This window comes from Spermophilus citellus (assembly GCF_964194105.1).
Source record: "Spermophilus citellus genome assembly, chromosome: 19".
Classification (NCBI taxonomy): Eukaryota; Metazoa; Chordata; class Mammalia; order Rodentia; family Sciuridae; genus Spermophilus; species Spermophilus citellus.
The window spans coordinates 19798402-20086759 of record NC_138201.1 but is presented as its reverse complement, the minus strand read 5'-3'; the positions used below and the strand labels follow the sequence as shown (position 1 = coordinate 20086759).

Sequence of the window (288358 nt, the reverse complement as noted above, 5' to 3'; positions counted from 1 at the left end):
TGTTGGTGTTAGTTCTTCTTTGAAGGTCTTGTATCCATTGAGTCCTGGGATTGATTTATTTATTTATTTTTGGTTGGTAGGCTTTGATGGTGTCTTCTATTTCATTGCTTGAAAATGATCTGTTTAACTTAGTTTGTGTAAGTCACATGATTCTAGACATTTGTTGATGACTTCAATATTTTCTGTTTTATTGCAGTACAAATTTTCAAAATAATTTCTAATTATCTTCTGTATTTCTCTAATGTTCATGGTGATATTTCCTTTTTCATCATGGATTTTAGTAATTGGAGTATTTCTCTCCTTCTCTACAGTAGCATGGATAAGGTTTTATCAAATGTATTTGTTTTTCAAAGAGCCAACTTTTCATTTTGAAAATTAAAAAAAAATTAAAAATATATGGCAGCACAATATATTACAATTCTTATTACACATATTCAGCACAATTTTCATATCTCTGTATATAAAGTAGGTTGACATCAATTCGTGTGTTCATACGTGTACTTTGGATAATGATGTCTATTATATTCCACCATCCTTGGTAATCCCTTTCCCCTCCCTATTCCTCCCACCACTCTGCCCAAAATAGAATTCATCTATTCCTCCCATGATCCCCCTCTCTACCCCACTATGAGTCAGCCTCCTTATATCAGAGAAAACATTCAGCATTTGTTATTTTGAGTTTGGCTAACTTCATTTAGCATTAACTTCTCCAGTGCCATCCATTTACCTGCAAATGCCATGATTTTATTTTCTTTTATTGCTGAGTAATATTCCATTGTGTACAAATGCCATGTTTTCTTTATCCATTCATCCACTGAAGGGCATCTATGTTGGCTCCACAGTTTAACTCTTGTGAATTGTGCTGCTAAAAACATTGTGATTGTGTCCCTGTAGTATGCTGTTTTTAAGTCCTTTAGGTATAGACTGGGGAGTGGGATAGCTGGGTCAAATGGTGGTATCACTACCAGTCACTTTGTCAATTTTTATTTGCTTCTTTTGTTCCAATTTCATTGATCTCAGCCCTGATTTTAATTATTTTCTGTCCTTTACTGCTTTTGGTGTTGATTAATTGTTTTTCCTAGGGCTTTGAGATGTAATTTTAGGTCATTTATTTGCCTTTTTCTTTTTTTAAGGAATGAACTCCATGCAATGAACTTTCCTCTTAGTAATGCCTTCATAGTGTCCCAGAGATTTTGATATGTTGTATCCGTGTCCTCATTCACTTCTAAGAATTTTTAAATCTCTTCTTTGATGTTTTCTGCAACCCATTGTTCATTCACTAGCATATTATTTAGTCTCCAGGTATAGGAGTAGTTTCTATTTTTATCATTGATTTCTAATTTCGTTCCATTATGATCTGATAGAATGCAGCGTAGTATGTTTACTTTTCTGTATTGCTTAGAGTTCCTTTTTGGCGTGACATATGGTCTATTTTAGAGAAGGATCCATTTGCTGCTGAGAAGAAAGTGTCTTCGCCTGTTGAAGGATGAAATATTCTATGTATGTCAGTTAAATCTAAGGTGTTGATTGTATTATTGAGTTCTATATTTTCTGTCTGGATATTGTTTGGAAGATCAATCCAGTGGTAAAAGAGGTGTGTTAAAGTCACCCAGAATTATTGTCTTGTGGTCTAATTGGCCCTTAAACTTGAGAAGAGTCTGTTTGAACATAGATGCTCCATTGTGTTGGGGGTGTGTATATTTATAATTGTTCTGTCTTGTTGGTGTATGGTTCCTTTAGGTAGTATGTAGTGTCCTTCTTTATCCCTTTTGATTAACTTTCACTTGAAGTCCACATTTTTTGATATAAGAATGGAAACCTCTGCTTGCCTCTACAGTCCATGTGAGTGGTATGTGTTTTAATATTTATTTATTGTATATGAACACAATACCTTTATTATTTAGTTTTATGGGGTGCTGTGGATCGAATACAGGGCCTCACATGTGTTAGGTGAGTGCTCTACCACTGAGCCCCAGTCCCAGCCCCAGCCTGACATATTTTTTTTCCAACCTGTCACTTTCCATCTGTAGGTGTCTTTTCCTATGAGATGAGTCTCTTGGAGGCAGCATATTGTTGGTCTTTTTTTATCCAATCTGCCTGTCTTTTGATTGCTGAGTTGGAACTAAATTTCAGGTTTATTATTGAGACAAGATTTGTATTCCCAGTTATTTTTGTTTGTTTTTGGTATTTAACTAAGTCAGTTTCTCTTTGATAGGTTTTTCCTTTAGAGTGATACTACCCTTTTCTGATTTTTTTATTGTTGTTTCTTTCCTCCTCATGTAATATTTTGCCAAGGATGTTCTGTAGTGGAGGTCTCTCATTGTAAATTCTTTTAATTTTGTGTATGATGGAAGGTTTTTATTTTGTCATAAAATAACATCTGAATTGAAATCTAATTGCTAATCAAAATTTAATTTTGCTGTGTATGCAATTGCCGTGATTTTTATTGCTGAGTAAAATTGCATTGTGTATATATGCCCCATATTTTTATCCATTCATCCACTGAAGGGCATCTGGGTTGGCTCCACAGTTTGCTATTCTGCATTGTGCTGCCATAACAATTGACATAGCTGTGACCCTGTAGTATGCTGTTTCTCGTCCTCTGAGAATAGTCCAAGAAGAGAAATAGCTGGGTCAGAAGGTGTTTTCATTCCCAGATTTCCAAGGAATCTCTATACAGTTTTCCATGTTGTTTGCACCAATTTGCAGTCCCACCAGCAGTGTATAGTGTGCCTTTTCCCCCACATCCTTGCCAACACTTGTTGTTTGTCTTTATGGTAGCTGCCATTCTGACTGGAGTGAGATGATACCTCAGAGTGGTTTTGATTTGCATTTCTCTAATTGCAAGATTTGATGAACTTTTTACAAAATATTTGCGGATTGATTCTACACTACATCATTTTCTGAAAAGTGTCTGTTCAGGTCCTTGGCCAATTTTTTGATTGGATTATTTGGTTTTTTGGTGCTTAGCATTTTGAGTCCTTTATATACTAGATATTAGTTCTCTATCTGATGTGTGAGGAGTAAAAATCTACTCCCAGAATGTAGGCTCTCTGTTCACCTCAGATTTTTTTTCTGAGAAGGAACTTTTTAGTTTGAATCCATCCCATTTGTTGATTCTTGGTTTTAATTGTGCTATAGGCATCTTATTAAAGAAGTTGGGGTGGTCTAGACCCATGTGATGAAGATTATGGCCTACTCTTTCATCTATTAGATGCAGAGTCTCTGGTTAAAATCCTAGGTCCTTGATCCACTTTTAGTTGAGTTTTGTGCATGGTGAGAGATAGGGTTTTAATTTCATTTTTTGAGAATGTATTTCCAGTTTTCCCAGCACCGTTTGTTGAAGAGGTTATCTTTTCTCCAATCTATGTTCTTGGCACCTTTGTCTAATGTAAGATAATTGTAATTTTGTGAGTTAGTCTGTGTGTCCTCAATTCTGTACCATTGGTCTACTGGCCTGTTTTAGTGAAAATACCATGCTGTTTTTGTTACTATTGCTCTGTAGTATAGTTTAAGGTCTGGTATAGTCATACCACCTGCTTTGCTCTTCCTGCTTATAATTGCTTTAGCTATTCTGGAATTCTTATTTTTCCAGATGAATTTCATGATTGCTTTTTCTATTTCTATGAGAAATGTCATTGGGATTTTGATCAGAATTGCATTAAATCAGTATAGTGCTTTTGGTTGTATGGTCGGTTTGATAATATTAATTCTGCCTATGCAAGAGTAAGGTAGATCTTTCCATCTTCCAAGGTCTTCTTTGATTTCTTTCTTTAGGGTTCTGTAGGTTTCATTGTATAGATCTTTCACCTCTTTTGTTAAGTTGATTCCCAAGTATCTTATGTTTTCTTTTTTTGAAGTTACTGTAAATGGGGTAGTTTTTCTTATTTCCTTCTCGAGGCTTTGTCACTGATATACAGAAATGCCCTTTTTTAATGTGTGTTGATTTTATATCCTGCTGCTTTGCTGAATTCATTTTTTAGTTCTAGAAGTTTTCTGGTAGTGCTTTTTGGGTCTCCAAGTATAGAATCGTATTGTCCACAAATAGTGCTAATTTAAGTTCTTTTCCTGTAGTTATTCCTTTAATTTCTTTCATCTGTCTAATTGCTCTGGCCAGTGTTTCAAGAAATGTGTTGAATAGAAATGGTGAGAGAGAGCACCCCTGTCTTGTTTCAGTTTTTAGAGGGAATGCCTCTAGTTTTTCTCCCTTTCAAATGATGTTGGCCTTAGGCTTAATGTAGAGAGCCAGTATGATGTTGAGGTATGTTCCTGTTGTCTCAAGTTTTTCTAATTTTTTGAACATGAAAGGGTGCTGTATTTTGTCAAATGGTTTTTCTGTGTCTCTTGAGATGATCATATGATTCTTATTTTTAAGTCTATTGATGTGATGAATTACCTTTATTGATTTCCATATGTTGAACCAACCCTGTATTCCTGGACAAACCCCACTTGATCTTGGTGCACAACCTTTTTAATATGTGTTTGTATTTAATTTTGTAGAATTTTATTCATAATTTATTCATCTATGTTCATTCGAGATATTGGCCTGAAGTTTTCTTTCTTTCAGTTGTCCCTGCCTGGTTTGGGGATCAGGGTAATATTGGGTTCATTGAATGAGTTTGGAAGTCCTGCTTCTTTCTGCAGTTTCTGAAATAAATTGAAGAATATTGGTATTTTGAATTTCTTCTTTAAAGGTCTTGTTTAACTCGGCAGTGCATCCATCTGGGCCTGGGCTTTTCTTGGTTGATAAGCTTCTGATGGAATCTTGTATTTCATCATTTGATATTGGTCTGTTTAAATTGTGTATGTCTTCCTGATTCAATCTGGGCATATCATATGACTTAAGAAATTTGTTGATGCCTTCAGTGTCTTATATTTTATTGGGGTATACATTTTCAAGATAATTTCTAAATATCCTATCTATTTCTCTAGTGTCTGTTGGGATATTGCCTTTTTCATCGTGTACGCTGGTAATTGGAATTTTCTCTCTCTTTGTCTTCATTTGCATAGGGTCTGTCAGAGAACCAACTTTTTGCCAAGGTTTAATTGTTTCTTTTAATTCAATTTCAGTTCTAATTTCAATTATTTCTTGCCTTCTACTGCTTTTGCTGTTGATTTGTTCTTCTAGGGCTTTGAGATGAAGTATGAGATCAATGATTGACTTTTTCTTCTTTTAAGGAATGAACTCCATGCAATGAAGTTTACTCTTAGTACTGTTTTCATAGTGTCCAAGAGATTTTGATATGTTGTGTCTATGTTCTTGTTTACCTCTAAGAATTTTTTAATCTCCTCCTTGAAGTCTTTTGTAACCCATTGTTCATTCTATTGTACCAAATTGATTCACTCGTTGAACTGCTTATAGAACTTGAAATAATTCAAGTTTGTCTTTCCACGAGGTGGAAGTGTCACTTTACTTGTCTCCAAATGTTGATATTTTATGAATATTTTACACATTGGGAATGTGTCATGGATGATACTTGAATCTAATTGTATTGGGGAGTTCAATCTATCTCATGGATAGAAACAGAGAGAATAGGAACCAGACTGTTTTCAAAAGTTTTTTAACAGTCTTTTTGTCTCCCTTGTGCACAATCACCTTATGAGAATATCTTTGAGAAGTCTGATTTGCATTTGGAATTTCTGCCAAATTTCACATTCACTGATGGCAGAAAAGTTAGGAGTTGGGCTTTTATTCATTGCTTGGATTATGGTATATATCCTTCACTTCACTCTCATATGGAATATATATACTGTTTTTAGACTTATGTATTTTCCTCTGAATTAGATGATGGAAAGTATCTTATTCCATAATTAAAGTCACTCTCCTACATGACAGTCAGTTCTACTAACTGTTAATTCATATTAAAAACTGAATAATGGTTTGGTCCATGTTCTATTGATCTAGCAATTTTTATTTCAGGAGCCATTGACATTCGGGGATGTGGCTATTGATTTCTCTAAGGAGGAATGGGAATGCCTGGATCCTGCTCAGCAGAATTTATATAGAGAAGTGATGTTGGAGAACTACAGCAACCTAGTCTTTGTGGGTGAGCATAACTTTCCTTCAAAATTCCTAATTATCATTATTTAGTTTTCTTCCCTTGAAGTATATCTTTTGGGAACTTCTCCACAAGAATGTGTTGCAGATTTATGCTTTCAATAAAGAAGATGGGGTAGTTCTTGGTGCTGACAAGACAATGTTAATGATGTTTCTTTTCATCCTTAATGTTTTCCTTTGGTGGCATGATATATATCTTTCACTTGACATATGGTTGACTCAGAGGAATGCAGTGATGTCAAATCCTATGGCCCACATATAGCAGAGGACATAGTTGAGGTAGAGGAGGAAGCCTAAATTCAAAAAGGTTCATTGAGACATTATCCAGAAGAAAATATTTTTGAGAAGCTTTGAATTCTTTCTCTTGTTATCATAGAAAACCCTGTCCTGTGCTTTGTGCTTTCAAATAATGTAGTATTCTGCTTTTCCTCCATACATTCAAATTAACAACAAAACACTCCTATTGCCTTGTGAGTGTCAATATTATGTGACAGCTCTTCCATAATTTAAAAATATTTTTAGTTGTTAATGAATTTCCTATTTATCCGTATATGGTGCTGAGAATTGAACCCAGGGCCTCACACATGCTAGGCAAGCTCTCTAACACTACTCTACAACTCCAGCCCTTCTTCCATTATTTGCAGGAAAGTTTTGCACATTTGTGAAGACCTCTAGTTCCACCCATTGTAATACATTACTATCATAAGTCAGTTTCTCTAATCTTATTTGTACATTTTTTTTCACTAAAATTTCCTTATCAGTGTTTTTTTCTGATATGTGTAATGGATTTTCTGTGAAATTATCTGCCATGGAATGAATGTCAAGTTGGGCAAAGACTGCTGTTTCGAGAGATGGTGTAAGTTTTATTTTAGTTAGAGGATTTGTAAAATAATACATTGGTAGATATTTACAATTTGATTTTTTTTCTTTTTTTTTAATTGTATACAGTAGGTTCCCTGTTAAGGACTGGGTTTCCTCATATCAGTTAATTGCTTCACAAACTAAGATATGTATGATTCTTGTTTGTATTGCCAATAATATTATATGGGCTTTTGCTTGTATAAATATTAAGCCTCTTTTGTCGATGACTTTTGTATTTTATCTTGATTGGCTTTTCATTCTGCCCATGTACGTAGAAATTGAAGTTTTCTATGTATAAGTGTGATGGGGATTGATGGAAGTGATACTCTCATGCTGAACTACACCCCAAGCTCCTTTTCACTCATATTTGGAGAGAGGTTCTCACTAAGTTATTGAGGATGTCTTGAAATTGCAATTCGCCAGCCTCAGACTTCCTAGTAGCTGAGATTACATGCATGCTCATCATTTGTATAATGATGAGCTTGTTCTTATTTCAAGGATAAAGACCACATTATTTTAAATGTAGCTTTGAGAAATTTTGCAATTCTCTTTCTTTTAATTTTCATTGTAATTGAAACCACAAAATAAAACTTGCTGTCTCCAAAATTTTAAATATACAGTTCAGTAACAGTAATTCAAATTGTTATGCAATATATCTCTACAAAGTTTACATCTCAAAAAAAATGCCTAGGAAGCAAGGGCCCATTTCTGTCTCCTCATCACAAAACTTTCTCTTTTTTTCAGAAAGCTTCTTTTTTAGTTTAGAGATGTCATGTTCGTAGAATTCTGAAGTTTCTTTCTGTGACATTTCAGTTAACCTAGTGTACATACATTTTGTAAAATATATAATTAGAATAAATTCTTTGACTTCAAAGTTCTATAGTTTCTATATTCCAATATGGCTCATGGTTCTTTTCAGGGGATATTTGGTTTGTGTCCCCCATGATGGCTCTGTTGAATAACAATGTAACAACACTGGTGTGCAATGTTTTTAATTTGCTATTGATTTGAGGTCTTATTGCCACACTCACTAAGAACTTCGTCTACCTGACTCCATGTTTGTATTTACAATTGAATGCTGTAACTTTTTGTATATTTTTTTTTAGCAGGGAAATAGTCTTATTTGTATTTTGGGGGATATTCATACAATTTAAATATATAGATTTCTCTGCAAAATTTTTTTTAACAATAGGAGGTTGATGAATACTACATGGAGCCTCTAGTTATCTTTAAGTAGTATAAACATCTTTAAATTTAATCTTTCAATTTTGAACAACAGCATGCCCAAGAGTGTTCAATCAACTGACACATATTTTTATTCTGTTTTTTGTGTGTTGGTTTAGTTCAGTAAACTTCTTTTAAATGATAATTAACTATTCCCTTTGAGTGATTCATAACATTGCTTACAGTTGATTTAGCCATGTTTTTTTTGTTGTCGGTAAGCAGGAAGCCCTTTTTGAACAGTCCCCAAATATTCACATGTTTCATATTTTTATCTTTTATGAAACAGAAGTAAGTGGGTAGATTTTTAAAATATATTCTGAAGGAGGAAAATCTTTGTGTAACACAATGTATTTTTCTCTACTATATTATTCTCCATAGTAATGTACTCATCTTGGATACTGTGAACACAAAGATGATTAGGAAAATCTTCAAAGTAATTTTCTGTGTGTATTTTTATTTGATTTATATATTTCTACAGTAATGATAGACTGGATTTAATAATCCACTCCCCTGCTGCTGTTATTTTTTCTGTAACTTCTTAGGTTTGCAAAATATACTCAGCCCAGTACAGTAAGTAAACATGTTTGTTATTTTCATTTATTACAGTCATGTCTTCTCATCATCCTCAAAAAATTTTACCAGAGCAGGGAATAAAAGAGAGAGAAGGAAGATATGGAAAGTGTGACTTTGACTATTTACAACCAAGAAAACAATGGGAAAATATAGGTGAGAGTAAAGTTCAAAAATTGTGTTATAATAGACAAAATCAATCAGTAGTCCCTATTTATGATAAAAATTTGATGGTCAAAAGACACCAGAGACAATTAATATCGGGAACAAAAATTCAATGTATTCCAATTATTTTGAGGAGTTTTATATGTCTTTAAGTATAAATCCACAGCCATTTTTGAACTGAAAGGCAATATGGAAAATTTGAAATCTAGTCCATGCATCAGTTTTTAACTTGGCCAATTATAAAAGTAGCACTGAGTTAAAATTCCAGTCAAACATTTGCAGATAAAAGATATTTCTAAAAGTGATCCTTTTGGGAGTTTCTTTATAAAATGTCTATTTTTCTGAAACAAAAGATGAATTTCTCCTTGTGCCCAAATGGATAATATTAAGAATTGTAGAAAAATTTCTACTTCCCCACTATTGCTCAATGACAATTCTGATACAGATTTCTGGAAAGTGCACTATATAGATCATGCTAGAGGTAACACAATAAGCCATGTCTCTACCCTGAGTAATGACCAGTATATTTACATTGGTGATAAAAATTATGACTATAGAGAAATACTAGTCCTTTTCTAATGGAAATTTACCAAGATGAAAAATGTAGGAAAGTCTTGCTTTAGTGATCAAAAACTAGTATTCATTAAAATATTCATAGCCAAGACAAAACCTGCAAGTGTAAGATATGTGAAAGGGCTCTTAACCACAGTGCAGAGCTTGCTTAATACAAGAAAATTTATAGAGAAAGAGAAACCTATAAGTATAGAAGATATTGAGCAGGCAAATTCTTTGATATATTTTTTAAACACAGCAGATACTATGATAGTAATAAATTCTACAAATTTAAAGAATGTGAAAAAACTTTTAGTGAAAAGTTACAACTTGTTAAGTATCAGAGGATTTATACTGAAGGAGGGACCTGTAAATGTAAAAAGTGTGGGAAAGCCTTAAAAAGTTTTTCAACACTTACTCAATATAAAAAAAATTATTCTGCAGAAAAGACCTACCAATGTGAAGAACGCAATGCACTCAAGAACTTTACTCAACATCACAGTGTTTATACAGGAGATATGCCATGCAAATGCAAAGAATGTGACAAAACTTCTAATAAAAGCTCCAATCTTATTTGTCACCAGTGGACACACCCTGGAGTGATACCATACATATGTAAACAATTTTGCAAAGGTTTCAGTCAAAAAACAAGCCTTAAAAATTACCAGAGAATTCATACTGGAGAGAAGCTCTACAAATGTAAAGTGTGTGGCAAGAATTTTAATAGAAACTCAAATCTTGATTGCCACAACAGGATTCATACTGGAGAGAAGCCCTACAAATGTAATGTGTGTGGCAAGAGTTTTAGTCAAAAATCATCACTTACTCAGCACCAGCGAATCCACACTGGAGAGAAGCCCTACAAATGTCAAGAGTGTGGCAAAGCTTTTAATAGCATCTCACAGCGTAATTGTCACAAAAGGATTCATACTGGAGAGAAGCCCTACAAATGTAAATTGTGTGGCAAGAGTTTTAATCACACTGCATCACTTACTCACCACCTGCGAATTCATACTGGAGAGAAGCCCTACAGCTGTGAAGAATGTGGCAAAGCTTTTCATAGCATCTCACAGCGTAATTGGCACAAAAGTATTCATACTGGAGAGAAGCCCTACAAATGTACAGTGTGTGGCAAAAGTTTTAATACAAACTCACATCTCTATTGCCACAACAGGATTCATACTGGAGAGAAGCCTTACAAATGTAAAGTGTGTGGCAAGAGTTTCAGTCAGAAATCATCACTTACTCAGCACCAGCGAATCCACACTGGAGAGAAGCCCTACAAATGTCAAGAATGTGGCAAAAGTTTTAATCAAAAAATAGTACTTACTCATCACCTGAGAATCCACACTGGAGAGAAGCCCTACAAATGTACAGTGTGTGGCAAGAGTTTTAATCACATATCATCACTTACTCAGCACCAGCGAATCCACACTGGAGAGAAGCCCTACAAGTGTAAAGAGTGTGGCAAGAGTTTTAATCACATATCATCACTTACTCAGCACCAGCGAATTCACACTGGAGAGAAGCCCTACAAATGTATAGAATGTGGCAAAGATTTTAATCAACAATCATCACTTACTCGACACCAGAGGACCCATACTAGAGAGAAGTCCTATCAATGTGAAGAATGGCAAAGCTTTTAATATTGAAGATCACATCTTACTAAATATTATAGATTTTATACTGGAGAGAAGTTTTACAATGAAAACATTGCATCAGTGTCTTTAAGGATGAATCAACCCTATTTCACAGGAGTTCAACACTATTTCACACCAGAGATATGATAGCACAGAAATGATATAAATGTAAAATAGGTGACAGAGTCTCCAATAGTTGTTCACACCCTACTCAGCACCTCAGAATTCATACGAGTGAGAGGACGTGCGGAAAAATTTTTGCAAAGCTTTTGGCCATTGATCAAACATTTTTAAAACACTGCAGGATTTATAGCATATAGAAACCCAAAGAATGTGTCCAAGACTGTATTCAAATTTCCAACATTTTTGAATTTCTGACCTCATATCTGTAGCAAATGTGGAGTAGCATTTGTCCAAAGTGTGTACCTTAGATAACAGCAAAATATTTATAAAAACACCTTGACAAATATAAAGATTGTAGTAAGTTTCTTATCTATATCCCATCCCTTGAAAGTTTGGGACCTAGGAGGGAAAAAAATCATTTAAATGTAGAAAATGGGTAATTGCTTTTGACATTTGCTGAAAATTTTCTTAACATCTTTAGCTGATATTGTAGAAATAAGGAAATAGAAGTATAGAATTGTGCATCCCTCAAAGGATATAATTTTAGTATAAATCAACAATTACTAAAGAGTCTCATTTTTCACAACTGGAGAAATAATAATACTCAGAGTTGATTATTTCAGAAGTCTCTTAAGATTTATATGAATTTTAAAATTTAAAATTTTAAGAGCCTCTTAAACTTAGGGGCACTTAATCAGTAACTCACATCCTCTGATTTTTTTTTCTTTTTAATTTAGAGAGAGGTTTTGCTAAGTTGTATAGGGCCTCAGTAAGTTATGGTGCCTGACATTGAACTTGCAAAGCTTCTCACGTCCCTAGGGTCATGGCATGGTCCACCATGCCTGTTTTACAGAGCGTTTTTACTTATATTTCATTACAGGTGCAATTTGTTACTAAATAAAGTGTGAATTTCTTAATGTAAACCTTGTCATGCATTTAATGATGTTATTAGGTCACACATCTCCCACGATTCACTTTGCTAGTGGATGGATGGAATAGTAAAACATTCTATTGGGTAAATAATGCTATAACATCTCCATTAATTATTTCATGTTTAATCAAGTATTATTTGGAGAATATTATTTATGTAAATTATATACTCTCTTGTTTGTAATTATGGGAAAATTAAGAGAGTTATAGGAACGACCTAGGGATACTAAAATAATGCCCAGATATCCATAGTTTGAATCATGAGTTTAACATTTCACCTTATAGAGTCGCAGTACACCCTAAGGGATCTACAAGTCTGGAGAATTATACAAGCTCCCAATCACAGAGTGGAGAAAGACCCAAGAGACTAGGAGCCAACGTGCGTATTCAGGCAAAAAAGGAGGGTTGCTGATGGGGGAAATAGTCTTAATGTTTCCTGGGGAATCCACATGGTCCATAGGCCCATCCTGACTCTTAGACTGAAGAAACCATGCAGTTCCTCATGAATTCTATGACGTTCATCACTGAGGTGACTATAGTCGCCTCTAGTGTAGGAAAAACATCACAACTTGGGACCACCTATTTAGTTTTGGATACCAGTAGAAAAGTGTAACCATAAACATGTAAAATGATGACTATATGAAGGAAAAGACATACTATAGGAGCATTTATGCCCCCACATTTTTTTATTTCATTATATATTTTGATTTTGTAGACCTTTGTGTTCTACTTAATAACTTACAATATAATGTTTGTTATACTTATTGGATTATACGATAAATAGCATGTGTCATGGTCTCCCAGACCCCTGTGCAACCCAGTAATTATAAGATACTATAAACTAACCCTGTCCCTCTTCAGATCTTAAAGTTCTAAGAGCCCATGACATCACAGAGAAACTCAATTTTGACTGAAATAAACCTCTAGAGTCTCATCTACAAGTCCTGTTCAAAAAGTAAAAACACAATATTCTCTTTATATGTGATCTTTTGGGGTCAAAAAGCACCACCCACAAACATTGCATTTAAGTTTATTTGGGAAAATAAATATTGAAATATAATAAGTTCTGGGAGAATAATATTCACATGATTTTTTATTCCTAAGTGTAAATATCTAGGTTTGATGTTTATGTCCACATTATTTTATGCAGTAAACTGGCTTCATTTTACATATGAGAGTTTTAACTATTTATGAGGCCCAGAGGAAAGAATCAGTACTAGAGGTCTAAGGAAAATACTAAAGATCTTCCCCTTTCATGTGACTGCATGATGTCTGCATATCCTTGATGAAACAGCTAAAGAATGCTGATTTCTCAATGCATCTGGCTCGGCCACTCACTCATTGGAACCCCAATTTATTGAGTCATCTCAAGGATATCGCTTCCTCCTCCAGGATCTGACCTGTTCTTGGGAGCATGTAGTGTTCTTCATGGGATCAGTAAGTCATCCAAGATGTTAGAATGAAGTTTTCTTTGTTCTAACTTGTATTATTCGGCCTCACTTTCAATACAAGGTAGAACAAGACTTCAGACTCTCACCTGTGGAGAGGATGCTCTGCCCAGCACTTCCCAGTCAGGACCCAGAAAAGCTGTTTGGTACTCCCTAGTACATAGGTTCAGTGTTGGGGTTTTCCTAGTCTGGCAATACAGTAGCCTGTGTAAAAGTAACAGCACTTTTGCTTTCTCTCTTGCTTTCATAGTATTACTCAAAGAAACACTGTCTTGTCTGAAGAGAGTGTCTTCCTTATCTATTGGATCTGACCTGCCAAGTTGAGCAGCTGCCCACATACTGAATGTCACAAACACATGTATGTGTTATCTAATCAGTAAGTAGTGTGTCTTTCAACTGCATGATTTTTTATTGCATGGGGGAGGAAATTGAGAATGCTTTCTTTGAGTGCCCACAGCACTATTCATAGTATTCATAACACTGCTATGTAATGTTTCCTTTCTGCTCAACTTGTATTTCTCTTGTGCTGCTTTTTAAACCAAATAGAAAAGAGTTGTAAACAAAAAAATTTGTGATAATACATAGTTGCACAGACTGACTTGGGCAACTCTATTTACCATTGTTTATTATTTTTATGGGCTCCAGGTAGTCTTTTATAATTTTATTTAACCTTAATGACATTAGCATCTTTTGAAGAGATTTTCACTCACAAACCTTCTCTGTATACAATTTTTCCCTTATCATTTTTAAAATTTCTTACTCTCTTTAGGTATACATGACAGTAGAGCAAATTTTGACATATTATACATGGAGTAAAACTCATTTTAGTTAGCATTCCATTCTTGAGGTGTACATGGTGGGGACCTTCACTGGTGGTGCATTTATATATGAACACAGAATAGTTGTGTCTTTTTCATCCTACTGTCATTTGTATTCCTATTTCCCTTTTATTCCCTTCATTCCATCTTTGTCTAATCCACTGAATTTCTATTCTCTCCCCCTTCCTTGTTGAGTGGTTTAGCACCCACATATATTATGTGTTATACGTAATGTCTGTTTCTTTCTACTATCCTTCCTATCCCCATATCCAGTCCCCTCCCTGCACTCCTCTCTACTTAATCTAAAGTAACTATTCTTCCCCACCCCTCATTGTGAATTAGCATACACTAATCAGAGAGAACATTTGGCCTTTTTTTTTTTTTTTTTTTTTTGTGTGTGTGTGTGTGTGTATGTGTTTGGGGAGGCTTATTTCATTTAACCCAATATTCTTCAACTCCATCCATTTACCACCGAATGCCATAGTTTCATTTATCTTTATATCTAAGTAATATTCGATTGGTGGGGGTTATATATATATATATATATATATATATATATAAAATCACATTTTATTTATCCATTCATCTGTTGAAAAACATCTAGGTTGGTTCTATGGTTTAGCTATTGTGAATTGTGCTGCTATAAATCTTAATGTGGCTGTGTCCCTGTAGTATGCTGTTTTTAAGTCCTTTGGGTATAGTCCCAGGAGAGGGATTGCTGGGTCAAAAGGTGGTTCCATGCTGGTTTTGCAAGGAGTCTCCATACTTATTGACATCATGACCTTCAGCAAATGTGCATTCAGAAAGATGCTTGGCGCTTAAATGCTGCCTCAGAATTCTTACATTTTACTGGCAAACCTTTACCAGACTTTGTAAGCAAGTATTAGAAGGAAGATTCTTGCTATGGCTCATAGGCCTGTATTCAATCTCCTTACGCTTCAATTACTGGAAATGTAAAAGTTAATAATGGAAGATGATAGATATCTTGTAACATGTAGTAAATGTAATTTAACTAATTGTATCGCCAGAAATTATAGAGAAAAAGGAACGATGATACTTCCTTAGCCCTCTTTTGTCATATTACCAGGAAATATTTCAGAACCATGGTAGGCTGATGCTGGTTTTCAAGTCTTACAACAAATACACACCCAGCTAGCGAGATCTAAGTGTGCTCTTGGACTCATAATAGTGGGAGTTCTTCCCTTGGTTTCTTTTATTGCTTCCATGGTCACAGCTTTGGTGGCCATATCCCAAATATTCAACATGCAAATTGTCTTAATAATTTGGCTCAGAATACTTCCAAGGCTCTTCACAATCAAATAAATGTTGATGAAAAGATTAAGACCAAGCTAAATGCCTTAGAGGCTGCTGTCATGAATATAAGTAATGAACTTTCCGCTTTGAAATTCAAGGAAAGACTTAAATGTCATGCTAGCTATAAGTAGCTATAAGTATGTGTGTGTGTTACTGCTGCCAAATGCAATGCTTCTTAATGGTATTGGGAGAAGGTTCAAAACCATTTGTTGGATATTTGGCAGAATAATGATAACAGCTTGGATCTTTTGCAGCTGCATCATCAGATTCAAGATATACAGAAAAGTAAGATTGATTTTTCAGATCCTACTTCTTTAGCTGATCAAATACTTAAAGAATTAAACAGCTTTAACCCTGGAAACATTCTTAAACACTCTGCATGGTATATCATTGTATTGTTCTCATTGCTACTAATTCTCTCTTGTGTTGTAATTGTAGGATTTTGTGCCAGATGAAGAAGAATTCAGTACTCGAAATAATGACCCATCACCTGCTTTTTCAAAGAAAGAAGGATGGACATATGGGAAGCCCCTCTGAATGACCCATGACATTTATCACCATTCCTGGTCCCTCAGCATTTTTTTTTTATTGGAGACAGGGTTTTGCACTGTTTGACCTTGAACTTGCACAAGCTGGCCTTAAACTTGTAGTCCTCCTCCTTTAGCTTCTTAAATATATGGGATTAGTTGTGTGCCATGATCCCAGCTATTGTTACTTTTTTGAGTAATATGCACAGTTTTCCATATCAGCTACACACCCGTGCATAAGTGTTGATTTTTCTCCACATCCACATCGCTGTTTGTCACTTTTCTAAGTTATACATTCTTACTGGGGTGTGGTGATACCTCATGTATTTTTTTTCTTGTGGTGCTGGGGCCTGAATCCAGGGTCTTGCACATGCAAGGCAAGCACTCTACCAACTGAGCTATTTCCCCAGCCTTCCTCATTGTATTTTTGATTTGCATTTTCCTGAAGGCTAATATATGGAACATTTTTCTATATGTTTACTGGAACTTTTTGTTTCTTCTTTTGAAAACTGTCTACTTCATTTGCCCACTTGAATGGCATTACTTAGTTTTTGATTGTTTGGTGTAATAAATTTTTTTGTTCTTTACATATTCTAAATATGAAGCTTGTATCAAATTTATACTGGGCAAAGATTTTCTGCCACTTTATAGGGATTCTACTTTTTTTCCTTTTCTGTACATCAGAATTTTAGTTTAATGCCTTATTTATTTTTTTATTGTGTGATTTTAAAATTCTGTCTAAAACATTTGTTGTCCTTACCAGAGTCTTAAATTGCTTTCCCTTGTTTATTTTGTAGTTTCACAGTCAGGTCTTTTACTCCTTTTGAATTGATTTTGAACAGGGTGAGGAATAGGGATCCAGTTTCTTTGAGTACTGAAACTTTATACTGAGCTTTAAAATTGGGAGGTGTGAGTCTTCCAATTTTGTGCTTTATATTTTTCTTGGAAAAAACCTATATTTGGTATTTGAGGTTGACTGAACTTATATATTCACTCTAGGCTTACCATTAAATCTTTTTCAAAAATGGCATGTGGGAATTTTGGTATGGTTTACATTGGTATGTAAATCAACTTGCATTTTACCATTTCAGCAACATTAATCTTATCAATAAATAGTTGATGCCTATTTATTCTTTTAAGCATTTTCTATAGTATTTTCTGCTTATAAGACACATTTGTAAGTTTTTTGCTATGTATTTAATGTTTGATTCTACCATAAAAGGAATTTTTAAATAATTTTGCTTTGAATATTTATTGCTCAGCTACAAAAATTGTATTGATATATTGGAGCTATATCTTGCACCAATGCTGAACTTTTTTATTTAAATAGTTCTTTCATAGAGAGCTTAGGATTTAATTCACATAAAACAATCTATCTGTTGTTAGAGTTAGGTATAGTTTGATAGTTTCACTTCACATTTCTAATATGGATTGTTGTTGTTGTTGGGTACCAGGGATTGAACTCAGGGGCCCTTGACTTCTGAATCACATCTCCAGCCCTATTTTGTATTTTATTTAGAGACAGGGTCTCACTGAGTTGCTCAGTGCCTTGCTTTTGCTAAGGCTGGCTTTGAACTCACGATCCTCTTGCCTCAGCCACCCAAGTCACTGGGATACAGGTGTGCGCCAACCATGCTCAGCTCTGATATGGATGTTTTTATTCTGTTTATACTGATTAAGTCTCTTATTAAGTCTTTTTAGATTTTCTATGTCTAAGTCAGTTTTGATGGATTTTTTATAGGCATTTGTTCACATTCAGTTGATCATTATATGCTCTTAAAATTCTCTAAATTTTTTGTGGAGTCTGTTTTCATTGTCTCACTTTTATTTTTGATTTTTATTAACTTGAGTACTCTCTCAATCTCTTTTTTCTTGGTTAATTGAACAATCAATTTTGTAAATCTTTTGTACAATCAAGATATTTTCTTAATTCTTTTGTCTATTTTATTCTTGCTTAATTCTTTATTAAAATTTATCATCTGTGCAATTTGATTACAGCTTACTTCCCTTTGTGCAGTTACTTACTGCATAAATTCTTGTTTTTGTTTGTTGTATTTTGCTGCTCAACATGTTATTTCTTTTAAAATGTAGGCTTCTGTAGTTATGAATTTTCTTCTGGGGGCTACTTTAGCTGCACCTCATAAGTTTAGGCATGGTTTTTTTTTTTCATTTTTATCCACCTAAACTACTTTCCATTTTTTTCTTCCTAAAGTGTACACGGTCTAATTGCTACATGTTAGCAGATTTTTAAATTTTCAGTTTTTTAAACTTAATTTCATTGTAGTTACAAAAGATACTTGTCCTGATTTCAGTGTTTTTGAGTTTATTAACATTTTTATGGCTTTAAAATGGCAAGTTCTGTACAATGTTTCCTACACACTGGAGTAAAATGTGTATTCTACTCTTTGGGGCAGAATATTCTGTATAGACCTCTAGACCTAGTGTAGTTATATTGTTCATGTCGTCTTGTTTTCATGGACTTTTTACTAGTCATTTCATTCTTTCTTGAGAGTGAGACATCACAAATTATCCACCCCTTTTTGTAGAAATGTTTCTTCCTTTATTCCTGATAGTTTTCAATTCACATATTTTGGAACACTATTTTTTGACATGTATACATTTATAACTTAGTTTGTGAGATTGCCCACTCTTTTGATACATATTATTATATTTTAATTTTTATCCTAAATATGCATATATATCATATATATAATTTAATATATGTAATTACAAGTATATATAGTGTTCTTGCCTCTATCTAACAATTTCTGTTACAGCTGATTTTATCTGACAGTTGTTTAGTTCTCCAGCTGTTTTCTTTATTGTGTTTATTTGCTTGTTTTGTCTTGTATTGCGGGTTTTACCCAGGAGCACTTTACCACTGAGACCATTCCCAAACATTTTTATGTTTTATTTTGAGGTAGGGCCTCACTAAGTTGCAAGGAACCACCCATGAATTACTTGGGAGTCTCCTCTCGGTATGGAGCCATGGAGATTTAGACTTAACTTTGGGAACTATAGGTAGCTTCTACAAGCACATTAGATTGCCCAAGACACATGACGTCTAAAAGTTACTACGTGATATTCATTGGCTGTGACCAACTTTAAAACTAGCCATTGCAGATTTGTGTCCTTTGTTCCAGATTGTACAGGGAGATCCTTCTCTTCCTTCTCATCAACAATTGGCAGAAGAAAGGATTGCCATAACAAAGGTTGAATCTGCCATGAAGACCGCACAGCTTACTAGAGTTAATCCACTAGAGCCTATATATTGATTAACACTTCCCACTGTTCATACCCCTACAGGAGCAATGTGGCAATAATTGGGAATTATTGAGTGGCCTTGCCTACCTCATTCTCCTCAAAAGTCATCAACTCTATTCCATGGCTTTATTGCTCAGTTAGTTATTAAAGGAAGAACACGAGTTTTGCAGACAGTTGGGTCATAGCCTAATATTATTGTTGCAACTTTTTCTACACAAGAGCATGATTGGCTTTGGCAATCTTCTAATACTTGGCCAATAGCTTTTGCTAATTTCCCTGGTCAAATGGAAAGCAATTACCTTCATGATAAAATTATTCAGTTTGCTCTTGTGACTACATTTACTTTTCCCCAAAATTGTATGTGCTTAACCAATAGTTGGAGCACCAACAGTATTTGCTGATGGATCGAGTTCAGGAAAAGCAGGTTTCTATAGCCATGTTCATACAGAGATAATACAGACATCATATACTTCTGCAGAATGAGCAGAAATTTAAGCTCACATTTGGGCTTTAATTCATTTTGCAAATGAGTCAATCCATATTTATTCTGATAATTTATATTGCAGTTGGAGTCACAAAAGATATTGAAACATCAACTACTGGGAACACACCTTTGCAAGAGTTATTTAATTTGTTTCAGACCTTACAAAAGATAATTCAAATGTGTCACCATCCATGTTTCATTAGCCATATAAGGGCACATTCTAATTTTCCAGGCCCTTTAGAATCAGGTAATGATAAGATTGATTAACTTGTTGCTGTTTGTGAATAAATATTTTTATATGATTGTGCATAAGCCTCACATTCTTTACATCATCAGAATGCTGCTTCTTTACATAAAAAATTTAATATTCCTGGTGAAAAACGTCAAATTGTTCATCAAATATCAGAATTTTTTATACATATTTTGTCTTCACCAATGGGGGTTAATCTCATGGTTTATGACCAAATCAGTTATAGCAAATGGATTTAACTCACATTGGTCAATTTGGCAAACAGTGTTCATGTTATTTTTGATACTTACTCTAGACTTAGTTTTGACATTGCCTGTGTAAAAGAAAATACTCATCATGTCATTTCTCACTGTCTAGCTACTCGTGCAGCATTAGGATGCCCATAACAGATTGAAATTGATAATACTCCAGCTTATACTAATTTTTCTTTTCAGCAGTTTTGCCATCAATTTTGTATTGATCATAAAGCAGGTATTCCCCATAAGCCTCAAGGTCCAGCCATTGGTAGAATGAGCTCATTTATCTCTTAAGCTAGTTACAAAAAAGGGGTGATAAGGCCCCACAAAATAACCTTAATCATGCTTTGTTTTATTATTTTTTTAAAAAATTCTGACTCTGATAGTCACACTGCAGCTGAAAGACACATCTTCCACAGCAACAGGTTCCTTGGTCCAAGTTTGGTGGAATGATTTAGAAACATAACAACAGAAAGGATCAGATTAAGTGATAACGTGGGGTAGAAGTCATGCTTGTGTTTTCCCAGAAGGTGCCTCTCATCCTGTTGGGGTACCTGAACATGCTATCAGACATGGAGGACCTAGAACCGAGGTTCATATGACTGAAGATTGATCCAGAGATGTCAGCCCTGACCCCCAGCAGGAAGTGAAAGCTACAAAAGAGGAAGAGGACCCTGGGACTCTAAGCAGTATGTCCAAACAGTTATTAAAATGGGACTTTCTCATAACAAGCCAGTCATTGCCACAGAATGTCTGCCAATACCTTACTGTCATAATCATTCTGCAATAGAATTTGGCACCATTCCTAAATGGATAGACTGTGCAGATGTCTTGCCAGTATGACAAAAAGGTTCTAGAAATAGTGGATATATTTTAGACTGGTCTCCAAGAATTGACAAAAGACAATCACATAAGGATGCCATGATCCCTGGAGGTTTTGTTGGTAATATCCTAACCTTCAGTGAAGGCGGTATCCAGAAAGATGTTTGGTGCTTAATTGCAGCCTCAGATTTCCTATATTACACTGACAGCCCTATGCCTGACTTTAGAGGCAGGGGGTGTAAAGAGGGTTCCTGGTATGGCTGCAGGCCTGGTTCAATCTCCTTATGCTTTAATTACTGGAAATGTGAGAGTTAAGAGAAAGGATGATAAATATCTTGTAGCCTGTAAAAAGTGCAATTTACCTAATTGCATCTCTAGATATAAGAAGAGAAAAGAGCAGTAATCCTTCACCAGTCTTCCTTTGTCTTACTAGCAGTCAAAATTTCAGAGCCATGGTATGCTGATGCTGGTGTTCAGGTTTTACAACAAACGTATGCTCAGATTACTAGACTTAAGTGAGCTCTTGGACTCATAATTCTTGGTTATAATTTTTAAAATTTCATTTAATTTTATTCATCACTTCTACAGTTACAGCCTCAGTGGCTATATCTCAGAATATTCAACATGCAAAATTTCTTAATATTTTGGTTCAATATACTTCCCAAACCCTCAATAATCATAAATATTGATAAAAATATTAAAAAATTGAATGCTTTAGAAACTTCTGTCATAAATATTGGTAATGAGCTTTCTGCTCTCAAGTTTCAGGAAAGGTTTAAATGCCATCTCACTATGAATGTCTGTGTTTCTGCAGCCAAATATAATGCTTCCCAATGGGTTTGAGAAAAGGTTAAATCAGCTAATGGGTATTTGGTATAGCAATTAATAGTAGCCCTGATCTTATGGAGTTACATCACAACATCCAGGATATTCAAAAAAGCAAAATCGATCTTATGGATCCTACCTCTCTAACTGAAAATAATTCAAGAATGAAAAGGCTTTAACCCTGGAAACACACTAAAACACTCTGCATGGTATATGATTGGAATGAGATGTTTGCTACTAGTTCATTTTTGTATTGTGATAATAGGCTGTCACACACTCAGAACAAGAATCTGGGAATTTGAAATAAGAGATCATCATTTTCTTTTGCAAAGAAAAAAGGGGGAGTATTTAGGGTGCAACCTGTGAATTTCTTCAGGATCTTCTCTGGGTATGGAGCCATGGAGATGTAGGTCTCACCTTGGGAACTATCTGCAGCTCCCCAGAGTGCACTAGATTGCCCAAGGCACATGACCCTATTTCTGCTCTACTAGGAAGACCCCTCTTCTAGTTCTGAAATTGGGGATAACCCATTGGAAACTGCAAAGCCCACCTTCTACCTTATTTGGCAAAGAACAGTCCATGGAAAACCTTTGATATTCCATGATATAAATAAAGCAAACATGGGCTCCATTTTGCTCTTTTGAGTATGGAAGTGTCTTCCCTAAGATAGGCTAGTCCATCCCACCCCCACGTTTAAAATTACTTCCTGTGTCCCATGGGGTTTTTTCCCCTGCTTTACCTTTTTTAGCTTTTATTTTGCACCAGACCATTCCACCAAAAGGAACTGTTATTGGAGAACATGTCTCCAATTACTCATGCACCACATTCTGTTTGTGTCCATGTTGCATTGTTAGCACCTTGGAGCCTAAGAATAGAAGACACACCTTGACCCTCTCCTAATGGAAAACATGATTTCCCATGAGACTATGACCCAAGAAGTTGAGATGTGTTTTGATAAAGGGGCTAAAAGCATGCAATGGAGGAAGGATAGCATCTTCAACAAATGGTGTTGGGAAAACTGGAAATCCATATGCAACAAAATGAAACTGAATCCCCTCCTCTCACCATGCACAAAAGTTAACTCAAAATGGATCAAGGAGCGTGATATCAAATCAGAGACTCTGCATCTGATAGAAGAAAAAGTTGGCTTCGATCTACATATTGTGGGGTCGGGCTCCAAATTCCTTAATAGGACACCCATAGCACAAGAGTTAATAACAAGAATCAACAAATGGGACTTACTTAAACTAAAAAGTTTTTTCTCAGCAAGAGAAACAATAAGAGAGGTAAATAGGGAGCCTGCATCATTTTGGGAACAAATTTTTACTCCTCACACTTCAGACAGAGCCCTAATATCCAGAGTATGCAAAGAACTCAAAAAATTAGACAAGATAACAAATAACCCAATCAACAAATGGGCCAAGGACCTGAACAGACACTTCTCAGAGGAGGACATACAATCAACAAGTACATGAAAAAATGCTCACCATCTCTAGCAGCCAGAGAAATGCAAATCAAAACCACCCTAAGATACCATCTCACTCCAGTAAGATTGGCAGCCATTCTGAAGTCAAACAACAAGTGCTGGCGAGGATGTGGGGAAAAGGGTACTCTTGTACATTGCTGGTGGGACTGCAAATTGGTGTGGCCAATTTGGAAAGCAGTATGGAGATACCTCGGAAAGCTGGGAATGGAACCACCATTTGACCCAGCTATTGCCCTTCTCAGACTATTCCCTGAAGACCTTAAAAGAGCGTACTACCAGGATACTGCCACATCAATGTTCATAGCAGCACAATTCACAATAGCTAGACTGTGGAACCAACCCAGATGCCCTTCAATAGATGAATGGATAAAAAAATGTGGCATTTATACACCATGGAGTATTACACAGCACTAAAAAATGACAAAATCATGGAATTTGCAGGGAAATGGATGGCACTAGAGCAGACTATGCTAAGTGAAGCTAGCCAATCCCTAAAAACAAATGCCAAATGTCTTCTTTGATATAATGAGAGCAACTAACAACAGAGCAGGGAGGAAGAGCAGGAGGAAAAGATTAACATTAAACAGAGACATGAGGTGGGAGGAAAAGGGAGAGAAAAGGGAAATTGCATGGAAATGGAAGGAGACCCTCATTGCTATACAATATTACATATAAGAGGATGTGAGGAGAATGGGAAAATAAACAAGGAGAGAAATGAATTACAGTAGTTGGGGTAGAGAGAGAAGATAGGGGAGGGGAGCGGAGGGGGAAGAGTAGAGGATAGGAAAGGTAGCAGAATACAACAGTTACTAATATGGCATTATGTAAAAATGTGGATGTGTAACCGATTTGATTCTGCAATCTGTATTTGGGGTAAAAATGGGAGTTCATAACCCACTTGAATCTAATGTAGGAAATATGATATGTCAAGAGCTTTGTAATGTTTTGAACAACCAATAATAATAATAATTAAAAGAATGAACCTCTTTCACAAATAAACTTAAGATAAAGTACCAGTGACTAGGAAGTCAATTCTACTTCGTTGTAATGCTAAAATGTCCACCAGGAAGGAAGTTGAACCTCGTTTCCATAGTATATGGTTGTATGCCAAAATGTCCTTAAGAATGGCTTTTGTGTAAACAAGGCAGTCTGGTGCATGCTTATCTCCCAGGATGGAACCTGATTTCATTTGACAATGCAAGGTACTCCCCCCGCCCCCGTATGCCACAAGTATCTGAGGGATGAGGTATCAGTCCCTGGGCATAATGAAGAGCCACTGGAGCCCCTTATTCTCTCCAATAGGAAAATGCTATAGTCATCACCCATGGAAGAATACTTCATCATTTATCAGGCACATGGAAAGATCTATTTAGAAAAGCAGACACACATTCACGAAAGAAAGTGAGGGGCTCGGGATACAGTGCGGGCAGTAGCATACATGCCTTGCATGCACAAGGTCCCAGGTTCAATCCCCAGCATCACAAGAAGATAAAAAGGAAAAAATGTGAGAAACTGTAAAGGGAGAGACAGCAAATACAAGGTCGGAGGTGTTGCTATTTGCAGAGGGCATTTAAGTGGGGCTGGACTAGAGATGGGGCCAGATCAGAGTTCTGTAATTTCTCACCCATTTTTCAAAGCTTGCTCATACCATGCTAGTATTTAGGGGTCCAGGAAGCTGGTCTAGGAGAAATGCCGCATTGCAGGGAGTTGCTTTTTTTTAAAAAAAAATCTGATCTTTATTTTTAAAAATAGTTTTTAGTTGGACAGTATACCTTTATTTTATATATTTCTTTTTAATGTGGTGCTGAGGATGGAACCCTATGCCTCACAGGTGCTAGGCAGTTGCTCTCTCACTGAGCCACAACCCCAGTTTCTTGTTTTTCATTTCAATTTTTTTTGTGGGCATTTCTGCATTCTGGTGCTTTATGAACCTTCTACTTTGATGTTCAGTGTAACTTTCTTCTTGGTATCCCAGCATTTCTGCTCCAACCAGATGTGTTCCACAGTTCTTTATGGACCTCAAGTGTTGCTAGAGGAAAGATTAAATGATCATTTAGTTATCAAAGTACATAGGGCAGTGTTTTCAGGAAGGAAGTCTTAAGAGAATGCTCATTATTAGATTTCTATTTTTACTTATGTATTTAGCCATGGGCTCATATGTTTTTTGCAGTCATCCACAAATGTGGTCCACAAACCAGCCAATTTCAGAAACTTTTCATGTTGACAGTTTTTTCAAATGGTTGAATTCTTATTGAGGCACATTTGACCAAGGGTAAACATTAAGATGCGTTTAAAGTGCTTATGAATTTTTCTGGCTAGAATATTTCAGAAGGTTTGCCAGTTTTCTCACCACTCTGCTTATCTCTTTGGTGTTGAAAAGCCTCTCAGATGCAAGGAATGCACCCAGAGGCCAGCTCCTGCAGGTGGCCACCCACAGACCCCACACCCACTGATCCAATTCTCCATCCCCCATTAATTGGGTGTCAAGTGCTGTTGGATTGTTAATTATTGGGTAAAACCCAGTGTTTTGCCCCCAAGGAGCCCAAGGTCTAGCTTGTTGGTTATTGGAACCACTGGGTTGGTTATTCACTTTTCCTTGCCTCTCAAGACAAATCTGAGCTCCATCCAAGGACGTATATTTAGTGGCACTGGTAGCTTAGGAAAATTTCTCATTTTGGTTAAGAAAAGTAACAGCAAGAATAATTAATCATTTCCCTCATGGGGGAAGGAAGGGTTTTGGCCTCAGGATGTCCCCAGCTCTTTCCCTCTTCTCAGCCACATAATCTTCTCCTCATCGTGGGCAAGACAACTTTGTACTGCTCATCCCTGGAATCCTGGGCATGTGCCTGACCTTCTCAGTCTTCCTTCAAGAGAAATGTTCCCATTTCACAAATGCAGCAAAACTGGTCCCCCAAATACCTGGGCTGCTGTTACGGACAAGCAAAAGTTAAAAATACTGAAAATGAGGGCTGGGGCTGGGGCTCAGCTATAGAGTGCTCGCCTAGCATGTGCAGGCACTGGGTTCCATCCTCAGCACCACAGAAAAATAAATGGATAGAATAAATGTATTGTGTCCGACTCCAATAGAAAACATTTTTAAAAAATACTGAAAAGGCAACATATTCTAGCAATTAGAGATATGAAAATTAAAACTACACTGAGATTCTCTTTCACTCCAGTCAGAAGGGCAATTATCAAGAATACAGTAACAATAGATTGGTGAGGATGTCTGGGACAGGGAATGCTCACACCTTGTTGGAGAAACTGCACATTGGGGCAACCCCTCTGGAAAGCAGGATGGAGATTCCTCAAGAAACTAGGACTGGAACCACCCTCTGACTCAGTTATACCACTCCACAGGATATATCCAGAGGATTTAAAATCAGCATACTACAGGGACACAGCCACATCAACGTTCATGATAGCACAACTCACACTAGCTAAGCTGTGGAGCCAGCCTAAATGCCCACCAACAGATGAATAGGTAAAGAAATTGTGGTGTGTATACACAGTGGAATATTACTCAGCTTTAAAAAAGGATGACTTCATAACATTAGCCAGTAAATGAATGATCTGGAGATTATCATGCTAAAGTAAAATAACGCAATCCCCCCAGACCAAAGATAACACATGTTTTCCCTGACATGTGTTATCTACATCACGAGGAAGGTGGGGGGCAAGAAGAGAAATTCAGTAGATTAGAAAAAGGGGGGCAACAGGAACGGGGGAGATAACAACAGGAAAGATTGTAGCATGACTAGACCATTAAGTTCCTATTTAAATATATGAAAGTACCTAAGTGAATCCACCCATCATGCCACCCACAGGAATGGGGTCCTAAGGAGAATAAGGTATATTTTATCTTTGGATAATTTTACCACAATGGACTCTATGGTCATGTATATCTAAGACGAACCAATAAAACAGAAAAAAATAAAAAGTACTGAAAAGGACCATGGGAAATTGATAGCATCTTAGCCTGATGAGGAAATGTCTTTAGGTACATTCCAGAATTTTCTAAACCACTTCCCCATTGGGTGCTGCCAAAGGTGTTGGAGCCTGTGGGAAGGTGGAGGTACAGGGCACTGCAGGGAGAAGAAAGGACCCCCTACCCCCACATTCATCTGCAGGTGCAGGGCACCCAGGGGGCAGGTAATCTCGAGGCCTCGTGGTTAACTAAGGCAGAGAGGAGCAGGGTGCATTGGAGTCTATGGAGTTATTTACCAAACTAGGAAAACCTGGAATTGGCTTTCCTGGACTCCCAATCAAACCCCAATTTTTTTTTTCTTAAAGAGAGAGACCCTTGAGCCCCTCTTAACAAGGAGTCTTCTCTGTATTATGTGACTTTTTCCACCACAGAATTGGGGGGACAAGACCAGAGCTCTCTTTGGAAACACATAGGCTTTGTTTGCATCAAGACAAGCAGGTAGGGTCTGTCTTTCTTTCTTTTTCTTTTTTCTTGTCAAGTGCAGAGTATTCAACTGATATAAGGACGCACACCTGGGCAGGGTATCTCTGGTTTTTGGAGGAGGCAGGATCCCATTGCCTGGGATCCAGGGGGACTGGCGGGAACCAGGGAGAGCACCCAGGGTGGCCTTGATCTCTGCAAGGCTGTTATCCTGCAGGTATTTCTCTCAAAAAGAAAGAAAGGAAAAAAAGTGTCACACGCCTGTCATTTCAGTGGCTGTGGAGGCTGAAGCAGGAGGATGGCGAAATCAAAGCCAGCCTCAGCAAAAGCAAGGCGCTAAGCAACTCAGTGAGACCCTGTCTCTAAACTTCAAGCTAGGGCTGGGGAAGGGGCTCAGACGTCGAGTCCTCTGAATTCAACCCCCAGTGGCCAGAGAGTGAGGGAGCCCGGGTGCAGCTGGGGTTTCCCCAGGTCTGCTCTCTGGGTCTCTTCTGTGCTCATCTCCTTACTCAGCCTCAATGTGGGCTCGAGATAGAGTCAACTCAGCTGGAGGAACATCAGCTCTCAGGCTGCCAACTGGGTGGTACACTCCTCCAGGTCGCCTGCCAGCACCCCCCACCCCGCCCCCCGTGAGCCTCCACCAGCGCTGGCCATGACGCACTGGGCAGTTCCCAAGGGACGAAAGGCCAGTTCTGCTTGTAGAATTTTGCACAGATGAACATAGGACTAGTCAGCACCCCAAAGACTCTGGGTGGTCTTATTATAGGAGGAGGCCCAGGTGGTGAAACTTTCAAGAAATGACTTCAATTTCCTAACATCAAAACCCAACAGAACTTAGAATTCTGGTCACCGTGACCCTAACCCAATCCCCAGACCTCAAAAGGAAAAGAAAAAAGAAAAAAGCTCTACCCAACCCTGCCATTCTGGCCTCCTCCTTGCCTGGAGCATATATCACCCCACTGTCACTCAATAAGAAGGCACCGTACGCTCGGGTTAGGGGGATGGAGCAGAGACTGACTGAAGCCCTGTCCAATCAGAAGCCCCCGTGCTGAGCTCTGTCCAATCCTGAGCGCAGCCAGCGAGCAGGGGGCGGGCCTCCGCGCTTGGGCTGAGATTTATTTCTCCGAGGTCCGGGCTTCTAGGATTCCTGCAGTTGGAATCCAGGCTTTGCTCTGTGCCCGGGATCCCGTGTTGTCCTGCCATGCACGGGCTGAAGCTCCCCAGGGCAGGCTTGGCTGCTGGGCACCAGGAAATGGTGAGTGTGCAGTGGCACCTGGTGCCTGGACAGGGAGGCTCAGGAGGAAGATGGGGCAGGGAGGCTGTCTGGCCAGACACACTGTGGCAGGAACCCAGTTGGCCAACCGCAATTCCGGGCGCTCTCTGCATCCGCAGGCCTGAGCCCCTCAGGGACAGCGCCCCTCAGTCCCCCTGGCCCCCCATGTGGGGAGCGTGACAGTGGCGGAGACCCCTCGCAGCCTCCCAATCCCCTGGGGGCAGCCTCAGCCCCTGCTTCAGTCCTTATCTGGCAGGTGAGCGCTGCTGCCTGGCATCTTCCCGGGCTGTGATGATTGACAGGTGGGGCCACTAGAAGAATCCACTCTCCTAGCCCAGCGATGGCACACACCTGTCATCCCAGAGGCTGGGGAGCGGGGAAGAGGCTGTTGCAGGAAGATTGCGAGGTCAAGGCAATGGTTGATAAGCTTCTGATGGCATCTTGTATTTCATCATTTAATATTGGTCTGTTTAAATTGTGTATGTCTTCCTGATTCAATCTGGGCATATCATATGACTTAAGAAATTTGTTGATGCCTTCAGTGTCTTCTGTTTTCTTGGGGTATACATTTTCAAGATAATTTCTAAATATCCTATCTATTTCTCTAGTGTCTGTTGGGATATTGCCTTTTTCATCATGTATGCTGGTAATTTGAATTTTCTCTCTCCTTCTCTTCATTAGCATAGCTAGGGGTCAGAGAACCAACTTTTTGTCAAGGTTTAATTGTTTCTTTTAATTCAATTTCAGTTCTAATTTCAATTATTTCTTGCCTTCTACTGCTTTTGCTGTTGATTTGTTCTTCTAGGGCTTTGAGATGAAGTATGAGATCAATTATTGACTTTTTCTTCTTTTAAGGAATGAACTCCATGCAATGAAGTTTACTCTTAGTACTGCTTTCATAGTGTCCAAGAGATTTTGATATGTTGTGTCTATGTTCTTGTTTACCTCTAAGAATTTTTTAATCTCCTCCTTGAAGTCTTTTGTAACCCATTGTTCATTCTATTGTACCAAATTGATTCACTCGTTGAACTGCTTATAGAACTTGAAATATTTCAAGTTTGTCTTTCCACGAGGTGGAAGTGTCACTTTACTTGTCTCCAAATGTTGATATTTTATGAATATTTTACACATTGGGAATGTGTCATGGATGATACTTGAATCTAATTGTATTGGGGAGTTCAATCTATCTCATGGATGGAAACAGAGAGAATAGGAACCAGACTGTTTTCAAAAGCTTTTTTACCAGTCTTTTTGTCTCCCTTGTGCACAATCACCTTATGAGAATATCTTTGAGAAGTCTGATTTGCATCTGGAATTTCTGCCAAATTTCACATTCACTGATGGCAGAAAAGTTAGGAGTTGGGCTTTTATTCATTGCTTGGATTATGGTACATATCCTTCACTTCACTCTGATATGGAATATATATACTGTTTTTAGACTTATGTATTTTCCTCTGAATTAGATGATGGAAAGTATCTTATTCCATAATTAAAGTCACTCTCCTACATGACAGTCAGTTCTACTAACTGTTAATTCATATTAAAAACTGAATAATGGTTTGGTCCATGTTAGATCTAGCAATTTTTATTTCAGGAGCCATTGACATTCGGGGATGTGGCTATTGATTTCTCTAAGGAGGAATGGGAATGCCTGGATCCTGCTCAGCAGAATTTATATAGAGAAGTGATGTTGGAGAACTACAGCAACCTAGTCTTTGTGGGTGAGCATAACTTTCCTTCAAAATTCCTAATTATCATTATTTAGTTTTCTTCCCTTGAAGTATATCTTTTGGGAACTTCTCCACAAGAATGTGTTGCAGATTTATGCTTTCAATAAAGAAGATGGGGTAGTTCTTGGTGCTGACAAGACAATGTTAATGATGTTTCTTTTCATCCTTAATGTTTTCCTTTGGTGGCATGATATATATCTTTCACTTGACATATGGTTGACTTAGAGGAATGCAGAGATGTCAAATCCTGTGGCCCACATATAGCAGAGGACATAGTTGAGGTAGAGGAGGAAGCCTAAATTCAAAAAGGTTCATTGAGACATTATCCAGAAGAAAATATTTTTGAGAAGCTTTGAATTCTTTCTCTTGTTATCATAGAAAACCCTGTCCTGTGCTTTGTGCTTTAAAATAATGTAGTATCCTGCTTTTCCTCCATACATTCAAATTAACAACAAAACACTCCTATTGCCTTGTGAGTGTCAATATTATGTGACAGCTCTTCCATAATTTAAAAATATTTTTAGTTGTTAATGAATTTCCTATTTATCCATATATGGTGCTGAGAATTGAACCCAGGGCCTCACACATGCTAGGCAAGCTCTCTAACACTACTCTACAACTCCAGCCCTTCTTCCATTATTTTCAGGAAAGTTTTGCACATTTGTGAAGACCTCTAGGTCCACCCATTGTAATACATTACTATCATAAGTCAGTTTCTCTAATCTTATTTGTACATTTTTTCACTAAAATTTCCTTATCAGTGTTCTTTCTGATATGTGTAATGGATTTTCTGTGAAATTATCTGCCATGGAATGAATGTCAAGTTGGACAAAGACTGCTGTTTCGAGAGATGGTGTAAGTTTTATTTGAGTTAGAGGATTTGTAAAATAATACATTGGTAGATATTTACAATTTGATTTTTTTTCTTTTTTTAAATTGTATACAGTAGGTTCCCTGTTAAGGACTGGGTTTCCTCATATCAGTTAATTGCTTCACAAACTAAGATATGTATGATTCTTGTTTGTATTGCCAATAATATCATATGGGCTTTTGCTTGTATAAATATTAAGCCTCTTTTGTCGATGACTTTTGTATTTTATCTTGATTGGCTTTTCATTCTGCCCATGTACGTAGAAATTGAAGTTTTCTATGTGTAAGTGTAATAGGGATTGATGGAAGTGATACTCTCATGCTGAACTACACCCCAAGCACTTTTTCACTCATATTTGGAGAGAGGTTCTCACTAAGTTATTGAGGATGTCTTGAAATTGCAATTTGCCTGCCTCAGACTTCCTAGTAGCTGAGATTACATGCATGCTCATCGTTTGTATATTGATGAGCTTGTTCTTATTTCAAGGATAAAGACCACATTATTTTAAATGTAGCTTTGAGAAATGTTGCAATTCTCTGTCTTTTAATTTTCATTGTAATCAAAACCACAAAATAAAACCTTCTGTCTCCACAATTTTAAATATACACTTTAGTAACAGTAATTCAAATTGTTATGCAATATATCTCCACAAAGTTTACATCTCAAAAAAAAAATGCCTAGGAAGCAAGGGCTTATTTCTGTCTCCTCATCACAAAGTATTCTCTTTTTTTCAGAAAGCTTCATTTTTAGTTTAGAGATGTTATGTTCATAGAATTCTGCAGTATTCTTTCTGTGACATTTCAGTTAACCTAGTGTACATACATTTTGTAAAATATATAATTAGAATAAATTCTTTGACTTCATAGTTTTATAGTTTCTATATTCCAATATGGCTCATCTTTCTTTTCAAGGGATATTTGGTTTGTGTCCCCCATGATGGCTCTGTTGAATAACAATGTAAGAACACTGGTGTGCAATGTTTTAAATTTGCTATTGATATGAGGGCTTATTGCCACACTCAATAAGAACTCCATCTACCTGACTCCATGTTTGCATTTACAATTGAATGCTGTATCATTTAGTATATTTTTTTAGCAGGGAAATAGTCTTATTTGTATTTTGGAAGATATTCATACAATTTAAAGGATAGATTTCTCTGCAAAATTTTTTTAACAATAGGAGGTTGATGAATACTACATGGAGCCTCTAGTTAACTTTAAGTAGTATAAACATCTTTAAATTTAATCTTTCAATTTTGAACAACAGCATGCCCAAGAGTGTTCAATCAACTGACACATATTTAGGGATTTTTGAAAATCCCTACCACTTTTCACTTCAAATATTTATTCCATGTTGGTTACAAAATAACTATCACTTAAATATTTATTAACCTTTGTTTTAATATATAAAATTGATCTAACCAGCATAATATCCCACTTGTGATTAAGAACAGGGATTCTATAAGTCTGTAGTAGTTTCAAAATATTTTCAAAGTCTTATGCTTTGCAATTACCATTTTGCTTCACTGTATTTCCTTTTTCAGTAAGTGGGATTGATGTCTCTAAGTATGACAGTGATTCTTTGTTTTCATTCAACCCTCTCAGTGTTTTCTTTGTGTGTTTGGGAAGTACGAAGTACGTAGCGAATGTATTTACTCTTAATTCAAAATCTGGGGAAAGGGTCCTTTTCTCTCTTTTGCCTCTTTTCAAAGTTATTTTTAATTTAAAACGTCTTCTATGTCCTATAACTGTCTTAAACTATGTTTTGTGTACTATAATTTAGGCAGCCCAGGTTTTGTTTGATCACTTTTGTATGTGTCATTATTATTTCCTTTTGCTTTCAGTATGTGTGTGTTCTTAGATTTAGGATATCCTGTAGACTACCTACAGTTACAATATTTAGCGTTAATTCAGATATCCAAGTTTTGTTTTGATCAGAATTTTGTAATCTTGCATTTGCCAACAAAATCTCTAAAAATGAAGAATCTCCTTCTCATACTTTGTATGAGTATCAACTTGACTTCACTTTATTAAAAAACTGAATATATTTATATGTCCTTTTAAAATTATATCATTGTTACATGTATATATGCCTATTAACAGTATTGTTGTTATGCTTTTTTCTTTCAAATTCTACTGCAAAATTACATGTTTTATGACCCATCATTACAATAAGATAGAATTTTTTGCCAAGAAATGTTTAAAATTTCATATAACTTTCGATACTGTGCACTTACATTTTATTATGAAAGATTACCTTTTGTACTTTTTGGAGAACAGATCCAGTATTGATGAATAGTGTGTGTATTTTTTTATGTTTAATGTCTTCATTTTCCTTCTCTTTTGAAACGTAGTAGCTGTGAATGTAATGTCTTGGTTGATAATTTTATTATTTCATCCCTTGAATATAGATAGACTCGAATTCCTTCCTGTGTTGTGAAGATTCGACTAAGGATTTCACAATTATATGGTTACACATTTCTAAGTGACCCATCTTTTTCTCTTGGATGCTCTCAGTATTCTGAGTTTTTAAACTTGGATTAAAACCTACTTTGAGTCTTTACAACTTGCAGAAAACTGAGCTGCTTGGATGTTTCATTTTTTTCTATTTTCCGAGATGTGTTTATTAGTACTGGAAAGAGAACTAAAGGGCGATTTAGTACTTTGCATTTTTTACTTTGGCCTTCAAATTTTGGTCCTGTAGCTCAACCTCCTATGTTGCTATGTACAACCACCCCTGACTCTTTCAGACATTTTCTAAAGAAAGTATTTAAACATACATTTTCTGCTTATTACTATTAACATATCTTTACTAATTTTTATTCTGTTTTTTGTGTGTTGGTTTAGTTCAGTAAACTTCTTTTAAATGATAATTAACTATTCCCTTTGAGTGATTCATAACTTTGCTTACAGTTGATTTTGCCATGTTTTTTTTTTTTCTGTTGGTAAGCAGGAAGCCCTTTTTGAACAGTCCCCAAATATTCACATGTTTCATATTTTTATCTTTAATGAAACAGAAGTCAGTGGGTAGATTTTAAAATATATTCTGAAGGAGGAAAATATTTGTGTAACACAATGTATTTTTCTCTGCTATATTACTCTCCATAATAATGTACTCATCTTGGATACTGTGAACACAAAGATGATTAGGAAAATCTTCAAAGTAATTTTCTGTGTGTATTTTTATTTGATTTATATATTTCTACAGTAATGATGGACTTAGATTTAATAATCCACTCCCCTGCTGATGTTAGTTTTTCTGTAATTTCTTAGGTTTCCAAAATATACTCAGCCCAGTAGAGTAAGTAAACATGTTTGTTATTTTCATTTATTACAGCCATGTCTTCTCATCATCCTCAAAAAATTTTACCAGAGCAGGGAATAAAAGAGAGAGAAGGAAGATATGGAAAGTGTGACTTTGACTATTTACAACCAAGAAAACAATGGGAAAATATAGGTGAGAGTAAAGTTCAAAAATTGTATTGTAATAGACAAAATCAATCAGTAGTCCCTATTTATGATAAAAATTTTATGGTCAAAAGACACCAGAGAAAATTAATATCTGAAACAAAAATTCAATGTATTCCAATTATTTTGAGGAGTTTTATATGTATTTTAAGAATAAATCCATAGCTATTTTTTAACTGAAAGGCAATGTGGAAAATTTGAAATCTAGTCCATGCATCAGTTTTAACTTGGCCAATTATAAAAGTAGCACTGAGTTAAAATTCCAGTCAAACATTTGCAGAGAAAAGATATTTCTAAAAGTGATCCTTTTGGGAGTTTCTTTATAAAATGTCCATTTTTCTGAAACAAAAGATGAATTTCTCCTTGTGCCCAAATGGACAAAATATTAAAAATTGTAGAAAAATTTCTACTTCCCCACTATTGCTCAATGACAATTCTGATACAGATTTCTGGAAAGTGCACTATATAGATAATGCTAGAAGTAACACAATAAGCCATGTCTCTACCCTGAGTAATGACCAGTATATTTACATTGGTGGTAAAACTTATGACTATAGAGAAATCTTCTAAAGAAAATTTACCAAGATGAAAAATGTAGGAAAGTCTTGCTTCAGTGATCAAAAACTAGTATTCATTAAAATATTCATAGCCAAGACAAAACCTGCAAGTGTAAGATATGTGAAAGGGCTCTTAACCACAGTGCAGAGCTTGCTTAATACAAGAGAATTTATAGAGAAAGAGAGCCCGATAACTATAGAAGATATTGAGCAGGCAAATGCTTTGATATATTTTTTAAACACACCAGATACTATGACAGTGATAAATTCTACAAATTTAAAGAATGTGAAAAAACTTTTAGTGAAAAGTTACAACTTCTTAAGTATCAGAGGATTTATACTGAAGGAGGGACCTGTAAATGTGAAAAGTGTGGGAAAGCCTTAAAAAGTTTTTCAAACCTTACTCAACACCAAATATTTATTCTGCAGAGAAGACCTACCAATGTGAAGAATGCAATGCACTCAAAAACTTTACTCAACATCACAGTGTTCATACAGGAGATATGCCATGCAAATGCAAAGAATGTGACAAAACTTCTAATAAAAGCTCCAATCTTATTTGTCACCAGTGGACACACCCTGGAGTGATGCCCTACATATGTAAACAATTTTGCAAAGGTTTCAGTCAAAAACCAAGCCTTAAAAATTACCAGAGAATTCATACTGGAGAGAAGCCCTTCAAATGTAAAGTATGTGGCAAAAGTTTTAATATAAACTCGCATCTTGATCGCCACAACAGGATTCATACTGGAGAGAAGCCATACAAATGTAAATTGTGTGGCAAAAGTTTCAGTCAAAAATCATCACTTACTCATCACCAGCGAATCCACAGTGGAGAGAAGCCCTACAAGTGTAAAGAGTGTGGCAAAGCTTTTAATAGCATCTCACATCTCTATTGCCACAACAGGATTCATACTGGAGAGAAGCCCTACACATGTAAAATATGTGGCAAGAGTTTTACTCACATATCATCACTTACTCAGCACCAGCGAATTCACACTGGAGAGAAGCCCTACAGCTGTGAAGAATGTGGCAAAGCTTTTAATAGCATCTCACAGCGTAATTGGCACAAAAGTATTCATACTGGAGAGAAGCCCTACAAATGTAAAGTGTGTGGAAAAAGTTTTAATACAAACTCACATCTCTATTACCACAACAGGATTCATACTGGACATAAGCCCTACAAATGTACAGTGTGTGGCAAGAGTTTTAGTCAAAAATCATCACTTACTCAGCACCAGCGAATCCACACTGGAGAGAAGCCCTACAAATGTCAAGAATGTGGCAAAAGTTTTCATCAAAAAATAGTACTTACTCGGCACCTGAGAATCCACACTGGAGAGAAGCCCTACAAATGTAAAGTGTGTGGCAAAAGTTTTAATACAAACTCACATCTGTATTACCACAACAGGATTCATACTGGAGATAAGCCCGACAAATGTACAGTGTGTGGCAAGAGTTTCAGTCAAAAATCATCACTTACTCAGCACCAGCGAATCCACACTGGAGAGAAGCCCTACACTTGTAAAGAATGTGGCAAAAGTTTTCATCAAAAAATAGTACTTACTCGGCACCTGAGAATCCACACTGGAGAGAAGCCCTACAAATGTAGAGAATGTGGCAAAGATTTTAATCAACAATCATCACTTACTCGACACCAGAGGACCCATACTAGAGAGAAGTCCTATCAATGTGAAGAATGGCAAAGCTTTTAATATTGAAGATTACATCTTACTAAACATTATAGATTTTATACTGGAGAGAAGTTTTACAATGAAAACATTGCATCAGTGTCTTTAAGGATGAATCAACCCTATTTCACAGGAGTTCAACACTATTTCACACCAGCGATATGATAGCACAGAAATGATATAAATGTAAAATAGGTGACAGAGTCTCCAATAGTTGTTCACATCCTACTCAACACCTCAGAATTCATACGAGTGAGAGGACGTGCGGAAAAATTTTTGCAAAGCTTTTGGCCATTGATCAAACATTTTTAAAACACTGCAGGATTTATAACATATAGAAACCCAAAGAATGTGTCCAAGACTGTATTCAAATTTCTGACATTTTTGAATTTCTGACCTCATATCTGTAGCACATGTGGAGTAGCATTTGTCCAAAGTGTGTACCTTAGATAACAGCAAAATATTTACAAAAACACCTTGACAAATATAAAGATTGTAGTAAGTTTCTTATCTATATCCCATCCCTTGAAAGTTTGGGACCTAGGAGGGAAAAGAATCATTTAAATGTAGAAAATGGGTAATTGCTTTTGACATTTGCTGAAAATTTTCTTAACATCTTTAGCTGATATTGTAGAAATAAGGAAATACAAGTATAGAATTGTGCATCCCTCAAAGGATATAATTTTAGTATAAATCAACTATTACTAAGGAGTCACATTTTTCACATCTGGAGAAATAATAATTCTCAGAGTTTATTATTTCAGACGTCTCTTAAGATTTACATGAAATTTAAAATTAAAATTTAGAAGCATCTTAAACTTAGGGACACTTAATCAGAAAACCACATCCTCAGATGTTTTTTTTTTCTTTAGAGATAGGTTTTGCTGAATTGTATAGGGCCTCACTAAGTTATGGAGCCTGACTTTGAACTTGCAAAGCTTCTTATGTCCCTAGGGTCATGACATGGTCCACCATGCCCGTTTTACAGAGCATTATTACTTATATTTCATTATAGATGCAATTTGTTACTAAATAAAGTGTGAATTTCTTAATGTAAACCTTGTCATGCATTTAATGATGTTGTTAGGTCACACATCTCCCCCTATTCACTTTGCTAATGGATCGATGCAATAGTAAAACATTCTATTGGGTAAATAATGCTATAACGTCTCCACTAATTATTTCATTTGTTTAATCAAGTATTATTTGGCGAATATTATTTATGTAAATTATATACTCTCTTGTTTGTAATTATGGGAAATTAAAAGAGTTATAGGAAGGACCTAGGGATACTAAAATAATGCCTAGATATCCCTAGTTTGAATTATGAGTTTAACATTTCACCTTATAGAGTAGCAGTACATCCTAAGGGATCTACAACTCCGGAGAGTTACACAAGCTCCCAATCAGGGAGAGGAGAAAGACCCAAGAGACTAGGAGCCAACGTGCCTATTCAGGCAATAAAGGAGGGTTGCTGATGGGGGAAAGAGTCTTAATGTTTCCTGGGGAATCCACATGGTCCGTAGGCCCATCCTGACTCTTGGACTGAAGAAACCATGCAGTTCCTCATGAATTCTATGACGTTCATCATTGAGGTGACTATAGTCGCCTCTAGTGTAGGAAAAACATCACAATTTGGGACCACTTCTTTAGTTTTGCATACCCAGTAGAAAAGTGTAACTAGAAACATGTAAAATGATGACTGTAAAAGAAACATACATAGTGTAGGAGCATTTATGCCCCCACGTTTTTTATTTCATTATATATTTTGATTTTGTAGACCCTTTGGTTCTACATAATAATTTACAATATAATGTTTGTTATACTTATTGGATTATATGATAGATAGCATGTGTCATCATCTCCCAGAACCCTCTGCAACCCAGTAAGTATAAGATACTATAAACTAATCCTGTCCCTACTCAGATCTTACAGCTCCAAGAGCCCATGACATCACAGAGAGAGAAACACAATTTTGATTGAAATAAACCTCTAGACTCTCATCTACAAGTCCTGTTCAAAAAGTAAAAACACAATATTCTCTTCATATGTGAGCCTTTTGGGTCAACAAAACACCACTCACCAACATTTCATTTAACTTTATTTGGGAAAATAAGTATTGAAATATAATGATAAGTTCTAGGAGAATAATATTCACACCATTCTTTATTCCAAAGGGTAAATATCTAGGTTTCATGCTTATCTCCACATTATTTTATGCAGAAAACTGGCTTCATTTTACATATGAGAGTTTAAACTATAAGGCCAGGAGGGAAGGTTCAGTACTAGAGGTCTAAGGAAAATACTAAAGATCTTCCCTTTTCTTGATTGAATGATGTCTGCAATCCTTAATGAAACAGATAAAGAATGCTGATTTCTCAATGCATCTCGCTGGGTGGCTCACTCATTGGAATCCCAATTTATTTAGTCATCTCAAGGCTCTCACTCCCTCCTCTAGGATCTGACCTGTTCTTGGGAGGACTTGGTGTTCTTCAGGGGATCACCAGGTCATGCAAGATGTTAGAATGAAGTTTTCTTTGTTCTAACTTGTATTATTCGGCCTCACTTTCAATACAAGGTAGAACAAGACTTCAGACTCTCACCTGTGGAGAGGATGCTCTGCCCAGCACTTCCCAGTCAGGACCCTGAAAAGCTCTTTGGGACTCCCCAGTACATAGGTTCAGTGGTTGGGTTTTCCTAGTCTGGCAATACAGTTGCCTGTGTCTGTTACTTTTGCTTTCCCTCTTGCTTTCATAGTATTTCTCAAGGAAACACTGTCTGGTGTGAAGAGAGTGTCTTCCTTATCTATTGGATCTGACCTGCCAAGTTGAGCAGCTGCCCACATACTGAATGTCACAAACACATGTATGTGTTATCTAATCAGTAACCAGTGTGTCTTTCAACTGCATGATTTTTTATTGCATGTGGGAGGAAATTGAGAATGCTTTCTTTGAGTGCCCACAGCAGTATTCATAGTATTCATAACACTGCTGTGTAATGTTTCCTCTCTGCTCAACTTGTAAGTATTGTTCTTGTGCTGCTTTGTAAAACAAATAGAAAAGAATTGTAAACCAAAAATTTTGTGATTATAGCTAGTTGCACAGACTGACTTGGGCAACTCTATTTACCATTGTTGTTTTGTATGGGCTCAAGGTACTCTTTTATACTTTTATTTAACCTTAATGACATTACCATTCATTGAAGAGTTTTTAACTCACAAACCTTCTCAGTATACAAATTTTCCCTTGTCATTTTTAAAATTTCTTATTCTTTTTGGGTATACATGATAGTAGAGCAAATTTTGACATATTATACATGGAGTAAAACTCATTTTAGTTAGCATTTCATTCTTTTTTTATGATTTTACATTTGTTTTTTTTAATTGCTTTTATTTTTTAAATACATGACAGCAGAATGCATCACAATTCTTATTACACATATAGAACACAATTTTTCATATCTCTGTTTGTATATAAAATATGCTCACACCAATTCATGTCTTCATACATGTAAAGCAGCTTTTTCCTTTTTTTTTTTGATAGAATGCTAGAATTCAATCTATATTAAGAAAAATCTGGATTACAGAGGTAACTTTCATCCTCTTAAATCAATAACTTATCATTATTTTGTTGTTGTTGGTGGTGGTTCAAAACATTACATAGTTCTTGATATATCATATTTCAGTTTGATTCAAGTGGGTTATGAACTCCCATTTTTACCCCGTATACAGATTGCTGAATCACATCATTTACACTTCCATTGATCTAGAAATTGCCATTCTAGTGTCTGTTGTATTCTGCTGCCTTTCCTATCCTCTACTTTCCCCCCTCCCCTCCCGTCCCCTCCCCTCTTTTCTCTCTACCCCTTCTACTGTAAATCATTTCTTCCACTTGTATTATTCTTCCCTTACCCCTCACTTACTCTTGTATGTAATTTTGTATAACCCTGAGGAGCACCTTCCATTTCCATACAATTTCCCTTCTCTCTCCCTTTCCCTCCCACCTCTCTTTCCTGCTAAAATGTTAATCTTCTTCTCATGCTCTTCATCCCTACTCTGTCCTTAGTTACTCCCCTTATATCAAAGCAGACATTTGGCATTTGTTTTTTAGGGATTGGCTAGCTTCATTTAGCATAATCTGCTCTAATGCCATCCATTTCCCTCCAAATTCTATGATTTTGTCATTTTTTAATGCAGAGTAATACTCCATTGTGTATAAATGCCACATTTTTTTATGCATTCATCAATTGAAGGGCATCTAGGTTGGTTCCACAATCTTGCTATTGTGAATTGTGCTGCTATGAACATTGATGTAGCAGTGTCCCTGTAGCATGCTCTTATTAGGTCTTTAGGGAATAGACCGAGAAGGGGAATAGCTGGGTCAAATGGTGGTTCCATTCCCAGCTTTCCAAGAAATCTCCATACTGCTTTCCAAATTGGCTGTACCAGTTTGCAGTCCCACCAACAATGAACAAGTGTACCCTTTTCCCCACATCCTCGCCAGCACTTGTTGTTGTTTGACTTCGTAACGGCTGCCAATCTTACTGGAGTGAGATAGTATCTTAGGGTGGTTTTGATTTGCATTTCTCTGACTGCTAGTGATGGTGAGCATTTTTTCATGTACTTGTTGATTGATTGTATGTCCTCCTCTGAGAAGTGTCTGTTCAGGTCCTTGGCCCATTTGTTGATTGGGTTATTTGTTATCTTATTGTCTAATTTTTTGAGTTCTTTGTATACTCTGGATATTAGGGCTCTATCTGAAGTGTGAGGAGTAAAAATTTGTTCCCAGGATGTAGGCTCCCTATTTACTTCTCATTGTTTCTTTTGCTGAGAAAAAACTTTTTAGTTTGAGTAAGTCCCATTTGTTGATTCTAGTTATTAACTCTTGCGCTATGGGTGTCCTATTGAGGAATTTGGAGCCCACCCCCACAGTATGTAGATCATAGCCAACTTTTTCTTCTATCAAATGCCCTGTCTCTGATTTGATATCAAGCTCCTTGATCCATTTTGAGTTAACTTTTGTGCATGGCGACAGAAAGGGATTCAGTTTCATTTTGATGCAAATGGATTTCCAGTTTTCCCAGCACCATTTGTTGAAGATGCTGTCCTTCCTCCATTGCATGCTTTTAGCCCCTTTATCAAATATAAGATAGTTGTAGTTTTGTGGATTGGTTACTGTGTCCTCTATTCTGTAGCATTGGTCCACCCGCCTGTTTTGGTACCAGTACCATGCTATTTTTGTTACTATTGCTCTGTAGTATAGTTTGAAGTCTGGTATCGCTATACCGCGTGATTCACACTTCCTGCTTAGCATTGTTTTTGCTATTCTGGGTCTTTTATTTTTCCATATGAATTTTGTGATTGCTTTCTCTATTTCTACAAGAAATGCCGTTGGGATTTTGATTGGCATTGCATTAAACCTATAGAGAAATTTGGTAATATCACCATTTTGATGATGTTAGTTCTGCCTATCCATGAACAGGGTATATTTTTCCATCTTCTAAGATCTTCTTCTGTATCTCTCTTTAGGGTTCTGTAGTTTTCCTTGTATAAGTCTTTCACCTCTTTCTTTAGGTTGATTCCCAAGTATTTTATTTTTTTTGAGGGTATTGTGAATGGAGTGGTTGTCCTCATTTCCATTTCAGAGGATTTGTCACTGATATACAGGAATACCTTTGATTTATGCGTGTTGATTTTATATCCTGCCAATTTGCTGAATTCATTTATTAGCTCTAATAGTTTCTTTGTAGACCCTTTTGGGTCTGCTAGGTATAGAATCATGTCATCTGCAAATAGTGATAATTTAAGTTCTTCTTTTCCTATTTTTATGCCTTTAATTTCTTTCGTCTGTCTCATTGCTCTGGCCAGTGTTTCGAGGACTATGTTGAACAGAAGTGCTGAGAGAGGGCATCCCTGTCTTGTTCCAGATTTTAGAGGGAATGCCTTCAACTTTTCTCCATTCAGAATGATGCTAGCCTGGGGCTTAGCGTAGATTGCTTTTACAATGTTGAGGTATGATCCTGTTATCCCTAATTTTTCTAGAGTTTTGAACATATAGGGATGCTGTACTTTGTCGAATGCTTTTTCTGCATCTATCGAGATGATCATATGTTTCTTATTTTTAAGACTATTGATGTGGTGAATAACATTTATTGATTTCCGTATATTGAACCAGCCTTGCATCCCAGGGATGAATCCTACTTGATCATGATGTACAAATTTTTTGATATGTTTTTGAATCCGATTCGCCAGAATTTTATTGAGGATTTTTGCATCTAGGTTCATCAGAGATATTGGTCTGTAGTTTTCTTTCTTTGAAGTGTCTCTGTCTGGTTTAGGCATCAGGGTGATGTTGGCCTCATAGAATGAATTTGGAAGTTCTCCCTCTTTTTCTATTTCCTGAAATAGCTTGAAAAGTATTGGTATTAGTTCCTCTTTAAAGGTTTTGTAAAACTCTGCTGTATACCCATCCGGTCCTGGGCTTTTCTTAGATGGTAATCTTTTGATGGTTTCTTCTATTTCCTCAATTGTTATTGGTCTGTTTAGGTTGTCTATATCCTCCTGACTCAATCTGGGCAGATCATATGACTTAAGAAATTTATCGATGCCTTCACTATCTTCTATTTTATTGGAGTATAAGGATTCAAAATAATTTCTGATTATCTTCTGTATTTCTGAAGTGTCTGTTGTGATATTGCCTTTTTCATCCCGTATGCTAGTAATTTGGGTTCTCTCTCTTCTCTTCGTTAGCATGGCTAAGGGTTTGTTGATTTTATTTATTTTTTCAAAGAACCAACTTTTAGTTTTGTGAATTTTTTCAATTGTTTCTTTTGTTTCGATTTCATTAATTTCAGCTCTGATTTTAATTATTTCTTGCCTTCTACTTCTTTTGCTGTTGTTTTGCTCTTCTTTTTCTAGGATTTTGAGATGAAGTATGAGATCCTTTATTTGTTGGTTTTTTCTTTTTTTAAGGAATGAACTCCAAGCAATGAATTTTCCTCTTAGAACTGCTTTCAGTGTGTCCCATAGATTCCGATATGTTGTGTCTGTGTTTTCATTTAACTCTAAGAAGTTTTTAATTTCCTCCTTGATGTCTTCTAAAACCCATTGATCATTCAGTAACCTGTTGTTCATTCTCCAAGTGATGCATGATTTTTCCTTCCTTCTGTTATCATTGATTTTCAGTTTCATTCCATTATGGTCAGATAAGGTGCATGGTATTATCTCTACTCCTTTATATTGTCTAAGAGTTGCCCTGTGACATAATATATGATCTATTTTTGAGAAGGATCCATGTGTGCTGAGAAAAAAGTGTAACTGCTTGATGTTGGGTGGTATATTCTATATATGTCAATTAAGTCTAGGTTGTTAATTGTGTTATTGAGTTCTATAGTTTCCTTATTCAACTTTTGTTTGGAAGATCTGTCCAGTGGTGAGAGAGGTGTGTTGAAGACTCCCATTATTATTGTATGGTGGTCTATTAGACTCTTGAACTTGAGAAGAGTTTGCTTGATGAACATAGCTGCTCCATTGTTTGGGGCATATATATTTATGATTGTTATGTCTTGTTGGTGTATGGTTCCCTTGAGCAGTATGTAGTGTTTCTCTTTATCTGTTTTGATTAACTTTGGCTTGAAATCTATTTTATTTGATATGAGTATGGACACTCCTGCTTGTTTCCGCAGTCCATATGAGTGGTATGATTTTTCCCAACCTTTCACCTTCAGTCTATGTATATCTTTTCCTATCATATGCGTCTCCTGTAGGCAGCATATTGTTGGGTCTTGTTTTGTGATCCATTCAACTAGCCTGTGTCTCTTAATTGGTGAGTTTAAGCCATTAACATTTAGGGTTATTATTGAGATATGGTTTGTTCTTCCAGCCATATTTGTTTATTAATGTTACTAAACCTGATTTGTTTTCTTCTTTGATTATTTTCCCCCCTTTACTGTCCTACCTCCCACTGTTGGTTTTCATTGTTATTTTCCATTTCTTCTTTCTGTAATGTTTTGCCAAGGATTTCTTGAAGAGATGGTTTTCTAGCTGCAAATTCTTTTAACTTTTGTTTATCATGGAAGGTTTTAATTTCATCTTCCATCCTGAAGCTTAATTTCGCCGGATACATGATTCTTGGTTGGAACCCATTTTCTTTCAGTGTTTGAAATATGTTATTCCAGGATCTTCTAGCTTTCAGAGTCTGTGTTGAAAGATCAGCTGTTATCCTGATTGGTTTACCCCTAAATGTAATCTGCTTCCTTTCTCTTGTAGCTTTTAAAATTCTCTCCTCATTCTGTATGTTGGGCATCTTCATTATAATTTGTCTAGGTGGATCTCTTATGATTTTGCACATTCAGCGTCCTGTAGGCTTCTAGGATTTGGGATTCTGCCTCATTCTTCAAGTCTGGGAAGTTTTCTCGTATTATTTCATTGAATAGATTGTTTATTCCTTTGGTTTGGACCTCTATGCCTTCCTGTATCCCAATGACTCTTAAGTTTGGTCTCTTTATGTTATCCCATCTCTTGGATGTTCTGCTCATGGTTTCCTAACAGTCTTGCTGAGCTGTCTATGTTCTTTTCAAGCTGAAATACTTTGTCTTCATTGTCTGATGTTCTTTCTTCTAAGTGATCTACTTTGCTGGTAGTATTTTCAATTGAGTTTTTAAGTTGGTTTATTGCTTCCTGCATTTCTAGGATTTCTATTTGTTTGTTTTTTATTATCTCTATCTCCCTGTGAAATTGATCTTTTACTTCCTGGATTTGTTTATGTAGTTCCTTGTCAAAGTGATCTTTCATTGTTTGATTTTGCTGTCTCATGGCTTCCTTGAGACTCCAGATCATCTGAAGCATGGATATCCTGAATTCTTTATCTGACATTCCATCTGTTGCAGCTATTACCTCTTCTAAAGTTGAGTTGACCTGCATTGCTTATGGTCCTTTCTTGCCTTGTCTTTTCATACTGCTCGCGTTTCTTTCTGCTTGGTAAAACTGTTGTGTTTTTGAAATTTTTCCCCCTATTTATTTATATTGCTCTTTTATAGTTGAAAAATCTCCCTTGCAGGGTGGGTAGTGGCTGTGCTCCTCCTCCAATTGGGGTGATCTGTCTATAACGCTGGCGGACCGATAGGTCTGATCTGCCAGTTGGTCGCAGGTCTGCCCACCCTGCGGGTGCAGGTGGCGGCTCTGCTCTGCCCCCACTCCAATAGTGGTAACATGACTACTACGCCCTCGGGTCATTGGGCCTGATCTGGATGCAGGCAGTGGCTCTGCTTGGCCCCTACTCCAGTTGGTGTGATGTGTCTACCATGCTGGCAGTCCTCTGGGCCTATTCCACCAGTGGGTCGCAGGTCTGCGTACCTTGCGGGCTCAGGCGGCAGCTCAGCTCAGCCCCCACTCCAAATGGGGCTACCTGACTGCCACTCCGGCGGGTCGCTGCGCCTTTTCCGGACATGGGCGGCGGCTCTGCTCTGCCCCTACTCCAACCAGTGTGACTGTCTGCCTCGCCAGCCAGCCGCTGGACCCTTTCCACCGGTGGGCTGCCTGTCTGCCTACCTTGTGAGCTCGGGTGGCGGCTCTACTTGGCCCCCACTCCAAATGGGGTGACTTGACTGCCACGCCGGTGGGTCGCTGGACCTTTTCCGGGCACAGGCAGCGGCCCCGCTCAGTCCCCATTCCAATCGGCGTGACGTGTCCACCACGCTGGCAGGCCACCGGGCCTGTCCCGCCGGTGGGTCACAGGTCTGCCTACCTTGCAGGCTCGGGTGGCGGCTCTGCTCGGCCCCTACTCCAAATGGGGTGACTTGACTACCATGCCTTCGGGTCGCTGGTCCTGTTCCAGGCATGGGCGGCTGCTCTCTTTGACCCCAGCTGCAGTTGGGGTGACGTGATACCTCGCCGGCTGGTTGCTTGGCCTGTTCCAGGTGCAGGCGGCAGCTCCACTCTGCCCCTCTGGCCCCCACAGCACCCAGCAGGACCCAGACCGAGAATCAGTCTCCGCGGGTTCCCCAGCCCTGGGCCAAAGCAGCTCCGGGAGCCAGAACCCGGCCGCCCCAAGCTTGGTGCACGCTCCGCTAGGAGCAGGCTCCAAGAAGCAGTCTCCGCGGGTTCCCCAGCCCTGGGCCAAAACATTTCCGGGAGTCACCACCCGGCTGCTCCGAGCTCGGTGCACGGTCCGCTAGGAGCAGGCTCCAAGAAGCAGTCTCCATGGGTTCCACAGCCCTGGGCAAAAGCAGCTCTGGGAGCCAGAACCCGGCCACTCAGAGCTCGGTGCACGGTCCACTAAGAGCAGGCTCCAAGAAGCAGTCTCCGCGGGTTCTCTAGCCCTGAGCCTGAGCAACTCTGTCTGGGATACGCAGGCAAATAACAGCCTGAAATCACCTGTTCTGTAGCTGAATGAGCTGAGATTAGTAGAAAACAGGGATGATTACATCAGCTCTCCAAGATGGCAGCCACTGGCCTCCTCCGTGGTCTGACCGGTGTGGAGAACCGAACTGGACCGCTTCTCTCCTCCGTCTCAAACCCAGAACTCAGCACTGAGAACAGCCATTGCACCGCTGGCAGGAGCCCACAGAATCCGCAGCACTGCACCTTCTCCCCTCCACCTCGTCGCTTCCCAGCGCTCGCCGCCGACTCCAGCCGCGGGGCAAGCAGCCGAACAAGCAGTGCGACCCTCCGTGCGGAGAAATCGCCCGCGACCGAGCCCCCGCAGCCGATCCTTGCGCGATGAAAATCCCTCCACTAGATTCTGGAGCACCTCAATTTTGCTGGAAATTCCCAACAAGATAGCCTTCAGCTGTTTTAACTCGTCATTCTCCCGCACAGTGACGCGGCATATGGGAGTGATGCACTCCCTTCGCTGCCATCTTCCTAGTCCCCAAGAACACGAGTTTTGCAGATAGTTGGGTCATAGCCTAATATTATTGTTGCCCCTTTTTCTACTCAAGAGCATGATTGGCTTTGGAAATCTTCTAATACTTGGCAGATAGCTTTTGCTAATTTCCCTGTTCAAATGGAAAGCCATTAACTCCATGATAAAATTATTCAGTTGCCCTTGTGACTACATTTATTTTCCCCAAAATTGTATGTGCTTAACCAATAGTTGGAGCACTAACAGTATTTACTGATGGATCAAGTTCAGGAAAAGGAGGTTTCTATAGACATGCTCATACAGAGATAATACAGACATCTTATAATTCTGCACAATGAGCAGAACTTCAAGCTCTCATTTGTGTTTTAATTCATTTTGCAAATGAGTCAATCAGTATTTATTCAGATAGTTTACATGCAGTTCCTGTTACAAAAAATATTGAAACATCAACTACTGGGAACACACCATTGCAAGAGTTATTTAATTTGTTTCAGACCTTACAAAAGACAATTTAAATGTGTCACCATCCATGTTTTATTAGCCATATAAGGGCACATTCTGATCTTCTAGGTCCTTTAGCATCAGGTAATGATAAGATTGATAAACTTGTTGCTGTTTGTGAATCAATATCTTTATATATTTGTGCACAAGCCTTACATTCTTTACATCATCAGAATGCTTCTGCTTTACATAAAAATTTAATATTCCTGGGGAAAAACTTGTCAAATTGTTCATCAAATCTCACAATGTTTTATATATATTTTATCTTGACCAACTGGGGTTAATCCCATGGTTTATGACCAAATCAGTTATGGCAAATGGATGTAACTCACATCCCTCAATTTGGCAAACAGTGTTAAGTTCATGGTATTGTTGATACTTACTCTAGATTTATTTTTGCCACTGCCTATGTAAAATAAAGTACTCAACATGTTATTTCTACCTGCCTAGCTACTTTTGCAGCATTAGGAGGTCCTTTAAAGATTAAAGTTGATAATGCTCCAGCTTATACTAATTTTAATTTTCAGCAGTTTTTCCATCAACTTTTAATTGATCATAAAACAGTTATTCCTTATAATCCTCAAGGTTAAGCCATTGTAGAAGGTGCTCATTTATCTATTAAGCTACAATTACAAAATAACCTTAATCATGCTTTGTTTTAATTTTTTTAATTGTGACTCTGAAAGTCACACTGCTGCTGAAAGACACATCTTTCACTGCAGCAGGTCTCTTGGGCCATGTTTGGTGGAAATATTTACAAACATAACAACAGAAAGGATCCAATCCAGTGGGATAGAGGTCAAGCTTGTGTTTTTCCAGAAGGTGCCTCTCATCCTATTGGGGTACCTGAATGTGCTATGAGACATGGAGAACCTGGACCCAAGGTTCAGATGACTGAAGATTGATCCAAACATGTCAGCTTTAACCCCCAGCAGGAAATGAAAGCTACAAAGGAGTAAGAGGACGAAGAAGGCCCAGAAAGACCGAATGTTGAATCTACCATCATGGAGGCAGCTATAGAACGTAACACCACAGGCTGAACAGATAGTTCAACACAAGGAGGAACTAAGTGTGTAGCCACATGTTTGTGGCCATGTTAGCTCTGTTGAGCTGTCTGGTAAATGAGATCCAGGGAGTAATCAATTGGATGTATTTTCCAGACCCATCTTTGGTACACCCAGTGGTGTGGACCAAAGAATTTATTCCAGTATTTACCAATGATACTCATGTAATGTGTGGTTTTACAGATACTCAGATTACACTCATCCCTGTGACTGAATTTAATTATACTGGTTACAGTGGACAACTACGTATATATGATAAGCGTGCTGGCCATCTAGGGGTATCTTTTGAAGAAAATACAGCATATGGGGGGTGTAGACCAGCCAATTGTATGGGACCCTGGAACTGTAAGCACTATGTCCAAACAATTATTAAAATGAGACTTTCTCATAACAACTCAGTCAATTCCACAGAACGTCTGCCAATACCTTACTGTCCTAATCATTCTGCAATGGAATTTGGGACCATTCCTAAATGGATAGACTGTGCAAATGTCTTGCCAGTACAACAAAAAGGTTCTAGAAAGAGTGCATATATTTTAGACTGGTCTCCAGGAATTGACAAAAGACAATCACATAAGGATGTCATGATCCCTGGAGGTTTTGTTGGTAATATCCTAACCTTCAGTGAAGGCGATATCAAGAAAGATTTTTGGTGCTTAATTGTAGTCTCATATTTCCTATATTACACTGACAACCCTATGCCTGACTTTTTAGGCAGGGGGTGTAAAGAGGGTTCCTGGTATGGCCTTCAGGCCTGTGTTCAATCTCCTTATGCTTTAATTACTGGAAATGTGAGAGTTAAGAGAAAGGATGATAAATACCTTGTAGCCTGTAAAAAGTGCAGTTTACCTAATTTCATCTCTAGATATAACAAGGGAAAGGAACATTAATCCTTCACCAGTCTTCCTTTGTCTTACTACCAGCCAACATTTCAGAGCCATGGTATGCTGATGCTGTTTTCAGGTTTTACAACAAACACATGCTCAGGTGACAAGACTCAAGCAAGCTTTTGGACTTATAATTCTTGGTTATAATTTTTCAAGTTTTATTTAATCTCATTCCTCACTCTACAGTTACAGCTTTAGTGGCTAGATCTCAGAACATTTAACATGCAAATTTTCTTAATAATTTGGCTCAAAATACTTCCAAGGTCTTCAATAATCACAAATATTGATGAAAGTATTGAAGCTAACTTGAATGCCTTAGAAACTTATGTCATAAATATTGGTAATGAGCTTTCTGCTCTTTCATTTGAAAGATTTAAATGCTTTCTGACTATGAAGGTCTCTGTTACTGTAGCCAAATATAAGGCTTCCCTGTGGGATTTGGAGAAGGTTAAATCATCTAATGGGTATTTGGCATAGCAATAATAATAGACTGGATCTTATGGAGTTACATCACAACATCCAGGATGTTCAAAAAAGCAAAATTGATCTTTTGGATCCTACTTCTCTAACTGGAAATACTTCAAGAATGGAATGGCTTTAACCCTGGAAACATGCTGAAACACTCTGCATGGTATATTATTGGTATGAGATGTTTGCTACTAGTTCTTTTTTGTATTGTGATAATAGGTTATCACACCCAAAGAACACGAATCTGGGGACTTAAAATAATGTCTCATCATTTTCTATTGCAAAGTAAAAAGGGGGAATATTCAGGGTGCCACCCGTGAATTACTTGAGGGTCTTCTCTGGGTATGAAGCCATGGAGATTTAGGTCTAACCTTGGGAACCATCCGCAGCTCCCCAGAGTGCATTAGATTGCCCAAGGCACATGACTCTATCTCTGCTCTACCTGGAAGACCCCTCTTCTAGCTCTTAAGTTGGGCATAACCCAGTGGGAACTGCAAAGCCCATTTTCTACCTTATTTGGCAAAAAACATTACATGGAAAACATTTGATATTCCCTGATATAAATAAAGCAAACATAGGCTCCATTTTGCTCTTTTGAGTTTGGAAGCTTCATCCCTAAGATTGGATAGCCCATCCCAACCCTGCTTTTAAAATTACTCTCTGTATCCTGTGGGGAATTTTTGTCCCCTGCTTTACCTTTCTTAGCTTTTATTTTGCAGCTAGACCATTTCACCAAGATGAACTCTATTTTTACCACCTGCAGTTTTGAATTTATGATCCTCTTGCCTCAGCCTCCCAAGTCACTGAACTACTGTGGTGGGGTCTTGATTACTATTTTTATATTTTTTATATTTATTTTTATTCTTATCCCATGTTTGTTTTGGAATCTAAAGTGAATCTGATGTAGACAGCAGAACAATTTTATTTGATTCTAGGTCTTTTACCCAAGGGTGCCTTAATACTGGGCTACATCCCCTCCACTTTTTAATATTATTATATTTTATTTTCAGACAGTGTTACTCTAAGTTGCTGATGCCAGCATCAAACTTGTAATACCCTAGCCTCAGTCTCACATGTAGCTTAGTGACAGCATTGAGCCACTTTGCCCAGATGATGATGACTTAGACAGGATCTCCATAAGTCACCAAGTTTGCCCTCAAACTTGCAGTCCTCTTATCTCAACCTCCTGAGTTTCTAGAGTCACATATGTGTGCTGCATGCCCAACTTGTTCAATATGTTTTCTAAAATTGGATCTATATGTAGTAATAGTAATGAAAAATGTAATAGTAATGAACCAAATGCTTTTTCTATGTTGCCACTTGTTTTCTACTTGTATGTTTTGGGTTTATCAATTTCCCCATTATTGCCTATTAATGATTCATTTTTCTTGTGTACCATTTTTATTTTATTTTCTTCTTTTGGCACATGTTTTAGTTTTTCCTTAGTGATTGTTCTGGGAGCTCTAACATGTTAAGTTTATGACAATCAGTTTTTATTCATACCAAATTAGTTTCAGTAGTATAGAAAAATTTTGCTAAGCTTACAGATTTGTCCTTCAGTCCTGGTTTTTATCTTTGTCATGGACTATAACTTCATGCCTTGTGTGTCTTCTATGGCTTGGATATCATTTGTCCCCAAACAAACTTAGGATTTGGACACCTGGTCCTCATTATGGTAGCACTGAGGCAGGGGAACCTCAGTGGTACCATATGTGCTGCCTACTGGGTGTTAATTCAGTCATTGGGGACACCTCCCTTAGGAAGAATGGACGCTAGTCCCTTGGAATGAGTTTTTGAGAAAACAAATTGTTATGAAAAACCAAGACAGCCCCTCTCTGCTCTGTGGCTTGTATTGGTCCATATGATTTTCCCTCTTCCACTTCTCCCCACTCTGATGATAGCCACCATGCTGGAATAGAGCAAAGTGGATACTCCCCAGAAGCCACATGGATGGGATCCCTTTATCTTGGACTCTCCGACTCTAACATTCTGACCTAAATGACTTTTTAATCACAAACTACTGAGCCTTAGGTATTTTCTGATAGCAATGAAAAATGGAGCCTTGTAGTCATTCAGCATCAATGTTTGTTTGGTTCTAAGTGTTATTTTGTGTTCTAAGTGTTATTTTTGTGTTCTAAGAGTTATTTTTGAACTCATTTATTTTTTAAATTTTAAAAATTTTATTTTTTAAATACACAAAAGTGGAATGCATTGCAATTCTTATTACACATATAGATTACAATTTTTTACACTTATATTTTTAAAACAAATAGAAAAGTGTTGGAAACTAAATACTCAATGATACTGGCTATATTTAGTTTCCACATAGAGCTACTGAGCTACATCTACCATTATTTCTCATTATTTTATGAAGGCTCAAAGTTCTGTTTTTTTTATCATTTCCTTTTACCTTTTTGGCTCCATTGGCATTTCTGGAAGAGTTGTTTACTCACCACAAACATTTCCTTGCACAAATCTCCCTTTATCTTTTGAAGCACAGTTTAGCAAGGCATAAAATTATTGATGGTTAAACAACAAGTTTCATCATGTCCTCCCACTGCCTTCCAGCTTCTTGGATTCTCTAGGGAAACCCACTAATGCTGTCTTGTACCTGAACAACTGTTTCTCTCTGACCACTCACGAGATTGCCTCTTGGTATTTGATTTACAGCAATTCGACTATCATAGTTCCTCTTATCCATGGTTTCCCTTTCTGTAAGCTATAGTAAATTCCAGAATGAGCAACTAATGAGTTTTAAATTGCAAAGTGTTCTGAGTAGCATGATGCCACCCCACCCCAGCCCTCTAGGGTATGAGCCTCTGCCTTCTCCAGCAGTTCCCCAGTTGATATACTGTTTTTGTAATACCTTCCTGTTAGTGGCAAGTTGCCATCTTTGTTGAGAGACTGACTGTCATGATAGTGTTTCACTTGTGTAGAAGAGAACACCTCTCCGATTACTCAAGCACCACATTCTGTTTGTGCTCATGTTGCATTGTTAGCACCTTGGAACTTAAGAATAGAAGACACATCTTGACCCTTTCCTAAAGGCAAACATGATTTCCCATGAGACTCTGACCCAAGAAGTTGAGATGTGTTTAATGAGTTTAGGATGAACCTCTTTCACAAATAACCTCAAGAGAAAGTACCAGTGACTAGGAAGTCAATTCTACTTCGTTGTAATGCTAAAATGTCCACCAGGAAGGAAGTTGAACCTCATTTCCATAGTATATGGTTGTGTGCCAAACTGTCCTTTAAAAAGGGCTCATGTGTAACCAAGGCAGTCTGGTGCATGCCTAACTCCCAGGGTTGAACCTGAATTCATCTGACAATGCAAGGTACACGCCCCTCCAATGCCACCATGATCTGAGGGATGAGGTATCAGTCCCTGGGCATAATGAGGAGCCAGTGGAGGCTCTTGTTCTCTCCAAAAGGAAAATGCCATAGTCATCATCCATGGAAGAATTTAAGCCTCATTCTCATACCATGTAATGCATGCAGAAGCATATATTTCTCATGATCCTGGGCTAACATTTCTCAACCTCCACTGATTACTAGGCTGTGAGAGTTTGAAAGCTTCTTAGAAGGAATTTCAGTGGTCACTTCTGCTCATTTATTTTTTTATTTTTGGCACCAGGGATTGAACACAGGGCTGCTTAACCACTGAATCACATTCCCAGCCCCTCTCTTTTTAAATACATATATTTTATTTAGAGACAGGGTCTCACTGGGTTGCTTAGTCCTGACTAATTTCTGAGGCTGACTTTGAACTCATGATCCTCCTGCCACAGCCTCCCACGTTGCTGGGATCGTGGGCATGCAACACTCTGCCTGGCTCAGTTAATTTTCCTTAATGATGAAAATAATGATTGCTTTCCATTATAAGGGTTGAAGTCAAGAAGTCAGAGAAAAGTTGTTTTTGTTTTGTTCCCCCCACCACCAGTTTAAGCAAGAGTCACTAATGGTATGTACCATTGCTGAATGAGAAGAGAGTTACAGAGAAACTTCCATGTGAAGTTGATTGCAAGTAATAGAATGGAGAGCTGGCCAAGAACAAGGAGTCAAAGGCCACTTCAAAGTTCTTGGTGACAAAATTTGAGAACTCAGATAAAAGACATGTTTGTGGGAGGAGAAAAATGAAGACTGAGTCCAGCAGTGGAGATGTCTTGCAGTTGTCATTCAGCGTAGGTGGGAGACTTGTTCCAGGCCAGCAGTCCCCAAGAGTTTGCAAAGTGCATCAGTTTATGTATACAGTTTGCAGACAGCTTGCTCACCTCCTCCGATAATCTCTGGAATACTAATAAAATTTGCTTCAGGGCTCGAGCTGGGGCTCAGTGGCAAGACTACTCGCCTAGCACTTGTGAGGGACTGGGTTTGATCCTCAGCAACACATGAAAATAAATAGAAAAAAGGTATTGTGTCCATCTACAACTAGAAATATTTTTAAAAAATGGATACAAAGTAACTGCTATGTAAGTAGACATTATACCATTGTCATTACTTGGGAGGAAGTCTGTACATTTACTTGGTACATGTGCAAATCATTTTCCAATCCTTTCCATCCACCAGGGTTTGAGACCTTGGGTGCAGAATCCAGGCATGTGATCATAGGTATTTCCAATCCCTGGAGAACACCCAGAGCAGGTTGTCTGGAAAAGGATTTGAAATATGTTGTAGGAATTCCAATAACATCTGGAGCAGAGAGAGAAGCAAGTTGAGGGTCAGAGATGACACCTGGAAAAGCAGGGAGTGATAGGTGGAGCCGTGGCTGGTGGGGTGGCAAAGAGGACAGGTGGAACCTCTAGGGACACAGGGGCGGTGGGCAGATGTTGGGACAGGGAAACACTGAATGCTTGGGGAAGCAGACAGAGAAAAAAGACATCACCGTTAATAAAATAAAAAATGGGGACAGAATAGATTTAGAAGCTAAGGAAGTCTTGACCTTCAAACTCCTCCTCCATTCCAGAAGATTGCATTCCCCTTTCTGAGCAGAATGCACAGTAGATATTTGTTGTTGTTGTTGTGGTTGTTGTGTTTGTTTAAGAAAATTGGTAAAAGTATTCACTGGTTTTGAAAGATGATTTATGGCCCATGAATAAGGTTTTCTCGAGTTTCTGGTCACACAGTATTGGTCTCTACTCTTTTCCATTTCCCATGAGTATCTAACACCTGGCCTACCAGTGGATACTAAATTTTATAAGCCAGTGATTTTTTTAATGCAAAATTATTAGTGAACTCTATGGGGTGATACATAATTGGTTCTCAAAGATGCAGCTCATGCCTACCTTGATTGATTGATCTATCTGTCTGTCTGTCTATCTATCTATCTATTTTCAGTGCTCATGGTGGATCTACCATTCAGCTATATATTGATAGTGATGGGTAGCATGCAGACGTGAATGATGGGATCATGCAGGTCAGGGAGTCATTCCATGAACCTGGCCCACTGTGCAGAGACCTCCACATGTGTTTTCTTAGAAAAGTAATTTACCTAGAGCCCTGCCTGGGCCAAGTCAATGGGCTATATTCCATCCCTCAGCCAACAACCTGTGATTTCTTTGAGCAATATGGGTCTTCTCTGCCAGTGAGAACACAAGTTAACCTGGAAGGGACAAGTTCTGGGACACTTTCACAGACCGGATTCCAGAATTCAAGGAGATAGGATGATTGCACCTAACTATCAAATATGTAAAAATAGTTCCAGACCAGCATGGGCCAAAGCGACCTAGAGTTGTCCTGGATCTTTGGCATGTGAACTTCCTGTTCCTGTCACTAGTGTGCATCTGCTAACTACTGTTTCTATCAGGTATTAGTTTATTTAAAGACATAGGAAAGGTAAAGAGGGACACTCTCAAGAGGGAGTGTCCTCTCTGATAATATGTTGTGCCTCTATTTCCTACTGATCCCAGAAAAGTTCCAATTAGAACTCATCAGTGCAGACCAAAGTGAATTAAGTGTTGCATTTATATATTTAGAATATCATGTTAAACTTTTCATAATAAGTTTTTTGTTAAAAAACTAAATGACAGCAGAATGCATTTCAATTCTTATTACACATATAAAACACAATTTTTCATATCTCTGTATATAACATGTTGACACCCAATTCAAGTCTTCATACATGTATTTTGGAAGATGATGTCCATCACATTCCACCATCTTTACTAATCTCCTGCCTCCTCCCTTTCCCTTCCACCCTTTTTCCCTATCTAGAATTCATCTAATCCTCCCATGCTCCCCCTGCCTACCCCACTATGAGTCAGCCCCCTTATATCAGAGAAAACATTCAGCATTTGTTTGGGGGGGATTGGCTAACTTCCCTTAGCATCGTCTTCTCCAACGCCATTATTTACCTGCAAATGCCATGATTTTATTCTCTTTTGTTGCTGATTAAAATTCCATTATGTATATATAATGCATATTTTTCTGTCCGTGCATTCACTCAAGGCTCCCTAGGTTGGCTCCACAGTTTACCTATTGTGAATCGTGTTGCTATAAACATTGATGTGGCTGTGTCTTTGTAGTATGCTGTTTTTTAAGTCCTTTGGGTTTAGACCAAGGAGAGGGATAGCTGGGTCAAATGGTGGTTCCATTCCCAGATTTCCAAGGAATCTCCATACTGCTTTCCATATTGGCTGCACCAATTTTCAGTCCCACCAGCAATGTATGAGTGTGCCTTTTTCCTCACGTCCTCACCAACACTTATTGTTTTTTGTCTTCATAGTAGCTGTCATAATAAAAGTTTTATTATAGTAAAATTCACACACACACACACACACACACACACACACACACACACTCAGGTTTTGCTTTGGTGACCCTGGACAAGACCATGTGGAGTAGGAACCTACAAATGCGATGTCATCCTACTGCCCGCTAAGAACTAGGGATTGGTCCATGGGTAGGCCTCTGGTATCACCCACAGCATCTCCCATAAACTTGAGGATCAAAGGGGTGTGAGGCCTAGAGATGTCAGAGAAGACTTGCTGTTTTCCTCCCACTTTCTTGATAGTGATTTCTGGGCCAATAAACTTTGCTCTACTTTGATTACATTTTATGTATTATCTAAAAATCCTCTCTTGAAAGAACACAAGAGCCAAGAAACACAACCTAACCTCCATATCCCTGGGATCACAACCAGCAACAATGTCATATCTTTTATTGCTTTACTTATTTACTCATTTCATTTGATCCATTTATTAATACAGGCGGGCACCAGCCACTGCTCTAGGTCCTGTTGGAAGGTAACAGTCACACACCTACACACAGCATCCTAAGGGGAGACTGTTGAAACAGGAACTCTGACCCTTCGTTGTTCATGAAGACTCACCCAGTGTCAGAAATTTGAGTTTTTTATTTTGAGGCAGGGTCTTTCTGTGAGGCCAACTGTGGCCTCAGACTTGAGATCCTCCTGAAGCAGCCTTCCAATTCCCTGGCCTTAACGACATGTGCTACCAAACCTTGTCCTTTGCTTATTAAAAAAAAGTACATAGCTGCTGGTTACCTCCCTCCAGTGATATATGTGATATCAGACCCCAATCAATAAAAAACCCACACAATTCCAAAGCTCAAGTGTGAGGTTGTGTCATGGGAAGGGACTCCAGGGAGAGAGAGGGACATCAGCTCAGAAAAAGTAGGTTCCTTGGTTTTCAAGGTAGAAAAGATCTTCATCATTGTCAGGCCCATGAACAGACCTATTTAGAAAACAGATGCACATTCAGGAAAGAACTTGAGGGGCCAGGGATTCAGTGAGGTCGGTAGTGTGCTTGTCTTGCATGCACAAGGTCCTAGGTTCAATCCCCAGCACCACAAGAAGAAAGAAAGGAAAATTGTGAGAAAGCTCTAAAGGGAGAGACAGCAAATACGTGGTCTGAGGTGTTGCTATTTGGAGAGGGACTTTTAAGTGGGGCTGGACTTGAGATGGGGCCAGGTCAGACTTCTGTAATTTCTCACCCATTTTTCTAAGCTTGCTCATATCATGCTAGTATTTGGGGTCCAGGAAGCTGGTCTAGGAATAATGCTGCATTGCAGGGAGTTTTTTTTTTTAATCTGATCTTTATTTTTAAAAATATTTTTTAGTTGGACAGGGTACCTTTATTTTATATATTTCTTTTTAATGTGGTGCTGAGGACTGAACCCAGTGCCTCACAGGCCCTAGGGAGGTGCTCTGTCACTGAGCCAAAACCCCAGTGCCTTGTTTTTAATTTCAATTTTTTGTGTGTGGGCATTCCTGCATTCTGGTGATTTATGAACTCGTTTAGTTTTTACAGGGATCCACAAACATGGTCCACAAACCAGCAGATTTCAGAGACTTTTTATGTTGACAGCTCTTTTCAAATGGTTGCATTCTGATTGAGGCACATTTGACTGAGGGTAAACAATAAGGTGGTTTTAAATTTTCTGTTAAACATTAAGATGCTTATGAATTTTCCTGATAGAATATTGCAGAGGATTTTGCCAGTTCTCGCCAAGATGCTTATCTCATTGGTGTTGAAAAACCTCTCAGATGCAAGGAATGCACCCCAGAGGCAAGCTCCTGCAGCTGGCCACCCACAGACCCCCACACCCACTGATCCAATTCTCCGTCCCCTGTTAACTGGGTGTCGGGTGCTGTTGGATTGTTAATTATTGGGTAAAATCCAGTGTTTTTCCCCCAAGAAGCCCAAGGTCTAGCTTGTTGGTTATTGGAACCGCTGGGTTGGTTATTCACTTTTCCTTGCCTCTCAAGACAAATCTGACCTCCATCCAGGGACCTATATCTAGTGGCACTGGTAGCTTAGGAAAATTTCTCATTTTGTTTAAGAAAACTAAGAGCAATAATAATTGATCATTTCCCTCATGGGGGAAGGAGGAGTTCTGGCCCCAAGGTATCCTCAGCTCGGTCCCTTTTCTCACCCACATAATCTTCTCATCATGGGCAAGACAGCCATGTACTGCTCATCCTTGGAATCCCGGGCATGTGCCTTGACCCTATCAGTCTTCCTTCAAGAGAAATGTTGCCATTTCATACATGCAGCAAAACTGGTCCCCCAAATACCTGGGCTGCTGTTACTGAGAAGCAAACACAAAAAAATAGTGAAATGGGGGTTAGGGCTGCGGCTCAGCTGTAGAATGCTCACCTAGCACATTCGAGGCCCCGGGTTCCATCCTCAGCACCACAGAAAAATAAATGGATACAATAAAGGTATTGTGTCCGACTCCAACTAGAAAAAATATCTTTAAAAAATACTGAAAAGGGAATGTATCTAGCACTTAGGGAAATGCAAATTAAAACTGCACTGAGCTTCTCTTTCACTTCAGTCAGAATGGCATTTAACAAGAATACAGTAACAATAGATTGGTGAGGATGTGGGGGACAGGAAATGCTCACACCTTGTTGGAGAAACTGCACATTGGGGCAACCCCTCTGGAAAGCAGGATGGAGACTCCTCAAGAAACTAGGACTGGAATCACGATCTGACTCAGTTATCCCACTCCTCAGCATAAATCAGAGGATTTAAATTCAGCATACTACAAAGACACAGCCACATCAATGTTTATGATAGCACAACTCACAATAGCTAAGCTATGGAGACAGCCTAAATGCCCATCAACAGATGAGTAGATAAAGAAATTGTGGTATGTATACATGGTGGAATATTACTCAGCTTTAAAAAAGGATGACTTCATAACACTGGCCAGTAAATGAATGGATCTGGAGATTATCATGCTAAAGTAAAATAAGGCAATCCCCCCAAACCAAAAGTCACATGTTTTCCCTGACATGTGTTATCTACATCACAAGGAAGGGTGGGCACAAAGAGAAGTTCAGTAGATTAGACAAAGGGGAACAACAGGAAGGGAGGGGAGATAAGAACAGGAAAGACAGTAGCATGAACCAACCATATGTTCCTATTTAAATATAAAAAATACCTAAGTGAATAGGCCCATCATGCCCATACACATGAATGGGGTCCTAAGGAGAATAAGATATATTTTTTGTTTGGATAAGTTTACCACAATGGATTCTATGGTCATGTATAACTATGAAGAACCAATAAAATAGGGCTGGGGATGTGGCTCAAGCGGTAGCGCGCTCACCTGGCATGCTTGCGGCCCGGGTTCGATCCTCAGCACCACATACCAACAAACATGTTGTGTCCGCCAAGAACTAAGAAATATTTAAAAATTCTCTCTCTCTCTCTCTCTCTCTCTCTCTCTCTCTCTCTCTTCTCTCACTCTCTCTTTAAAAAAAAAAAGAACCAATAAAATAGAAAAAGATTTAAAAGTACTGAAAAGGACCATGGGACCAATTTGATAGCATCAAAGCCAGATATGGAAATGTCATTAGGTACATTCCAGAATGTTCTAAACCGCTCCCCCATTGGATGCTGCTAAAGGTGTTGGAGCCTGTGGGAATGTGGAGGTTCAGGGTGCTGCAGGGAGAAGAAAGGACCCCCCACCTGCATTCATCTGCAGGTGCAGGGGTCCCAGGGGGCAGGTAACCTTGAGGCCTCCGTGGTTAACTAAGGCAGAGAGGAGCAGGGTGCATTCCAGACTATGGAGCTATTTACCAAATTAGGAAAACCTGGAATTGGCTTTCCTGGACTCCCAGTCAAACGCAAATTGTTTTTCCTTAAAGAGAGAGACCCTTGAGCCCATCTTAAGGAGAAGTCTTCTCTGTATTATGTGACTTTCTGCACCACTGAATTGGGGGGACAAGACCAGAGCTGTCTTTGGAGACACATGGGCTTTGTTTGCATCAAGACAAGCAGGTAGGGTCTCTATCTCTTTTTTTTCTTGATAAGTGCAGCATATTCAGCTGATACTAAGGATGCACACCTGGGCAGGGGGTCTCTGGTCTTTGGAGGAGGCAGGATCCCATTGCCTGGAATACAGGGGGACTGGCGGGAACCAGGGAGAGCACCCAGGGTGGCCTTGATCTGTGCAAGGCTGTTATCCTGTGGCCACCGCAGGTATTTCTCTCAAAAAGAAAGAAAGAAAAAAAAAGTGGCACATGCCTGTCATTCCAGTGGCTGGGGAGGCTGAGGCAGGAGGATGGCGAATTCAAAGCCAGCCTCAGCAAAAGCAAGGGGCTAAGCAACACAGTGAGACCCTGTCTCTAAATAAAATTCAAAATAGGGCTGGGGAAAGGGCTCAGAGGTCTTATGAATTCAACCCCCAGTGGCTAGAGAGTGAGGGAGCCCAGGTGCAGCTGGGGTTTACCCAGGTCTGCACTCTCAGGATCTCTTCTGTGCTGATCTCCTTACTCTGCCTCCAACTCAATGTGGGCTCCAGACACAGATTCAACTCAGCTGGAGGAACATCAGCTCTCATGCTGCCAAATGGGTGGTAAAATCTTCCAGGGCACCTGCTAGGCCCCCATCAGCCTCCACCAGCGCTGGCCTTGATGCACTGGGAAGTTCGCAAGGGATGAAAGGCCAGTTCTGCTTGGAGAATTTTGCATAGATGAACAGAGGACAAGTCAGTACCACCCCGCCCCGCCCCCCAGATGCTCTAGGTGGCCTTATTATAGGAGGAGGCCCAGGTGGTGAAACTTTCCTGAAATGACTTCAATTTCCTAACATCAAAACCCAACAGAACTTAGAATTCTGGTCACCCTAACCCTAACCCAATGCCCAGACCCCAAAAGGAAAGGAAAAAAACCTGCACTCAAACCCTGCCGTTCTGGCCTCCTTCTTGCCTGAAGTGTATATCACCCGCTGTCACTCAAAAAGAAGGCTAGCTGGGCTCAGGCAGGGGAGAGCGGAGACTGACTGACGCCCTGTCCAATTAGAATCCCCCGTGCTGAGCGCTGTCCAATCCTGAGCGCAGCCAGCGAGCAGGGGGCGGGCCTCCGCGCTCGGGATAGGATTTATTTCTCCATGGTCCGTGTTTCTAGGATTCCTGCAGTTGGACTCCCGGCTTCGCTCCTGCCCAGGATCCTGCGTGGGCCTGCCATGCAGGGACTGAAGCTCCCCAGGGCAGGCTTGGCTGCTGGGCACCAGGGAATGGTGAGTGTGCAGTGGCACCTGGTGCCTGGACAGGGAGGCTCAGGAGGGAGATGGGGCTGGGGGTCCTGCGGGTCCTGCTGTGGTGGGAACCCGAGTTGGCCGACCCGACTCCAGGCGCTCTCTGTGTCCACAGGCCTGAGCCCATTGGGGACAGCGCCCCTCAGTCCCCCTGGCCAGCGGGGTGGGGAGCGTGACAGTGGCGGAGATTCCTCGCAGCCTCCCCATCCCCTGGTGCAGCCTCAGCCCCTGCAGGACTTCTATCTATCTGGCAGGTGAGCCTGGCTGCCCAGTGTCTTCCCGGGCTGTGGTGATTGACAGGTGGGACCAGGAGAGGAATCCAATTCCAAGCCAGGGGATGGCGCACACCAGTTATCCCAGTGGCTGGGGTGGGGGCTGATGCAGAAGGATTGCGAGGTCTGGGCCAGCCTCAGCAGGTGGGTGAGGCAATTAGAGACTCAGGGAGACCCTGCCTCTAAATAAAATGCAAAATAGGGCTGGGGATGGGGCTCAGAGGTCAAATACCCCTGAGTTCAATGCCAGGTACAAAAAAAAAAAAAACCTCCAAACACTGTTTTCCTGCAGGAGGGGAGCTGCGGTGTACAGGGACCTCGCTTATTCCTGAGCTAGTTTTGTGGAGTTTATTTGTTTTTTGTTTTGTTTTGTTTTGTAGTTAACAGAAGGGTGCTTTACCACTCAGCTCTGTTCCTGGTAGTTTTTAGTTTTTATTCTGACTGTGGGTCTAGCTAAGTGGTTGAGATTGGCCTGGTTAGGGTTTGATTTATAATGACTCTTCCATTACAATTAAGTGTATGATTTTTACACACTCATGGATTCGTGGATGGACTTTGTTGACGTCGTGATTCCTCAATGACAATTGTAACAGTACAGCTTCACAATGTACGTGTTACGTAATAACTTTTTTTTCTCTTATAATTCAAAAGTTTCTTGGTTAAGTTTACATATATTTAACTGTGGATGAATTTTAGGACTGGGTGCTTCCATTAAGAGTAAAGCATGCTGGATTGTTTATTAGTGCATCAGAGTTACACATAATACCACCTGCATATGGCACCCTGTAAAACTGACCCATGGTATTTTATACTATTTTTAATCTGAATATCCCATGACTATTAATGTATTATCCTGGTCCTATGAACTGATTGCAGCAAGTCCCTGCAGCGGGGGTCTATCATGTGTCTTTAATAGCAAAACAGTTTCCACAAATAGTTAAGAAGCGCTTAAACTCCTTAAGTTTATTAGAATTCTTTTGTTTCCTATCGTCATTGATACTATTTAATTTTCCCTCCGATAGGGTTTTAGTTTACACTTATTGGGTTTCTAAAGATGTTGGATTCTTTTTATTCTTATTATGGAACACATGGGTATCTCCTGTACAAATTGGCAGCTCATGTCTCCTCCCTGAATTTCTTCTGTGGTGGATTTCAGAGTGTCATGACCGTGAGAATCACCAGTCCGTGGGCCCTTTCCTACCCAAAGGGGCTGGGATCTGCAGGGGTCTCAGGTTTTTCACCCCCCTGAGGTTTTCTTTCTTTTGGGGGGACATGGGGCATAGTGGATTGAATGCAGAGGTCCTTTCCCACAGAGATACAGCCCTCGTACTTTTTATCATTTATCTCCTGACAGATGCTGAGATGCTGAGTCTGGCCTTGAACTTATACCTCAGCCTCCTGAGTGGCTGGAATTACAGGTGTGTGCCCTCCTGCCTGGGGCCCCCTGAATGTTCTAAATGTAAGGGAAGCAAAATGTCAGATCCACAACCCTGTCTCCCAGAAGAAACCTGTACACATGTATCAATGAATTCCTCAAATTCCAGTCCCCGGTCGCCATTTCCAGTGACAGTTTTGCTCCCCATTTCACATGAGGGAAAAGTACACCAGAAACCACTTGACATTTGAAAAAATGTGTGTGTGTGTGTGTGTGTGTGTGTGTGTGTGTGTGTTTGTGTATGTGTATTCTCCCTTTCTCTCCCAGGCCAGACACCTTGTCAGACTGTCTTTGGGCTGAGTGTCCCCCCTGTGGACTGCATGTCCTAGGGGTCTCATGCCCTCTGTGATATTTTCCTGGTCCTGTTTTGGCTCTGCCTGACACAAGGATCTCACACCTGGCTCATCTGAGGTCTCTTGAGCATCTGGTAAATCTCAGCCACCTGTTGACCTATGAGCAGGTGCATTTAGGGGAAGTAGTTTCTCAGGGGAGCAGGTGATGGCCCTGTGGCTGGGAGGAGTCTCCTTATCCAGAAGCCACTTCAGATGTCCCTCGTCCTGGCTCCTGTGGATTCTGGAACAGCGATGGGCATGCAGCCATTTATGAACACACTGGTTCAAGTTCCTTTGGAAATGGGTCCAGAGTGGTCGTTACTCTGTTAGCTTTTAAAGAACTCCATGCTATTTTTAAAAATGGCTGCACTAAGCATATATTCTAGCCCCGTGTGAGCAGGTCTTTCTCCATATCCATGTCATTAGAGGACTGGTTCCTTTGCCTGTTTGGTATGGAGCCTTTCCCACAGCTGGACTCAGGCTGCTGTAGCTCTCCTACTTGGCTGGGGACTGAATTCCTGATGCAGTTGGTTAGGACCCAGGCTGCCTGTGCTCACTGCAGGAAGGTGGTGTGAGCCTATTCTAGAAAGAAACAGGGAGCTGTGGTTTTCATCCTTTTTATTCACTCCTGTGAGGGGGTCGTAATCCATTGCAGCCAATATGAAGCCCCTCCTTTGTGATCCAGGGAGATTTGCACGTGCGCAGTTGCCGTTGCTCCCAAAGCTTGGTGGGTTAGGATGGAGTCCATGGAATGGGATAAAAATGTTGGGACTCTGAGTGCCTGGACATACTCCTTCCAGAAAGAACTGGTCAGGCCTGGAGTTATTACTGAGGTAGGGGGGAGAGGGCTCAGGCAAGACTGCTGGGTGGACTGCATTTGTCCAGTCTACCCTTAGGGACTAGCTAGGGAGGAGCTCAACTGTTAGCAACCACAGTTTGCAGATCTTGCTGCAAATCCCTTCTAGGGATAAACTGGGACCCTTGACCTCACTCCCCTTTTGCCCTGGTCCCATGGATAAAGCTCATGACCCTCCACAGCCATAGAAAACCACCCCTTTTCCCTCCTCCTGATACTTGTGTATATCCAGTTCATTCTTCTATGAGCACCAGACAAATTGTGTTTCCAGCGACAAGTCATTTAGTGTCCAATGTGCTCCATTTGTGACCCCAATCAGTTTTCATCTGCTCTGGGTGACACTGGATTGGGCTATTCTGTCCCAATTATGTAGCACATCGCTCAAGGCAGGACTAATGGCCAAGTGTACCCCAACTTTGCCTGCCCTTCGAATGGTAGATATTTTCTCAGTGGTCCGATGCATAGGTCTCTCAATTCATGTATAACTTTATTTAAGAGGGACTCAAAACAGAAGTAGGTGCTTATTGGTATCCATGTGTGGAGAGAATCCAGGAGCCTCCTATTCTGGTATAATTTTGAAACATAATCCTCCTCTATTTGCTTCTTCAGGGTGCTGGAGTATAATCCAGTACCACGCACGTCCTGCCCCCAAGCCCTACCAGTGCTCTGCGCCTCCAGTTCCCACACCTCCCTTCACGTTGAGTTGTCTTGTTCATTCACATCAAATCCTCTGCTGGAGATGGTTGCATTTAGCTAGGCCTTTTCATTCCACTTCATAATAAAATTGAAGTTTACATATATATGGAGTCATCTATGAAATTTATGCATTGTGAATTTTTTGGTCCTCAAATTACTGCAATATAATAATTTTATAACATGCATTAGTGCCTGGTAATGATAGCTCCAGCTTTTACTCTTGGAGTTCAAAATTCCTGGATAATCTCAATCAATTCAACCTTCCAGGAGAATTTTCAAACTGTTTGCTTTGGTCCCTTCTTCAATGAAAAGGAAATCATGGTGAAATTTTGATGGAGTGTTATCATAGATGAACCTGAGGGAAGCTGTCCTCTGTATAATGAGGAGTCCTATTATCTATACCCAGGATGTGTAGTTCAGCCTTTTATGTGTTTATCTGAATTTGTTTTTTTTTCAAATTCTGCATATGTACTATTTAAGTATGCTTATATGTGAAATGTGACATTTATGTGACAACTATGTAAAACTGACATGGTGTTTCATAGTATTTGTCAAGCTGTATGCAATATGGCAAACAAAATGTGGTTGATTGCCAGAAATGGTTATTTTCTATAGTTTATTATTTATCTATTCCCAAATGGACATCCTCTGTCACCAGGCCCTGGGTCTCGACTCTGGAGGAGCGCTGTGTCCCCATATGAACAGGTGCTGTAGGGTCCACATCTGTCTCTGTGGACCTTCATGATAACCCCACATGTTCTTCAACACTGTTTCAATTTGTGTTCAATGTGACTTTATTGTAGTTGCTAGGGTAAGCTTTACAATTGATTCCCCTGCCTCAGCCTCCAGACCACTGGATATATCAGGTATGTAGCACCACATGAATCCTATCTCAGTTTCTTTCTTTCTTTCTTTTTTCTTTCTTTCTTTCTTTCTTTCTTTCTTTTTTCTTTCTTTCTTTCTTTTCTAGATGTTTTCTAGATCATGAATTTTTTATGGTTTTTATTATTTTTTTAAATACACGACAACAGTGGAATGCATTATAATCCTTATTTCACATAGAGCACAATTTTTCATATTTCTGTATATAATGTATGTTCACATCAGTTTATGCCATTATACATGTACTTTTTTGCAATACAACTCTTAATACACATAAATATCACAATTTTTCATCTCTTTGTATATAAGGTATGTTGACACCCAATTCAAGTCTTTATACATGAACTTTGTATAATGATGTCCATCACATTCCATCATCTTGCTAATCCCCTGTGCCCTCCCTTTGCCTTCCACCCCTCTGCCCTATTTAGAATTCATCTATTCCTCCCATGCTCCCCCTCCCTAACCCACTATGAGTCAGCCTCCTTATATCAGAGAAAACATTCAGCATTTTTTTGGGGGGGATTGGCTGACTTCACTTAGCATTATCTTCTCCAACTCCATCCATTTACATTCAAGTGCCATGATTTTGTTCTTTTTTAATGATGAGTAATATTCCATTGTGTATATAAGCCACATTTTTTTATGCAGTCATCCACTGAAGGGCAATTAGGTTGACTCCATAGTTTAGCTATTGTGAATTGTGCTGCTATAAACATTGACCTGGCTGTGTCCCTGTAGTGTGCTGTTTTTAAGTTTTTTGGTATAGTCTGAGAAGAGAAATAGTTGGGTCAAATGGTGGTTCCATTCCCAGATTTCCAAGGAATCTCCATACCAATTTCCAAATTGGCTGCACCAATTTGCAGTCCCACCAGCAATGTCTGAGTGTACCTTTCCCCCACATCCTCGCCAACACTTATTGTTGTTTGTCTTCATAATAGCTGCCCTTCTGACTGGAGTGGATTTAATTTGAATTTCTCTGACTGCTAGAGATGGTGAGCATTTTTTCATATAATTGTTGATTGATTGCATATCCTCCTCTGAGAAGTGTCTTTTCAGGTCCTTGGCCTATTTATTGATTGGATTATTATTTTTGGGTGTTAAGATGTTTGAGTTCTTTATATACCCTAGAGATTAGTGCTCTATCTGATGTATGAGGGGTAAAAAATTGCTCCCAGAAAGTACGCTCTCTATTCTATTGGGTTTTTTTTAATAAAAATCTTTAGTTTCAATCCATTCCATGTGTTGATACTTGGTTTTAATTCCCGTGCTGTAGGAGTGTTATTAAGGAAGTTGTAGCCTAATCCCACATGATGGAGATTAGGGCCTGCTTTTTCTTCTATTTGGAGAGTCTCTGGTTTAATTCCTAGATCCTTGATCCATTTTGAGTTAACCTTTATGCATGGTGAGAGAGAGGGATTCAATTTTATTTTGCTGCATATGGATTTCCAGTTTTCCCAGCACCATTTCCCAGCATCATTTTTCCAGTGCATATTTTTAGCACCTTTGTCTAATATAAGATAATTGTCTTTTTTGTGGGTTGGTCTCTGTGTCCTCTTTTCTGTACTATTGGTCTACCAGCCTGTTTTGATGCCAGTACCATGCTGTTTTTGTTACTGTGGCTCTGTAGTATAGTTTAAGGTCTGGTATAGCAATGCCACCTGCCTCCCTTTTCCTGCTAAGGATTGCTTTAGCTATTCTGGGTCTCTTATTTTTCCAGATAAATTTCATGATTGCTTTTTCTATTTCTATGAGGAATGCCATTGGGATTTTGATCAGAATTGCATTAAATCTGTAGAGTGCTTTTGGTAGTAGGGCCATTTTGATAATATTAGTTCTGCCTATTCAAGATCAAGTTAAATCTTTCCATCTTCTAAGGTCTTTGATTTCTCCTTAGTGTCTCATAGTTTTCATTGTATAGATCCTTCACCTTTTGTTGATTCCCAAGTTTCTTTTTATTTTTGAGGATATTGTGAATGGGGTAGTTTTTGTCATTTCTCTCTAAGAGGATTTGTCACTGATATACAGAAATGCCTTTGGTTTGTGGGTGTTGATTCTATATCCTGCTACTTTGCTGAATTCTACTTCTAGAAGTTTTCTAGTGGAGTTTTTTGAGTCTTCTAGGTACAGAATCAGATTATCAGCAAATAGTGCTAGTTTAAGTTCTTCTTTTCCTATACATATTCTTTTAATTTCTTTCATCTGTCTAATTGCTCTGGCCAGTGTTTCAAGAACTATATTGAATAGAAGGGGTGAGAGAGGCCATCCCTGTCTTGTTTCCCATGTTAGAGGGAATGCCTTCAGTTTTTCTCCATTTAGAATGATGTTGGCCTGAGACTTAGCATAGATAGCCTATAAAATGTTGAGGTAAGTTCTTGTTATTCCTAGTTTTTGTAGTGTTTTGAACATGAAGGGGTGCTGTATTTTGTCAAATGCTTTTTCAGCATTTGTTGAGGTGATCATAAGGTTCTTATCTTTAAATCTACTGATGTGATGAATTACATTTATTGATTTATGTATATTGAACCAACCTTGCATCCCTGGGATGAATCCCACTTGATCAAGATGAAGCATCTTTTTGATATGTTTTTGTATTAGATTTGCAAGAATTTTATTCAGAATTTTTGCTTCTGCTTTTTAGAGGTATTGGTCTGAAGTACACTTTCTTTTCTGTGCTTGTCTGATTTTAGAGTCAAGGAGATATTGGCCTTATAGAGTGAGTTTGGAAGTGCTCCCTCTTTTTATATTTCATGGGATAATTTGAGGAGTATTGGTGTTAGTTCTTCTTTGAAGATCTTGTATCCATTGAGTTCTGGGCTTTATTTATTTATTTTTTGGTTGATAGGCTTTTGATGGTGTCTTCTATTTCATTGCTTGAAAATGATCTGTTAACTTACTCAGTTTGTGTAAGTCACGTGATTCTAGACATTTGTTGATGACTTCAATATTTTCTGTTTTATTGCATTACAAATTTTCAAAATAATTTCTAATTATCTTCTGTATTTCTCTACTGTTCATGGTGATATTTTCTTTTTCATCATGGATTTAGTAATCGGAGTATTTCTCTCCTTCTCTACAGTAGCATGGATAAGGTTTTATCAAATGTATTTGTTTTTTCAAAGAGCCAACTTATCATTTTGAAAATTTTTTTAAAAAATTAAAAATATATGGCAGCGGAATATATTACAATTCTTATTACACATATACAGCACAATTTTTCATATCTCTGTATATAAAGTAGGTTGACATCAATTCGTGTGTTCATATGTGTACTTTGGATAATGATGTCTATTATATTCCACCATCCTTGCTAATTCCTTTCCCCTCCCTATTTCTCCCACCACTCTGCCCTAAATAGAATTCCTCTATTTCTTCCATGCTCCACCTCCCTACCCCACTATGAGTCAGCCTCCTTATATCAGAGAAAACATTCAGCATTTGTTATTTCGGGTTTAGCTAACTTCATTTAGCATTATCTTCTCCAATACCATCCATTTACCTGCAAATGCCATGATTTTATTTTCTTTCATTGCTGAGTAATATTCCATTGTGTACAAATGCCACGTTTTCTTTATCCATTCATCCACTGAAGGGCATCTATGTTGGCTCCACAGTTTAACTCTTGTGAATTGAGCTGCTAAAAACATTGTGACTGTGTCCCTGTGGTATGCTGTTTTTATGTCCTTTGGGTACAGACCGGGGAGTGGGATAGCTGGGTCAAATGGTGGTTCCATTCCCAGTCACTTTGTCAATTTAATTTGCTGCTTTTGTTCCAATTTCATTGATTTCAGCTCTGATTTTAATTATTTTCTGTCCTTTACTGCTTTGGGTGTTGATTAATTGTTTTTCCTAGGGCTTTGAGATGTAATTTTAGGTCATTTATTTGACTTTTTCTTTTTTTAAGGAATGAACTCCATGCAATGAACTTTCCTCTTAGTAATGTCTTCATAGTGTCCTACAGATTTTGATATGTTGTATCTGTGTCCTCATTCACCTCTAAGAATTTTTAAATCTCCTCTTTTATGTTTTCTACAACCCATTGTTCATTCACTAGCATATTATTTAGTGTCCAGGTGTTGGAGTAGCTTCTATTTTTATCATTGATTTCTAATTTCATTCCATTATGATCTGATAGAATGCAGGGTAGTATCTTTACTTTTCTGTATTTGCTTAGAGTTCCTTTTTGGCATGACATATGGTCTATTTTAGAGAAGGATCCATTTGCTGCTGAAAAGAAAGTGTCTTCACCTGTTGAAGGAAGAAATAGACTATGTATGTCAGTTAACTCTGAGTTTTTGATTGTATTATTGTGTTCTATAGTTTCTGTCTGGTATTGTTTGGAAGATCTATCCAGTGGTAAAAGAGGTGTGTTAAATTCACCCAGAATTATTGTCTTGTGGTCTACTTGGCCCTAAAACTTAAGAAGAGTCTGTTTGAACATAGATGCTCCATTGTTTTGGGGGTGTGTATATTTATAATTGTTCTGTCTTGCTGGTGTATGGTTCCTTTAAGCAGTATGTGGTGTCCTTCTTTATCCCTTTTGATTAACTTTCACTTGAAGTCCACATTATTTGATATAAGAATGGAAACCCCTGCTTGCCTCCACAGTCCATGTGAGTGGTAGGTTTTTTAATAATTTATTTTTTGTATATGGACACAATACCTTTATTATTTAGTTTTATGTGGTGCTGAGGATCGAATACAGGGCCTCACATGTGCTAGGCGAGTGCTCTACCACTCAGTCCCAGCCCCAGCCTGAGTGATATATTTTTTTCCAACCTGTCACCTTCAGTCTGTGGGTGTCTTTTCCTATGAGATGAGTCTCTTAGAGGCAGCATATTGTTGGTCTTTTTTTTAATCCAATCTGCCTGTCTTTTGATTGCTGAGTTGGAACTAAACTTTCAGGGTTATTATTGAGACAACATTTGTATTCCCAGTTATTTTTGTCTATTTTTGGTATTTAACTGAGTCAGTTTATCTTTGATAGGTTTTTCCTTTAGAGTGATACTACCCTTTTCTGATTTTTTATTGTTGTTCATTTCCTCCTCATGGAATATTTTGCCAAGGGTGTTCTGTAGTGCAGGATTCTCATTGTAAATTATTTTAATTTTGTGTTGATGGAAGGTTTTTATTTTGTCATAAAATAACATCTGAATCAAAATCTAATTGCTAATCAAAATTTAATTTTGCTGGGTATGTTTCTTGGTTGGCATCCATTTCTTTCAGAGCTTGGTTTATATTGTTGCAGGATCTTGTAGATTTCAGGGTCTCAGTTCAGAAATCAGAGATCCTGATTTGTTTTCAACATATGTAATTTGATTCCTTTCTCTTGTGGATTTTGAAATGCTCTGCTTCTCCTGTATGCTAGGTGCTTTCATTATGATTTGCGTTGGTGTAGACCTGTAGTGATCTTGTTCATTTGGTGTCCTATATGATCCTTGTATTTGATTTCCCAATTCACTCTACATGTTTGGAAATTTTTCTGGTATTATTTCATTGAATAGATTGTCCATTTCTGTAGTTTAGACCTCTATGCCTTCCTCTATCCCAATAGTTGTTAAATTTGGTCTTTTCATATTATCCCACAATTCTTGAATCTTCTGCTCATAGTTTCTTGCCATCTTCACTGGGGTCAACTTTATTTTTTCAAGATTATATATTTTGCCTTTAATGTCAGAGGTTCTGTCTTCCAAGTGATCTATTCTGTTGGAGATGCTTCCTATTGAGTTCTTAATTTGGTTTACTGTTTCCTTCATTTCGAGGATCTCTGTTTTGTTTTTTTTCAAAATCTCTATCTCCTTATTGAAGGAATCTTTGCTTTCTGTATTTGCTTATGTAGCTCTTTATCAAAATGATCCTTTGCTGCCTGTATTTGCTCTCATGTCATCCTTTAATTCACAGAAAATTATGTACCTTCTCCCATTTATCCTGCTATTCTGACCATGGATTCTAATAATGTAGCATCTTTGTTTGTGGCACATTCTTTCTTGGTTTCTCACGTTGTTCATGCATCTTGCCTTCCAGCTCTGTGTTTTTAAGATATATAGCCATGTAGGCTTATAGTGTCCCCAATGGGTTTCAATACCTTTCTTTTTTAAAAAAATTTATTTTTTTAAATATACAACAACAGTGGAATGCATTACAATTCTTATTACACACATAGAGCACAATTTTTCATATCTCTGTATAGAAACTATATGCTAATTTATGCCATTATATATGTACTCATTTCTTTCTGTAATACAAATTAATACACATATATATCACAATTTTTCATATCTCTGGTTGTATATAAGGTATGTTGGCACCAATTTGTGTCTTCATACATGTACTTTGGATAATGGTGTCATCACATTCCACAATCACTGCTAATCCCCTGACTCCTCCCCTCCCCTCCAACCCCTCTGCCCTATGTAGAGTTCATCTATTCCTCCCATGCTCCCCCACCCTACCCCACTATAGTCAGCCTCCTTATATCAGAGAAACCATTCAACATTTATTTTTGGGGTTTGCCTAACTTCAATTCTCCAATACCATCCACTTATGTGCAACTGCCATGATTTTATTATTGCTGAGTAAAGTTGCATTGTGTATATATGCCCCATATTTTTATCCATTCATCCACTGAAGAGCATCTGGGCTGGCTCCACAGTTTGCTATTCTGCATTGTGCTGCTATAAACATTGACATGGCTGTGACCCTATAGTATGCTGTTTTCAAGTCCTTTGAGAATAGTCCGAGAAGAGGAATAGCTGGGTCAAATGGTGTTTTCATTCCCAGATTTCAAAGGAATCTCTATACAGTTTTCCATGTTGTTTGCAGCAATTTGCACTCCCATCAGTAGTGTATGAGTGTGCCTTTTCCCCCACATCCTTGCCAACACTTGCTGTTTGTCTTTATGATAGCTGCCATTGTGACTGGAGTGAGATGATATCTTAGAGTGGTTTTGATTTGCATTTCTCTAATTGCAAGAGATGATGAACTTTTTTTCAAATATTTTTTGATTGATTCTAGGTCCTTGTCTGTTCAGGTCCTTGGCCAATTTTTTGGTTGGATTATTGGGTTTTTTGGTGCTTAGCATTTTGAGTTCTTTATATACTAGATATTAGTTTTCTATCTGATGTGTGAGGGGTAAAAATCTACTCCCAGGATGTAGGCTCTCTGTTCACCTCAGATTTTTTTTTTCTGAGAAGAAACTTTTTAGTTTGAATCCATCCCATTTGTTGATTCTTGGTTTTAATTGTGCTATAGGCATCTTATTAAGGAAGTTGGGGCAGCCTAGCCCCATGTGATGAAGATTATGGCCTACTTTTTCTTCTATTAGATGCAGAGTCTCTGGTTTAAATCCTAGGTCCTTGATCCACTTTGAGTTGAGTTTTGTGCATGGTGAGAGATAGGGTTTTAATTTCATTTTTTTTTTTGAAAATGGATTTCCAGTTTTCGCAGCACCATTTGTTGAAGATGCTCTTTTCTCCAATGCTGTTCTTGGCACCTTTGTCTAATGTAAGATAATTGTAATTTTGTGAGTTAGTCTATGTGTCCTCTATTCTGTACCATTGGTCTACTGGCCTGTTTTAGTGCCAATACCATGCTGTTTTTGTTACTATTGCTCTGTAGTATAGTTTAAGGTCTGGTATAGTGATACCACCTGCTTTGCTCTTCCTGCTTATAATTGCTTTAGCTATTCTGGGATTCTTATTTTTCCAGATGAATTTCATGATTGCTTTTTCTATTTCTATGAGAAATGTCATTGGGATTTTGATCAGAATTGCATTAAATCAGTATAGTGCTTTTGGTTGTATGGTCATTTTGATAATATTAATTCTGCCTATGCAAGAGTAAGGTAGATCTTTCCATCTTCCAACGTCTTCTTTGATTTCTTTCTTTAGGGTTCTGTAGGTTTCCTTGTATAGATCTTTCACCTCTTTTGTTAAGTTGATTCCTGAGTATCTTATGTATTTTTTTGTTTGAAGATGCTGTAAATGGGGTAGTTCTTCTTATTTCCTCCTTGAGGTTTTGTCACTGATATACAGAAATGCCTTTTTTTAATGTGTGTTAATTTTATATCCTGCTGCTTTGCTGAATTCATTTTTTAGTTCTAGAAGTTTTCTGGTGGTGCTTTTGGGGTCTTTAGGTATAGAATTTTATTGTCAGCAAATAGTGCTAATTTATTTCTTTTCCTGTAGTTATTCCTTTAATTTCTTTGGTCTGTCTAATTGCTCTGGCCAGTGTTTCAAGAAATATGTTGAATAGAAATGGTGAGAGACAGCACCCCTTTCTTGTTCCAGTTTTTAGAGGGAATGCCTTTAGTTTTTCTCCCTTTAGAATGATGTTGGCCTTAGGCTTAATGTAGAGAGCCAGTATGATGTTCAGGTATGTTCCTGTTATCTCAATTTCTAATTTTTTGAACATGAAAGGGTGCTGTATTTTGTCAAATGGTTTTTTCTGTCTCTTGAGATGATCATATGATTCTTATTTTTAAGTCTATTGATGTGATGAATTACCTTTATTGATTTCTATATGTTGAACCAACCCTGTATCCCTGGACAAACCCCACTTGATCTTGGTGCACGACCTTTTTAATATGTTTTTGTATTTAATTTGGCAGAATTTTATTCAGAATTTTTGCATCTATGTTCATTCGAGATATTGGCCTGAAGTTTTCTTTCTTTCATTTGCCCCTGCCTGGTTTTGGGATCAGAGTGATATTGGCCTCATTGAACGAGTTTAGAAGTGCTGCTTCTTTCTGTATTTTCTGAAATAAATTAAAGAATATTGGTATTTTTGAATTTCTTCTTTAAAGGTCTTGTTTAACTCAGCAGTGTATCCATCTGGGCCTGGGCTTTTCTTGGTTGATAAGCTTCTGATGGAATCTTGTATTTCATCATTTCATATTGGTCTGTTTAAATTGTGTACGTCTTCCTGATTTATTCTGGGCATATCATATGACTTAAGAAATTTGTTGATGCCTTCAGTGTCTTATATTTTATTCGGGTATACATTTTCAAGATAATTTCAAATATCCTCTCTATTTCTGAGGTGTCTGTTGGGATATTGCCTTTTTCATCATGTATGCTGGTAATTTGAATTTTCTCTCTCCTTCTCTTCGTTAGCATAGCTAGGGGTCAGAGAACCAACTTTTTGTCAAGGTTTAATTGTTTCTTTTAATTCAATTTAAGTTCTAATTTCAATTATTTCTTGCCTTCTACTGCTTTTGCTGTTGATTTGTTCTTCTAGGAATTCGAGATGAAGTATGAGATCAATGACTGACTTTTTCTTCTTTTAAGGAATGAACTCCATGCAATGAAGTTTCCTCCTAGTACTGCCTTCATAGTGTCCAAAAGATTTTGATATGTTGTGTCTATGTTCTTGTTTACCTCTAAGAATTTTTTAATCTCCTCCTTGAAGTCTTCTGTAACCCATTGTTCATTCTATTGTACCAAATTGATTCACTTGTTGAACTGCTTATAAAACTTGAAATATTTCAAGTTTGTCTTTTCACGAGGTGGAAGTGTCACTTTACATGTCTCCAAACATTAATATTTTATGAATATTTTACACATTGGGAATGTGTCATGGATGATACTTGAAACTGATTGTATTGGGGAATCTCAGACTATCTCATGGATAGAAAGCAGACAGAATAGAAACCAGACTGTTTTCAAAAGCTTTTTTACCAGTCTTTTTGTCTCCCTTGTGCACAATCACCTCATGAGAATATCTTTGGCAAGTCTGATTTGCATCTGGAATGTCCGCCAAATTTCACCTTCACTGATGGCAGAAAAGTTAGGAGTTGGGCTTTTATTCAGTGCTTGGATTATGGTATATATCCTTCACTTCACTCTGATATGGAATATATATACTGTTTTCAGACTTATGTATTTTCCTCTGAATTAGATAATGGAAAGTATCTTATTACATAATTAAAATCTCTCTCCTACATGACAGTCAGTTCTACTAACTGTTAATTCAAATTAAAAACTGAATAATGGTTTGGTCCCTGTTCTCTTGATCTACCAATTTTTATTTCAGGAGCCATTGACATTCGGGGATGTAGCTATTGATTTCTCTAAGGAGGAATGGGAATGCCTGGATCCTGCTCAGAAGAATTTATATAGAGAAGTGATGTTGGAGAACTACAGCAACCTAGTCTTTGTGGGTGAGCATAACTTTCCTTCAAAATTCCTAATTATCATTATTTAGTTTTCTTCCCTTGAAGTATATCTTTTGGGAACTTCTCCACAAGAATGTGTTGCAGATTTATGCTTTCAATAAAGAAGATGGGGTAGTTCTTGGTGCTGACAAGACAATGTTAATGATGTTTCTTTTCATCCTTAATGTTTTCCTTTGGTGGCATGATATATATCTTTCACGTGACATATGGTTGACTTAGAGGAATGCAGAGATGTCAAATCCTATGGCCCACATATAGCAGAGGACATAGTTGAGGTAGAGGAGGAAGCCTAAATTCAAAAAGGTTCATTGAGACATTATCCAGAAGAAAATATTTTTGAGAAGCTTTGAATTCTTTCTCTTGTTATCATAGAAAACCCTGTCCTGTGCTTTGTGCTTTAAAATTATGTAGTATTCTGCTTTTCCTCCATACATTCAAATTAACAACAAAACACTCTATTGCCTTGTGAGTGTCAATATTATGTGACAGCTCTTCCATAATTTAAAAATATTTTTAGTTGTTAATGAATTTCCTATTTATCCATATATGGTGCTGAGAATTGAACCCAGGGCCTCACACATGCTAGGCAAGCTCTCTAACACTACTCTACAACTCCAGCCCTTCTTCCATTATTTGCAGGAAAGTTTTGCACATTTGTGAAGACCTCTAGTTCCACCCATTGTAATACATTACTATCATAAGTCAGTTTCTCTAATCTTATTTGTACATTTTTTTCACTAAAATTTCCTTATCAGTGTTTCTTTCTGATATGTGTAATGGATTTTCTGTGAAATTATCTGCCATGGAATGAATGTCAAGTTGGGCAAAGACTGCTGTTTCGAGAGATGGTGTAAGTTTTATTTTAGTTAGAGGATTTGTAAAATAATACATTGGTAGATATTTACAATTTGATTTTTTTTCTTTTTTTTTAATTGTATACAGTAGGTTCCCTGTTAAGGACTGGGTTTCCTCATATCAGTTAATTGCTTCACAAACTAAGATATGTATGATTCTTGTTTGTATTGCCAATAATATTATATGGGCTTTTGCTTGTATAAATATTAAGCCTCTTTTGTCGATGACTTTTGTATTTTATCTTGATTGGCTTTTCATTCTGCCCATGTACGTAGAAATTGAAGTTTTCTATGTATAAGTGTAATGGGGATTGATGGAAGTGATACTCTCATGCTGAACTACACCCCAAGCTCCTTTTCACTCATATTTGGAGAGAGGTTCTCACTAAGTTATTGAGGATGTCTTGAAATTGCAATTCGCCAGCCTCAGACTTCCTAGTAGCTGAGATTACATGCATGCCCATCATTTGTATATGGATGAGCTTGTTCTAATTTATAGGATAAAGACCACATTATTTGAAATGTAGCTTTGAGAAATGTTGCAATTCTCTTTATCTTTTAATTTTCATTGTAATCAAAACCGCAAAATAAAACTTACTGTCTCCAAAATTTGAAATATACATTTCAGTAACATTAATTCAAATTGTTATGCAATATATCTCTACAAATTTTACATCTCAAAAAAAAGAATGCCTAGAAAGCAATGACTCATTTCTGTCTCCTCATAACAAAACTATTCTCTTTTGTTCAGAAAGCTTCTTTTTTAGTTTAGAGATGTCATATTTGTAGAATTCTGCAGTATTCTTTCTGTGACATTTCAGTTAACCTAGTGTACATATATTTTGTAAAATATATAATTAGAATAAATTCTTTGACTTCAAAGTTCTATAGTTTCTATATTCCAATATGGCTCATCATTCTTTTCAAGGGATATTTGGTTTACACGCCCCATAATGGCACTGTTGAATAACAATGTATCAACCTGGTGTGCAATGTTTTTAATTTGCTATTGATGTGAGGGCTTATTGCCACACTCACTAAGAACTCCATCTACCTGACTCCATCGTTGCATATACAATTGAATGCTGTAACTTTTAGTATATTTTTTTTAGCATGGAAATAGTCTCATTTGTATTTTGGGGGATATTAATACAATTTAAGTATAGATTTCTCTGCAGAAAAAAATTTAACTATGGGAGGTTGATGAATATTACATGGAGCCTCTAGTTAACTTTAAGTAGTATAAACATCTTTAAATTTAATCTTTCAATTTTGAACAACAGCATGCCCAAGAGTGTTCAATCAACTGACACATATTTGGGATTTTTGAAAATCCGTACCACTTTTGACTTCAAATATTTATTCCATGTTGGTTACAAAATAACTATCACTTAAATATTTATTAACCTTTGTTTTAATATATAAACTTGATCTAACCAGCATAATATCCCACTTGTGGTTAAGAACAGGGATTCTATAAGTCTATAGTAGTTTCAAAATATTTTCAAAGTCTTATGCTTTGCAATTACCATTTTACTTCACTGTACTTCCCTTTTCAGTAAGTGGGGATTGATGTCTCTTAGTATGACAGTGATTCTTTGTTTTCATTCAACCCTCTCAGTGTTTTCTTTGTGTGTTTGGGAAGTACGAAGTACGTAGCGAATGTATTTACTCTTAATTCAAAACCTAGGGAAAGGGTCCTTTTCTCTCTTTTGCCTCTTTTCAAAGTTTTTTTTTTAATTTAAAACGTCTTCTATGTCCTATAACTGTCTTAAACTATGTTTTGTGTACTATAATTTAGACAGCCCAGGTTTTGTTCGATCACTTTTGTATGTGTCATTATTATATCCTTTTCTTTTCAGTATGTGTGTGTTCTTAGATTTAGAGTATCCTGTAGACTACCTACAGTTGCAATATTTAGAGTTAATTCAGATATCCAAGTTTTGTTTTGATCAGAATTTTGTAATCTTGCAGTTGGCAACAAAAAACTCTAAAAATGAAGAATCTCCTACTCATACTTTGAGTATCAACTTGACTTCACTTTATTAAAAAACTGAATATATTTATGTGTCCTTTTAAAATTATATTATTGTTACAGGTATATATGCCTATTAACAGTATTGTTATGCTTTTTTCTTTCAAATTCTATTGCAAAATTACATGTTTTATGACCTATCATTACATTAAAATAGAACTGTTTTTGCCAAGAAATAGTTAAAATTTCATATGACTTATGATGCTGTGCACTTACATTTTATTATGGAGGATTACCTTTAGTACTTTTTGGAGAACAGATCCAGAGATGATGAATAGTGTGTGTATTTTTATATGTTTAAAGTCTTCATTTTCCTTCTCTTTTGAAAGGTAGTAGCTGTGAATATAATCTCTTGGTTGATAATTTTATTCTGTCATCCCTTGAATATAGATAGACTCGAATTCCTTCCTGTGTTGTGAGGATTCGACTAAGGATTTCACAATTATATAGTTACACATTTCTAGGTGACGCATCTTTTTCTCTTGGATGCTCTCAGTATTCTGAGTTTTTAAACTTGGATTAAAACCTACTTTGAGTCTTTACAACTTGGAGAAAACTGAGCTGCATGGATGTTTCATTTTTCCTATTATCTGAGATGTGTTTATTAGTACTGGAAAGAGAAATTACGGGCGATTTAGCACTTTGCATTTTTTACTTTGTCTGGCCTTCAAATTTTGATCCTCTAGCTCAACCTCCTATGTTGCTATGTATAACCACCCCTGACTCTTTCAAACATTTTCTAAAGAAAGTCTTTAAACATACATTTTCTGCTTATTACTATTAACAATTCTTGACTAATTTTTATTCTGTTTTTTGTGTGTTGGTTTAGTTCAGTAATCTTCTTTTAAATGATAATTGACTATTCCCTTTGAGTGATTCATAACTTTGCTTACACTTGATTTAACCATGATTTTTTTCTGTTGGTAAGCAGAAACCCCTTTTTGAACAGTCCCCAAATATTCACATGTTTCATATTTTTATTTTTTAATGAAACAGAAGAAAGTTAGTAGATTTTGAAAATATATTCTGAAGGAGGAAAATCTTTGTGTAACAGAATGTAGTTTTCTCTACTATATTACTCTCCATAGTAATGTACTCATCTTGGATACTGTGAACACAAAGATGATTAGGAAAATTTTCAAAGTAATTCTCTGTGTGTATTTTTATTTGATTTATATATTTCTACAGTAATGATAGACTGGATTTAATAATCCACTCCCCTGCTGATGTTATTTTTGCTGTAATTTCTTAGGTCTGCAAAATACACTCAGCCCAGTACAGTAAGTAAACATGATTGTTATTTTTATTTATTACAGCCATGACTTCTCATCATCCTCGAGAAATTTTACCAGAGCAGGGAATACAAGAGAGAGAGGGAAGATATGGAAAGTGTGACTTTGACTATTTACAACCAAGAAAACAATGGGAAAATATGGGTGAGAGTAAAGTTCAAAAATTGTATTATGATAGACAAAATCAATCAGTAGTCCCTATTTGTGATAAAAATTTTATGGTCAAAAGACACCAGAGAAAATTAATATCTGAAACAAAAATTCAATGTCTTCCAATTATTTTGAGGAGTTTTATATGTCTTTAAGAATAAATCCACAGCCATTTTTAAACTGAAAGGCAATGTGGAAAATTTGAAATCTAGCCCATGCATCAGTTTTTAACTTGGCCAATTATAAAAGTAGCACTAATTTAAAATTCCAGTCAAACATTTGCACAGAAAAGATATTTCTAAAAGTGATCCTTTTGGGAGTTTCTTTATAAAATGTCCATTTCTCTGAAACAAAAGATTAATTTCTCCTTGTGCTCAAATGGACAATATTAAGAATTGTAAAAAAAGTTTCTACTTCCCCACTATTGCTCAATGACAATTCTGATACAGATTTCTGGAAAGTGCACTATATGGATAATGCTATAAGTAACACATTAAGCCATGTCTCTACCCTGAGTAATGACCAGTATATTTACATTGGTGATAAAAATTATGAATATAGAGAAATCCTAGTCCTTTTCTAAAGGAAATTTACCAAGATGAAAAATGTAGGAAAGTCTTGATTCAGTGATCAAAAACTAGTATTCATGAAAATATTCATAGCCAAGACAAAACCTGCAAGTGTAAGATATGTGAAAGGGCTCTTAACCACAGTGCAGAGCTTTCTTAATACAAGAAAATTTATAGAGAAAGAGAGCCCTATACGTACAGAAGATATTGAGCAAGCAAATGCTTTGATATTTTTTTAAACACAGCAGATACTATGACAGTGATAAATTCTACAAATATAAAGAATGTGGAAAAACTTTTAGTGAAAAGTTAGAACATGTTAAGTATCAGAGGATTTATACTGAAGGAAAGACCTGTAAATGTAAAAAGTGTGGGAAAGCCTTAAATAATTTTTCAACTCTTAAAAATATTTATTCTGCAGAGAAGACCTACCAATGTGAAGAATGCAATGCACTCAAGAACTTTACTCAACATCACAGTGTTCATTCAGGAGATATGCCATGCAAATGCAAAGAAAGTGACAAAAATACTAATAAAAGCTTAAATCTTATTTGTCACCAGTGGACACACCCTGGAGTGATGCCCTATATATGTAAAAAATTTTGCAAAGGTATCAGTCCAAAACCAATTCTTAAAAATTACCAGAGAATTCATACTGGAGAGAAGCCCTTCAAAAGTAAAGTATGTGGCAAAAGTTTTAATAGAAATTCACATCTTGATTACCACAACAGGATTCATACTGGAGAGAAGCCCTACAAATGTAAAATGTGTGGCAAGAGTTTTAATCAAATATCATCACTTACTCAGCACCAGCGAATTCACACTGGAGAGAAGCCCTACAAATGTAAAGAATGTGGCAAAGCTTTTAATAGCATCTCACAGCGTAATTGGCACAAAAGTATTCATACTGGAGAGAAGCCCTACAAATGTACAGTGTGTGGCAAGAGTTTTAATCACATATCATCAATTACTTATCACCAGCGAATCCACACTGGAGAGAAGCCCTACAAGTGTAAAGAGTGTGGCAAGAGTTTCAGTCAAAAATCATCACTTACTCAGCACCAGCGAATCCACACTGGAGAGAAGCCGTACAAATGTAAAGAATGTGGCAAAAGTTTTAATCAAAAAATAGTACTTACTCAGCACCTGAGAATCCACACTGGAGAGAAGCCCTACAAATGCACTGTGTGTGGCAAGAGTTTTAATCACATATCATCAATTACTTATCACCAGCGAATCCACACTGGAGAGAAGCCCTACAAGTGTAAAGAGTGTGGCAAGAGTTTCAGTCAAAAATCATCACTTACTCAGCACCTGAGAATCCACACTGGAGAGAAGCCCTACAAATGTAAAGAATGTGGCAAAAGTTTTAATCGAAAAATAGTACTTACTCAGCACCTGAGAATCCACACTGGAGAGAAGCCCTACAAATGTAGAGAATGTGGCAAAGATTTTAATCAACAATCATCACTTACTCGACACCAGAGAACCCATACTAGAGAGAAGTTCTATAAATGTGAAGAATGGCAAAGCTTTTAATATTGAAGATCACATCTTACTAAACATTATATATGTTATACTGGAGAGAAGTTTTACAATGAAAACATTGCATCAGTGTCTTTAAGGATGAATCAACCCTTATTTCACAGTAGTTCAACACTATTTCACACCAGAGATATGATAGCACAGAAATTATATAAATGTAAAATAGGTGACAGAGTCTCCAATAGTTGTTCACACCCTACTCAGCACCTCAGAATTCATACGAGTGAGAGGACGTGCGGAAAAATTTTTGCAAAGCTTTTGGGCATTGATCAAACATTTTTAAAACACTGCAGGATTTATAGCACATAGAAACCCAAAGAATGTGTCCAAGACTGTATTCAAATTTCCGACATTTTTGAATTTCTGACCTCATATCTGTAGCAAATGTGGAGTAGCATTTGTCCAAAGCGTGTACCTTAGATAACAGCAAAATATTTACAAAAACACCTTGACAAATATAAAGATTGTAGTAAGTTTCTTATCTATATCCCATCCCTTGAAAGTTTGGGACCTAGGAGGGAAAAAAATCATTTAAATGTAGAAAAGGAGTAATTGCTTTTGACATTTGCTGAAAATTTTCTTAACATCTTTAGCTGATATTGTAGAAATAAGGAAATACAAGTATAGAATTGTGCATCCCTAAAAGGATATAATTTTAGTATAAATCAACAATTATAAAGAGTCTCATTTTTCACAACTGGAGAAATAATAGTACGCAGAGTTGATTATTTCAGAAATCTCTTAAGATTTATATGAAATTTAAAATTTAAATTTTTAAGAGCCTCTTAAACTTAGGGACACTTAATCAGTAAACCACATCCTCAGATTTTTTTCTTTTTTATTTAGAGATAGGTTTTGCTAAGTTATTTAGGGCCTCACTAATATATGGAGCCTGACTTTGAACTTGCAAAGCTTCTCACATCCCTAGGGTCACGGCATGGTCCACCATGCCCGTTTTACAGAGCATTTTTACTTATATTTCATTACAGATGCAATTTGTTACTAAATAAAGTGTGAATTTCTTAATGTTAACCTTGTTGTGCATTTATTGATGTTATTAGGTCACACATCTCCCACTATTCACTTTGCTAATGGATCGATGGAATAGTAAAACATTCTATTGGGTAAATAATGCTATAATGTCTCCATTAATTATTTCATATGTTTAATCAAGTATTATTTGGAGAATATTATTTATGTAAATTATATACTCTCTTGTTTGTAATTACGGGAAAATTAAGAGAGTTATAGGAAGGACCTAGGGATACTAAAATGATGCCCAGATATCCCTAGGTTGAATCATGAGTTTAACATTTCACCTTATGGAGTCGCAGTACACCCTAAGGGATCTACAACTCCGGAGAGTTATACAAGCTCCCAATCAGGGAGAGGAGAAAGACCCAAGAGACTAGGAGCCAATGTGCATGTTCAGGCAATAAAGGAGGGTTGTTGAAGGGGGAAAGAGTCTTAATGTTTCCTGGGGAATCCACATGGTCCGTAGGCCCATCCTGACTCTTGGACTGAAGAAACCATGCAGTTCCTCATGAATTCTATGACGTTCATCATTGAGGTGACTATACTCTCCTCTAGTGTAGGAAAAACATCACAATTTGGGACCACTTCTTTAGTTTTGCATACCCAGTAAAAAAGTGTAACTAGAAACATGTAAAATGATGACTGTAAAAAGAAAAAGACATACTGTAGGAGCATTTATGCCTCCACATTTTTTTATTTCATTATATATTTTGATTTTGTAGACCCTTTGGTTCTACTTAATAATTTACAATATAATATTTGCTATACTTATTGGATTATATGATAGATAGCATGTGTCATGGTCTCCCAGAATCCTCTGCAACCCAGTAATTATAAGATACTATAAACTAACCATGTCCCTCTTCAGATCTTATAGCTCCAAGAGCCCATGACACCACAGAGAGGGAAACACAATTTTGATTGAAATAAACCTCTAGACTCTCATCTACAAGTCCTGTTCAAAAAGTAAAAACACAGTATTCTCTTCATATGTGAGCCTTTTGGGTCAACAAAACACCACCCACCAACATTTCATTTAGCTTTATTTGGGAAAATAAATATTGAAATATAATGATAAGTTCTAGGAGAATAATATTCACACCATTCTTTATTCCAAAGGGTAAATATCTAGGTTTCATGCTTATCTCCACATTATTTTATGCAGAAAACTGGCTTCATTTTACATATGAGAGTTTAAACTATAAGGCCAGGAGGGGGAATATTCAGTCCTAGAAGTCTAAGGAAAATACTAAAGATCTTCCCTTTTCTTGATTGAATGATGTCTGCAGTCCTTGATGAAACAGATAAAGAATGCTGATTTCTCAATGCATCTGGATCGGTGGCTCACTCATTGGAATCCCAATTTATTTAGTCATCTCAAGGCTCTCACTCCCTCCTCTAGGATCTGACCTGTTCTTGAGAGGACTTGGTGTCCTTCAGGGGATCACCAGGTCATGCAAGATGTTAGAATGAAATTTTCTTTCTTCTAACTTGAATTTATTTGGCCTCACTTTCAATACAAGTTAGAACAAGACTTCAGACTCTCACCTGTGGAGAGGATGCTCTGCCCAGCACTTCCCAGTCAGGACCCTGAAAAGCACTTTGGGACTCCCCAGTACATAGGTTCAGTGGTTGGGTTTTCCTAGTCTGGCAATACAGTTGCCTGTGTCTTTCCCTTTTGCTTTCCCTCTTGCTTTCATAGTATTACTCAAGGAAACACTGTCTTGTGTGAAGAGAGTGTCTTCCTTATCTATTGGATCTGACCTGCCAAGTTGAGCAGCTGCCCACAAACTGAATGTCACAAACACATGTATGTGTTATCTAATCAGTAAGTAGTGTATCTTTCAACTGCATGATTTTTTATTGCATGGGGGAGGAAATTGAGAATGCTTTGAGTGCACACAGCACTATTAATAGTATAACACTGCTATGTAATGTTTCCTCTCTGCTCAACTTGTTAGTATTGTTCTTATGCTGCTTTGTAAAACAAATAGAAAAGAGTTGTAAAACAAAAATTTTGTGATTACAGCTAGTTGCGCAGACTGACTTGGGCAACTCTATTTACCATTGTTGTTTTGTATGGGCTCAAGGTACTCTTTTATACTTTTATTTAACCTTAATGACATTACCATTCATTGAAGAGTTTTTAACTCACAAACCTTCTCGGTATACAAATTTTCCCTTGTCATTTTTAAAATTTCTTACTCTTTTTAGGTATACATGATAGTAGAGCAAATTTTGACATATTATACATGGAGTAAAACTCATTTTAGTTAGCATTCCATTCTTGAGGTGTACATGGTGTGGACCTTCCCTGGTGGTGTATTTATATATAAACATTGAAAAGTTGTGTCTGATTCATTCTATTGTCATTTGTATTCCTATTTCCCTTTTCTTCCCTTCAATCCAACTTTGTCAAATCCACTGAATTTCTATTCTCTCCCCCGCCCTTGTTGAGTGCTTTAGCATCTATATATATTATGTATTATATGTAACGTCTGTTTCATTCTACTATCATTCATATCCCCATATTCCCTACCCTCCCTGCACTCCTCTCTACTTAATCTAAATAACTATTCTTCCCCACCCCCATTGTGAATTAGCATACACTTATCAGAGAGAACATTTGGTCTTTGTGGTGTGTGTGTTGTGAGTTAGTGTGTGGGGGGGCTTATTTCAGTTAACATGGTATTCTTCAACTCTATCCTTTTACCACCAAATGGCATAGTTTCATTCATCTTTAAAGCTAAGTAATATTCCATTGGTGGGGGAAATTTTATATATATATCACATTTTATTTACCCATTCATCTGTTGAAGGAAACATAGGTTGGTTATATGGTTTATCTATTGTGAATTGTGCTGCTGTAAACATTGGTGCAGCTGTTTCCCTGTAGTATGCTGTTTTTAATTCCTTTAGGTATAGTCTGAAGAGAGGGATAGCTGGGTCAAATGATGGTTCCATTCTGGTTTTTCAAGGCGTCTCCATACTGCTTTCCATGGTGGTTGCACCAATTTGGAGTCAATCTCATGAGCAATGTGTGAGTGTTCCTTTTCCCCCACAACCTCAACAACATTTATTGTTGCCTGTATTATTAATGATTGCCATTCTGACTGAAGTGAGATAAAATCTTAAAGTAATTTTGATTTACATTTTCCTAATTGCTAGATAGGTGGAATGTTTTTTCATATATTTGTTAATGGATTATATTTCTTCTGAGAAGTGTCCAGTTACAGAGTCCATTTGTTAATTGGTTTTTGTTATTGTTGTTTGTGTTAATTTTGAGTTCTTTATATACCCTAGACATGAGTGCTTTTTCTGAATTACGTGTGGTAAATATTTGTGTAAAATCTGTAGGTTCTTTCTTCACATTATTGTTTCTTTTGCTGAGAAACAGCTTTTTTGTTTGAATCTATCCCCTTGATTTATTCTTGATTTTTAAATTTTGTGCTGTAGGGGTCTTGTTATGGAAGTCAGATTGTGGACCAACATTCACCTCAGATTTTTAAATGGCATCCCAAGTTCATAAATGTTTCACTTTTGTTGTTTCTCTTATTATCTTGCCTTATAGATCTACATGTTCTAAAGAGTCATGAAATGATCTAGCTTCACATACATGATTTTCTGATGACTATTATTTTTCAATATGTATCTGCAGATTATTTAAAATATAAATCTCTTTCAGACTTTATATAAAGCACATACATGCCTTGTGTAGGAAATATTCCATCAATAGATCAACCTCAAATCTATATTATATATATATAAAAGCCTGGATTCAAATGCATGCACATCCAACCCAGAGCTTGGCCCATAACACTTATTCTATACTAGTTCTACACTTTAGAACCTCCATGAAAGCTGTTATAAATCCAAAGCCTGAGACTCACTCCCCAGACATTCTTCTTTTTGGGGGGGTATGATGACGAAGATTGAACTCAGGGGCACTCACCCCCTGAACCACATCTTTTCACTCCAAATAACGGGGATCCTTCTTAATATAGCGCATTAATGCTTTTATGTATATTTATATACAGTACCCAGGAGACTGAGCCTGCTTTTTACATGGTTTTCTCTCAGAGAAGGTGGAGTTGATCACGTAGGTTTCTTAGAGTGGACTCCAGCTCAGACTCTGCCTTGGCTCTGACTAGATTCCATCTGCCTGTGATTTCTACAACATGTGACCTATAGGTCTTCCTCTTCTTTTCTTAATTTTAATATTTCACTTAGAGCTTGAGCCACAGCACTGTCACTTTGGAAAGGATGACATACCAAACCATCACTACCCACAAGAACATGTGCTCCATGTGCAAACTAGGAAAGAGGGGCCCATCACACACTTCAGGGCTTCAGGGAAATTATGGGGGTGCCAGGAGTCCCTCACATCAAAGTAGAGGCATTATAAGTTGTGGAACAGGTTTGGACTAATTTGATTTTAGGACCAGAATTAGAGTAATTTAAGTTTCCTTATCAACATGAGAAAATGATCTCATTCAAGAACCTTTTCCAGATGTGTCCAGGAAACTTTAAGGGTTTGAAGCCCAGATCTCTTGGATTGCTGTTATCCATCAGAGAAGACAATAAAATTAAGAGAGATGACATGTCCCACTGGGGAAGCCACAGTTCTGTGTTCTCCAGTGGGAAATTCTTGCCTTTCTACAGACATTAAAATTACAAATCTGCAGAGACAGAACTTAAACACATCCTTTCCATAAAACTTCCAAGTGTCTGTGCTCTGCTCAGCTTATTCAGGTGACAAAGTACCTCTGTGTCCTCAGATGCAGAGTTAGTGTGGATTCTAAAAAGTGCATTGGAGGAGGAAATTCAATCTACTAGTGAGCTTTTCCAGTAGCTTCTTTGCTTCTCAAAGAAGCAAACATCTTTAGAAGACAATATCCTCTTTGCACCATACCGAACATGGTCCTCTGGCCTTATTAGAACTGTTAGAGCCCAGAGGACCATGTTCTGTATGGTGTAATGAGGATATTGTCTTCTAAAGATGTTTGCTTCATTGAGAACCTGCTAAAATGAGTCAATTTTTCTTATAGGGAATGTCAGTTTTACTTCTTCATTTTTCAATTTAATAACTTCATGGGACATAACTTACATATGGTATGTCATGTAGAGATTTTAAACACTACAATTTGTATACTTATTACCATGAAATTAATAAGTTTTTATATTTTGATTGATAATCTTGCTTTGGTCATCTTCATAACTCATAGAACAATTATGGTTTGAGTAATTGTACATTTTGAAATCTTTAGTGGGAAATGAGGTTCTACGTTCAAAACCTCATTTTATAGAATGGAATCTCACATGGTTAAGAATTTTCAGTTGGTAAATGTCAAACAAGGGACCGTGATCAGAAGGAAGTACATTAAATATTTTAGAAAATCAAATAAATGTGCTGGTAAGTTCCAATTCATGGTGCCAAATTATAGGCTTGTGAATATAATTCACAAGAATTTGAAAGAATGTTTTTATGTATTACTCCATTCTGTTTTAATCACTAAAAACCTTTTGTAATATCTAATAATGGAAATGTGTAAATTTAATTTTGCTTAGAGGAACATTCTGGACACTGGAAATCCATGCTGCCCTGGTCACTTTCAGATTTTTTTCCAAAACTCAACTTTTCATGTCATTAGCATGCACAGATAAATATGACCCCAAGACACACAGAGCAAGATAAAGTAGGAAAGCTGAAAGCAGAACTTGACTCTTCCATCGCAATATCAGTCAGGGAAAATGGACCCTCCTGCAGGATCGTGTGGATTTCTCAGTAATGAGAGCTTGGGTTCTGCAGAGAAGTGCATGGGCTTTCTTATCCCTGAGGAGGTCCACAGATCAAAGTAGAGGAGAGTGTGGCTGTGGAGTCTCTAATCAAGACCTCCAGAGACCAATCAGGAAGCAGGCCTGATTTTACTGTGCAGTTACCATGTATATGTACTCAGGCAGTGCCTAAGCAAAATATAGACAGCCACCAATGTAATGTCTGCTAGCTGTCCTTGCAGTGAACAATCAAAGAGTGGGACTGCAACACATGGCCTCGTGCCCAGAGCTGTGCCAATGGGGTAAGCAGTTTGCCACTCACATGCCTAGCATGGGGAGTGGCCTGCCATACAGACAGCCTTAACCTATGCCCTGTATGCAGTACTCCATGCACTTGTCCCCACAGAGAAGCACCTCTGGGGCTTCTTCTTTCTTGACTTTAAAGAACAATTTCTCTTCTAGTTGCTTTTCTCAGGAGAAATTTAAAATAATAGTAATATAAATATCATAGCTGTAAGTGTTAACCCTGAGCTGTATTTTCAAATGCTGACAATTTACAAAAGCAAGCCATGGTTCTCATATCTACTTCTCACAAAGAGCTGCCATTCATTCAGTCAAGTATTGCCCAGGGTTTGCTCGTCGTGTTACTGGAGGGTGTGTTTTGCAGCAGAGGTGCTGGGTGATGGTGTTGCTCTCTCTGAGGTGTCAGTCATTTCTCCCTAGTGCTCTTCATAGATTCCCAGCACACAAAGAGCCACAGGTCAGAGGTTTCTGCCTAGGCTGACATCAGTCCCAAGCCCACTTGCTTGAAGCAAGACCAGTCTCAATTCTCCATCTCCCTTTTGTCTGTTAGTGAATACCAAGAGGACATGGGGAGGGTTGGCAGTAGTGGTGAAGCTGAGCTCTGTGATGAGGACAACCCCAAGCTGTAAGTCTGCACATGTGTTGTTAGGGGTGACAGATCCTATTTCCTCTCCCGTTATGAACAGGATGGTGCTCAGATTGCATATGGGAGAAGAGATGTTTCTTCTCACTTTCACCCTGGAATGTGCCCACCCAGAGGGTCCAAATAACCCTGACTTGCAGTGGGGTGTCCTTCCCCTGTAATTCTCTCTCCTTCTGTCCTGACCACCAGCTCGTGTCCACTGCCTGAGCAGTCCTCCTAGATGGTTGCAACACAGATGATGGTGCATGTATCACACAGCCTCCCCTGACTTTAGTGACAGCACCATATCTAACATGACTCCTTCCTGGATCCAGATACTACAGGGAGTCTTTACTACCAGCTCTAAGAAATAAAACGTGATTTTTTTTTGAAAATTTCTTTTTCATGTGTAATCTGTTTTTTCTCATCTCCTCACTTGGCCTTTCCTTCTTCTTACCATATGTGAATTCTTCAAATGTAACCTATTTCAGAAATCTGTGTTAGATTCCCTGTGATTTACATATCCTTCCACACAGAATGCCCACTCTAGGGGGCATCTTGATTTCTCCAGTGCATAAAGGACATGAGTGCCCAGTATGATAGGGCACCTGTGGACCAAGCTGGAAGTATCACTCCGTAGACCCTTGTTTGAGGCGTGTTTCTCAGATTGCCTCCTTGATGTCAGAGAGCTTGTGTTATGTCTCATGATCTCCTGGACTATGTTGTGCCAGGCATAATGTGCACAGCTGGGAAGGTACATAGCTCAGCATTTCAGTCATCTATGAATCATTGTTGAGAGCCACAGCCAAAGGGGCCCCAGCAAACTTCCAGCTGCCAGCAAACTTCCAGCTGCCGGCTGATGATTGGCTCACAGCGGCCCCAGCAACATCTAGCTGATTGGCTCCTCTGCAGTGATGTTCATTGGGCTGTTTCCCTGCCCTTCAGACTGCCAGCTGATGATTGGCTCACAGCAGTCCCAGCAACATCTAGCTGATTGGCTCCTCCACGGAGCTGCTCATTAGGGGACTTATTTGGCTCTGCCCACGCGACCCAGCCAATCAGCCTCAAGAGCAGGAGGATTGTGGGAGGTGGTGAGGTTTATGTGGGGGTGAGAGGCTTGTGGGAAGCCGGTGGTGGCAGTTGGGCTCTGAGGGTTTTTTCCTGAGGAGCTGTTTTGTTTGGTGTTTGTAGTTCTAAAAATAAAGTTCATTTCTTTTGACAAGTGGCTCCTGAATTGTGCCCAGCCAGACTGCAGCATTTGGTGGCTCGCACGGGGAGCGACTGAGGGTAAGTAAACTGCTCACCCCTGAGGGCAGGGTGAGAGGATGGGTAGCCATTCTAAGTTTCCTCTTTTGTTTTGCTTCATTTTTGTTTTAACTTGCCTGTCCCTGGAGATGAGTGAGACAGAAGAAAAACTGCTCACATCTGAGGAAAAACTATTTGCGTCTGAGGAACAGATAGGGAAAAAGGACGGATACACATTTCAGGAGGATAGAAAGGCTGATATAATGAATTATTGTCCCATTTTTATTGCATTCTGTCTCAGTTTTGTTTTGCGTCATCTTGTTGGGTTATATTATAGTAGAAATACGGGATCAGAAATTAGTAAAAAACAAACCGAAAGACTGTTAAGTAAATTATTAGAGGAAGGAGGCTTCCCAGTAAAATCAAGAGCAGTCAGGGCATACGTTGATATAATACAAAAATGTAGCCCATGGCTTTTAAGGAGGAGTTGTTAGATATATCACAATGGAACCATCATGGTGAAGATTTAAAAAGAATAGAAAAGAACAACCCAGGGACTCTGCCAGTTGGCACATTGCCATTGTGGACGTTTGTATCTGGTTTGCTTAGTCCAAAGCCTTCAGTTCAGACAAAGGTAGAGGAAGGAGAAGACATATTGATTCAAGTAAAAGAGAAGGTCTCTCAAGTTAGTCAGAAAGAGGAAAAGATTCAAGTAAAAGAGAAGGTCTTTCGAGCTAGTGAGACAGAGGAAGGAAGTTTAGAGCAGAAAAAGTCATCAGGGAAAAAGTTACAACAGGAGACTGCTAATAACACCTTTCTATCAGAGAGCGTGAGTGTCCAACCAACAGCACCACCTCTACAGGAGACTGCTACTAACAGCATTCTATCACCAGAGGGCATAAGTGTCCAATCAACAGCACCACCTCCATATGCTAGGAGACTCCCAACCCCGCAGTTGATAGTTGGGATCCTGAGACAGGATCTCAAGTATGCCCTGTATTTGAGGTAGGAGGGCAGCGAATTTACCAGGGTTTAAATTTCAAAATGGTGAAGGAGCTAAAAGAGGCTGTAACAACCTATGGTCCTCAAGCACCCTTCACTGTAAGCTTGGTCGAATCCATTACCAACTTAAACATGACGCCAGCAGATTGGGCTAATATTTGTAAAGCTGTGCTAAATGGAGGACAATACCTGTTATGGAAGGTTGCCAATGAGGAATTTTGCAAGGAGATGGCTAGGCGAAATGCAGCAGCTGGTTATCCTCAGAGAAATCTAGATATGTTGTTAGGAAAGGGACTTTATGAGGATAAGCAGCAACAAATTGCATATGATCCTGGTGTATATTTACAAATTGCTGTAGATGCAGTTAAGGCATGGAAGACTTTACAAGGACATGGAGGTTTACAAGGTCAATTATCTAAGATAATACAAGGAGCTAATGAACCTTACGCTGAATTTGTAGATAGGCTTATTCAAACAGCTACCAGAGTTTTTGGGAATACAGAACAAGCAATGCCATTAATAAAACAACTGGCTTATGACCAAGCGAATCGTTGGTGCAGAGATATCATTAGACCATGGAAACAGGAAGATTTAAACACATATATTAAATTATGTAGAGACATTAATGAACAAGATCAAGTCATGGCAGCTGCAGTAAAACAGGCTTTAGATGCCAGAGACAATAATGAACAAGGGCAAATTGTGGCAGCTGCAGTAAAACAGGCTTTATATGCCAAGCCAAGAACATGCTACAATTGTCAACAAACAGGACATTTTAAAAGGAATTGCCCCATAGGAGGAGGGTTTAACAAAACTAGGTATCAAAGGAGTAGAATACCGGGTATTTGCCCACGGTGCCATAGAGGGAGACATTGGGCTAATGAATGCCGTTCTCAAACCACCATAGAGGGTACTCCATTACATTGGGCTAATGAATGCCATTCTCAAACCACCATAGAGGGTACTCCATTATCAAAAAACGAACAAGGACCAAGCGTTTATCCACGATATCGTGGAGAAAGGCATCGGGCTCCATTGCCAAAAAATGCACAGGGGGCCCCAATGCTCCAGGGCCCCAAACCACAAATATACAGAGCACTGGAGGAACCCAGCAACCCCATCAGGGTAGTGACCAGGACACATTGTTCATCAGATCCCTCATCAGACAAACCAGAGGGAGCGCAGGGTTGGACATCTGCGCCTCCACCAGATCAGTACTAACTCCAGAGATGGGAGTTCAAATCATTCCCACAGGGGTAAAAGGACCTCTTCCCAAAGGAACAGTAGGCTTATTATTGGGACGCAGCTCTTCTACTCTAAAAGGACTTTTGATAAGTCCTGGGGTAATTGATCCCGATTATGAAGGTGAAATAAAAATTATAGCCAGTTCTCCAAAGGGTATATCAGTAATTTCACCAGGAGATAGAATAGCACAGTTACTAATAATACCAAGCCTACATGATAAATTTCCAGTCATGCTGTAGAAAGAGGTTCCAAGGGATTAGGCTCCACAGGGGTAGATTGGGCTATGCTTTCTTTAAATTTAGATTCTCGCCCCATGCTAAAACTAAATATTCAAGGACATGAATTTAATGGGCTACTGGATACAGGTGCAGACCTTAGCATCATCTCTCGTCAAGAATGGCCAAAACATTGGCCATTACAACAAGCCACTCAAACGCTTCGAGGCCTAGGAGTGGTGACTAATCCCGATAGAAGCGCAATGGTATTAGATTGGAAGGATCCTGAAGGATGTGAAGGAACTATACAGCCATATGTATTGGATCATCTTCCCGTAAATTTATGGGGATGAGATGTCTTAGATCAATTAGGTTTGACATTAACAAATAATATCAATCAAAATGCACCCACTATTATGGCTAGACAAGGTTTTAGGAAAGGAAAAAGATTAAAAAAACAAGAACAAGGTATAGCAGCACCAATACAAATAGATCAAGGAACAGACAGACATGGGTTGGATTTTCACAAAGGGCCACTGAGACAATAAAAATTACATGGAAATCAGAAAGACCAGTATGGGTTCCTCAGTGGCCCTTGACTAAAGAAAAGATACAAGTAGCCCATGATCTGGTCAAACAACAATTAGCGGAAGGACATATACAACCTTCTGTATCTCCCCATAATACTCCCATTTTTGTCATCAAAAAGAAATCTGGTAAATGGAGATTATTGCAAGATTTAAGAGCCATTAATAATGAAATGGTCATTATGGGACCTGCTCAATCGGGGATTCCTCAATTGTCTGCTTTGCCAAAAACTTGGTATGTTTTAGTTATAGATATTAAAGATTGTTTTTTTTCAATTCCAATTCATCCTGAGGATAGTCCACGTTTTGCATTTACTATCCCTGCACTAAATCATGAAGGTCCTGATCAGAGATATGAATGGAAAGTACTCCCTCAAGGAATGGCTAACAGCCCAACTATGTGTCAAATTTATGTTAACAAAGTAATCCAGCCACTTAGAAATCAAAATCCTGAACTACAAATATTTCACTATATGGATGATGTATTATTAGCACACAAAGCTAAAAACACATTGCTAGAATGTTATGCCACACTTACAAATTTATTAAAAAATTATAATCTAGAGATAGCAATAGATAAAGTACAATTAAGTTTTCCAATTAATTATTTAGGAGTTCTATTATCCTCAACCATGGTCCGTCCACCAAAAATTCAAATACGAGTAGATCAACTCAAATCACTTAATGACTTTCAAAAGTTATTAGGAGACATAAATTGGATAAGGCCTTATCTAGGTATTCCAACAGGAGAATTGGGACCTTTATTTGATATCTTAAAAGGTCCATCAGATCCAAATTCACCCCAAATGTTAATGCCTGAAGCAAGAAAGGCATTAAAAATCATTGAAACATATATGGAAAATATGCATTTGGATAGAATTGATATAAGTTTGCCTTTATTATTTATTGTACTACCAACAAAAAATATTCCTACAGGAGTATTTTGGCAAGAAGGTTCATTATTATGGATACATTTATCTTATTCTCCTAACACTATTCTTACTAGGTAAGAATTTTCATAAAAGGTTCCATGTCAATGCTAATACTTTACAAAAGCATTTTAAAATAACTAAGGAACAAGCTAGACAAATAATAAAACAATGTCAAAATTGTGTGACCTTTTTACCACAAGTTAATCTTGGAGTCAATCCTAGAGGATTGATACCTAACCATATTTGGCAGATGGACGTCACACACTTGCCAGAATTTGGAAAATTAAAATATTTGCATGTTACAGTTGATACTTCTTCTGGATTTTTGATGGGCTCCCTTCATGCCGGAGAAAAAACTAAAGATGTTATAGCTCATTGCTTACAAAATTTTGCCACTGTGGGCATTCCAAAACAGTTAAAAACAGATAATGCCCCTGGTTATACTTCTACCTCTTTTTAAAAATTTTTCTCATCATTTGGCATTACTCATATAACAGGAATCCCATACAATCCACAGGGACAAGGCATAGTTGAAAGAGCTCATCAAACTATTAAAATGTACTTATTAAAGCAAAAAGACGGAATTGGGAAGGGGTATATATTCCCCAAAGATAAACTTAAAATAACCCATTTTACTCTAAACTTTTTAAATTTGGATTCATCAGGACTTAGTGCTGCAGAAAGGCATATGTGTCCAAAAAATGTACACAAGCCCAAAGTACTTTGGAAAGATATTCTAACAGGACAATGGAAAGGTCCTGACCCAGTAATTGTCTGGAGTCGGGGGTCTGTTTGTGTGTTTCCACAGGAAGAACAGCAGCCGATTTGGATTCCGGAGAGATTAACTAAAGTCCTGACCCAGTGATTGTCTGGAGTCGGGGGCCTGTTTGTGTATTTCCACAGGGAGAACAGCAGCCGATTTGGATTCCAGAGAGATTAACTAACGCGATTTCTACAGACCAAAAAGAAGATGATTTGGCTCAAATCCATAACAGCTGATATCCAAAACTCCAATTTGGCTATCCTTACATCTGCAACAGAACAAGGATGCTTTTTTCAATATCTATTTTATTATTGCCCTTTCCCATACCATGAAGTTCTATTTTGTTTTTTGAGCTCATACAGACCTAGGTTAATGTTTCGCTGATCAGTTCTATTTTTTTTTTTACTATAGAGTTTTTAAACATTGCAATGGAGATGTCACCTGTAAAAAGTTATAAGGCCTTTACTATTATGTTATGTGTTGTATGTATTATATTATTTGTGCACACTTGTGTTTTGTGTTGTATGTTTGAATGTACGTATGTCCATATATCATATATGATGAGCGCTCATGAAAAAACGGATCCAAATATTTTTTTTATTCACTTGATTTAAATGGTTTAATTTAAATGGGGTAAATAACTGTTAAGAATTGTTTTAATATGTAAACAAAAAAGAAGGTTAACAGATCCGTTTGTTTACTTTCACCTTTCCTTTTCATTATATTTAATAATTCTCTTCAAGATAATGTAAATTGTTAAGAAAATTGTTCCTCTTCTCTTCAAGATAATGTAAATTGTTAAGAAAATTGTTTTCTTTTAGTGCCTTCTGGAATGTTACATAATTTTTTCTTTAGCCATTATTGCTAGAATTCCTATCTTCATCCCAGTGCCGGTGAAGACAAAGATAAAACTAATCTACAGTTTCTGCAATAGCCATCACTGAACTGCTTGCAGAACTTGCCTAAACTATGTGTCACTTGTATGCATTGTGAACTCACTTGTATGCATTGTGAACTATCTGTTGGTGTAGCGACTTGTGGTAGTGTTGGAGTATTTTTACTGATGATGTCATCGGTTGTACAATTTTTCCAACAAGAGCCGTCAATTGGCTTGGTGTATCTTCCTCCCTTCTGCTTGTCATGACAAAGACCTCTCCACAGGTGTGGCTGTATACTGGACCGGTAGTCAATGACGGGTAAGATCCAATTACAATGGTACCAACCTAAGACAGGAGGCTGACGCCCTGAGGTCAGCTCATCCGAAGACGGGTAAGGACCATATGTAGTATTGGACAACCTAAGGCAGGCACGGTCCCTAAGACACATGCTTGTTGTTTAAACAGAGAGGGGGAGATGTTGAGAGCCACAGCCAAAGGGGCCCCAGCAAACTTCCAGCTGCCAGCAAACTTCCAGCTGCCAGCTGATGATTGGCTCACAGCGGCCCCAGCAACATCTAGCTGATTGGCTCCTCTGCGGTGATGTTCATTGAGCTGTTTCCTTGCCCTTCAGACTGCCAGCTGATGATTGGCTCACAGTGGTCCCAGTAACATCTAGCTGATTGGCTCCACCATGGAGCTGCTCATTAGGGGACTTATTTGGCTCTGCCCGTGTGACCCAGCCAATCAGCCTCAAGAGCAGGAGAATTGTGGGAGGTAGTGAGGTTTGTGTGGGGGTGAGAGGCTTGTGGGAAGCCGGTGGTGGCAGTTGGGCTCTGAGGGTTTTTTCCTGAGGAGCTGTTTTGTTTGGTGTTTGTAGTTCTAAAAATAAAGTTCATTTCTTTTGACAAGTGGCTCCTGAATTGTGCCCAGCCAGACTGCAGTAAATCATTCCCATTCTCCAGGATGCTTCCTAACAACAATGGTACCTTCGCATGGACCTTACTATAGATATTTCTTCACAACACTACCATGGTACATTTACACAATTTTAAAAATATATAATTGATGCACATCATTTAGTGATGATTGTGGTTCAAAACTGGAGCTAGCAGAATGACCAGACTGTGCTTTCTCCTAGCCACTATCTGTATGAAGATTAGTTCTCCTCATTATTGCATGAAATTGTGTCCCTTTCTTTGAAGCATACTATCAGGAAAGGGTCTAAGTTTTTCCCAATACTGATATATAAATTTACCATCAGAAAACAATTTTCCAACAGTTTCAAGGCAATGAAAAATCCATCCATGAGTTCTTGACTATTACTGCAAATTCATGGCACCTGCACACTCCAGTTTGTATAACTGCAGATTCCTCAGCTACACTGACCTTAAATTCATCCAATGGCCTGGAGACCCGCATGATTAAAACATGTCATTTATTGAGTGTTAGAAAACTTGGATTGTGTAAGATTCAAATGTTTAAAATGAATTAAAGCAGATTCTGTGGGTCACAGAAAAGTGATAGAATGCAGTTTTGGGTTTTAAATTTCACATTTGTTTTTGTTGTTGAGACAAGGCAATTTTAAAACCCTCCTCCTTTCCTTTGTACCACAGATTGAACCCAGGGCACTTAGTCATTAAACTATATCACCAGCCATTTTTTATATTGGGGAAAAATATTTCTAAGTTACTGAACTTTGGCCTTGCAATCCTCTGACTCCTGAGCCAACGAGATTGCAGGCATTCAGCTTCACCTAAAACAATTTTTAAGTTATTTTTTACATGATAATATAGATCAATTTAAGCTTATACTATAAAAATATTTATATAATATTTGACTTACATAAAATAAATTCATAAGAATTGGCATATGCCATTTATATATAGATCTTTCAAAAATAACTAAGGCCTAGTGATTAAATGTGAACCCTAAAATATTTGGGGGGTACCAGGGATTAAACTCAGGGGCACTCAACCAGTGATCCACATCCTCACTCCTAGTTTATATTTTATTTAGAGACAGCATCTCACCATGTTGCTCAGGGCCTTGCTGTTGCTGGATTTGAACTCATCCTCCTCCTGTCTTAGCCTCACAAGGCACTGGGATTATAGTCTACAATTTTTAAATGTATATTCTTTTTTTCTGGATTTACCATGGGAGACTTTTTCTAGTGATTTTTCATATTTCACAAATCCTGTATGTTTGCACTCGTATGTTGAAGCTGAAAAAGTTGATCACAAAGAACCACAAATGAGAAAAGCTTTTTATATCTGTTTTAAGAGACAGTTGGCAAGGAGTGCCAAAAAACAGTTAAGAGGGTTCTATAGCCCATAGTTTGAATTGTATAAGTAATTATTAGACTCTGGACATTCTAAGAAGACTTCACAGGTTTCAAACATCAAAATGATATTTTAGAAGGTAGAAATTGCACTGATTTGATCACTACATATGTTCAATTAAAATTAAATTAATTAACTTGTATCAATATGTAGATACAAATTAAAAATTAAACAATAATTAACACTTCAAGTCAAGTGGCAAAAATAAACAAAGATGGCTGGAAATACAAACCATGACTCTATAATAGCCTTAAATATTAATGGCTTAAACACACCAATCAAAAGACATAGGCTAGTAGCCTGGATTTTAAAAAATCCAACAATATTCTGCCTCCAGGAGACTCAGGAAAAGGCAGACGGAAGGTGAAAGATTGGGAAAAAACATACCCCTCACATGAACCTTGAAAGCAAGCAGGGGTCTCCATACTTATATTAAATAAAGTAGACTTCAAGCCAAAGTTAATCAAAATAGATAAAGAACAACATCTCATACTGCTCAAGGGAACCATACGCCAACAAGACGTAACAATCATCAATATATATGCCCCCCAAAATGGGGCACCTATGTTCAAACAAACTCTTCTCAAGTTCAAGAGTCAAATTGACCACAACGTGATCTGGGGTGACTTTAACACACCTCTCTCACCACTGGATACATCTTCCAAACAAAAGTTGAATAAAGAAACTATAGAGCTCAATAACTCAATTAATAACTTAACTCACATATATAGAATACATATCAGATCCAAGGAGGAAACCCGGCACCCCGCCAGGCCAGACCTGAGGAGGAAGCCTGGCCCCACCCCACACGCTAGTCTGGAGGAAGCCTATCAACCCTTAAAACCCAAAATCAAACTTTTAATCATTGAATATTAACAGTTTTCCCATTTTGTTTCCATGATCTTTTTTGCATTTTACTTTCACCTTTACTTTTTACTTTGCAGTGAACAGTTATTTTGATAATACTTTCATTTAGATTATTTTCCCTATATTTGTGAATGGATTGTGCCTCGATTTTAACACTGCTCATTGCTACTGTATATAATTTAAATGATTTAATATTGACCATTTTACCCATGACATTATTGAACAAATTCTTATGTTTCATTAGTTCATGGATATTGCTTAGAAACATTATAGAAATAATAGTATCATCTGCATATGCTATTTGATTTTTGATGTATAAAATCCCATTTAATATTCTCAAACAATATTTAGAAGTTAGAAAAGCATACATTTTTTCTTTTTCTAAAAATAAATTGATAAATACTTCAGTTCACACCATTAAGTATGAAAACATTTCATAGCTGCCCTTAAGTGAATTTAAAAAGAATTTTCCCCTGGTCGTAATTGGCCATAGGTTTTACAGTAATTTGGTAAGTGATTTGCCAAAAGCTTTTCTCTATCAAAATGATTTTTGGAAACTTACCATATGACAATGTCCCTCTTGGTCATGAAGTCCAATAATACTTTTTGTTGTTGTTCTTAGTTTGCTAGGGGTTTTGAATATCTGGGTTAACATCTATAGGAAGATGGTCTGCAATTTCTATTCTTATGCTGTGTTATCTGGTAATTCTGGTCTTACAGAATTAGTCAGTTTTCTTCTTCTACATTTAGACGTGATCATGAATTATTGTTACTGATTCCTTATTACATGTTTCGTAGAAATCACCTGTGAAGGCACCTTTTAAAAAATGTTATTACTGTTTGGTTTTTTTGGTGGGTCAATTTTTAGAGCTGGTTGCCAGGTTGGCCTCAAATTTCTTAGCCTAAATCCTCCTCCTGCTGTGGCCTCGAGGTAGTGAAGACTAGTGGCATATGCTCCCATATCAGCATAACTGCAAGTATTATTATGAGCAGCTGTAAAGTTAAATGTTGATTTGTACCTCTATTTTATATTTCTTCACATCTGGGTCTACTAATTTATTTATTGATTTCTGAAGTAATTTTCAAAGTTGATGATTATCTAGCAATTTATCTATATTTTGTTGTTTTCCAGACTTGAGATTTTCTTGGCAATTAAGATGGGATAATGAGGAAGCATAATGTGGGAAAATGAGAACCTGGCATTTTGCTAATTGATCTCAAGATGCCCCGTGAAGGATGGAGAATGTGCACCCATAATCCTGTGAGACAAATAAAGCAGAAAAGCAAAATTATCAGTTTATGTAGCCTAATATGTGATCTTGAGTAACTTTCACATGTCTTCACACACTTGTTTAATTTTTAGGGCAGAATCTAAGTATTTTACCATATTTAAATTAGGTTATGAGGGTTTTATATAAAATTTTGGTGAGTTGTGTAAGTTTCTTATATTTTGGATGTTGAGCTTTTTCAGACATGGGGCTACAATCGGTTTTCTTTAACCCAGTCTACTTTACATTTCATTGATTGATTCCTTTGCTGTATAGAAGCATTTTTAGCTTTATATAGTCTCAGCCATTTTTCCTTGCACAGTCTCTGCATATTCTATCTAAAACCATTGCCAACACCAATGGCAAAAAAAAATTTTCTCATTTTCTTCTGGAATTTTTATGCTTTCAGGTTATATCACAATGAGATATAACCACACGCTTGTGGGCTCAATCCTCAAAATGTTGGTAGGTAACACATACTGCAGAGAATATACAGAAAAAGAAACACTTGGATATCCTTGCCAGGAATATAAATTTGAATAGACATTAAAAATAGTATAAGGGGGTTTTTCAAAAAATTATAACTAGAGATGCAATATGACCCAGACATTGAGAATATGCCTGTATTTTTAGGATTCTTCTGAAAAATAGAATACATAAAAATGTACATATGTATACAGAAGGGAGCTTATTATATTTACTCACATAATCATGGGAGTAATAGTCACCCAATGTTTGCCTACAGAATGGCAACACTGGGAAACTGGTAACAGCTCAGTCCAAGAAACTGGAATCTTCACAATATGAGGAAGCAAATGAAGCAGCTGTGGTTGAGGATAGAGGACTTATATGATCCCGGTAGATGAAAAAACAAATAACCTGATCAACAAGTGGGCTAAGGACCTGAACAGATACCTCTCAGGAGAGGATATACAATCAATAAATATATGAAAAAATGCTCATCATCTCTAGGAATCAGAGAAATGCAAATCAAAATTACTCTAAGATATCACCTCACTCCAGTCAGAATGCAGCTATTATGAAGACAAACAACAATAAGTGTTGGTGAGGATGTGGGGGAAAAGGCACACTCATACACTTCTGGTGGGACTGCAAATTGGTGCAGCCAATTTGGAAAGTAGTATGGAGATTCCTTGGAAATATGGGAATGGAACCTCCATTTGACCCACCTATCCCTCTCCTCAGTCTAAGCACAAAGGATTAAAAACATCATACTACAGGGACACAGCCACATAAAAGTTTATGGCACCACAATTCACAATAGCTAAATTATGGAGCAACATAGATGCCCTTCAGTGGATGAATGGATTAAAAAAAATGTGGCATATATACACAATGGAATTTTACTCAGCAAAACAAGAATAAAATCGTGGCATTTGCATGTAAATAGATGGAGTTGGAGAAGATAATGATAAGTGAAGTTAGCCAATGCCCCCCCCTCTAAAATGAAAAAAAAATGACAAATGCCGAATATTTCCTTGACATAAGGGGGCTGACTCATAATGGACTAAGAAGGGGGAGCATAGGAGGAATAGATGAATTCTAGATAGGGCAGAGGGGTGGGAGGAAAAGGGAGGGGGAGGGGGATTAGCAAGGCTGGTAGAATGCATCATACATCCAAAATATATGTATGAAGACTTGAATTGGGTGTCAACATATGTTACATTAAAAAAGATACAAAAATTGTGGTATATATGTGTATTAAGAATTGTAATGCAAAAGAAAAAAGAATCGCATTAACTTACATTAGGTAGAGGAAAGTGAAAGGAGGGGAAGGCAGGGGATGTGGGAATAAGAAAGAGAATGAAACAGACATTAGTCCTTTATGTATGTATGTGACTGTGTGACCCATGTGATTGTACAATATGTATACTCAGAAAAATGAGAAATTATATCCCATCTATGTATGATATATCAAAGTATATAAATGCATTCTACTGTCATGGATAACTAATTAAAACAAATAAAAAATTTAAAAAAGACTCAGGTAGAGCCAATGGTGCAAGTCCCCAAAGGGGACTTCAAGACGCTTGGAGCATAAGCGAGTGACAGCTTCTCTTTCTTTTTTCCAAATCAAACCTATTGAACACCAATATATATGTTCATTACAGGTATTCCCCATGCTTTCTGACTCAGCCTTCTGGAAGCACACTCACAGACACCTGCAGAGATCTTCCACACCAATTCTCTGGGTATCTCAATCCACTCAACTGGACACCTGATATTAACCACTTCAACAATTGAAGGAAATAAAATCCATCTTTAGGAATATCTACTCTCCCAAGTTAACTGCCATACTATCCACAACCTAAATTTCCAAAGAGTAACTCAGGAAGAAGAACCTATGGTATATTACAGATAATAGAGAAAGAGAGATTTTTCATTGTGTTTACACATAAATGTATCAACATACATATATAACCTTTTCAGTTTTTTTACAATTATTTTGAGACAAGGTCTTTTAAGGTGCAGAGGGTGTCACCAAGATGCGAGGCTGGCTCCAAGATAGTGATGCTCCTCCCTCAGCCTATGGAGTCCCTAGCATGACAAAAGAAATGTGCCTGCACACCTCACTTATTACTCAACTTTAAAATAAGGATGGTGTATATGGCAGTGTTGCCAAAATTTGAAGGCCAGCCTTAGTAGTTTGGTAACGTTCTGTCTTAAAACTGAAAAAGAAAATGATGGTGGATCTCTGTCACTGGTAAGGCAACCCTGGGTCAAAACCCCAGAAACAAAAGAATATTCTCTAATAACACAGACAAGCTGGAGGACTTTAGGCTAAGTGAGATGATCCAGATGCAGAAATACATTGTATACTCTATGTTCAGAGCCTGGAAGAGAATAGAATGGATGTGCAGGGAGAGCCGGGTTGTTATCAGGGAGCATCATCAATAATATCGCACCATATACTGGAAATTCCAAAAGACAGCAGGATTGTGTTCTTAGTGCAGAATTTTATAATTATGAGAGATGATGGGTTTTATCATCACATAGCAATTGCACATACTTATGGGATTCAGTGTGATGTTTATATATATGCATATATATGTATTCATAATATCCGAACACCCTCTTCTGCCTTTGATGCCCCTCACACACTCCTCAGCCATACTAATCACTATTGTCCTTGCACATGATATTATATTAGTTAACATATGAGATGTGACACTATTGTGTATGTCTTCCCTTAGCATGATATCAACCAATTTCATCTATTTTGCTGACCATTAGAGGAGTTTGTGTTGATGGCTGAGTAATACACCATGGTGAATATATAATCTACTTTCTGGTGGATATGTTCAATTGCTTACCTACATCACTGGCTTTTCTCTATATCTGTATTGTTAAACATATTGTTATTCAACTTGAATTTATGTAACAAAAGAAAGCAACAACTACAAAAGAATGAAGAAACTGGGAGTGGGGGCACATACCTGCAATCCCAATGGCTTGGGAGGCTGAGGCAGGAAATTCACGAGTTCAAAACAGACTCAGCAAATTAATAGGGACCTATACAACTCAGTGAGACCCTGTCTATAAAAGAAAATTAAACATGACTGGGGAAGTGGCTTTGTGGTTGAGTGATACTGGGACCTATCCCTAGTATACACCCCCCCAAAAAAAAAGAATAAAGAAACTAGAAAACTATGTCCTAGCCTGATTTTATCAAGTGAAAAGAAGCCAAGGCATAAGAAAAATCATATTCTTTAAGTTTGTTAATATAAAGTTAATAAGCTCTCTCTTTGAATGTTTCACAAAGTGCAATAGTTTGAGAGCATTCAGTAGGTTATATTACATGAAAAACTGCTCTTGTGCAAATAATGAAATAAAACCTTAGCAAGGTGTGGTGGTGCATGACTTCTAATCCCTGTGTCTCTGGAAACTGATACAATGCCAGCCTCAACAATTTAGGAAAGGACTAAGCAATTCAGTGAAACCCTGTCTCTAACTAAATTGCAACAAAAGATCAGGAATGTTGCTGAGAGGTTGAGTGCCCCTGGGCTCAATCCACAACATTAAAAAACAAAAACAAAGATAAAAAAAGAAATAAGACATTAGGCTGGTGAACATTTTTATTTTCAGTGTTCCAAATATTTGGCCCCAATACTCCCAAGTTCACTTCATCCATCAATTTATAATTGAAATCTCTAGATATTTGTTTGTGAGAGAAAAGAGACAGAGATGTTCCTGAACTCTGCCATTCCTTTGCTAGTTTCTGCCATAAGCTAGGCAAAGATCGGCCCATTGTGATCCCCAAGGTACTGTGGCTCAGTCTTTTCTCTTCATGCAAGGATGCACCTTGAGGAGTGAATGTTGACTTGACTTCTAAAGTGGGGAAGAGGTAAAAGGGAAGTAATGTGTGTGGGTGTGTGTGTGGGGTGTGATAATGATGACTTCTGACCAAGTCCTACCCATGATCATCTTTTGAAAATGTACCCAGTAAATGGTTTATTTTCTTATATATCTTCTGTGATCCTACAGTTAAATGTGAGGGACCCTATTCTCCATACCCAGGTAGCTTAGCATTGTATTTCTCAGTCTGATGCCTCACAATTTGAAATACCTAGTCTCCCTCCCTCAGAGCCTTGACCTCATGTCTCTTTTGCTTATATTTTTAATATCTGGGAAATCCTCAAATACTAAGTTGCAGGTGAATCCACAGTTGATGTTCCTCTTCCAAGGATAAGGATAGACATTTTCTCTCATTGTGGCCTCTGCCTTCTACTCACAAAATGGGGACATTATACATGTTTGCAAACCTAGATATTATCCTGAGCCAATTTGTAATATGAAAGTCAAGAAATGAATCCCTGGGGCTGGGGCTCAGGGGTAGAGCACCTGCCTAGCACATGTGAGGCACTGGGTTCCATCCTCAGCACCACATAAAAATAAATATATAAAATAAAGATACTCTGTCCACTACAACTAAAGAAAACAAAAAAGACTAATCCCTACCAGGGTTGTGATGGCATATGCATGTAACCCCAGCTGCTCTGGAAGCCGAGCCTTGAGGGTCACAACTTTGAGTCTAGCCTCACTAACTTGGAAAGACCATATCTCAAAGAAAAATGAAAATGGGATGATGATAGAGCTCACTGGTAGACCATACCTAAGTCCTGTCCTCAGGATCACAGGGAAACTTTTAATTCCTATCTTTTTTCTATGAGTTAAGGTCACCACAAAAAAGAGGGTGGCTTAAGGATAATGGTATATTTTATAAAAACAAGCCATGTTAAATGTTCAAGTGTTCACATTTCTTGAAAAATTCCCAAGTATTTTGCTTTTGATATTATGGTCATTAGAACTGTCTTTAATTTTATGTTTGCTACTTATTTTCTTATGCACATAAATAACTGATGATATTAAATTTTATTACTGTACTGAGCTCATCTGTTGCTTCTAATAGTAATTAGTGAACTCCTACATTAAAAATATCCACTTAATATCCACTTCTACCTCATACCTCATATTGGAAAACCACAAAAGTTAGACAGCAAGAAACAGAAGTAAGTTGCAATACCCCTTGACAAAGGCAAAGATACTGGTGAGAAGCTCAGAAAAACTCTATTCCCTACAAGTCAGAAACCAAGAGAACAAGACCATAATCTCCCCCACACACATGATTTTATTCTGTTATTGCTGAATAAAATTTTATTTTGTATATACATTGCATATTTTTTATGTATTCATCCACTGAAGGGCCTTTAGGTTGGCTCCACAGGATATCTGGGTAAAATGGTGGTTCCATTCCAGTGTATGACTGTACCATTTTCCCCACATCCTTGCCAACACTTGTTGTTTGTCTTCATAATAGCTGCCATAATAAAATTTTTATTCTAGTAAAATTCACAAACACACACACACACACACACACACAGACACACTCACACACTAGGGTTTTGCTTTGGTGTCTCTGGACAAGACCATGTGGAGTAGGAACCTACAAATCTGATGTCATCCTACTGCCAGTTAAGAGTAGGAACTGGTCCATGGGCAGAGTTCTGGAGTCACCCACAGCATCTCTCATAAACTTGAGGAGCAAAGCGGGTGTGAGTCCTAGAGATTTCAGAGAAGACTCACTGTTTTCCTCCCCCCTTCTTGATAGTGATTTCTGGGCCAATGAGCTTTGCTCTACTTTGATTACATTTTATGTATTATCTAAAATCCACTCTTGCAAGAACAGAAGAGCCAAGAAACACAACATAACCTCCATATCCCTGGGATCACAACCAGCAACAGTGTCAGATCTTTTATTGCTTTAGTTATTTACTCACTTCATTTGATCTATTTATTAATACAGGTAGACACCAGCAACTGCTCTAGGTCCTGTTGGAAGGTAACAGTCACACACCTACACACAGCATCCTAAGGGGAGACTGTTGAAACAGGAATTCTGACCCTTCATTGTTCATGAAGACTCACCCAATATCAGAACGTTGAATATTTTATTTTGAGGCAGGGTCTTGCTAACAGGCCAACTGTGGCCTCAGACTTGAGATTCTCCTGCAGCAGCCTCCTAAATGCCTGGCCTTTCAGACATGTGCTACCAAACCTTGTCCTTTGCTTATTAAACAAATGCATAGCTGCTGGTTACCTCCCTCCAGTGATGTATGTGATATCAGACCCCAATCAATAAAAACCCCACACAATTCCAAGGCTCAAGTCTGACTCTGGCTGTGAGAGGTTATGTGATGGGAAGGGATTTCAGGGAGAGAGAGGGACATCAGCTCAGAAAAAGTAGGTTTCTTGGTTTTCATGGCAGAAAAGAACTTCATTTGTCAGGCGCATGGATACACCTATTTAGAAAAGCAGATACACATTCAGGAAAGAACGTGAGGGGCCAGGGATTCAGTGAGGTCGGTAGCGTGCTTGCCCTGCATGCACAAGGTCCTAGGTTCAATCCCCAGCACCAGAAGAAGAAAGAAAGGAAAAATGTGAGAAAGCCCTAAAGAGAGAGACAGCAAATACGTGGTCTGAGGTGTTGCTATTTGGAGAGGGACATTTAAGTGGGGCTGGACTAGAGATGGGGCCAGATCAGACTTCTGCAATTTCTCACCCATTTTTCTAAGCTTGCTCGCATCATGCTAGTATCTGGGGGTCCAGGAAGCTGGTCTAGGAGAAATGCTGCATTGCAGTGAGTTGCTTTTTAATAAATCTGATCTTTATTTTTAAAAATAGTTTTTAGTTGGACAGGATACCTTTATTTTATATATTTCTATTTAATGTGATGCTGAGGATCAAACCCAGTGCCTCACAGGTGCTAGGCAGGTGCTCTGTCACTGAGCCCCAACCCCAGTCCCTTGTTTTTAATTTCAAATATTTTGTGGGCATTCCTGCATTCTGGTGATTTATGAATCTTTTCCTTTGAGGTTCAGAGTAACTTTCTTTTTGGTATCTCAACATGTCTGCCCCAACCAGACGTGTTCCTCAGTTCTTTATGGACCTCAAGTGTTGCTAGAGGAATGATTAAATGGTCATTTAGTTATCAAAGCAAAAAGGACAGTGTTTTCAAGAGAGAAGTTTTAAGAAAATGCTCATTATTAGATTTCTATTTTTACTTATGTATTTAGCCATGGACTCATATGGATTTGCAGTGATCCACAAACCAGCAGATTTCAGAAACTTTTCATGTTGACAACTCTTTTCAAATGGTTTCATTCGGATTGAGGCACATTTGACCGAGGGTAAACATTAAGATGCTTTTAAAGTGCTTATGAATTTTCCTGGCTAGAATATTGCAGAGGGTTTTGCCAGTGTTCTCACCACTCTGTTTATCTCATTGGTGTGGAAAAACCTCCCAGATGTAAGGGAGGCACCCAGAGGCAAGCTCCTGCAGCTGGCCACCCACAGACCCCCACACCCACTGATCCAATTCTCTGTCCCCCATTAATTGGGTGTTGGGTGCTGTTGGATTGTGTTTTGTCCCCAAGGAGCCCAAGGCCTAGCTTTTTGGTTATTGGAACCACTGGGTTGTTTATTCACTTTTCCTTGCCTCTCGAGACAAATCTGAGCTCCATCCAGGGACCTAAATTTAGTGGAACTGGTAGTTTAGGAAAATTTCACATTTTGGTGAAGAAAACTAACAGCAATAATAATTAATCATTTCCCTCATGGGGGAAGAAGGGGTTCTGGCCCCAGGCTGTCTCCAGCTCTTTCCGTCTTCTCAGCCACATAATCTTCTCCTCATCCTGGGCAAGACAACTGTGTACTGCTCATCCCTGGAATCCTGGGCATGTGGCTTGACCTTCTCAGTCTTCCTTCAAGAGAAATGTTCCCATTTCATAAATGCAGCAAAACTGGTCCCCCAAATACCTGGGCTGCTGTTACTGAGAAGCAAAAGTAAAAAATACTGAAAATGAGGGCTGGGGCTGGGGCTCAGCTGTAGAGTGCTTGCCTAGCACGTGCAGGCACTGGGATCCATCCTCAGCACCACATAAAAATAAATGGATAGAATAAAGGTATTGGGTCCGATTCCAATAGAAAAAATATTTTAAAAAAATAAATACTGAAAAGGCAATGTATTCTAGCAATTAGGGAAATGCAAATTAAAACTGCACTGAGCTTCTCTTTGACTCCAGTCACAATAGCAATTATCAAGAATACAGTAACAATAAATTGGTGAGGATGTGGTGGACAGGGAATGCTCACACCATGTTGGAGGCACTGCACATTGCTGCAACCCCTCTGGAAAGCAGGAGGGAGATTCCTCAAGAAACTAGGACTGGAAGCATCATTTGACTCAGTTATCCCACTCCTCAGCATAAGTCAGAGGATTTAAAATCAGCATACTACAGGGACACAGCCACATCCATGTTCATGATAGCACAACTGACAATAGCTAAGCTAGGGAGCCAGCCTAAATGCCCATCAACAGATGAATAGATAAAGAAATTGTGGTATGTGTACATGGTGGAATATTACTCAGCTTTAAAAAAGGATGACTTCATAACATTGGCCAGTTAATGAATGGATCTGGAGATTATCATGCTAAAGTAAAATAAGGCAATCCCCCCAAACCAAAAGTCACATGTTTTCCCTGACATGTGTTATCTACATCACAAGGAAGGGTGGGCACAAAGAGAAGTTCAGTAGATTAGACAAAGGGGAAAAACAGGAAGGGTGGGGAGATAAGAACAGGAAATACTGTAGCATGAATGGACCATAATGTTCCTCTTTAAATATATGAAAATACCTAAGTGAATTTGCCCATGTTGTCTACCCACAAGAATGAGGTCCTAAGGAGAATAATGTATATTTTATGTTTGGATAATTTTACCAAAATGGATTCTATGGGCATGTATAACTAACAAGAACCAATAAAAGAGAAAAAGATAAAACATACTGAAAAGGAACATAGGACCAAATTGATAGCATCATAGCTGGATGAGGAAATGTCTTTAGGTACATTCCAGAATTTTCTAAACCACTCCCCCATTGGATGCTGTCAAATGTGTTGGAGCCTGTGGGATGGTGGAGGTTCTGGGTTCTGCATGGAGTAGAAAGGACTTCCCCCCCACACACATTCATCTGCAGGTGCAGAGGTCCCAGGGGGCAGGTAACCTTGAGGCCTCCACAGTTAACTAAGGCAGAGAAGAACAGGGTGCTTTGGAGTCTATGGAGTTATTTTCCAAATTAGGAAAACCTGGAGTTGTCTTTCCTGGACTCCCAATCAAAGGCAAATTGTTTTTCCTTAAAGAGAGAGACCCTTGAGTCCCTCTTAAGGAGAAGTCTTCTCTGTATTATGTGACTTTCTGCACCACTGAATTGGGGGGGACAAGACCAGAGCTCTCTTTGGAAACACATCAGCTTTGTTTGCATCAAGACAAGCAAGTAGGGTCTATCTTTTTTTTTTTTTTTTCTTTTTTCTTGTCAAGTGCAGAGTATTCAGCTGATACTAAGGATGCACACCTGGGCAGGGGGTCTCTGGTTTTAGGAGGAGGCAGAATCCCATTGCCTGGGATATAGGAGGACTGGCGGGAACCAGGGAGAGCACCCAGGGTGGCCTTGATCTGTGCAAGGCTGTCATCCTGTGGCCACTGCAGGTATTTCGGAAGGAAGGAAGGAAGGAAGGAAGGAAGGAAGGAAGGAAGGGAGGGAGGGAGGGAGGATGCTAAGCAAGTCAGTGAGACCCTGTCTCTAAATAAAACTCAAACTAGGGCTGGGGAAGGGGCTCAGAGGTCTTCTGAATGTCAACTCCCAGTGGCTAGAGAGCGGGGGAGCCCGGGTGCAGCTGGGGTTTACCCAGGTCTGTGCTCTCCTGCTTCTCTTCAGTGCTGATCTCCTTATTGTGCTCAGGCTCAATGTGGGCTGCAGACACAGATTCAACTCAGCTGGAGGAACATCAGCTCTCAGGCTGCCAACGGGATGGGAGCCTCCTCCAAGGCGCCTGCCAGGCCCCAGTGAGCCTCCCCCCGCGCTGGCCTTGATGCACTGGGCAGTTCCCAAGGGGGAAAGGCCAGTTCTGCTTGGAGAATTTTGCACAGATGAACGGAGGACAAGTCAGCCTCCCTACCACGCTCTGGGTGGTCTTATTATAGGAGGAGGCCCAGGTGGTGAAACTGTCAAGAAATGACTTCAATTTCCTAACATCAAAACCCAACAGAATTCAGAATTCTGGTCACCCTAACCCTGACCCAATGCCCAGACCTCAAAAGGAAAAGAAGAAACCTGCAGCCCAACCCTGCCATTCTGGCCTCCTTCTTGCCTGGAGCGGATATCACCCCCCTGTCACTTAGAAAGAAGGCTCGCTGGGCTCAGGCTGGGGAGAGCGAGACTGACGGACGCCCTGTCCAATCAGAAGCCCCCGTGCTGAGCGCTGACCAATCCTGAGCGCAGCCGGCGAGCAGGGGGCGGGCTTCCGCGCGGAAGTGGGGACTTATTTCTGCGCGCTCCGCGGTTCCACTCAGCTTCCTGCAGTTGGACTCCAGGCTTCGCTCCTGCCCGGGACCCCGGTGGCCCTGCCATGCAGGGGCCGAAGCTCCCCAGGGCAGGCTTGGCTGCCGGGCACCAGGAGACGGTGAGTGTGCGGTGGCCCCTGGCGCCTGGACCGGGAGGCTCGGAGGGAGGGGCGGCCGTCCGGCGGGACTGGCTGTCCGCGCTCTCTGCGGCCCAGGCCTGCGCCCCTCGGGCACAGCGCCCCGCAGTCCCCCGGGCCAGCCGGGCGGGGAGCGTGACAGTGGCCGAGACCCTCGGCCTCCCCTTCCCCGGGGGCAGCCTCAGCCCCGGCTCGGGTCGTCCGTGGCCGGCAGCGCGGTGCCCGGCGTCTTCCGGGCTGTGGTGATTGACAGGTGGCAGCGCGGGAAAGATCCAATCTCCAAGCCGCGCGATGGCGCTCAGCTGGCGTCCCCCAGGCTGGGGCGGGGGCGCTGGCGGCCTCAGCAAGTTGGCGAGCCACTTGGAGACTCAGGGAGACCCTGCCTGGAAATGAAATGCAAAATAGGGCTGGGGGTGGGGCTCCGGGGTCCAGGGCCCCTGAGTTCAATGCCAGGTTACCCCCCCCCCCAAAAAAAATCCAATCTCCAAACCCCATTTTCCTGCAGGAGGGGAGCTGAGGAGAACAGGGACCTCGCTGATTCCTGAGCTAGTTTTGTGGAATTTATTGTTTTGTGTTTTGTTTTGTAGTTGACGGAAGGTGCTTTACCACTCAGCCATGTCCCTGGTAGTTTTTAGTTTTTATTTCTGAGCGCGGGTCTAGCCAAGTTGCTGAGGGTGGCCTGGTTAGGGTTGGATTGATAATGACTTTTCCGTTGCAATTAAGTGTGTGATTTTTACATCCACGTGGGCTCGTGGGTGGACTCTGTTCACGCACGACTTGATTCCTTGATGACAATTGTAACAGTACAGCTTCCCAATCCACATATTACATAATAACTTCTTTTTTTTTTCTCTTATAATTCAAAAGTTTCTTGGTTAAGTTTACATATATTTAACTTTGTGGATGAATTTTAGGACTGGGTGCTTCCATTAAGAGTAAAGCATGCTGGATTGTTTATTAGTGCATCAGAGTTACACATAATACCACCTGCATATGGCACCCTGTAAAACTGACCCATGGTATTTTATACTATTTTTAAGCTGAATGTACCATGACTATTAATATATCATCCTGGTCCTATGAACTGTTTGCAGCAAGTCCCTGCGGTGGGGGACTCTCATGTGTCTTTAATAGCAAAACAGTTCCCGGTTAAGAAGCAGTTAAACTCCTTGAGTTTATTAGAATTCTTTTGTTTCCTATCTACATTGATGTATTTCATCTTCTCTCTGATAGGGTTTTAGTTTACATTTCTCAGGTTTCTAAAGTTGTTGGATTCTTTTTATTCTTATTATTATTGAACACACGGGTATCTCCTGTGCAAATTGGCAGCTCAAGTCTCCTCCCTGAATTTCTTCTGTGGTGGATTTGAGTGTCATGACCGTGAGTATCACCAGTCCGTGGGCCCTTTTCCAACCCGAGGGGGCTGGGATCTGCAGGGGTCTCAGGTTTTTCTTCCCCCTGAGCTTTACTTTATTTTGGGGGGCGCATGGGGGACATAGTGGATTGAATGCAGAGGTCCTTTCCCACTGAACTACATCCTTCCTACTTTTTATCATTTATCTGGAGACAGAGCTGAGAGACTGAGTCTGGCCTTGAACTTGGGCCCCAGCCTCCCGAGTGGCTGGGATTACAGATGAGGCCCTCCTGCCTGGGTCCCCCTGAATGTTCTAAATGTAAGGGAAGCAAAGTGTCAGATCCAGAACCCCATCTCCCAGACGAAAGCTGTACACATGTATCCATGAATTCCTCAAATTCAAGTCCCCTGTCCCCATTTCCAGGAAAAATATTTGTGTGAGTTTGTGTGTATGTTTGTGTATGTGTATTCTCCCTTTCTCTCCCAGGCCAGACACCTTGTCAGAATGTCTTTGGGCTGAGTGTCCCCCCTGTGGACTGCATGTCCCAGGGGTCTCACGCCCTCTGTGACATTTTCCTGGTCCTGTTTTGGCTCTGCCTGACACGAGGATCCCACACCTGGCTCAGCTGAGGTCTCCTGAGCATCTGGTAAATCTCAGCCACCTGTTGACCTATGAGCAGGTGCATTTAGGGGAAGTAGTTTCTCAGGGGAGTAGGTGATGGCCCTGTGGCTGGGAGGAGTCTCCTTATCCAGAAGCCACTTCAGATGTCCCTCGTCCTGGCTCCTGTGGATCCTGGAACAGCAATGGGCATGCAGCCATTTATGAACACACTGGTTCAAGTTCCTTTGGAAATGCGTCCAGAGTGGTTGTTACTCTGTTAGCTTTTAAAGAATTCCATGCTATTTTTTAAAATGGCTGCACTGAGCTTACATTCTAGCCCCTTGTGAGCAGGTCTCTTTCTCCATACCCACGTCGTTGGAGGACTGGTTCCTTCACCTGTTTGATAGGAGCCTTCCCCACAGCTGGACCCAGGCTGCTGTAGCTCTCCTACTTGGCTGGGGACTGAATTCCTGATGCAGTTGGTTAGGACCCAGGCTGCCTGTGCTCACTGCAGGAAGGTGGTGTGAGCCTATTCTAGAAAGAATCAGGGAGCAGGGGTTTTGACCCCTTTTGCTTCACTCGGGGGGGGGGGGGATTGTAGTTCCAGGGAAGTACTCACACACCAATGTGAAGCCCCTCCTTGCTGATCTAGGGAGATTTGCACATGCGCAGTTGCCGTTGCTCCCAAAGCTTGGTGGGTTAGGATGGAGTCCATGAATGGGAAAAAATGTTGGGACTCTGAGTGCCTGGACATGCCCCTTCCAGAAAGAACTGGTCAGGCCTGGAGTTATTACTGAGGTAGGGGGGAGAGGGCTCAGGCAGGGCTGCTGGGTGGAGTGCATTTGTCCTGTCTACCCTTAGGGACTGGCTAGAGAGGAGCTCGACTGTTAGCAGCCACAGATTGCAGATCATGCTGCAAATCCCTTCTAGGGATAAACTGGGACCCTTGATCTCACTCCCCTTCTGCCCTGGTCCCATGGATAAAGCTCATGACCCTCCACAGCCATAGAAAACCACCCCTTTTCTCTCCTCCTGATACTTGTGTATATCCAGCTCACTCTTCAATGAGCAGAACACAAATTGCGTTTCCAGCGACAAGTCATTTCGTGTCCCATGTGCTCCATTTGTGGCCCCAATCAGTCTTCCTCTACTCTGGGTGACACTGGATGGGGGTATTCTGTCCCAATTATGTAGCACATCGCTCAAGGCAGGACTAATGCCCAAGTGTCCCCCAACTTTGCCTGCCCTTCGGACAGTAGAGATTTTCTGAGTGGTCCAATGCATAGGTCTCTCAGTTCATTATAACTTTATTTAAAAGGGACTCAAAACAGAAGTAGGTGCTTATTGGGTGTATCCATGTGTGGAGAGAATCCAGGAGCCTCCTATTCTGGTATAATTTTGAAACATCATCCTCCTCTATTTGCTTCTTCAGGGTGCTGGAGTATAATCCAGTACCACGCACGTCCTGCCCCCAAGCCCTACCAGTGCTCTGCGCCTCCAGTTCCCACACCTCCCTTCACGTTGGGTTGTCTTGTTCATTCACATCAAGTCCTCTGCTGGAGATGGCTGCATTTATCTAGGCCTTTTCATTGCACTTCATAATAATAATGACATTTACATACATGCGGAGTCATCTATGAAATTTCTGCATTGTGATTTTCTTGGTCCTCAAATTTCTGCAATATGATAATTTTATAACATGCATTAGTGCCTGGTAATGATAGCTCCTGCTTTTGCTCTTAGAGTTCAGAATTCCTGGATAATTTCATATCGATTCAACCTTCCAGGAGAATTTTCAAACTGTTTGCATTGGTCCCTTCTTCAGTGAAAAGGAAATCATGGTGACATTTTGATGGGGTGTTATCCTAGATGAACCTTTTTGAAAAAAAAATTGATTTAAAAAATAAGTGGCAGCAGAATGTATTACACAATTTTTCATATCTGTATATAAAGTAGGTTGACACCAATTCATGTCTTCATACATGTACTTTGGATTACGATGCCTATTACATTCCACCATCCTTGATAATTCCCTGCCCCCTCCCTTCCCCTCCCACCCCTCTACTCCACTCTAGAGTTCCTCTATTCCTCCCATGCCCCCTCCCTACCCCACTATGAGTCAGCTTCCTTATATCAGAGAAGACATTCAGCATTTGTTTTTTGGGGGATTGACTGACTTCACTTAGCATTATCTTCTCCAATGCCATCCATTTACCTGCAAATGCCATGATTTTATTCTCTTTTATTGTGGAGTAATATTCCATTGTGTACAAATGCCACATTTTTTTTTATCCATTCATCTATTCAAGGGCATCTAGGTTGGCTCCACAGTTTAGCTATTGTGAATAATGCTGGTAAAACATTGATGTGGCTGTGTCCCTGTAGTGTGCTGGTTTGTTTTTTTTTTATGTCCTTTGGGTATAGTCTGAGGAGTAGGATGGTTGGGTCAAATGGTGGTTCCATTACCAGTCATTTTGTCAATTTTAAATTGGTTCTTTTGTTTTAGTTCCATTGATTTCAGCTCTGATTTTAATTATTTTGTGTCCTTTACTGCTTTTGGTGTTGATTCATTTTCCCCCTAGGGCTTTGAGATGTAATTTTAGGTCATTTGTTTGTTGACTTTTTTTTTTCTTAAGGAATGAACTTTCCTCTTAGTAATGCCTTCACAGTGTCCCAGAGATTTGATATGTTGGATCTGTGTTCTCATTCACCTCTAAGAATTTTTTAATCTCCTCTTTGATGTCTTCTGCAACCCATTGTTCATTCACTAGCATACTATTTAGTTTCCAGGTGTTGGAGTAGCTTCTATTTTTATCATTGATTTGTAATTTCATTCCATTATGATCTGATAGAATGCAGGGTAGTATCTGTACTCTTTTGTATTTGATAAGAGTTGCTTTGTGGCGTAATATATGGTCTATTTTAGAGACGAATCCATTTGCTGCTGAGGTGTCTTCACCTGTTAAAGGATGAAATAGTCTATGTATGTCAGTTAAATCTAAGTTATTGATTGTATTATTGAGTTTTGTAGTTTCTGTTTGGCTTTTGTTTGGAAGATTTATCCAGGGGTGAAAGAGGGGTGTTAAAGTCACCCAGAATTATTGTCTTGTGGTCTGTTTGGCCCTTGAACTTGAGAAGAGTCTGTTTGAACATAGATGCTCCATTGTTTGGGGCATAAATATTTGTAATTGTTCTGTCTTGTTGGTGTGTGGTTCCCTTAAGCAGTATGAAGGGTCCTCCTTTATCCCTTCTGATTAGCTTTCACTTGAAGTCCACATTATTTCACACAAAGATGGAAATCCCTGCTTGCTTCTGCAGTCCATGTGAGTGGTAAGATTTTTCCCAACCTGTCACCTTCAGTCTGTGGATGTCTTTTCCTGTGACATGAGTCTCTGGAAGGTAGCAGATTGTTGGGTCTTTTTTTTTCCCATTCATTCTGCCAGTCTATGTCATTTGATTGCTGAGTTTTAGAAATTAACATTCAGGATTATTATTGAGACATGATTTGCATTCCCAGTTGTTTTTGTTTATTTTTAGTGTTTAACTTGTTTTCTTTGATAGGTTTTTTCCTTTAGAGTGATACCTCCCTTTTCTGACTTTCATTGTTTTTCATTTCCTCGTCATGGATGCCAAGGATGTGCTGTCGTGCAGGTTTCTAGGTGCAAATTCTTTTAACTTTTGTGTATCCTGGAAGGTTTTTATTTTGTCATAAAAATAACATCTAAATCAAAATCTAAAGTTTAATTTTGCTGGATATGATTCTTGGTTGGCATCCATTTTCTTATAGAGCTTGGTTTATGTTGTTGCTGGATCTTGTAGCTTTCAGGGTGTTTGTTGAGAAATCAGCAGAGATCCTAATCATTTTCCCCTCTATGTAATCTGATTCCTTTATCTTGTGGCTTTGAAAATTCTCTCCTTATTCTGTACACTTGGCAGTTTCATTATGAGGTGCCTTAGTGTGGATCTTTTGTGATTTTGTACCCTTAACATCCTGTAAGCTTTTTTTGTATTTGATTTTTCAATTCAGTCTTCATGTTTGGCAATTTTTCCTGTATTATTTCATTGAACAAATTGTCCTTTTTTTAGTTTGGACCTCTATTCCTTCCTCTATCCCAATGATTGTTAAATTTGGTCTTTTCATGTTATTCCATAATTCTTGAATGTTCTGCTCATGGTTTCTTATCATCTTCACTGTGTGGTCAACCTCTTTTTTGAAGATTATATAGTTTGTCTTCATTGTCTGAGGTTCTGTCTTCCAAGTGATCTATTCAGTCGGAGATGCTTCCTATTGAGTTTTTAATTTGGTTTATTGTTTCCTTCATATCAATGATTTCTATTTATTTTTTCCAGAACTTCTATCTCCTGATTGAAGGAATCTTTTGATTCCTGTATTTGCTTATGTAGCTCTTTGTCAAAAAAATCCTTTGCTGCCTGTATTTGCTCTCTTATATAATCCTTTAATCCACAGAAAATTATGTACATCCTCCATTCCTTCTCTGTCATTTCTTCTGCTGTTTTGACCATGGATTCTAATAATGGAGCATCTTTGTTTGGGGCACATTCTTCCCTTGGTTTTTCATGTTGTTCATGCATCTTCCCTTCTAGCTCTGTGTTTTCAAGGTGTTACAGTTTTTACCCTGGAGGCTTATAGTGTCCCTGCAGGATTCCAATACCTCTACCTTTAAGGGGGAGAGCAACACACACAGAATCCAATACAAACAATATGAAGACTTAAAACAAATTGCTCCTATTAAGGTGTTTATGGCTTTTCCACAAGATACAGAAAAGGCGAGCTCAATCATTATCTACAATATAAACAGTAGGTTTGCAAAAGGGTCTGCAGTTTCTAGTGTGGACAAAGGGAGAACCACGAATAGGGTGTAGGATGAGATGTTGAGGGAGTAAGAGTTAAGGATATAGAGTTATTAGGTCTTAGGAAGAGTGAAAGAGGAATGAAATGTTGGATAGTATCAGGAGAAAAGAGAGAAAGTGATTTTGGGGAAATATGTAAGTGGGAAGACAGTAGCGAAAACAAAAAAACATCAAAATTAAAAAATACAAAATGTAAAAATAGGAGATAAGTGATATACAACACAACTGTAGTATACTATTCAGACCTCCCAGACATCAGTAGCCTAATCCATGAGAAGTTTTTGGTTTTACAAATGTTGGGAATATGAGGGCGGAAGAAGAGGGAGAGAGAAAAGAGAAAAAGGATCTCAAAGATATAAGGATTGGTTTTCCTGCTTCTTTTCTCACCTTCTTGTTGGGGTTGTCTGTTGTTTGCTGGTGTCTCCACCCTCAGGATGGTAAAGGTTGTTACGGTGGGAGGGTTGGTCTTGGGGGTAAAGTTCTTGGGATTGGGGTGTAGCCCTTGCCAGTCCCCATGGGAGACTGCACCCCAAGGATCTCGTCTGGGGCCCACCTGCAGACCTTACAATTCCTGGTCTCTGATTTAGGCTCTGAACTCTGGGAAGTAGAAAGGGAGGGGTACTTCAGACAGTCAGAAACCCCTCTTTCCAGAAGTCTTGTGGGATGTGCCGTGAGGGCTGTACCTGTTGTGGAGAGCCATTGAGCAGATCAGGACAAGGCTTTGGAAGCTATGGACTGGCCATGTGGCCGCAAGCACTGTGGGGGGATAGCAACTGCTGGGGAGGGGGTGGATTTGGGGACTCTAGGTACCTTGATATTGCTTCTGGGCCCCAGCCTCTGTCCCAAGCTGAGAGTTGCCCTAACTCAAGATGATGACAAAGATGTTCCAAGTTGGAGGTGGCTGCTTTCAGAGATGGGGTGTTGGTTGTGTCGAGCTGGGTGGTGGCATTCAGTGACATGTTAAGAGATCCAGCTCTTTGGCATGCAGTGTTGTGGCTGGCAGCTGTCTCTAGACCCTGTCCAGTGTCCCCAGGTGCAGGCCACCATGATTGCAGTGTCCCAAGATGGAGGGACACTGGGGGAGCCCCATGTTGGTAATGGGGGTCCACACAGGAGTGGTGGCTGGGGAGCCTGCAGGGCAGTGGCCACCAGGATTCCTGCATGGGTGGGCAGCTAGGAGTCCTGAGTGTGTGCTAAATCTGGTCCTGCTTGGGTGTGGTGGCTGGAGGACCTGTGTGGGCTTTGTGGCCGGCATTCCTGCATGGGAGAAGTGGTCAGGGGTCCTCTAAGAACTCTCAGAAACGGTATTTCCACTGCTTGAATCTTAGGTTACAGAGCAACACAGCATGAAGCCTCCCTCTAGCCCCCATCTTGGGTTTAATCCCTGTTTTCTGCAAATTAAATTAACCAAGTGACCAAATGCTCATGCTAATCTGATAGCTGCTAAAGCTGGGTAGTTGTGAAAGTTGTGCAAATATTTTCCAAAATATGGTTGAAGGTTACTAGCTTATTTTTTTTTTTTTTTTTGTAAAGAGCAAGACCTTGGGCACACAACTCCAACTGAAGTATTAGTATTTCATGCTTCTTTCTTTAATTGCAGCTCATTTGAAATGTGAATATGATATTCTACCCTGAGGAAATAGCCCCTCTTTTGTCTAGGTGATATCTTCTAACTTATGCTGTAAGGAATATTCTGAAGCTAAGTGTGACAATTTTTAAAATTTGCAGTGAACAACCTGATTTAAACAAGGGGATACCTGATTCTCATATAGATTTCCTGATCATACTTGTTTTAGTTTTGGAGATGGGTGGATTCTTTGCTGATTCTGTCTTTTTCTAAATTGAGAATAGGAAATTCGTTGGCTGGTGTGTGTCTCATCTCCTGGGCCTGGTAATGTGTGTTTGCAGCAGATTGTGGTCTTGTTCTCTTGGTTTCTGACTTGCAGGGAATAGTTTTGCTGAGATTCTCACCAGTGTCTTTGCCTTTGTCAAAGGGGTATTGCAACTCACTTGTGTTTCTCGCTGTCTCACTTTTGTAGTCTTTCAAGATGTGATATGAGATAGAAGTGTTTTTAAAGTGGATATTTTTAATGTAGGAGTTCAGTAAGTACTGTTAGAAGCAACAGATGAGCTCAGAACAGTAACAAAATTCTAGATCACTCAGTTGTTTGTGTGCATAAGAAAACAAATAGCAAACATAAAATTAAAGAGAGAGTTCTAATGACCATGATATCAAAAGCAAAATACTTGGGAATTTTTTGAAAGATGTGAACACTTGAACATTTAACATGACCTTTTCCCCCACATCCTCGCCAACACTTATTGTGGTTTGTCTTCATAACAGCTGCCATTCTGACTGGAGTGAGATGGTCTCTTATGTAGTTTTGATTCGCATTTCTCTAATTGCTAGAGATGATGAAACTTTTTTCATATTTGTTGATTGGTTCTATATCCTTTTCTGAGAAGTGTCTGTTCTGGTCCTTGGCCCATTTTTTGATTGGGTTATTTGGGTTTTTTGGTGCTTAGCTTTTTGAGTTCTTTATATACCTTCAAGATTAGTGCTCTTCTGATGAAGGGTAAAAATTTTCTCCCAGAATGTAGGCTCTCTGTTCACCTCACAGATTATTTCTTTTGCTGAGAAGAAAATTTTTAGTTGGATTCTATCGCATTTATTGATTCTTGGTTTTAATTCTGGTGCTATAGGGTCTTCTTAAGGAAGTTGGGGCCTAATCATTCATGATGAAGATTAGGGCCTGCTTTTTCTTGTATTAGATGCAGTGTCTGTAGTTTAATTCCTACGTCCTTGATCCACTTTGAGTTGAGTTTTGTGCATGGTGCAGTTGCTCTTTAAAAGTGCCAATGTTGACATAAGAAATTCTTTCTATGGAATGTTTATTTTTAATATCTTCCAAGTTTGCTCTTTTCCTTAGGATTTTCTTCCCTCTTTACTTTAATGAAATTTACTTTTTCCAAAGTATTGAGATGGATAATGTGCTAATAAATTCTTAGCCATTTAAGGGCTATCGTAAGTGTATTTTTCCTTATTAACCTCAGATTTCAATGCATGTCACTTATTTTACAAACTTACGGAGGTTTAACTGATACCCATTAGCCTGTACATACGTAAGGTCTATATTTTTATCTTTTGTCATATGTACACACTCGTGAAACCAGCACCACAATCAACAAAATCATCACATTCACAACTAAAGTTTGCTTCCTAATGTCTTTTTCTTCCCCACAACGTGTAGCCCTGGAGGCTGCTAATGGAAGCAACCAGAAGGTAGGAAGGAGGAGGGAGAAGAGGAGGGAGGAAAGGCAGAGGGGCAGCCCGGGGTGAAGGACGAAGGTGACACCCTGGGGCAGACCCTGAGCCACAAGCAGATGAAGGGATGGCACCCTAGTGTTCTTCCCACCTCGCTTCCCAAGGGTGTCCCTTCCCAAGCCCATATTGGCTGTCACAACAACATCTTTTTTTCGGCCAGGTGGGATCCACTTTATCTTCGTCCTCCCTTTCTTCCTCACCTGCATCCCACTAACTCCCCTCGCCATCCTTTGCAGTTTCTATTTCTTCATCAGCCCCCTCTCCTTCTCCTCTTCCACTTCTTTCTTTTAAATATATTTTTATTAGTTATTGATGGGCCTTTATTTGCATGTGGTGCTGAGAATGGAACCCAGCGCCTCACACGTGCCAGACTTGTGCCCTGCCTCTGAGCCCCACCCTTCTGTTCCATGTCTCTATTTTTCTCTTCCCAGCCTTATCCTTCACCTCTTATCAGCAGGCCCTTGGCACTAAGTGACCACGGCCTCATGGTCTTGTCTGAGCTGGGGCTGGGGCCATGCTTGGGCTGGTGTGAAAACTGGGTCCCTGTGTCTGGACAGAAGGGTCCTGCAGTGCAGAGTGTGGGGGCACTGGAGGACCTTTCCCAGTGGTGAAGGTGGCAGTGGTGGGGGCTGGTTGGAGCACCCTCATAGAACCCTTTCCCACCTCTCCTCTGTCTAGGGTAGAGTTGCTCTTTCATGGCACACACCTGAGTACAGAGCACCACACCATCTTCCAAGATGCTTTACCATTTACCTTTGCCACTGCAGGCTTGGCCTTTCCAATCACTCAACGTCCCTGTGGCCATCAGTCTTACAGTTGTGCGTGGGTGCTGCCATTGTTTTTCACCCTTCCTGGGGGATCTACAGTAGTCTGTGCTGCCTGGACTACTAACTTCCTTGAAGGGTCCTGCTCAACACTCATGTTCATATATTTATTTGCCACCTGCATATTTTCTCCCTTGTGAAATCACTTTTGAAATTTCTCATCTGTGCTGGGCTCTGCTGGGATGCCTTTTTTTCCCCAAAGAAATGTGAAGTACTTTGAATATTCTGCACTCTAGGCTCTTTACTAAAAATGTTCGTGGAAAACTTCTCCCTTCCTAGATCTTCCTTTAAACATTGAGATCCACTGACTTAAGATGACCAAAGTAGAATCCTCACCTATTTCTAGGTGAAGTCCTAGCAATATTCAGGGGGGAATCTTGGAAAAGAGAAAGGAACAAAATCAGAGAAGAATGAATCCAAACCCCAGAGTGTTGAGGTGAGTACTGTGGCCCCCGTGCCCTGTGATGAGGTGACCAGGGACCTGCACTGTGGGTGAGGACAACACTAAGTGGGTTGACCCAAGGTTACAGCAACCGGGGAAGTGACCTGGTCTAGTCGAGATCATGGTCCCCCCTGCTGTCTAACCTTGACTCCATTCTCAGCTCAACTTCTGGGTGTTCCTGCCTCCTAGGAGCTTTGTCAGGTTTTGAGATCTCTAAGTCCTCCACTAAGTATTGGGTGGCATGTCCCAGTCAGGTGTCTCCCCATCTCCCTGTGTTGGGGATCTGTCTCTGCCGTTCTGAGTTTGCAGACCAGGGTCCTGTGATTTTCTTTTCCCTGGGCTTACAGCTGCATTTTCTGACTTTTGGGCAAATATTGTGAGCAAGGACAAGCTCCCTGGAGACCTTCCCTCTCCTGTTCCTGAGGGACTAAGCTGTGTTTAGTCTGAGGGTGGCCATCAGTGGACCTTTGTGTTTTCTATAACTTGGGCTTCTCCATCATCACACTTTAGAAACCTACATGAAAATAAGGAGATTCCAGCGGTTCCTAGAAACTGAGATAGTTTCTTTTTGCATACTCTTGAAGGAGGGTGACTCTGTTTACAGTGTTAACATTTCATTGTTAGGATACTTAAAACACTCAAGTTAGAAAAGGAATTGCTATTACTTTTATGTGATGGTAACGTTTGTGATGTTTTCTTTCATAAGCAATACAAAGGTGTGTTTTCTGCAATTTATTTCTTCTAATTTGTTATACATGGGCAGAATGCACTCCAACGAATACTGCACCTAGAGAGCACAAGTTTTCATTTCTGTGGTTATACACAAAATAGTCACACCATGCGTTTCTTCATACATGTACTTGGGGTAATGTTGTCTGTCTCATTCCACCAGCTTCTTTACCCCCATGCTCCTTCCATTTTTCCTCCCTCCCCTTTGCCCTACCTAAAGTCCCTCCATTTCTCCCATGCTCCCCCCTCCCCATTATGAACCAGCCTCCACATACCAGAAATCATTTAGCCTTTGATTTGGGGGGATTGGCTAACTTCACTTAGCATAATATTCTCCAACTCCATTTATTAGAAAATGCCATGATTTTATTCTCTTTCAATGCTAGTATTCCATTGTGTATATACACCACAGTTTTTTAATCAATTCATCTGATGAAGGGCAGATTGGCGACACAGTTTAGCTATTGTGAATTGTGCTGCTATAAACATGGATGTGGCTGTGTCCCTGTAGTATGCTGTTTTTAGATCTTTTGGGTATAGTCCGAGGAGAGGGACAGCTGGGTCAAATGGTGGTTCCATTCCCAGATTTCCAAGGAATCTCCACGCTGCTTTCCATATTGGCTGCACCAATTTGCAGTCCCACCAGCAGTGTAGAAGAGTACCCTTTTCCCCACATCCCCGCCAGCACTTGTTGTTGTTTGACTTCATAATGGCTGCCAATCTTACTGGAGTGAGATGGTATCTTAGGGTGGTTTTGATTTGCATTTCTCTAATTGATATGTTGAACTTTTAAAAAATATTTGTTGCTCAATTGTATATTATACTGTTTTTTGTTTGTTTTGTTTTGTTTTGTTTTGTTTTTTTGGTGTTGAGTTCTTCATATACCCGAGAGATGAGTGCTGTATCTGACGTGTGTGTGGTAAGAATTTGCTCCCAGGATGTAGGCTGTCTCTTCACCTCACTGATTGTTTCTTTTGCTGAGAAGCTGTTCAGTTTGAATCCATCCACTTACTGAATCTTGGTTTTAATTCTTATGCTATAGGAGTCTTAATAAGGGGCCTAATCCAACATGATGAAGATTTGGACTTACTTTTCTTCTCTTAGGTGCAGGGCTCTGGTTTAATTCCTAGGTCCTTGATCCACTTGATGTTGAGTTTTGTGCTTGGTGAGAGATGGGGACTTAATTTTATTTTGCTGCATATGGATTTCCAGTTTTCCCAGCACCATTTGTTGAAGAGGCATCTTTTCTCCAATGCATGTTTTGGTACCTTTGTCTACTATGAGATAACTGTATTTATGTGGTTAGTCTCTGTTTCGGTACCAATACCATGCTGTTTCTGTTACTATGGCTCTGTAGTATGGGTTAAGGTCTGGTATAATGATGTCCCCTGCTTTACTCTTCTGCTAAGGACTGTTTTAGCTATTTTGGGTCTCTTTATTTTCCTGGGATTAATTACATCATTGCCTTTTCTATTTTCATGAGGAATGCTATTGAGATTTTGATCGGAATTGCATTAAATCTGAAAAGTGATTTTGGAATTATGGTCATTTTGATAATATTCTGCCTATCCAAGTGCAAGATCGATCTTTCCATCTTCTAAAGTCTTCTTTAATTTCTTTAGTGTTCTGGAGTTTTAATTGTAGAGGGCTTTCACCTCTTTCATTAAGTTGATTCCCAAGTTTGTTTTGTTTTGTTTTAGTTTATTGTGAATGAGGTAGTTTTTCCTAGTTTCCCTTTCAGAGGATTTGCCACTGATGTACAGATTGCCTTTGATTTATGGGTGTTGATTTTGTAACCTGCTACTTTGATGAATTCATTTATTAGTTTTAGTAGTTTTCTGGTGGAATTTTTTGGATTTTCTAGGTATAGATTCATGTTATCAGCAAATAGTGATAGTTTGAGTTCTTCTTTTTCTATAGTTGTTCTTTTAATTTCTTTCATCTATCTAATTGCTCTGGCCAGTGTTTCAAGAACTATGTTGAATAGAAGTGGTGAAAGATGGCGTCCCTGTCTTGTTCCAGAATTTAGAGGGAATGCCTTCAATTTTTTTCCATCTAGAATGATGTTGGCCTGGGGCTTAGCATAGATAGCCTTTATGATGTTGAGAGATGTTTCTGTTATCCCAAGTTTTTCTAGTGTTTTGAACATGTAAAGGTGCTGTATTTTGTCAAATGCTTTTTCTGAATCCATTGAGGTCATTATGATTCTTATCATTAAGTCTATTGATGTGATGAATTTACTTTATTGATTTCTCTATGTTGAACCAACCTTGCATCCCTGGGATGAGCCCCACTTGATTGTGGTGCACTATCTTTTTAATATGTTTTTGTATTTGATTTGCCAGAATTTTATTCAGAATTTTTGCATCTGTGTTCATTAGAGAGATTGGTCTGAAGTTTCCTTTCTTTGTGTCTTTGCGTGGTTTTAGAATCAGGGTGACTTTGGCCTCATAGAATGAGTTTGTAAGTGTTCTCTCTCTTTATAATTCATGGATTAATTTCACAAGTGTTGGTGTTAGTTCTCTTTGGAGGTCTTGTGTTTATTTAGTCCTGGGCTTTTTTTGGTTGGTTGGGTTTTGATGGTGTCTTCTATTTCATTGCTTGAAAATGATCTGTTTAAATTATATATATCATCCTGACTCAAGTTTGGCTAAATCATATGTTTCTAGACATTTGTTGATGTCTTCAATATTTTTTGTTTTATTGGAGTACAAATTTCCAAAATAATTTCTAATTATCTTCTGTATTTCTCTAGTGTTCATGGTGATATTTACTTTTTCATCATGGATTTTAGTAATTGGAGTTTTTTCTCTCCTTCTCTACATTAGCATGGATAAGGGTTTATCCAATGTATTTATTTTTTCAAGGAGCCGACTTTTCATTTTGTCAAATTTTTAATTCATTCTTTTTTTTCAATTTCATTGATTTCAGCTCTGATTTTTAATTATTTCCTGTCTTCTGCTTTTGGTGTTGATTTGTTCTTTTTCTAGGGCTTTGAGATGTAATGTTAGGTCATTTATTTGTTGACCTTGTCTTCTTTTAAGGAATAAACTCCATGCAATGAACTTTCCTCTTAGTACTACTTTCATAGTGTCCAAGAGATTTTGACATGTTGTATCACTGATCTCATTCACCTCCAAGATTTTTTCAATCTCCTCCTTGATGTCTTGATGTCTGCCACTCATTGTTCATTCAATAGCATATTGTTTAGTCTCCAGGTGTTGGAGTAGCTTCTATTTTTATCATTGATTTCTGATTTCTTTCCTTTATGATCTGATAAAATGTGTGGTAGTATCTCTGTTTTATATTTGCTAAGAGTTGCCCTGTGGTATAGTATATAGCCTGTTTTAGAGAAGGATCCATGTGTTGCTGAGAAGAAGGTGTATTCACTCGTTGAAGGATAAAATATTCTGTATGTGTCATTTAAGTCTAAGTTATTGATTATATTACTGAGCTCTATAGTTTCTCTATTTAGCTTTTGTTTAGAAGATCTATGAGTGGTAAAGGCCACCGGTGTGTTGAAGTCACCAGAATTATTGTGCTGTGGTCTATTTGACTCTTGAAATTGTGAAGAGTTTGTTTGCTCAACATAGATGCTCCATTGTGTGGGGCATATATATTTATAGTTGTTATGTTTTATTGGTGTATGGTTCCCTTGAGCAGTATGTAATATCCTTCTTTATCCCTTTTGATTAACTTTCCCTTGAAATTCGCATCATTTGATATAAGGATGGAAACCCCTGCTTGTTTCTGCAGTCCATGTGTATGGTATGATTTTCCCCAACATTTTACCCTCAGTCTGTGGATGTCTTTTCCTATGAGATGAGTCTCTTGGAGGCAGCATATTGTTGGGTCTTTTTTTTTTTTTTCATCCAATCTTCCAGTCTTTTGATTGCTGAGTTTTAGAAATTAACATTCAGGGTTATTATTGAGTCATCATTTGTATTCCCAGTTGTTTTTGTTTATTTTTAGTATTTAACTTGTTTTCTGTTTGATAGGTTTTTCCTTTAGAATGATACCTCCCTTTTCTGATTTTCATTGTTTTTCATTTCCTCTTCATGGAGTATTTTGCCAAGGATGTTCTGTAGTGCAGGCTTTCTAGCTGTAAGTTCTTTTAACTTTTGTGTATCATTGAAGGTTTTTATTTTGTCTTAAATAACATCTAAATCGAAATCTAAAGTTTAATTTAGCTGGATATGACTCTTTTTTTTTTTTGAGAGAGAGAGAGAATTTTTAATATTCTTTAGTTCTCAGCGGACACAACATCTTTGTTGGTATGTGGTGCTGAGGATCGAACCCGGGCCGCACGCATGCCAGGCGAGTGCGCTACCGCTTGAGCCACATCCCCAGCCCGGATATGATTCTTAATTGGCATCCATTTTCTTATACAGCTTGGTTTATGTTGTTGCCGGATCTTGTAGCTTTCAGGGTCTGGGTTGAGAAATCGGCAGAGATCCTAATTGGTTTCCCCTATATGTAATCTGATTCCTTTCTCTTGTGGCTTTTAAAATTCTCTATTTTGTATGTTGGGCGTTTCATTATGATGTGTCTTGGTGTGGATCTGTTGTGATTTTGTACATTTGGCATCCTGTAAGCCTCTTGTATTTGATTTTCCAAATCACTCTTCATGTTTGGAAATTTTTCTGATATCATTTCATTAAGTAGATTGTTTATTCCTTTGGTTTGTACCTCTATGCCTTCCTCTAGCCCAATAATTGTTAAATTTGGTCTTGTTACCCATAATTCTTGAAACCTCTGCTCGTGGTTTCTAACCATCTTCACTGTGGTCAACTTTGTTTTTCAAGATTATATATTTTGTCTTCATTATCTTAGGTTCTGTTTTCCAAGTGATCTATTATGTTGGAGATACTTTCTACTGAATTTTTAATTTGGTTTTTTTTTTTCTTTATTTCAAGGATTTCTGGGTTTTTTTGTTGTTCAGAATCTCTCCTTATTGAAGGAATTTTTTGCTTCCTGTATTTGCTTATGTAGATCTTTATCAAAATAATGCTTTGCTGCCTGTATTTGCTGTCTTACATCATCCTTTAATTCAAAGCAAATTATACCCCTTCACTCCTTCTCTATCATTTCTTCTGTTGTTGTGACCATGGATCCTAATAATGGAGCATCTTTGTTTGTGGCACATTCTTCCCTTGGTTTCTCATGTTGTTCATGCATCTTACCTTCTAGCTGTGGGTTTTCAAGGTGTTACAGTTTTTACCCTGGAGGCTTATAGTGTCCCCAATGGGTTCCAATACATCTCCTTTAAGTGGGAGATCAATATTCACAGATCCCAATACAAACAATATGCAGCCTTAAACCAAATAGCTGTTATTAAGGTGTTTGTGGTTTTATCACAATATACAGAAATCATTACCTACAATATAAACAGTAGGTTTGCAAAAGGGTCTGCAGTTTCTGATGTGGACAAAGAGAGCCAGGGGTGGGGTGTAGGATGAGATGTTGAGGGTGTAGGAGGTGAGGATATAGAGTTATTGGGTCTTAGGAAGAGTGAAAGAGGAATGAAGTTGCATACTAGCAAGAGAAGAGAGAAAGTGATTTGGGAGAGACATGTTAGTGGGAAGACAGTAGAGCAGACAAAAAAACACATAAAAATAAAGAAATACAAAATATAGAAACGGGAGATAAAAGAATATACAACACAACTGTAATATATGGTTCAGACTTCAAGGGCCTAATCCATGAGACGTTCTTGGTTTTTACAAATGTTGGGAATGTGAAGGGGAAAGAAGAGGGAGATAGAAAAGAGAAAAAGAATCTTAAAGATAAAATGATAGTTTTTGTTGGAATTCAGTATCTTTCCTGCTTATGTACCATGATATAAAACAGTCTACTAGCTGCATCATGTCAGGAACATGCTGTTTAATAGCCAATGCCAGAGACAGAGTTGGGGTTGTCTGGTGTTTTCTGGTGTCTCCACACTCAGGATGGTGAAGGTTATTAGGGTGGAAGGGTTGGTCTTGGGGGTGGCGTTCTTGGAAGTGGGGTGTAGCGCTTGCCAGTCCCCATGGGAGACTGCACCCCAAGGTTCTGGTCTGGGGCCCACCTGGAGATCTCAGAATTCCTGGCCTCTAATTTAGTCTCTGAACCGTGTCTCACATACCCCTCCCTTTCTGCTTCCCAGTTAGAAACCTCTCTCCCCAGAGGTCTTGTGGGCTGTGATCTGGGGGCTGTGCACCTGTCGTGGAGAGGTGTGGAGCAGATCAGGACCAGGATTTGCAAGCTATGGACCAGCCATGTGGCCACAGGCACTGTGCCAGGTTAGCGGCTCCTGGGGAGAGGAGGTATTTGGGGACTATAGGTACCTTGATATTGCTTGTAGGCACCAGTCTGTGTCCCAAGCTGGGATTTGCCCTAACTAATGATGGTGACAAAGGTGTCCCAAGTTGGAAGTGGCTGCTCTCAGAGATGGGGGTGTCAGTTGTGTTGGGCTAGGTGGTGGCATTGAGTGACATGTTAAGATCCAGCTCTGTGGCATGCAGTGTTGTGGCTGGCGGCTGTATCCAGACCCTGTTCAGTGTCCCCAGGTGCAGGCCACCACATGTAGGGGACTATGGCAGTGGCTGCAGTGTTCCAAGATGGAGGCAACTGAGGGATCCCCACGCTGGTAATGACAGTCCACACAGGAGTGATGGGGGGGATCCTGTGGGCCAATGGCCTCTAGGATTCCTGCATGGGTGGGCAGCTAGGAGTCCTGTGTGGGTGCTGATGCTGGTGGTCCTGGTTGGGCACAGTGGCTGGAGGACCTGTGTGGGCTTTGTGGCTGGCATTCCTGCATGGGAACAGTGGTCAGGGGTCCTCTAGGAACTCTCAGAGAAACAGTATTTCCACTGCTTCAATCTTAGGTCACAGCAACACAGCATGCAGTCTCCCTGTAGCCCACAACTTGGATTTCTCCCTGTTTTCTGCAATTTAAGTTAACCATGTGACCAAATGCTCATGCTAATATGACAGTTGATAAAGCTGGGTCTTGGTTGTCAAAATTGTGCAAATCTTTTCCAAAATATGGTTGAAGGTTACTATAATATTGTTGTGTGTGTGTTTTAAGAGCAAGTCCTTGGGCAGACAACTCCAAGCTGAATTATTAATATTCCATGCTTCTTTCCTTAATTGCAACTCATTTAAAATGTGAATGATATTCTACCCTGAGGAAATAGCCCCCCCCCTTTTAAGACTATGTCTCATAACTTATGACATAAGAAATAGTCTGAAGCTAAATGTGACAGTTTTAAAAATTTGCAATGAAAAACCCTGATCTAAACAAGAGGAAGTCTGATACTCTTATAGGTTTCCTGATGACACTTGTTTTTGGTTTTAAAGATGGATGGATTTTTTTCCTGATTCTGTCTTCATCTAAATTGATAACAGGAAGTTTGCTGGCTGGGGTGTCTCTCATCTTCTGTTAATGTGTTTGTGGCAGACTATGGTCTTGCTCTCTTGATTTCTGACTTGTAGAGAATAGAGTTTTGCTGAGATTTTCACCAGTATCTTTCCCTTTGTCAAAGGGGTATTGCAAATGACTGTGTTTCTTGCTGTCTCAAAGACTACAAGTCTTTCAAAATGAGGTATGAATTAGAAGTGGTTTTAAATGGATATTTTTAAGGTGGGAGTTCACTAAGTACTGTTAGAAGCGACAGATGAGCTCAGAACAGTAATGAAATTCTAGATCACTCAGTTGTTTGTGTGCCTAAGAAAACAAATAGCAAACATAAAATTAAAGAGACAGTTTTAATGACCATAATATCAAAAGTGAAATGCCTGGGAATTTTTTCAAAGATGTGAACACTTGAACATCTCACATAGCTTGTTTTTAGAAAATATAGGTTCATCCCTCAGCCACTTCCTTCTTTGTGAGGACCTTAACTTCATAGAAAGAAGACAGGAATTAAAAATTCCCCCCTGTGGCCTGAGGATAGGACCCAGGTGTGTTTTACCAGTGAGCTCTATCATCATCCCATTCTTATTTTTCTTTGAGATATGGTCCTGTCAAGTTAGTGGGGCTAGACTCAAAGTTGTGACCCTCGAGGCTCGGCTTCCAGAGCAGCTGGGGTTACATGCATGTGCCACCACAACCTGGTAGGTATTGCAGACTTTGTTTTCTTTAGTTGTAGTGGACAGAGTACCTTTATTTTATATATTTATTTTTATGTGGTGCTGAGGATTGAACCCAGTGCCTCACATGTGCTAGGCAGGTGTTCTCCAAGTGAGCCCCAGCCCCAGGGATTACATTCTTGACTTTCACATTACAAGTTGGCTCAGGATAATATCTAGGGTTGCAAACGTGTATAATGTCCCCATTATCTTGTGAGTACAAGGTAGAGGCCACAATGAGAGAAAATGTCTATCCTTATCCTTGGAAGTGGAACATCAAATGTGGGTTCACCTGCAACTTAGTATTTGAGGATTGCCCAGATATTAAAAATATAAGCAAAAGAGACATGAGGTCAAGGCTCTGAGGGAGGGGGCACTAGGTATTTAAAATTGTGAGGCAGCAGACTGAGAAAATCAATGCTAAGCTACCAGGGTATGGAGAACAGGGTCCCTCACATTTAATTATAGGATCACAGAAGACACAAGAAAATAAACCTCTTAGTGGGTACATTTTTAATAATGATGATGGGTAGGACTTGGTCAGAAGCCATCATTATCACACCCCACCCACACACCCACACCATTACGTCCCTTTTACCTCTTCCTCACTTTATCAGTCAAGCCAACATCCACTCCTCAAGGTGCATCCTTGCATGAAGAGGAAGGACTGAGCCACAGAACCTTGGTGATCACAATGGGCAGATCTTTGCCTAGCTTATGGCAGAAACTAGCAAAGGAATGGCAGAGTTCAGGAACATCTCTGTCTCTTTTCTCTCACAAACAAATATCTAGAGATTTCAATTATAAATTGATGGATGAAGTGAACTTGGGAGTATTGGGGCCAAATATTTGGAACAGTGAAAACATAAATATTCAGCAGCCTAATGTCTTATTTCTTCTTCTGCTTTGTTTTTGTTTTTGGTGCTGGGGACTGAGCCCAGGGGCACTCAACCTCTCAGCAACATCCCAGATGGTTTTTGTATTTTTGAGACAGGGTCTCACTGAGTTGCTTAGTGCTTTGCTAAGTTGTTGAGGCTGGCTTTGAACTCGCCACCAGAGACACTGGAATTACAGTCATGTACCAGCATACCTGGCTAATGTTTCATTTCATTGTTTGCACAAGTGCAGTTTTTCCATGTAATATAATCTACTGTGTGCTCTCAAATTGTTGCACTTTGTTAAAAATTCAAAGAGAATAGAATATTATCTTTGTATTAAAGTAGAGACATAATTTTTTAATGCCTTGACTTCTTTTGAATTAATAAAATCAGGTCAGGACAGTTTCCTAGTTTCTTTTCTTTTTTTTTTTTTTTTTTTTTGTACTAGTGATTGGTCCCAGTGTCACTCAACCACAAAGCTACTTCCCCAGTCCTTTTTTTAAAAGTTTTATTTAGAAGCAGGGTCTCACTGAATTATATAGGTCCCTACTAATTTGCTTGAGGCTGACTTTGAACTTGTGAATTTCCTGCCTTAGCCTCCCAAGCCATTGGGACTGCAGGTATGTGCCCCCACTCCCAGTTTCTTCATTCTTTTGTAGTTATTTCTCTTCTGTTATGTAAATTCAGGTTCAATAACAGTATGTTTAACAATATACATTCAGAGAAAAGTCAGTGATGTAGGTAAGCAATTTAACATGTCCACTAGAAAGTATGTTATATATTCCCCATGGCATATTACTCAGTCATCAACACAACAAACTCCTCTAATGGTCAGCAAAATAGATGCAACTGGATGATGTCATGCTAAGTGAAGAAATACACACACAAAAAGTGACACATCTCATATGTTAACTGAAATAAAATCATGTGAAAGTGGAATAGTGATTAGTATGGCTGAGGAGTGTGTGGGGCCATCAAGGTTGGAAGAGGGTATTTGGATATTATGAATACATGTATACGCATATATAAAACCATCACACTGAATCCCATTAATATGTGCAATTGCTATGTGATAATAAAACCCATCATATCTCATATTTACCTAATTCCGCACTAAGAACAGAATCCTGTATTTTGGAATTTCCAGTATATGATGTGATATTATTGATGATGCTCCCTGATAACCACCAGGCTCTCCCTACATATCCATTTTTTTTCTTCCAGACTCTGCACATAGAGTATGCAATGTATTTCTGCACCTGGATCACCTCGTTTAGCATGAGGTCCTCCAGCTTCATCTGTGTTATTGGAGAATATTCTTTTTTTCTGGGGTTTGGACCCAGGGTTGCCTTACCAGTGAGAGATATCCCCAGTCCTTTTGTTTTTCAGTTTTAAGACAGAATGTTACCGAACTCCTGAGGCTGGCCTTCACATTTTGCCACCACTGCCACATACATCATCCTTCTTTTGAAAGCTGAGCAATAAGTGAGGTGTGCAGGCACATTTCTTTTGTCATGCTAGGGACTTGGGAGGCTGAGGGAGGAGAATCACTATCTTGGAGCCAGCTCTGCATGTTGGTGAGACCCTCTGCACCTTAAAAGATCTTCTCAAGATAATTGTAAAAAACTGAAAAGGTTATATATGTAGTGATATGTCTGTGTGGAAACACATGATAAATCTCTATTATCTATAATATACTATAGGTTCTTCTTACTGAGTTACTCTTTGATGGAAATTTAGGTTGTGGGTAGTGTTGTGGTTAACTTGGGAGGGTAGACATTCCTAAAGATGATTCCATTTCCTTCAGTTGTTGAAGTGGTTATGGCAGCTGTCCATTTGAGTGGATTGAGATACCCAGAGAATTGGTGTGGAAGATCTCTGCAGGTGTCTGTGAGTGTGCTTCCAGAAGGCTGAGTCAGAAAGCATGGGGAATACCTGTAATGAACATACATATTTTGATTTGGTTTGGTTTGGAAAAAGCAAGAGAAGCAGTCACTGGCTTATGCTCCAAGCTTCTTTAATGGGTGATTCTCCAGCCTTTGTGGACTTGCATCATTGGCTCTACCAGGGTCTTTTTTAAAAGAAATTTCTTTTAGTTATCCATTAGAGTAGAATGCACTTATATACCATCTATGTATGATATATCAAAGTATATAATTTCTCACTTTTCTGAGTATAATACATATTGTAGAATCACATGGGTCATACAGCCACATACATACATGAAGTAACAGTGTCAGTTTTACTCTACTATCTTTCTTATCCCCACATCCCCTGACTTCCCCTCCTTTCACTTCCCTCTACCTAATCTAACATAATGCTATTCTCTTGTTTTTGCATTATAAATCTTAATACGTATACATACATCACAATTTTTGTATCTCTGTTGGTATATAATGTATGTTGACACCCAATTCAAGTCTTCATACGTGTACTTTGGATAATGATGTCCATCACATTCCACCATCCTTGCTAACCCCTTTCCCCTCCCTTTTCCTCCCTCCCCTCTGCCCTATCTAGAATTCACCTATTCCTCCCATGCTCCCCCTCCCTACCCCACTATAGTTAGCCTCCTTATATCAGGAAAACATTCTGCATTTAGTTTGGGATTGGCTAACTTTATTAGCATTATCTTCTCCAACGCCATCCATTTACCTGCAAATATCATGATTTTATTCTCTTTTATTGCTGAGTAATATTCCATTGTGTATATATGCCACATTTTTTTATCCATTCATCCACTGAGGGGCATCTATGTTGGCTCCACAGTTTAGGTGTTGTGAATTGTGCTGCTATAAACATTGACGTGGCTGTGTCCCTGTAGTATGCTGATTTTAAGTCCTTTGGGTTTAGACCAAGGAGAGTAATAGCTGGGTCAAATGGTGGTTCCATTCCCAGTCATTTTGTCCATTTTTAAATTCTTCTTCTGTTTCAATTTCATTGATTTCAACTCTGATTTTAATTGTTTTCTTCCTTTACTGCTTTGGGTGTTGATTTGTTTTGGGTTTTTTTTCCATGTAGGTCTTTGAGATGTAATTTTAGGTCATTTATTTGTTGACTTTTTCTTTTTCTAAAGAATGAACTTCATGCAATGAACTTTCCTTAGTAATGCCTTCACAGTGTCCCAGAGATTTGATATGTTGTATCTGTGTTCTCATTCACCTCTAAGAATTTTTAATCTCCTCTTTGATGTCTTCTGCAACCCATTGTTCATTCACTAGCATATTATTTAGTCTCCAGGTGTTGGAGTAGCTTCTATTTTTATCATTGATTTCTAATTTCATTCCATTAAGGTCTGATAGAATGCAGGGTAGTATATTTTCTTGTATTTGCTAAGAGTTGCTTTGTGGCATAATATATGGTCTATTTTAGAGAATCCATTGGCTGGTGAGAAGAAAGTGTCTTTGCTTGTTGAAGGATGAAATATAAGTTATTGATGGTTTTATTGAGTTCTATCGTTTGGCTTTTGTTTGGGAGATCTATTTAGGGGTGAGAGAGATTTGTTAAAGTCACCCAGAATTATTGCGTTGTGGTCTATTTGAGTCTTGAACTTGAGAAGAGTTTGTTTGAACATAGATGCTCCATTGTTTGGGGCATGTATATTTCTCATTGTTATGCCTTGTTGGTGTGTGGTTCCCTTAAGCAGTATGAAATGTTGTTGTTTATCCCTTCTGATTAACTTTCACTTGAAGTCCACATTATTTCACATAAGGATGGAAACCCCTGCTTGCTTCCACAGTCCAGGTGAGTGGTAAGATTTTTCCCAACCTTTCACCTTCAGTCTGTGGATGTCTTTTCCTGTGAGATGAGTCTCTGGAAGGCAGCATATTGTTGGGTCTTCTTTTTTTCATTCAATCTGCCAGTCTGTCTTTTGATTGCTGAGTTTTAGAAATTAGCATTCAGGGTTATTTTTGAGACGAGATTTGTATTCCCAGTCATTTTTTGTTTATTTTTGGTATTTTACTTAACTTGGTTTCTCTTTGATAGGTTTTTCCCTTAGAATGATACCCACATTTTCTGACTTTCATTGTTTTTCTTGTGGAATATTGTGCCAAGGATGTTCTGTAGTGCAGGCTTTCTAGCTGTAATTTTTTTTAACTTTTGTGTATCATGGAAGTTTTTTTATTTTGTCATAAGAATAACATTTAAATTAAAATCTAAAGTTTAATTTAGCTGGATATGATTCTTGGTTGGCATCCATTTTCTTATAGAGCTTTGTATATCTTGTTGCAGGATCTTGTAGCTTTCAGGGTCTCAGTTGAGAAGTCGGCACACATCCTAATTGGTTTTCCCCATAAGTAATCGGATTCCTTTCTCTGTGGCTTTAAAAATTCTCTATTATTCTGTATGCTAGTCATTTTCAGTGTAATGTGCCTTGGTGTAGATCTGTTGTGATGTACCTCCTCCACTCCTTCTCTGTAACTTCTTCTGTTCTGACCGTGGATTCTAATAATGTAGTATCTTTTTCTTCCCATGGTTTTTCATGTTGTTCATGCATCTTACCTTGAAAACAGAGCTAGAAGGGGTTACAGTTTTTACCCTATAGGCTTTTAGTGCCCTAACAGATTCCAAAACCTCTCCTTTAAGTGGAAGATTGGTATTCACAGTTCCCAGTACAAACAATATGCAGCTTTAAATCAAATAGCTCTTATTAAGGTGTTCACGGCTTTGTCACAATATACAGAAAAGGCGAGCTCAATCATTATCTACAATATAAACAATATGTTTGCAAAAGGATCTGCAGTTTCTAGTGTGGACAAAGAGAGAACCAGGAATGGGGTGTAGGATGAGATGTTGAGGGGTTAGGAGATGAGGATATAGAGTTATTAGATCTTAGGAAGGGTGAAAGAGAACTCTAAAGAAGTTGGATACTAGCAGGAGAAAAGAGAGAAAGTGATGTGAGGAGACATGTAGGTGGGAAGACAGTAGAGAGAACAAACAACAAGCATAAAAATTAAAAATGTAGAAATAGGAGATAAAATAATATACAACACAACTGTGATATACTATTGACACCTCAGTAGCCTAATCCATGAGAAGTTATTGGTTTTACACATGTTGGATGTGAGGGTGGAAGAAGAGGGAGAGAGAAAAGAGAAAAAGAATATCAAAGGAAGATTCAAGGACTGTTTTTGTTGGGTGGTTTTTGTTTGGTGTTAACTTACATACCTCACCAAAAAATAAAAAAACCTTTAATAACCTAATTTAAATATGGTAAAATACTTAGATTCTGTCCTAAAGATTAAACAAGTGTGTAAAGACATATAAAAGTGACTCAAGATCACTTACAAGGCTAAATAAAATGATAATTTAGCTTTTCTTTTTCTTTTGTCTCACAGTATTATGGGTGCACACTCTCCAACATGCACAGGGCATCCTGAGACCTTGGTCAATTCACAAAATGCCAGGTTCTCATTTCCCCACATTGTGCTTGCTCATCACTCCATCTTAATTGCCAAGAAAGTCTCGAGCCTGGAAAACAACCAAATATAGATAAATTGCTAGATAATCGTGAACTTTGAAAATTACCTCAGGAATCAATAGAAAACATTAGTAGACCCAGATGTGAAGAAATAAAATAAACCTACAAATCAACATTTAACTTAATTGCAAATATTTTTGAGAAGTTGAAAAGCTGATATGGGAGCCATGCCACTAGTCCCAGCTACCTGTGAGGCTACAGCAGGAGGAGGATTTGGGCTAAGGAATGGGAGGCCAACCTGGCAAAAACCCAGCTCCAAAAAATAACCCACCAAAAAACCAAACAGCAATCATATTTTAAAAAGACGCCTTCACAGTTCATTTCTACCAAACATGTAATAAGGAATCAGTAACAGTAATTCATGATGACATCTAAAAATAGAAGAAAATGGACTGATTCTTTCTGTGAGGCCAGAATTACCAGATAACACAGCATAAGAATGGAAGTGGCAGACCATCCTCCTATAGATGTTGACCCAGATATTCAAACCCCTAGCGAACTGAGAACAACAACAAAAAGAAAGATTGGACTTCATGACCAAGAGGGACAATATGGTCAGTTTCAAAAAAATCAAAGAAAAGTTTTGGGCAGATCACTTACCAAATTACTGTAAAACCTATGGCCAAATAAGACCAGAGAAAAATTCTTTTTCCATCCACTAAAGGACAGCTATGAACTGTTTTCATATTTAATAGTGAGAACCTAAGTGTTTCACGATTTAGTTTTAGAAAAAAGAAAAAAAAAGTATGGTTTTCTGACTTCTAAATATTGTTCTGAGAACATTGAATAGGATTTTATGCATCAAAAGTCAGCATATGCAGATGATTCTATTATTTCTATGTTTCTAAGCAATTTCCATGCACTAATGAAACATACGACTTAAATTGGTTCAGTAATGTCATTGGTTAAATGGTCAACATTAAGTCATGTAAATTATATACACTTGCAATGGGCAGTGTTAAAATTGAGGCATAAGTCCATTCACAAATATAGGAAAAAATAATTTAAAATGAAAGTATTAAGAACTGTTCACTGCAAAGTAAAATTGAAAGTAAAATACCAAAAAAAAAAAAAAAAAAACCCTACGGAAAGAAAATTGGAAAACGGCTAATATCCAATGATCAAAAGTTGGATTTTGTTAAAACCACAATATTTCATAGTGGGTCTGCAGATTCAATATAATTAAGCCAAAACCCAAAAGTCATTTTGTAAAAATTATCCAGCTGACTCTAAAAATCATAAAAATGCAAAAAAAATTAAATAACCAATATTGAAGTAAAAAATTGTGATCTTTTAGATAAAAATGTACATTGCAAGCAAAATACATTGTGTAGGATATTAAATTTGGGTAAATATTTCTTGTTGGGTGTCTCCTTGGCTCCAAAGACTAACTTCCCCATCACCCAAAAAGAGCCGTCCAATGGTGAGCCCTGCTGGGCTCACATGATCCTTACCCACCAATCAGAAAGCACCCCATGCCAACTGTCAAGCCGCTCAACCATTAAACTGTCATAACTGTCAAACCACCCCCAGCTCTCTAAATATGCAGAGCTGTTCCTCAATAAATGGACATTTTCTCCAATGATGAGCTTTGATCATTCTTTCATTTCTTAAACTGCTGATGAGCAGTATTCCCCATGCATGAAGTGAGGGTCTGTGTTAACCTAGGAAGAACTGGGCTGGGATTGACATTTGTCATCACAGCTACTACCTGCTGAGCTTGAGGGAATTTTGATTTCTTTCGTGATAACTTTCTTCCTCCCAGATTTTCTGCACCTTTCCTACCATCAATGTTCTGTCTCGTATTTCACCCAAGTATATCCCAGTAGGTATCATTATTGAAATCCACATATATTCCTGCTCTTCCTGCAGCTGACCTCTAGAACAAAAATGCAATTTAATGTCTTGGTGAGTGGTTGAAAAGATTCTTCCTTGATCCTCACGCAGGCTGAAGTGTATGTATTTTATTTTTATTGATTTTTAAAAAGAAATCACAGCAGAATGCATTACAATTCTTATTACTGTATACAGCACAATTTTTCTTATCTATGGTTGTATAAATGTATGTTGTCACCAATTCATGTCTTCATACATGTACTTTGGATGATGATGATGATGTCCATCATGTTCCACCATCCTGGCTAACCCCCTGCCCCCTCTTTTTCCCTCCCACCCCTGTTCCCTATCTAGAATTCATCTATTCCTCCCGTGTTCCCCCTCCCTACCCCACTTTGAATCAGCCTCCTCATGTCAGAAAACATTTGGCATTTGTTTTTTGGAGGTTGGCTAACTTCACTTAGCATTATCTTCTCCAATGCCATCCATTTAACTGCAAATGCCATGATTTCATTCTCTTTTATTGCTGAGTAAAATTCCATTGTGTGTGTGTGTGCATCACATTTTTTAATCCATTCACCAACTGAATGGCATCTAGGTTGGCTCCACAGTTTAGCTATTGTGAATTGTGCTGCTATAAACATTGATGTGGCTGTGTCCCTGTAGTATGCTGTTTTTAAGACTTTGGGGTATAAACCGAGGAGTGGGATAGCTGGGTCAAGTGGTGGTTCCATTCCTGGTTTTCCAAGGAGTCTCCATACTGCTTTCCATATTGGCTGCACTAATTTGCAGTCCCATCAGCAATGTATGAATGTGCCTTTTCCCCACATCCTCACCAACACTTACTGCTGCTTGTCTTCATAATAGCTGCCATTCTTACTGGAGTGAGATGATATCTAGAGTAATTTTGATTTGCATTTCTCTAGTTGCTGGAGATGATAAACTTTTCCCCATATATTTGTTGATTGATTGCACATCCCCTTCTGAGAAGTGTCTGTTCAGGTCCTTGGCCCATTTTTTTATTGGGTTATTTGAGTTTTTTTGCTTGTTTGTTTTATGGTGCTTGGCTTTTTGAGTTCTTTATATACTCTTGAGATTAGTGCTCTAATGCGTGAGGGGTAAAAATTGGCTCCCAGGATGTAGGCTCTCTGTTCACCTCACTGTTTCTTTTGATGAGAAGAAACTTTTTTAGTTGGACTCCATCCCATTTGGTGATTCTTGGTTTTAATTCTTGTGCTATAGGAGTCTTACTAAAGAAGTTTTTGCTTCATCCCACATGATGGAGATTAGGGCCTACTTTTTCTTCTCAGAGTCTGTGGTTTAATTCCTAGGTCCTTGATCTACTTTGAGTTTTGTGCATGGTGAGAGTTAGGGGTTTAATTTCATTTTTTTTTTTTTTTTTACATATGGATTTCCAGTTTTCCCAGCACCAATTGTTGAAGATGCTATTCTTTCTCCAGTGCATGTTTTTGGCCCCTTTGTCTAATATAAGATAATTGTAATTTTGTGGGTTGGTCTCTGTGTCCTCTATTCTATACCATTGGTCTACCAGTCTGTTTTGGTACCAATACCATGCTGTTTTTGTTACTATTGCTCTGTAGTATAGTTTAAGTTCTGGTATACTGATGTTCCTGCTTAGAATTGCTTTAGCTATTCTGGGTCTCTTATTTTTTTTGGATGAATTTCATGATTGTTTTTTCTATTTCTATGAGGAATGCCATTGGTATTTTGATCAGAATTGAATTGAACCTGTATAGTGCTTTTGGTAGTATGGTCATGTTACTAATAGTAATTCTGCCTATCCAAGAACAAGGTAGATCTTTCCATCTTCTAAAGTCTTCTTTGATTTCTCTCTTTAGGTTCTGTAGTTTCTATTGAATAGATCTTTCACCTCTTAAGTGGATTCCCAAGTATTTTTTGAGATTATTTTAAATGGAGTAGTTTTCCTCATTTCCTTGTCAGAGGATTTGTCACTGAAATACAGAAATGACTTTGATTTATGGGTGTTGATTTTATAACCTGCTACTTTGCTGAATTCATTTATTAGTTCTAGAAGTTTTCTGATGGAGCTTTTTGGGTCTTCTAGGTATAGAATCATGTGGTTGGCAAATAGTGCTAGTTTAAGTTCTTCTTTTCTATATTGTATCCCTTTAATTTCTTTCATCTGTCTAATTGCTCTGGCCAGTGTTTCAATAACTATGTTGAAAGAAGTGGTGAAAGAGGGCAGCCCTGTCTTGTCCAGCTTTTAGAGGGAATGCCTTTATTTTTTCTCCATTTAGAATTATGTTGGCTGAGCTTAGCATAGATAGCCTTTATGATGTTGAGATAGGTTCCTGTTATCCCTAGGTTTTCTAGTGTTTTGAACATAAAAGGGTGCTGTATTTTGTCAAATGCTTTTTCTGCATTTATTGAGATGATCATATGATTCTTATTTTTTTTAAGTCTATTGATGTGATGAATTACATTCATTGATTTCTGTATTTTGAGCCAACCTTGCATCACTGGGATGAATCCCACTTGATCATCATGCACAATCTTTCTGATAAGATTTTTTTATTCTATTTGCCAGAATTTTGTTGAATTTTTGCATATACATTCATTAGAGATATTGGTTTAAAGTTTTCTTTCTTTGTGTCCTTGCCTTGGTTGGCACCCATTATCTTTCAGAGCTTGATATACATTGTTTCAGGATTTTTTATCTTTCAGGGTCTGTGTTGAAAAATCTGTTATCCTAATTGGTTTTCCCCTATATGTAATATGATTCCTTTCTCTTGGAGCTTTTAAAATTCTCTCCTTATTCTGCATGTTGGGCATTTTTATTTTAATGTGCCTTGGTGTGGGTCTGTTGTGATTTTGTTCCTTTGGTGTCCTGTAAGCTCCTTGAATTTGGATTTCCAATTCTTCATGTTTGGAAAGATTTCTGGTATCTTTTCTTTGAATAGATTGTTCATTCCTTTGGTTTGGACTCTATGCCTTCCTCTATCCTGATAACTCTTAAATTTGTTCTTTTTATGCTATCCCATATTTGTTGAGTGTTCTGCTTGTGGTTTCTTGCCATGATCACTGTGTGGTCCATGTTCTCTTCAAGGTTATTTATTTTATCTTCATTGTCTGATGTTGTGTCTTCCAAGTGGTCTACTCTGTTGGTAATGCTTTAATTTGAGCTTTTAATTTGTTGTTTGTTTCATTTCAAGGATCTCTGTTTGGTTTGATTCTAGAACCTCTATCTCCCTGCCAGTTGGGCAGCTGTTCAGTGTGACCAGGGCACACCCACCTGGTGTGAGCCTGGCTGTGAGAGGTCCTACAGTGGGGAACTGCTAAGTGAGAGGGGATGGGAATAAAGTTTGGAGCCCTACAGAGAGATCAGGAGCTGGGAATTCTCCAGGCAAAAGAGGGAGACAATACTGGGTGCTCCAGTCAGACGAGTGGTCCCAAAAAGAGACCCGTGAGGTGCAATCTCTCTGCAGGGACTGGCGGGTAGCACTACTCGCTTCCAGACACCCTACACCAGGAACAGACTTCCCACCCTGATTACATACACAATCCAGAGACACCAGCTTCAAACAGACGACCTCATCTATTGGATGAGAAGACAAACAGAAAAGAAATGGATCTCTAAAGCTAGCAACAACCCTGGTTTCTTCTTTTTGTTTTCTGTTCTGCCCCTCTATTCTCCCACCTCACATCCCCAACATAAGTGAAACCAGGAACTTTGCATGAAATAGGACGCCTGAGTCATCTGTATAATATAATATAGAGGTATTGTATAGCCCTTTTGTTTTTTCTTCATTTTTCTTCCCCCCCCCATTTGACATCCTGTATTTTAACTACTATTATATTTAGATAATGTACAAAAATGTTGGATTCAATTATTGAGACTAAACTGTAAATGTCTTAATAGCAACAATTTTTCATATGCATTATATTGTTGATATTGGGATCAGTTAATATGGTCCTTCCCCACCAAGGAGGGATCTTGGAACCCTATAAGAGCACTACAAACCTATAGAGTAACAACATCTCAGACCCACGAGTGGAAGTGTATTTTAAACAGTGTTTTGTACATTAAAGTTTTAGGGTTTTTGGTGGTAATTGGAAGTTTTGGCTCATCATGGTTTTAGAGGTTCATTCCAGTCACTAACACCATAGCTTTGGGTCATAGCTGAGGCAGAGTATCAGGATGGAAGGGTGTGACAAAGGAAATCAGTTCAGAACATGATTGCCACAGAGCCAAGAGAGGATGCCGTTAAACAGGGACGTTACATAAACTCCAAAGGCAGACCCCAGGAAACTACTTCCTCCAGACACAACCCATCTTCCTAATTATAACTCCCAGTTGATGCGTATCAGTGGATTTGTTTGTTGTGCTCATAATCTAACCATTTCACCTCTGAGCAGTCTTGCACAATTTCATACATGAACCTTTGGGGGAAACCTCATGTCTTACCCATAATACCATCTCGTTTAATTGCACTTTATGGAACTGGACAGGAAAAGTAAAATTGATATTTTCTAGCATCAGAAAAGTCCAGTACCTTGGTTCTTTAGTCCATCTGTCAAGTTTTTGTGCCTTTCAATTTTGCATTACCACCTGGAAATAGAAATCACAAATGAGGCAAAAGCCACAGTAGTCAGTGGAATGCATAAACATGGGTCCATTTCCTGTTAATTATGCAATGTGGTTCTTTCCATTGCAGCATGTTCTTAGAAGAACATTACATTGAGATCAATTTCACTCCTCAGTATCTCCTGGCCCTCACTGATTCCCTTCCTTTATCTTAATGTTTTATCTTCTATTTTCAAAAGATGCCTTTTTTCTTTTCCATTCATTCCACCTATGAGATTAAACATACAACACTAATTGTTGTAGGTCTGGCTTATTGGAGTTAACATACTGCTCCCAAATTGCATCCATTTTCTTGCCAACAGTTGACTTTACTCTTTGTGGTTGAATAAATCCCCATTGTGTATGGACACCACATTTTCTTTATCCCTTCATCAGTTAATGCACACCTGGCCAGATCTCATAACTTAGCCATTGTAAATCGTGTGGGGGTAAGCATGGGAATGGTTAGTGTGTGGGGTCTTTAATTCTTTGAAATATATACTGAGGAGTGATCTCATGGATTAGCTGTATTATCTAACTCCAGTTTCTAGTTGTCTAAGGAAATCACATAATGATCTCCGTCCTGGCTGTACCAGTTCACTCCCACCCACATTAGATAAGGGTTTCCTTTTCCCTACATTCTTGACAGCACTGGTGGTGGTTTTGACTCTAGATGATGGCTCTTCCGACTACAGTGAGGCAAAATCTCAGGAGACAGTTGATCTGCATTTCTGAGATGCCGAAAGATGTTGAAATGTTCCCACAAAATTGTTGGTCATTTTAACTTCTTTGAGAAGCTTCTGGGGTTTTTTTGTTGTTGTTGTTTTTTTTTTTTTTTTTGTCCAAGTGTTGAATGGGTTAATTTGTATTTTATTTTCATGTTGATTTCTTAAATATATATAGACATTTCAGAGTGTGTGAGTGTGTGTCAGAGAGACAGAGATTTGAGAGAGACAGAGATGTGAGATGAGACAGAGATTTGAGAGAGATGAGACAGAGACAGAGACAGACATTTCAGAGGGAGACAGAGATAGAGACACATTTCAGAGAGAGACAGAGAGACATTTCAGAGAGATATTTCAGAGAGGGAGACATTTCAGAGAGACAGAGAGATGGAGACAGAGGGAGAAATTTCAGAGGGAGCAGAGAGTGACAGACATTTCAGAGAGAGACACAGAGACTAAAAGAGACATTTCAGAGAGACAGACAGACACATTTCAGAGATTTGAGAGACAGATGGAGACAAAGGGAGATATTTCAGAGGGAGACAGAGTGACAGACATTTCAGAGAAAGATATTTCAGAGAGAGTGATTTGAGAGAGAGATTTGAGAGATTTCAGAAACAGATATTTCTGAGACAGATTTCAGAGAGAGCTCTCTGAAATGTAGCTTGCTCTCTCTCTGAAATCTATATATAAATATACTATATATTTCATATATATATTTCAGATATTAATCATTTGTTAGAGTAGTAAATGGCAAAATTTCTCTTTCAGTATGTTGTCTCTTTATGCTGTTATTCTCCCCTTGGCTGTGCATAGCCATAACCAGTATTGGTCCTTGATATTATTTGCTGTGCTCTGAGTATGTTTTAGAGTCACTGCCTCTCCCCAAGGCCCTCACAGGCAATGGCAGCTGGGATCCCCTGCGTGGAGTGAGGTGGCTGTAAAATAAAGCTCAGCAAAGGAAGGCAACAGTGCCACATGACACAGGAAGTAACTGTAGAAAGTGGAGATGGGATGGCTCTTAGGGGTCGAGCTTCCACACTGGAAGGGGAGCATGAGAGTCCAGGTTTGGTTTATTCACATGGGGGAACAGCAAAGGCTTTGCCATAGAATGTTCTTTGACCACTTAAGGTAGGAGGTGGGCTGTCCAGGCCCAATGGGTGATGCCCAACTCCAGGGCCACCAGAGCAGCCTCCCTGGCCCAGCAAAGACTTAGGTCCCTGCTCTGCATAATCCATTAAGTGGGAGGAGCCACGAAATCGCTTGCAAACCCAAACCAGAATCCCCTGGGCTCAGGGTAGCTCCCCACACCTGCCTACTCCAGTGCTTCCCTGAGGTTTTATTTTATCAATTTTAAAGTTCTGGGGTGTATTCTCTGGTCTTCAGTCCAGTTGACATTGACCTGTGAATATTCCATTTTCCCAGCACAACTTGTTAACGAGGATTTCTTCTCTCCATACTTTGGAACCTTTGTCAATAATCAACTGAAGTAAATTCTGTAGGTCTCTGTAGCTTGTATCGTCTCCCTGGTCTCTCTGTCTCTTCCCAGAAGGACTCTTTCTCTCCCTATGGTGCGGTCATAGAATTTGAAGTCGGGAATAGTGAGGGCTCTGGGTTGACGATCTACAGAATTTACAGGGTTCCAGAACTACTGCTTCCTTTTCTGGGGTTTTATTATTTTTGTAAATTTGCTTGTAGTGCTATTTCTTATCTTTGCTAAGACTTGTGATGAATCATTTTAAGTTATTTGAAATAGAATGAATTTTCTAATGTATTTCTCAATAGATTTATTATTTTGGCCAAAGGTTTTGATTATTTATTTGTTTATTCTGCAACTTTTCTGAACTTGTCCATCAGCTCTAAAATTCTTCTGGTGAGAACTGTACAATTTTCTAAAGTTTAAATCATAATTTGCAAACAGAGACAAATTGTCTTTTTAAATTATTTATTTGCAGATGAACTTTATTTTTATGTGGTGCTGAGGATTGAACCCAGTGCCTCACTCATGCAAGGCAAGCCCTTTACCACTGAGCTACAGCCCCAACCCCTTTCTTTACTATTTGTAACATTTTATATCTGCTTCTCTATAGAATAATTTGAGAAGCATTATGTTAATTCCTTCTTAATGATCCAGTATTTAGTATTAAATTCCTGTTGTATAGAACTGTTTTATTTTTTTGAAGGTTTCATATTACTGCTGCAATTGCATTCTTTTTTTAAAATAATTTTTTGAGGACCTTTATTATTTCTTTTATACATGACAATAGTGAAATGCATTATATTCATAATTATCCATTCACACTACAGTTCTTCATAACTCTGTATATAAAGTACGTTCATAGCAAATTATGCCATTATACATGAGCTCTTGATTTTTGCATTACAATTTTTAATACACCTTTATAATACAATTTATCATATCTGTTTTTATATAAGGTATGCCGACACCAAATTCAAATCTTCATATGCGAATTTTGTATAATGATGAGCATATCCTTCCACCATCCTTGCTATTCCCCTTCTCCCTCCCTTTCCCTCCCACCCCTATTCCCTACCTAGAGGTAATCTTCCTCCCCACCCAACTTTGAGTTACCCCCTTATATCAGAGAAAACATTTGGCATTTGTTTGGGATTGGCTAACTTCACTTACCATTATCTTCTCCAACAGCATCCATTTACCTGCAAATGCCATGATTTTGTTCTTTTTTAGTGCCGAGTAATATTCCATTGTGTATAAATGCCACATTTTTTAATCCATTCATCCACTGAAGGACATCTAGGTAGGTTCTATAGTTTAGCTATTGTGAATTGCACCGCTATAAACATTGATGTGGCTGTGTCCCTGTAGTATGCTGTTTTTAGGTCCATTGGGTATAGTTCAAGAAGACGGATAGCTGGATCAAATGGTGGTTCCATTCCCAGCTTTCCAAGGAATCTCCATACTGCTTTCCAAATTTGTTGCACTAGTTTGCAGTCCCACCAGTAATGTATGAGTGTACCTTTTCCTCACCAACACTTATTGTCTTCATAATAGCTGCCATTCTGACTGGAGTGAGATGGAATCTTGGAGTAGTTTTGATTTGCATTTCTCTGACTGCTAGAGATGATGAGCATTTTTACCTATATTGATTGTATATCCTCTTAGAAATGTCTGTTCAGGTCCTTGGCCCATTTATTGATTGGATTATTTGGTTGTTTGGTACTTATCTTGTTGAGCTCTTTATATATACTAGAGATTAGAGCTCTATCTGATGTGTGAGAGGTAAAAAAAAAAAAAAAAAACTGTTCCCAGGATGTAGGTTCCCTGTTCACCTCACAGATTATTTCTTTTGCTGAGAAAAAAACTTTAGTATGAATCTATCCTATTTGTTGATTCTTGGTTTTAATTCTTGTGCTATAGGTGAAAGACCTTTATTATTTTTTAAATTCATTTTTTTAAATGTGGTGCTGAGGATTAAACCCAAGGCCTCATATATGCTAGGCAAGTGCTCTACCACTGAGCCATAACCCCAGTCCTGCTTTTTATTTTTATTTTGGGTTTGTCAATCTACCTGCTTCAATTTTGGTAGATAATATACACTTATGCATTTAATCGTTTCTTCTAGATTTTCCAATGTACTTCAATATTCCAGTAGTCCCTGATAATCCTCTGAATTACATTGGTTTCTTTAGGAAGAGCTCCACTTTCCTGATTTTAAAAATTCAATCTTCTTTTTGATTTGCTTTGTCTAAAGGTTTTTTTTTTTCATTTCATTTCAAAGAACCAACTGTTTCTTCATCAGTCATTTGTATTATTCTTTCATTCTCCATTTTCTTAATTTTATTTCTGATTTTTATTCTTCCCTTGTACTAATTTATGGAATAGTTTACCTTTGTGTTTTTAATAAGGATGAGGTTTTTTTGTAGTATTTTGCATTTTTCTTGCTGTTGCTTTCTTATTTCAGGCTATAATGGCCTGATAACATACAAGGCATGAAGTCTCCATGTTCATATTTGTTAGATCATATCTAAGGTCATAAATGACTTCCTATTTTGGAGATAGTTTCATCAACAGGTGGCAATAAAATGTAATTAGCTAAAGTATCATAGATATTTGTTATGTCCATTTTTTTGTATACTGTGCTTTAACTACAGGTCCGTTTTTTTATTCTAAAATGAGGGCTGATTTTGTAGCAGAAAGGTAAATGTGGGCACGTATAATCAGTTTCACATGATTTCAGGAATTTAGATTTAAAAATGGTGGCAAATCTGTTGGCACTGGATTTTGAGAGGGTGGAGTTGGTAATACAATGATCAAACTGAAAGATGATAACTGGGTTTGATGACTCACACCTGTGATTCCAGGGAGGCAGGAGGATTGCGAGTTCAAAGCCAGCCTCAGCAGTCAAGTGGTATCCTAAACAACTTGCCAAGATCCTGTGTCCAAGTAAAATATGTTTTAAAAAGCTGGGGTTGTGCCTAAGTGGAGAAGTGCTGGGTTCAATTCCTGGTCCAAAAAATTACAATGATTGTGTAAATTGTAATTTTTCATAAGCACAATGTGCGTTATTCTTAAAGGCAATCTGAAAATAGCATGTCAGGTTTCTCTATGTGCCACTTATGTGCCAGGATTTGGTTTGCTCCTATAGATGGGCAACCTTACTCTTATCTCACACAGCTTACTGTCCTTGGGTTGTTTCTGTTTTGTCTTCCCGGCCCGATCTTGTATCTAGGTGTGGTAGGTACAAATGCGGGGATGAGGGAGATCCACTCTGGGCTAATGCAAGAGTAAGGAGACTAGAAAGCCCCTGGGACTGAATGCCTTCCGAGATTGAGGACACTGATCAGCAGAGAAATGAGGTTTGGGTTTGACACACAGGCAAATCTACAGAAAGTAGGTGTAAAACAGGATAAGGTTGTGGTCAACCACTTGGTGTTCTTAGCTTGTGTCAAGAAACTAACTATAATAGTATAGTGTTACTTAAGATAGGAGAAAATATCATTTTAATAATAAATGGTATAAAACAATGGACATGAAGGAGGGACATAAGAAAGTCTTTTAAAAAGAAATAACCAATATTAGTGAGGTACATTTGTGCTAGGGATGTGGCTCAGTGGTACAGAAGTTGCCTTGCTTGTGCAAGTACCCGGTTTTAATCTTCAATTTTTTAATAGGGATTAAAAGAAATACGTTTTTTAAAATTTTATTTATTCTAATTTGATACATCATGCAGAATGCAATTCAGCTAATATTATACTAATAGAGCACGTTTTTTTCATGTCTCTGGTTGTATACAAAGTAGAGTCACATCATCTGTTTTAATAAATGTACGAAAGATAATGATATCCATCTCGTTCCACAGTCTTTCCTACTTCCTTATCTCCTCTGCCCTATCTAAAGTTCGTCTATTTCTCCCATGCTCCCTTCCATCCCCACTATGAATTAGCCTTTTTATATCAGAGAAAAGTTTCAGTATTTGTCTTATTGGGATTGGCTAACTTCACTTAGCATCATCTTCTCTAACTCCATCCATTTACCTGCAAGTGTCATGATTTTATTCTTTTATTGCTGTGTAATATTCCATTGTGTATATGTAACACATTTTCTTTAAAGATGCATCCACTGAAGGGCATCTAGGTTGGCTTCGCAGTTTATTGTGAATTGTACTGCTGTAAACATTGATGTGGCTGTGTCTCTGTAGTATGCTATTTTTAAGTCTTTTGGGTATAATCCTAGAAGAGGGACAGCTGGGTCAAATGGTTGTTCCATTCCTAACTTTCCAAGGAATCTTACTGCTTTCCATATTGGCTGCACCAATTTGCAGTCCCACGAGCAATGTATGAGTGTACCTTTTCCCCCACATCCTCGCCAACAGTATTGGTGTTTGTCTTCATAATAGCTGCCCTTCTGACTGGAGTGAGATGATAACTTAGTTGTAAGTTCTGTGTTTAATTCATTTCTGTGCATACAGATGCCAAGGTGTTCATAATTCATTAAAAAAATATATCATCTCCAGTGAAGTTCTGACTTTTCTTGTGTGTTTTTTGAGTTTATTTCTAGGTTTTCATTCCACTAATCTCACCTTTTGAGTTACTGTAAGTTCATAGTAAATCTCAGCATCAGATATTTCAGTCCTGTAACCTTCTTCTACAGAATTGTTGACCACTCTGTTTGCCTGCCTTCTCCATATATCCTTTGGAAGCAATTTTTTAATTTTGTGCAACAGGTTGTTAGGATTTTATCATGGTTGTGTTTAATTCATTTATTAGAGTTGTAGATGACTAATATATTAATATTGAATGCTCCTTTCTATGTTTGGTAGTTGTAGGGTCCCCCAATTTACAGAAAGTTGATCAGCAGTATAAATGACATTCTGGGACTTATAAGTGGCATCAGAATTAGGTGAAAGACTGCAAGTTTGAGACATGAACTAGTGACATTTGTGCCAACCAGTGCAAACAATATGTTCTTTTTAAAAATATTTTTTAGTTGTTGATGTACTTTTATTCTTTATTTATATGTGGTGCTGAGGATCAGACCTGGTGCCTCACACATGCTAGGCAAGTGCTCTGCCACTGAGCCACAACTTCAATTTGATTTTCTGCAAATTCACACATTTTCTTCTTGAAAAATAAATTTTAAAGGACATTGTAATCCCAAAAGCCAACGGTGTGACCCCGGAGATCCAGGCTGTCTGATTCGCGCGGCCTGCCCCGCGGCTACAGAAGGCGTAGCGCCGCAGAGAAGGGATTAACTAGTAAGCAGGGAGATAAGTGGTTGTGACAAAGTGGAATCCTGCCAGCCAAGCCCGCACTGACCCCCGGGCTGAGTACGGGATTTCAGACGGGGAAGGAAGCGGTACAGTTCTATCCCCCACAAGGGAAACAAAACAATAGAGTGCCGGGGTTCCCAATGACCACCCTCCACACCCAAAAAACGGCAGGCCCAGAGTACAGTGTGAACTGCCGAGAACCATCACTCAGGGGAAATCTGGACTAGCAGGAGAAACCAAGACTAGCAGGAGAAACCAGGGGACTAGAGGCAAGGCCCTCGCAACTGGGCAGCTGGAAACTGCAGGCCCGCCAGCGACAGTTCACCCACTGCCCGCGTAACTGCGGTAGGAGAACGCCCGCCCGCTGGCGACTGATCACCTGCCCGCGGCCTGTGATACTGGGCAGCTGGAGACTGCCCACCTGCCGCGACCGGGAGCTGAAGCCAGACAGACAGTCCAGTCATACCCCCCCTTTAGGGCACCCCGGCAAGGAGACTGGGGCCCATCATAGCAGACTAGTGTCGTCACTGGAGGTCAGACGTCGGAATTCCTTCCCAGCGGAATCCACGTTAGCAGGCATAGTTCAACAACACAAAGGAGAGACATCAGAGTAATACAGAAACAAAACAAATCTATAGAAGAGAGCAGAAACACGAAAATCAAATAGAGCTGGAAAGTAACGTGGACAACATGAGAAAAGAAGGGAAAAAAGGATTACAAACAATGCAAGACAACTCAATTCTACAGGAGGACATAGAAACATCAGAAACAGGGATAGGGAAAGAACTGAAGGCATACCTAACTCGAATGGAAAGGAATATTAGAGAAGACATGAGAAAGCAAGTCCAAGAAATAAAAGTATATTTTGAAAGTGAATTAAACAAACAAAACAAATTCAAATGGCAAATAACGAGCTCTATCAGGAGATAGGGATCTTAAAAAAAATCAAACAATAATCCTAGAATTGCAGGAAACTATAAACCAAATTAAAAACTCAAACAAGAATATTACAAATAGACTTGATCAAGTAGAAGTCAGAATATCAGACAATGAAGACAAGGTTTATCAACTTGAAAAGAATATAGTCAACACAGAAAAGATGCTTAAATCCCATGAGCAATCTATTCAAGAGATATGGGATGTCATAAAAAAACCAAATCTGAGAGTCATAGGGATAGAAGAAGGCACAGAGATTCAAACCAAAGGAATGGACAGCATATTAAATGAAATAATTCTAGAAAACTTCCCAGAGATGAAAGATGGAATGGATTGCCAAATCCTGGAAACCTACAGGACCCCAAACATTCAAAACCACAATAGACCAACTCCAAGACATATAATTATGAAGATAGCCAACGTACAGAACAAGGAGAGAATATTAAAAGCTACGAGAGAAAAGAGGCAGATTACATTCAGGGGTAAACCAATTACGTTAACAAACGATTTCTCATCACAAACTTTGAAAGCGAAAAGATCCTGGAATAATGTATTTGAAACGCTGAAAAATAATGGATTCCAACCAAGAATACTGTATCCAGCAAAATTGAGCTTCAAATTTGACAATGAAATTAAAATCTTTCACGATAAACAAAAGCTAAAAGAATTTGCAGCAAGAAAACCAGCTCTGCAAAGCATTTTGAACAAAACACTACAAGAAGAGGAATGGAAAAATAGTACCCAAAACTAACAGCAGGAGGTATCTCAGTAAAGGGGGAGGAAAATAACCAAAAAGCAAAACTAGCCAAACTAAAATAAATAAATAAAGAAGCATGACTGGAAGTACAAATCATATCTCAATTGTAACCTTAAATGTTAATGGCCTAAACTCACTGATCAAAAAAACAAATCCAACAATATGCTGCCTTCAGGAGACTCATGTGATAGGAAAAGACATACACAGGCTGAAGGTAAAAGGTTGGGAAAAATCATACCACTCACATGGTCCCTCGGAAGCAAGCAGGAGTGGCCATACTTGTATCGAATAAAATCAACTTCAAACCTAAGTGAATCAAGAAGGATAAAGAAGGACACTATATACTGTTAAAAGGAACCATCCACCAACAAGACAGAACAATCATCAATTTGTATGCACCAAACAATGGAGCTGCAACGTTCATAAAACAAACTCTACTCAAGTTCAAGAGTCAAATAGACCACAACACAATAATTATGGGTGACTTCAACACACTGCTCTCGCCATTAGACAGATCCTCTAGACAAAAACTGAATAAAGAAACTATAGAACTCAACAGCACAATCAATAACCTAGACTTAACCGACATATATAGAATATATCAACCATCATCAAGTGGATACACGTTCTTCTCAGCAGCACATGGATCCTACTCAAAGATAGACCATATATTATGCCATAAGGCAACTCTTAGTAAATATAAAGGCGTGGAGATAATACCATGCACCATATCTGATCATAATGGAATGAAATTGGAAATCAATGATAAAAGAAGGAAGGAAAAATCCTACATCACATGGAAAATGAACAATATGTTATTGAATGATCAATGGGTTATAGAAGACATAAAGGAGGAGATGAAAAAATTCTTAGAGTCAAATGATAATACAGACACAACATACCGGAATCTATGGGACACAATGAAAGCAGTTTTAAGAGGGAAATTCATTTCTTGGAGTTCTTACCTCAAAAAAAGAAAAAAACGAACAAATAAATGAACTCACACAACACCTCAAAAACCTAGAAAAGGAAGAGCAAAACAACAGCAAATATAGTAGAAGACAAAAAATAATTAAAATTCGAGCAGAAATCAATGAAATTGAAACAAAAGAAGCCATTGAAAAAATTGATAAAACTAAAAGTTGGTTCTTTGAAAAAATAAATAAGATAGACAAGCCCTTAGCCATGCTAACGAAAAGAAGAAGAGAGAGAACTCAAATTACTAACATACGGGATGAAAAAGGCAATATCACAAGAGACACTACAGAAATACAGAAGATAATTAGAAAGTATTTTGAACCCCTATATTCCAATAAAATAGAAGATAATGAAGATATCGATAAATTTCTTAAGGCATATGATTTGCCCAGATTGAGACAGGAGGATACACACAATTTAAACAGACCAATAACAAAGGAAGAAATAGAAGAAGCCATCAAAAGACTACCAACCAAGAAAAGCCCTGGACCGGATGGGTATAGAGCGGAGTTCTACAAAACCTTCAAAGAAGAATTAATACCAATACTTTTCAAGCTATTTCAAGAAATAGAAAAAGAAGGAGCTCTTCCAAATTCATTCTATGAGGCCAACATCACTTTGATCCCAAAACCAGACAAAGATACTTCAAAGAAAGAAAACTACAGACCAATATCTCTAATGAACTTGGATGCAAAAATTCTCAATAAAATTCTGGCGAATCGAATACAAAAACATATCAGAAAACTTGTGCACCATGATCAAGTAGGATTCATTCCTGGGATGCAAGGCTGGTTCAATATACGGAAATCAATAAATGCTATTCACCACATCAATAGACTTAAAGACAAGAACCACATGATCATCTCGATGGATGCAGAAAAAGCATTTGACAAAGTACAGCATCCCTTTATGTTCAAAACACTAGAAAAACTAGGGATAACAGGAACTTACCTCAACATTGTAAAAGCTATATATGCTAAACCTCAGGCTAGCATCATTCTGAATGGAGAAAAACTGAAGGCATTCCCTCTAAAATCTGGAACAAGACAGGGATGCCCTCTATCACCACTTCTATTCAATTTAGTTCTCGAAGTACTAGCCAGAGCAATTAGACAGACAAAAGAAATTAAAGGCATAAAAATAGGAAAAGAAGAAATTAAACTATCGCTATTTGCTCATGACCTGATAATATACTTAACAGACCCAAAAGGGTCTACAAAGAAGCTGCTAGAGTTAATAAATGAATTCAGCAAAGTGGCAGGTTATAAAATCAACATGCATAAATCAAAGGCATTCCTGTATATCAGCAACAAAACCTCTGAAATGGAAATAAGGAAAACCACTCCATTCACAGTATCCTCAAAGAAAATAAGATACTTGGGAATCAACCTAACAAAAGAGGTGAAAGATTTATACAATGAAAACTACAGAACCCTAAAGAGAGAGAGAGAAGATCTCAGAAGATGGAAAAATGTACCCTGTTCATGGATAGGCAGAACTAACATCATTAAAATGGCGATATTACCAAAAGTTCTCTATAGGTTTAATGCAATGCCAATCAAAATCCCAATGGCATTTCTTGTAGAAATAGACAAAGCAATCATGAAATTCATATGGAAAAACAAAAGACCCAAAATAGCAAAAGCAATTCTAAGCAGGAAGTGTGAATCTGGAGGTATAGCGATACCAGAGGTCAAACTGTACTACAAAGCAATAGTAACAAAAACAGTGTAGTACTGGTACCAAAACAGGCAGGTGGACCAATGGTACAGAATAGAAGACACAGAGACTAATCCACAAAGTTACAACTATCTTATATTTGATAAAGGCGCTTAAAACATGCAATGGAGGAAGGATAGCATCTTCAACAGAAAGTGCTGGGAAAATTGGAAATCCATATGCAACAAAATGAAACTGAATCCCTTTCTCTCGCCATCCACAAAAAAATAACTCAAAATGGATCAAGGAGCTAGATATCAAATCAGAGACACTGCGTCTGATAGAAGAAAAAGTTGGCTACGATCTACATATTGTGGGGTCGGGCTCCAAATTCCTTAATAGGACACCCATAGCCCAAGAGTTAATAACAAGAATAAACAGATGGGACTTACTTAAACTAAAAAGTTTTTTCTCAGCAAGGGAAACAATAAAAGAGCTAAATAGAGAGCCTACATCCTGGGAACAAAGTTTTACCCCCCATACCTCCGATAGAGCCCTAATATCCAGAATGTACAAGGAACTCAAAAAATTAAACGATAACAAATAACCCAATCAACAAATGGGCCAAGGACCTGAACAGACACTTCTCAGAGGAGGACATACAATCAATCGACAAGTACATGAAAAAATGCTCACCATCTCTAGCAATCAGAGAAATGCAAATCAAAACCACCCTAAGATACCATCTCACTCCAGTAAGATTGGCAGCCATTATGAAGTCAAACAACAAGTGTTGGCGGGGATGCGGGGGAAAGGGTACACTTGTACACTGCTGGTGGGGCTGCAAAATGGTGAGGCCAATTTGGAAAGCAGTATGGAGATTCCTGGGAAAGCTGGGAATGGATCTACCATTTGACCCAGCTATCGCACTTCTCAGACTATTCCCTGAGGACCTTAAAAAAGCGCTCTATAGGGATATGGCTGCATCAATGATTATAGCGGCACAATTCACAATAGCTAGACTGTGGAACCAATCTAGATGCCCCTCAATAGTTGAATGGATAAATAAAATGTGGCATCTATACACAATGGAGTATTATGCAGCACTAAGAAATGACAAAATCATAGAATTTGCAGGGAAATGGATGGCATTAGAGCAGATTATACTAAGCGAAGCTAGCCAAGCCCTAAAAAACAAATGCCAAATGTCTGCTTTGATATAAAGAGAACAACTAAGAACAGAACAGGAAGGAAGAGCATGAGGAAAAGACTACAGTAAACAAAGACGAATGGGGGGAGAGAAACGGAGAGAGAAGGGAAAGCATATGGAAATGGTAGGAGACCTTCAATGATACATAAAATTATAAGAGGTTATGAGGGGCAAGGGGGAGGGAAAAAAGGGAGAGAATTGAACAACAGCAGGGGAGGGAGAGAGGGAAGATGGGAGGGGAGGGGAGGGGGGAATAGTAGGGGATAGGAAAGGTAGCAGAATACAACAGTCACTAATATGGCATTATGTAAAAATGTGAATATGTAACAGATGTGATTCTGCAATCTGTATTTGGGGTGAAAATGGGAGTTCAAAACACAATTTGAGTCAAATGTATGAAAGATGATATATCATGAGCTATGTAATGCTTTAAATAATCAATTAAAAAAAAAAAAAGGACATTGTAGGTGAGGACCTTAAACTGGCTGCAGCTATGTGTCTTTTAACTGGTGAGAATTGTGACTCTGGAAGACTAAGTATTTCCTTTCTTTGCAAAAGGGATCTGAGGTATGTGGACTTTAATTTTAGCTGCCCAGAATTGCCTCACTCACTGCTTAGGAATGAGTCACAAAAGGCCACAGTGTGGAAAATATATTTATTCTAACATGTCAGGATTTTTTTTTTTTTTTTGCATTTTGTGAACAGTGACTATAATCATCTACTAACCCGATTTGTCTCGTTGCTTTCATGAAATCTTGATACCATGCAATTCCAATTGGCTCAAATATTTAAATACTTTGCTATTGAAGATTCTTAATTGGTTATTTGTGTAGATGGGGTGATTATGCTCTGATGTCAAGGTAATTCTTCCAATAAAGTAGCTATGTTTAAGTAACTAGGATCCATCCACACATGGAGTTCCCACATGGAAAACCAGTGTGGACACTTCTGGTGTCTTACTGATCTCATCTTCCTTTTGCACACAGAAATGATGACAGTCCTGTGCCTGTTTTATGAGTAATGATTTTATTATGTATTTCTCAAAGCCATAATTTTCCTTGGTTATATTTCCTTAGTTGTATGAATTTTAAGTAACTTATTGTTACCATTATTTTTCCATTACAATTATATTAAAAGGTCTTTTTTCTTTTATTAACCATTACTTTGCCTCAGTCTTTTGAACACATACATGCTGCTGTCTGGGACTCTATTGAACCAACTTTATTCACTCGTTGAACTGCTTGTAGAACTTGAAATATTTCAAGTCTGTCTATTCACGAAGTGGAAGAGTCACTTTACATGTCTCCAAATGTTAATATTTTATGAATATTTTACACATTGGGAGTGTGTCATGGATCATACTTGATACTAATTATATTCAGGAGCTCAATCTATCTCACGGATACAAAGCAGAGAGAATTAGCTGTTTTCAAAAGCTTTTTTACCACTCTTTTTGTCTCCCTTGTGCACAGTCACCTTATGAGAATATCTTTGACAAGTCTGATTTGCATCTGGAATGTCCCCCAAATTTCATTGACTGATGGCAGAAGAGTTAGGAGTTGGGCTTTTAATCAGTTCTTGGATTATGGTATATATCCTTCACTTCATTCTGATATGGAATACATACAATGTTTTTGGACTTGTATTTTTCTCTGAATTAGATAATGGAAAGTATCTTATTACATAATTAAGGTCACTCTCCTACATGACAGTCCGTTCTACTAACTCTTAATTCAAACAAAAAACTGAATAATGGTTCAGTCCATATGCTATTGATCTACCAATTTGTATTTCAGGAGCCATTGACATTCGGGGATGTGGCTATTGATTTCTCTGAGGAGGAATGGGAATGCCTGGATCCTGCTCAGCAGAATTTATATAGAGAAGTGATGTTGGAGAACTACAGCAACCTGGTCTTTGTGGGTGAGCATAACTTTTTTTTCACTAAAACTTCCTCATCAGAGTTCTTTCTGAATACGTGTAATGGATTTTCTGTGAAATTATCTGCCATGGAATGAAAGTCAAGATGGAAAAAGACTGCTCTTTTGAGAGTTGGTGTAAGTTGTAGTTGAATAAGAGGATTTGTAAAATAATACATCAATGGATATTTACAGTTTGGTTGGTTGGTTTTTTTCCTTTATTTTTTCATTGTGTACAGTAGGATCCATGTTATAGACTGGGATTCCTCATATCAGTTAATTGCTTCACAAATTAAGTTATGCATGACTCTTGTTTGTATTGCCAATAATGTTATATGTGCTTTTGCTTGGATAAATATTAAGCCTCTTTTGTCTATGACTTTTGTATTTTATCTTGATTGGCTTTTCATTCTGCCCATGTACATGGAAATTGAAGTTTCCTATATGTAAATGTAAAGGGGATTAATGGCAGTGATACTCGAATGCTGAACTACACCCCAAGCTCCTTTTCACTCATTGTTGGAGAGAGTTTCTCACTAAGTTATTAAGGATGTCTTGAATTTGCAATTCTCCTGCCTCAGACTTCCTAGTAGCTGAGATTACATGCATGCCCATCATTTGTATGTGGATGAGTTTGTTCTTATTTATAGCATAAAGACCACATTATTTTAAATGTAGCTTTGAGAAATGTTGCAGTTCTCTTTATCTTAACTTTCATTGTAGTCAAAACCACACAATAAAACTTACTGTCTCCAAAATTTTAAATATTCGGTAACATTAATTCAAATTGTTATGCAATGTATCTCTAAAAAGTTTACATCTCAGAAAAAATCAATTCCTAGGAAGCAAGGGCTCATTTCTGTCTCCCCATCACAAAACCATTCTCTTTTTTTCAGAAAGCTTCATTTTTAGTTTAGAGATGTTACATTCATATAATTCTGCAGTATTCTTTCTGTGACATATTTCAGTTAACCAAGTGTACATACATTTTGTAAGATATATAGTTAGAATAAATTCTTTCACTTCAAAGTTCTATAGTTTAATATTCTAAATTGGCTCATCTGTGTTTATTTCAAGGGATATTTGGTTTGCATCCCCCATGATGGCTCTGTTGAATAACATTGTACAACACTGGTGTTCAATGTTTTTAATTTGCTATTGATGTCAGGGCTTATTACCACACTCACTCAGAACTCTGTCTACCTGACTCCATGTCTGCATTTACAATTGAATGCTGTCACTTTTAGTATTTTTTTTTTAGCAGGAAAATATTCTTCTAATCTTATTTGTATTTTGGGGGATATTCATACAGTTTAAAGGACAGATTTCTCTGCAAAAAAAAAATTAACAATTGGAGTTTGAATATTACCTGGAGCCTCTAAAATTAAAAGATGTTTATACTACTTAAAGATATGTTTCATATCTTGAACAACAGCATGCCCAAGAGTGTTCAATCACCTGACACATGTTTTTTGATTTTTGAACATCCCTATCACTTTTGACTTCAAATTTTTATTCCATGTTACAAAATAACTACCACTTAAATATTTATTAACCTTTTTTAATACATAAAATTGGTCTATCCAGCATAATATCCCATTTGTGATTAAGAACAGGAATTCTATAAGTCAACAATAGTTTCAAAATATTTTCAAATTCTTATGCTTTGCAATTACCATTTTTCTTTACTGTATTTCCCTTTTCAGTAAGTGGGGATTGATGTCTCCTAGGATGACAGTGATTCTTGCGTTTCATTCAACTCTCTCAATGTTTTCTTTGTGTGTTTGGGGTGTGGATGTTCATGTCTTTACTCTTAATTCAGAAACTAGGAAAAGGTTCCTTTTCTCTATTTTGCCTCTTAAAGGTTTTTTAAAATTTAAAACATCTTCTATGTCCTGTAACTGTCTTAAACTATGTTTTGTGTAGTATGATTTAGACAGCCCAGGTTCAGCTCGGTCACTTTTGTATGTGTCCTTCTAATAACCCTTTGCTTTCAGCATGTGTGTGTCCTTAGACTTAGAGTTAATTCAGATAGCCAAGGTTTGTTTTGATCAGATTTTGTAATATTGCATTTGCCAACCAAAAAAAAAATCTATAAATGAAGAATCTCCTACTCATACTTTGTATGAGTATTAACTTGACTTCACTTTATTAAAAAATTGAATATATTTATGTATCCTTTCAAAATTATATTATTGTTACAGGTATATATGCCTATTAACATTTTTGTTTTTATGCTTTTGTCTTTCAAATTCTATTCAAAATTACGTTTTGAGACCCATCATTACAATAAAATAGAATTGTTTGTGCCAAGAAATATTTAGAATTTCATATCACTTGTGTTGCTGTGCACACTTACATTTTAGTATGAAGGATTACCTTTCATACTTTGTGGATAACAGATCTAGTGTTGATGAGTAGGGTGTGCATTATTATATCTTTAAAGTCTACATCTTCCTTCCCTTTTGAAGGATAGTAGCTGTGAATATTATGTCTTGGTTGATAATTTTATTCTTTCATCCCTTGAAAATAGCCCTGAATTCCTTTCTGTGTTGTGAAGTTTCAACTAAGGATTTCACAAATATATAGTTACACATTTCTAGGTGACCCATCTTTTTCTCTTAGATGCTCTCAATATTCTGAGTTTTAAAACTTGGATTAAAACCTGCAACTTAGAGATAATTGAGCTACCTGGAAGTTTTATTTTTTCTATTTTCTTAGATGTGTTTATTAGTACTGGAAAGAGAACTTAATTTGCATTTTTTACTTTGACTGGCCTTGAAATTTTGATCCTCTGGCTCAACCTCCTATGTTGCTGTGTACAACCACCCCCGACTCTTTCAGACATTTTCTAAAGAAAGACTTTAAACACATATTTTCTGCTTATTACTATTAACAATTCTTGACTAAATTTTATTCTTTTTATGTGTTGGTTTAGTTCAGTAAACAACTTTTAAATGATAATTTACTATTCCCTTTGAGTAATTCATAACTTTTCTTAAAGTTGATTTAGCCATGTTTTTTTCTGTTGGTAAGAAGGAACCCCTTTTCGAACAGTTCCCAAATATTTGCATGTTTCATATTTTGTTAATGAAACAGAAGAAAGTTGGTAGATTTTTGAAATATATTGTGAAGGAGAAAAGGCTGTGTAATACAATTTATCTTCCTCTACCATATTACTCTCCATAGTAAGGTACTCATCTTGGCTACTGTGAACACTAAGATGATTTGGAAAGTTCAAGGTAATTTTCTGTGTACATTTTTATTTGAATATTTATATATTTCTGCAGTAATGATGGACTTGAATTTAATAATCCACTCCCCTGCTAATGTTCCTTTATTGCTGTAATTTCCTATGTATGCAAAATATACTCAGCACAGTACAGTAAGTAAACATGATTGTTCTTTTTATTTATTTCAGCTATGACTTATCATCCTCAAGAAATTTTACCAGAGCAGGGAATAAAAGAGAGAGAGGGAAGATATGGAAGGTGTGACCTTGACTCTTTACAACTAAGGGAAAATATAGGTGAGAGTAAAGTTGAAAAATCATATTATAATAGACAAAACCAATTAGTAGTCCCTATTTATGATAAAAATTATATGGTCAAAAGACACCAGGAACAATTAATGTCTGAAAAAAATTCAATTTATTCCTCTTACTTTTGAGGAGCTTTATATGTTTTTAAGAATATATCCACAGCCATTTTAAAGACTATTTCCTCTGTAAGGAAATGTGGAAAATTTGAAAAGAAATATGGTCCATGGATCAGTTTTTATCTTGGCTAATTATAAGTTAAACTTCCAAACAGTTGCACAGAGAAGATATTTAAGACAAATTTCTAAAAGTGATACTTTTGACAATTTCTTTACAAAACAGTAATTTATCCTTGCGCCCAAGTAGACAATATTAAGAATTGTAGAAAGGTTTCTACTTCCCCACTATTGCTCAATGACAATTCTGATACAGATTTCTGGAAAGTGCACTATATAGATAATGCTATAAAGTAACACCATTAGCCATGTCTCTACCCTGAGTAATTACCAGGATATTTACATTGGTGATAAAATTATCAATAGAGACACTCCTAGTCATTTTCTAAAGAAAATTTACCAAAATGAAAAATGTGGGAAAGTCTTGCTTTAGTACTCAGAAGCTATTACTCATCCAAATATTCATAGTCAAGACAAAACGTGCAAGTGTAAGGTATGTGAAAGGGCTCTTAATCACAGTGCAGAGCTTGCTCAATACAAGAGAATCTATAGAGAAGGAGAGCACTATAAGTTTAAAAGATGTTGAGCAAGCCGATGCTTTCATATATTCTTTAAACACAGCAGATACTATGACAATGATAAACCCTACAAATTTAAAAGAAAGCAAAAAAAAAAAAAACGTTTAGTGAAAGGTTACAACTTGTTAAGCATCAGGGGATTTATACTGAAGAAAAGACATGTAAATGTAAAAAGTGTAGCAAAGCCTTAAAAGATTATTCAACTCTTACTCAATACCAAAAAATTTATTCTGCAGAGAACACCTACCAATATGAAGAATGCAACGCACTCAAAAACTTTACTCAACATCACAGTGTTCATACAGGAGATATGCCAAGCAAATGCAAAGAATGTGACAAAACTTCTAATAAAAGCTCCAGTCTTATTTGTCACCAGTGGACACACCCTGGAGAGATGCCCCACATGTGTAAACAATTTTGTGAAGCTTTTAGTCAAAAACCAACCCTTAAAAATCACCACAAGATTCATACTGGAAAGAAGCCCTACAAATGTAAAGTGTGTGGCAAAAGTTTTAACACAAACTCACATCTTGATCGCCACAACAGGATTCATACTGGAGAGAAGCCCTACAAATGTAAAGTGTGTGGCAAAAGTTTTAACACAAACTCACTGCTTAATCAACACAACAGGATTCATACTGGAGAGAAGCCCTACAAATGTAAAGTGTGTGGCAAAAGTTTTAGTCACAAAGCATCACTTATTGAGCACCAGCGAACTCACACTGGAGAGAAGCCCTACAAATGTAAAGTGTGTGGCAAGAGTTTTAGTCACAAAGCATCACTTACTCAGCACCAGCGAATCCACACTGGAGAGAAGCCCTACAATTGTAAAGAATGTGGCAAAGTTTTTAAGAGCATCTCATCCCGTAATTATCACAAAATGACTCACACCGGAGAGAAGCCCTACAAATGTAGAGAATGTGGCAAAGCTTTTAATACCATCTCGCATCTTAGTCGCCACAAGAGGATTCATACTGGAGAGAAGCCCTACAAATGTGAAGAATGTGGCAAAACTTTTAGGCAAAGATGTGCACTTACTCAGCACCAGAGATTCCACACTGGAGAAAAGCTCTACAAATGTAAAGAATGTGGAAAAGTGTTTAATAGCATCTCACATCTTGATCGTCACAAAAGTATTCATACTGGAGAGAAACCCTACAAATGTTTAGAATGTGGCAACACTTTTAAAACTGTGTCACATCTTAGTTGCCACAAGAGGATTCATACTGTAGAGAAGCCCCACAAATGTGAAGAATGTGGCAAAGCTTTTAATAGCATCTCACACTGTAATTATCACAAAAGGATTCATACTGGAGAGAAGCCCTACAAATGTGAAGAATGTGGCAAAACTTTTAGGGAAAGATGGCCACTTACTCAGCACCAGAGAATCCACACTGGAGAAAAGCCCTACAAATGTAAAGAATGTGGCAAAGCTTTTAATAGCATCTCACAGCTTAATTGTCACAAAAGGATTCATACGGGAGAGAAGCCCTACAAATGTGAAGAATGTGGCAAAACTTTTAGGGAAAGATGGACACTTACTCAGCACCAGAGAATCCACACTGGAGAAAAGCCCTACAAATGTAAAGAATGTGGAAAAGCTTTTAATAGCATCTCACAGCTTAATTGTCACAAAAGGATTCATACTGGAGAGAAGCCCTACAAATGTGAAGAATGTGGCAAAACTTTTAGGGAAAGATGGCCACTTACTCAGCACCAGAGAATCCACACTGGAGAAAAGCCCTACAAATGTAAAGAATGTGGAAAAGCTTTTAATAGCATCTCACATCTTGATCGTCACAACAGGATTCATACTGGAGAGAAGCCCTACAAATGCAGAGTATGTGGCAAAGCTTTTAATACTGTCTCACATCTTAGTCGCCACGAGAGGATTCATACTGGATAGAAGCGCTACAAATGTTAAGAATGTGGCGAAGCTTTTAATAGCATCTCACACCGTAATTATCACAAAAGGATTCATACTGGAGAGAAGCCCTACAAATGTGAAGAATGTGGCAAAACTTTTAGACAAAGATGGCCACTTACTCAGCACCAGAGAATCCACTCTGGAGAAAAGCCCTACAAATGTAAAGAATGTGGAAAAGCTTTTAATAGCATCTCACATCTTGATCGTCACAAAAGGATTCATACTGGAGAGAAGCCCTACAAATGTAGAGAATGTGGCAGGGATTTTAATCAAAAATCATCACTTACTCGACACCAGAAAACTCATCCTAGAGACAAGTCCTATAAATGTGAAGAATGGCAAAGCTTTTAATATTGAAGATCACATCTTACTAAACATTACAGATTTTGTACTGGAGAGAAGTTTTACAATGAAAACATTGCATCAGTGTCTTTAAGGATGAATCAACCCTTATTTCACACCAGAGATATGATAGCACAGAAATTATACAAGTGTAAAATAGGTGTCAGAGTCTCCAACAGTTGTTCACACCCTACTCAGCACCTCAGAATTCATACAAGTGAGAGGACATGTAGAAAAATTTTTGCAAACATTTTGGCCATTGATCAAACATTTTTAAAACACTGGAGTATTTATAGCATATAGAAACCCAAAGAATGTGTCCAAGAGTGTATTCAAATTTCACACATTTTTCAATTTCTTGCCTCATACCTGTACCAAATTTGGAATAGCATTTTTCCAAGTATGTACCTTAGATAACAGCAAACTATTTACCAAAAAAAAAAAAACCTTGACAAGTATAAAAATTTATAGTAAATTTCTTATCTATAGCCCATCCTTTGAAGTAATTGGGACCTAGGAGGGGAAAAATCATTTAAATGTAGAAAATGGGTAATTGCTTTTGACATTTGCTGAAAATTTTCTTAACATCTTGAGCTGATATTGTATAAATAAGGAAATACAAGTATAGAAATAGAGCATCCCTAAAAGGATATAATTTTACTATAAATCAAAAATTACTAAATATTCTCATTTTTTACAACTGGAGTAAACATAATTCTCATAGTTGATTATTACAGAAGTCTTTTAAGGTTTATATGAAATTTTAAATTTTTAGTTTTTATTTTTGTACTTAAACTTAGGGACACTTAATCAGTAAACTGTATCCCCAGATTTTTTTTTTCATTTTTATTTAGAGATAGGGTTTGCTAAGTTGTTTTAGGGCCTCACCAAGTTATGGGGCCTGGCTTTTAACTTGCAATGATTCTCATGTCCCTCGGGTTACAGGCATGGACCACCATGCCCATTTTACAGAGCATTTTTACTTATATTTGCATTATGGATACAATTTATTACTAAATAAAAGTGTGAGTTTCTTAATGTTAACCTTGTCATGCATTTAATGATGTTATTAGGTCACACATCTCCCACTATCACTGTGCTAATGGATCGATGCAATAGTAAAACATTCTATTGGGTAAATAATGCTATAACATCTCCATTAATTATTTCATATGTTTAATCAAGTTTTACTTGGGGAATATTATTTATGTAAATTATATACTCTTTTGTTTGTAATTATGGAAAAATTAAGTTACAGGAAGGACCTAGTAATACTAAAATAATGCCTAGATATTTCTAGTTTGAATTACGACTTTAACATTTCACCTTGTAGTGTTGCAGTACTCCCTAAGGGATCTACAACTCTGGAGAGTTATATAAGCTCCCAATGAGGGAGTTAAGAAAGACCCAAGAGACTAGGAGCTAACGTGCATATTCAGGTAAAAAAAAGGAAGGTTTCTGAAGGGGGAAATAGTCTCAATGTTTCCTGGGGAAACCACATGGTCCACAGGCCCATCCCGATTCTTGGACTGAAGAAACCATGCAGTTCCTCATGAATCCATGACATTCATCACTGAGGAGACTGTACTGACCTCAAATGTAGGAAAAACATCCCAATATAGGACCACCTCTTTAGTCTTGGATACTCAGTAGAAAAGTGTAACCAGATACATGTAAAATGATGATTGTAAAAAAGAAAAAGACTTACTATAGGAGCATTTATGCCCCCACAGGTTTTTATTTCATTATATATTTTCACTTTGTAGGCCTTTTGTTCTACTTAATAACTTACAATACAATGTTTGTTATACTTATTGGATTATATGATAGATAGCATGTGTCATGGTCTCCCAGACCCCTCTGCAACTATAAACTAACCCTGTCCCTCTTCAGATCTTACAGCTCCAGGAGCCCATGACACCACACAGAGAGAAACACAATTTTGATTGAAATAAACCCCTAGACTCTCATCTACAAGTCCTGTTCAAAAAGTAAAAACACAATGTTCTCTTCATATATGAGCCCTTAGGGGCAACAAAACACCACCCAGAAACATTTCATTTAACTTTATTTGGGAAAATAATATTCACACCATTCTTTATTCCAAAGGGTAACTCTAGGTTTCATGCTTATGTCCACTCCATGTTATTTTACACAGAAAACTGGCTTCATTTTACACATGAGAGTTATTTATAAGGCCCGGAGGGAAGATTCAGTACTAGAGCTCTAAGGAAAATACTAAAGATCTTCCCTTTCAATGTGCCTGCATGATGTCTGCTTATCCTTGATGATACAGCAAAAGAATGCTGATTTCTCAATGCATCTGGCTCCGTGCCTCAGTCATTGGAACCCCAATTTATTTAGTCATCTCAAGGCTATCACTCCCTCCTCTGGGATCTGACCTGTTCTTGGGAGGATGTGGTGTTCTTCATGGGGTCGCTAGGTCATGCAAGCTGTTAGAATGAAGCTTTCCTTTTTCTAACTTGTATTTATTCATCCCCACTTTAAATACAAGTTAGAACAAGACTTCAAACTCTCACCTGTGGAGGGGATGCTCTGCCCAGGACTTCCCAGTCAGGACCCTGGAAAGTTGTTTAGGGAACCCAAACAGAAAATCTATGTACTGGGGATTCCTAGTCTGGCAATACAGTTGCCTGTGTCTGTTACTTTTGCTTTCATAGTATTACCCCAAAAAACCACTGTCTGGTGTGAAGAGAGTGTCTTCTTTATCTATTGGATATGACCTGCCAAGTTGAGCAGCTGCCCACATACTTAATGTCACAAACACATGTATGTGTAATCTAATCAGTAACTAGCATATCAACTGCATGATTTTTTATTGCATGGGAAAGGAAATCGAGAATGCTTTGAGTGCACACAGCACTATTAATAGTATAACACTGCTATGTAATATTTCCTCTCTGCTCAACTTTTATTTGTTTTACAAAGCAGCACAAGAGAAATACAAGAGTTGTGAACCAAAAATTTTGTGATAATAGATAGTGGCACAGACTGACTTGGGCAACTCTATTTACCACTGTTATTTTGTGTGAGCTCAAGGTAGTCTTTTATACTTTTTTTTAACGTTAATGACATTAGCATTTATTAAAGAGTTTTTAACTCACAAAACTTCTCTGTATACAAATTTTCCCTTACCATTTTTAAAATTTCTTACTGTTTTAGGTATACATGATAGTAGAGCAAATTTTGACATATTACACATACATGGAGTAAAACTTATTTTAGTTAGCATTCCATTCTTCAGGTGTACATGGTGTGGACCTTCCCTGGTGATGCATTTATATATGAACATAGAAAAGTTTTGTCTGATTCATTTACTGTCATTTCTATTCCTATTTCCCCTTTATTCCCTTCAGTCCAACTTTGTCTAATCCACTGAATTTCTATTCTCTCCCCCACCCTTGAGTGGTTTAGCATATTTTATATATATATATATATATATATATATATATATATATATATATATATATATATATATATATATATTTATATTATGTAATATATGTAATGTCTGTTTCATTCTACTATCCTTCCTATCCCCAATATCCCCTCCCCTCCCTGCACTCCTCTCTACTTAATCTAAAGTAACTATTCTTCTCCACCCCCCATTGTGAGTTAGCATCCACTTATCAGAGAGAATATTTGGCCTTTGTGGTGTGTGTGGGGGGGGGGGGGCTTATTTCACTTAGCATGATATTCTCCAACTCCATCCATTTGCCACCAGAAGCCATATTTTCATTCATCTTTAAAGCTAAATATTCCCTTGTTTGGGGGAATATATATAATCACATTTTATTTATCCATTCATCTGTTGAAGGACACCTAGGTTTGTTCTATGGTTTAGCTGTTGTGAATTGTGCGGCTATAAACACTGGTGTGGCTGTGTCCCTGTAGTATGCTGTTTTTAAGTCCTTTGGATATAGTCCGAGGAGAGGGATAGGTGGGTCAAGTGGTGGTTCCATTCTGGTTTTTCAAGGAGTCTCCATACTGCTTTCCATGGTATTTGCACAAATTTGCAGTCGGTCCCATGAGCAGTGTGTGAGTGTTCCTTTTCCCCACATCCTCACCAACATTTATTGTTGTATTATTAATCATTGCCATTCTGACTGAGATAAAATCTTAAACGAATTTTGATTAACGTCTTCCTAATTGCTACATGTGTTGAACGTTTTCTCATGCATTTTTAATTGATTATATTTCTTCTGTAAAGTGTCTGTTCTTGGCCCATTTGTTAAACAACAACCAAAAAAAAACTCAATTAAGTTTTGAGTTCTTTATATACCCTAGAGATTAATGCTTTATCTGAGGTACGTGTGGTAAAGACTTTATACAAATCTGTAGGTTCTCTCTTCACATTATTGTTTCTTTTGCTGAGAAGCAGCTTTTTAGGTTGACTCTATCCCATTTATTGATTCTGGATTTTTAATTCTTGTGCTGTAGGGGTCTTGTTATGGAAGTCAGATTCTGGACCAACATTCACCTCAGATTTTTAATTAGCATCCCAAGTTCATGAACGTTTCACTTTGTTTCTCTTACTATCTTGCCTTATAGATCTACATGTTCTAAAGGGTCATGTAATGATCTAGCTTCACATGCATGATTTTCTGATGACTGTTATTTTTCAATATGTAGCTGCAGATTAATTAAAGCACATACTTGCCTTGTGTAGGAAATATTCCATCAGTAGATCAACATCAAATACTAAAATATATATAAATATATATAATAGCCTGGATTCAAATGCATGCACATCCATTCCAGAGCTTGGCCCATAAAACTTGTTCTACACTAGTTCTACATTATATAACCTCCGTGAAAGCTGTTATAAATCCAAAGCCTGAGACCCACTCCCTAACGTTCTTTTTTTTTTAAGTGGGGGACGACAAAGATTAAACTCAGGGGCACGCAACCACTGAGCCACATCCTTCGCCCTATTTTATGTAGAGACAGGATCTCACTGAGCTTCTTAGTAAATCTCTTTCACTGAGGCTGGCTCTGAATTCATGATCCTCCTTCCTCAGCCTTCCAAGCTGCTGAGATTACAGGCATGTGCCACCATGCCCAGCTCCCCAGAGAGCCTTCTGTAACTGGTTGGAACCCACTTATTCATTATATTGTGGCCTAATCCTCACAACTAGAGGTGAAATTATTGAAAATCAGGGCAATTTAGACAAAGAGATTGGATTCAACAGCGCCTAGTTACACATCAAGTCCACATTACAACAAAGGTGTGGTCTGCAATTCTCCACCTCTCCAAAGAGCTCTTCTTAGCTCCACAAAGTTGGGAGTACTGGCCAACACTCTGCCATGGCTCATTTCAGAAGCCTCCAGGAGGTGAGTGTGTATGAGGGACAGTATTCCAGGTGGCACCTTGGTGATCATTGGGCCATGCCATGGAGTAAGGCATAGCCCAGATCAAAGGCACAAAACTTACATGTGGCTGGTCCAGGATGGGGGCTGCCCGAGGGGATGCTTTTCCTCTGCCCTTGATGTCTTGCCTAACTGTTCATATGCTGAAATACTTGTTCAATGACTTGCACTCTTTTCCTATTTTATGTTTCCCTCTCAGGTGGCTTTGGAAGTCTCATGCTTTGGCAGTCATTGTGACTTTCTTCAGTTTCCCAACCTCCCTCAGCCCATCCATGTGGAATTTCTGCCTGTGGATATTACAGTTTTCATTTTTAATATATTTCCATTAATCCAAGTTTCCAATTACCTCTAGCAAAAACAAATGCTTCACTCATTATCATGCCTGTACTCACCCTTCACATGTTGATGACAGTGGTCATCAAGAACTATCTTCTGATTTCTGCAACTGGAACGTAAGTGGGTCCACTTGAAATGACTGTCCTTTCTTTTGACAACAGATAATGGGGCTCCATTTTCATATAGGGTTTTAATGCTTTTATATATATTCATATGCAGTACCCAGGAAACTGAGCCTACTTTTACATGGCTTCTCTCAGAGAAGGTGGAGTTGATCCTGTAGGATCCTTAGAGTGGACTCCAGCTCAGACTGTGCCTTGGCTCTCACTAGATTCCATCTGCCTGTGATTTCTACGACATGTGACCTACAGCTCTTCCTCTACTTTTCTGTTTTCCATTTTATATTCGATTAATTTTAATATTTCACTCAGGGCTTGAACCACAGAACTGTCACTTTGGTAAGGATGACATACAGAACCATCACTACCCCCAAAAAGGGGTGCTCCTAGGGAGGAGCAGCCCATCACACACTGTAGGCAGAGAAACTGCAGGGCTACAGAGAAACTATGGGGGTGCAAGGAGTCCCTCACACCAAAGTAGAGGCATTATAAATTGTGGGACAGGTTTGGACTAATTTTATCTTAGGACCAGAATTAGAGTAATTTAAGTTTCCTTATCAACTTGAGAAAAGGATCTCAGTCAAGATCCCTTTCCAGATGTGTCCAGGAAACTCAGAGTTTGGAGCCCAGCTGTCTCAGGACTGCTCTTATCCATCAGAGAAGTAAAATTAAGAGACAGATGACATGTCCCCCTGGGGAAGCCACAGTTCTTGCCTTCTTGGGACCTTCTTGCCTTTCTACAGACATTAAAATTACAAACCTGCAGAGACAGGACTTAAACAAATCCTTTCCATAAAGCCTACAAGTGTTCATTCTCTGCTCAGCTGCACAGAGTCCTCCCTAGCTTAGTCACCTGAATAAGTGCCCCTGTGTCCTCAGATGCAGAGTCAGTGTGGGTTTTAAAAGGGCATGGGAGGAGGAATCTTGGTCTAGTGAGGTTTCCCAGTAGTTTCAGAGGAGACATTCACTCCAACAGTCCTAATGAGCCCAGAGGACTGTGTGTTCTGGGTGGCGCAATGAGGATATTGACTAAGGACGTTTGCTTCTTTGAGATTCTGCTAAAATGAGTCAATTTTTTTTATAGGGAATGTCAGTTTTACTTTTTCATTTTTTAAATTTAGTAACTTAATGGGACACAACTTACATGTGCTATATCATGTAGAGACTTTAAACACTACTAATTTGTATACTTATTATCAGGGATTTAATAAGTTTTAATATTTTTATTATTGATAATCTTGCCTTGGCCATTTCATGGAACAATTACTGTTGTTTGAGTAATTGTAGGTTTTGAAATCTTTAGAAGGAAATGAGGTTCTATATTCAAAACCTCATGTCCTCAAGTCGCCTTGCTACTGACTAAGGTAAAAAACCTGAGCATGGTTAAAAACTTTCTTTCAGTTGGTAAATGTCAAATAAGGGACCATGATGAGAAGGAAGTACAGTAAATACTTTTAAAAAACAAATTAATGTGCTGGTAATTTCCAATTCATGGTTGCAAATTATAGGCTTGTGAATATAACTCACAAGAATTTGGAAAAATATTTTTATCTATTAGTCCTTTCTGTTTTAATCACTAAAAAATACATTTTGCAAAAGGTATTTTTTAGGTAACAATGGGAATGTGTAAGAGGAACATTCAGGACAGTTGAAACCCATCCTGCCCTGGTCGCTTTTAGATCTTTTTTCCAAAATTCAATTTTGTGTGTCATTAGGATGCACAGATACATGTGGCCCTATCTCCTTTTCTTGTCACTAATACACAAAGAACAAGATAAAGCAGGATGTGACTCTTCCATCACACCATCACTCGGGGAAACAGACCCTCCGGCAGGACCACATGGGTTTCCCAGTAATGAGAGCTTGGGGTCTGCAGAGAAGTGCATGGGCATTCTTGTTCCTTGAGGAGGTCCACAAAACAGGGTAGAGGAGAGTGTGGCTGTGGAGTCTCTAATCAAGACCTCCAGAGACCAAGCAGTAAGCAAGTCTGATTTTATTGTGCAGTTACCATGTATATGTACTCAGGCAGTGCCTAAGCAAAATATAGACAGCCACCAATGCAATGTCTGCTAACTGTCCTTGCAGTGAACAATCAACAAGTGGGACTGCAACAGGTGGCCTCATACCCAGAGTTGTGCCGATGGGGTAAGCAGTTTGCCACTCGCACGCCTAGCATGAGGAATGGCCTGCCATGAAAACACCCTTAACCTATGCCCTGTATGCAGTACTCCATGCACTTGTCCCCACAGAGAAGCACCTCTGGGGCTGCTTCTTTTTTGACTTTAAAGAACAATTTCTCTTCTAGTGGCTTTTCTCAGGACAAATTTAAAATAATGGTAATATAAATATCATAGATGTAAGTGTGAACCCTGAGCTGTATTTTAAAACCCTGACAATTCACAAAAGCAACCCAGGATTCTCACCTCTACTTCTCACAAAGAGCTGCCATTCAGTCAAGTCTTGCCCAGGGTTTGCTCATTGTGTTACTGGAGGGTTGTTTTGAAGCAGAGGTGCTGGGTGATGGTGTCGCCCTCTCTGAGGTGGCAGTCATTTCTTCCTAGTGCTCTTCATAGATTCCCAGCACACAAAGAGTCACAGGTAAGAGGTTTCTGCCGAGGCTGACATCAGTCCCAATCCTACTTGCTTGAAACAAGTCCAGTCTCAATTCTCCATCTCCCTTTTGTCTGTTTTTACTTTACTGAATACCAAGGGGACATGGGGAGGGTTTGCAGTAGTGGTGAAGCTGAGCTGTGAGATGAGGACAACCCAAGCTGTAAGTGTGCACATGAGTTGCTAAGGGGTGAGGAAAGAGGATCTGTCACCCCTATGAGCAGGATGGTGCTCACACTGCATATGGGAGAAGAGATGTTTCTTCCTCTCACTTTCACCCTGGAACATGCCAACCCAGAGGGTCCAAAGAACCCAAACTTGCAGTGGGGTGTCCTTCTCCTGTAATTCTCTCTACTTCTGTCCTGACCACCAGCTCGTGTCCTCTGCCTTCGCAGTCCTCACTAGATGGTTGCAACACAGATGACGGTGCATGTATCATACAGCCACCCCCGACTTTAGTGACAGCACCATATCTAACATGACTCCCTTCTGGATCCAGATACTAGAGAGTCTTTACTATCAGCTCTAACAAAGAAAACTTCAGGCCAATATCTCTAATGAATATAAATGCAAACATCCTCAATAAAATTCTGACAAATCAAATACAAAGACATATCAAAAAGATCGTGCACCATGATCAAGTGGGATTCATCCCCAGGATGCAAGGTTGGTTCAACATACATAAATCAGTAAGTGTAATTCATCACATCAATAGACTCCAAGATAAGAACCATATGATCATCTCAACATATGCAGAAAAAGTATTTGACAAAATACAGCACCCTTCATGTTCAAAACACTAGAAAAACTAGGGATAACAGTAACTTATCTCAACATTGTAAAGGCTATCTATACTAAGCCCCAGGCCAACATCATTCTAAACAGAGAAAAACTGAAGGCATTCCCTCTAAAATCTGAACAAGACAGGGATGCCCTCTCTCACCACTTCTATTCAACGTAGTTCTTGAAATACTGGCCAGAGCAATTACATGAAAGAAATTAAAGGAATAAGTAGAGGAAAAGAATAACTTAAACTAGCACTATTTGCTGATGATATGATTCTATACCTAGGAGACCCAGGAAACTCCACCAGAAAACTTCTAGAACTAGTTAATGAATTCAGCAAAGTAGCAGGAAATAAAATCAACATCCATAAATCAAAGCCACTTCTGTATATCAGTGACAAATCCTCTGAGAGGGAAACGAGGAAAACTACCCCATTCACAATATCCTCAAAAAAAAAAAATACTTGGGCATCAACTTAACAAAAGAGGTAAAAAGATCTACATAATGAGAACTACAGAACCCTAAAGAGAAATCAAAGAAGATGGGAAGGTCTACCTTGCTCATGGATAGGCAAAACTAATATTATTAAAAATGACCATACTACCAGAAGCACTACACATATTTAATGCAATTCTGATCAAAATCCCAATGACATTCCTCATAGAAATAGAAAAGGCAATCATGAAATTCATCTGGATAAGTAAGAGACCCAGAATTGCTAAAACAATTCTAAGCAGGAAGAGTGAAACAGATGGCATCACTATACCAGACCTTAATCTATACCACACAGCAATAGTATGGTACTGGCACCAAATCAGGCTGGTAGACCAAAGGTACAGAATAGAGAACACAGAAACTAACCGGCATCAAGTGGGTACTCTTTCTTCTCAGCAGCGCATGGATAATTTTGAAAAGTAGACTATATACTATGCCACAGGGCAACTCTTAGCAAATACAAAGGAGTAGAGATACTACCATGATTTTCATCAGATCTTAATGGAATGAAATTGGAAATCAATGACAAAATAAAAAATTCTGCACCCATGGAGACTGAACAATATGCTACTGAATGAACAATGGGTTACAGAAGACATTGAGGAGGAGATTAACAAATTCTTAGAGGTAAACGAGAACATACACACAACATAGCAAAATCTTTCAGACACAATGAAAGCAGTACGAACAGAAAACTTCACTGCATGGAGTTCATTCCTCCAAAGAAAAAGCCTACAAATAAATGACATCACACTACATCTCAAAGCCCTAGAAAAAGAACGAGGAGCAAAAGCAGTAGAAGGCAAGAAATAATTAGAGCTGAAATCAAAACAAAAAGTTGGTTCTTTGAAAAATAAAATTGACAGACCCTGAGCCATGCTAATGAAGAGAAAGAGAGCCCAAATTACTAGCATATGTGATGAAAAAGGCAATATCACAACAGACACTATAGCAATGCAGAGGATAATTAGAAATTATTTTGAAAACATTCTCCAATAAAATAGAAGACATTGAGGCATAGGCAAATTTCTTAAGTCATATGATTGCCCAGATTAAGTTGTGTATGTCTTCCCGAATCAAAGAGACCAATATCAAGTGAGGAGATAGAAGAAGTCATCAGAAGCTCACCAACCAAGAAAAGCCCAGGACCAGATGGATACACACTGAGTTCTTTAAGTTCTTTAAGGAAGAACAAATATGCTTCAATTTATTTCAGGAAATAGAAAATGAGGGAGTACTTCCAAACTCATTCTATGAGGCCAATATCACCCTGATCCCAAAACCAGGCAAGGACACAAGGAAAGAAAACTTTAGACCAATAGCTCTAGTGAACATAGATGCAAAAATTCTCAACAAAATTCTGGCAAATCAAATACAAAAAGATTGTGCACCATGACCAAGTGGGATTCATCCCAGGGATGCAAGGTTGTTTCAACATTTAGAAATCAATAAATGTAATTCATCACACCAATAGACACAGAAACAGCATTTGACCAAATACAGCATGCTTTCATGTTCAAAACAGTAGAAAAAATAGGGATAACAGGAACATCTCAATATCATAAAGAACTATCTACACTAAGCCTCAGGCCAACATCATTCTAAATGGAGAAAAATTAAAGGCATTCCCTCTAAGAACTGGAACAACACAGGAATGCCCTCTCTTACAACTTCTATTCAACATAGTTCTTGAAACACTGGCCAGAGCAATTAGACGAAAGAAATTAAAGGAATACACATAAGAAAAGAAAAACTTAAATTAGCACTATTTGCAGATGATACGATTCTATACCTAGAAAACCTAAAGAGATCCACCAGAAAACTTCTAGAATAAATGAATTCAGCAAAGTAGCAGGTTATAAAATCAACATCCATAAATCAAAGGCATTTCTAATATCAGTGAAAAATCCTCATAGAAGGAAGTGAGGAAGACTACTCCATTTACAATAACCACACACATAAAAAAAATAAAACCAAAATACTTGGGAATCAAGTTAACTAAAGAGGTAAAAGATCTATACAATGAAAACTACAGAACCCTAAAGAGAAATCAAAGACGACCTTAGAAGATGCAAAGATCTACCTTGTTTTTGGATTGGTCATTTTGACAACAGTAATTCTGCCTTACTACCAAAAGCACTATACAGGTTCAATGCAATTCTGATCAAAATCCCAATGGCATTCCTCATATAAATACAAAAAGCAATCAGGAAATTCATCTGGAAAAATAAGAGGCCCAGAGTAGGCAAAGCAATTCTAAGCAGGAAGAGCAAAGCAGATGGTATTGTTAAACCAGACTTTAAACCATACTACAGAACAATAGTAATAAAAACAACATGGTATTGGCCCCAAAACAGGCTGGTAGACCAATGATACAGACTAGAGGACAGAGACTAACCCACAAAATTACAACTACCTTATATTAGACAAAGGTGCCAAGAACATGGACTGGAGAAAGGATAGCATCTTCAACAAATGGTGCTGGGAGAACTGGAAATCCATATGCAACAAAATGAAATTAAACCCCTCTCACCATGCACAAAAGTTAACTCAAAATGGATCAAGGACCTGAGAATAAAACCAGAGACTCTGTGTCTAAAAGAAGAAAAAGTAGGCCCTAATCTTCATCATGTGATATCAGGCCCCAACTTCCTTAATAAGACCCTATAGCGCAAGAATTAAAACCAAGAATCAATAAATGGGATGGAATCCAACTAAAAAGTTCCTTCTCAATGAAAGAAAATCTATGAGGTGAACAGAGAGCCTCCATCCACAAATTTTTACCCCTCACACATCAGAACACTAATTGAGGGTATATAAAGAACTTAAAAAGCACACACACAAAAAAACCCAATCAAAAGATGGGCCAAGGACCTGAACAGACACTTCTCAGAAGAGGAATGCAACCAATCAACAAATATATGAAAAAAGTTTCATCATCTCTATCAATTAGAGAAATGCAAAGTAAAACTACATAAGATATCATCTCACTCCAGTCAGAATGGCAGCTGTTTTTAAAGACAAAACAATAAGTGTTGGCCAGAATGTGGGGAAAGGTACACTCATACACTGCTGGTGGAACTGCAAATTGGTGCAGCCAATATGGAAAGCAGTGTGGAGATTTCTTGGAAAACTAGGAATGGCTATCCCACTCCTTGGATTATACCCAAAGGACTTAAAAACAGTATATTACAGGGACACAGCCACATCAATGTTCATAGCAGCACAATTCACAACAGCTAACTGTGGAGCCAACTAGATGCCCTTCAGTGGATGAATGGATAAAAAAAAATGTGGCATATGTACACCATGGAATATTGCTCAGCAATAAAAGAGAATAAAGTCATGGCATTTGCAGATAAATGGATGGCATTGGAGAAGATAATACTAAGGGAAGTTAGCCAATCCCCCCCAAAAAAAAAACAAATGCTGAATGTTTTCTCTGATATAAGGAGGGTGACTCATAATGGGGTAGAGAGAGGGAGCATGGAAGGAATAGATGAATTCTAGATAGGGCAGAGGGGTGGGAAGGGAGGGGCAGGGGATTAGCAAGGATGGTGGAATGGGATAGACATTGTTATCCAAGTACATGTATGAAGACATGAATTGGTGTCAACCTACTTTATATACAGAGATGAAATATTGTACTGTACATGTATAGTAACAATTCTAATGCATTCCACTGCCATTTATTTTTAAAAGATTTTTTTTAATTTTACAAAATGAAAAGTTGGCTCTTTGAAAAAATAAATAAATTTGATAAACCCTTATCCATGCTAATTTAGAGGAGAGAAAAACTCGAATTACATGGTAATATTTCCTTTTTCCACAAAGAAAAAGGAAATATTACCATGAACACTACAGAAATACAGAAGATTAGAAATTATTTTGAAAATTTGTACTCCAATAAAACAGAAAATATTGAAGACATCAACAAATGTCTAGAATCATAAAATTACCCAAACTGAGTCACGATGATATATACAAGTTAAACAGATCATTTTCAAGCAATGAAATACAAGACACCATCAAAGGCCTACCAACCAAAAAAAAAAAAAAAAAAAAAAAAAAAAAAAAAAAAAAAAAAAAAACCACCCAGGACTCAATGCATACAAGACATTGAAAGAACAACTGACACCAATACTCCTGAAATTATTCCATGAAATAGAATGAGTTTGGAAGTGCTCCCTCTTTTTCTGTGACGCCAAACCCACCCTGATTTTAAAATCAGACAAAGTCACAAAGAAAGCTTCAGAGCAATTAGTCTAATGAACATAGATGCAAAAATTCTGAAGAAAATTCTGGCAAATTGAATACCAAAACATTAAAAAGATTGTCACCATGATTAAGTGGGGTTCATCCCAGGGATGCAAGGCTCCCCATGTGGAAATCAATAAAGGTAATGCATCACATCAATAGACAAAGACTCATACGACCATCTCAATAGATACAGAAAAAGCATTCAACAAAATACCGCAGTCTTCATATTGAAAACACTAGAAAAACTAGGGATAACAGGACATAGCATAGAGAGCCTTTATGATGTTGAGATAAGTCTCAGGCCAACATCATTCTAAATGGAGAAAAATTAAAGGAATTCCCTCTAAAAACTGGAACAACACAGAGAGGACCTCTTTCACCACTTCTATTCAACATAGTTCTTGAAAAACTGGCCAGAGCAATTAGACAGGTGAAAGAAATTAAAAGAATATGAATAGGGAAAGAAGAACTCAAACCATCAATATTTGCTGATGGCATTATTCTATACCTAGAAGATCCAAAAATTCCACCAGAAAACTAGAACTAGTAAATGAATTCAGCAAAATAGCAGGATATACAATCAACACCCATAAATCAAAGGGAATTTGTACATCAGTGACAAGTCCTCTGAAAGAGAAACTAGGGAACCTACCCCATTTACAATAGCCTAAAAAAAAACACACAACTTAGGAATCAACATAATGAAAGAGATAAAAGACCTCTACAATGAAAACTACAGAATGCTAAAGACAGAATCCAAAGAAGACCTTAGAAGATGGAAAGATCTACCTTGCTCCTGGATAGGCAGACACAATACTGTCAAAATGACCATACTACCAAAAGCACTATACAGATTCAATGCAATTCCAATCAAAATCCCAATGACATTCCTTATGGAAATAGAAAAAGCAATCATGAAATTAATTCTGGAAAATATAAAGAGACCCAGAATAGCCAAAGCAATCCTTAAAGAAGAGGGAGGCATGTGGCATCACTGTACCAGACCACAAACTATACTTCAGAGCAATAGTAACAAAAACAGCATGTTACTGACACCAAAATAGACATGTAGACCAATGGAGCGGAATAGAAAACACAGAGAATAACCCACATAGAGGCTGGCGATGTGGCTCAAGCGGTAGCATGCTCGCCTGGCACACATGCGGCCCAGGTTCAATCCTCAGCACCACATACAAACAAAGATGTTGTGTCTGCCGAAAACTAAAAAAAAATAAATATTAAAAAAAAGAATAACCCACATAAATACAGTTATCTGATACTAGATAAAGGTACCAAAAACATACTGGCAAATAGATAGCCTCTTCAACAAATGGTGCTGGGAAAACTGGAAATCCATATGCAGCAAAATGAAAGTGAACCCTATCTCTCACCATGCACAAAACTCAACTCAAAGTGGAGCAGGGACCTAGGAATTAAACCAGAGACTCTGCACCTAAGAAAAAGTAGTTCCAAATCTTCATGTTGGATTAGGCCCCAACATTCTTAACAAGACTCCTATAGAAAAAGGATTAAAACCAAGAAACAAAAAGTGGATGGATTCAAACTGAACAGCTTCTCAGCAAAAGAAACAATGAGGTGAAGAGACAGCCTACATCCTTGGAGCAAATTCTTACCACACACACACACACACATATCAGATACAGCACTCATCTCTAGGGTATATGAAGAGCTCAATCTTAACACCAAAAACAATAACCCAATTAATAAATGGACCAAGGAACTGAACAAGCACTTCTCAGAATATGATATACAATTGAGCAACAAATATATATGAAAAAGTTCAACATAGCAATTAGAGAAATGCAAATCAAAACTAAGATTTCATCTCACTCCAGCCAGAATGGCAGCTATTATGCATATAAACAGTAAGTGTTTGTGAGGATGTGAGGGGAAAGGCACACTCATACACTGGTGGTGGGAATGTAAATTGGTGCAGCCAATATGGAAAGCAGTGTGGAGATTCCTTGTAAAACTGGGAATGGAACCACCACTTTACTCAGCTATTTCTCTCCTTAGTTTATACCCAAAGGACTGAAAAACAACATACTACAGGGACACAACCACATCAATGTTTATAGCAGCACAGTTCACAACAGCTAAACCGTGGAGCCAATCTCGATGCCCTTCAGTGGATGAATGGATAAAAAATATGTGGTATATAACACAATGGAATATTACTCAGCACTAGAAGAGAATAAAATCATGGTATTTGTCAGTAAATGGATGGAGTTGGAGAAGATAATGCCAAGTGAAGTTAGCCAATCCCAAATAACCAAATGCCAAATATTTTCTGATATTTGTGGTGTGACTCACAGTGGGGTAGGGAGGGAGAGCATTGAAGGATTAGATTAATTCTAGATAGGGAAGAGGAGTGGGAGGAAAATGGAGAGGGAAAGGGATTAGCAAGGATGGTGGGATATGATCAACATCATTCAAAGATACATGTATGAAAATTTGAATTTGGTGCTAACGTACCTTATATACAAACAGATATGAAAAATTGTGTTAAATATGTGTATTAAGAGTTATAGTGAGAAGATCCAACATGGCGGCGGGCACAGAGAGATCAAATCTCTGACCTCTTCAGCTGCGCGGGCATAGGGAGTGTAAACTGTCTAAATGCTGTTTGCTCAGGATCACTAGGCAATGCTGAGCTAACGTGGATCTGGGGCGAACAGTCCGGGCCTCTCAGAACACACACCGAGCCCGGATCGGCTGCATTCAAGCTCTCATTCGCCTGCTTCTCACAGCCAAACCGCTATGACTCAGCACTAACAATCCCACCAAAACAACTGGTCGGCCCTTCTGATCCTACGGAAGTAAATGCCAACCGAGCCTGCATAGGCAGTGGCCACAGGATTGAAACGGGGCTTGGGAGAGACAGTCAGGACCCACCCGTTGTATTGGTCACCCGGCAAAGGGAACGAACTGTCACCATTTGCATGGAATACCACCATGACAGAGAACTGACGTCACCAAAACGCAGCGGAGGAGATAAATTCATTGAAACCATTGGCAACAGGTGTGTAATCCCCTAGCCATTCATCTGTACACATTGGGGAAACCTTAAGGTCCCCTCCCAGCTCTCCCGTAAGGGCCCCTCCCAGCTCTCCCATGAGCGCGATAGCTAGCCCGAGGGAATCAGGAGTGGCGCGGGACCCGCTGCGCGGATCTCCCGGCTACCACTTCCACCAGTGCTGACAACTGAGGTCTCTTGCACCAGCTTCCAGGGGCGTGGCTACCAGAGGGCAAGCAAATTCGCTGGGGGTTCTCAGCCCCAAGCTGTACAAACTTAGGGTCTGAAGGAATGGCAAACAGGGACAGTGTGTCCAGGCGTTCATGAAAACAGAGCTCCCAGGAGCAGCAGACCTGGCGTGTAGCCAGTATTGTGGTGAGCGGCACCCGTGAGGGGCATGGCTTGAGGAAAAGTGGGGAAATGTCTAGACACAAGAGAAGGCCCTAGGCACCCAGGATTGGAGACCCGCCCAGTCTGGGAGGAAGAGCTGCTGCACAGTGATTGGTTCCCGCCTATTGAGAGGAGAAGCTTGGCCTGGTGGGCAGAGCGCCGCCTACTGGAAGAGAAGTTAATCAAACTCTAAGACTGCATTTATTAATTATTTTTTAATTTGGGTTTTTTATTTTCATTTTTTTGTTGTTGGTTTTTAAATATTTTTAAATTTTTTTTAATTTTAATTTTCATTTTTTATTATTTTTTAATTTGTTTTTTCTTTTTTATTTTCTATTTTTTTCTTTTCTCTTTTCATTTCTTTTCAATTCTCTTATTCCCCCTTCCTTGAATTCTATCTGCTTACTCTCATTCTATTTAGTGACTTCTTCCCTTCCCTTCTAATACCTTTCTTCCCAAGCATCAAATAAATTTATAGGAGTAAACAGTAACTCAGCAGTCAAACAGAACAAGAAGTAACATGAGCAGCATGAAAAAGCAAGGAAGAAAAGGAGTACAAACAATGCAGGACAGCCTAAATATTCAGGAGGACCGAGAGCCATCAGAAAGATGGTCATATAAGGAACTCAAAGAATACCTTAGACAGACGGAATGGAACCTTAAAGAGGATACGAGACAGCAAATTCAAACAGTGAAAGAATGCATTGAAAATGAATTACATAAACAGATAAAAGAAGAAGTTAAGCATCTTTATCAGGAGATAGAGATTATAAAAAAATCAAACAATAATTCTAGAAATGAAAGAAACTATAAACCAAATTAAAAATTCAAATGAGAGTATCACTAACAGAGTGGAGCAAGTAGAAGAAGCCAGAACGTCAGATAATGAAGACAAAATATATCATCTTGAAAAGAGTCTAGCCAACTCAGAAAGGCTGGTTAAAAATCACGAGAAAAACATCCAAGAGATATGGGAAAACAAAAAAAAAAAACAAATTTAAGAGTCATTGGGATAGAGGAAGGCACAGAGATTCAAACCAAGGGAATGAGTAACCTGCTGAATGAAATAATTACAGAAAACTTTCCAGAAATAAAAAAGGAAAAAAATATACAAATTGTAGATGCATACAGGACACAGAACATACAAAATCACAGTAGACCAATGCCAAGACACATTGTTATGAAGATATCCAATATACAGAACAAAGAGAAAATATTAAAAGCTACAAGAGAAAGGAGGCAGATTATTTAGGGGTAAACCAATAAGGTTAACAACAGATTTTTCATCACAGACGCTGAAAGCAAGAAGATCCTGGAACAACACATTTCAAACACTGAAAGACAATGGATGCCAACCAAGAATTCTGTATCCAGCAAAATTAATCTCCAGGTACGACAATGAAATAAAAATCATTCATGATAAACAAAAGCTAAAAGAATTTGCAGCCAGAAAACCAGCATTGCAAAGCGTCTAGAGCAAAACACTACATGAGGAAAAAGAGAAAAACAATAACCAAAACCATCAGTGGGAAATGCCTCGGTAAAGACAGAGGGCGGGGGGAAAGCTAATCATGGAGAAACAAACTAAATTATAAAAAAAAAGATAAATAATCAAACATGGATGGAAGTACAAACCATATATCAATAGTAACTCTAAATGTTAATGGCTTAAACTCTCCAATAAAGCGACATAGGCTGGTATCATAGATTAAAAAAACAAATCCAACAATAGCCTCCAGGAGACACATCTGATTGGAAAAGACATACACAGGCTGAAGGTGAAAGGATGGGAAAAAATATACCACACACACGGTCCTCGTAAGCAAGCAGGGGTGGCCATCCTCATATCGAATAAAATCGACTTCAAGACTAAGTTAATCAAAAGGGATAAGGAAGGACATTATATACTGTTAAAAGGAACCATTCACCAACAAGACATAACAATTATCAATATTTATGCACCAAATAATGGTGCTGCGACATTCATAAAACAAATTCTCCTCAAGTTCAAGAATCAAATAGACCACAACGCAATAATTATGGGTGACTTCAACACACCTCTCTCACCATTGGACAGATCCTCCAAACAAAAGTTGAATAAAGAAACTATAGAACTCAATACCACAATCAATAACCTAGACTTAACTGACATATATAGAATATATCAACCATCATCAAATGGATATACTTTTTTCTCAGCAGCACATGGATTCTTCTAAAAAATAGACCATATATTATGCCATAGGGCAACCCTCAGTAAATATAAATGGGTGGAGATAATACCATGCATTTTATCTGATCATAATGGAATGAAATTGGAAATCAATGATAAAAGAAGGAAGGAAAAATCCTACATCACATGGAAAATGAACAATATGTTACTAAATGATCAATGGGTTACAGAAGACATAAAGGAGGAAATAAAAAAATTCTTAGAGATAAATGAAAATACAGACACAACATATCGGAATCTATGGGACACAATGAAAGCAGTTTTAAGAGGGAAATTCATCGCCTGGAGGTCATTCCTCAAAAAAAGAAAAAACCAACAAATAAATGAGCTCACACTTCATCTCAAAGCCCTAGAAAAGGAAGAGCAAAACAACAGCAAATGTAGCAGAAGGCAAAAAATAATTAAAATCAGAGCAGAAATCAATGAAATTGAAACAAAAAAAAACTATTGAAAAAATTAACAAAACTAAAAGTTGGTTCTTCGAAAAAATAAATAAGATCGACAGACCTTTAGCCATGCTAACGAAGAGGAGAGAACTCAAATTACTAACATACGGGATGAAAAAGGCAATATCACAACAGACGCTACAGAAATACAGAAGACAATTAGAAATTATTTTGAAAACCTATATTCCAATAAAATAGAAGATAGTGAAGACATCAATAAATTTCTTAAGTCATATGATTTGCCCAGACTGAGTCAGGAGGATACACACAATTTGAACAGACCAATATCAATGGATGAAATTGAAGAAGCAATCAAAAGACTACCAATCAAAAAAAGCCCAGGACCAAATGGGTATACAGTGGAGTTTTACAAAACCTTTAAAGAATTAATACCAATACTTTTCAAGTTATTTCAGGAAATAGAAAAAGAGGGAGCTCTTCCAAATTCATTCTATGAGGCCAACATCACCCTGATTCCAAAACCAGACAAAGACACCTCAAAGAAAGAAAACTACAGACCAATATCTCTAATGAACCTAGATGCAAAAATCCTCAATAAAATTCTGGCGAATCGAATACAAAAACACATCAAAAAAATTGTGCACCATGATCAAGTAGGATTCATCCCTGGGATGCAAGGATGGTTCAATATACGGAAATCAATAAATGTTATTCACCACATCAATAGACTTAAAAATAAGAACCATATGATCATCTCGATAGATGCAGAAAAAGCATTCGACAAAGTACAGCATCCCTTTATGTTCAAAACATTAGAAAAACTAGGGATAACAGGAAATTACCTTGACATTGTAAAAGCTATCTATGCTAAGCCTCAGGCTAGCATCATTCTGAATGGAGAAAAGTTGAAGGCATTCCCTCTAAAATCTGGAACAAGACAGGGATGCCCTCTCTCACCACTTCTATTTAATTTAGTCCTTGAAATACTAGCCAGAGCAATTAGACAGACAAAAGAAATTAAAGGCATAAAAATAGGAAAAGAAGAACTTAAATTTTCACTATTTGCAGACGACATGATTCTATACTAGAAGACCCAAAAGGGTCTACAAAGAAACTACTAGAATTAATAAATGAATTCAGCAAAGTGGCAGGATATAAAATCAACATGCATAAATCAAAGGCATTTCTGTATATCAGCGACAAAACTTCTGAAACGGAAATGAGGAAAAACACTCCATTCACAATATCCTCAAAAAAAATAAAATACTTGGGAATCAACCTAACAAAAGAGGTGAAAGATTTATACAATGAAAACTACAGAACCCTAAAGAGAGAAGTAGATGAAGATCTTAGAAGATGGAAAAATATACCCTGTTCATGGATAGGCAGAACTAACATCATCAAAATGGCGATATTACCCAAAGTTCTCTATAGGTTTAATGCAATGCCTATCAAAATCCCAATGGCATTTCTTGTAGAAATAGATAAAGCAATCATGAAATTCATATGGAAAAATAAAAGACCCAGAATAGCAAAGGCAATTCTAAGCAGGAAGTGTGAATCAGGCAGTATAGCAATACCAGATTTCAAACTATATTACAGAGCAATAGTGACAAAAACAGCATGGTACTGGTACCAAAACAGGCGGGTGGACCAATGGTATAGTATAGAGGACACAGAGACTAATCCACAAAGTTACAACTATCTTATATTCGATAAAGTGGCTAAAAGCATGCAATGGAGGAAGGATAGCATCTTCAACAAATGGTGTTGGGAAAACTGGAAATCCATATGCAACAAAATGAAACTGAATCCCTTTCTCTCGCCATGCACAAATGCTAACTCAAAATGGATCAAGGAGCTTGATATCAAACCAGAGACTCTGCGTCTGATAGAAGAAAAAGTTGGCTACGATCTACATATTGTGGGGTCGGGCTCCAAATTCCTTAATAGGACACCCATAGCACAAGAGTTAGTAACAAGAATCAACAAATGGGACTTACTTAAACTTAAAAGTTTTTTTCTCAGCAAGAGAAACAATAAGAGAGGTAAATAGGGAGCCTACATCCTGGGAACAAATTTTTACTCCTCACACTTCAGATAGAGCCCTAATATCCAGAGTATATAAAGAACTCAAAAAATTAGACAATAAGATAATAAATAACCCAATCAACAAATGGGCCAGGACCTGAACAGACACTTCTCAGAGGAGGATATACAATCAATCAACAAGTACATGAAAAAATGCTCACCATCTCTAGCAGTCAGAGAAATGCAAATCAAAACCACCCTAAGATACCATCGCACTCCAGTAAGACTGGCAGCCACTATGAAGTCAAACAACAACAAGTGCTGGCGAGGATGTGGAGAAAAGGGTACACTTGTACATTGCTGGTGGGACTGCAAATTGGTGCGGCCAATTTGGAAAGCAGTATGGAGATACCTCGGAAAGCTGGGAATGGAACCACCATTTGACCCTGCTATTGCCCTTCTCGGACTAGTCCCTGAAGACCTTAAAAGAGCATGCTACAGGGATACTGCCACATTGATGTTCATAGCAGCACAATTCACAATAGCTAGACTGTGGAACCAACCCAGATGCCCTTCAATAGATGAATGGATAAAAAAAAAATGTGGCATTTATACACCATGGAATATTATGCAGCACTAAAAAATGACAAAATCATGGAATTTGCAGGGAAATGGATGGCATTGGAGCAGATTATGCTTAGTGAAGCTAGCCAATCCCTAAAAAACAAATACCAAATGTCTTCTTTGATATAATGAGAACAACTAAGAACAGAGCAGGGAGGAAGAGCAGGAAGAAAAGATCAATATTAAGCAGATACATTAGGTGGGAGGGAATGGGAGAGAAAAGGGAAATTGCATGGTAATGGAGGGAGACCCTCATTGTTATACAAAATTACACATAAGAGGTTGTGAGAGGAACGGGAAAATAAACAAGGAGAGAAATGAAATACAGTAGATGGGGTAGAGAGAGAAGATGGGAAGGGAGCGGAGGGGGGATAGTAGAGGATAGGAAAGGTAGCAGAATACAACAGCTACTAATAGGGCATTATGTAAAAATGTGGATGTGTAACCGATGTGATTCTGCAATCTGTATTTGGGGTAAAAATGGGAGTTCATAACCAACTTGAATCTAATGTATGAAACATGATATGTCAAGAGCTTTGTAATGTTTTGAACAACCAATAAAAAAAAATAAAATAAAATAAAATTATGCAAATCTACACCAACTAATTTTTACTGAATTTGCCTTTCAGGTTTTGCCGATTCTTTTATACCAGTAGGTCAAACAAATTAATTTTTACAATTTTCACTCTTTTTATAGAGAAACAGGAAGAAAAGTCCCTAGGAAGGACACCAGTTCCTTATGTCCCCCAAATTTTTATACGCCCTTCTAACACCCAAGAGTGATTACTAATTTTCTAGTAATATAACTAGTAATGCCTTAACTATGGAGGAAAATGTGTTCCAAAGTGACCCTACACCACTCAGGCTTGAGGAGAAAATGATGTGAGGTGACTCTAAAAGAACATCCCAGCTGAGGGGCTGCATGGTGGCACCTTTAATGCCAGCAGCTATAGAGGCTAAGGCAGGAGGATTCTGAATTTGAGGCCATCCTCACAACTCAGTGAGGTCCTAACCACATTAGAAAGGCCCTGGCTCAAAATAAAAAGTAAATAAAAATCACTTGGGAGAGGCTTCAGTCCTGAAGTACCTTGAAGTTCAACCCCAGTCCCAACAATATACACAGGGAGATGCAAGGTGGCACGTTCAGTAAGCAGAATTTCTTGGAGCTCACCTGCTTGGGACTCCAGCAGCGGGAATCCTGCTTCTCCCCAAAGTGGATGAGAAAGGATTGCATTACTACTCAATAGTGGACAAAGAGCCCAAGAACAGTAGAAATTTGAGTGCATTAAATGAGGCAAAGGGAAAAAAATAGAGAAAGCTGCTTGCAGGAGGAGTGGAATTAGCACACAGGGCAGAAAAAGCTGAACACTTCTAAAAAGGGGGGCTTAGTGCAGGAAACCTGGAGACTGATGGCCCACCTACCCTAGTCCATATGGAGGCTGTGGGACTCAGTAAACCGGACCAGGGAGGATGCCCTGAGCTTACCAACCACCAGCTGGGAACTGAGCCAGGAGCCATGGTGGGATTAATGCACACCTACCTATAGGTAGCTGGGAAGTAAGATCCTGGGGTCTCTGGGGTGGGGGGGAAATCACATGATTTTACCTGAGTCTAGCAAGGACACAAGAGGCATCACAATATGGTCCTTAAATCATACTACAGAGCTATAGTAACCAACACAGCAAGGTATTGCCACAAAAACAGACATGCAGAACAAGGAACAGATTAGAAGGCACAGAAACAAACCCATTGAAGTACAGTTATACTAGACAGAGAGGCCAGAAACATACATTGGAGAAAATATAGCCTCTTCAGCAAATTGTTTTGGGAACAAATGGAAATTCATATATAGCAAAATGAAATTGAACCTCTAACACTCACTTTGCACAATAACCAAACTCAATGTGGATCAAGAATGTGGTCAATAGACCAGAGACCCTGCTCCTATTAGAAGAAAATGTAGGCCCAGCTCTCAATTATTTCAGCTTAGAAACCAACTTCCTCGACAAGACTCCTGAAGTTTAAGGAATACAGTCCAGAATCTATAAATGGGATGAGGCGAATCCAAGATGTCAAAGGAGAGGAGATACCATTTCTGGCTGCTCTGTGCATGAATTTGAGAAAGCAATCAAGTGGCTTCTCCACGGGGTCTCACCCTGACAGTACACAACATCCTAGAGTCTCTAACAGGACCCCATAAAGAGGATTTTCATAGAATCTACCAGTTATGGGAACACTGAGCAGATCTCAGAGCCTCTGTGTTCTGATAAGACTCCAGACCCGGGTCCCGAAGCCTGCAGTTTAAGCACATGCACGACTCTCAAGTGGTGGAGCAGAAACACCAAGTCAGCACCTCTGCAGAGCACCAGAACTCCAGACCACGCTCCAATCCCACGCAGGTCACCAGACAGAAGTCTAGCCACCACACGAGGACATCCCAGCTCCCCCTACCTCACCAGACACCCCAATGTGGGAAACAGATGGACCTCATCTTGGAAAACCTTTCTCACCATCTATTGGTATGTGTGGCTACCAGCCAGGTCTGTGACTGAACAGGTGATGTATTGTGATATTGGGAACTGTCACCATTGTCCTTCCCCACAAACAAGGGATCTTGGAACTATACAAGACCACTACAGATCAATAGGGTAAAAACTAACACACCAGTCCCACAGAGTGGGAAAGAAACATGAGAAACATAAAAGACAAGGGAAGAAAGTACCACAAACAATTCAAGACAACACATCATTAGAAGAATTAACAGAGACAGCAGAAAAAAATGACAAAGATTTCAGGATTTACATGAAGCAGATGTTCTGGAGTCTCAAAGAAGATATCAGACAATAAATAAAGTCAGTGAAAGATCACTTTGACAATGAGCTACATAAACAAATCCAAGAAGCAAAAGATCACCTCTACAGGGAGAGGGAGGTTATAAAATACACAAATCCTTGAAAATGAAATAACAAACCAAATTAAAAACACTAATGAGAGCATTAGCAGCAGAGTAGACCACTTAGAAGATAGGACATCAGACCAAGACAAAGTATATCATCTTGAAAAGAATGTAAACAGCACAGCAAGACTGATTAAAAAGAAAAAACCATGAGCAGAATGTCCAAGAAAAATGGGGTAGCATAAAAGGACCAAATTTAAGAGTTATTGGAATAGAGGAAGCCATAGAGGTCCAAACCAAAGGAGTTAGCAATCTATTCAATGAAATAATAGCAGAAAACTTTCCAGACATGAAGAATGAATTTGAAATCCAAATCCAAGAAGCCTACAGGATGCTGAATTTGCAAAATTACAACAGATCACACCAAGACACATAATGAAAATGCCCAACTTACAGAATAAGGAGAGAATTTTAAAAAGCCACAAGAGAAAAAATATCAGATTACATACAGAGGTAAACCAATTAGGATAATGGCAGATTTTCCAACATGAACCCTGAAAGCCAGAAGATCCTGGAACAATATATTTCAAACTCTAAAAAATAATGGGTTCCAACTGAGAATCTTGTACCCAGCAAAACTAAGCTTCACATTTGAAGAGGGAAAAAAAAAACTTCCATGACAAACAAAAGTTAGAAGAATTTATAGCTAGAAAACCAGCACTACAAAACATCCTTGGCAAAATAATTCATGATCAATAAATGAAAGTCAGTAGAGGGAGGTAGTACACTTGAAGAAAAACTAATCAAAGAGGAAAACCAAGCAAAGTTAAATAACAAAAATAAACAAGTATGGCTGGAAATACCAACCATGTCTCAATAATTGGTAGCTTAAACTCACCAATCAAAAGACACAGGCTAGCAGACTGGATTAAAAAAAAAAGACCCAACAATATGCTGCCTCCAGGAGACTCATTTGATAGAAAAATACATACACAGACTGAAGGTGAAAGATTGGAAAAAATCATACCAGTCATATGGACCTCAGAAGCAAGCAGAGATCTCCATACACATATCAAATAAAGTAGACTTCAAGCTGAAGTTAATCCAAAAAGCTAAAGATGGACATTACATACTGCTCAAGGGAACCATACACCAAAAAGACATAACAATCATTAATATACATGGCACAAACAATGGTGCGGCTATATTCAAACAAACTCTTCAAGTTCAAAAGTCAAATAGACCACAACACAATGATCTTGGGTGATTTTAACACACCTCTCTCACCACTGGACAGATCTTTCAAACAAAAGTTTAATAAAGAACTATAGAACTCAATAACACAATTAATAACCTAGACTTAACTGACATAGACTATATCAACCAACATCAAGTAGATACACTTTCTTCTCAGCAGCACATGGATTCTTCTCAAAAATAGACCATATACTATGCCACAGGGCAACTCTTAGCAAATACAAAGGAATAGAGATACTAGCCTGCATTTTATCATATCATAATGGAATGAAATTGGAAATCAATAATAAAGACGAAAAATTCCTGCCATACCATGGCAACTGAACAATATGCTACTGAATAAACAATGGGTTACAGAAGACATCAAGGATGAGATTTAAAAGTTCTTAGAGGTAAATGAGAACACAGACACAACATATTAAAATCTCTGGACACTATGAAAGCAGAACTAAGGAAAGTTCATTGCATGTAGTTCATTCCTTAATAGAAGAAAGAGCTAACAAATAAATGACCTCACATTACATCTCAAAGCCCTAGAAAAAGAAAAAATCAGCAGCAAAAGCAGTAGAAAACAAGAAATAATTAAAATCAGAGCCAAAAATCAATTAAATTGAAACAAAAGAAATAATTGAAAAAATGACAAAACTAAAAGTTGGTCCTTTGAAAAAATAAATAAAATTGACAGATCCTTAGTCACACTAACAAAGAGACATAGAAAGATAAATCAAATTACCAGAAGTAATAAAAAGGCAATATCACAGCAGATACTACAGAAATACAAAGGATAATTAGAAATCATTTTGAAAAATTATACTCTAATAGAATAGAAGATAGTGAAGGCATCAATAAATTCCTTAAGTCATATGATCTACCCAGATTGAGTCAGGAAGATATAACACAAACAGACCAATATCAAGTGAGGAAATAGAAGCCATCAGAAGATTCCCAACCAAGAAAAGCCCGGGGCCGGACACATATACAGCAGAGTTCTACAAGACCTATAAAGAAGAACTAATACCAATACTCTTCAACCTATTTCAGGAAATAGAAAAAGAGGGAGTACTTCCAAATTCATTCTACAAGGCCAATATCACCTTGATCCCAAAACCAGGCAAAGACACTTCAAAGAAAGAAAACTTCAGACCTAATGAGTATAAATGCAAAAATCCTCAATAAAATTCTGGCAAATCGAATACAAATACATATCAAAAAGATCGTCCAAGGTAGGTTCAACATACATAAATCAGTAAGTGTAATTCATCACATCCATAGACTTAAAGATAAGAACCATATGATCATCTCAACATATGCAGAAAAAGCATTTGACAAAACACAGTACCCCTTCATGTTCAAAACGCTAGAGAAACTAGGGACAACAGGAGCTTACCTCAACATTATAAAGGCTCTCTATGCTAAGCCCCAGGCCAACATCATTCTAAATGGAGAAAAACTGAAGGCATTCCCTTTAAAATCTGAACAAGACAGAGATGCCCTCTCTCACCATTTCTATTAAACATAGTTCTTGAAACACTGGCCAGAGCAATTTGATGAAAGAAATTAAAGGAATAAGTAGAGGAAAAGAAGAACTTAAACTAGCACTCTTTGCTGATGATATGATTCTATACCTAGGAGACCCAAGAAACTACACCAGAAAATTTCTAGAACTAGTAAGTGAATTCAGCAAAGTACCAGGATATATAATCAACACCCATAAATCAAAGGGATTTCTGTATATCAGTGACAAATCCTATGAGAGGGAAATGAGGAAAACTACCCCATTCCCAATATCCTCAAAAAAGTAAGATACTTTGGGATCAACTTAACAAAAGAGGTAAAATAAGATCTACACAATGAAAACAACAGAACCCTATGACCACACTACCAGAAGCACTACACAGATTTAATGCAATTCTGATCAAAATCCCAATGAAATTCCTCATAGAAATAGAAAAGTCAACCATGAAATTCATCTGGAAAAATAAGAGACCCAGAATTGCTAAAGCAATCCTCAGCAGGAAGAATGAAACAGGTGGCATCACTATACCAGACCTTAATCTATACCACAGAGCAATAGCATGGTACTGGCACCAAAACAGGCTGGTAGACCAATGGTACAGAATAAAGGACACAGAAACTAACCCAAAAAATTACAATTATCTTATATTAGACAAAGGTGCCAAAAACATGCACTGGAGAAAGGATAGCATCTTCAAAAAAATGGTGCTGGGAAAACTGGAAATCTATATGCAACAAAATGAAATTGAACCCCTCTCTCTCATCATGCAAAAAAGTTAACTCAAAATGGATCAAGGACCTAGGAATTAAACCAGAGAATCTGCATCTAATGGAATAAAAAAAATAGGCCCTAATCTTCATCACATGAGGCTAGGCCCTAACTTCCTCAATAAGACACCTATAGCACAAGAATTAAAACCAAGAATCAACAAATGGGATGGATTCAAACTAAAAAGTTTTTTCTCAGCAAGGAATCAATGTGTGAGGTGAACAGAGAGCCCACACTCTGGGAGCAAATCTTTACTCCTCACACATCAGATAGAGCTCTAATCTCTAGGGTATATAAGGAACTCAAAAATGTAAGCACCAAAAAAAATAAATAAATAACCCAACCAACAAAGGATCTCAACAGACACTTCTCAGAAGAAGGATATACCATCAACAATTATATGAATAATGTTCATCATCTCTAGAAATCAGAGAAATGCAAGTCAAAACTATTCTAAGATACCACCTCATTCCAGTGGCAGCCATTATGAAGACAAACAACAAGTGCTTGCGAGGATGAGGGGTAAAAGATACACTCAAATTGCTGGTGGGATTGCAAATTAGTGCAGCCAATATGTAAAGCAGTATGGAGATTCCTTGGAAAGCTGGGAATGGAACCAACATTTGATCCAGCTATTCCTCTTCTCAGACTATACCCAAAGGACTTAAAAACAACATATTACAGGGACACAGCCACATTAATGTTTATAGCAGCACAATTCACAATGTCTAAACTGTGGAGACAACATAGATGTCCTTGAATGAATGGATAAAAAAGTGGCATTCATTCACAATGGAATATTATTCAGCACTAAAAAAGAATGAGATCGGGGCATTTGCAGGGAAATGGATGGCATTAGAGCAGATTATGGTAAGTGAAGTTAGCCAATCCCCAGAAATCAAATGCAGAATGTCTTCTCTGATATACGGGGGGGGTGACATAAAGTGGGGTAGGGAGAGAAAGTAAGAGGAAGATTACCTCTAGACAGGGAACAGGGGTGGAAGGGAAAGGGAGGGAGAAGGTGAATAGTAAGGATGGTGGAAGGTGATGTTCATCATCATACAAAATACATGTATGGAGATGTGAATTTGGTGTCAACAAAGATATGATAAATTGGGGTATTATGGTGTATTAAGAATTGTAATGCAAAATAAAAGAGCTCATGTATAATGGCATAATTTGGTGTGAACATAGTTTATATAGAGAATTATGAAAGATCGTGCTGTGAATGGATGATTATGAATGTAATGCATTCCACTGTTGTCATGTATGAAATAAACTTTTTTTAAAAAGGAGGAGAATGGGTAGAGCACCAAGGCCAGACGGTCAACGTTGTCACCACCCATCATATAATGCAAACTCGTTTCTAGTCTGGTTCCCAGTGGGAATGGAACAGTACTGGAGACGTCGGTAAGTCGCATGCAGGGGCACGAAACCATTGCTACCAATTGCATCACCTCCTCATTATAGTCACAATCATCTGCCATTGTCGATGAGCCACTGTCAAGTGGTCCCCAAGTTGCAAAGTGATCACCCCTGCGGCTGCCCCACTGGCATGGAGGAGACGACTAGCCCAGGTGGATTCCAGCACGTTATCACCAACACGAGCAGCAAAGATGAGCCACACGTCAACCCCCAGACACCTGGTCCCACGGGGTGACACCACCTGTGGCCGCAGGTGCTGGGGGCTCTGCTGCCAGGGAGCCAACTCTGTGCTACAGCCAAGTAGGTCCATGAACTCACAGGAAGCTGAAGAGAGCGTTGGTGACAACTCGTCTTCCTGTTGGAGAAAGTTCCTGTGGAGTTTCTTTCAGTTTTCCCTGTGGCTCCGTCAATGACACATTTCATGGTATGTCACATCTGCAAACAGCCTGCGCCTCCCTTCTCCCACAGTCCCGTCCACAGAGGTTCCCCTGGGAGCTACCCAATTCACCCCCAGGCCCTCGGGGACCACTCTGCTCATTTCCTGTCACCCCCCAACAGGTGACAGAGCCCCTCGGGTATCCTGTGGGGATGGCCTGGGGTTGGGTGCTGGGTTCCCTCTTTGGTGTCCTTGGCTAAAGCCATAAGGAAGCTCTGAATTTAAACTCCATCAGCCCCAAATGTCTGTGTGGTGAGGATGGAGCTGCTGGGAGGTGGGGGACCAGTAAGGGGGGGACCTGGGAGCTGAGGACATGGCTCAGGGTTGAGCACTTGCTGAGCTCGTGCAAGGGCCTGCTACTCCATCCCAAGTGTCACAGAGGGAAGGAATGATGGGCCCAGCAGGTCACTGGGCGCAAACCCTGGTGGGATTCGGGGACCCTGCCCCCTGCTCTCTCTGTCACTCTCTGGGTTTTGCTCCCTGCCCTCTCACACCATGACGTGATTTGTATTTAATAGAAAAAAAATCTCATTAACTTAAGTTACGCCACACTGACCCCTGGTCCCTGTCTGCTTCCTTTCTTGGTGACTCCACTTGCTGAGGATGATGGGGGATTCCCCCTCGAGCCCTGGACATGACTAAGAGGACCACCAGAGTTGTGCCCGCCACAGGAAGAGACTGAGGGAAGCTTCTAGCAACCCTTGGAAGCCCCAGAGGAACACAGGAAGGCGCTACCCCTCCGCTTGGGGTCCTTGTTGGCCTGCAAGGCCCCATGAGTCCTGGGGGACCCCCTCGGTCTTAAGTTCCCTGATCTCTTTGGCTTGGGGGGGGCATGGGTCACTTTGTGCTACGAGGAGACACGTGTCCTGGCTTGTTGAGGCTACAAGTCACCAGCAAGAGCCCCAGCTTTTAAAGTAGCTACTGGATGGGGAGACAGAGGTCCCCTGGGTGAAAGAGAGGGGAGGGATGGGGACAGAGGGGAAGGGGACAGGAAAGAGGGGACAATGAAGGGACGCAGCCTCCCTGTTTCCATCTTGAACACAACCAGTGACACTCCACAACATGTGGGACCACAAGAATCAGAATCGGCCTGCGTCCTGCTGTCGTGTGTATCTACAAAGAACGAACAAGACCACGAGAATGAATGGCCATCACCACAGGGGCCAGCCCTGACCTCCTGTTCTGCTGTGTGCACAGCTCCTTAATAAGAGCTCAGGGGTCTGTTCAGGTCAAACGGCAGCAAACAGCAATGTCTTGCCAAAAAATGTAGCCAGGTGGCTCAGGGGATCTGGGTCATGGGGACACATCTTGGAAGTTACTGGAGCTCTTGTCACTGAGGACAGAGACATCATGGGGGAAAGGCAGGTGTCAGGGTGGGCTCTTCAGCCATGAGCTGCCCACCAACCTGGGTGGCCATAGCCTCCTAGGGAGCTGCACCTGAGGAGTAGGGTGCAGCCCCACCCCACGGCATTTCCCCTTGGGGGGCTTCAACCTCAGTTCTGGGGGGACAAGGGCCGGATTAACCACAGCCATCAAAAGAGATGAGCTCCATCTTGGAGAGCCGAAGTATCCACCACCACTCTCCGACAGATTGCAACAACAAAACAGGTGTGTGTCACTCAGCTCAGCCCCCATACATCGGGGGATTTTGCATAAAATCTCTCCTAGGCTTTCTGGGGGAGGGAGTATCAGAGTGAGCCTGCATAAAGACTAAGGGAAAACTAGAGGCACCTGACCTTCAACCCCCCCTCCCATCAGCAGCCAAAACAAAACCTGTCTAGCCAGCGCTGGGGGAGGGGCAAGCAGAAAAAAATCAAAACCATGGAGTGCCGGGGATCCCAAAAGCCAACTGTGTGACCTCGGAGATCCAGGCTGTCTGATTCGCGCAGCCTGCCCTGTGGCTACAGAAGGCGTGGCACCGCAGAGAAGGGATTAACTAGCAAGCAGGGAGATAAGTGGCTGCGACATGGTGGAATCCCGCCAGCCAAGCCCACACTGACCCCCGGGCTGAGTACGGGATTTCAGATGGGGAAGGAAGTGGTACAGTTCTATCCCCCACAAGGGAAACAAAACAATAGAGTGCCAGGGTTCCCAATAGCCACCCTCCACACCCAACAAACGGCAGGCCCAGAGTACAGTTTGAACTGCCGAGAGCCATCAAGAACCATCACTCAGGGGAAATCTGGTCCAGCAGGAGAAACCAAGACTAGCAGGAGAAACCAGGGGACTAGAGGCAAGGCCCTCGCGACTGGGCGGCTGGAAACTGCAGGCCCGCCAGCGACAGTTCACCCACTGCCTGCATAACTGGGCGGTAGGAGAATGCCCACCTGCTGGCGACTGATCACCTGCCCTCGGCCTGTGATACTGGGCGGCTGGAGACCGCCCGCCTGCCAAGACCGGGAGCTGAAACCAAACAGAGACAGTCCAGTCACACCCCCCCCCATTAGGACACCCCAGCAAGGAGACTGGGGCCCGTCATAGCAGAGTAGTGTCGTCACTGGAGCTCGGACGTCGGAATTCCTTCCCAGCGGAATCCACGTTAGCAGGCATAGTTTAACAACACAAAGGAGAGACATCAGAGTAATACAGAAACAAAACAAATCTATAGAAGAGAGCAGAAACACGAAAATCAAATAGAGCTGGAAAGTAACGTGGACAACATAAGAAAACAAGGGAAAAAAGGAGTACAAACAATGCAAGACAACTCAATTCTACAGGAGGACATAGAAACATCAGAAGCAGGGATAGGGAAAGAACTGAAGGCATACCTAACTCGAATGGAAAGGAATATTAGAGAAGACATGAGAAAGCAAGTCCAAGAAATAAAAGTATATTTTGAAAATGAATTAAACAAATTCAAATCGCAAACAACGAGCTCTACCAGGTGATAGAGATCTTTAAAAAAAAAAATCAAACAATAATCCTAGAATTGCAGGAAACTATAAACCAAATTAAAAACTCAAACAAGAATATTACAAATAGACTTGATCAAGTAGAAGTCAGAACATCAGACAATGAAGACAAGGTTTATCAACTTGAAAAGAATATAGTCAACACAGAAAAGATGCTTAAATCCCACAAGCAATCTATTCAAGAGATATGGGATGTCATAAAAAAACCAAATTTGAGAGTCATAGGGATAGAAGAAGGCATAGGGATAGAGATTCAAACCAAATGAATGGACAACATATTAAATGAAATAATTCTAGAAAACTTCCCAGAGATGAAAGATGGAATGGATTGCCAAATCCTGGAAGCCTACAGGACCCCAAACATTCAAAACCATAATAAACCAACTCCAAGACATATAATTATGAAGATAGCCAACGTACAGAACAAGGAGAGAATATTAAAAGCTACGAGAGAAAAGAGGCAGATTACATTCAGGGGTAAACCAATTAGGTTAACGACCAATTTCTCATCACAGACTTTGAAAGCGAGAAGATCCTGGAATAATGTATTTCAAACGCTGAAAAATAATGGATTCCAACCAAGAATACTGTATCCAGCAAAATTGAGCTTCAAATTTGACAGTGAAATTAAAATCTTTCACGATAAACAAAAGCTAAAAGAATTCGCAGCAAGAAAACCAGCTCTGCAAAGCATTTTGAGCAAAACACTACAAGAAGAGGAATTGAAAAATAGTGCCCAAAACTAACAGCAGGAGGTATCTCAGTAAAGGGGGAGGAAAATAACCAAAAAGTAAAACTAGCCAAACTAAAATAAATAAATACAGAAGCATGACTGGAAGTACAAATCATATCTCAATTGTAACCTTAAATGTTAATGGCCTAAACTCACCAATCAAGAGACATAGGCTAGTAACCTGGATCAAAAAACAAATCCAACAATATGCTGCCTTCAGGAGACTCACATGATAGGAAAAGACATACACAGGCTGAAGGTAAAAGGTTGGGAAAAATCATACCACTCACATGGTCCCTCGGAAGCAAGCAGGAGTGTCCATACTCGTATCGAATAAAATCAACTTCAAACCCAAGTTAATCAAGAAGGATAAAGAAGGACACTATATACTGTTAAAAGGAACCATCCACCAACAAGACATAACAATCATCAATTTGTATGCACCAAACAATGGAGCTGCAACGTTCATAAAACAAACTCTACTCAAGTTCAAGAGTCAAATAGACCACAACACAATAATTATGGGTGACTTCAACACACCGCTCTCGCCATTAGACAGATCCTCTAGACAAAAACTGAATAAAGAAACTATAGAACTCAACAGCACAATCAATAACCTAGACTTAACCGACATATATAGAATATAATCAACCATCATCAAGTGGATACACGTTCTTCTCAGCAGCACATGGATCCTACTCATAGACCATATATTATGCCATAAGGCAACTCTTAGTAAATATAAAGGCGTGGAGATAATACCATGCACCATATCTGATCATAATGGAATGAAATTGGAAATCAATGGTAAAAGAAGGAAGGAAAAATCCTACATCACATGGAAAATGAACAATATGTTATTGAATGATCAATGGGTTATAGAAGACATAAAGGAGGAGATGAAAAATTCTTAGAGTCAAATGATAATACAGACACAACATACTGAAATCTATGGGACACAATGAAAGCAGTTTTAAGAGGGAAATTCATTTCTTGGAGTTCTTACCTCAAAAAAAAAGAAAAAAACCAACAAATAAATGAACTCACACAACACCTCAAAAACCTAGAAAAGGAAGAGCAAAACAATAGCAAATGTAGTAGAAGACAAGAAATAATTAAAATTCGAGCAGAAATCAACAAAATTGAAACAAAAGAAACCATTGAAAAAATTGATAAAACTAAAAGTTGGTTCTTTGAAAAAATAAATAAGATAGACAAGCCCTTAGCCATGCTAACGAAAAGAAGAAGAGAGAGAACTCAAATTACTAACATACGGGATGAAAAAGGCAATATCACAAGAGACACTACAGAAATACAGAAGATAATTAGAAAGTATTTTGAACCCCTATATTCCAATAAAATAGAAGATAATGAAGATATCGATAAATTTCTTAAGGCATATGATTTGCCCAGATTGAGACAGGAGGATACACACAATTTAAACAGACCAATAACAAAGGAAGAAATAGAAGAAGCCATCAAAAGACTACCAACCAAGAAAAGCCATGGACCGGATGGGTATACAGCGGAGTTCTACAAAACCTTCAAAGAAGAATTAATACCAATACTTTTCAAGCTATTTCAAGAAATAGAAAAAGAAGGAGCTCTTCCAAATTCATTCTATGAGGCCAACATCACTTTGATCCCAAAACCAAAGACACTTCAAAGAAAGAAAACTACAGACCAATATCTCTAATGAACTTGGATGCAAAAATCCTCAATAAAATTCTGGCGAATCGAATACAAAAACATATCAGAAAACTTGTGCACCATGATCAAGTAGAATTCATTCCTGGGATGCAAGGATGGTTCAACATACAGAAATCAATAAATGCTATTCACCACATCAATAGACTTAAAGACAAGAACCATATGATCATCTTGATAGATGCAGAAAAAGCATTTGACAAAGTACAGCATCCCTTTATGTTCAAAACACTAGAAAAACTAGGGATAACAGGAACTTACCTCAACATTGTAAAAGCTATATATGCTAAACCTCAGGCTAGCATCATCCTAAACGGAGAAAAACTGAAGGCATTCCCTCTAAAATCTGGAACAAGACAGGAATGCCCTCTCTCACCACTTCTATTCAATTTGGTTCTCGAAGTACTAGCCAGAGCAATTAGACAAAAGAAATTAAAGGCATAAAAATAGGAAAAGAAGAAATTAAACTATCGCTATTTGCGGATAACATGATAATATACTTAACAGACCCAAAAGGGTCTACAAAGAAGCTGCTAGAGTTAATAAATGAATTCAGCAAAGTGGCAGGTTATAAAATCAACATGCATAAATCAAAGGCATTCCTGTATATCAGCAACAAAACCTCTGAAATGAAAATGAGGAAAACCACTCCATTCACAGTATCCTCAAAGAAAATAAGATACTTGGGAATCAACCTAACAAAAGAGGTGAAAGATTTATACAATGAAAACTACAGAACCCTAAAGAGAGAGAGAGAAGAAGATCTCAGAAGATGGAAAATGTACCCTGTTCATGGATAGGCAGAACTAACATCATCAAAATGGCGATATTACCCAAAGTTCTCTACAGGTTTAATGCAATGCCAATCAAAATCCCAATGGCATTTCTTGTAGAAATAGACAAAGCAATCATGAAATTCATATGGAAAAACAAAAGACCCAGAATAGCAAAAGCAATTCTAAGCAGGAAGTGTGAATCTGGAGGTATAGCGATACCAGAGGTCAAACTGTACTACAAAGCAATAGTAACAAAAACAGCATGGTACTGGTACCAAAACAGGCAGGTGGACCAATGGTACAGAATAGAGGACACAGAGACTAATCCACAAAGTTACAACTATCTTATATTTGATAAAGGGGCTAAAAACATGCAATGGAGGAAGGATAGCATCTTCAACAAATGGTGCTGGGAAAATTGGAAATCCATATGCAACAAAATGAAACTGAATCCCTTTCTCTCGCCATGCACAAAAAAATAACTCAAAATGGATCAAGGAGCTAGATATCAAATCAGAGACACTGTGTCTGATAGAAGAAAAAGTTGGCTACGATCTACATATTGTGGGGTCGGGCTCCAAATTCCTTAATAGGACACCCATAGCCCAAGAGTTAATAACAAGAATAAACAAATGGGACTTACTTAAACTAAAAAGTTTTTTCTCAGCAAGAGAAACAATAAAAGAGGTAAATAGAGAGCCTACATCCTGGGAACAAAGTTTTACCCCCCACACCTCAGATAGAGCCCTAATATCCAGAATGTACAAAGAACTCAAAAAATTAAACAATAAGATAACAAATAACCCAATCAACAAATGGGCCAAGGACCTGAACAGACTTCTCAGAGGAGGACATACAATCAATCAACAAGTACATGAAAAAATGCTCACCATCTCTAGCAGTCAGAGAAATGCAAATCAAAACCACCCTAAGATACCATCTCACTCCAGTAAGATTGGCAGCCATTATGAAGTCAAACAACAATAAGTGTTGGCGGGGATGTGGGGAAAAGGGTACACTTGTACATTGCTGGTGGGACTGCAAAATGGTGAGGCCAATTTGGAAAGCAGTATGGAGATTCCTGGGAAAGCTGGGAATGGATCCACCATTTGACCCAGCTATCGCCCTTCTTGGACTATTCCCCGAGGACCTTAAAAGAGCGCACTATAGGGATACGGCTGCATCAATGATTATAGTGGCACAATTCACAATAGCTAGACTGTGGAACCAACCTAGATGCCCCTCAATAGATGAATGGATAAAAAAAATGTGGCATCTATACATAATGGAGTATTATGCAGCACTAAGAAATGACAAAAATCATAGAATTTGCAGGGAAATGGGTGGCATTAGAGCAGATTATGCTAAGCGAAGCTAGCCAAGCCCTAAAACACAAATGCCAAATGTCTGCTTTGATATAAAGAGAGCAACTAAGAACAGAACAGGTAGGAAGAGCATGAGGAAAAGACTACAGTAAACAAAGACGAATGGGGGGAGAGAAAGGGAGAGAGAAGAGAAAGCATATGGAAATGGTAGGAGACCTTCAATGATACATAAAATTATAAGAGGTTATGAGGGGCAAGGGGGAGGGAAAAAAAGGGGGAGAGAATTGAACAACAGCAGAGGAGGTAGAGAGGGAAGATGGGAGGGGAGGGGAGGGGAGGGGGGATAGTAGGGGATAGGAAAGGTAGCAGAATACAATAGTCACTAATATGCCATTATGTAAAAATGTGAATATGTAACAGATGTGATTCTGCAATCTGTATCTGGGGTGAAAATGGGAGTTCAAAACACAATTTGAGTCAAATGTATGAAAGATGATATATCATGAGCTTTGTAATGTTTTGAACAATCAATTAAAAAAGGAGATGAGCTGATAAACACGTGGGCACATAAACGCACTGCAAGGGAAACAGCTGGTGTAAAATGTCACATTGCTTTGGCTCCAACTGTATGACTCCAATAAAATGGGTAAACAGTCGACCATGGAAACATTAAGGTTGCTGAGGATTCTGGGAAAGGGGGAGAGGGACATCTATAGAGGGGGACGCCTGGCCTGGTGGACCTACTTCCTAAGCTACTCATGGCGGCTACTCAATGCTGTGCTTTTGTCACTATTTATAGAAATACAAAACAAAGAGCTTAATTAATGATGATCTATCCACATCAATATTAGTATATTGGCCCAGTAATTGTGACAAATGTGACAGAAGTGCAAGATGTAAGTAATAAGGAGAACCCTGTGGTGGATAGCCATATGGGGACTCTAGTGTATGTCTGCGTTTTTCTGTCCAGTATCTCATTAAAAAAAATAAAGTCAATTAAGTGCAACATACAGAATATGCTCAGGGACTTCTGTGGACTCAGCATCCCGTCTGCAGAACGAGCCTCACCCAGGGCACAGAGACGCCTTTGTACCCGAGTTAATTATGCACAGCACCCAGCCTCATGTTTACTGAATTTGCCTTTGAGGTTTTGCTGGTCCTTTTATACTAGTAGGTCCTACAAATTAAAAAAGAATGAAAATATAAAAATTAAAGAGAAGCCTGAAGAAAAGTCCCTAGGAAGGACACCAGTTCCTTAGGTACCTCAAAATTTTTACACACGCTTCTGTCACCCAAGAGTGATTACTAATTTTCCAGTAATGTACCTAGTAATTCCTTAACTATGGAGGAGAATGTGTTCCAGGCTTGAGAAGATGATGTGGGGTGGCTCTAGAAGAATGGCCCAGCTGAGGGGCTGCAGGGTGGCACCTTTAATGCCAGCAGCTATAGAGGCTGTGGCAGGAGGATTCCGAGTTTGAGGCCATCCTCAGCAACTTAGTGAGACCCTAAGCACATTAGAGAGGCCCTGGCTCAAAATAAAAAGTAAATAAAGATGACTGGGGAGCGGCCTCAGTAGTTAGGCACCTCAAAGTTCAGCCCCAGTCCCAACAATGTACACAGCGAGATGCAAGGTGGCGGGTTCTGTGAAGCAGGGTTTCTCGGAGCTCACCTGCCTGGGACTCCAGCAGTGAAAATCCTGCTTCTCCCCAAGGTGGATGAAAAAGGGATTGAATTAGTACTCAACAGAGGACAAAGAGCCCAAGAAAAATACATGATAGTTTGAGTGCATTAATTGAGGAGAAAGGAAAAAAAGACAGAGAAAGTTGTTTGCAGGAGGCGTAGGAATACCACACAGCCCAGGAAAAACTGAGAACCTCTAGAAACAGGCTTAGCGCAGGAGACCCCGAGACTGAAGGCCGCCTAGCCTGGCCAATAGGGGGGCTGTGGGACTCAGTAAACGGGCCCAGGGAAGATGCCCTGAGCTTACCAAGCACCAGCCAGGAGCCGAGACAGGTGCCATCGGGGGTTAATGCGCACCTGCCTGAAGGCAGCTGGGGAGTCAGATCCTGGGGATTACACAGAAGGGACCGAGGGAGGGGGCCTGGGGGTGGGAAGGACAGTGGAATGAGATGGACATTGTCACCTTATATACATGGATGACCACACCACTGGTGTGACTCTGAACCATGTTCAGTCAGAGGAAGAAGTTGTGCTCCGTCTGTGTACAATGTGTCAAAGTGCCTGTACCATTAAGTAAAACAAAGTTAAGAAGACTGGCCTGTCGCATACAAAAACATTACAATGATAATGGACCACGATCAAGTGGGGTTCATCCCAGGGGTGGCAGGTTAGTTCAGCATCTGGAAATGAATGAATATGATTCATCCCATGGACAGACTCAAAGACAAAACCCATCATTATTTCAATATGTGCAGAAAAAGCATTTGACAAGACACAGCATCCATTCCTGCCCCAATCACTAGAAAAATCAGGGATAGCAGGAATAAAACTCAACATGAGAAAAGGTATATATGCTACACCCCAGGCCATCCCTATTTGCTGTCGACATATTCTATCTTTCAAAGACCCCAAAAACTTCACTTCTAGAACTCATTGATAAATTCAGCAAAGTAGCAGGATATAAAATCAACACCATGAATCGACTGTGCGCCTTTGCACCAATGAGGAATCAGCTGAAGGAGACAGAAAACTACCCCATTCACAACAGCCTCAGAAGGGCTGGGCCTGGGGCTCAGGGTAGAGCAGTTCCCTTGCAAGGTCAAGGTGCTGGGTTTGGTCCTCAGACCACATAAAAAAACATAAATAAAAAATAAAGGTATTGTGTCCAAATTTTATTTATATACACATATATATACACACACCCATATATATACATATACATATATATAATCTCCTCAAAACTAAAATACTTGGGAACCAGTCGGACAAAAGAGGTGAAAGATCTCTACAATAAATACTAGAGAATACTAAGGAAAGAAATGGAAGACCTCAGAAGCTGGAGAGAAACACCAAGTTCTTCCATGGACAGAATTAATAATGTCATACCTACCAAAAGCACTCTACAGATTTCTTACAATTCCTTGAAATTTCCTTACAATTCCCACTCTTCATAGAAATAAAAAGCTATCGTGAAACTCCTTTGGAAACATAGAACATCAAAAAGCAGTCATTAGCAAGGACACAAGAGGTGTCACGATTTGGTCCTTAAATCATACTACAGAGCTATGGTAACCAAGAGAGCATGGTATTGGCACAAAAGCAGACATGCAGACCAAGAAACAGGTTAGAAGGCACAGAAACAAACCCATGGAAGCGCAGTTATACTAGACAGAGACGCCAGAAACATACATTGGAGAAACTATAGCCTCTTCAGGAAATGGTTTTAGGAAAAATAGAAAGTCATATGTAGCAAATGAAACTGAAACCCTAACTCTCACCTGGCACAGAAACCAAACTCAACGTGGATCAAGAATGTGGGCAACAGACCAGAGACCCTGCTCCTTCTAGAAGGAAATGTAGGCCCAGCTCTCCATCATCTCAGCTTAGAAACCATCTTCCTCAACAAGACTCCTAAAGTTCAAGGATACAATCCAGAATCTACAAATGGGATGAAATAAAACTAAAAAGCTTCTTCAAAGCAAAAGAAACAATCACGAACATGAAGAGACAGCCTACAGATGGGAGAAAATCTTGGCACCTGATCTTTAGATAGAGCATCAATTTCCAGGATATACCTAGAACTCAAAAACTTAACACACCAAAAAAAAAAAAAAAATCAATAAATGGGCAAAGGAACTGAACATGCACTTCCCAGAAAAATAAAAGGAACAGTCAACAAATATATGAGAAAAGGTTCAACATCTAGCAATCAGAGAAATGCAAAATAAGACCACACTGAGGCTGCGTGCAGTGGTGCACACCTGTAATCCAAGTGGTTCGGGAGGCCAAGTCAGGAGGATGCGAGTTCAAAGCCAACCTCAACAACAGTGAGGATCTAAGCAGCTCAGTGAGACCCTGTCTCTAAATAAAACATAAAATAGGGCTGGGGATGTGGCTCAGTGCTCAAGTGCCTCCCAGTTCAATCCCCAATACCCGCCCCCACCAAAAAAAAAACAACCTGAAACCACACTGAGATTTCATGTCACTCCATTCAGTGTGGCAATTATCAAGAATCTAAGTGACAATAAAGATTGAGGAGGATTGCAGAAAGAGATTCATTCACACACTGCTGGTGGGACTGCAAACTGGTGCAGCCAGTATGGAAAGCAGTATGGAGACCCTTTAGAAAAAGTAGAACGGAAGCCCCATTTGAGCCACTTACACCATGCTCTGGTATACACCTACAGGACTTCAAGTCACCATACTTTAGTGACACAGCCACATCCATGTTTATAGAAGCTCAAGTCACAAAAGCCAAGTATGAAACCAACCTAGGTGGCCTTCAAGAGAGGGAAGGAAGAAGGATCCAAGGGCTCAGAGACTGATGGGTTGGTGCCCAGGGGCATTCGGAAGTCAGCGGGCTCTTCTTGGCGTGGGCCAGTTTACTCTCCAGTTTCCTCTCGGGACCAACGTGGAGATCCAGGTGTTGGGAAGCACACGCATTGGGAGTGGGCGTCACTGCTCTGAGCTGCTGTCAGTCACAGTCCCGAGACACACTTCCTCCGTGTGTTGCCATCCACAGGTCACATCACATAGGTTGATATCTGATCCCAAGCCACACTAACTCTGTGCCTCAATGTGAGGGGCCCTAGGTTGGCTCGTTATGAATGGAACCCAGAAAGCAACCCAGGCTCCTCTGACTTTGGACGATGACAGATCCACTCAAGGAGTTTCCATGCAGATCCTTCTTGTTCACCATCGTCTGAGGACAGGAGAGGAATTGGCCTTGCCTTTGGGGACACCGTCCCTGCCTACTGCAAGACAGGTCCTGTCAGGCTTCACCCGAACACCAAGGTCACCAGTCCACTGGGGGGCGAGCTCAGGCCCTGGGTCCCATATAACCTCCTCCTGCAGGCTCAGCTCCAAGCCTGAATGGTCAAGAGGCACGGGAGGCAGGGAGGTGCCGCAGGAAGGCATTTTGGAGTCCGACTCTTGCCACATTATAACTGCAACCCAGGCACTCACAGAATTGCCATTTACTTGAAATGTTATGGCATAAGCTTCATTTCATAGCATTAGTATGACTTATAATATTACCAGTATTATTGTTCATGAGTAAATGAGTATAAGTGTGCAGGAGGAATTGTAATTGAGGAGATCAACAGATCTAGCTCTACAGTCATCTCTAGGACGTAAAATGTTTTGAAACCTATCATTTCGATTCATAAGATCAGACACACACGATCTAAAAATCCTATCTAATATTAGTCAGAATGGAAACTTACCAAGAATTGATGAAATTTAATTTTTTAAAATGTACCCAATTTCACTACAGGTGAATGATTATTTCTTCTTCACTATCACATAGTTGTTATTTTTAAACTTAGACAATGTTAAGGCCTTTTGAAAATGTCCTCAAAAAAGACAAGAGGGCTGGGGCTGGGGCTCAGGGGCAGAGCACTCGCCTAGCACGGGTGAGGCACGGGTTCGATCCTCAGCACCACATAAAAATAAAAGAACATTTCCCTCTATAACTAAACAGTACATATTTTTAAAAACTATAAATAAATTGCAGAGGGATCCATAGAGTTAAGGGAAGGGAGGTGAGAGGGGAGTGCAGGGACTGAATTAGAACAAACTGTTTCATGCTCTGGAGATTCTGTCAAACTGTATCCTAATGTTATAAATAACTAAAAACAATCAGTAAAAAATAATACCCAAAAAAGTAAAAAGGGGTGTGATTTAACAGTTTGTTACCAATTAAAATACTTCACAAAATTAAAAAGGGAAATCCCTAAGGGTGCACAGAGATAGACAAATAGTGAATAAATTTTAATTTGTTACCAAATATACAATGTTTTCACAGCTGATCTCTCTGTAGTGGTGTTAGTACACAGAGCCAGGGACATTCATCTGGTGACAATTAGGACCTGCTCATGTTGGAAACGCTGTCCCTTGACACCTGTTGTCAGGTTCACCAGCTGACGTTTAGATTTAGAGTCTTTACTAAGGCACACCATGGAGAAAGGGCAGGATTTAAACCCAGAGTTTTCCAGAAAAGGCAATTCTTTCATGTAGATTCATTGAATTTAAAAAATATATACCAGCGATGAAAGGAGATTTTAAAATTCTAGAAGAAGGGGCAGGGGCTAGGGGCTGGGGCTCAGGGATAGGAGTTCAGGGGCAGGGCACTCGCCTGGCACATGTGAGGCACTGGGCTCAGTCCCAGCACCACATAAAAATGCCATCTATAACTAAAAAAATACATTCAAAATACTAGAATAAATACAAATTTGTGGTAAAATTAGAAATTATATAACTAGGCAAAGTAATATTGTTATAGAGAACCTCAGGCCCCTGATCTGGCTATAGTTCATGTCCTTCTATGTTGACACACATGGTTCCTCGGTTCCTAAAAATTTCTAGAGTCCTTGCCCTCTCGCAGCTGATCTGTCAGCTTTATTCTTTACTAATGCCCAATCCGTGAGTCAGCACAGAGAATTTCAGACAAGAATTTCTGCATACGTAGTGATTTCTGAAAGAGTAAAACATATTCTGCTTCTATTAGATTTACTGGTGCCTCTGGAAATAAATCAGACCTTTGCTGTAATCTCACTGATGTTTCTGTAGCAAAGAAGAGGAGCTTACAATGATCTACAGGAAGCTTATTTTACCTTCCGTGAGACGTATTTCATTTTCTAAAGCTTTTTTTCTTGGTGTTCTTTTCATGCTAGTCTTGATTAATGATGTTTGGAAATGAAAATGATCTTCATAAAAATATAGTCCAAGTAAAGTTTCTATCCAGTCACTGAAAGATCACAGAATTTACATTTTCACATTCATCAAGGTAAATTGAGTATAACCTCCAGGAATTCATGCGATTTTAAAGGAAGATGAATGGAAATTAGACAATAATAGTGGAGATCTTTCCCATCTTGTTCCCAAACGTCTGGATGCAGGCATTGGAAGCAGGGTGACAGCAGCTTGGGAAACGAGGGCAGATTCCCTGAAGGACACTCAATGGCTCGGGGGCCTGCTCCCAGCACTCAGGTGTCCTTTGGGGTCTGAGTGAATATGCATCTAGAGGTTTCTGAGCTCAGGAATGTTCCAGCACCTTCCAAACAGGAACAATTCAAATGGAAGACGTGCAGCTGGACTTCACCTTGCTGATTGCAGACACTCCCTTTTCCTCCTTGGAGAGGGACAGGCCAACTAGAATGTGATGGGTGAATTTTATTGGCCCTGTTACCAGTGCCTGGAGCTTAGTTTTGAAATACTTGATTTCCCTGGAAATTGAAAGTTTTATTGCATTTACAAAGAGTGCGTGCGAGACCTCCTCTTTCATCCGAGGAGAGGCAAGCAAACAGGTAAACTGTTGGCTAAACTCTCCTTGTGCCAGGCATACATGTGACCAGAGATCCAGGAACTTGGGAGTCTCAGGCAGGAGGATGCCAAGTTCAAGGTCAGCCTCAAGAAATTAGTGAGGTCCCAAGATCCTCAGTGAGAAACTGTCCCCATATTAAAAAATAAATAAAAAGGGCTGGGAGTTGGGAATGTAGCTCAGGGGTAAGGCACCCCTGGGTCCAGCACCAGTTCCCTTCCTGAAAAAATGTCCCCTTTGTTGCTTTCTACAAATGATCCTGGGCTGGATCTCCAGCCAATGTCAGCAAGGGGTGAGTGACAGACTACTCCTGTTTCCACATCTCCTGATCCTACTTTACAAAACACACACACACCTTGGGTAGGAGTCATCCCAACGCCAACACAAGGATGCTGGCTTCACCCGCCACGGGATTGACTCTCACCAATCTGGCTCACACCAAAAGGGCCAGGGCACAAATGCCACCTTTCCCCTCTTTGACTCAGGATGCAAACGGAGTTGAAATCACTCACAGGGGGCGACATGGCTGGCCCTGAGGGTAAGTGATGGTGACTGGATTAGAGGAAGCCATGGAGGGGCAGGACACATCAGTACACGATTCCTCCCGATTCTGCACTCTATAAAGGGAGAGTGGGATGAGCAGGAGGAGAGGATCCGTCTCCAACTCCAACGGGGGGCCTACAGCTTTCCCTGGGCAATGTCTCCGTAGCAGCCGTGTTTCAGGGACGCTGTTCCCAGGACAAACAGGACCACATCTTAGGAACCGGGAAGGAAGGGATTAAAAGAAGGTGGTGGAATTTATAATCTAAAGGAAAACGCAGTAGGTCTGCCAGACAGAGGGGAAGGCATCCCCACCTCCCTGAGGTGAGGGGCTTCTACAAAATCATTGATCTGAAGAAGGAGTGATGCACAAGCGAAAATTAGTTAATTATTTTTTTTTGTTTTGTTTTTAAAATTTTTATTCACGCATTACAATTATACATAATAGTAGGATTCATTGGTACATGTTCAGACAGTCATATGACGTAATTGGGTGAATTTCATTCCCCAGTACCTCCCCTTGGCCTCTCCTCCTTCCTCTCTCTGGTCTCCTTCTTCTACTTCCCTGGTCTACCTTCTATTTCATGAGATCCCCACCCTTTTCCCCTCTCTAGCTTCCACATATGAGAAAAAAATATGACCCTTGACTTTCTGAGTCTGGCTTATTTCACTTCATGTAATGCTCTTCAGATCCATCCAATTTCCTGCAAATGACATGATTTCATCCTTTATGGCTGAATAAAGCTCCATTATATAAATATGCTACATTTTCTTTATCCTTGTATCTATCAGTGGACATCTAGGCAGGTTCAGTAACTTGGCTCTTGTGGATTGTGCTGCTGTGAACATAAGTCTGCAGGTATTGCTATAATATGCTGACTTTTCATTCTTTGGTATGAATACAAAGATTGGTATAGCTGGGTTATATGGTAGTTCCATTCCTAGTCTTTTAAGAAATCTCCAATCTCTGATTTCCATAGTGCTTGTACTAATTTACAGTCTCACCAACAGTGTGTAAGTAAGTTTTCCTTTCTCCCCACATCCTCATCAGCATTAATTATTGTTTGTATTCTTTTTTTTTTTTTTATTGGTTGTTCAAAACATTACAAAGCTCTTGACATAGCATATTTCTTACATAAGCTTTGAGTGAGTTATGAGCTCCCATTTTTACCCCCAAAGGTAGCAGAATACAACAGTTACTAATATGGCATTTTGTAAAAATGGGGATATGTAACTGATATGATTTTGAAATCTGCGTTGGGGGTAAAAATGGGAGTTAATTATTTTTTAATTGACATTTCTCCTTGGTCTGTGTTGGGCTGGACCAGCTTTCCTGCAGGCTGGACCAGCATTCTGCCCCCGAGCCACACACCATCCCTTGAATTTAAGTTGATAATGGAAATAAGAGGCTATCCTACTTCCAAAGAATGTTTTTTAGTACATGATGATTCTAGTGACTGTAAAATGTGACATAGTGACAAAATTCTGCTGCTGTCAAACACTTCTGGTTCTCTCTGCAGAAACTCGTGATTTGCTTCAACATCCCCATGAAGACGGACTGAGATTCCAGACTCAGGGCCACAAGAAGGGCCTTCTACCTGCAGGCCGGGTTCGGGATCTCGGCCAACACCTGTCTGCTCTGCCTGCACCTGGCCGCCCTCCTGGGTGGCACAAGCCCAGGCTCATCGACCTCCCCATGGCCCACCTGGCTCTGACACACATCGTCCTGCTCCTCACTGTGGCCCTTTGGTATCCACAGACATCTGGGAAGTGCAGGACATTCCGGGTGAGGTCAGATGCAAAGTGCTGGTCTTCCTGCACAAGGTCACCTGTGTCCTGAGTGTGCTCCAGGCCCTCACCATCAGCCCCAGTGGCTCCTCGCTGGCCAACTTCAAAGTCAAGTCTGCAAACCCCATCCTGGGGGCATGTCTGTTCCTGTGGGTCCTCACCATGGCCATTACCAGCGACCAGCTGCTCTGCACAGTGGCCACCCCCCGTGCCACGCAGCCTGGTCTTCTCTTTGTCAACAGCCACTGCTCCTTCCTGCCAAGGTACAGGGGCATTTTTCTGCTCCTGGTGACACTCAGACGTCTTCTTCGTGGGCCTCATGGCTGTGTCCAGTGGGTACATGGCCACCACCCTCCTGCACAGACATCAGCCGTGCTGCCTGTCCCTCCACGGCTCCGGGCTGTCCCCCAGACCTCCCCCAAGCACAGGGCCACTCACAGCGTCCTGCAGCTGCTTGGCTGCTTCGCCGCCCTGGACTGTGCAGACTCTGCGCTCTCCCTGCTCATCAGCGGGATGAGGAGAAACGACCCAGGCTCAGGAGCATCCACAACGCGGTGGCCAGCGGCTACGGGCGCTCAGTCCCCTGGTGCTGCTCAGGGCGGACACGCAGATCCTGAACATCGTGCGAGCTCAATGGAGGAACAAAGCTCAGATGCGACAAGACGCATCTAATGCAGCTCCTCCACTCTCGCTTACAAACCCCTCTATCCACACAAACTTCTTTCTGAAATGATTTCAGCCAGGGCACCAGATTTCCTGTCTAGTAAGGTCACCTATGTGACTACAAGGACGTGTGTATGATTTTACTTGATATCTGCATCGGTGTCTTCAGGTACATCCATGGACTTTTACAGTCGCCTTTTATTTTCTTTCTTCTTGTTTTATGAAAACTTTTAAAGAAGTTCTATTAGAGCCACATTGTTCCCTATTGTGTCTGAAAATAGACTCTTTTAAAAAGAGGACTACAACATGGCTAGCAACCAGGCAGTGCCATAACCCCAAACGCACATCAAGAATAGAACAGATATTGTCTAGCGTGGTCCAGGCCGTGGGTTCAGTCCACAGCAACTACAGGAAAAAGGAAAAAATGGATAAACAAATGCAGTGGAGCTGGGGATGTGTGTATGAACAGGCACATTATATATCCATAGACACAAACATGCAAGCATATGTATGTGTATATGTGTGTGTGTGTGTGTGTGTGTGTGTGTGTGTGTATATATATAACTTATAGAGATAGAATATCACTCTGCCATAAAGAGAAATGATACATGCAACAATATAGATAAATCCCAAAAGTATTCAGCTAAGAAAAATCAGACAAAAACATCACAGATTGCTGAGTACAATTCCATTGTGTATATAGAAAATAATGCCAAGTGAAGTCAGCGAATTGCAAAAAGATGCCGAATGTTTTCTCTGATATAACGAGGCTGACTCATAGTGGGGTACGGAGGGGGAGCATGGGAGGAAGAGACTGACTCTAGATAGGGCAGAGGGGTGGGAGGGGAGGGGACAGGGGCTTAGCAAGGATGGTGGAATGTGATGGACATCACCATCCAAAGTCCACGTATGAAGACACAAATTGGTGTCAACATACTGATGGACTGATCAGTCTTTGAAAATAAACTCCAGTCCAGGGTCATTTCCTGACAGAGGAGGAGGGAAAAACTGTGCTGTATGTGTGTAATGAGAATTGTAATGCATTCCACTGTCATGTATTTAAACAAAAAAATTAATAATTTTTTTAAACCAGATTGTATACTCCACTCTTATGAGGTATGTAGAATATGGAAACCCTAGAGTCACAGAGCAGAAGTTGGTGACCAGGGCCTGGGAGGGCAGTTAGTGACTGTCCTGAGGGACACCCGGTTTCCTTTGGTGGTTATTAAAAGCTGTGCAACAAGGAAAGGTTGTAATAACATTGCAGCATTTCAAATATCACTAGATCCGATTTTCAAATGGACACTATTAGGAGAAATGAATCTCGTTTAAAAACAAAACCCCCCAAAAACCTGAAAATGCTGGGATTCTGCTCAATGACAGCGGGTATAAACTCTGGTGACAGGAAGGCACTGTGGCGCTGCAGACCCCCAACCGTACTGTGGACCACAGACTCAGAGTTAGGAAAACCGGCTGCCAGGAACTGAGAACCTACTCTGCCGAGTCAGGTGTGGCTCTAGCTTCTTCCTAAGCCTTGATCCTAATTTTCCCAGTGGTCTTGGGTCCTACAGGAGGAATCCTGACTTTATGGAGAACAAACAAGGGCTGGAAACCAAACTGATTGTCCCAGGGTCACCCACCATGCAGACCAGGGCTCTGATGGACTGATCAGTCTTTGAAAATAAACTCCAGTCCAGGGTCATTTCCTGACGGAGGAGGAGGGAAAGGGAGGAATTATCAAGGGGCTCAGGAACCTTCGAGACTGAATTAGTCTTCACGGTCCTCACTGTGGTGATGGTTCCATGGGCGTATGTATGTGGCAGACCTAACAAACTGACCATTAAATATGTCTCGTTTATTCTTATCAGTTTCACCTGAATAAAATCATTTTAAATGAATGAAAGATATTAAAAGACAATTCAACAAAAGGCAGATGCCAACTATCCCTAAGGAAATATGGCAAACACCACACCTCATTATGGAATTGTAAGAAATCAGTTAATTTGAAAAGAAACAAAAAAAATTGACAAGACAAAAATTTGGTTCTTTGAAAAAAAAAATGAAATTGAGAAACCATTACCCACAAAGAGAATGAGGGAGAAAATTCAAATTACTAAAATTCATGATGCAAGAGGAAATACCATGATGGACACTATTGAAATGCAGAAGGTAATCAGAAACTGTTTTGAAAGTTTATACTCCAGTAATATGCAAAATCATGAAGACACAGACCAATTACTAGAGACAAGTGAACTCCCCAAACTGAACCCGGAGGACATACATGGATTACACCCATCAGGTTAAAGTAATGAAATGCAAGATGCCATCAAAAGCCTACAACTAAGAAAAGCCCAGGTCTAGAGAGACTGTCAGCCATGGTCTATGAGACCTTCAAAGCAGAACACACACCGAATTTCTCAAATCATTTTATGAAACAGAAAAGGAGGAAACCTTCCAAACTCATTCTATGAGGCTAGTATCACCCTGATACCAAAACCAGACAAAGATACAAGGAAAGAAAATTTCCCACCAATATCTCTGATGAACACAGATGCAAAAATTCTCAATAAAATTCTGGCAAATAGGGGCTGGAGCTGGGGTCCAGTGGCAGAGCACTCACTCGCCTGCCATGTGTGAGGCACCGAGTTTGATCCTCAGCACCACAGAATAAATAAATTTAAAGTTATTGTGTCTATGTACAACTAAAGAAAAATATTTTTTTAAAAAATTCTGGCATATAGCATACAGAAACATGTTTAAAAGATAGTGCACCATGATCAAGTGGGGTTTCTCCCAGGGATGCAAGGTTGGTTTAACACATGGAAATCAATAGACATAATTTATCATATAAATGAACCTGAAGATAAGAGTTGTATGATTATCTTGATAGATGCAGAAAAAGCATTTAACAAAATTCATGCTCAAAACATTTGGAAAACTAGGGATAGTAGGAACATACCTCGACTCTGTTAGAGCTGTCTATGCCAAACCCATGGCCAGCATCATTCCAAATGGAGAAAAATTGAAAGCATTCCCTCTAAAACCTAGAGCCAGACAGGGATGTCCTCTTTCACCATTTCAATTCCACATCATCCTTAAGACACTAGCCAGAGCAGTTAGACAGAAGAAGGAAATTAAAGGGATACAAAGAGGAAAAGAACAACTCAAACAATCACTATTTGCTGACAACATGATTCTATACCTGGAATACCAAAAGAATTCCACCAGAAATCTTGTAGAACTCATAAGTGAATTCAGCAAAATGGCATGACATAAAATCAAGACCCATAAATCCAATATGTTCCCATGTATCTCTGATGAATCCTCTGAAAGAGAAATTGGGGAAACTAGCCTAATCACAATAGCCTCAGAAAGAAAAATACAATATTGGCAAATTAATCCAACCAAAGAGGTGAGAGACCTCCACAGTCAAACATCAGAACAGTAAGGAGAGAAACGGAGGAAGGCCTTTGAAGACGGAGCCATCTCCCACGTTCTTGGGTGGGCAGGATTAATCTCGTCACCATGGCCCTCCTGCCAAAAGCTCTGTACAGATTGAATGCAATTCCATTAAAACAACAATGGTGTTCTGCATAGAAATAGAAAAAGATGTCACGAAATTCATTCAGCAACATAAGAGGCCCCGAACAGCAAAAGCAACCCTTAGCAAGAACGGGGTCAAAGGAGGCATCACAATACGAGTCCCTGAATCACACCACAGCGCTACAGTAACAAAAATGGCATGGTTGTGGCATGAAGATAGACAGACAGACCAACAAAACAGGATAGAAGACACAGAGAAACCCACGTAACACAGTCCTCACACTAGACAAAGGCACCAGAAACACACATTGGAGCAGAGAGCCTCTTCAACACAGGGTGCTGGGAAACCAGGAGATCCATCGCAGCAACAAGAAACGAAAGCCCTCCCTCTCACCCTGCACCAAACCCAACGCAAAGTCAATCAAGGACTCTGGCACTAGAGCAGAGACCCTGAACCCAATGAAGAAGAAATGAGCCCCAAACCTCCACCATGCCGGCTTAGGAGCGGACTTCCTTAACAAGACCCCTAAAGCACAAAAAAAAAAAATAAATAAATAAAAATCAAGAATCAATAAATGAGATGAATTCAAAGTAAAAAGCTTCCTCTCAGCAAATGAGGCAATCAGTCACATGGAGAGAGCCTACAGAATCAGAGAAGTGTTTACCACCTGCACCTGAGAGCGTTGATCTCAAGAATCTATAAAGAACTCAAATCTTTAACACCAAAAAAAAAGCCAACCAAGAAATGGGCAAAGGAACTGAACAGACACTTCACAAAGGAAGAAACACAACCCATCGACCAATATGTGAGAAAATGTCCTCTGATATGCAGATGCTAATCACAAGGGAGGCACTAGGGGGGATGGGGGTCTTTGGGTTAGAGAGAGGGGAGTGGAGGGAGGGAGTGGGAGGGGGAAAGGAGGGTGGAATAAGTCAGACATTATTACCCCACATGCACATACAATCACATGACTGGGACCAGCACAGTGTCTCAATGCAGAAGTCATCCCTGGAACTCTAACAAACCCAGGTAAAAACCCCTAAAGGGCACAGTGGCACACACCTAGAATCCCAGTGGTTCAGGAGGCTATGTGGGAAGGATCACAAGTTGGAGGCCAGCCTCAGCAAGTTAGCAAGGCCCTGAGCAACTCAGTGAGACCCTGTCTCTAAATAAAAAAATAAATCAATAAAAAGACCTGGGGATGTGGCTCAGTGGTTAAGTGCCCTGGGTTCAATCCCTAGTACAAAATTCTATATTTGTTAAATTCATAATTTTGATCCAATATGCCTAGGTTAATGTGTTTTTCTGATTACACTCTGCTTTATTCTAAGGCCAACTTGCAAGGGTTAACTCTAACAGGTTTTTAAAAATAAGCTACAAGACTTTTGTCTGTTTGCTTTGTGTGGGTTCACTGATGTATATATTTGGTACAAAAAAATTGACATGAGCTCATACATTAAAATTTTAATATGATTAAAAGGTTCAATTTAAATTGCAAAAATAAATAAAAGTACAAATGTCTTTAAGGTTACTGATGCAGGTTTTTTTTCTAGATGGTTAAACAGCTGTTAAAAATGTCAATGTCTATAAAGTGTCTGACATCCATTGTCTCTAGGATTTTTCTTTAACAGGAAAAAAAGATTACTAATACTATTCAATGCACTTGTCTGATACCTTGTTTTTAAAAAATAGATATATAAATTACATCTAAATGTATATGAAATTAATCATGGATGTGTTTGTTAGAGACATCCGATTGGTTTACAAAGTTAAAATGCTGTTAAATATAATATCAAGTACTGTTAACTCCTTAAATTCCATACAGTAAAATACTTAATGTTGGTGCTTTCATAAATTGGTAAATTTAAAAAAAATTAAAATTATTTTGTGTTATCATAAAAACAAGGTTACTATATATTAAAAGTCCCAACAGGTATAATTCTACATACAAGGAGTCAAGAGGTTTCAACTGCATTTCAATTAAGGTACTGTAAATAACAAAAATATTTCATCTTATTAAAATGGATTAATTTATCTAAATTCAGAAATTTGTAAGTGTTATTTCAAGGTACAAACAAAAAGAAGTATCAGTGGATTAAAAATGATTAAAAGGTTCTAAATATAAAATATTTAGTTAAAAAAAAGTTTCCAGGTAAAAAATATTTATGTATTAAAGTATGATTATAATATGTCTAAGTAAACAATAAAAGGGTCTAATTAAATAATATAAAGATCTACAAATAAGAGATAAATATTAAAAGGTTTATATGTAACTAAACTGGTAACATGTAACACAAACTATTCAAGGTTGTTACATAAGGACAAATATTAATGTTCTGATATATTTATATGTTCAAATGACAAAAACTTCTAAAACTATAAATTACCTTGTGTCTGTTAAGTTTTATCCCCTAGAGCAAGTAATCTTGGAAAAATTAAGGTTGGTACATCTGTGGCTAAACAGCAACTGTTATTTTAAAGTATTGTCCTACATTACAAAGTCTAGATTTTCCTTTAAAAGCTAACCTTGGTTAATATAAAAACATCAGTTAAAGTGGTACATTACTCTTCTCCACAGATTAAATGTTTTCATACCTTTCAGGTATGCACGTCCTTAAGGTAAAAGGTTTAAGTGAATATTTTATCAAGCTGATGTTCTCCAAACTAAAACTGTCTGTAATGGTAATTTAAACTTATAAGGATAATATAAATAAATCCCCAATAGAATCTATTATTTGATGTTTTGTAACCAAATCTTATGTTACCTTTTACTCTAAGATATAGAAATTTAAAAGGTATCTTAAAAGATAATGAAAGCCCGATCTGTTTAGAGGTTAATATCATAAAACATTTTTGCCACTTTTCCGCATAAAAGCATAAAAGCAAAGCTCAGCCTTCCCTTAATTAATGTCTCAGATGTATGTCATATTGTGCTAGCTGACATTCATACAGACTCGGGAAACAACATACGTAAACTTTATAAAATGATATTTAAAAAGAGACCAAGATCAGCTTCAGAACCACAACACTTTGCCTAGGATCTGTGAAGCCCCACCTTACCCGAGACAAGGCTCTGCCTCCCACCTACAGCTCGTCAGAACGACTTCAAAGTCAGCCGGACTTCAGTTGATTTAAAGTTATATTCAAAAAATTTGATTTTATTATAAAGATGACTGTGATCTCCAATAGGAAAGATAAGCTATAACTCAGCCAAGGTTCAAAATTATATACCAGCTAACTATGTTCTTACTATTGTTAATGTCACTGGGTATTTTCATTATAACTGAAAGGAAACTGACCAGGACACTCAGAGCAACCAAGAGACCTTTTTTGTGGCAGTGCCCGAGAGAGAGAGAGAGAGAGAGAGAGAGAGAGAGAGAGAGAGAGAGAGCGAGCGCTGGCAAGAGAGTTTTTATAGCCAAAATCTAATGGGCTCCCTGGTCTGCAAGCTGCCTTGTTGGCGAACAGTGATTATGTCACATAGTTGCTAAGGTGTCTACTGCTTTAGGAAGGCAGCTCTGACCACAGGCTCTAAGAATGTTAAGTCCCTCAGCCTCAGATAGATTTAGATTTAGGAAAACTAGAAAGGTCAGTCTCCAAACTAGAGACTTCACTAGACTCTGACAGAAATAGTCTTACAAAACAGATGAGGTCTAGATGGTCTCTTTCTAAAACAAGGAGGACTTTGTATGGCCCTAGGAGAAACTTGTTTCTATACAAACCACTCTGGGATAATCAAGGACAGTTTGGTGCTAATGAGAAACAGGTTAAAGGAAAGAAAGCACAAAACACTTCAGGCAATTGGTTCCAAAACCTATTCTCATGGTCCCCTTGGCCGACTACCATCATTTCAGCTGTAGTTGGGCCCTAGTCCTTCTCCTGATTGGGATTCCTGTAGGATCCTGCCTCTTAAAAACCCTCCTAAACCATATACACAAGAATGTAGGTGAGGTCCGACTTATGGGCATGTGAGCCCAGTGTGGTCCCTTAGACACAGAAGGATGGGAAAGAAACTGAGGCCTAATGATGTGCAACCTACCTTGACATCAAACCTACTAAATCCATGTGATAGTAAAAGCAAAAGTGACTCCATTCTGTAAAACGACCAGGCCAAGTACAAGGCCAGGTCTGGGGCAAGATCTTTTCCTTTTGCTATAGAAACCTTTAAGAACACGGAACTACCTAATGGAGCATTGTTTCTGTAACCAGGGTAACGGGGCTCCGTTTCTGTAACTGGGGTCACTGGGCTAACTGACTGCTTAGGCCTCCCTCCACTTGACTGCACTCTCCAGCTTCTTGCTTGCGGTAGCTGGACCCCAGAACATCCCTTTTGCGGTTTTCAGGATTATAAGGAGCGCCCTTGCAATTGTCCGGGGCTGATCAGGGGCACAGCTTTATGTTCTGGTCAGCACCACAGGTGTGCTTCAATAAAGGCTTGATTCGATTATACGTGAGTGGTCTGGAAGTCGGTTTATGAAACCCCAGGCCAAAGCTTTAACTATAACAACAACAGAATAATGCACTTTCCAGAATGGCCTCCTCCCCACACCTCAGAGACCTCCCATGTTAGCACCTGCCTGGGCGTCCCCACGTCTTACTGTCTGCAATCAGAAAACCCAGCTCCAGCTGCTGCCCTTCCCTGGGCCAGCTTCCTCCCTAACCCTCATTTGTCTTCAGTTCCCACCACCTGCGGACAGGGGACCACTGAGACCCTCAGACACCTCCACGGTACCAAATCTAATGCTCCGTCCTTGTCACCCTCTAGTTCACTTCTGAGTGGGCTCAGGACAAGAGGCCTCGCCTTTCCCAGAAGTCCGAGTCGTTCCATCGCCCAGTTTTGCGTGGCCCTTCCCGGATGCCCTTGCTCCCTGCCTCCTTCATGGACTTGGCCTCTTCTCCATGTCACTCCATAGAGGTGGGTCCCGGGCACACAGCAAGGCTCCCTGCGCCTCTCCGTGCTCACCCCAGGTCACCCTCAGCCTCATGGCAGTAATTTCCAGGATGGGGGGTCAGCCACCCCGCAGCTGGCCCCAGATGAAGATTCAGGGAGTGTCCCTGGTCTTTGGGCCCCTCCCCCACACCACTCCGTCACAAATCCCCGCTTCTTGGGGACCAAATCGTAAACGTGTTTGTATACAGATGCACACAACCTCGTGGATGTGCGCATTAACACATCCGTGCAGAGAACATGCACGTGATTGTAAACGGACATACCAGGTCCAACCACTTGTGTCCCTCTGTCGCCTGGTCATGCCACCACGTTACATGTTACCTGTGCGTCTTCACCACGTCGCTGTCATCCCTGCCCGGCCACCGCCAAACCGTCCCTTAGAGACCCGGGGGCTGGACTGGCCTCTCTCCAGCCTGACAGGCGGCGTCCCCCGCGACCTGCTGCAGCCAGTCCCCAAGGTCGCCCTGGAGGGCTCGAGGCCACTCCCTGTCCCCGCTTCTCCCCCTGCCCAGGGCCAGGACGCCCTGCCCGGGTCAGTGCGGGGGCCTCCTCAGAACCAGCGGTGACAGCCGCGCCACACGCCACCCCCTCGGCCTCCAGGTCACGCCGTCTACACCGCAGGCACCAGGAGGGTCTCCGCGACACGCCGGGACCACGGTCGCGCCCAGAAAGCAAGTCTCCAAGGCGACATGCCCAGGACCCTCCCAGACACCCCTGGACCCCAACCCACCTGGACACACGGAGAGTCCACCGCGTCCGTGAGGAGGGACGAACGAGGCTGCGCAGCGGGTCCTCGGCCTCCCTCCGCGGCCTCCCGTGTGAGGGGCGACCTGCGGCCGGCGGAGCAGACTCTGGGGCCACATCTCGGGCCGCGGGAGCCCAAACGCACACTGGGTCCACAGCGCCCTCTGACGGGATTCCCAGACCCACCGCCTGTCAGGCCCCTTCCCTCTTAAGGACGCGCCCGCCCCGCCCTCAGCTTCTGGTCCTCGTGCTGCGCTCACCTGGCAGCCAGGGGCGGGGCGCGCCTCCCGCGTGGTTCCGCTGGCCACGCCCCCTGCTGCCCCTAGGGGTGGGGCTCCACTCGGCCCCGCTCGGCCCCGCCCCCAGCTCCACCCATTCGCTGGGCTTCACTTGGTCCCGCCTGGCTCCGCCCCTCCAGCTCCGCCCATTCACTGGGCTTCCCTCGCTCGGCTGGGCCCCGCCCCCAGCACCGCCCATTCGCCGGGCTCCACGCTTTCCACTCGGCTCCGCCCCCAGCTCCGCCCATTCCTCGGTTCCACTCGCTCCCTAGGCCCCGCCCACCCGCTACTCCTAAGGGTTGGCCTCAGCGGGATCGTTCCACCCAGCACTTGGACTCCGCCCACCTCCACTCGCTAAGCCTGACAGAGGAGCAACAGTGCTTCTAGCTGACTTCTCAGTGACCCTTCCACACCAGAATGCAGTCAGAGAGGAGTCCCCTGCTCAAGGTCACCTGGTAGAGAGGGGAGCTGAGGGGAGCTTGCCTTCTTCTGCAGCCAGTTTGCATCCCCAAAGCAGGAGTGAAGCCTGCCGCTGTGGTCCCCAGGTGCTTCCTGGGTGCACGTGAGGTTTCACACAGGAGGCACCAGGGTCTAGACTCCTTATGGCATAACGGGACTCGGGGCTGACTCTTTCCGTGGGACAAGGCGTTAGACGTGTCCAAACTTCTCATCCCACCAGCTGGGAGTGTGGCAGTCAGATAGAGCAAAGCGCTTGCCTGGGGTTGCAGAGTCAGGTGGCCAGAGACCCACTCGACCTCACTCCTGCCTCCCATGGGCTCTAAGGAAGGCCCTCACCATCTCCTGGACACTGGTTAGAAATACCCGTGCTCAGGTAACACCCCAGGTGGGCTGCATCTGAACTGGGTGAGGGGGGAGCCCTGTGGATGTGAACAAGGCCTTCTCCTGGGGATTCTGATGCCAGCAAACTCCAAATAAGCACGTGCACACACACCCATGGGTACTTAGTGTAAAATGGCCATGCAATGGTCTCGACCTCAAGTTCACTGGAAAAGCCTCTTCACCTGGTGGTCCTTGATGGGCTCAGAGGAGAGTACACCAGATCCTGCAAAATCATCAGGAATTTGTTTCTCCAATGTGGGGGTCAGGCAGGCTCCTTCAAGGGGAAAATGGCTGAAGGCTGCTATTTAAGATATTTTAAGGCAAAGATCAGCTGCAGAAATAAAGCATTTTACCTAAAATTTGCCATGGACCCCACCTCCCCTGAGATAATGCTCTGCCTCTCACCTTGCACCAAGTCAGGATGCCTCCAAAGTAAGCCAGAATGAAGCACAATTAATGTTACATTCCCAAGATACATTTCTTTATTGTAAAGATTCCTGTGGTGTAAAAAAAAAAAAAAACAGGGATATAATATGGAACTAAGTAAAGGATTTGGATAAAATGCATTTTTGGGTTCATAGCTACTATACAAACTGAACACGCTTTTACTCTTCTTAATTTCATTTTGGATTTTCTTGTAAAACTTTGTAGCTGTTGCCTGTTTGGTGTTTTTGCAGAAACACTGCATCTAAAAGAACACCTGAGTTCAGCCGAGACCATAGCCTTCAGATAGAAGATACAACCCACTTCCAGTATTAACAATGACCCCAATTAAGCTGAAGGGGTCACTATAAAATGATATGCACTGAAATGAAAACCAGTACTCTGAGTTCAAGACTGCAGAAACTGACTTGCTCGATGTTTAAAACCAAATCCCACATATCTCAGAGGAGATAGGAAAATGGTCCAACTTGGTCTCAGACGCCTGGCAGGAGAGTCCAACCACACACAGCCAGACGTGGGCATTCACGGGATCAGATGATAGTTCATTTCTGTGACTTGAGATGTACATTTGTGTCAGTCCACCCAATAGTAAGTGGCCCTGGGAGAAGGTGAAGAAGGACTTTCCTATGGGCCTGCCTGATGGACATCACAACAAGTTCCCTCAGAGTCACCATCTGTTCTGAGTCCATTTGACACCTACAACCTTTTTAACCTCCTGCGTGAGCAGATTTGATCTGTCTGTTTGCTCTTGGGTTCATTATGAACTCGGGTTCAGACGCCTCCCCTCGAGTTCACGATCCATCCCGTGCAGCGTGGCATCGTGGACTTAATCAAGACCTGTAACGAAGACAAGCTTCAACTGAGATGGAAGGACCTTACCAAGTGCCCCTAATCACCAGAATGGCTATCCCAATTGCTAAAAAGGAAAGAGCTGTGTGTGTGTGTTGCTGGGGATTGAACCCAGGGCCTTGTGCATGCAAAGCAAGCACCCTACCAACTGAGCTAGATCCCCAGCCTAGGAAAGAACTCACCATTGCCCCATGAGTGCAGGGGCACAGCCCGTGGTGTGAGGTCGGAAGACACTGCTGGAGGGGCAGGCAATACCGTAGGCTCAGCACGACTTTGAATCTGCTGCAATGTTTGAGCTGGGCCCAGCAGATCCAGCTGTGGGTCCTGCTACTCAGGAGGCTGAGGCAGGAGGATCCCTGGAGCTCAGGGGTTCAAGACCGGCCTCTGCAACAGAGCAAGATTTCCTCCTGAGAAGCAGAAAACAATATCTGAGTATCTTCTGGCACAGGGTTGGTAACTTGCAAGATGGAGGCCCCCCATGTCAGACATTCTTCCTCTGGTTAGAGTGGACATTTCGAGAGTCAGGAGGAATGGCAGCCTCCTTGATTCTTCGGGACCAGTGACCATGGGAGGCCCCCACAGCACCCCCAGAAATGCAGCTGGAGTCTTCAAATGCTAGTTAGAGGGAAAGTGGTGTCTTGGGCTCTCCTCCAGGGGGTGACAAATGCAGCCACTGAACCACTTTCATATTGACCTTGGGTTCAATCCAGCAGCCGGACTTCTTGAGTTAAGGCCATGTCACCACAGGTTAAAACCTGCCATCCGCTGTGCTTTAGAGATGGAAGGATGCAGGACTGGGGTTGGCATTTTAGCTCCGGGTTCTCTGTAGCCTTTGCTGTGACTCCTGTGTGCCACTTAAATTAAAGGTCATTGGTGGGCGTGGTGGCCAACACCTGTAATTCCAGCAGCATGGGAGGCTGAGGCAGGAGGATCATGGGTTCAAAGCCAGCCTCAGCCTCTTAGCAAGGCCCGAAGCAACTCAGCGAGACCCTGTCCTCTCAACATGACTATGGTCATTAATGGTGAATATATATGTAAAATGTGCGTGCACAGATAGTACCTGTAACTTATTTTCTTTTTATTGTGGCATGCTTTATAAATTTGAATCCTTGTGCAGGAGCCAGGCTAAGATTGGCTACTGCTTCCTTTTCTACCCTCATGATGGGTTTATCATTCAGATGAAAATAAAATAATATTGACCAAAATTAGAATAGAAAATGCAGTTGAAAAAGTACATGGAGAATACAGGTATGATTTTGATGGCAGAATCTGCAGTGTTACTTGGACAGTGCAAGGTATCAGCCTTCTGCAGGCACAGTAACAAAACAGCCCCCCCCTTTTTTTTTCAACATAAAAACGTTTGTGGACATTTAGAAATAAATGATGTGGGATGACAAAATGACAGGTCGCCCAGCCCGGCATAAATACTTCCTCTCCTTTTCTAATGTGCACTGGAAGAACCTGAGTGTCTGTGGATCTGCACAGATGAGTATCAAGGCCCTGAGGGTAGCATAGCCGTTGCCCACCAGCATCTGGACCCCCAGGCGAGTGGGATCCTCCCTGTGCATCTGTCCCGAAGAGGAGGAGAACACACAGTCCATAAAGTACATGAGCACAAAGAGTCCCATGAGCAGCAGGATGGTCCTGGTGGCCCTCAGTTCTGGGGAGGCTCTTGGGGACAGGCTGGTGCTGTGCAGGTGCTGGCACTGCTTCTTATGCCTGCACAGGAGGGTCACCATGTACCCACTGGAGGCGGCCATGAGCCCCAAGAGGAAGATGTCCCGGAGTATTCCTATCAGGGAGAAGAAGGTCCTGAAGTAGTGACCCGTGGGGCCGACAGTGCAGGACTCAGAGACACACCGGAAAGCTGCTGTGTCATTGGAGGGGCCTCCCATGGAGACCAAGACGCGGACATTGAAGAACACGTTGAACACCCAGAGAGTGAGTAAGGTCCACGCACTGCACTGTGGGGACGTGTGCTTGGACTTGGCCAGATAGGAGCTTCTGGGGCTGAGGGTGGTGGCCTGCAGGACACTCAGCAGGCAAGTGGTGCTGACCGACAGGCTCCTCATCAGCCTGTACAGGTAGATGACGGCTTTACATGTGAAGTCGTTCCAAAAGTCCTGAACCCCCAAAATGCCTAGGTCCAGGTGTGCCCTGATTATGAGCATCAGCAGGTGAATCAGTGCCAGGTGAGCGATGGCCACAGATTGTCATTAATAGGCACAGTTCCCCGTGGCTTCTCTGTCTTGGGCAGCTGTGAGTAGATTCCGTCTATTCCTGGGTGCGCCCTGGCAGTAAGTTATGAGACAGACACGGAGACTTTGTCCCCAAAGTCCTTTACAACAGCACAAACTCGGCATATACCAGGTGAAGGTACCCTTTACAGATGATGGGAAATAAAATAACTCTGAGTCTCTTCTGTTGGGTTATGCAATGCAGGTTTCTCTTTGCACTAAATTAAGAAAATAAAATGCACAGCACTGGAAAACGGGAGGAGGAGTCCATCTGAGTTATCTGTGGACGGAGGGCACAGGACTCTGGTTTCAGCCCTGCCAGAGGGTGGCCTCCCTGCATGCATTGTCATAGGAGGCAGGGATGGAGCCAGGAGGAGCCATGGACTTGCAAACACAGGTAGAGAACTGGGTTTTCCAGGGAGCATGGCCTGAAAACAACTGAAAAATTACTCTTTTTTCTATAGAAGACATTTCCTGGTTACAGCTGGAAAACCTTATCGTTTTAGTAAAGTGCTGATCATGGGAAGTGGCAGAGTCAGATGCTGTTACGGGTCCCCCCACAGGCATTAGCTCCCTGCAGCCCCAGGACACAGCAGGCAGAGAAGCAACTGGCCGTCAGCACACTGTGCAGGTCACACACGTGTGTATCAGTGAGACCCATAGGGCCCTCCATGGTTCACAGGTAGATGTCTTAGAAAGAATGCAAGTTTGCAACTTCTGTGCTAACTCATCAGTTTTTTTTTTTTTTTGTCCGAGATTTCTCTTCTCTTGTTTTATTTTTTTTTTCTATTGTTGGTTGTTCAAAACATTACATAGTTCTTAATATACCATATTTCACAGTTTGATTCAAGTGGGTTATGAACTCCCATTTTTACCCCGTATACAGATTGCTGTATCACATCAGTTACACTTCAACTAATTTACATATTGCCTTTCTAGTGACTGATGTATTCTGCTGTCTATCCCATTCTCCACTATCCCCCCTCCCCTCCCCTCCCCTCCCCTCCCCTTCTCTCTCTCCACCCCCTCTACTATAAATCATTTCTTCCACTTGTCTAATTTTTCTCCTACCCCTCCTTTCCTCTTATATGTAATTGTGTATAACCCTGAGGCTCACCTTCCAATTCCATGCAATTTCCCTTCTCTCTCCCTTTCCCTCCCGCCTATCATCCCTGTTTAATGTTAATCTTCTTCTCCAGCTCTTCGTCTCTACCCTGTCCTTGGTTACTCCCCTTATATCAAAGAAGACATTTGGCATTTGTTTTTTAAGGATTGGCTAGCTTCGCTTAGCATAATCTGCTCTAATGCCATCCATTTCCCTGCAAATTCCATGATTTTGTCATTTCTTAATGCAGAGTAATACTCCATTGTGTATAAATGCCACATTTTTTTAATCCATTCATCTATTGAAGGGTTTCTAGGTTGGTTCCACAATCTTGCTATCGTGAATTGTGCTGCTATGAACATGGATGTGGCAGTATCCCTGTAGCATGCTCTTGTTAGGTCTTTAGGGAATAGACTGAGAAGGGGAATAGCTGGGTCAAATGGTGGTTCCATTCCCAGCTTTCCAAGAAATCTCCATACTACTTTCCAAATTGGCTGCACCATTTTGCAGTCCCACCAACAATGTACAAGTGTACCCATTTCCCTGCATCCTCGCCAGCACTTGTTGTTGTTGGACTTCATAGTGGCTGCCAATCTTACTGGAGTGAGGTGGTATCTTAGGGTGGTTTTGATTTGCATTTCTCTGACTGCTAGCGATGTTGAGCATTTTTTCATGTATTTGTTGATTGATTGTATGTCCTCCTCTGAGAAGTGTCTGTTCAGGTCCTTGGCCCATTTGTTGATTGGGTTATTTGTTATCTTATTGTCTATTTTTTTGAGTTCTTTGTATACTCTGGATATTAGGGCTCTATCTGAAGTGTGTGGAGTAAAGATTTGTTCCCAGGATGTCGGCTCCCTGTTTATCTCTCTTATTGTTTCTTTTGTTGAGAGAAAACTTTTTAGTTTGAGTAAGTCCCATTTGTTGATTCTAGTTGTTAACTCTTGTTAGAAAACATCCTGAAAATGTGGACATTTCATAAAAGCAAGTTAAAAGGAATCCTCTGAGCCTGTCCCCTCCTGACTGTGCCTCACCCCACTCACACCTGCCAGGACCAGTCTGACCATGAGATCAGGGTGCAGACAGAAGCCTGTCCATCACCAGGATGATCCCAGACCCTCTCCTCAGCTCTGGGGAGAGAGGGGCTGCAACAGCTCCTGGCAGCCCTGATGGGCCAAGCCCCAGGTCATGACTTAAACCCTGGTGGGAACAAGGTCCCCTCAGACTGGAGGTTCTGAATACGATGACCTCAGTCCAAAGGGAATAATGTGGAAAAGAAGTTCAGGGACAGGTCCCAGTGAGGGAGGGTCCAGTGAGGAGGACAAGGAAAGTCTAAGAGGGCAGATTAGAGGAGAAACCTAAGTGGAGAACAAATGGGAAGGGAAATCTATTTCTTAAAAACTTATTCCCAGGATCCTTAGAGCTGAGGGTATGAAGTCCTTTTCAGGGACAACCCAGTGGAGATGCCCTTTCCTGCCCTGACCAAGGAGCCATCACTTAAATATCTCACATTGTGCCACTGTGCAAGTCGTGGACAACACAGAGATCTTTGCCATCACCCAGGGGCCAGAGACTAGTGAACAATCCCGAAGTTGGTGCACCCCAGTCAGCGGTGAGGAAAGCACACCCACAGCACCTTGGGCTTCTGGGGTCTGTGTGTGGAGGAACACCGGGTGGAGGGAGGGAGGGGGACATAGCAGCTTTCTCAGGTGCCCCATGGACACCGTCCTGTTAAATACTGTGATTTGCATCCTTACTTCCTGATGTGCATTCGATACATGAAAGGGCAGATGTCATTTGTTGTTATCACACAGATCAAGTTCACCATCACCTCTCCACTAACATCCCCTTTCTCCTTGGTGAACTGCAGGGAGGACACCATGGGACCTTTGGAAGCCAGGAAGGGGTGGTCACGACTGTCCCTTGGTTGTGATATTAAGCAACTACACCCCTAGTCCCTGCTCTAGTTCAAAACCTTTGGGCAGCCAGAGCACCATTGGTTTACTTTTGTGAGATAAAACAGAGACAACATACATCAGCAGAAGAAAATGCTATTTGCTATTTCTCTAAAACGTGAGAATAAACTTTCTTTATAAGTATCATATTTGCAAAAAAAAAAAACATCATTTCCTTATGATCAATTAAAAGGTATTTTGGTATCTATTATTATTTCTCGCTATCTCAGTATTAGAAGAAAATGCTTAAAGTATTGTGGATTGAGTTTTTGAGACAAGAGAAGGAAAAAACCAAGTGTGTTTAATAAAATTCTGGGGTTAACATTTATCTCTTCCTGGGAGAATAGGAATATGGATTCATAAGGCTGAAGCAGAAAATAACCAGGACACTTATTAGTATGCACTTTGAAAACCAATAGAGCAGCAAATTAAACTCCCTGTAGTCTGAGAAATGGATAGAAACTGAAAATGCTTTACTTAAAATATTTTTTTCTTATTAAAAAATTAACAAATTTTCACAAGTCACCAAATTAACGGGCAAAATCTAGTAAGAAGAACATTTTCCTCTGAATTCTAGAGTAAAAAGTCCTCTGAGCTGTTGAGTGTGGGTACAGCTGGATGCATAATTTATTGCTATGTCAGAACCTAAAGTATCATTTGGTTATTTTGATCCTTCATCACAATCACAGCAGCCCCCTCACACACTGGTGCTGCATCTGAGAAGGAGAAAGGCACTTACCTGGGCGGGTTGCATGGGGAATCAGGGGGCCTGAGCGGATCCTGCACTGTTTTAAGGAAAAGACATCTTTAACTCACCTCTCTGTAGGGCTTTAATTTTAGCTTCTGCAAGAAGGTGACAAGATGCCACTGGAGATCACAGAACCGTGGCTTCCCCCAGGGGAACATGTCACCTGACTCTTACTTTAGTCTCTGTTGGATAGGAGCAACCTGGGGAGAATCGAACTCAAAACTTTTCTCTTAATTCCCTGGACACATCTGTGTGAGGGATCTGAAGACTCTCAATCATGTAGCCCACAAGCACTCTCTCCTTTTTTAAAACCCATATTCAAGTTAGTTCAAACCCATGTCATATATTGTAACACTTCTACTCTGGGATGGGTGGTTTCTGGCTCCTCCCATGGATTCCAAGTGGCTCTGGGGGTCCTCTCTCTAAAATGCGAGACCATCTTCTTGGTCCACTCTCACACTGACCATGTGGTTGGGGTAATATGTCTTCTGGGATTTTTAAGCTCAGCCCCAGGATTTCACTTCTGTTTCAGGTTGATAAAAATGACAAAATATCCATTATTATGATATCAAAGAAGCGAAAAAACATTTTAAGCCAATTTCTTTTCATTGTTCAGGAATTCTCCAGGGTCAACTCTTCAAAAAAAAAATGGTGCTGGGAATACTGGTCATCCATATGTAGTACAATAAAATTTAACCTCTATGCCTCCTCACCCTGCATAAAACTCAACTCAAAAATGACCAAAGACCAAGGTTTTAGACCAGAAACCCTGTGTCCACTGGAAGAAAAATATAGGCCCATCTCAATATCATGTTGGTATAGGAACAGACTCCGTTAGCAAGATCCCTAAAGAGCAAAATGAAAATCAACAATCAATAAATGGGAAACAATCAAGAATTTTGGGCTGTGGTTGTGGCTCAGCAGTAGAGCGCTTGTCTAGCACATGTGAAGCCCTGGGTTCGATCCTCAGCACCACATAAAAATAAATAAGCAAAATAAAGGTGTTTTGTACAACTAAAAAATGAATATTTTTTTAAAAAAGAATGTAAAGAGAGAGCCAACAGGATGGGAGAATGTCTTTGCCATCTGCCCCTCAAACAGACACATTCATCTCCAGGATATGCAAAGAACTCATCTATTTGACACCAAACAAATGGGCAAGGTAACTGAACAGGCACTTCACAGGAGAAGAAATACCAATGGTCAGCAAACATGGAAAGATGATCAACATCTCTAGCAATTAGAGAAATGCACATTAAAACTACACGGAGATTCCAGCTCAATCCAGTCAGAATGGCAATTATCAATGTTAGCAAGGATGCAGGGGGGAAATTTCACTCATACATTGCTGGTGGGTTTTTTAAAAATTTTTGCAACTACTACAGAGAGCTATATGGAGATTCTTCAGAAAACGTGGAATGGAACTATCATTTGAATCAGTTATCTCTCGCCTCAGTATATACCCAAAGGACTAAAAATCCACATAGTATAGGGAGCTGGGGTTGTGGCTCAGTGGTAGAGTGCTCGCCTAGCATACGCAAGGCGCTGGGTTTGATCCTCAGCACTACATAAAAAATAAATAAATAAAATAAAGTTATTGTGTCCAACTACAATTTAAAAATATTTTTTTAAAAAATCCACTGTAATACAGTAAGGCAGCCACATCCATGTTTAGAGCGGCTCAATTCACAACATCTAAGCTATGGAACCAACCGAACTGCCCTCCAACAGATGAATGATAAAGAAAATGTGGTATATATTCACCATGGAATATTACTCAATCAAAATAAAAAACAAAATTATGGGGCTGGGGTTGTGGCTCAGTGGTAGAGCACTTCCTTAGCATGTGTGAAGCACTGGGTTCAATTCTCAGCACTGAATATAAATAAATTTTTAAAAGGTCCATAGACAACTAAAAATATTTTTATTTTTTAAACATATGAGAGTGAAATGCATTACAATTCTTATTACACATTTAGAGCACAATTTTCCATAACTGTATATAAAGACACCAATTCGTGTCTTCATACATGTACTTTGGATAATGATGTCCATCACATTCCACCATCCTTGCTAACCCCCTGCCCCCTCCCTTCCCCTCCCACCCCTCTGCCCTATCTAGAGTTCGTGTATTCCTCCCATGTTCCCCCTCCCTACCCCACTATGAGTCAATTACCTTCTATCAGAGAAAACATTAGCATGTATTTTTGGGGATTGGCTAACTTCACTTACCATTATCTTCTCCAACGCCATCCATTTACCTGCAACAGTACCTCCCTACAATGCTGAGCTCTGGCTTTGAACTTGGAATCCTCCTGCCTTAACCTCCCTGCCACCAAGGTTATCGGTCAGGGCCAGCATGCCCAGCTTCTGTCCAAATTTTCTTTCACAGAGCAAAGATCATACCTGAGTCCCGTAATGCCATAAGGAGTCTAGACCCTGGTGCTTCCTTGTGAAACCTCACGTGCACCCAGGAAGCACCTGGGGGACCACAGTGGCAGGCTTCACTCCTGCTTTGTGGATGCAAACTGGCAGCAGAAGACAGGCAGGCTCCCACCAGCCTCATCTCCCATCTCTACCTGGTGACCTGGAGCCGGGGACTCCTCTCCAAGTTCCTTCTGGGGTGGAAGTGTCACTGAGAAGTCATTGAGAAGCATTATTGTCCCCCTGTCAGGGTTAGCAAAAGGAGCTGGGCGGAGCCGAAGTGCTGGGCGGAGCGGTCCTGGGAGGCCAGCCCTTAGGAGCAGTGGGCGGGGCGGGGCCCAGCGAATGGGCAGAGTGAGTGGAGCCCCCCCCAGCAGGTGGGGCGGGGCGGGGCCTAGGGAAGCAGGTGGGGCGGAGCAGAGCGAGGGGAGCCCAGCGAATGGGTGGGGCTGGGGGCGGAGCCTAGCGGGTCTGAGTGGAGCCCCACCCCTAAGAGCAGCGCGGGGCGGGGCCAGCGGAATCCCGTAGGAGGCTTGACCCGCCCCGGGCTCCCCAGGGGAGCACCCCGCGGGAACCTGGCGACTCTAGGGGAGCTGAGGGCGGGGCGGGCGCATGCGCACGAGGCTAAGGAACCCGACAGGCGGGTGTGACTGGAAATCCCGTCAGAGGTCGCCGTGGACCCAGCGGGGAGCGGGCCCTGGGGCTCCACGGCCCAAGATGTGACCCCAGAGTCTGCTCTGCTGGGCCGCAGTTCCCCCCTCACACGGGAGGCCGCGGAGGGAGGCTGGGGGGTGACCCGCTGCGCAGCCTCGTTCGTCCCTCCTCACGGACGCGGGGGACTCTCCGTGTGTCCAGGAGGGTTGGGGTCCGGGGGTCTCTGGGAGGGTCCTGGGATGTCCCCTTGGAGACTTGGTTTCTGGGCGCGACCGTGGTCCCGGCGTGTCACGGAGACTCCTCTTGGTGCCTGCGGTGTAGACGGCGTGACCTGGAGGCCAAGAGGGTGGCGTGTGGCGCGGCTGTCACCGCTGCTCCTGGCCCGGCCCCCGCGGTCCCCCGCACTGACCCGGGCAGGGCGTCCTGGCCCTGGGCAGGGAGAGAAGCGGGGACAGGGAGTGGCCTCCACCCACCAGGGCGACCTTGGGGACTCGCTGCATCTGTCAGCAGGACACGGGCGACGCCGCCTCTCAGGCTGGACAGAGGCCAGCGCAGCCCCGGGGTCTCTAAGGGAGGATATGGCGGGGGCGTGGGGCGGGGGGCAGGCAGGGTGACGGCGACGTCGTGGAGACGGACAGGTGGACAGTTTTGTCCTCTATAAAACAGTCAACACTCCGTGTCGCAGGCTCCGCCCTGGACAGTGAGGACACAGGGAAGACCCCTGGCCAGGAGTCCCCTTGTCCCCTGGGAGTCCCCTGCTGTTCCTGGTCTGGCCCGGGAATCCAGGCGCTGAGCAGGCGTCGGACACTAAGTGTCGCCAGACCTGCGCAGGCGCCAAGCAGGCGCCGGCTCCTTTAGATCCCTGATATCCTGAGACACCCACGGTGGGGACGTTTCCACTGCTGAGTTGTCACACTGTCACCTCTCACCGTGTCACTCAGCTGCCCCGAGACCCTCCTACCTGAGATAAAGGCCTCATTCAGGAGCTGGCTCTCGCCGACTTCTGCAGTTGGGTCCCCAAGAGTCCCCCAAACTTCCAAGGACATCTGTCAACCTATCCCACCTGGTGCTTGCTCCCTGCTTTTAGTGTCATTTCCCCCATTAGAAGTGCTGAGCCGCACATTGGACACCAGGTGGCGCCAGAGCTGCGCGTAAACTCTCCCTGAAGCCGCAGCCTTGGGCTCTGTGCTCATGAGCCTGGTTCCTGGGAAACCTTCAGGATTCCTCTTAAGAGCAGCAACTAGTTTTAGTGTAACTCAGTGAAGTTGATGCATGGAATAAATTTTCCCGCCAGAAAAATGGAGGATTATTACACTCTGCCCAGAGTGTTTTGGGTCCATCTTCTTAGAAAGCAAAATACACAATGAGATCCCCCAGTGAGATGAGGGTCTGAATTCAGCCTGATCTCTCCCTACAACTGTCATTACTGGGAGGCTTCTGGAATCCCCGCCAATGTTGGGGCAATTTTCTTCTCTTTTTTGGAGTTCTGATTTTCAGAAGCCATGAAATAGATTTCAATCAGAAGCATCCCCACCCGATGAGTTCCATTAGTGTTCTACTGAACTAATACTACAGAAAGATCAAGTAATGTGCTCTGGTTTCTAGAAAAAAAAAAAAGTTTCACTTCAAATGCATGAACCTGTGTATTGCTTGCTATGTGAGAAGAAATCATAAAATAAAATTGCATCCAAAATCATAATAGTGGATGACACCTTTTTTTTTCTTTATTTCTTTTAGGGGGTGGGGGGAATTGGAGATTGTACCCACAAATGCTTAACCACTGACCCGCATATCCGGCCATTTTCTTCTGTATTTTATTTTGAGACAAGGTCTTCATAAATTGGTGAGACTGGGTTTGGACTTGTAATTTTCCTGCCTCAGCTTCCCTGAGCTGCGGGGATTACAGACTTGCACGGTCCCACCTGGCTTACCTCTTTTAAAAAATACATTTTAAAGTATACATTTAAAGTATACATTTGTGGCATGTAATGTACATATACACAATCAATCACTTGCTTCTATAAAGCCTTCGTTTTGCAAGATGCCTTTGAGAGTGTCATAGGGCAGATGCCTATAACTCTTGTTGGGTTTTTCCACAAACCTCAGGCCCAAAGGAAATCTGTGGGACCTGAGAGTTCCTTTTAGGAGTGTCTCCTGCAGGGTTTTGTCTTTTGAAAAAGCCTCAGTTTCTTCATTTGTAAAATGGGGCTCGTGATCTCTGCTTCGTGGTGTTGGGAGAATTCAGCCAGATGTTGGTAGGGGACAGCTGCCTTAGAAGGCCCCTTAGGTGCTGAACCCATAGAACGTGTGCTGTCAATCCTTCATCCCCTCTTAGAGTCTGTGGCAGTGAGACTGAGTGGGACATTTATATGAAGAACATCATGGGGACTTTAATAGGAATGAAAGATCCTTGCATTGGATCTTTAGAGCGCTTTCGGTAGTATGGTGTTTTTTAACAATGTGAATTCTGCTTATCCAAGAACGTGGGAGGTCTTGCCCTCTTCTGAGGTCTTCTACAATTTAGGGAAGAGGGTCAGAAAAAGGAAAGACAATTACATGAAACTGACCTGACTTTGCTCTGCACATATACGAATACACCATAGTAAATCTCCAGATCCTGTATAAATACAGGGCTGGAACCTAATTAGAATAAGACCTATTTCATGGTTGTATAAATATGTCAAAGTAGATGCTATTGCCATGTATAATTTTAAAAAACAAATAAAATAAAATAAATGTGAGCCGGGCACAGTGACATATGCATGTATTCCAGCAATTCAGGAGGCTTAGGCAGGAGGATCGTGAGTTCAAAGCCAGCCTCAGCAGAAGCGAGGTCCTAAGGAACTTAGTGAGACCCTGTGTCTAAAGAAAACACAAAATAGGGCTGGGGATGGGGCTCGGGGGGTGAGTGCTCCTGAGTTCAATCCCTCCTACTCACCGAAAAATAATCAATTAATAAGAAGTGTGCATAAGCTATAAACATTCAAACCTTTGCATAATTACAGATCCAAAACTAAAAGAAAAAAAGGGGAATAAGAGGTAGAAGAAATAATGGGCTAAGTTTTTTTTGCAAGCTTGATGAAAGAATATTAACCAAAACAAAAAAAAACTGGAAGGAATCCTATATCAAAATATCGTCAAAATGAATGGAAATCCGATTGCTGAGACCAGGTTAAGAATCATACAAAATTCCTTGTATACTTAAAAAAGTCATAAATATAGTTTCTGTTTCAGAATACTGACATTACCAATATTTTAAAATAAGTCTTCAGAAGTTCTGGGAGGAGAGAGAATCTTTTTTTAAAGTAAAGAAATGGGGGACAGGCAGAGTGGTGCACACCCGTAACCCCAGCAAAAATCCTGACATCCCAAAATCTAAGATTAATGGGCATAAATATTATTTTCCCAAGTTTTAGGAACTTGTATTCCTGGATATTTTGTCACCAGGAATTGAAAACAGCCACCATTTTTTTCTCTTTAAATATCCTTGTAACCTCACCGTCATGCACCTAAGTGGCTGAGTACAAGGTCAGGATTGACTCTATTCGCTTGTAATTGGTGAAATTAGTTTTGGACAAGAAATGCTTTGTGAGAAAATCCTAGCAGATATTTTACAATAATGCAGGGTCACCCTGTGTAAGCTGAGGTTTTGATATAGAACCCAACTTCCTTCTAAGGTCTTTGAAACTTGGAAAAATTGCAGAGTACACAGTCACTTATATCCATAGTATTTCTATTTGAGTCATGATATGGTCAAAAGATACACAAATGACAATAGCACTTTGCATTTAAACTGCCTGAAAGCAGGAGGTTGTCTTAAAAGCAGAGCACGTCCTCCAAAATGAGACCATATCTTTTTTTAAATGTGTTTTAATTAGTTACACATGACAGTAGAATGCATTTATGCACTTTGGTATATCATACATAGATGGAATACTTTTTTTCTCATTTTTTCTGAGTGTACCTGTTGCAGAATCATATTGGTCGTGCAATCACATATATACATACAGTAATAATGTCGGTTTCATTCTACTATCTTTCTACCCCCACATCCCCTCTGTATCTTAAAAGTGTAAACAAAAACAAATAAATAACTTTTTTCCCTCCAAATGTTATACGTGAAGACCGCATCGTATTTCAATAATAGAGTTGAAAATGACGTTTTCCAGATAGGGAAACCTGGATGTATTCATCCACAGGGCATCCACAAATAGAATACGTCCAGGATCCAGATAAATAAAAACAGAAGTTGTCCAGGACTCAGATAAATGAGAAATGATGGTAACCTGGATTTGCAGATCGAAAGGAAGAATCAAACACATGAGAAATGCCCAGGAGAACCCAAGACACTGTGTTTGATCGGGTGACAAAGAATGGCAGCAGATATGTGTCCATCCATCCCTTCTGCTCAGATCCCGTTCTTTATTGGACTTTGTTTACAAAGCACAAGTACAATGGTGATATTTATCAGAATTTCTCCAGGGCCGTGACAGGCATCCAACCAGGCACAGGGCACCTTCCACAGTCTTGGTGACCTTTCCTTTCACATCATGCCCTCCTGACTGCTGTGACAGGACACCTCGTGGTGGCTCTGATTGGCATTTCCTTGAGAATTGTTGGATGTTGAGCATCTTTTCTTTGCTCATTGGCCACATATGTGTTTTTGCTTGGGTGGGATATCTATTCATATCTTGTGCTGTTTTTAATGAGGTTATATTATTTTTTTTTACTAAGTTCTGAGGTTTTAATAAAGGTTAATGTTTTTGTGGTGCTGGGGACTGAACCCAGGGCCTTGTGCTTACAAGGCTAACACTCTACCAACTGAGCTCCATCCCCAGCCCCAAACGTTGAAAATCAACCTCTTTCCTGATATATGATCCGAAAGTGTGGTCTTCATCCCATGTTGTCTGTTAACAGCGGATTGTTTCCTTTTCTGTACAGAAGATTTGTAGTTTCATGTCATCATGTGGCTGACTTTGTTGTCAGAAATCGTTTCCTATTCCAATGCCATGAAGATTTCCAACTTTTTTTTTTTTGGGGGGGGGTCTCACATCTACTTCTTCAATCCATCTCGATTTGATCCTTGTGTGTTCCATACGACAAGGGTCCATCATTTTTCTTTTGCATACAAATATCTGTTCACAAGAATATTCATGCTACATTGGATATATATATATATGGCAGTGCTTTGAAAGATGTCTCCATGACATTGTATGAATACGTTTATCAAGGCACCCCGTTCTGTTCCACTAGTTTATAGGTTTACTATTATGCCACTATACCATAATGGTTTTTTTTTGTTTGTTTCTTCCTTTTTTATTTCTTTTGTATGCAGGTGTGGTTTTCAAGTGTTGGTGATGAACCCCGGGGGCCTGTGCCCGTACACTAGGCAAGTGCTACATCTCCAAGATCCATCCCCAGCCCTAACACACGGTTTTAATTACCATAGCTTCATAATATATTTAAAAATTGGGTGTGAATCCATCAGCTTTGTTGTTTATGGGGGTTGGTCTACCTATTCAGGGTCTGGTAGGGTCACATGTGGATTTTAGCTACCTGGTTTCCTATTTCTGTGAAATATCCTCCTGAGATTTGGATAGGGATTGCATCTGTACATAACTCTGATAGTATGGACATTTTGATATTGATTCCTCGCATCATGAATATGATGTGTGGTTCCTCTAATTCATGCTTGCTTTAATTTCTTGCATGATTATAGTTTTCTGGGTACAAGTGTTTTCTTTCCCTGGCCAACTTCATGCCTCAGTATTTTGCTCTTTATAATGGTTTATTGTGGGGATTATTCTCTGAATTTTCTTTGCCCATATTTTCTGGCAATTGTAAAGAAACAAAGCAGAATTCCTGGGATGTTGCCTTTGTGTTCTGCTGAATGCCTGTCAGAATCCTGAAAGGAATTCTGTGGGATCTTTAGTGTTTATACATATGTGAACATGTCACTCGTGAGACAGTGTCTCTCCTTCCTTGGAATTTGTATGCTATTGGGTGTCCCTATATTGTACTGAGCCACCCGTGTCCCATGGGTAAACCCCAGGCCTTCACCGTGGATGATGCTCTCAACGTGTTGAATTTGGAGGAGATCAAGATGGTTTGGTGCTAATTGTTCAATGTGTAGCCCTCCATCATGAAGTCCCGTGTCTCTGGGCTCCTTTTTGGAGGGGTGGGGTGTCTTGTGTTACTGGTTCACTCTTCTCCATCAATCGTTGCTTTCTTCCACTTTCCAACCTCAGTGTTCCGAGGTTGTGTGCATCTAGGATTCGGTTTTTCAATCTGGTTGTGAATGGAAACGTGTTGCTTCACGTCTCTGCAACATCCTCCTGATGCACCCCCAAGTTTCATTGATTCAGACTTAACACCGATTCATAATAACTTAATCAGCCACTTTGTTCTGTCCGATAATCCTTTGGACCCTTTTTCTCCTCTTTTCTATGTTCCTTTCCCGATTTTTAAAATGTTTAGTCTCATATTCTTTGCTTCCTTTACTACTTACATTTTTTTATAAAGACCTTTGATTTGAGAGTATTCTATATTTGGCTAACTTTTCTAATTAAATAGAATATATGACAAGTGCATAATTTTCGCAGCACTGCTGTCATGATTGGTAAACTCCCACGTGTGACTTACTGTCTAAACCTGGTGTTCTGACCTCATGCACCTCTCACCCAGGAAGCCTCAAATTGGGAGCTACCCACTGTGATGCTGGACGTCTTTGGAAGGCTGAGCAGCCCACAGTGCTGCCTAACAGCATCCGCATGGAGAACACCTCTCCTGGGAGAGGCTGAGATCAGAAGTGAGCTTCTCAAAACCAATCTTCACATCCCTGGGACAAATCTCACATCCCTGGGACAAATGTTTCGAAACTCACCAAATGGCACTGTGGCACGTTTAGGGTCTTATCCCTTACTTTATAGTTTCAGAAACAATGTTTTCCACAACTGAGTTGATCATTAAAAACACTTTTATGATGATAAAATATAAATAACATAAACTTTCTGAACATTTTTCAGCATTCAGTCAAGTGGCCTGGAATCTATTCACATTATTGCACAACAGTCACCACACCCACCACAGCACTCACTTCCTAACTTAATAGATGTTCTCCAAGTACCAAGGGACAGCTCCCCGCTGCACCCTTGTCTTGGTCTCTGGACACCCTTCTGTTCCTGCTTGGTCACTCTGCCCACTCCAACTCCCACCTTCTTTAAGTACATTTATACAATGTTTGTTCTTTTGTGACTGAACTGGCTTCACTGAGTAGAGTAACTTGAGGACTCAGCTGTGCGGCCCCGTGTTCCAGAATCTTCTTCCATTTTAAGAGTTGATGATATTATGCAGAGGTCATTGTGTGCAGAGGTCATTGTGTATTGTTTACATATTCTTCTGGTTGTAGGTGCTGAGTTGTTTCTGTGTTTGAATATTTAAAGCCTGCTTTTAGCAGCAGTGATGTGGAGATGACTGTTTGACTCCCTGCCTGTAGAATGTGTGTGTGCGCGCCTATGAGTGTGTATTGCGTGTGTGCTGGATCATGTGATATTTCATGGTAGAATATGTTTACAAATGGAGTTTGGAAAAATACAGATAATGGGGATGATGCAATATTTGAGAAACATTGGAACTCTTCTGTATCTAAAAAGAGTTTAGAATAACCCAGGTTATGACAAGTGACATCCAACTCACGGGCCCCTATTAAGGATCCAGTGAGAAACATGACATCCCCATAATATCTCGGAGAGGCACATGGTTTAGCTTTCTTTAATGTACTTGCATCCACACATGTCCAACTGGATGGTTCAACAGAGGGAGTGAGACTTTGCATTGCATTTAAACCAAAGACTCTACACACTCTGTCATGACAAATCACTCCAAATTCAGCGCAGTTTCTCGCCTTAACAGAACTTATCCACCACTGGATACTGAAATGTTTGCTGTCTTCTCCCACATGTATCTGAAAATAACAATTATACGTTTTTCAGTACAAATAAACACCAAAGGGCTGAACGAGGCATAGCTATGGGTCACGAGGATCTGGATACAGTAAAATATTGGATCATCCTTCAGTGTGATTCTTGCATAGGAGACAATGCTGTCCAACATGGACATGACCACAAAGCAACTCATGAGCAGCAGGATGGTCTGGGTGGCCCTCAGTTCTGGGGAAGACACTGGAGACGGGCTGGTGCTGTGGAGACGCCGGGATTGCCTCTTGTGCCTGCACAGGAGAGCCACCATGTATCCACTGGAGAGGGCCATGATTCCTATAAAAGAGACTTCCCTGAAGGTCAGCAGGGTGGACAAGCTGTGCCGGAGGAAGAAGGTCATGGGAATGAAGGAGCAGGATTCTGTGACATACATAAAGTTGTCTGAGGTCCAATTGGGGGTAGCAGCAATGGAGATGAAGAGGTGGCTACTGAAGGATGAGTAGATGACCCACAGGAAGAGAAGGAAACACAGGTTGTAACATGAGGATTTACGTTTGAACCTTGCCAAGCAGGAGCCCCTGGGGCTGAGGGTGATGGCTTGGAGGACACTCAGCAGGCAGGTGGCACAGATGGAGAAGCCCCTTGTCAACCTGTACAGGTAGATGAGCAATTTACACATCAGGTCATCCCACCTGCCCCCCTGAGGTATAAAAATGTCCGAAGCTATGAAGCCATTGATGAGCAGAATTCCCAGGTGGATCAGGGCCAGGAGACCAATGGGCAGGTCAGTGGGCTTAGGTCTGTGTCCAGTAATGTGCAAGGAGATGTGGACAAGAAGAAGAAGGGCGTTGGCCATGACGCCAACACCAGTCACGGTGTACACGGTGTTTCTTATGTGAATATTACTGTACAGTCTGTTGGCTTTGTTCATCTTATGCGGGAAAGAAAAATATGGTGGCCACAGTAACTCACAAAAATGTCTTCTTTGCAAATCTGACCTCCTTCATCAATCTCAAATGAACCCCACTTCCATGAAGAAAAAAAGAAGATTCATCCAACTGTATTTTTATTCCACATGAAAATTCAGTTCTGGTGCTGGGCACAGTGGTGTCTGCCTGAAATCCCAGTGACTCTAGTCGCTGAGGCAGGAGGATGACAAGGGTGAAGTCAGTCTGGGCCTCTTAGTGAGACCCTGTTTCAAAATACAGAGTCAAAACGACTGGGTGTAACTTGGTGCTGGTACACTTACCCACCAAGCAGCCCCCAGCACAAAATTTAAAAAAAAAATTACTATGTTCTATTCACACCCTGGAGAACGTATCTCCACGCACCGCCTTATCTCAGTACCTTGCAATCTCACTGGGACCTCCACAGCGGCATACATATTGATACTTCAGTTTTCTTGTACATTAAGAATTGTCAGCCAGGTGCCGTGGTGCACTCATGTAATCCCAGTGGATTGGGAGGCTGAGATGGGACAATGGCAAGTTCAATGCTGATGTCACCAAGTTAGCAAGGACCTCAGCAACTTCCTGAGACCCAGCCTCAAAGTGAAAAATAAGAAGAGCCGGTGATTTTTAAAAAATGGGGCCAAGTCACGGCTCAAAAAAAGTGGCATCTATCTTAGAATATATTTCCTTCCTATTACCTCATGTCTGAGGTTGTCTGGGACAAGACAGAAGGTTACTTGATTTTCCTTTTCCGGATCTTGACTGTCAGGTGCATAAATGGAGGTCTACAATTTGGGCCAAATTGCAGGGGGGTTGATTGCAAGATACTGGAAGTGAGACCCTCCCAAACATGAGTGTGCACAGACTAGAACTGTACTGAGTTACTTCATGTCAGCACCATGTTAACTCTGGCTTATTTCCCACTAGACCAAATGTTTGTAATATATGAACAAGAAAATATTGGTGTGAACTCTGATGACAGACTGAAGTTGTGAGTCGGAGCTGCCATTTACCATAAGTTCTTCTTAAGCACCCTGGGATGCTGAGGTCCAATCATCTCAGCTGTCCACATAGAGAGTCCTGTTATGTGGATCCTGCAGAGACTATGTGGGAAAAAATAAAGTGTGCCTACCAACCTTGGAAGTGTTCATGGTACATAATGAACTCTCTAGAAATGTTGGCTTCTAATCTTATTATCATACAGTTCTTCATGCACCAGACTTGGGAGAATCAATGCAGTCCTTTTAATAACAGATCAGCTGTGTCCCTGCCTGAAAAGAAAGACAAGAAAGAAATTACCGCAGGGCGTGAGGGCGCACACCTGTAATCCCAGCAGGTCAGGAGCCTGAGGCAGGAGGATGTGAGTTCAAGGCCAGTCTCAGCCACTTACACAGGCTCTGAGCAACTCAGCAAGACCCTGTGTCTAAATAAAATATGAAAATAGGGTGGAGATGTGGCTCAGTGGTTAATTGCTCCTATATTCAAACTCCAGTAAAAAAAAAATAATAGAAAAACCAACATAGTAGAACATTTGCACAATCCTGTTCTGAGGACTCAAAACCTTATGTCTGTCCTTGGAATCCTCCGAGGTGGCTACACATGTCACATTGTTGTGCATCCTCTGGCCAGAATAACTAGCCTATGTTAGAACATTCTGGAAAAATTACCAAGAGCATAGTTATTTTTTTTTTCCTTTTTAAGACTTTACAATCAGAGGAGTAGATAGAACTACATTTAAAACAGAGTTGGTGTTTCAAGGTTTTAATTCCTGAAAATTAATTCCTGAAATTTCAGCCCATTCCTGAGAGATGAGCTCGAAGATGTTATCTCTGTTCCAAGTTCAAGGTGACATTTTTCTGGAATCAAATGCCCAAGACTGAAATTTATGCTGGAGAATTTGTTGAATGATCTGCTGGAACAATATTTCTTGGAGAGTGTGTGCAATGCTTTTTTTAGGTTTCGTACATGAGTAAGAACATGTAGTGTTTGTCTAAAAGGGAAATTCTCTACACCATTAGGAAAAAAGTTCTTCTTTTCCCAGATGTGGTGATCAGGAAAAATATAATTTTATTCTTTCACTTATTCAGTATATTCAGGTTGTTGCTACCATGACAAGCCCAGAAATGACACTAGGAAGATCTTCCACAAGGCACACATGATCAGAGGCACAGCTGTTATTCCCTGACATTTTTATACATAAAATTACATACATCTGTTCTTATAACAACTGTTTCATGTCGGTAAAATATATGCTGATGAACCTTTAAAGAATAACTTAAACATCTATGTTTAAGTATAATTGTTTATGTACAACATTTTAAAATAAAAATTTTAAATTTTAGTTCTAAAATGGTGTTCTCTTATACCATTTGTGTGGAGACTTTGCTTTCGTTGTGTTTGATTCATGTTAAAACACGTGCAAGGCAAGCACCCAGCACTGTAAAATCCTTTCAGTAACATGTTTAAATCACCTGCAAATCAGAGCATTCAGGGACATGATTTTCAGTCTTACTTCAAAAAATGTAGTCGTGCAAACAGGAAAGTTTTGGAAAAGTAGGAATGAGAAGAAGTCAGGGGTTTTCAAAAATATTCAGAAATCAAGACCTCAGTTCATTGTTACTTTAAAATGACCAGAAAGTCTTATTTGTCTGAAGGCAAAACTGCATAGTAGCAGCATGAAAAAATGAATCTCCTTTCTCCAGAGCATGAAGGAACGTGAGCAAACACTTTCAACAACAAAAAGAGTGTAGACCCAGGAGTAATTATGTATTTCTGAATCTATCCAGCTGAGAACAAAGAGTTTATTTTTCCTACCAAGAATTGAACCCAGGAGTCCTCAACCACTGATACAAAGCCCGAGGCCCATCCTCATTTTTATTTTGAGACAAGGTCTTACTCAGTTGCCCAGGGCCTTGCTAATTTCCTGAGGTTGGCTTTGAATTCACAACCCTGCTGCCTCAGCCTCCAGGACCCTGGGATTACCGTGCCCATCCTCCATCTAAATTTCAGATCACATCATAATGTATCAGCAAATCATACATCCAATACAGAATACTGATTCACTTAAATGTCAGACAATATGTAAGTGATTTTTAAAAGTATATGGTTACATCTGTGTTAATAGCTCATTGACATTAGAATGAGTTCTGGTGAATAAGAACCCTTTATAAAAAGGAGCTAAAAGAAATTGTCCAGCATGTCCTCTCCCAGCCATCGCACCTGCCACTCACACCCGTCTAGCACAGAAGAGCCCAGAGGCTCAGGACCAGGATGAAACTTTCTGCTTCCCTGCAGGGTAATCAAGGGGCCCCCTAACCTGTGGCTCTTAGCAATGTGATGGTGTCGGGTTAACACGGTGTTCAAAGCAAACTACATTAGAAAGACTGCACCTTTCATGGAGAGGGACATAAGTCACAGGGGAAGTAATGTGGCCCAGGTGCGGTGGTGCACACCTGTAATCCCAGCAGTTTAGGAGGCTGAGACAGAAGGATCACAAGTTTTGAGGCCAGCCTCAGCAACTTAAAGAGGCCCTAGCACGTTATGGAGACCCTGTCTCTAAATAAAATGTGAAAAGTTCTGGGGTTGTGGTTCAGGGGTCAAGCACTCCTGGGTTCCATCCCTGGTACCAAAATAATAATGATACCAGCAGCAGCAAGGGGGACTCATCCTGCTTTAAGTGGGTTAGGATCTCAGGAAAAAATGGGCAGGAAGTTCTTCTCTGTGGCAGAGATCTAGCTGGAAAACTATGGCAAGCACTAGGGAGAAACAGCTTGCACATCAGGGAGGGCACAGCCACCCACAGCCAGGTGCCCTGCTGGGTGCAGAGCCACTGTGACATATATAAGCCACAGGGCCAAGGAGGAGAAAATCCTGGAGAATATTTGGGTGAATGAATGGCAGCTATTTCCGGAAAATAAGGCTGAAAATAATCCATTGTTTCTGTGAATTGGAAGGATTTAAGTACAGCTCAGGGTTCACACTTACAGATAGACCCTAAGAATATTTTAAAGTCTGTATTCAGAATCATTAAAAGAAAAATTAGTCTTCTAACAACAATAGGAAACAGCAGACTAGATTCATCACAGACCCACCCAAACATAACTGCAGGAGGATCCGTTGCCCTGATGACGTGAGGCAAGTCCAGTTTGCTTTAGGAAGAAGAAAAGAAGATAGGTTCACGTTTTTTCTGGAAGTGCATTTGCATGAAATAGGACCTGAAAATACACACCAGGACAGAATGAGTTTAGGATGTGGGGAAAAGGCACACTCATACATTGCTGGTGGGACTGCAAATTGGTGCAGCCAATATGGAAAGCAGCGTGGAGATTCCTTGGAAATCTGGGAATGGAACCATCACTTGACCCAGCTATCCCTCTCCTCGGTCTATACCCAAAGGACTTAAAAACAGCACACTACAGGGACACAGCCACATCCATGTTTACAGCAGCACCATTCACAATAGCTAAACTGTGAGCCAACCTAGATGCCCTTTAGTGGATGAATGGATAAAAAAATGGTGCATATATAATCAAATGCATTTCAGACACTTTCATTATCAGAGAAAGAACAACGATAATTTTTAAGTGAATAATGAAAAGAAAGAAGATTAATGGACACAAATATTCTTCTTACCTAGCTATGGACAATTCTGTTATCTTGTCATTGGGGCAAAGAGAAAGACACCACAATCAGATTCACTGGTCTTTTCCTGGGATGGTGACACAAGACCACTGACCTCTCACTTGAAATTTGCTCATGGGCAGAGCACCCACTATGGAGTGGCACCCTTCACTTTTAAATTGTGAGATTAAATGTAGGACAAGAAAGATTGTATGGGAAAGTTCGATAGATGTCTGTGGCCATGTGAGGTTGCCCTCATTACCTTCTGGGCTATATAAAATTATGGTTTTTAATTCCTCAGAGTCTAGTAGTCAGAGATCAGTAATATTCTGTTTGTTCAGGAAGGGGAGAGAAGGAAACCTGAGTATATTTAGTTCAAAGCAGACAGGCGACTTATTACATCCCTGATTATTGGTTTAGGAGTAAATAGCATATCAAACAGGGAAACGCATATGTAACATGAGCACTGTTGTAGTTGCTAGAAAAAAAGTTAAATAGAAACCTGACATAATTGGCACTTCCTATTGAAAATAGCCCCTAACTTTCTGTGTCTCAAAGGATGACACAACCTAGGAAGATCTCCTTTCTCACATATCACAGAGCAGCTTAGTGTTCTTAAATATAGGGGTGAGAGCTGGGTGTCTCAAGCTACCAAAAACCTCACTCCTAGACCCAGTTTACCCCTTGCAACCTCCTCCTACAAGTCCCAGGTACTCACTCACTATCTCTGTGGAACGGAGAGGCAATTACCTGGATGGATGCGGAGCACTTGGTGCACCTGAGCATAACCTGCATGGGTCTAAGAGAAAGGGTGCTGTGAGCTCATTTCTCTGCAGCCTGCAATTTTAGTGTCTCTACTAAGGTGACAAGATCCCACTGGGGAGCACAGAACTATGGAGTCCCCAGTGGACCATTTCGCTTGTCCCCTTGATTTGATTCTATTCTGGATAACAACCATCTGGGGAGAGGTGCTCAAAATTTCCTATGAGTTCCCTTGACAAGAAAAAAAAAAAGTGCATCCCAATCTTGTAGACAACTCCAAGTTCTCTTACTTGGATTCAAAGTTCAAATTAACCCATACTTTTTCCACATGTTGTGATGCCTGGATTCTGGGGATGAGAGGTCCCTAGATCCTCCTGAGACTCTGCAGATCCTCTCCCTGTGACTCCATTTTCACATGGACCACCTGGTTTCCTGACATTCCTGCTCACATACTCCATGATTTCCATACAGAAAATTCCAGGATTCACACTGCAACACATAAAAATGCTCTTGAAACAAAACAGAAAAATAGAGGCAGATCTGGAGGCTGGGCTTGAGGGAGTAGCAGGCAGGTGGCACCTACTTGCAGGTGAGGCAGAGTCTGCGCTGGACTCCACTCTGTTGGGAACATGAGCGATCATCCCTCAGGTTGATCCTCATCAGTGGAGACAGGAAAAAGGCTCACTCTCCCTCTGGAAGGAACAATCAAAATGTTTGCTTGTTACTTATGTAATTTATTTTTTAACATTTTTTTAAGTTGGACACAATACCTTTATTTTATTTATTTATTTTTATGTGGTGCTGAGGATCGAACCCAGGGCCTTGCACATGCTAAGCAAGCACTCTACCGTCAAGCCTCAACCCCATCCCTGTTTCTTATGTAATTTATACAAAATTATATAAAGATCTATGAGACCTGGAAAAAATGGGAGTCCAAGACCTACAAACCTAAAATAAACACAAGAATTTGAAGTATATCTTGCGATGTTCCGGGTATTGGAATTAGATGATAATGCTCTAAGAAGACCTGTAATCAATGTGATAATAGTTCATACTGGTACAATAGAGGAAAAGATTAGTTATTTTTCTGAGAAAAATGGAAAATTAAAGGTATCAAATGAAACTGCAAAGAAGTAAAAATATAGTATCTGCAATGTGCAATTTCACATTTAGCTGGGCACGGTGGCGCACATCCATCATTCCAGTGGCTCAGGAGGCTGAGGCAGGAGGATCGTGAGTTCAAAGCCAGCCTCAGCAACAGCAAGGCCCTAAGCAATTCGGTGAGACCCTGTCTCTAAATAAAATGCAAAACAGGGCTGGGGATGGGGCTCAGGGGTCAAGTGCCTCTGAGTCCAATCCCTGGTACAAAAAAAAATCACATTTACTGGACTGGATATATTGGAAACTGTAGAAGAAAGCTTCTGGGAACTGAAAAACAGGTTACTATGTATCCATAGTCAGAATGAGAAATCCAAATTAAAGTTTTAGGACCGTGGATATAGGTTGGTGGTACAGTCTGAGCTTAGCCTGACCAGGCCCTGGGTTCAATCCCCAGCATCAAAAGATGTATATAAAAATATTTTGAAAATGAAGTGATCTGAAGTATATTATATGTAAGCATTCTAACCTACGGATATTTAGAAAGCTGAAATGAGGGCTGGGGTTGTGGCTCAGAGCTAGAGCCGTGGCTCAGAGCTAGAGCCCTCGCCTAGCATGTTCAAGGCCCTGGGTTCGATCCTCAGCACCATATAAAAATAAATAAAATAATGGTATGGTGTCCAACTACAATTAAAAATATAAATATTTATTATTTTTTTATTTATATATGACATCAGAATTCACTACAATTCTTAGTACACATATAGAGCACAATTTTTCATATCTCTGGTTGTATGCAAAGTATATTCACACCAATTCGTGTCTTCATACATGTACTTTGGATAATGATGTCCATCTCATTCCACCATCCTTGCTAACCCCCTGCCCCCTCCCTTCCCTCCCACCCCTCTGCCCTATCTAGAGTTTGTCTATTGCTCCCATGCTCCCCCTCCCTACCACACTGTGAGTCAGCCTCCTTATATCAGAGAAAACATTCGGCATTTGTTTTTTGGGGATTGGCTAACTTCACTTAGCATTATCTTCTCCAACACCATCCATTTACCTGCAAATGCCATGATTTTATTCTCTTTTATTGCTGAGTAATATTCCATGGTGTATATATGCCACATTTTTTATCCATTTATCCACTGAAGGGCATCTAGGTTGGCCCCACAGTTTAGCTATTGTGAATTGTGCTGCTATAAACATTGATGTGGCTGTGTCCCTGTAGTGTGCTGTTTTTAAAAATCCTTTGGGTATAGTCTGAGGAGAGGGATAGCTGGGTCAAATGGTGGTTCCATTCCCAGTTTTCCAAGGAATCTCCATACTGCTTTCCATGTTGGCTGCACCAATTTGCAGTCCCACCAGCAGTGTATGAGTGTACCTTTTTCCCCACATCCTCACCAACACTTATTGTTGTTTGTCTTCATAGGAGCTGCCGTTTTGACTGGAGTGAGATGGTATCTTAAAGTAGTTTTGATTTGCATTTCTCTGATTGCTAGAGATGATGAGCATTTTTTCATATATTTGTTGATTGATTGTATGTCCTCTTCTGAGAAGTGTCTGTTCAGGTCCTTGGTCCATTTATTGATTAGGTTATTTTTTTTTTTTTTTGGTGCTTAACTTTTTGAGTTCTTTATATACCCTAGAGATTAGTGCTCTATCTGATGCGTGAGGGGGTAAAAATTTGCTCCCAAGATGTAGGGTTTCTATTCACCTCACAGATTGTTTCTTTTGCTGAGAAAAAAAATTAGTTTGAATCCATCCCATTTATTGATTCTTGGTTTTAATTCTTGCACTATAGGAGTCTTATTAAGGAAGTTGGAGCCTCATCCCACATCATGGAGATTAGGACCTACTTTTTCTTTTATTAGATGCAGGGTCTCTGGTTTTATTCCCAGGTCCTTGATCCATTAAAAGAAACCTGAAATGAAAAAAAAAAGTGGGGAGGGGGGATTTTGGCTGCAGGGTGTTCATTCCAGTTGTTAGTTGGTTGGTTTTCTGTTGTTTTGTTTTGGGCATTAGTATGGAACCCAGGGGTGCTTAACCTCTGAGCCCCAGCCCTTTTCATTTTTATTTAGAGACAAGGCCTCACTGAGTTGCCTAGGGCCTCACTAAGTTGCTGAGGCTGGCCTCCAACTTGCAATCCTCCTGTCTCAGCCTCCCAAGCTGGTGGAATAACAGTTATGCACCACCCAACCTGGATTCATTCAGGTATTTAATATAAAAGGGTCATTTAGGAAGACTTTTATAGTTACATAAAATTTACCAAAACAGCAGAGGAATTTCCTAAATATCCTCTCCCTGGGAAGGAGAAATCCATCCTCCATTTTACAAATCTAGCATTACTGTGTGCACTGGATTGCTAGAGCTATTAGATCAGAATACTGAGGGCTCAAAAGGTCGGAAATCCAAGATGAATGTTTCTTAGATTTGCTTCCTCCTGTGACCTCTCTTCTTGACTTGCAGATGGCCACCTGGGGCTGTATCCTTTTCTGGTCTCCCCTCTGAGCGTTGTCTTAATCCAAATCTTACAAGGACATGAGTCACACCGTTTTAGGACAAAGCCATGTGAACTCGTGTGAACGTACCATAGCTATATTGGTAAAGGTTCTGCCTTCCAATGTTACCTCAGTATCAAAGTCTGAGAGTTAGGACTTGAATGTAGGAAGTTTGAGAGTACATGAGCCAGCCTGTGACACAGGGCACCAAACCAAGATCTGACATCAAACACTACCCCTAACAAATAAGAGTTATTTTTTGAATTTCACAAATATTTTGGTGGGGGTTATTTATTCATGTGCACATAGGAAAATAAAATTCCATTCATTCTACTGTCTTCTATATTCAGATTGCCCCTCCCTTTCCTTCATTCCCCTTTGACAAATCCAATGTACTTCCATTCTTTCCTATCCAGCACTTATTGTGAGATAGCATCCGCATACTAGAGAAAGCATTGGGCCTTTTAGTTTGAGGGATTGAATAAGCATGGGGGATTCAATTAGCACGACAGTCACCCCTTCTATCCACTGACTGGCAATGTGTAATACTCCTCTTTGTTTGGGTATATTCCATGGTGTGTATGTAGCCCATTTTTTTCACCCATTCATCTGGTGAAGGACACCTGTGTTGGTTCCACAGTGAGCGATTGTGAGTTGAGCTGGTGTGAACATCGATGTGGCTGCATCACTACAGTACGCTGATTTTAAGTCCGTTTGGGTGTAGACTGAGGAGAGGGGTAATTGGGACACATGGTGGTTCCATTCCCAGTTTCCTGAGGAATCTCCACCCTGCTTTCCAGAGTGGTTGCACTAATTTGTAGTCCCACAGCCATGGATGAGTGGAACTTCTTCCCCACATCCTCACCGACACTTAGTGTTACTTGTATTCTTCATAATTGCCACTCTGACTGGCATGAGATGAAATCTCAGTAGAGTTTTAGTTTGCATTTCTCTAATGGCTAGAAAAAACAACAACAACAAAAAAAAAAACCTCAAGAAATGTTGAACATTTTTTCCTATATTTGTTGACCATTGGTATTTCTCTATGAAGTGTCTGCTCATTTTCTTTGCCCATTTATGGATTGGGTTATTTGTTTTGTGGTGTTCAGTTTTTTGAGTTATATCCTGGAGAGGAGTGCTCTGTCTGAGATGTGGGTGTCCAAGATGCTCTCCCATTCTGTAAACCCTCTCTCCCCATATTCTTGATCATTTCTCTTGCTGTAAAGAAGCTCTGAAGTTTGGTTTCATGCCATTTATTTATTCTTGATTGAACTTTTTTGCGCATTAGGAGTTTTGTTGAGGAACTTGGTTCCTAAGCCAACATGAGGTAGATTTGGGTCTCTGGGTCTCTGGTCTAATGCCTAAGTTCTTGATCCACTTAGAGTTGGGTTTTGTGCAGGGAGAGAGACAGAGGTTTAATTGCATGTAGCTACATGAGGATTTCCAGTTTTCCCCACTTAATTTTTGGAGAAGTTATCATTTCTCCAAGGTGTGTTTTCAACGCCTTTGTCTAGTATGAGGTCACTGTACTTCAGTGGATTCTTCTCTGTGTCTTCTGTTCTTACCATTGGTCTACTTGTCTGCTTGGTGCCCATACACCATGCCGTTTTTGACACTGTAGCTCTGTAGTGTAATTTAAGGTCCGCTATTGTAAGGTTTCCTGCTTCATTTTTCTTGCTAAGGATTGGTTTGGCTATTCTGGGCCTCTTGGTTTTTTCCAAATGAATTTCATGACTGATTATTTCTATTCCTGTGGAAAATGTTACTGGGATTTTAAGAGGAAGTGCATTCAATCTGTGTAGCACTTGTGGTAGTGTGGCCATTTGGACAATGTTAATTCTACCTCTCCAAGATCATGGAAGATCTTTCCATCTCCTAAGGTCTTCTTAAATTTTATTCTTTAGGGTTCTTTGTTTTCATTGTAGAAGTCTTTTATCTCTTTTGTTAGATTGATTCCCAAATATTTTTTTGAGGCTACTGTGCATGGGGTAGTTTTCCTAATTTCTTTTTTCAGTCAATTCATCACTGATGCATAGGAATGCAATTGAATTATAGGTGTTGATTTTACATCCCGCTACTTTGCTAAATTCATTTGTGAGTTCTAGAAGTTTTCTAGTGGAGATTTTTGGTTATTCTAAATATCGAATCATGTCATCAGCAAATAAGGATAGTTTGAGTTCTTCTTTTTCTCTTCATGTCCCTTTAGTTTCTTTCTTCTCTCTACTTGCTCTGGTTAGAGTTTCAAGATGTTGAATAAGAAGTGGTGAAACAGGGCATCCTTATCTTGTACCAGAATTTCAGAGAATATGCTTTCAATCTTTCCATTTAGGATGATGTTGGCATTGGGTTTAGCATATATAGCTTTTATATGTTCCTTATATCCCTGGTTCTTCTAGAATTTTGAACATGAATGCTTGCTGTACTTTATCAAAGTTTTTTCTGTACCTATTATGAGATAATGATTCTTGTCTCTAAATCGATTTATGTGATGTATTACATTTATTGATTTCCATGACGTTGAACCAAACTTGCATCCTTTAGATGAACCCCTCTTGATCGTAGTGCACTAGATTTTTAAAATATTTTTGTTGGCAGTTTGCCAGAATTTTATTAAGAATTTTTGCGCCTAAGTCCATCAGGGATATTGGTCTGAGGTTTCTTTTCTTGATGTGTCTTTGTCTGGTTTTGGTATCAGGGTGATACCGGCTTCATAGAATGAGTTTGAAAAGGTTCCCTCCTTTTCTGTTGCATGGAATGATTTGAGGAGCGTTGGCGTTAGTTCTTCTTTGAAAGTCTCATAGAATTGGCTGAGTCCTATGAGAATTCAAAGATGTTAATCAGATGAGATTTGTATTCTCAGTCATTTTGGTTTATTTTGGGCTTTTAATTTGAATTAGTTTGTCCTTCCCTCACTTTGCTTGTTTCTCACTTATAAGTTTTGTTTCTCCTTCAATAAATATTTTGAGTATGTTTTGTAAGGCAGTCTTTCTAGTCTTGGGAATTTTTTTAACTTATGTTTGTCACGAAAGGCTTTTATTTCAGCATCAATTCTGAGATTTTATTTTGCTGGGTATTGTATTCCTGGCTAGCATCCACTTTCTTTCAGAGCTCAGCATATATTATTCCAAGACATAAAAGTTTTCAGGGTCTTGGTTGAAAAAAAATGGCTGAGATCCAGATTGATTTCCCTCCAAATGTGACACGTCATTTTTCTCTGAAAGCCTTTAAAATTCCATCCTTATTTTGTATGGTAGGCACTTTCATAATAATGTGCCTTGGTGAGGGACGGTTTTAATTTTGCATATTTGAGGTCCTATAAACCTCCTTGTATTTGATTTTGCACTTAATTCGTTAGGTTTGGGAAATTTTCTGATATTATTTCATTGAAAAATTGTGCATTCCTTTGGTTTTAATCTCTGTGCCTTCATTTATCCTGATAAATCTTGAATTTGGTCTTTTCATGTTATCTCAGAATTTCTTGGAAATTCTACTCACATACCTTATAACATCTTCCCTGCATGGTCAGCTTTATTTTCAAAATTATATATTTTGTCTTCATGACCAGAATGGATATTTTAATATCTTAATATCTATCTTAACCTGAAACAGAAATGCAAGCCTGAAGCTGAGTTTGGAAACCGTAGGAGACATAATACCCCAAACCACATGGTCATTATGAGAGTGGACCAGGGTTGACAGCCTCACATTTTAGGGAGAGGACCCTCAGAGCCACTGGGAATACATGGGAGGTGTCATTAACCACTCACCCCAGAGGAGAGACATTACAATATGTGGAATAGGATTGAGCTAATTTGAACATGGGTTTTAAAAAATGAGAATATGGGTATAGTCCACATGACTGGGAGCTGGGAGACCCTCACATGAGTGTGTCCAGGGACTTGAGAAAAGTTTTGAGTTCAACTCTCCCCCAGTTTCTATTATCCAGCAGAGACCAAAGTGAAAGTAAGTGACATGTTCCCCTGGGGAAGCCACAGTTCTGCGTTCCCAAGTGGCATCTTGTCACCTTCTTCAGATGCTAAAATTAAAGGCCTACAGAGAGGTGAGTTAAAGACGTGCTTTCCTTAAAACGGTGCAGGATCAGCTCAGGTCTCCTGACTCCCCATGCTACCTGCCCAGGTAAGTGCCTTTCTATTCCTAGGATGCAGCACCAGTGTGTGAGTGGGCTGCTGTGATTGTGCTGAAGAATTAAAATAGTCAAATTGTATGTTAGGTTCTTTGGTAGCTCTGAATTATGTCCCCCAGCTCTACCCACACTCAACATCTCAGAGGACTGTTTTCTCTAGACTGCAAAGGGAAATTCTCTTCTTACTACAGTTAGCCCTTTACTTTGGAGACTCGTGAATATTGTTAATTTTTAATAAGAAATGATCATCTCAAGTAATTCATTTCAGGTTCTCATCTATTTCTCAAACGCAGTGAGTTTAATGCACGGCTCTATCAGATCTCAAAGTTCATGTTACTAAGTTGTCTTGCTATCTTGTGCTTCAGCCTTACTAGTTCATAGTAATATTCACCAAGGAAGAGAATTTTATTTTACAGGCCTGATTTTCATTCTCTTGTCTCCATAAATCAGTTCAAAATATTTTTTCCAGCGTTTACTTTTACTACCTGAGATAATGAGAGAGAAAGTTATACAAACTGAAGTACTTTTCAATTAATCAGAATGAAATGATGTTCTCTGTTCGGATCATGGACTTACACAGGGAGTTGAGCCTCACATTCCTACAAAACATCAAATAGCATTTTCTTATGCTGATGTATTTTGTCTTAGTTTTGACCTCACAAAAGTCAACCCATCATGCTCTAGGAAACATCAAAAAAATATTTTGAACTGATTTATGGAGACAAAAGAATGAAAATCAAGCCTGTCAAATAAAATTCTCCTCCTTGGTGAAAATTACTATGAACTAGTAAGGCTGAAGCAGAAGATAGCAAGACAACTTAGTAATACGAACTTTGAGATCTGATAAAGCCGCACATTGAACTCACTGCCATCTGAGAAATAGATGAGAACCTGAAGTGATTTACTTGAGATAATCATTCCTTATTAAAAAACTAACAATATTCATGAGTCACCAAATAAAGGGCTAAATCCAGTGTCAGGGGGTTCAAGCCAGAGTAGGGACCAGGGGCTGCAGCTGCTTACTATTAAAACCAAGTGGTAAGAGTAGTGACTGCCCCTTCCTGGCTTCCAAAGGTCCCACGGTGTCCCCTCTACAGGATATCAGTGAGAACAGAGATGTTAGTGCAGAAGTCATTATGAACTTGATCTGAGTGAAACAAAAACCAAATAGGCCCTTTCTGTAGCTAATGCGCATCACTAAATGAAAACATGCGTCCCAGTGGTTACAGGACACCGTGCTATGTCTCTCTCAAAGGGACCTCACTCCATCAGCTCTAAGGGACCCTAGGGATGATTTCTTAAAGAAACAAACCTCCGTTCACACTTTTTTCTCCACTTAGGTTTCATCCTCTAATCTGCCCTCTTAAGTTTTTCTTGTTCCTCCCCATGGTGAACTCTTCAGATGAGACCTGCTTCTAAACTTCTTTTCCACATTATCTTTCTCTGATGTAGGTCATTTGTTCAGACCCTCCAGTCTAAGGATGGCTTGTTCCCACCAGGGTTCCAGTCATGACCTGGGGCTCTGCCCATCAGAGCAGCCAGGGGCTTCTGCAGCCCCTCTCTCCCCAGAGCTCTGTTTGAGGAGAGCATCCTGGGCCATCCTGATGATGGACAGGCCCTGTGTCTGCGCCTCAGTTTCCTAGACTGGGTGGTCCTGGCAGCTGTGAGTGGGGTGAGGCACAGCCAAGAGGGGACAGGCTCAGAGGAATTTTTTTAACTTGCTTTTATGAAATGTCCACATGTTTCAGGGTGTTTTCTAATAAAACTGATGAATTAGCACAGAAGTAGCAACCTTGCATTCTTTCTAAAACATCTACCTGTGAACCATGGAGGGCCCTGTGGCTCTCACTGATACACATGTGTGTGACCTGCACCGTGTGCAGACAGCCAGCTGCTTCTCTGCCTGCTGTGTCCTGGGGGGTGCAGGGAGCTAATGCCTGTGACAGGGGACCCGTGACAGCATCTGACTCTGCCACGGACTTTTAACAGCATTGAGGGGACAGGAGATAAGGTTTCCAGCTCTAACTAGGAAGTTTCTCCTATAGAAAAAAGTCTTCCACTGGCTTTCAGGTAACGCTGCTCTGAAAACACAGCTCCCTTACCTCCTCAATCTGTCCCTCCCTCCCATGACAGGGCAGACAGGGCTGCGTCCCCTGGGCCATGCGAAACCCAGTCCTGAGCCCTCCATCCACAGAGGACTCCGATACACTATTCCTCCTGATTTTCTGATGCTGTAAATTTTATTTCCTTAAACCAAATTAAAGAAAATTTGTATTTCATAACATGATAGAAGGGAACCCTAGTTATTTCATTTTCTATGATTTTTAAAAGGCATCTTCAAATGTTATATACCCAGTTTATGTTGTTTTAAGGGACTTTGGGATCAAAATGTGTATTTCTTCAAATACACATCCAGAAATAGGCATTTCTATAATTACCTACATATAACACAGAGAAACCATGTAGCGCTGGGCCTACTAATAACCATCTGTGACTTTTAAAATGTGGAGACTCCTAGACCACTCTATTAGCATTTTTCTTTTGTTCTCTTGAGCACACCAAGGGAGCAAATCTTATTTTGCTGAAGATGTGAATGGAGAAATATATATATATATACATTTTTAAATAATTTAATCATTGGGAAGAGCTGTAATTTTCCTAATATGACTACTTAATTTTAATTTTAGACAATGGCACTTCCTCAAAGATTTCAAAGCAATTATTTAACTAGGCTTGAAAGACTTCAGTTGTCTGGACTCTTTGACATTTTTGCTCACCCTTAAACTGATTTTTATCCAAATATAATTTCCTAGGAGGCTGTGAAAATCACATAGACTCTTGCCTTCTTCTTTTTCAGATGATAAAATGCGGCAAGATGTTACGAGTCTCAGTGTAAACATTAAAACTGAAAAAAAGTCAATACCTTTTCTCTGTAGGAAAATATTTCATAGGGATGTCATTGCCCAATTGTCTGGTATAATTTTTCCTCTCCCTTCTCTGGAGAACTATCATTCCTAACTAAGAGAAGATATGAAAACTTGCTCTCTATAGAAACACCTCTCTCAGCATGAGACTGGATTCCAATCTTCTAATTAAAACACTGAAAATTATGACCCCCAAACGTACTGATGTTGTGCAGGACGTAGTGGCACAAACCTATAATCCCAGCATTTGGGGAGGCCAACCTCAGCAACACAGCAAAGCCCTAAGCAATTTAGTGAGACCCTGACTCAAAATAACAAAGTAAAAAAGACTGGAATATGGCTCAGTGGATAAGCACCCTTGGGTGCAATCCCCGGTACAAAAAGAAAGAATTTAAATTGTGATTACTTTTCACCCTTTTTCCATGTGCCAAAGAATGGACAGACGAGAAATTTTAGAATACGATCCCGCTCATCACGGATGGTTCTGCTCACTTAGATGTGGTTTTTCTGGTGTAATTAAATATATGTAAAATAATACAAGTGGTTAAGCAACCTTGGGTTCAGTCTCTGGTACCAAAACATATAATATATTAATCAATAAATGCAAGAAGTCGGATTGCAAAGCCAACATTTTGATATTTTGATATCTGGTCTGTAAGCTGGTGACCAACAACCCAGAATAGAGGACACTGGAGGGACAGAGCCATACGAGGCTGTGCCCTTAACACCCTTTCCTTGAGAGTTCTTTGTGCAGTTTCTGCAATCTGCCGCACTGGAGTCCCCTTCAAATGCCACATACTCAGCTTTTGGTCAGCTCCCTCCACGTGCCCAGGCAGATCCATGGTGGCCCTGGCCATGAAAGCACAGAGACCCAGGGGAGATGCTGTGCCTGAGCGCTGGGAGGACCGGAGAGGGGGTGTCAAGGGGACCCAGATGTTTTGAAGCAGGTAGTCTTGGAGGTCGGGATGTTGAGGCTGATGATAGTTCTGAGGAGGAGTTGACCTTCCTTTTATTCTAAGGCGTTGATCATCTGCTTCTTCTCCCCAGAAAAAAAAGATGATCCAAAGCAGCACACTTTACATTTTTCTTGCTGTAAGAAAGGCCTTTTGTTTCCAAATTGTCATCGGGATCACAGCCAATGTCTTCTTGCTCCTCTTCCACATCCTCACGTTCCTTGTCCAGCGCAGGACCAGGCCCACAGACATGGCCATCGCTCACCTGGCCCTGATTCACCTGCTGATGCTCATAATCAGGGCGCACCTGGACCTAGGCATTTTGGGGGTTCAGGACTTTTGGAACGACTTCACATGTAAAGCCGTCATCTACCTGTACAGGCTGATGAGGAGCCTGTCGGTCAGCACCACCTGCCTGCTGAGTGTCCTGCAGGCCACCACCCTCAGCCCCAGAAGCTCCTATCTGGCCAAGTCCAAGCACACGTCCCCACAGTGCAGTGCGTGGACCTTACTCACTCTCTGGGTGTTCAACATGTTCTTCAATGTCCGCGTCTTGGTCTCCATGGGAGGCCCCTCCAATGACACAGCAACTTTCAGGTTTGTCTCTGAGTCCTGCACTGTCGGCCCCACGGGTCACTACTTCAGGACCTTCTTCTCCCTGATAGGAATACTCCGGGACATCTTCCTCTTGGGGCTCATGGCCGCCTCCAGTGGGTACATGGTGACCCTCCTGTGCAGGCATAAGAAGCAGTGCCAGCACCTCCACAGCACCAGCCTGTCCCCAAGAGCCTCCCCAGAACTGAGGGCCACCAGGACCATCCTGCTGCTCATGGGACTCTTTGTGCTCATGTACTTTGTGGACTGTGTGTTCTCCTCCTCTTCGGGAGAGATGCACAGGGAGGATCCCACTCGCCTGGGGGTCCAGATGCTGGTGGGCAACGGCTATGCTACCCTCAGTGCCTTGATACTCATCTGTGCTGAAAAACGAATCATCAATTTCTTCCAATCCACACTGGGGAAGGAGAGGAAATGTTTACACAGTGCTAGATAACGCCTGCTTTGCTCACCTCCCACTTTACTTCTGAATTTCCACAAATGTGTTTGGGAGGCTGAGGCAGGAGGATTGCAAGTTGGAGGCCAGCCTCAGCAACTTAGCAAGGCCCAAAGCAACTCAGTGAGACCCTGTCTCTAAATAAAATAGAAAAAGGGCTGGGGGTGGGACTCCCCTTGGTAAATGGCCCTGGGTTCAATCCCTGGTATGAAAATTTTAAAAAAGACTAGATCCCCGATTTAGTATGCATGACCTTACTATGCATCACCAAAACAGATATCATTCACTGTCCATGGTATACAAATTGTGCTCACTCTTGCCTGGAAAAATTCATGTTGGAAGAACTATTTTGCTTTATCATAGCAAGAGAAAAATATATGCATAAGTACAACTCTGTGTACCTTTATATAATTAGTGTTTTGATTCTTTCTTTCATTAGAGCAACAAATACCAACTAAGATCATCAATTCCCTCTCTGTTAACTCCCCAAGTTTTTCAAATCTCCATGTCCCTTTTTCCTCCACGTATTTCTTTTCATTCACATTTTCATATATTAATTTTTTCAATATAATTTTATTTGCCTCTGAACGACAAGCCCATAGTGAGCATAGGTAATCAGGAGTCAGAGTACAGGAGAGAGTTCAGGTAGAAAACAGATCTCATTTACATCCCAGTTCTTATTCTGTGGGCTTTGCAACCTCAACCTAGTGGCCTCTTTCAGCCTCATTGGAAGGCTTCAGAGATTAGCCTGGTTCCTGCACGAAGATGATCTGCAAATGTATGAAGCAAGCCACGGGAAAAAATTAGAGTAACAGCTAACTTCTGTGTGCACACACATTACATGTATATATTAACTCTTAGTAACCATAGTGAGGCTCTGAAGGTATTAGTATTACTGTCCCCTCTTTACATGAAGGAAACGAAGACCCAGATAAATGAAGTCAGTGAATTGCAGAGGAAATAGGTGGAGAAAATCAGGATTTGATTGACAGTCAGGCCGCAGGTCCTGGGCATCAGCCCTTAGCCAGTGGTATTTCTGACAGAAGAGTGACGTCATGTTAAAGTGGCACACAGGTATCACAGCAATTGCTACAGACAGCTGGGGACTGGAATGCCACCCCCCGTCCTGCATCTGTCTAGCTCAAAAATGCAGCTGGATGACAGGTGGCCATGTGTTTGGACCTATAGTGATACACAGCCTTAACCAAAGAAGTCAGGATGCTGGATTGAACCCCAAAAGGTAAACCCCTGGAGGAGACCCAAGCCATCATCTTCGTTCTGGGGTCGCATGTGGACCCAAGGACATGGGTCCACAAGACAGGAGGAGACTGCTATTTCTCCTGACTCCTGAAAAGTCTACTTTAACCAAAGGAAGAAGGCATTGGGTGGATTTCTTTTTGCCTTCCTCAATATTAGCTACAAATTCTGTATACTACATGATATTCACATATTGGAGTTTTGTGTTTGTTTGTTTTTTGAGGTGGAATCTTGCTGGGTTATAGAGGCTGGTCTTGAACTCCTGAGCTCAACTGATCCTCCTGCCTCAGCCTCCTGAGTAGCTGGAACCCCAGCTCCGCAGTACTGTGTCCAGCTCAAAGATTCAGATTAGTGCTGAGGCTACAATGTTGTCTGTCTTTTTATTGATTTTTTTTTAAATAAATGCCATCAGAATGCTTTACAATTCTTATTACACATGTACAGCACAGTTTCTCGTATCTCTGGTTGTATATAAAGTATGTTGACACCGATTCATGTCTTTATACGTGGACTTTGGATTAGCAAGGATGGTGGAGTGTGCTGTCTGTCTTTTGAGCAGTTTATTCTTAAGTCAGTTCAACAGACTGTAACACCATCAGGATGTGGGCAAAACTGTCACTATCTATGAAGACAGAAAGTGTGAGTGTCCGCATCTAGATCTTGTGTGACGGGGACAGTATTTACCCTAGGGACAAGTTAAGATCATTAAAGAAAAAAACAGCCACAAATATCTTCCACATAGTGTTGGAAATCCTGGGCTGCCCCAAGGAATCAAGCATGTGTTTGGAAGTAGCCGGGCAAGGTGAACTTGGTGTCTGCAGAAGGGTGTGCCACCGAACACACCTGGCAGGAAACTTGGCATGCCAGCCTCTTGCGCTCTTGGGCAGAGAGCCCACCTGTGTTCACCCCAACACAGCACTGCCCCCACTCTGATAGGAGGGGCTCAGGCTTACCCCCCGCCCCGTGCAACTGGCTGATTTTGGCACTGGGGAGGGCAAATGCAAAAGCTATTGTTAAACTGCCCATGACTGGACCTTACACCCCAATGAAGGCTGAATCTTGTGTTCTGAAGATGGACCCCCGACTTTATATTTCACACAAGCCCTACATTTTTGTCTTTTTAGACCTATTGGTCTTCTTTTCACTTTGGCTCTTGCACCCATTCTCAGTGCCAGGCACCTGAGACATATTGTTTTGATGTGGAAATGGCCCATGGTTAGGGGTTCTTTCCTTCTGAGCAGTTTGGGTAGCCTTCTTGGTGATCAGGAGCACCTGGTGAGGGCCTTTCCATCTCCGGTGAAGTTTGTCTCCTTCTCAGGTCTTGACTAAAACCCAGTACCAGGCTGGATGTGAATTGTGATCTCCAGAGGAGGCGTCGGGTCGGGGTAGCAGCTCATCATGGTCAAACCACCCAACAAACAAAAAAATAAATCAAGTGCACCTGTGCAGGAGGTGAGGCACACACCTGTAGGTCTCAAGTTGACTCCGAAGACACTTGTGACTCGGACAGAGCTTTCTGTGTTATTTATGAGGCATTTCTATGTAAAAACCCACCCTGTGTACCCTCCCAGTTTCACTTACTTTGGAAAGGACTGACCCAAATGTACATCTCAAGAAACAATCAAAGGATGATTGTCTCCTCTGTTAAATGCCCACGTCCGGCTGTGTTTTGGTCATACTCTCTTGCCAGGTGGCTAAGACCAAGATATCCATGATAACAAGGAGGAGGAGAGTCACAACTTAAATGAGAAAAGAAAAATCAACTGATACCAAAATGGACCTTTCCCCTCTCTATGGTTAGAGCCAGCAGTGGGTTATCAGGGGTCAATATCGGGAGCCTGTGAGAAACTGTTGGGTCCTTGAGCTTTTCCTTGACCAGTTGTGCCACCTGCCAGGACGGGTCTTGCTGACCACAGGTGGTTTCCTATAGTAGCAGGAACAGGGCTGTTTCCTTCTCCAGTGACATTTCTTTTTGCAGCATGTGCACTGGTTGGCTTCTTGTTTTCTAGGGTCCTTTTAGTCCCTGCGATTGGGCAGTCGGGTGACTCACTGGAGTGGCAGGGAACTTAAAGGATCCCCTTGTTCCCTGAATCTTGCCTGACCTGAGAGGGCAAGGAACAACATATTCCTTTTCTGTTCTTAACTTTGGTCTCCATGTTTTGGTTTCAAACATTGAGCCGGGGAGATCCACCAGTCTTGAAGTAGGAGCACTGGTGTTAACCTCCGTGTCTATAAAGTTATAGTGACCCCTTCCGTTTAAGTGGGGTCACTGTTTGTGCTGGAAGTCAGCTTTATATTCTGTCTGTCGGTTCTGTAGTGATGGCTTATTGTCTCAACCTAACTCGGGTTGGTTTATTAGTAGTAGTGCCTCCTCCAGACACCAACAGGTGACAGTTACAAAGTGGTACAGGGAAAATACAAAATGAAGTAAACATGAGCAAAACCATATCCAGTTTGTATAAGAACTTGAACCAAAAAGCCTATTTTTTATCCCAAACTTTACTTAGTGATGTATTGTGTCCCTGTTTATTTTGAGATCACAGTCAACTTTACAACAACAAAAAAATCTCTTTTGAACATTTTAAGTGTGCTTCATTCTGGCCTGTGTCGGAGCCGTCCTAACGTGGAGTAGGGTTAGCTGGGACTCTTGACAGATTTTAGGAAAAGTGATTTACTTCTGAAGTTGATCTTTGCCGTTTACTTAAATATCATTTTATAAAATTCTGACATTTCCTGAATCTATCTGAATATCAGTGAACTTAGTACAGTCTTACATCTGAAACAGGAACCAATCAGAAAGACTAAGATGGCTCTCAACATACACAAATCAGACTCTCCTTGTTACCTCCAAAAATGCATTTAAATCCTCATCCTAGAATAAAGAGTTCCCACAAAATTTTATATATATATACATGTTACTTATGTGACGTGAAATCACACATATAACGTATATCCATATGTATACACACATAAATATATATATATTTATAAGTTGGATTACCTTTATCCAGTTACAAAGTATTAAATGAATAATTACCAACCAAATTGATTGTCTCTGTCTAAATCTGAAGGTGATGACTGCTACAAACAATTTCATTTTGGAGAACTCCAACTTGGTACAAATGTTCTAAGCTCCACATTTTAAAAGGCTTGTACACTTGGGCACCATGAGTACATCTTATATAAAGAGAAGCCAGTAATGATTCGGGTCACAGTTACACAGATGCCCTTATTAATTAAGTTTATTAACTAAGTTTAAATTCTCTCTCTTTGTGTGTGTGTGTGTGTGTATGTAGAAATTTATTTTTTTATATATTTTTTAAAATAAATAATAAAACATGAGACATCCATATAGAGTCTCCCAGAAGGAGAGAATACACAGAGAATGGCTACAAGAATATTCTAGAAAATAATGACTAAAAGCTTTGCAAATTAGGCAAAAGCTGAATGGATCCCAAATAAGACCCATCAATGAAATCCACAGCCAAGAACATCATTACTGAACTTCTGATAATAAAAGTAGAGAAAATTTTTTAAAAATCTTGACATCAGACAGAGAGAAATAACACCCTTGAAATTATAGCGGGTTTCTACTCAGAAATCATGGAGGTGGAAGGAAACGTGCACAACAGTTTTCAACTTCTGAAAGAAAATAACTCCTTTTTTCTATATAAATTTATTTTGCTTTACTTATCTTTGTGTGGTGCTGAGGATCGAACCCAGGGCCTCACATGTGAACTCCTTTACTTAATTTTTTAGTTGTCAACAAGTCTTTTTTATTCATTCATTCATTCCTATGATAAAAGAAGGAACGTTGGAGTATCCAAAAATAAAAAGGAACAATGGAAGATTGATATTTTTATTTACTTAGATAAAATACACTATCTTCATGAGGTTTATGTATAACATTTTAGGATTTTTAAAAAACAGTATTAACAATGGTATTTAAAAGTAGACAAGGGTAAAAAGAAGACCTAAACAGATGTTTAGGTTTCTTCGCTTCATTCACGTTAGTAAAATATGGATACTGGTAGACTGTGACGAATCACCTGTTTTATGATGTAACCCTCAGAGCTAACTCAGTGAAAATTATACAAACAGAAAAATTTTTAAAGTGTAAATGAATAGACTCCTAAAACATGGAAAAGCCTTGTCCAGGTTTTGTTTGTTTGTTTGTATGGTGCTGGGGATTGAACTCAGGGCACTCAATCACTGAGCCCCATCCCAGCCCTACTTTTGTGTTTTATTTAGAGACAGGGTCTCCCTGAGTTGCTTAGCACCTCGCCTTTGCAGAGGCTGTGTTTGAACTCACAATCCTCCTGCCTCAGCCTCCCACAGGAAGTCAAGTAAAAAGATGTAAAGGACACATGTCCATATTTACAGGGGAAACGTTTCACAACTAATGTATGTTGAAAATAAAAATAATGAAAAAATATTTTTATATACTTTTTTCAGTTGCAGACAGACACACAAGATCTTTATTTATTTGTTTTTTTTATGTGGTGCTGAAGATCGAACCCAGAGCATTGCGCATCATGCAAGGCAAGTGCTCTACCACTGAGCTACAACCCCAGCCCTGAAAAAATATATTTTTAAGAAACTAAATTTAGGGCTGGGGATGTGGCTCAAGCGGTAGCGCGCTCGCCTTGCATGCGTGCGGCCCGGGTTCGATCCTCAGCACCACATACCAACAAAGATGTTGTGTCCGCCGAGAACTAAAAAATAAATATTAAAAAAAAAATTCTCTCTCTCTCTCTCTCTCAAAAAAAAAAGAAACTAAATTTAAAGTTTTCTATTAAAACATAGAGCCTGACAAGGTGGCCCTCACCTATAATCCCGGCAGCTAGGGAGGCTGAGGCAGGAGGATCACGAGTTCAAATTCAGCCTCTGCAAAGGTGAGGTGCTAAGCAACTCAGTGAGACCTTGTGTCTACATAAAATACAAAAATAGGGCTGGGGATGGGGCTCAGTGGTCAGGTGCCCCTGGGTTCAATCCCCAGCCCCAAACAAACAAACAAAACTTAGACCAGGCTGACACAATTCTCAGATGTATACCTATCAATTGTTTATTTAACCACCTATGAAGTAATTATTGGAAAGACTTTAGGGCTGGGGTTGTGGCGTAGTGATAGAGCATTTGCCTCGCAGGTGAGAGGCACTGGGTTCAATTCTTAGCACCACATATAAATAAATAAATAAATAAATAAATAAATAAGTCCATCAACAACTAAAAAAAAAACTTAAAAAAATAAAAATAAGAAAAGACTTTAAAAGTGGCACAGAACCTAATCCCTAAGTAATAAAACCTGACGCAAGAAATTATCTTGACAGATAAAAGCAGATCAATGTTTTAAAGAGCCCTTGTTTCTAAACACAGAGAATTAGCATATTAAAGGTTAATCTTACTTTATATAAAAAAAAACCTTGAGTAACTTTTTTTTGCTGATTATAGGCAGGTTAATCACATACACAAACGTTTTGAGATTTACCGTCCACAAACCTCTTGCTACTTAAGTAGACACTCTACATCTGGTTCACATACCTAGTTTTGTCCTCTCTTTCATCTTGTAATTCAGCATGAGAAGATCACTTTACCATTCAGAAATGGGATCTCTCTGCTCTCATTCTGTAGGTTCACTTTAATTCTTTTGGAGAATAATCAAGAATTGTAGAACCAGTCACATGGCCGCTCCTTTACCTCCGTGGTGATTTCCGTAATGGTCCTACAGATTTCAAATCCCATCAGCCGTGGGTAATTCATTCCCCCTGCACCCTTGCCAGGTATTTGTTATCACTTATAGTCTTGATCCCTCCTAACAGGAATGAGGTGAAATCTCAATGTAGTTTTGACTTGCATTTTCCTGATTGCTAAACTTTTGAGTATCTTTTCATGTATTGCTGACCATTTGAATTTCTTCTTTTGAGAAATGTCCAATTAGTCCATTTGCCCATTGACGGGTTGGATTTTTTGTCTGGACCCTTGGATTCTGGATTTTGACCTTCTGTTGGAAGATTAACTTGCAAAGGATTTTATTCCTTTCGGTAGATATCCTGTGCTGCCCAGAAGGTTTTTAACGAGAGCCATCCCGTTGATGAAGACGTGGTTTTTTTTTTTTTCTGAATGTCAGAAGTCTTCCTGGGGAAGTCATTGCCTGTACCGACATGATGGAGTGTTGGCCTTATGCTTTCAGAGTGCCCTGGACTGATTCCTGGTTCTTTGATCCACTTGGAGTTGACTTTTATGCAAAGTGACAGATGGGGAACAGTTGCCAGTGAATTCTAATTTTCTGTCTTTTTTCTCCAACCTGTGGTTTGGGAACCTTGGTCAATCACTGAGGACTGTATTTGTCCCTGAGTCTTCTACTCCAGGACTCTGGTCCCTGTCGGCTCCTAGGCCAGTCACATGCTATTTTGGTTGCTCTGTGGTGCAGTTTGAAACCCATGTTTTGAGGCTGTCTGCATTGCTCTTTCTGCTGAGAACCGCTTGGGCTCTTTTGGGGTCTTTTATTTTTCCATACAAATTCTAGGATCGCTTTGTACTAGTCCTGTGAGCGAGGTGGCTGGTCAGTTGTCTTGGCTCCTCCAGATATCAGATGTCTCCAGGGAAGGCAGAGAAAAGTTTTGGTCACTGATCTCCCCAGGTGACTGTCACCCAGCAGAGCATAAAGTGAAGCTGAGAGACAGGTGGAATGTGCCACCAGGGACTCTGTCTTCACTTCTCCTCAGTGGCCTCTTGTCACCTTTCTGCAGGCCCTGAAATTGCAGGTCCCCAGAGAGATGAACTAAACACATCCTTTACTTAAAGCCACGTAGGTTCTTCTCAGGTCACCAGGTCCCCTCCGTGTCTGCCTGGGTAAGTGCTGTTGTGCCCTGTGAATGCACAAGGAGTGGGGAGGGGGCTTCTAGGAAGTGACTGGGAGGGGACAAATTGGGTCTGCCAGACTTTGGTGGCCCCAGGATAGCCACCCTGCTGTAACAGGCATCCACAGTCAGAGGACTGTTTTCTTTAGAATACAAATAGAATGTTTGTTCTCAGTATATTTAATTTGGAGGTGAGGGGTACCAGGGATGGAACCCAGGGTCCCTTGGCCCTGGACCCCCGTCCCCTGCCCTTTTTGTATTTTATTTAGAGACAGGGTCTCCCTGAGCTGCTCAGGGCCTCACTGTTGCTGAGGCTGGCTTTGAACTCGTGATCCTCCTGCCTCAGCCTCCCAAGCCGCTGGAATTACAGGGGTGTACCACCAACTTGCCTGGATGGTATATTTAAATTTGATAACTCAGAAGTAATTCATTGCTTTTTAACCCTAAGGAATAATTTCTCATTATTTTCTGAATTAAAAGACTTTGCTTGACTTTCACTCCTATGTTACCAAGGATTTATGTTATCTAAGGATTTTAAACATAAACCTTATTGATGCAGGTCATCAGGTAAGTGATAAGTCTCGGTTTCAGGTTTTAAAAACATGCTCAGCTTTTCTTCTCTCATCTTCAGAACCCAAACAGAATGGTTCTGTGACTTCTATAGCTCAAAAAATTGCAAAACATGATCTCAGATTCTTTAGAAGGAAATCGCACTGTTTGTTCAAAATCCCATCTCAGCTGGGTGTGGTGGTGCAGGCCAGTTATCCCAGCAGCACAGGAGGCTGAGGTAGGAGGATGGCAAGTTGGAGGCCAGCCTCAGCCACTTAGCGAGGCCCTGAGCCACTCAGCGAGACCCTGTCTCTAAATAAAATACAAAAAGGGCTGGGGACGGGGCTCAGGGGTTAAGCAGCCCTGGGTTCAATCCCTGGTACGAACACACACACAAAAATAATTCTCACCAAGGGCAGACGACAACCTGGTAGCCTTACATCCCTGAAAAGCAGCTACCCCTATTTTTACCCCTACCCCAGTTCATCAGGAATAGCCACCAAGCCCTCTCCAGGGTTTTGCTCCCCCGATTCCTGGGGTTCCCTTATTCCACAACAGCTCTGCACACAGCCCTGAAACCTGCCTGGTGATGGTCCTACTCTCCCTGATGAACCCATTTCTCCTCCTCGACTTGCACCATAAGGTAGAGCTCGGAGCCCACAGTCCCAAAGCCTCCTGCTCCTCTACCCTGTTCTGGGGACCTCCTCGCTGAACGAGAGGGAGCCACACACTCATGAACCAAGCAGGACCTGTCTGGCCTCCCACATCCCTTCTGTCTATTTTGTTTTGCAAACCTTTCCCCATTGTATTTACCAATAGGATTCTAGGCTCATGGAGAAGACTCTCCTCGGAGAAGAAACGGCAGGTGCACTGCTCGTACGATGCAGCTTAGTGTGCGCAATGTCAGAGTCCTCACTAGTAGCAGAAGAGGTGGACGCAGCAGTGAGAGGGGAGCAGGGCTGCTAAGGGGGTTCAGGAGGGCAGAGATGCCAGGGATGAGGGCTGCCTGCTAAGCGCTGCCTGCCGAGAGGCCTGTGTGCTGCACCCAGCAGGGTCATTGTAAGGAGACCCTTAAGCCCTTTGGAGATCACACGGGCCCTGGGCAGGGAGCTGAAGATCTAGTGTTGGCTCTGCTTTTGTTTTCTGCGCTTTGGAAGTCCTACCAGAAAACCTACATGTACCCATGTCCTTCTACAGTTTCAGATCCTACGTGTTGGTCCTTGACCCATCTTAGTGTGATTCCGGGGTGGCTTGAGAGAGAGCAGGTCGCTTTTCAGTCTACCATGTTAATCCAGTCTTCCTGGTACCATTTAATAAAGAAGGCAGTATTTTATCCTCTGTACGTCTGGGGAGACTTTCTTGAGAATCATTTGGCTGTAGGTGTGTGGGTGCATTTCTGGCCTGTTCCGTTGGTCTGCGTGTCTGTTTCTATGTCCATACCCTGCTGTCTTAACTACTGTGGATTTGTGGTAAGTTTTGAAACGAGGTACGGTGATGTCCTCTGACTTCTTCCTTTTGTTCAAGATGGCTTTGGTTACTCCAGGTCTTTTGCATCTCTACATGAATTTTTAGGATCTTTTTCTGCTTCCGTGAATAATATCACTGGCCTTGTGATAAGGATTGCACGGAAACTGTAGCTCACTGGGGGGGGGGGCACTTTTAAAACACTCACATTCCTCTACTCCAATGATGAATCTGCTGTTGATGTTTCATTCTGATACTTTGCTGAATTCATTTATGAGTTCTAGGAATCTGGTGGGGGTTTTGGAGTGTTCTAAAGACAAGATTGTGGTGTTGGCAAACAGAGATGATTTAAGCTCTTCTTTTCCTGTTTGGATCCCTTTAATTTCCTTTTCGTGCCTAATCGCTCTGGCTAGCGTTTCAAGGACTGTGTGTTAAATAGGCGTGGTGAAGGTGGGCATCCGTGCCTTGCTCCTGCCTTTAGAAGAGATGCTTTCAGTTTTCTCCATTCACAGTTGGCTTGGGTTTTTCATACGCAGTCTTTACATTATGAGGGATGTTCCTTCTATTCCTAGGTTTTCTGACATGAATGGGTGCCGCACTTTGTTAAATGCCTTTTCTGCATCGATTGAGATAATCATGTGACAATTGCCTTTAAGTCTTTTGATGTGGTGAGTCACATTGATTGATTTCTGTATGTTAAGCCAACCTTACATTCCTAGGATGAACCCCACTTGATCATGGTGCGCTCTCTCTTTCATGTATTTTCGTATGCAGTTGGCCAATATATTTTTTTAAGAATGTTTACATCTGTGTTCATGAAAGATATTGGTCGAAAGTTTCCTTTCCCTGATGGGTCTTTGTCTGCTTTTGGCTTTAGGGTGATACTAGTTTCAGAATTCTCCGAAAATCCTCCATGATTTTTTAATATTTTTATTATTTGCTGATGGACCTTCATTTTATTTACTTATTTACATGTGGTGCTGAGAATCGAACCCAGTGCCTCATGCATGCTCGGCAAGTGCTCTACCACTGAGCCCCAGCCCCAGCCCTAAAATCCTACCTTTTGATAGTGGAAATGAAAACTCAATGGATAGGCATTTATCCCAGAGAAATGAAGGTTTGTGTTTATTTCTGTGTGTGTATGTGTGAACATTTTACATCTCTTTATTGTTTTTTTCTTTTGTACTGGGGGGATGGAACCCAGGGGGCCTCTACCACTGAGCCTCACCCCCAGTCCTTTTTAAATTTTCATTTTGAGACAGGGTCCTGGCTAAGTTGCTGAGGCTGGCCTCAGACGTACGATCCTCCTGCCTCAGCCTCCCGGGTAGCTAGGATTACCAGTCCTGAGCCACCACACCCAACCCGCTTTATTCTCAACGGCCCCAAAGTGCGAAGGACCAAAAATGTCCTTCGATGAGTGAATGATTAAGCAAACGGTGGTGTGTCCATATCATGGAATCTACTCAACCACTAAAAATGAAAGAAGTGGAGTGACAGTTTGGAAAATGGTGGGGGCTGGGGATGTGGCTCAAGCGGTAGCGCGTTCGTCTTGCATGCGTGCGGCCCGGGTTCGATCCTCAGCACCACGTACCAACAAAGATGTTGTGTCCGCCGAGAACTAAAAAATAAATATTAAAAATTCTCTCTCTCTCTCTCCCTCTATCACTCTCTCTTTAAAAAAAAAAAAGAAAAGAAAATGGTGGAAGAAGAAGTTTCCAGAATCTATTCACGGAAACAAGTGGGCTACCCGAGGGAGTGTCTGAGCCCCCTGTGACCCCAGCCAGTGCGTGTGTCACCAAAGATGTCCTTTCCTGGTGTGCGTTTCAAGCCACTGTCTAGGATCTGGCAGGATCCTCCGGCCCAGAGGGGAAATGGGCAAACCTAAAGTGAAGCTGAAGATTTGCACAGCCCTGGTGAGGTCCCCTGAAACATCCCGATTTACTTACCTTTAAAAGTCTCCTGGAGAGCCCGGCTGGGGGCATGTGACATGTGTGACCACATCCGATGTCCCCCATAGCCCTTGAGGTGGTACTAACGGTGTCCCCTGGCACATGACGGTCACTGGGAAGCAGAGGGGCAGGACACAGGAATTCAAGCTGCAGAGCCCAAGGTCCAGGCCAGACCCCGGCCTGGTGGTACCTGGGGGCTGGCTGGAGCTCGGGTCAGGACAAGGTCCGCCAGGACAGGTCAGCCACAGTGATGCCTCCACCCGCTCGCTGCTGTCCATGGTCACTCCCTGGGCCAGCAAACCCCAGGATCCAGCTACTGCCCTGATTGTGACCTCAGAGGCTTCTATGGGCCCTGCCTGGCCAGAGCCATGGAGTGCAGGTTCCCTCCGTGGGGTGACAGTGAGGACCATGGTCAATGTCCGCCCCTGTGGCCTCTCCTAACTAGAGCGCAGTGAGCTGGCGTCTGCTTGAGGTCCCCCCCTGGGGCTGGGCCTCCCTTCCGGCTGAGCCTCCCGAGGGAGGCCTGTGGCCAGGGGCCCATCCTTGGGGAGACCATAGCGACCCTCCCGTTGTCCTTCCTGGACTTTCTGACCCACGTCCCGCTGTGGTCGCGCTCAGATTTGGGGACGGGGCTGCCTGGTGAGCTCCAGCAGCCCATGTGGCCGGGAAGGACAGCCCCAAGTCAGTTTGGGGGGCAGCGAGTGGCCATTGGTAGAGATGATCCAGGATGGATGCTCATGGGGCCAGAGGGCTGCCCCGGACTCCTGTCCCCAGGAAGCCGAAGGAGTCAAGGTGCTAGGCCCGTCCCCCCGACGTCGGCAATGAGGATGGCCACCATGGAATGGCTTTGAGGGACCTCTGGGTTCTGGCCACCCAAACTTTCTGAGGCCACGGAGTCCAGGACCCACCTGAAGCCCTCCTGTCCCATCCCTGCCCTTCCCTAGAGGTCATCCCTCCCTTGCCTTGCAGCCATGGCTAAGAGGGTCCCATCCTGACACCCTGCACCATGGAACCGAGGACCCACAAGAAGTGTCCCCAACATAAGAAACCCAAGAGCAAGGCCCAAGACAGATTCACCAACAGCTTTCCATACAGGTACCCGAAGCCCAGACCCCCAGGTCCCCTGTGCCCCCGGCCCCACCACCAGGGCATTCCAGGGCGTCCCAGGGACAGAGTCCCCCGCATCCAGGCCCTAGGAGCCCTGCTGTGCAGACAGCCTGGAGCTGCCTTGTTGCCCACTGGCCCCCGCCTCGTCCCAGCCCAGGCTGAGGGGCCTCCAGAGAGGTGCCCAGGCCAAGCATGCGGAAGGGTGCCCAGCAGGTAGAAAGTTCCAGAAGAACGAGCGCGCCTTCGGGGGGCCGCCTCCACACAAGGACGCAAGGACGCGTGTTGCAGGTTCTCGTGGCTGACAGAGCCCACCACCGAGTCCCTGAAAGTCTGGGACAGCAGGAACACCCGCCCGAGGGACTTGCTGCCCCTGCAGAAGAAGCTGGTGGCTACCAGGTCCATCCCCGTCCCAGGGTGAGTCCTGCCCGGGCAGCCCTCCAGTGACCACAGGCCCGCCCAGGGCGCAGTATGGGAAAGAGCCATCCCGGACACACACCCCAGACACACACCTGTCACTTGCAGGGGACAGTGTGGCATGAACCCTAGGATCTGGGACAAAGGTCTGCACCCCAGCCTCCTGGTGCCCCAACCCCACCCGGTGCCCTGGCCTCTCCCACTCAGCGTGCACCTTGGCCTCTGCCCCCAAGTCCCACTGTCCCCTTTTATGCAGCCGCAGGACCATCAGGTCCCCAAGTCCTTCCACAGACCCTGAATGGAACCCCCACGTGGGTGAAATGGGATCCGTCTAGTGCCTGGTGGCTACATATGGAAGAGGGTCCCCACCTTGTCCCCCCATTTCTGGCCTCCCATCTGGGCCTCCCCCTGGGCCGGCCTTCAGAGAAGGGCAGGGAGCGAATACCAGGGGGGGCGTCACGGAGCTTGGGGAAGGAGGGGCCGGGGGACTTGACATGTCGACGCCCCAGGAGGGAATAACGTAAGGTCCTTCTTAGAGAGAGGGACAGGCCACTTTCCATCCCTAAGAGACAGGCAGTGGGTGGGTCCCCCAGGGCGGTGAGTGCCAGCCAACATGTCCCCACATGTAGCTACTAAAGAGGGTGCCCTAGAAGGGGTCTGGCGAAGAGAGGTGTCCCTGCCCATCACCTCGTGCATGGGTAGCACTTGAGGACCCCCAGCCGAGCACCGGGCAGGGGGCACAGGAGGCCACAGGGACCTGCCAGGTCTGGGCTTGGGTGTTGATGGCCACAGGAGGTGAGCCTGCGGTGCGCTCTGGCCTTCCTGGGCAGCCAGCAGGTCGCCAGGCTCGGTGGGAGGGACAGGACAGGTTGGAACCACCCTGAGGTGACCACGTCTGCTGTCCCTGGGGTGAGGTGTGGCTGTGGCTGGCTCCCTAGGCTCGGGGCTCCGCAGCACACCGCATCACCCAGCATCTACCCTCCGCCCCCACCGCCACCCCAGTGCCACCTTTGGGAACTCAAGTTACTGAGCCTCCGCTTCCCCAAGCAAGCCAGACACCCGCCATTCCCTCTGCACGGTGACACTAAAGACCCCTGGCTCAGGGAAGCAAATCAGCCATCAAGGGGCTTCTCCTAATGCCCCCAGGTCTGTGGTGACCTTCCTCACAGCCACCTTCTCCTCGGCACTTTCTGGGCAGCAGCCGCAGAGATGTCTCCAGGGGAAAGCCCTGATAGCCTCGGGAGTCCAGGACCTCTCTGCCTCCCCAGGATCCACACCTACCACACGTGTACATAGTAATAAACTTTGTACATCGAAATCCCACTTCTGCGTGGACTGGTCACTGTCTCGGAGTCTCTCTTTTTTCGTGTGTAGACGTGGGCTCATTATGTCTTGCAGGACTGGTGTGAGGCTCAGGAAGAAAGCACATGTCTCTGGAGGCTGAGGCAGGAGGACCCAAAGTTGGAGGCCAGCCTCCGCAACTGAGTGAGGCCCTAAGCAACTTCGTGAAACCCTGTATATAAAAAGGGCTGGGGATGGGGATGGGGCTCAGTGGTGAAGCACCCCTGGGTTCAATCCCCAGGACCAGAAAAGAAAAAAGAGAAATAAAGCAAATGTCACTAAGGTCTTGATCCAAATCCACATGGAGGTCAAGATGATAGGACATGCTAGCCACTCCAGTACTGTCAGAGATAGTGAATGACCTCAAACCAACCAAACACTACTAGTAGGACACTACTGATATCTACACCTACCTCCGACATACTGCGTAGACTTTAAAAGTGAAGAACCAACTCTGTATATTGATTTGGAATGATCTACAAGACAGATTAAGAGGCCCAGAGGCTCAGTGGCACACGCCTGTCATCCCAGCGACTCGGGAGGCTGAGGCAGGAGGATCGTGAGTCCAAAGTCAGCCTCATCCAAAGCGAGGCCCTAAGCTACTCAGTGAGACCCTGTCTCTCAATAAAATGCAAAACAGGGCTGGGGAGGCGGCTCCGAGGACAGCCAAAGAGGACACTAGGAAGAATCTTCCAGAATCGCCCGGTTCCCTGCAGTCCTCAAAGGCCCCACACACCCGTACCCAATCACACACACGCACACACACACACACACACAGTTGTGCTAAGGACAGGGCTTGGCTGAGCTGGTCTGGTGTTGAATCCTTAGCCTGGTCAGAGTGAAAGATGAGACTGTCTCCATGTTGTCACTGGACATACCTGCACTTAGCACTCCTGCTGCCCCAGGGCACCCCCTCTGCACACCTGGGGACCACTGCAGATGTAAACCAGGTTCTGCCACCACTGTCCTCCCAACCCTCATGGCCATCTGGACTTCTAAGGCCACTCGGCAGCAAGGGAAATCCGGGGATTTGCCCAAGATGTGGCAGCCCCAGGTCCCCTCAGCAAAGGCACCAGAGAGGCAGAAAAACTCCATCCAATCAAAAAGTAACAAAACACTTTTATTTCTAAAACAGAACTCCTCCACCCCCAGCCCCACCCATGTCCTATGTAATCTGCCACCAAGGTGCGCCCAGGGCTCCTCTGGCACCCAGAAAGACCTAGTATCTGGAAAGACTGAGATCACAGGGGGACTCCGGAGGGGCCAGCCACAGGGGACCCATCTGTGACCCGCGGAGTGGAAGGCAGCTCACTCGATCCACGAGTGGCCCTAACGTGACGCTGGCCAATGGAGATATTCTCCCCTTGGCCAAGTCTGTCCTTGCCCGAGTGGGTGAGGTAGGCAAGGGCACTGGTTGGGGCCACCAAGAGCCACATGGTACCATTCTGCTCTATGGCCCCATGAGCAGGATGGGGGCAGATTTGACCCCCAAATTGGCCACTTGCAGCCTAAAAACTCAAAAATGGATTATAAACTCTTGGCCACCCGAGCGGCTTGGGAAGGTACCTGTCACCTGGAGCAGGTAGAAGAAACAGGCAGAGGCAGGGTGACAGGTCCACAGCCACCTGTGGTCCACAGCCATCTGGCCACGGGGGACCTGTCCCCACTTGGCTGGCTCGGTGTGTTCACAATGGTTCTCAAAGGAGGGGTCTTTCTCGGGCCCATTGCAGACCCAGACGCAGCCGCCACGTCCCAGGCTCTGCGGGGACAGCACTGCCCTTCCTGCGGCCACCCCGGGGGGCACTAGTGCAGCCGCAGGTAGGAGGGGGCCGAGTAGTTGAAGAGCAGGAAGTCCATCTTGTACAGATCGAAGAGGCGCCGCTGGTAGAAGGGGCTGATGTCCTGGAAGAGGCGCGCAGCCAGATCGCGCGCGGGCACCGCCCGGGGTCGCGGAGGCGCGGGGAAGCGCAGGTCCGGGGCGCCCACCAGGCCCAGCACGAAAGCCGCGTCCTCGGCTAGAGTCTCGAACTTGCCCACGATGTCATAGCGCAGGCGACACGGGTGGCAGAGCGCGTGGGCACGCTCCCAATGCTCGTTGAAGGGCTCGTCGCGCCGCGTGCGCGGGTCCAGCAGGTAGGCCAGGAACTCGGCAAAGCGCACATCGTGGCCGCGGGTCAGCGCCTCGGGCTGGGCGCCGGGACGCAGGCGCCGCACGATGCGCGTGCCATAGCGTCGCTGGAAGGTGGCGCTGTAGGGTCGCGCGAGCTTGTTGCGGTAGGCGGACGCCAGGCGCTCGAAGGGCTCGCGCACGAACAGCACGGCCAGGTAGGCGCGCAGGCGCCGGTTGACCTCGGAGGGGCTGAAGTCGGCCAGCGAGCGCAGGCGGCCCGGCGCGTGCGCTTCGTGCGCGGGGATGGCGCGCGGATCGCCGCGGGCGCGGCCGCTCAGCACCAGCAGCACGCGCTTCCAGTTGGTGCAGGCCACCTTGGGCACGTAGCAGTAGAGCAGCCCGTGCGCGTCGTCCACCAGCACGTGCCGCAGGTCCTCCGGCTGCAGCAGCCGCTGCCGGCGCGTGTGGCGGCTGCAGGCGCGGCGCAGCAGATCGCGACGCTGCCGGTGCACCTCCGCCAGGGCCGAGAGCGGACCCTGCGGGCGACAGGGACACGCGTCAGAGCTGCTGGCCCCAGTGAGCTCCCGGGCCCCGGGGCTACCCGATGGGGCGCGCCCGGGGACTCGGGCACCTGGACTAGACCCCGGGCCTGGCACCGATCGCGGCCGAGGATCCCAGCCGCAGAATCGGACCTGGACATGGAGCTGGGCCAACGGGGACCTAACCCGGCTGAGGCTCCCAGAAGGACGGGACCAATCGCGTGCGCTGGAGACGCCCGCAAGTATCGGGAGGGGCGCTCAGAATGGATATGGACCGGACGAGAGCAGATTAATGTCCAATGGCCTCTCTGTGCCAGGTGCGATGGCGCGAGTCTGTCATCCCAGAGGCTCGGGAGGCTGAGACGGGAGGATCACGAGTTCAAGGCCAGCCTCAGCAACTTAGCAAGGCCCTTAGCAACTGAGCAAGACCCTGTCTCTAAATTAAAAATCTTTAAAAAGGTCTGGGGACATGGCTCAGTGGTTGAGTGTCCCTGCGTTCAATCCCCGGTACCAAAACATTTTTAAAATAAAAATTAAAATTTAAAAAGGGCTGAGGATGGGGCTCAGTGGTTAAGCACCCCTGGGTTCAATCCCTGGTGCAAAAAATAAAATAAAATAAAATAAAAGATATTTTCAACTTCCAATGGGCTTTTCCGGCTGTAACTCCAGCCTAAATCAACAAGCAGCGCACAGGGACTGGTGGGGGTGCGTGCGCGCATGCGCGCTGGGAGCTGAGTGTGGGCACCCGACCTACGAGCATGCGCAGTGGGTCGCATGGTCCTCTGCTGGAGGCCAAGAAGAGGGTGGGGCTCCTAAAATTCTGGGGCGGGAGGGATGAGGGATGGCAGAAAGGGTGGGTGGAGACCCCAGGGGTCTCAGTGTATCCTCAAGACCTGCCCTTGTCACTCACTGGACAAAGCCTGAGCTAAGGAGCAAGACCACCCATGCCCCAGGGTCCAGTCCCTGTTAACAGCAGGTAAACGCAGGCGCTCTGGGTCCCCATAGCTGGGGGTGCAGCGGTGGGATTGGCTCTGTCCACCTACCTGGTCCAGGTCATAGAGTAACTGCAGAGGACTCTTCTTCTCCCCTCTGAGCCAAATGGAGCCCAGGGCTGTGTTTTCAAATGCTGTGGGGATACAGGGACTAGGTGTCAGTGCCACATGAGGTGAGCGAGCCGTGGACTCGGGGGTCTGGACACATCTGGGACTTGGGAACATAATCTCATTGCTATTTTCCTTGGTCTCCCTAACACAATAGAATAATTTGGTACCAGGGATTGAACCCAGGGGCACTTAACCACTGAGCCACGTCCCCAGCCCTTTTTATTCATTTGGGAGGCCGAGGCAGGAGGATTGTGAGTTGGAGGCCAGCCTCAGCCACTTAGCGAGACCCTGTCTCGAAACACATGTTTCAGGCTCCCTCCACACCCCAGACGATGCCATGTGTCCCCGGAACAAGAGCCCGGCTCCCCTGTGACCAGGTCACTGGGAGGAGGCAGAGGCCTGCCTGAGACCCTTGGGGGTCATGGATGGTTCTAGAACTTGGATTTCTGTCACCAGACCAGGACTCAGGGACCTCTGGGGGACCTGTGGTTGCCTTCCCAGAACAACACGCTCATCAGGAGAGGGCAGCCATGTTGGATGGTCCCTCAGAGCCGGGAGAGGCCCCAGGTGGCCACGGCTGCTGGCCTCCTACAGCAGCTGTCCCCTGGCTGAGCTTGTGTGGCCCCGGGGCGGGGGGTGCCTCACCACCCAGAGAGAAGGCGGGTCCTTCTTGTCATTTTGCAGATGAGAGTTGCCCCTCTAGCCTGAAGCCACTCAGTGAAGGGGTGTGTCCAGGGCCACAGCTGGGGAGTGGGCAGCTCTGGGGAGCAGCCCATCTATTCCCGGGCCCTGCAATTTGGACCGGATGCACCTCCCTTGCCCAGGGCCTTCTATTTCCTGGGCAGATCACAGCCTACAGCAGTCCCCAAGGGCCAGCAGGCAGCGGCGACAAGGGGTCAGGCAACAGAGAAAAGTCCAGAATAGCTGTGGCCACTGATTACAGGGCAGGTCCAGCCCTGCCCACACCCACGCCCGCCCAGCACCCAGACCACAGCGGATAGGCAGGCTGGCCATGGAGGGGGACAGACAGGACAGAGGATCTAAAGAGGGGTGCCCTGAAGCTCCCCCAGAGACCCTGCAGCAGGACCACAACAGGGGACCCCACTCCCGTTCCCTGGATTGCCTGGGCCAGGGTCCTCAGCTCCAAGTCCCTCCTAGAGGGGACAGGCCTGGGCCTGAGCTCAGGCTGGGTGACCCAGGGCAGCCACCAGGGGCCATGCAGAGGAGAGGAGGGCGTTTTTGCTTTGAAAACTGAGAAACAGGAGGCAGGGGAGGGGTTGGGGGAGGAAGCAGGATGTCAAAGAGACCAGGAGAGGCCACCATGGGTGGGGGACAGGTTATCTGGAGACTCCCCGTGCTGTGGACAAAGGTCACACCACCCAGTTTCCAGTTAATAAGTTGTGGCTGGTGGCAGTGTTGCAAGACCCGGCGAGCAGACAGCCACCCCACAGCCCGGCTGACCAGCACCACCTACACTGCAGGGCTCCCCCGCAGAGTCTCCAAGACCCTGTTCTGCTCAGGGTCTCAGGATGCCCATTGTCTCTAGCACCTGAGGTCCCTGGGTCCCTTCCCTCAGCCTCTCCAGGAAGGACGATGTGGAAGGACATCTCCGTGAACACAGGGCCTTAACCACTGAGCCACATCCCCAGCCATAGTTTGTGTTTTATTTAGAGACAGGGTCTCCCTGAGTTGCTGAGGCTGGCCTCCAACTCCCAATCCTCCTGCCTCAGCCTCCCTCGTCACAGGAATTACAGTTGTGTGTCACAGCACCTGGCAAGTGTCACCTCTGTCTTCCTTATCCCACACAAGCCACTCTCCCAGGTTCTGCTCCGAGAGGAGGGACGTCAGAAGGGTCAGAACCCAGAAGGTGACCCGGTGACTTGGGAAGCTGGGGCAGGGGATTCACAGGTTGGAAGCCAGCCTCAGCAGGTTGGTGAGATCTGTCTCAAAGTAAAAATTAAAAACAGCTGGGCAGGGTGGTGCGTGCCTGTCATACTCAGCGGCTTGGGAGGCTGAGGCAGGAGGATCTCGAGTTATCCCAGTGGCTTGGGAGGCTGAGGCAGGAGGATCGCGAGTTCAAAGCCAGCCTCAGCCACTTAGCAAGGCCCTGTCTCCCTATATATAGGTGATTCCAGCTCCTTCCTGGGCCCAGAGAGGCCCCAGGTTCATCCAGTCATGGAGGGAGTCACAGACGGGCCGGGGGAGTGGGCAGAGGCCCAGTAGGTACCCCAGGATCCCCCCTGGCTCTGCACACCTGGACCCCAGCACAGCCCTGGCCTCCGTTCCAGGGAGAGGTGAGGCAGGGCCAGAGCAGGCAGGTCCTCACCCCAAGGCCACAGTAGCTCGGTGCCATCCCCAAGGCCACCAGGGTGTGGGCTGAGTGCACTTTGCTGTGGGCTGTGACAGACACAGCCTCACTCAACAGGACTTGTTGAGTGGCCTTCAGGCCAGCAGCCCAGGCCCTCTGTCCCTCCCTGGGTAAGTGCTCCCTGGGCCTCATTCCTCGGGTCACCCTGATCCCAGGGTCCTGCTGTCCCTCCCTCCCTGAGATACAGAGCTGTCTGGGAGGGCCCAGGGGTTTCACAGAGCCCACAGTGGGGATGGGGGAGGCCAGAAGAGACCCCCCGACATTCCCCCCCCCCCCCCCGCGCACACACACACACAGGGAAATGACAGTCACCAAGATCAGGCCACTGAGTAACCCCCAGCTGCAGACAGACTGCACAGCTGCCACTTAGCCATCGGCACTGTGGTCCACTCTGACCTCAGTTTCCTCCTCTATGAAATGGGCTGCTGGGAGATTTTCAAGGAGGACCTCTGAGCACTCCAGGTGGACACGCTGTCCTGTCCCTGGCCAGGGAGTGGCTGGGGACTGCACAGTGGGGACTGGCCGCCCAGTTCTCCCAGTCAGACCAGACCTGAGGGGGAGGGTCCAGAGAAGCACCCAGTATTCCCAGGGTGTGGACTGCAGGGGACTCCAGGGGACAGGGCCAAGGATTCAAACGGACAGCTGAGGACTGAAGAGAGTCCGGTGTCCCCTGGCGGTGACGGTCCTGCTCCCATCGGTTACCTCCAGGGGACCGCATTCCAGGGTGGCCAAATGCCCTCCACCTCCTCCTGCCTCCGGAGCCACGGAGGGGACAGCAGCTGGCCCCGCGATCTCCAGGGGACAGGCCACCATGGGCGACGCGGGGCTGGGGGCTGGGACTGGGAGCGCGCAGGGGTGGCTGTCACTCACCCGGGGTCGTCACTCACCAGGGTGCAGGGCGCACAGCAGCAGCAGCACAGCGCCCAGACCCGCGGCCACCAACGCGCGTCGCCGCCAGGAGCAGCGCCTGCCCATGTCGCACCGCTCAGGGGCGACAGGCCCGCTGCACAGCGCGGGGCTCCAGGACCCGCCCGGCCCGCCCCGGTGGCGCGTTCCCCCGGAGCCTGGGGACTGGGGAGGCGGGCGATGGCAGGTGGGGACACAAGTCTTTGGACTCCGCCCCCACGGAGTAGGTCAGCAGCCCGCCCAGGGCAGAGGCTGGGCGGGTGGGAACTCGTCGCCAGAAAGTCCCCGCCCTGGGGTGTCACAAGAAGACTTCACCAGTAGTGACGTGGGAGGAGCAGGTCCCTCCCAGCTACTGTCCCTTACATTTGGTTTCCTTACATGCCAGGCGCCCAGGGCTGGTCAGGATGAGCCCAGGAGCCTAAGGGGGTGGCCCCCTGGACCTGAGTCCTACAAGAGCCCCACCCCCAGGATCAGGCACAAGAGTGCCCCTTCTTCCCCCCAGGACCGTCCTGTCCCCTACCTTCCAGACCAGACGGCAGCATCCTGCCTG

The 288358-nt window shown here is 40.7% G+C and overlaps 5 protein-coding genes and 2 long non-coding RNA genes across 7 annotated transcripts; 3 read left to right on the top strand and 4 right to left on the bottom strand.

Moving 5' to 3' along the window:
* The first annotated feature begins 35226 nt into the window (after positions 1-35226).
* On the top strand, positions 35227-36978 carry LOC308638597. The gene is made up of 2 exons (XR_014019889.1): positions 35227-35335; positions 36333-36978. It is a non-coding gene; the product is annotated as an uncharacterized lncRNA (long non-coding RNA).
* Positions 36979-114202: 77224 nt separating this feature from the next.
* On the top strand, positions 114203-171246 carry LOC308638593 (uncharacterized protein). The gene is made up of 4 exons (XM_081276221.1): positions 114203-114593; positions 162486-162612; positions 166030-166148; positions 167139-171246. Exons 1-4 carry the CDS (start codon positions 114540-114542, stop codon positions 168804-168806), a joined length of 1968 nt encoding a protein of 655 aa, XP_081132347.1. The 5' UTR covers positions 114203-114539; the 3' UTR covers positions 168807-171246.
* On the bottom strand, positions 136386-227594 carry LOC308638596. Its single transcript, XR_014019888.1, has 3 exons — positions 227357-227594; positions 147602-147657; positions 136386-137683 (listed from the first exon to the last, which is right to left on the bottom strand). It is a non-coding gene; the product is annotated as an uncharacterized lncRNA (long non-coding RNA).
* Positions 227595-231151: 3557 nt separating this feature from the next.
* On the bottom strand, positions 231152-231952 carry LOC308638618 (vomeronasal type-1 receptor 90-like; the record flags this gene model as incomplete). The annotated part of the gene is made up of 1 exon (XM_081276238.1): positions 231152-231952. The coding sequence occupies one exon, from the start codon at positions 231950-231952 to the stop codon at positions 231152-231154; it is 801 nt and encodes a 266-aa protein (XP_081132364.1).
* Positions 231953-246815: 14863 nt separating this feature from the next.
* Positions 246816-247694, bottom strand: LOC308638617 (vomeronasal type-1 receptor 94-like; the record flags this gene model as incomplete). Its single annotated transcript, XM_081276237.1, has 1 exon — positions 246816-247694. The coding sequence occupies one exon, from the start codon at positions 247692-247694 to the stop codon at positions 246816-246818; it is 879 nt and encodes a 292-aa protein (XP_081132363.1).
* A 17346-nt stretch (positions 247695-265040) lies between these two features.
* On the top strand, positions 265041-265841 carry LOC308638616 (vomeronasal type-1 receptor 90-like; the record flags this gene model as incomplete). Its single annotated transcript, XM_081276236.1, has 2 exons — positions 265041-265190; positions 265284-265841. The coding sequence occupies 2 exons, from the start codon at positions 265041-265043 to the stop codon at positions 265839-265841; spliced, it is 708 nt and encodes a 235-aa protein (XP_081132362.1).
* Positions 265842-282585: 16744 nt separating this feature from the next.
* Positions 282586-287877, bottom strand: CHST13 (carbohydrate sulfotransferase 13; the record flags this gene model as incomplete). The annotated part of the gene is made up of 3 exons (XM_081276289.1): positions 282586-283428; positions 284475-284557; positions 287790-287877. 3 exons carry the CDS (start codon positions 287875-287877, stop codon positions 282586-282588), a joined length of 1014 nt encoding a protein of 337 aa, XP_081132415.1.
* Between the last annotated feature and the right edge of the window lie 481 nt (positions 287878-288358).

Excerpts from the sequence above, each read along its gene's own strand:
- LOC308638593 (XM_081276221.1), top strand. The coding sequence starts at position 114,540 with ATGCAGGGGCCGAAGCTCCCCAGGGCAGGCTTGGCTGCCGGGCACCAG. Across the intron at positions 162,613-166,029 it reads CAGCAACCTGGTCTTTGTGG|CTATGACTTATCATCCTCAA; the intron begins GTGAGCATAACT and ends TATTTATTTCAG. Across the intron at positions 166,149-167,138 it reads AAAATATAGGTGAGAGTAAA|AACACCTACCAATATGAAGA; the intron begins GTTGAAAAATCA and ends TATTCTGCAGAG.